We start from the raw sequence: 288,358 nt of genomic DNA on the forward strand, positions 1-288,358 counted from the left end.
TAAAAATCTACCATAAAATTAAAATGCAAACAGTATTGGGAAATATAGCCACAGCATATTCGATAACATGTTGATGTGATTAATATAGAAAGAGATCTTAGAAATCAATACAGAAAAAATGACCAAAGAGAATAATAAACAAAAAGCAAAAGTACAGGGTCAGTCTAAAAATGGGTTCAATCTTACGGTTATCAATCACATACATAGCTAAAATAGGATATGAATTTTTTTAAACCTTTCAAACTGATGTACTGTGTGTTAAGTTGCTTCAGTTGTGTCTGACTCTTTGCAACCCTATGGACTGTAGCCTTCCAGGCTCCTCTGTTCATGCGATTCTCCAGGTAAGAATATTGGGGCGGGTTCCCATGCCCTTCTCCAGGGGAATCTTTCCAATCCAAGGATCGAACCTGCATCTCTTATGTCTCCTGTGTTGGCAGGTGGGTTCTTGACCACTAACATCAACTGTCAAGTTCAAATTCGTACATGTTTAAAAATAAAAATAATCCAAAAGTTAGTTTGGGAGAATAAAATTGACACATGAGAAACTCTTCAAAAATGTACATTACCTTTCATCCGGCAACTTCATTTTTTGAAATGTCTAAAAGGTATAATCATGGTTGTGTGTAACTACATACAAACATTTTCTGCAGCATTGTTTATACTAACATAAATTTCTCACAATAGAGATATGATTAAGTAAATAATGGTATATCCATATGGTGTAATACAGGGCAGCTAATTAAAAATCACATTGCAGGAAAAAAAAGCTGACATGTGGTAGATTGTTTATAATATGTTCAATGTGATAAAAGCAGACTATAAAACAATAAGCCAAGTGTAATAGCATTTTGGTAAATATCCATAGAGAAAGTATATCAATAGTGACATTTACTAAGTTGTTCTTGGTAGCTATATTTCAGAGATGGAATTGTAAGTGATTTTTTTCTTCTACATGTCTGTGCTTTTCAAATTTTTCACATCGCACAAGTGAAATTATGGATTTTTCTATTATAAAATAAAAATTTTATATTTGTAAAAGATTAAATACTCCAAAACAAAAAGAATCACTGAAACTAGCAAAAGGAAACCAGTTGAAGCCAGTCATTGGAACAAAGTCTTCAAGGATGGTTGCAGATAAAAAAGACAAAATAAGGTTTCTCTGATACTGATAATAAACAAATGTAGACAACAGGAGTGCAGCATGGATTTGGAAAAAGATGTGCTGGAGCCTAGGATCTGTGGACACTGCAGTTCCTGTTAGTTGTCATTCAAAGGTCAGTCCATACCAGCAGTCAGTCACACAAGAGGGTTTGTAGAGCCACCATGGCCATCAAACTAAGATCCACAGGTAATACCAGGTCACACTGTCCTCATATATGAAGTTGTAGAAGCTTTTATTGTGATGCAATAAGCCCACATGCCTGATTCTGTTCTGCTTATTAAACTAGCACAAAGAATGGTCGGTCTGAACATCCCTGGTCTCCACACACCAAAAGACAGATAAACTGTCTGATCTTTTGAACATAGAGGATCCTTGAAGTATTGATACTATATCAAACTTACAACCTGCAAATCAGAGTAATGCTCAGTTAAATTGACATTTGCATATGTAGGAAACCAGAAATCAACTCTGCCTTCTGAACTCATTGTAAGAATTATATTCAATTCCTTTTGAGGTCTCTGAGGTTTATACTTGTAAAATAACCTTTTTTTTCCCATTATCAAAGTGCTTTACATGGTAAACAAATAAAGTACCAATGATACCAAAAAGTACATTTGTGCATGTGTAAATGAAAGCATTATTTCCAGAGCATTTACTATGAGTGTCTCTAAGTCTTTGGTACCTTTTGGGGGGTGGGGGGAGGAGTCTGATTTTATTAATTTAAATAAGTATTAAATGTTTTGGTATTTGGTAGTTTTCAACGCGGGAACTCTTTTTTTTTAATAATTTTATTTATTTAAAATATTATAATTTTGGCTGTGCTGGGTCTTCATTACTTCCCTAGTGGCTCAGATGGTAAGAAGTCTGCCTGCAATGTGGGAGACCCAGGTTCAATCCCTGGATTGGTAAGATCCCCTGGAGAAGGAAATGGCAACCCAGTCCAGTATTCTTGCCTGGAAAATCCCATGGACAGAGGAGCTTGGCAGGCTGCGTTCCATGGGGGTCTTCCTTGCTGCGAGGGCTTTTTCTATTTGCGGGGAGAGGAGGCTACTCTTTAGTTGCACTTTGCCGGCTTTTCATTACGGTGGCTTCTCTCATTGTGGAGCACGGGCCCTAGGGATCCTGGGCTTCAGTGCTTTGACACATAGGCTCAGTAGCTGTGGCTCCCAGGCTCTTGAGCACAGGCTCAATAGTTGTGGCTCAGAGGCTTAGTTGTTCCCCAGCATGTTGGATCTTCTGGAATCAGAGATCAAACTGAGGTCTCCTGCATTGACAGGGGAATTCTTTATCACTGAGCCACCCTGCTTTTTAACTGTCAGTTCCTTTATCCATTCCTTTCATTTTGAGATATAACTGACATATTCGCTTCAGGTGTATAAAATAATGACTCAATATTTGCATATATTGTGAAATTATCACCATAATAAATCTAGTTAATTAGACTTGTGTCCTTTTTAAAATCAGAGGTATTGAGGGAAAGCAGCTTCCAAACAGAATTCTCTTAGTGACTAAATTACTACTCATTTCCTCCTGTATACTTTTACTACAGTAGTTTTCAAATTCAGATGTTCACCAGATTCTTCCAAGAAGCTGATTTAAAAAATACCTGCCTCCTGCCCCAAATTTACTGGATCAAAGTTTCACAGATGCTGAGATCCGTGGAGTCTAGCGAGATGCAGAAGAGTCTCTGGTTCCCTAGGAAGTGTGAGAACCACTGCTCTGTGTGATTAGGTGCCTTTTCCGAAAGGAAGTGGCAATAAAAACAAGGGGGTATATTTCAGAAATTTCTAATTAAAAGACAAATTTTTAAAAAAGAAAGACATGAATGATGACATTCCATCCTCGTTCATGTCATTTCTTAAAGAAGACTGTTTCTCTACAGAGCAGAGAGGAGAGACTAGAATGTGTCCAGTTCAGAGGATAAAGCTTCAACAAATTCACTTGTCAGTTTACCTGTCCTCAAGATGTGTGACAGGACACAAAGGAGTGTCCCTGTCAGCTGCTGGGAAGAAAGAAAGTAAACACTCCCAACATGCACTGAGGCGCAGGGAGTGGCTCAGGTTCCGAACACTTCCCTGCTGTGGCGACCGGGAGTAATAATTAACAGCTTATTAGGCTGGATGATCGTCGGAAGGGCACTGCCAGGCGCAGAGCGAGCCCTGCCGCCCCTCCTCCCGCACCTGGCTCCGACCTCACCTCCACCTCCGGGACAGGTGAGCGAGCGCTGACTCTCCGGCGATGATCAGAGTTTGTGACTGAGCACGGGAACAAACTCTCCGGGGCAGGTTCGGCTCCACAACTAAGGTAAAAAGTCTCCTCGTATTCACACCCGTAGCAGGTGAAAAATGGGAGAAGGGGGTGAAAAAAACGCTCTAATCCACTCCCTGAGGTCAAGTTGAGGGCAGGTTGTTAGAAAGCAAAATCCATAGGCACCCAGGTTTGAAGGTGTGCGTGTATCAGAGCAGCCCGAAACCCGGACATACTTTTCCTTTTGATTTTTACAGAACACCCCTTCCTGATCCAGGTAAGCATGGGAGGGAGACCGGGCGAGAGACAGGGAAGGGCTTGAAGCTAAGTGTGGCCGCCAATCTCCCCTCACTTTTTAATAGGGAGTGATCTCATGTTCTTTACCTGAAATTGTGATTTTTGCCAGGAAAATATACTAGATCTTGCAGGACTTACTGCTTCCTCTGAATATCCTTAGGTTTGCAATGTTGCATTCAACCAGCGGACTCAGAAGGTCTTTTTAATTGAGGGTTCAGCTAAAGTTTTATTATTTTCCACAAATCAAAAGAGACCTCTCCTACAAAAAAAAAAAAGTTAAAAAGGATTTCTGATACAATTCAGGACTGCACCAAACAATGAAAGAATAATCATAATTAAATAGGAGTTCATGGGTTACGGATCCAATTCTGAAGCAGGAGAGCTTTAGGTTCAAATCTTGCCTTTGTCACTTACTGGTTTGTCCCTTACTTAGCAAATGACTTAACCTAGCCAAGCCTCAGTTCATCATCTATAAAATAGGCATCATAAGAGGATGTTCCAATAGGGCTTTGGTGGGAGCAAAGCCTTCTATAAATAGCTATAAATAATTAGCATTAAGAAATTAACAGCTCTGCCAAAGTGTCCATTCAAGCAGTATGAGCTGAGCTGGTGAGACCAGACAGTATAAGGGTACTGGAGTTGAACTGGTTTCCAGTGAGTCCAGGATGCGTGAGCAGATGGCAAGTAGGCAAAACATTACCTCTGAGAAACAATGAAATTATCTGGCTTCTTGCCACTTTTCAAATAGAGGTTGTGGTGGCCAGTTCAAACTTTTTGCTATGCTCAGTCATTTTTATTTTGAAGAAGTCATACTTATGTTAATCTGTTATTTCTGACTGGAGAAGGGAATGGCCACCACTCCAGTATTCTTGCCTGGAGAATTCCATGGACGGAGGAACCTATACAGTTCATGGGGTTGCAAAAAGTCAGACATGACTGAGCAACTAACAATATTAGAAACTAAATTTTTAATAAGAGAGAAACACTCAATCCTATGTTGTTGAACCCATCAATTTTGAGGTTTATTTATAAAAGAGACTGCCCCTGAATAACGTTGATAAAATTAGACCATATACTCCATGTTCTTATATTGTAACACATATTTGTATTGTTCACAGTAAAGTGGCACAGACTTTTATTTGTGTATGGACAGGCAACATGAAACATAAAAAATGACGCCTGTGTTTTGTTGGTCTTTACCACCTAAACTTAAACTATAAGGAAGCAAACTTACTTTATGAATTTTTATTTAAAGGGTACTTTTGTTATTAATCAGAGAAAGCAATGGCACCCCACTCCAGTACTCTTGCCTGGAAAATCCCATGGATGGAGGAACCTGGTGGGCTGCAGTCCATGGGGTCGCTAAGAGTCGGACACGACTGAGCGACTTCACTTTCAATTTTCACTTTCATGCATTGGAGAAGGAAATGGCAACCCACTCCAGTGTTCTTGCCTGGAGAATCCCAGGGATGGAGGAGTCTGGTGGGCTGCCGTCTATGGGGTCTCACAGAGTTGGACACGACTGAAGCGACTTAGCAGCAGCAGCAGCAGTTTAATATTAATAATATTGCTAATTATTATTAATTATTATAAATTATTAATAATATTGCTGATAGGTTTATTAATGTGGATACCTTTGAGGTAGGAATAAACTTAGTAGGCGTGACTAACAAAGTAATTCTATTGGTGATATTTTATCTCTTTACTTTATTAATATAAAACATTTAAATATTTTGCAATTGATCTTAGGTTAGTATTATCATGAATTCTGCCCTCAAATTGCAGAGTTGAAAATCTGCACTGTATTTTTTTTTCTTAAGAGGGGAAAGTAACTTTTTTATCCAGTTTTATTGAGGTATAATTGACATTTAGCACTGCATGAGTTTAAGTTGTACAACACAGTCATTTAATTTACATATTCATGAAATGCTCCATCATCTCGCATAGATATAAAATTAAAGAAATAGAAGGAAGCTTTTTACTTGTGATGAGAACTCTTAAGATTTACTCTTCTAACAACTTTCGTATAGCTCAGTTGGTAAAGAATTCGCCTACAATGCAGGAGACCTCAGTTCGATTTCTGGGTAGGGAAGATCCCCTGGAGGAGGGAAATGCTACCCACTCCAGTATTCTGGCCTAGAGAATTCCATGGCCTCTATAGTTTGCAAAGAGTTGGATATGACTGAGTGACTTTCACTTTTGTATACAACATACTTATTTATTTTATTTGTGGCTCTGATGGGTCTTTATTGCTATGTGGGCTTTTCTCTAGTAGCAGCAAGCAGAGGCTTCTCTCTAGTTGTGTGCACAAGCTTCTCATTATGGTAGCTTCTCTTGTTGCAACCCCGGGCTCTACAGCACAGGCTCAATAGTTGTGGGCTTACTTGTTCAGAGGAATGTGGGATCTTCCTGGATCAGGGATCAAACCCGAAACTCCTGTGTTGGAAGGTGGATTCTTTACCAGTAAGCCACCAGGGAAGCCCTATCAGCATTGATTATATTTATTATGTTGTATATTACATCCCTAGTACTAAATTTATCTTATAATTGCAAGTTTTACCTTTTCATACTTTTATATGATTCCCTCCCACCCCCCTTATAATTGGATATTGATTGGAAATAGAATTCTAAACCTAACCAAACTGAACTGTACCACATTATTGTCATCTGAGGTGTGATTGCATTTAGTGTAGTTTAACTAAAAACTTTCAAACTAATGCAATCTATTTAGAATAAGTTATAGTACCAGTGTTCACTAAACATTTTTCAAAAAAGAAATATGCCTTTATGCTAAATAAATATTTTTACAATTTAAACAAGTCATTTGACTTTTTATTTCATATATCTAAATAACAAACAGTAGCCCCAACTAAAACAAATCTATTAACCATATTTGAGATTAATTTATTTAGCCACATTAGTTCAGTTCAGTTCAGTCGCTCAGTTGTGTCCAACTCTTTGCGATCCCATGAATCCCAGCACACCAGGCCTCCCTGCCCATCACCAACTCCTGGAATTCACTCAGACACACGTCCATCGAGTCAGTGATGCCATCCAGCCATCTCATCCTCTGTCATCCCCTTCTCCTCCTGCCCCCAATCCCTCCCAGCATCAGAGTCTTTTCCAATGAGTCAACTCTTCGCATGAGGTGGCCAAAGTACTGGAGTTTCAGCTTCAGCATCATTCCTTCCAAAGAAATCCCAGAGCTGATCTATTTCAGAATGGACTGGTTGGATCTCCTTGCAGTCCAAGGGACTCTCAAGAGTCTTCTCCAACACTACAGTTCAAAAGCATCAATTCTTTGGCGCTCAGCCTTCTTCACAGTCCAACTTTCACATCCATACATGACCACTGGAAAAACCATAGCCTTGACTAGACGGACCTTTGTTGGCAAAATAATGTCTCTGCTTTTGAATATGCTATCTAGGTTGGTCATAACTTTCCTTCCAAGGAGTAAGCGTCTTTTAATTTCATGGCTGCAGTCACCATCTGCAGTGATTTTGGAGCCCCCAAAAATAAAGTCTGCCACTGTTTCCACTGTTTCCCCATCTATTTCCCATGAAGTGATGGGACTGGATGCCATGTTAGTTTCCTGAATGTTGAGCTTTAAGCCAACTTTTTCACTCTCCACTTTCACTTTCATTAAGAGGCTTTTGAGTTCCTCTTCACTTTCTGCCATAAGGGTGGTGTCATCTGCATATCTGAGGTTATTGATATTTCTCCTGGAAATCTTGATTCCAGCTTGTGTTTCTTCCAGTCCAGCATTTGTCATGATGTACTCTGCATATAAGTTAAATAAGCAGGGTGACAATATACAGCCTTGACGAACTCCTTTTCCTATTTGGAACCAGTCTGTTGGTCCATGTCCAGTTCTAATTGTTGCTTCCTGATCTGGATACAGATTTCTCAAGAGGCAGGTCAGGTGGTCTGGTATTCCCATCTCTTTCAGAATTTTCCACAGTTTATTGTGATCCACACAGTCCAAGGCTTTGGCATAGTCAATAAAGCAGAAATAGATGTTTTTCTGGAACTCTCTTGCTTTTTCCATGATCCAGTGGATGTTGGCAATTTGATCTCTGGTTCCTCTGCCTTTTCTAAAACCAGCTTGAACATCAGGAAGTTCACAGTTCATGTATTGCTGAAGCCTGGCTTGGAGAATTTTGAGCATTACTTTACTAGCGTGTGAGATGAGTGCGATTGTGTGGTAGTTTGAGCATTCTTTGACATTGCCTTTCTTTAGGATTGGAATGAAAACGGACCTTTTCCAGTCCTGTGGCCACGGACGAATTTTCCAAATTTGCTGGCATATTGAGTGCAGCTCTTTCACAGCATCATCTTTCAGGATTTGAAATAGCTCAACTGAAATTCCATCATCTTCAGTAGCTTTGTTCGTAGGCATGCTTTCTAAGGCCCACTTGACTTCACATTCCAGGCTGTCTGGCTCTAGGTGAGTGATCACATCATCGTGATTATCTGGGTTGTGAAGATCTTTTTTGTACAGTTCTCCTGTGTATTCTTGCCACCTTTTCTTAATATCTTCTCCTTCTGTTAGGTCCATACCATTTCTGTCCTTTATTGAGCCCGTCTTTGCATGAAATATTCCCTTGGTATCTCTAATTTTCTTGACGAGATCTCTAGTCTTTCCCATTCTGTTGTTTTCCTCTATTTCTTTGCATTGATCGCTGAGGAAGGCTTTCTTATCTCTTCTTGCTATTCTTTGAAACTCTGCATTCAGATGCTTATATCTTTCCTTTTCTCCTTTGCTTTTCACTTTTCTTTTCACAGCTATTTGTAAGGCCTCCCCAGGCAGCCATTTTGCTTTTTTGCATTTCTTTTCCATGGGGATGGTCTTGATCCCTGTCTCCTGTACAATGTCACGAACCTCATTCCATAGTTCATCAGGCACTCTATCTATCAGATCTAGTCCCTTAAATCTATTTCTCACTTCCACTGTATAATCATAAGGGATTTGATTTAGGTCATACCTGAATGGTCTAGTGGTTTTCCCTACTTTCTTCAATTTAAGTTTGAATAAACAGGTATAAATCTTCCTAAAGTTTATTTTAGTATATAAATGTATTTCTACTATTTCTAATGCCTATAAAATTTTGTGATAAACTATTAAATGTTTTGGTCAACCAGAAGAAAGAAATAACCAGCAGTGATTAAAACAAATTAACCTTTCTGATTACATTTAAAATAATGTAACATATGTGTAATATATATGTAGCATGTAATTTAAGGTTTTGTATCGATACTTATTTTAACTTCCTTAAATAAGAGGTATCTTATATTTTTCATTGAAATAGAAATCTAATGTTGTCAATTTACTTGTGCAGATTCTTTGATCACAAGGCAGACAAGGAATTTAAGATTGATAGAGAAACATGGGCTTTATAAAAACAAGTCAAGTAAAAGTCAATTGAAAGTACAACCTCTGCAAAAGAACTTCTTTTGAATGCTCTCCTTTTCGCTGAAGTCTGGACTTAGAGAAGATTGGGGTCTGTTGCAAAAATTAGTCTTTTAAAGACTATCAGGTATAGTGATTTCATCATTTCATAACATCATCTCAAGTACCAAATGAACCAGTACTGCTGCTTTCTGTCACTGAACATGAAAGTGTCTCCTTCTTAAGGGATGAGGCTGTTATCTTAGTAGCGGAGGTGGTTAAAAGACATCTCCATCATCATCCCAGATTCTAGTGAATGGAGCTCAAGAGGAGACAGGGATCATCCTTTTGCAGCCAAATAATGAACAGGAAAAATGAGCCATGGTCCCTGTAAAGTCAACCTTAGAATTTCCTGTTGGAAACCTAGATGAAGCAGAGAATCCGGAGCTGATTCATAGCAGCGATTCCAGAAGATGTTGTTGGCAGACTGAATAGCTCCCTCCCAGACTAAGCGGTGGCAAGGTACTTTGAATCCTGAGGTGGCTTCAAACTAGTTCACCTCTCCTACTGCTCCTGCTTTTCTCGCCTCCCTGAGGGCACTCTGGGGAGAGTGGAGCACCCAGGGTTAGCACCGTGTAAATGTGCAATAGCATACTAATGGCTTGGCATTTCAAATTAGATTCCACTGGGACTGATGGTGATGGGATAGTCGCATAAAAATCTGGTTGCTTGATCCACATTGTGTTTAGTCCTTTGATCCACATTCTGTTTATTAAAGACTATAATACATTTTTACTTGTATCTCAAAACAAACATTTCCTAACTGCAATTAATACCACCCGATAAAGTGATAATATTTATAGTCCAACACTCAACTTTTGCCATCTCTGCAAATGAAGCACATTCCTTAGAAAAAAGTATGGTGCCAAGTATTTCCCAGAACCCAAATTTTTCTTGACTTTTTTCCTGTTTTCTAATAATTAGATAACTGTTAGAATTACAGATGTTTTGTTTCCTTGAAGTGATATAATTGTATATGGCTCTGCTCTTCTGTACTATAAGATTCCAGGTCAGAGCTTAGAGAAAACAGCTTTATTTTAGAGCTAAATACATATTTGTAATTTTCCATTGTTTCTTCAGGCCAAAATAATATTTAAAACAAAATCCTCCATGTGTACAGCCTTTAATATAATTTTACTTCATAATTGAAATACATAATTGCTATTCTAATGTGATACTCTCTAGTCCCTTTTCTTTTTTTTTTTTTAGCAATTTTTATAATGTGTGTTCTGGAGTAAGAAATGGCAACCAGCTCCAGTATTCTTGCCTAGAAAATTCCATGAACAGGGCAGCCTGGCAGGCTACAGTCCATGGGGTCGCAAAGAGTGGACCCTACTGAGCATGCAGGCATGAATATGGCGTGTGTTATGTAAGATATGCTCCTCATGTATGATTTAGAAAGTACATATGAAATCAAAAAGGAAATATTATCACTCATAATTTCACAGCTTTCAGTTTTGCTGTTAATATTTTTGTACATCTCTCCATATACTGAATGACTTTTCAGGTGGCTCAGTGGTAAAGAATCCACCTGCAATGCTAGAGACACAAGTTCGGTCCCTGGGTCAGGAAGATCCCCTGGAAAAGGGAAGGGCAACCCACTCCAGTATTCTTGCCTGGGAAGTCCCATGGACAGAGGAACCTGGCAGGCTACAGTCCATGGGGTAGCAAAGAGTCTGACACTACTTAGTGACTGAGCACGCACATCACATACTGAACATAGAGATATATTCATTGGTTTATATTAATATATGTTTTCTCTACATACTTGCATATATACATTCACTCTAGGAGTCAAAAAATAAAATAAGCCATCATCCTGTTCTAAAGGAAACTAGGTAAAATAAAATAAGATTAGGGAGAGAAAGCGATAAGTAATTAGAAAGCCTCAGATATTTTGCTGTGAAAGTTCAAAGGAGAAATTCTCTTTGGCTGGAGGACCCGGGGAGTAAACACATGTATTTTTCTAGCTCATTGTAAAATTATGACTGCTCTGACATTTCCTGCACTCAGCGGCCTCAGGAATCGAGGGCTGCAGATATAGATACAAATATAGGCTATGCTTCCTGGCTTAGCACGATAGCAGGCACAGAGAAGGAACTCGTGAAATATTTGTTGATATACAGAGGAGCAAACCAAACTTTCCACTTTTAAACAAGTAACCATTTAATTAATCCATGCTTGAACCTGAGAGGGTACTTTAAATGACTGGTCCTTTTGGCCTTTTATTTGGGCTTCACCTCACATCCTTTGGCCTCATTCTGATAACTGGCCAGTTCAGGCAAGTCCACATCTATGCAGGATGCAGAGCGGAAAGAGGTAAACCACTTCAGATGCTTCCCATCCTCAGCATTGCTCATATACGGGTGCTGACTTATCCTGCTTTCTCGGGGTATTCATCCCTGCTGCCTGCTCAGACTGATCCTATCTTCCTGGTCTTCTCTCTTCCCTGTTGTGCCTCCAAGGTCTATTTTAGCCTTGACTGACCTAGTACTTCCAGGACTGTTTATTTCTCCAAGATTTAATTACTTGCCTATTTAATTCTATATTGAGCTGTACTCTATGTGGACAAAATTTTAAAATAGATAGCCAAACATTGAATAAGTGATCTTATTTCCTACACAATCAAAGTCAATAAGCTCTGGCCCCAGGATGGGAGAGGCTGTAAGATTACCCCTCCCAGTAAAACACTTATATTTTTAACAACTACCTTCCTCCTCAAGTCATAGTTTGTGCTTAGTCGTTCAGTCGTGTCCAGCTCTTTTCGACCCCATGGACTGCAGCCCACCAGACTACTCTGTCCATGGGGATTCTCCAGGCAAGAATACTAGAGTGGGTTGCTGTGCCCTCCTCCAGGGGATATTCCCAACCCAGTGTTCGAACCCAGGTCTCCTGAATAGCAGGCAGATTCTTTACTGTCTGAGTGACCAGGAAAGCCCAAAGTCATAGCTTATGTTCTACCAAAGTAATTGTGAGCATTCAAAGTAAGGCCCTTAGGCCTCAGACCTGTAATTTTTCTTTTTTTTCCATAAATCTTTCTGCTGATTTAATCATAACCCTGGTTATCCTCCTCTTAAGCCTTTTGAGAAAACTAGCTCAGACCCTCAGAGAAGGTGATGGCACCCCACTCCAGTACCCTTGCCTGGAAAATCCCATGGATGGAGGAGCCTGGTAGGCTGCAGTCCATGGGGTTGCTAAGAGTCAGACACAACTGAGTGACTTCACTTTCACTTTTCACTTTCATGCATTGGAGAAGGAAATGGCAACCCACTCCAGTGTTCTTGCCTGGAGAATCCCAGGGACGGGGGAGCCTGGTGGGCTGCCGTCTATGGGGTCATACAGAGTCGGACGCGACTGAAGTGACCTTGCAGCAGCAGCAGCTCAGACCCTTAAATCTACTAAGTCTTTGTAATTTAGAGGATATTCACAAGGGCACTGCTGCTGCTGCTGCTAAGTCGCTTCAGTCGTGTCCAACTCTATGCGACCCCATAGACAGCAGCCCACAAAGCTCCCCGGTCCCTGAGATTCTCCAAGCAAGAACCACTGGAGTGGGTTGCCATTTCCTTCTCCAATGCATGAAAGTGAAAAGTGAAAGTGAAGTCACTTAGTCGTGTCTGACTCTTAGCGACCCCATGGACTGCAGCCTACCAGGCTCCTCCATCAATGGGATTTTCCAGGCAAGAGTACTGGAGTGGGGTGCCATTGCCTTCTCCACACAAGGGCACTACCAGATTTTAATTTACGATGAATCATGGTTAATAGGAATGGAAAGGGGAAACCGTTTGAATTCATAGATCTATTTCTCACTTTAGCAATTAATAATAAGCTGGGACTTCTATCAAATCACCTTTTTACCTTTCAAGTATTTCAATTGAGTATTTTGCTTAGCCAACTTTTGGATTCAGTCAATATTATTTCCTATTCAATTAGCTTATAATGCTTATCAAGAAAAATGTTACTTGTTTTCCTTTTCTTTCACAGATTTCATTCAACTGTCCTTCTTTCTAAGGTCAAAATAATGAAAGGACTTTTGAATTCTTATTTGTTTGTTTTGAAATTTAATTACGTCTTCTGAAGCTAGCTACAATTTGCTTCAGCATAGGTCATGAGTGACAATATAATTACATCGCAATTGTTTGCTAACTTGAATGATACTTTAGCTAATGTTTTTATGAATACAGAGTGGGGACCAATCAGGAGGCCATTGCAATGATTCTTCAGCCCATCATCGTCAATTTGCCTTTGTACTTCAGTTCAAAATATCACTCACTTCCAGTCCTACCTAAAATACCATATTAACTATGAGGTCAAGAAAAGTTTTATTAGTAGCGGACAGTCCTTTGGATCACAGATACAGCTTGACATTTAGTTAGTCACTAAATAAATATTATATAAATTCCTTTTATGTTCTAGGCAAAATTCTAAGAAGTGGCGGACACGATTAGAAAATGAGATAAGGTATAAAATGATCATGGCAATACCAGTGGGAAGCAGAGAGTGACATCACAGCAGTATAGAAAACAGGCCATGGGGAGACTGATATGGTTCCTTCTGAGCAGAGACAAGAAGGAAGTAGAGATCTGAATCTGCAGAGATGAAGGAAAGGGGAATGGTGAGAAGAGACTGGATGACACGTGACTCCATTAGACTGCAAAGCCTGGTATTAAAGAAAGTTTCAATGTTGAGTTTGGGAAGTAGGTTTCGGTGGAAATACAGAAAGCCTGAAAGTGAGGTTAGGGGACTTGAGCTGTATTTGCAGAGAATGAGATCTCAGGAATATCTGATAGCAAGATGATGTGATGATCAAAATGGCAAAAGCATAAAGGGAAATTAGTCAAGCATTCAGCTTATAGACCATTATAAAATGCCTGGTGAGACGTGCTCATAGCTTTCTAATAGATTCTATAATTTCAAAGTAACAATGTACATCAGGGATGTACTCAGGGAAAATCAGGGATGGATTCTATGAAATCTCTTTTCTTCTTTTCATTTTTTTTGTTGTTGTTTTTGACTGCAGTGTGTGTGTTAGTCGCTCAGTCATGTCCAACTCTTTGCGACTCCATGGACTGTAGCCCACCAGGCTCCTCTGTCCATGGAATTCTCCAGGCAAGAATACTGGAGTGGGTTGCCATTCCCTTCTCCAGGGGATCTTCCTGACCCTGGGTTCAAACCCAGGTCTCCTGCATTGCAGGAGGATCCTTTACCATCTGAGCCACCAGGGAAGCTATTCTCTTGGAAAAAGAAAACATGAAATGTCTTCCACACACCTTACCCCAGCCGGAATGACCTACTTTAAAATTGCCTCCCCTTCTTTTTTAAAATTTAAGAAAAAAAAAATGAAATTTTACTCTCCAGCCTGTCTTTTTATTCTGGCTATAGCCCGTCTGATTCTGTAGGCATGAAGCAATGGTAATTAAATATTCAATTTCTGCAAAAGGGAATGACTAGAAAATATTATACAAAATCTCTGGTCACACCCTAATGCCATTTATATGAAGACATAAATAAGGTTATCATTCATATCTGACCACAGTTTCCAGAGCCTGAAGGAAATCTGAAGGATGTTATGTCATACTTAATTAACCCCACGAGTCAGAGCTTGATTTTGGCTGCCTGGAAACTTGAAATTGTGTTTGTGGAATGGGACAGAGTTCAGTCAGTTTGAATTCAATTGCTGGGATGAAAGGAATATATTCTTTTGCACAATCATACCAAAGAGAATTCTTTCTAGAAATATTCCAAAAACAGACTTACCAAACTAGCTGATCCTTCTCTGCCTTGGGCCAGTTTTTGTAGTTTTTCAGTTTATATAGTTTTCATAGCTGCATAGTTTTCAGTTTGCATACCTCCAGACATTGCTCTAGAATTTCTTCTCTACTTTAACTAGTTTGTGTTCTCATGTTGCCCCCCAAATTTCAATGATTGCAAAATGCCTCTTTTTGGATCATATAAGCCTTTGGGAATTTAATATCTTTTTAAAGAAAATAACACTTGGCTGCTATATAAACAGAACTTTAAAACTAGATTGATGTTTTTACAAGTGTCTAGAAATCTTACTTAAAAATATAACAAGATATTTAATTTTTTTCAAAAATACCTGGAAATTTTACTATAAAATCTAAAACCAAGAAGACTTCTGAAATATCATTTCAACTAGGCAGAATTCCTCAAGGAGCTTCTCTTTTTTTCCTTTTTATACTTCTCAATAAAGTGTAAGCTCTGCATCAGGAAACAGCTGCTTCAAACACCCTGAGCCCATCTGTGCATTTATGAAGAGATGGAGCAGGAGGATGACTTTTAAATCACCGAAACCTGCTAGCATCAGGACTGTGGATAAATTGAAAAAATGAAGAAAATTCTTCTCATGTATTCCAAATCAAATACTAAAAATTCAGAGGAGGGTTCCTTACAATGGGAGTTATGCCAAATTTAGACATACTGGTGGGTGCCTTCATTACTGGGAGCATAGCTAAGTACAGCCATCAACTGGAAAGTGACTGTCAGCACAACTTTGATCCAGGATCTCACTTACACATTTGCAAATCATTAGCATTTACCATGGGCCAACATTGTAGTTTGTATGGTCCTCTGATATCCAGCTCCCTGTTCTACCTTTCTCTCTTCCCATTTCTCTGTCACACAGTTAGTTTCTCAAATTGATCACCAAGGGGAAATCTGTATGTCAGGATAAGTATTTTTGACTCATCTACTGTTTCTTCCTATGCCCTCTTCATCATCTTTCTTTAGTGGGTCAAAATAAAATTAAATGTTCCTCTCCCTTTACTGGCTATACTGGTGGCTCAGCTGGTAAAGAATCCTCCTGCAATGTGGGAGAGCTGGGTTCAATCCCTGGGTTGGGAAGATTCCCTGGAGAAGGAATAATACCCACTCCAGTATTCTGACCTGGAGAATTCCGTGGACTGTATGGTCCGTGGGGTCACAAAGAGTCAGACACAACTGAGCAACTTTCACTTCACTTCACTTCCTTTACTAATATTTTCCATAAAGTAAATGAAGAATATAATTTTCAATTTAAAATAAGAAATGGTTATCAAAAGAGGATAAAAATGGCTATTTTCTCAAAAGCACATACTGAGAAATAAGAATGGAATGAAGCACCTAAATATCTTAATGCTTATATGGAGGTGGTGGAGAGGAATGGAAGGGACAAAAAAACATGTTATTACTTGTTCCCGAAACAAATTATTCTGTGAAAAGTGGGTTTACAGGATGCTATTTAATACCCATTCAAAGTGAGTTGTAGTTAAAACTCTGAACTCTAAGTTTATTTTCTTAAAATTGAAGATTTTGGAGAACATTTTACTTATCCTCAATATTAATTCCCTTAGATGTAGGAAAAAGAGATCTTTGAAAAAAAATCTTAAAATGACCAAATTTATAGAAAATCAACAATATTTAATCCATACAACCTTTTTGCAAACTTCAAAAACAATATTGGTGAAAGGAAAAGTAGGAAACAAACATATTCAGACCTTGCTTCAAATGATTTGTTCCACTACTTACTGTTTGAAATGGAGATAATAATGCCCCTACCTTGCTAGGAAGACCTGAGGAGTAAATGAGATACTACCTACCAAATGCTCACGTACAGAGGGTGAGATTCAAAGCAGACACGTGGTAAAAAGTCTCTTTACTTCCCTCTCCAGTCTAACCTTCATGCCCACAGACACAAAACACTACTTAAAAACTCCCCCAAGAATATTTTTACACAGTAGGGATACAACAAACAATTTCAATGTAAACTTGAGACTAATTTATGAATGTATCCAAGAACATACCATTAATATTATTCTAATGTTTTAGGGTAGCCTCAGATGGTCTCAGAAAGGGGCAGAAGAAGACTATGATGGCTCATCAGTTTTCCTCTTGGATCTTCATCAATGAAAGGACGTTCATTACCGGGTAACTATACACCTACAGCTACACACCTTATATATCATTCTGGTCATCAGTCATTTGTGGGTTATACCTTATATTTATTATGCATTATGTCATTCTAACCATCATTTGAAAACTTCAGCTGTATTGAAAAAAAACTGGAAAATGACATCGTTACATTTTCTAACTATTCTCATTTTTCTATAAAAAGAACCCAGTGATATATATTATAAAAATTATGTAAGGGCTTTGTAAAATATTTCAGAACACATGAGATAAACAGTGTCTAAATTTGGTTTTTCCACAGGGATTATAATAAAGTGTAAATGTATATCAGTAAAAAAGCATGACATACGATCCACAAGATCAATGACACAAATCATCAGTTGAGCCTTTGAATAACAAATTAAGTAAATAAGTTCCTGAAGACTGCAAAGCCATAGCCTATCATGGAACAATCACTCTATTTCATAAATAGTGGTCTAATGTCACCAGAAGCTAAATTTCTATGTTAATACTTGGCACAGTTCTCAGGAGCAGCATTCAGTAAAAGATCTAAGACTCGTCATAAATAATGTATCAAAGAATTATCCCACAGGCCTGAACCAGACTTTCCTGTCCTGTTCTGTCCTTCCCTTCCTTACTCTTCAGGACACACTTCATTTTTTACTGTTTCCCTCTTGATGTTAGGTTATGTAATAGATGACCAGTAGCTATAGTTATTTTCTTATACACAGCAAATAGCATATATCATGTTAGTTGAGGTATAATAGAGCAGGGATTTGAAAACTTTAAGAGTAGAGATAAAAATGAACCTGGCTGAGCTAAAGCAGAAGCTGAATAAGAGAAAGACACAAAGGTAAGGAAAAAAAAAGTGGCTCTGAAACATGACCCATGTCTTACAGGGAAGAGAAACAAAGCCAAATAAATGATAAAGTAGAATAAATGCTGCAGAACTGCACAATGGGAAAGCAGAGAGAACAAATATGGTTAAAATGGAATTGAAGCCCACAGGTAGAGGATGAGCAAGAAATGGGAAGAAGGCAGAACGCAGTAGATAGAGAATTCACTCATTCATTCCACAGATACTAGTTATCTGCTCCCTGTGGACAGGTACTCTTGTGGATCCTGAGAGTTTGGGAATGAATGAAACAAACCCTTACCCTCATGGGTATGTTAAGTCACTCAGTCGTGTCTGACTCTTTGCAAACCCATGGACTGTGGCCCACCAAGCTCCTCCATCCACGGGACTCACCAGGCAAGAATACTGGAGTGGGTCGCTATTCCTCCTCCAGGGGATCTTCCCGACCCAGCAATCAAACCTGTATCTCCTGCAGTGTCAGTCAGTCAGTCAGTTCAGTTGCTCAGTCATGTCTGACTCTTTTTGACCCCATGGACTGCAGCAACGCAGGCCTCCCTGTCCATCACCAAATCCTGGAGTTTACTCAAATTCATGTCCATTGAGGCAGTGATGCCATCCAACCATCTCATCCTCTGTCATCCCCTTCTCCTCCCACATTCAATCTTTCCCAGCATCAGGGTCTCTTCAAATGAATCAGTTCTTTGCATCAAGTGGCCAAAGTATTGGAGTTTCAGCTTCAGCATCAGTCCTTCCAATGAATATTTAGGACTGATCTCCTTTAGGATGGACTGGTTGGATCTCCTTGCAGTCCAAGGGACTCTCAAGAGTCTTCTCCAACACCACAGTTCAAAAGCATCAATTCTTCGGTGCTCAGCTTTCTTCACAGTCCAACTCTCACATCCATACATGACTACTGGAAAAATCATAGCTTTGACTAGATGTACCTTGGTTGGAAAAGTAAAATAACTGCTTTTATTAATGTCTCAGCATATTAATGCTGTCTAGGTTGGTCATAGCTTTTCTTCCAAGGAGTGAGGGTCTTTAATTTCACAGCTGCAGTCACCATCTACAGTGATTTTGGAGCCCAAGAAAATAAAGTCTGTCACTGTCTCCACTGTTTCCCCATCTATTCCATAAAGTGATGGGACCGGATGCCATGATCTTAGTTTTCTGAATGTTGAGCTTTAAGCCAACTTTTTCACTCTCCTCTTTCACTTTCATCAAGAGGCTCTTTATTTCTTCTTCACTTTCTGCCATAAGGTTAGTGTCATCTACATATCTGAGGTTATTGATATTTCTCCTGGAAATCTTGATTCCAGCTTGTGTTTCATGCAGCCCAGCATTTCTCATGATGTACTCTGCATATAAGTTAAATAAGCAGAGTGACAACATACAGCCTTGACATACTCCTTTCCCTATTTGGAACCAGTCTGTTGTTCCATGTCTGGTTATAACTGTTGCTTCCTGACCTGCATACAGATTTCTCAGAAGGCAGGTCAGGTGGTCTGGTATTCCCATCTCTTTCAGAATTTTCCACAGCTTGTTGTGATCCACACAGTCAAAGGCTGTGGCATAGTCAATAAAGAAGAAATAGATGTTTTTCTGGAACTCTCTTGCTTTATCTGTGATTCAATGTATGTTGGCAATTTGATCTCTGGTTCCTCTGCCTTTTTTAAATCCAGCTTAAACATCTACAAGTTCATGGTTCACATACTGTTGAAGCCTGGCTTGGAGAATTTTGAGCATTACTTTACTAGTGTGTGAGATGAGTGCAATTGTGTGGTAGTTTGAACATTCTTCGGCATTGCCTTTCTTTGGGATTGGAATGAATATTGACCTTTTCCAGTCCTGTGGCCACTGCTGAGTTTTCCAAATTTGCTGGCATATTGAGTGCAGCACTTTCACAGCATCATCTTTCAGGATTTGAAATAGCTCAACTGGAATTCCATCACCTTCAGTAGCTTTGTTCGTAGGCATGCTTCGTAAGGCCCACTTGACTTCACATTCCAGGATGTCTGGCTCTAGGTGAATGATCACACCATCATGATTATCTGGGTCATGAAGATCTTTTTTGTATAGTTCTTCTATGTATTCTTGCCACCTCTTCTTAACATCTTCTGCTTCTGTTAGGTCCATACCATTTCTGTCCACTATTGAGCCCATCTTCACTTCAATGTTCCCTTGGTATCTCTAATTTTCTTGAAGAGATCTCTAGTCTTTCCCATTCTGTTGTTTCCTCTAATTCTTTGCACTGATCACTGAGGATGGCTTTCTTATCTCTTCTTGCTATTCTTTGGAACTCTGCATTCAGATACTTATATCTTTCCTTTTGTCCTTTGCCTTTAGCTTCTCTTCTTTACATAGCTATTTGTAAGGCCTCTTCAGACAACCATTTTGCCTTTTTGCATTTCTTTTTCTTGAGGATGGTCTTGATCCCTGCCTCCTGTGCAATGTCACAAACCTCCATCCATAGTTCTTCAGGCACTCTATCTATCAGACCTAATTCCTTCAATCTATTTCTCACTTCCACTGTATAATCATAAGGGATTTGATTTAGGTCATACCTAAATGGTCTAGTGGTTTTTCCCACTTTCTTCAATTTAAGTCTGAATTTGGCAATAAGGAGTTCATGATCTGAGCCACAGTCAGCTTCTGGTCTTGTTTTTGCTGACTGTAGAGAGCTTCTCCATCTTTGGCTGCAAAGAATATAATCAATCTGAGTTCGGTATTGACCATCTGGTAATGTCCTTGTGTAGAGTCTTCTCTTGTGCTGTTGGAAGAGGGTGTTTGTTATGACCAGTGCGTTCTTTTGGTAAACTCTATTAACCTTTGCCCTGCTTCATTCTGTACTCCAAGGCCAAATTTGCCTTTTACTCCAGGTATCTCTTGACTTCCTACTTTTACATTCCAGTCCCCTTTAACGAAAAGGACATCTTTTTTGGGTGTTAGTTCTAAAAGGTCTTGTAGGTCTTCATAGAACCATTCAACTTCAGCTTCTTCAGCATTAGTGGTCAAGGCATAGACTTGGATTACTGTGATATTGAATTGTTTGCTTTGAAAACAAACAGAGATCATTCTGTCATTTTTGAGATTGCATCCAAGTACTGCATTTCGGACTCTTTTGTTGACCATGATAGCTACTCCATTTCTTCTAAGGGATTCCTGCCCACAGTAGTAGATATAATGGTCGTCTGAGTTAAATTCACCCATTCCAGGCCATTTTAGTTCACTAATTCCTAAAATGTCGATATTCACTTTTGCCATCTCCTGTTTGACCACTTCTAATTTGCCTTGATTCATGGACATGACATTCCAGGTTCCTATGCAATATTGCTCTTTATAGCATTGGACTTTTCTTCCATCACCAGTCACATCCACAACTGGGTGTTGTTTTTGCTTTGGCTCCATCTCTTCATTCTTTCTGGAGTTATCTTTCCACTGATCTACAATAGCATATTGGGCACCTACCGACCTGGGGAGTTCATCTTTCTATGCCCTTTTTCATACTGTTCATGGGGTTCTCAAGGCAAGAATACTGAAGTGGTTTTCCATTCCTTTCTCCAGTAGGCCACATTTTGTCAGAACTCTCTGCCATGACCTGTCCATCTTGGGTGGCCCTACACAGCAGGGCTCAAAGTTTCATTGAGTTAGACAAGGATATGATCCATGTGATCAGTTTGGTTAGTTTTCTGTGATTGCAGCGTCAGGCAGGTTCTTTACTGCTTGCACCACCTGGGAATCCCTACCCTCATGGGGCTGCCTCCTAACAAGGGGAAACAGTATGTAGGGTAAGTATTAAACAACATGCACTATGAGATGCTGAAAGATATGTAGGATAAAAATAAAGCTGGAAAGGGAGTAATGATCACTGGGGGTGGAGATCAGTGAGTTAAGATTTCATATAAGATGGCCAGGAAAGGCCTCAGGGAGGAGGTAGCCTTGGGAGAAAAGCCTGAAGGAGGTGAGTGAATAAGCTGTGTTGCCATCTAGCTGGGAGGCTTCCAGGAAAGGAGATGCTAAGTTCACAGCCCTGAGGCAGCTACAGGCCTATAAGAGTGGAGGAAGCCAGTGTGGAAGGTGAAATAGGAAGGACAGTAGGAGAAGGTGAGGTCAGAGATACAATGGGGCCAGAATATGTAGGGCCTCACAGGCCATTGAGACTTGTCTTTCCCACTTAAAAGATGATAAACCGTTTAAGAATATTGAGTACATGAGTTTCTGGATCAGTCTGGTTGCTCTGTTAAGGACAGACCAAAGAGGAGACAAGAGTAGGAGCAGAGAAACTATTGAGAAACTTGGAGTCCAGAGTAGAGATGATGGTGGCTTGGACCAAGGTGACAGTGGCAGAGATAGGGGGAAAAAACAGTCAGATTCTAGGTATATTTTGAAGGGAAGGACAATAGAAAATCCTGAAGGATTAGATGTGGGGTATGAGAATATCCTTAAGGATGATACCAAAGATTGTGTCTAGAAGGATGGAGTGAACACTTTCTGACATTATAAAGACTGCAAAAGGACCACGTTTGGGGTAGAAGATCAGGAGTTCAGTCCTAAACATGTTACTTTTGAGAATTACTAATATCACCAAGGGAATAAGTATGAACAGAGAAGATTCAAGGTCCAAGGGTAGAAAAGAGCAAAATGAAGTAGGAAAAGTAGAAAACAAGAAGGTAAGGCTTTGGATGGAAAGTGGGCAGAAGGAATGTGGACGCAGAATGGAGAGGACGAGCAGCGATATGGTGGGTATGTATATAAAGCACCACTTTGGGATGTCAACGTAGCTAACATTTTGTTGGAGATACAAGAAGGAAGTTGAGGAAATGGGAAATTGAAATGAAAGACAAATTAATCTTTAAAGTAAGTGCAGATGACTGATAATGAAAGGGAGAGAAGGTAACATCTGTATAAAACCAAAGGTGAGAGAGACAGAAAGATCCTAGAGAGAAGTAAGATGGACATTGCTAAAAGTACCTGAAAGATGATAGTTTGGGAAGAGAAAAGGGTGATAAAAGCATGTGAGTGATCTGCAGGAGAAGCAGGAAGCAAATGAGATTCAAGACAGAGAGATGATGGAGAAGATGGGAGATGCTGTGAATAAAAGGGAAGAAGCTCACAAGAGGGTGGGCAGAACAGGGTAAGAGCCCCTGGACAGCCCCAAGAAAGCCCCCCTACAACATGTGCCTCTTTCCCCCAAAATTACAGAAGCAACAAAGGTGTCTCCAAAGACACAGCCCTGGGTCTAAATCACTGTTTCTTTGTGCATAAATGCCTTCCATGCAGCCTAAGTTTAACAAACCAGAAAAACACATTTACCACACCAGGAGAGAAGTTTCAAGAAGAAACATTACACAGCATAAGAGAAGAATGTACAAACCCATGTACGTATTTCCCTGTTATTCAATTCTGCCTAATTCAGGTTAGTATGTGAAATCCTGATTCTTACCTGCCAACCACGCCAGGGCATTACTAAACCATACCTCAGGCCAACTCTCAGTCTGAAACTACAATAATTTTCTCTTCATTTTCTTCAGCTATACAGCTGCTCTTCAACTCCTGAATTCCCGAGGAAGCAAGATCCTTTCTCACTCACACCTTTAGATTTACCTTTGTTGTTTAGTTGCTAAGTCATGTGACTCTTTTGCGACCTCGTGAACTGTAGCCCACCAGGCTCCTCTGTCCATGGAATTTCCCAGGCAAGAATACTAGAATGGGTTGCCATTTCCTTCTCCAGGGAATCTTCCTGACCTAGGGATCGAACCCACATCTCCTGAATTGCAGGCAGATACTTTACCGCTGAGCCACCAGGGAAGCCCAGAACCCTTGTCTAAGGTTAAAATACTCTCTAAACAGGCACCACCTAACCCAAATAGCAATCCAAAGTCCCCTTCTGCATTCACTGGCGTCTCTTTGAACTAGGACCTCTCTTCCTCTACAAAACCTCAAGACAAATGTCATAGAGAAGCCCCAGTGCCCTCCCTAACTCCTGTCTGCTCTGAGCTGCAGTCCTGTTCTTCCCAGTCCTGCTATTTGTACATATGTGTTTCTCTTTATTCTCAGCCTTGAATCATCTGTTTCTCTAGAACAGCTTCCTTCCACCTTCATGAAACTCTTTGTTCTGTTCTAAATTGATATATGTTAATCTCATTTGTATCTTAATAATAACTTCTCCTGGACATCATGTTCCTTTTATTCATCTGTCTAATCACAGTATGAATATCAAGAATTTCACTGAAATTAACACCTATTCCATACCCTGGTGGTCACCAGGTCAACTTTTGGTTCCTTTATCATATTTTAGTTTCCCAGTCTCAGTTCCTTACTTTTTTCATGAAATCCTCCCTGAACTGCATTATTACTTTAATTAGCCCTTTAATTACTTGTGTATTTGTTCTTTTAAAATATTCCCTGATTATGGAAGTATGATTATTTTATAAATTATTGTTTTTATATATTTATTTCATAAACTGAGAAAATATAGAAACATATAGACTGAAAGAATAAAAATTATCCATAATTTTACTACTCAAAAAAATAGTTTAATTTTGTCATGTTCCTCATCTGCTAAGCATTCTATTTTATACAGTTGAGATTATACTGTATCTTGTTTTACATACCTAGCATTATCAATATTTCCCCATAAAATTAAAATAATCTTCCTGAAGGTGATTTTAATGACCTTATATCACTCAACAGCACATAATATGTCATAATATAATCATTCCTTTAATTTTGACCCTCAAGATGGCTCCAATATTTTGAATACACTAGGGCTAGTTCACACAGAGAAGGAAATGGCAACCCGCTCCAGTGTTCTTGCCTGGAGAATCCCAGGGACGGGGGAGCCTGGTGGGCTGCCGTCTATAGGGTCTCACAGGGTCGGACACGACTGAAGCGACTTAGCAGCAGCAGCAGCAGTTCACACAGAAATAGAACCCCTGAATCAAAGTATACAAGTAAATCTAATATTATTGTTACTGATTAGCTTTCTAAAAATGCTTGATGAACCTTCTCTCCCACCAACAGCTTAAGGCTCCCTGGCTTGTCTCATAACAGATGCTTGCTTTCCCAAAGTAGAATGTAAACCCTTTAAAGGTATGACCTAGTATCTTTTGCATCCTCTTCCCCAAGGTGAGATACCTAGATGACTTTGATACGTGAGATGATTTTAGGTTAAGCATAAATAATTGGTTTTTATTTAAACACTTATGGAAAATACTAGAAAATATAATTAGCACATGAAATCTTTGATTCCACAAACATTATTTCTCAGGACAAATAAAAGCTTACTTAAATGGAGAATCAACTAAGCCACTTAGTTGGGTGTCAGTCACTCACAACCACAGAGTTCTAACAATAAAAAATACCTATCCTGAAGTACATGCTATCAGAACACTCTCACTTTATAATGTATTATATTTTTAAATTTTATTTATCAAATAAGACTGAAAATTTAAGAGGAAAGGGTGGTGCTTCATATATAATTCTGAAAATATGAACTCAATAAATAATACATGATTGTTGAGTAAATATGTAAAAAAGTCAACTAGAAAACTATTAAGTGACAACAGATGATACTTGGGAGTTGGTCAAACTCATAAAAGCAGTACATGAGTAATTATTTTGAACAGCACAGCCATAGCCCTCAGCCAGAATGGAGCAATCATTTTCCCACAAAGTAGCCTTAAAGTCAGCATTTTGTAATTTTTTTAATCTCTGAAAATACTTTTATAAATACATTCTAATAATTAGAAATATAAGAGAAAAAGAAAACTAACCATATTTGAGAACTTATATGCACTCTCATTTTATAATTGGCCTGTAACCAAGTATGGGCTTCCTATGTTGGCTGAGTGGTAAAGAATCCACCTGGTAATACAGGAGACACAAGAGACTCAGGTTTGATTCTTGGGTCAGGAAGATCCCCTGGAGTAGGAAATGGCAACCTGCTCATTGTTGCCCTGGAAAATTCCATGGACAGAGGAGCCTGGTGAGCTACAGTCCAGGAGGTTGCAAAAAGTCGGAAACAACTGAGCAACCAAGCACAGGTCATGATGAAATATGTCACAATGAAACCACAAATTTGGGGGAGGATATTTCTGAAGAAGTGTCTGGATTTTGTCAGTTCAGTTCAGTCGCTCAGTCATGTCTGACTCTTTGCGACCCCATGAATTGCAGCACGCCAGGCCTCCCTGTCCATCACCAACTCCCGGAGTTCATTCAGACTCATGTCCATCGAGTCCGTGATGCCATCAAGCCATCTCATCCTCTGTCATCCCCTTCTCCTCCTGCCCCCAATCCCTCCCAGCATCAGAGTCTTTTCCAATGAGTCAACTCTTCGAATGAGGTGGCCAAAGTACTGGAGTTTCAGCTTTAGCATCATTCCTTCCAAAGAAATCCCAGGGCTGATCTCCTTCAGAATGGACTGGTTGGATCTCCTTGCAGTCCAAGGGACTCTCAAGAGTCTTCTCCAACACCACAGTTCAAAAGCATCAATTCTTCAGCGCTCAGCTTTCTTCACAGTCCAACTCTCACATCCATACATGACCACAGGAAAAACCATAGCCTTGACTAGACGGACCTTTGTTGGCAAAGTAATGTCTCTGCTTTTGAATATGCTATCTAGGTTGGTCATAACTTTCCTTCCAAGGAGTAAGTGTCTTTTAATTTCATGGCTGCAGTCCCCATCTGCAGTGATTTTGGAGCCCCAAAAAATAGGGTCTGACATTGTTTCCACTGTTTTCCCATCTATTTCCCATGAAGTGATGGGACCAGATGCCATGATCTTCGTTTTCTAAATGTTGAGCTTTAAGTCAACTTTTTCACTCTCCACTTTCACTTTCATCAAGAGGCTTTTTAGTGACCCTTATTTTGCATCGTATTTTAAATTGACTAAATTAGAGACTTGCAGTTTATCTTTTGTAGGCTAGAGCCCATTTCAGGCCCTAGTATCCATGTATTATTGGCATTCTAGATGGTAAAGTAACATAGCCTTTACACAAACGCCAGACGAGAAAATAGTGTTTCTCAAAATGTAGTCATGGGCCACTTGCCTCCTGATTAAGACATTTGTTAACAATGCAGATGCTGTGGTCCACCCCAGTGTTAATCAGGTGACTTTGATGAAGTACTGAAGCCTAGAAACTACTGATTAGTGGAGGAAAGGATTAAAGTTTGAGAATTTCTTTACACCTGAAATAAATTTCTGGAATTCAGAAAAATCTTTACAAAATAGTCACCAGAAATTACAGTGATACAACTGATTACCTACAACATCCAACTTGTCATAAACCTGACAAACACCTGCATTCATTTATTCACTTAAGTAGTTATTCAGCCCCCACTCTGCAACAGGCATTGTTCTGGCAAACAAGGCAGGAGTTGCCAATTTATTAAGGGATGTTTATTTTCATGCAGAGAAATACATGAAAATGATGAAGACTAATAGAAAAAAAAAGTCCTTAATGAAAAATTTGCTTTCAGCAGATTTCATGAGAACTATATATGATCTGTGAAATAAGAGGTCTTGATTTAATAGCACAGTAAGCAATATAACATTTATGTCTTAGTGCTGGATAAGAGTTTGGAAACTTCCCTGAGTGAAGGGCATTGGCAGAAGTTAACTTCATGCTCAAGTAACTAAGGTTCCAGTTGGTATTTCCTTGCCTGGGGTTATCGCTGCTCTGTTGTTTCACCTGGTAAAAATTCTAAGTGAGCTGAGTCGTTAAAAAAAAAAAAAAAGTGGTTCCATATGGTTGCTTTCAAAGTGCTTTTACTTCAGGTCCTAGGCTGAAATCTGGGCATTTTAGGGGTGAGTAAATGCCTATCCTAAGTTTGAAAAAAGATGTTCAAATCCAGTTTTAGGATATAGATCAGATTTCACCCTCAGAACTTGCTAGATTTTTTTCCCCTCCTACTTAGGAACCTAATACAAACCCTTGCAGGCTACAGCTCTTCAAAAACAGTCACAAGGCACGTATGCATTCCTGTCCTTACCAACTAACTTTAATTAGCATGATGTAATAAATTTTAGCAGAAAGTACATCATTCCAAACAGTTTCTTTTTCCAAGGGTGTTGGCCGGCACCATTTGCTGAAACAAAGGAACTAGCCACCTACACCTCTGAGCACAAGTTCAGCACAAAGGGCCGGTGTTCCTGAGGCTGCCTCCTACCTGGCCAGCAGAACCAGAGGGCCATGTTTGCCCAGATCTCATGGCCAGAGTCTTCTCTGGATCAAAGGAACTGGAACAAACACCGCAAGCCTCAGTGTGCCCTGTGCTAGATGTTAAAGAGTGGGCACCACTGGACTTTTGTCTTTAAGAAAGAGGAAGAGAGCCCTCCCTAACATATTTTTATAGGAGTGAGGATTTTAAAATGAGCCAAGAAAAAAGTTTGAGACATAGGTAGGACCATCTCCTTTAAAACTGAAGAATATTTTTTCTGTGTGGGAGTTTTCTTTTTTTTTTATTTATGTAAAAATTTTCCATTATTCATGTTTGGTGGCCTAGTAAAAATACGTTTTTATCAAGAGAAATTGTATATCACAGTTTCACAAAAAGGTCAATAATATCACTCCCAGACATGTAGAAATTGTCATTCAGCTTTATATCAGATATTTTTCAATGAGTATATATTGTTAACAGCCACTGAGCACACCAAGACGATTGTTATTCTCAGTAACATTTATCTACTCCACATTTTACTATTTGATCACTTTGGTCCATTAAAAAGCAAGATCATCTGTCTGCCCAATACATACTGACTATGCTTCAATAGACAGTCTGATGAAGTCAAAATTCAAAGACTCTAAAAACAGATGACACAGAGTTTACTTGAACTTTTGGTCATGTTAGCTATGCTGGAAAAAGATCATTCCTCTCTAGGGTTTCCCCAGGACATCAGTTTGATCCCTTGTCCAGGAACTTCCCACAAGCCACAACTTCTGAGGCTGCGTTCTGGAGCCCAAGAGCCACAACTACTGAGCCCACATACAATGAGAAGCCCACATCCTGCAACTAGAGAAAAGGCCCCAAGGGCTGCAACTACAGAGTCCACAGGCAGCCACTACTGAAGCCCAAGTGCCCTAGGGCCCACGCTGTACAAGAGAAGCCACCACAGTGAGAAGCCTGTGCGCTGCAACTAGGGAGTAGCCCCCACTCTCTGCAACTAGAGCAGCAACAAAGACCCAGTGCAGCCAATTAATTAATTAGTTAATTAATGTAAAAAACTGTTCCTCTTTAAAAGCTGGTCAGGATTGAGTTTTCCGTATTTTATTCCCTAAGCAAATAATTACTAAGAGCACACCGTGAGCTGATGCTGTACTAGAAGCTTAGAAGCTGGAGTACCAATTCTGAATGAAAAAGACCAGAGCCCTGCTTTCATGGAGGTTTTAGTCTGAAGCCACAAATCTCCAACTTTTGAGCCTTCATCAGAGTCACTGCAGAGCTTGGTAAAATAAAGATTCAGTTCAGTCAGTTCAGTCGCTCAGTCATGTCTGACTCTTTGCGACCCTATGAATTGCAGCACGCCAGGCCTCCCTGTCCATCACCAACTCCCGGAGTTCACCCAAACTCATGTCCATCGAGTCGGTGATGCCATCCAGCCATCTCATCCTCTGTCATCCCCTTCTCCTCTTGCCCCCAAATCCCTCCCAGCATCAGAGTCTTTTCCAATGAGTCAACTCTTCGCATGAGGTGGCCAAAGTATTGGAGTTTCAGCTTCAGCATCAGTCCTTCCAAAGAAATCCCAGGGCTGATCACCTTTAGAATGGACTGGTTGGATCTCCTTGCAGTCCAAGGGACTCTCAAGAGTCTTCTCCAACACCACAGTTCAAAAGCATCAATTCTTTGGCGCTCAGCCTTCTTCACAGTCCAACTCTCACATCCATACATGACCACTGGAAAAACCATAGCCTTGACTACACAGACCTTTGTTGGCAAAGTAATATCTCTGCTTGTCAATATGCTATCTAGGTTGGTCCTAACTTTCCTTCCAAGGAGTAAGCGTCTTTTAATTTCATGGCTGCAATCACCATCTGCAGTGATTTTGGAGCCCACAAAAATAAAGTCTGACACTGTTTCCATTGTTTCCCTTTCTATTTCCCATGAAGTGATGGGACCGGATGCCATGATCTTCGTTTTCTGAATGTTGAGCTTTAAACCAATTTTTTCACTCTCCTCTTTTACTTTCATCAGGAGGCTTTTGAGTTCCTCTTCACTTTCTGCCATAAGGGTGGTGTCATCTGCATACCTGAGGTTATTGATATTTCTCCCTGCAATCTTGATTCCAGCTTGTGCTTCTTCCAGCCCAGCATTTCTCATGATGTACTCTGCATGCAAGTTAAATAAACAGGGTGACAATACAGAGCCTTGACGTACTCCTTTTCCTATTTGGAACCAATCTGTTGTTCCATGTCCAGTTCTAACTGTTGCTTCCTGACCTGCATATAGGTTTCTCAAGAGTCAGGTCAGGTAGTCTGGTATTCCCATCTCTTTCAGAATTTTCCACAGTTTATTGTGATCCACACAGTCCAAGGCTTTGGCATAGTCAATAAAGCAGAAATAGATGTTTTTCTGGAACTCTCTTGCTTTTTCCATTATCCAGCAGATGTTGGCAATTTGATCTCTGGTTCCTCTGCCTTTTCTAAAACCAGCTTGAACATCTGGAAGTTCATGGTTCACATATTGCTGAAGCCTGGCTTGGAGAATTTTGAGCATTACTTTACTAGCGTGTGAGATGAATGAAATTGTATGGTAGTTTGAGCATTCTTTGGCATTGCCTTTTTTTGGGATTGGAATGAAACTGACTTTTTCCAGTCCTGTGGCCACTGCTGAGTTTTCCAAAATTGCTGGCATATTGAGTGCAGCACTTTCACAGCATCATCTTTCAGGATTTGAAATAGCTCAACTGGAATTCCATCACCTCCACTAGCTTTGTTCGTAGTGATGCTTTCTAAGGCCCACTTGACTTCACATTCCAGGATGTCTGGCTCTAGGTCAGTGATCACACCATCGTGATTATCTAGATCATGAAGATCTTTTTTGTACAGTTCTTCTGTGTATTCTTGCCACCTCTTCTTAATATCTTCTGCTTCTGTTAGGTCCATACCATTTTTGTCCTTTATCCAGCCCTTCTTTGCATGAAATGTTCCCTTGGTATCTCTAATTTTCTTGAAGAGATCTCTAGTCTTTCCCATTCTGTTGTTTTCCTCTAATTTCTTTGCATTGATCACTGAGGAAGGCTTTCTTATCTTCTTGCTATTCTTTGGAACTCTGCATTCAGATGCTTATATCTTTCCTTTTCTCCTTTGCTTTTCGCTTCTCTTCTTTTCACAGCTGTTTATAAGCCCTCCCCAGACAGCCATTTTGCTTTTTTGCATTTCTTTTCCATGGGGATGGTCTTGATCCCTGTCCCCTGTACAATGTCACGAACCTCATTCCATAGCTCATCAGGCACTCTGTCTATCAGATCTAGTCCATTAAATCTATTTCTCACTTCCACATTATAATCATAAGGGATTTGATTCAGGTCATAGCTGAATGGTCTAGTGGTTTTCCCCACTTTCATCAATTTAAGTCTGAATTTGGCAATAAGGAGTTCATGATCCGAGCCATAGTCAGCTCCTGGTCTTGTTTTTGCTGACTGTATAGAGCTTCTCCATCTTTGGCTGCAACGAATACAATCAATCTGATTTTGGTGTTGACCATCTGGTGATGTCCATGTGTAGAGTCTTCTCTTGTGCTGTTGGAAGAGGGTGTTTGCTATGACCAGTGTGATCTCTTGGCAAAACTCTATTAGCCCTTGCCCTGCTTCATTCCGTATTCCAAGGCCAAATTTGCCTGTTACTCTAGGTGTATCTTGACTTCCTACTTTTGCATTCCAGTCCCCTATAACGAAAAGGACATCTTCTGTGAGTGTTAGTTCTAAAAGATCTTGTAGGTCTTCATAGAACCGTTCAACTTCAGCTTCTTCAGCATTAGTGGTCAGGGCATAGACTTGGATTACTGTGATATTGAATGGTTTGCCTTGGAAATGAACAGAGATCATTCTGTCATTTCTGAGATTGCATCCAAGTACTGCATTTCAGACTCTTTTGTTGACCATGATGGCTACTCCATTTCTTCTGAGGGATTCCTGCCCACAGTAGTAGATATAATGGTCATCTGAGTTAAATTCACCCATTCCAGTCCATTTCAGTTCGCTGATTCCTAGAATGTCAACATTCACTCTTGCCATCTCCTGTTTGACCACTTCCAATTTGCCTTGATTCATGGACCTGACATTCCAGGTTCCTATGCAATATTGCTCTTTACAGCATCAGACCTTGCTTCTATCACCAGTCAGATCCACAGCTGGGTATTGTTTTTGCTTTGGCTCCATCTCTTCATTCTTTCTGGAGTTATTTCTCCACTGATCTCCAGTAGCATATTGGGCACCTACTGACCTGGGGAGCTCCTCTTTCAGTACCTTATCATTTTGCCTTTTCATACTGTTCATGGGGTTCTCAAGGCAAGAATACTGAAGTGGTTTGCCATTCCCTTCTCCAGTGGACCACATTCTGTCAGACCTCTCCACCATGACCAGTCTGTCTTGGGTGGCCCCACAGGTCATGGCTTAGTTTCATTGAGTTAGACAAGGCTGTGGTCCATGTGATTATATTGACTAGTTTTCTGTGATTAGGGTTTCAGTGTGTGCCCTCTGATGCCTCTCACAACACCTACCATCTTACTTGGGTTTCTCTTACCTTGGATGTGGGGTATCTCTTCAGGGCTGCTCCAGCAAAGCGCAGTCGCTGCTCCTTACCTTGGACAAGGGGTATCTCCTCACCGCCACCCCTCCTGACCTTGAACATGGCGTATCTCCTCTCGGCCCTCCTGGGCCTCGTTCCCAGAGTCCCTAATTCAGGAGATCTGGGATAGCTCAGGGGTTAACAATGTACCTGCCAATGCAGGAGATGCAGGAGACATAGGTTCGATCACTGGGTCACGAAGATCCCCTGGAGGAAGTAATGACGACCTGCTTCAGTATCCAGGCAAGAATACTGGACAGAGGAGCCTGATGGGTTATAGTCCATGGGGTGGCAAAGAGTCACACATGACTGAGCACACATGCATGAGCATTTGCACATATGACAAGTGCCCAGGTAGTACAGCTGTTACTGCTCTCAGAATCACAGTGAGAACCACAGCTCTAAAAGCCTGATTCAGAAGCCAAAGAACCCTTATACTCTGAGAATATACCCTAGAGAATAAGGATCTAGTGTAAGCAGGGAAGGCCAGAGATCTGAAGGAGGATCAAGCCAACAAGTTTAAGGAAGTCAGTGGGAGACCACTCCTGATACAGGGGGCCAGTCCAACATCCTCAAGCCCAGAGAGAGCACAGAGTTCCAGCAAGTCCGAGTTCCCAGAGTGGTTGAGGTGCAGGACCCAAGGAAAACCGTCTCTGTCAAAGAGGCTAAAGAGGAAGAGAGACCAAGCAGGACTTCACCTGCTGTGATGAGGATTTGAGGTTTTTATACCAAGAGCAGTGGAGAGATATTTAAGGATGTTCAGCAAAGTAGATGATTCACTTACAGGTGTTCTACATAATCTGGATAGAATGTGGGGGTAGATGGAAGATGCCCAGGACAGAAACAAGGAGGTTGCTTTATTTTTCCAATATAAAGAGAATCTGTGGTCATAGTCTTGGTGGCATTATTGAAGAGCCGTAAGAGCTGGTGGTTCAGGAGGGTCCTATCTCAGTCTTTAGTTCATGATCATGTAGGTGGCCCCAAGGATCACTGACCACTTGCTGTGTTTCAGACACTCTAGTGACAGTCCTGATGATCCAAGTGGCTGAAAGACATATCAGTAAAAATAATTGAAAGTCTTCATTAACTGAACAGATTATTTCTCCATCTCAAGGGAACAAGGACATCAGACTGTGAAGTCAAGGTAGTGATCGTTGTGTGTGTGGTCAGTCATGTCCAACTCTTTGAGACCCCATGGACTATGTTCTACCAGGCTCCCCTGTCCATGGGATATTTCAGAAAAGAATTCTGGAGTGGGTTGCCGTTTCCTCCTCCAGGGTATCTTCCCAACCCAGGGATCAAACCTGCATCTCCTGCATCTCCCTCATTGGCAGGCAGATTCTTTACCACTGAGCAACCTGGGAAGCCCAATAAGTACAAAATTCCCCCACTGTTCATACACAAAGGGTGTCCTTTTACAGTCAGCCTGCAACTGCTCCAATCATGACTGGTATTGTGTGGCACACTTGTGTTCACTTTTTAACTAGCTCTTAAAAGAAATCTATGGGGCATGTATTAGAAAGACTTGAAAGTTTAAATCATGGAAAAATGAGAAGCAAGATCCAAACAGAAACTAGATACCAACCTCACTGTTTCATTCCCTCGTCTCTACACCCGGCCCCACAGCAAGTCCCATCAGCTCCACATCCAATATGCAAACACCTCTCACCATCCAGTCCAAGCGATCACTATCTCCTGCCAGGACAACTACAACAGCCTCCTAATCAGGCTGCCAGCTACCATTTCCTGGGCCTACAATCCATTCTCCCGGCAGCCAGAAGGTCTCTTTACAGAGTAGTCACAACATCCTGTTTGAACCCTTCAAGGTTTCCTATCACAGACTCCTTGTCATAAGGAGTCTGTAAGGCCCAGTGCAGTTTGGCCTGAAGAACTTTTACAACCTCATCTTGAGCCACTCTTCCTTTGTTTGTCTCCTTCAAATATGCCAAGTTTAGTCCTGCACACAGGATATGGCACTGGCATCTCTTGCTCTGGACCCTCTCTTTGACTCTTCACATGGCTGACTTCTTCCCACTATTCAGGTGTCAGTTTAATAGTTCAGGCCTTCTGATCACCTTTTCTAAAATGCCCTCTTTCATGGGCTGCATCACAGGATGATATTTTATTGTTCCTATACCTCTTACCCATATGTAAAATCAGCATATTTCTTTATTTATTCTTTTTTAAATCTTCCTTCTCCAGAAAGTAACTCCCATCACTGCAGGGGCCCCATCAGTTTAAATATTGCAGTCTTCCTAGCACCTGTTATTTTGTCTGTTACACAGTAATCCTCCAATAAATTTGTGTTGATGATGAGTGAGTAAGGGAGTATCAGTCTCAAGGAACTAAATTAGGACTTTAGTATTTTGGTTTGACGTGTGTGTATGTGTGTGTGTGTGTTAGTCACTCAGTTGTGCCTGACTCTTTGCAACCCCATGGACTGTAGCTGGCCAGGCTCCTCTGTCTGTGGAATTCTCCAGGCAAGAATACTGGAATGGGTTGCCATTCCCTTCTCCAGGGGATCTTCCCAATCCAGGAATCAAGTCCAGGTCTCCTGAGTTGCAGGCTGATTCTTTACTTTCGGAGCCATCAGAGAAGCCCTTTGGTTTGATGGATGTTACCCTCAAACACTGTTTCATACCTAGCGGTAGGGTGATTATCTACATCAGGGTTCTTTCCATTTTAAAGTGCATGCAGACTTTCCTGGGGATCTTGGTTAAAATACAGATTGTGATTTCTAACAAGATGACTCTCAAGTGTTCAGACAATATTTGGATAGACAGAGTTACCCTTAAGTCTTGGATAGCTAGAATAATGGCCTCCCAAAGATGTCTACTCCTTAATCCTTTGAACCCATGAATGTTTTTCATTACATTGCAAAAGGGAATTAAGGTTGCCAATGACATGGCAACCTTAGCTGTCAATGGCAGCTAATCAATTGACCTTAAGTTTGGGGAATTATCCAGATGGGCTCAATGTAATCATGTTCTGTGTGCTAAATCACTTCAGTTGTGTCTGACTCTTTGAGACCCCACGGACTGTAGCCTTCTAGGCTCTTCTGTCCGTGGGGATTCTTCAGGCAAGAATACTGAAGTGGGTTGCCATGCCCTCCTCCAAGGGATCGTCCCAACCCAGGGATCAAACCCATGTCTCCTGCATTGGCAGGTGGATTCTTAACCACTAGCGCCATCAAGAAAGCCCCAATCCTTAAATGTGGGAGGGGAGAAGAGCTATATGAGAAGATTCTGTGTCAGAGTGATGGAGTAGGAAGGACTGTGTGGCATTGCTGGCTTTGAAGATGGATGGAAAGAGATCCAAAAGACAATGAATGTGGGCAGGCTGTGGAAACTGCAAAAAGCAAGGGAATGCATTCTCCACCCAGAGGGCCTTCAGAAGAAATAGCCCTGCAGACACCTTTGTTATAGCCAGTGAGACCAGCTTTTGACCTGTGGAGCTGTCAGATAATATGTCTGTGTTGTTTAAAGCCACTAAGTTTGCAGTAGTTTGTTTCAGCAGCCATAGGAAACTAAAACAAACCTCCTCCCAGAGAATGTCTGTGGGGATGGTGTCCCCTGTCCTCTTACCTCAGTAATAGAGGAGGAGAGGCAGAAGTGTTAGTGGTGGGACTTCCGGGGAGGTCCAGTGGGTTAAGACTGCACTTCTAATGCAGGGAATATGTGTTCAGTCCCTGGTCAGGGAGCTAAGTGTTTTTTAATCACCAAGTCATGTCTGACTCTTCTGTGATCCCATGGACTCTAGCCCGCCAGGTTCCTCTGTCCATGGAATTCTCCAGGCAAAAATACTGGAGTGGGTTGTCATTTCCTTCTCCACGGACTTTCCTTCCTAACCCAGGATTGAACCCACATCTCCTGCATTTTCAGGTAGATTCTTTACCACCGAGCCACCTAGGAAACCCGCTGTGTGGTGTGGCCAAAAAAAGTTAGTGGTCTGATTATATGTAACTATCTTAGTCTCAGTCAGAATGGCCACCTATTTCAACCTGCCATCTGCCAATAGATAAACTTCCCTTCCCCTTCCTCAGCACCCTGAGCTCTAAAAGAATGGCTCTCAAAGTATGGTCTCTGGATTAGTAGCATCAGAATCACTTGGGAGCATGTTAAAAGTGCAAATTCTCAGGATACACCCCAGACAAACTCAAGAAACTCTGGAGGTGCCACTCATGTTCTGTTCCAATGAGCACTCCAGGCAACTCTGATGCTCGCTTCAATTTAGAACCATTTCTCTAACAGAGTACATACTTCACTGCCTCTCCTGTTATCCACACATTCAAGGGCACATGATTTTTCTGTAGTTTTCAAACAGTATTTTCCTGGGCACTAAATGTTTTTTTGTTCTCTCCTAAATGATCAGTTACAACAAGAAACAGACTATTTCATCAAAGGAGAGGTTGTTTCAAGTCCCTACTTTGGATTAGAATAGAAATCTAAAAATCAGTAGTGATTTGTAAATTGCGTCAGGGCAAGGAGTTAGAGATTATACTTCTCTGTGTTTCAGGCCAGAAAAGGAGATGATAGAACAAAGACTTCCCTCTTTCTTCTCTGTCCACACACTGCTCAGGCTGCCCCTAGGAAGTCAGCTGCATGTGATAACAGAAACTGAGGTCTGACGCAGAAGCAGTTCATTACAGCCACCAACTGGAATAACAGACAACGAATTTTTTTAAAAATTTTTTCAGAAGCTTCTTCAGAAGCCAGACCGTAGAAGGAAAGGGAGCAGATATGTGTCTTCCTTTATCTGAGGTTGTTAGAAAACAAGCTAATGTGTTAAACTATCAAATACTTATAAAGGCGTTTGTTAGTTCACTCAGTCGTGTCCAACTCTTTGCTACCCCAGGGACCATAGCCCGCCAGGTTGCTCTTTTCATGGGATTCTCCAGGCAAGAATACTGGAGTAGGTAGCCATTCCCTTCTCCAGGGGATCTTCCTGACCCAGGGATTGAACCTAGGTCTCCTGTATTACAGACAGATTCTTTACTGCCTGAACCGTCAGGGATGCCTAACTTATAAAGGGATTCTCTTCAGAATCAGATGTCACCTCTAAAACACTTTTCCTGTCTTCCTCAGAAGCACAAGTGTTTTAATAAATGATACTGTCCTTTTTTGCCGCTCCCTTTTAATCCTCTCTTCCATGTCATATCAGCATCTGGTGACATTGTTCTTAGTAGTTCTAGCCCCTCTCTTTAGCAGTGGACTTTTCAAACATTTGGGGTGCTTTTGTTTTGTGCCAACTCACTAGCCATCAGTCACATCAAATTTCTTTTTAAAATGGTGAAATTATACCTTAATCTTTAGTCCTTCTGTTCTCAACTGATTTCTAGGAGGAGTTAAGGACCTGAGAGAAGCTGACTCCAGGGCCATTGTTTACAGGGGTAATTTTGAGATGATGAATACCCCCAAAAGTCATGAAATGGCTAAAAAAAAACAACCAGAGTGAGTGCTCAGTCGCTTCAGTCATGCCTGACTCTTTGTGACCGCATGGACTGGAGCCCACCAGGCTCCTCTGTCCATGGGATTCTCCAGGCAAGAATACTGGAGTGGGTTGCCATGTCCCCCTCCAGGGGGATCTTCCTGACCCAGGTATCGAACCTGAATCTCCTGCGGCTCCCGCATTGCAGGCAGCTGAGCCACCAGGGAAGCCCCAGAGGTAAGATCCATCTGGTTATATTACCTTATGGATTAGGTGACTAATGGATTGCAGGAAGCTCCCAGGTCCTTTTTATTATCAGTTGTCAGCACTGACAGAGAGTTAGAGTCTTAAGACAGAACTGCCAGGAAGAACAAGACAAGCCACAGTCACTATTCTCCCAAACACCGGCAGTAATTAATGATACTTGAGCAGAGTTGTGAGGGATGTCAGAAAGGGCAGCACTTCAAAGGAAGTCAGGAGAGTTCAATTCAGGGCTTCCTGATCATTTTGGTTTTGCATTTTTACTTCAATCGAGGAAATAGCATTCCTCTCCCCAGCCTCTCAGTATTCAAATGATGGAACCCAATCCTTTCATTTGCAATGGAAATGAATAGCCTACTTTGAGAACTGAGGAAAGTCTCTAAGCAAAGGTTGAAAAGCAGCCTTTTTTCCTCATCTTCTGAGCCAGGAGCTGAGGCCAAAGGCAAAAAGAACTGGAGCTGGGCTGCTTATTGAGAAAGGACTGAAGGAGTTTGCAATTTTAATTGCAGGATTCGAGCTGACAGTAATGCAGGATAAAGGAAGTTAAGAGAATCTTGCTACTTCTTGCAGATGTCAGGACTATGGAATGATGGTTTGTTTGTCTTGGCAAAGAGCTTAATGATGAGGCTTTAGTTATTCTTTTGTCCTCATATTTCCTGGTTCACCTTTCCAAAAACATACAGGACTCTATATTACATTTTTACGGAAGTGAAATTATGAAAACATCAACTGTATTATGCACTTACTATATGGAGTTTGGAAAGCATATAGAACTATAACACATAAAATTTAAAAAAATCCCAACCTTAATTCCCAGAAAATGATCAATTTGCCATTTTCCATGTTCATTATGTTGTTTATAAAAATCACTATGAATTAAGTTTTAAATTCAGTTTTTTGAAACTGACATTAAATTGTTAACCTCATTGCTGAAATGTAACATTATGAACAAAGTTTGGTGGAGGGGGATGACTAAATCTGTAAGAGAGCAAGCTAGCACTTTTATTCTGCTTTAATTTTTCACCTCTTTGAAGACACTGTTTCGAATGTTCTAGGTTCCTGCAATTAAGCATGGCAACACACAAGGCAGGATGCCGTCTCTACTGCTGTTGTCACTGTGTTCAGTGGCTGCCTGGCCAGGATCCTGAATATTTTTCAGCAAGTCTCCAAAAGGCAGAAATAACACAAACTAAGGAAGTACAGCCATGACCAAATATGCCTTTTGTGACTACATGGGACTGTATTTTCCACTGAAGTTTATTTTGTATCATGTGGCAGGCGCTGAAATTTGTGTTGGGCTACCACATACAAGAGTATTTCTGGTTTCCCTTTGCCCAAATTATAGGAATCACTTAGTAAAGAATGAGATGGGGTTTTTTGATTTCCAGGAAGAGAGTTGGAGATCCACTTAATTATGCTGCAAATCATCACTAAAAGGAGAGAGAACTCACAACTAAAATTTGACTTGCATTCTATCTATGGATGGAGGGCACAACTCACTTCCACCCATCATGCTGTCCAGTGTCAATATTTATTACAGTTTATAAAATTAAATACAAAGTGTTTCTTCTGGCCAACCAAATAGCGTGATAAGATTGAGGAACTCCTTTCTTGTTCGGTCCATTATTCATGACAAACGTCAGAACGTGGGTAATTCCCATCTGCTGAGCAGATGCCATTCAGACCACAAAGTGCAAAGTACACCTAAGCATTTTACAGTCAGCTCTGGATCCACTATTACTCATTAAAACTGAGCCAGGAGCCTTAAAGGAACAGGGACCTTTAAAGGGACAGGAGCCCTGGCATCATCTCCCCTGTACCTGTCATCCCCATGTTAAGTCTTTCCCTGGTGAGCACTTATCCGGGAGCTTTAATGACTAACTCTGGGTGTCCATCTGCATCTAACAGGGTCCTCTTGTCATGCACAGTACCAGCTTCTGTGCTGGGGAAGCTTATGATTCTATGTGTTCATTTAGTTAGAAGTCAAGTTTATATGGAGGCTTGTTATTCTTTAGTTTTGTAAAGACACTATTCACATTATATACTGTGTAGTAGTGTTTTTATTTTTTAATCCTTGTGATACATTATGATACAGTATTCCATGTTTGAAAAACCAAGCTTTTCTTAGAAAATCAATTTATATATCATACATAAAGTAATGGGCTTCCCTGGTGACTCAGCGGTAAAGAATCCACCTGCCAATGCAGGAGGCATGTGTCCGATCTCTAGTTTGGGAAGATTCCCCTGGAGGAGGAAATGGCAACCCACTCTAGTATTCCTGCCTCAGAAATCCCATGGACAGAGGAGGTACATTCCATGGGGTCACAAAAGAGTCAGGCACAACTTAGCGACTATACCACCACCACAAAAAGTATATAGCTTGTTGTACCATGTCAACTTCTTGGGTGTCCCTATGCCTTCTAGATGTGACAGATTTGTAAGCTGAGAAGACTGGATAGGGAATCCATTTCTTATCACCCATTTAATAGTTTTATTAAGGCAACTGAACAGTTGCTAAACAGTCTGGTCTAGGCTGGGTGGAGAATTCTTTGGGGCTGAGAGGAAAAGGTACATAAATTATTTTTTCCCTTTTTTTATGAGGTAGGGAAATCCATCAGTTCAGTTCAGTCGCTCAGTTGTGTCCAACTCTTTGGGACCCCATGCCAGGCCTCCCTGTCCATCACCAGCTCCCAGAGTTTACTCAAACTCATGTCCATTGAGTTGGTGATGCCATCCAACCTTCTCATCCTCTGTTGTCCCCTTCTCCTCCTGCTCTCAATCTTTCCCAGCATCAGGGTCTTTTCCAATGACCTGATGCTCTTCGCATCAGGTGGCCAAAGTATTGCAGTTTCAGCTTCAACATCAGTTCTTCCAATGAACACCCAGGACTGATCTTTAGGATGGACTGGTTGGATCTCCTTGCAGTCCAAGGGACTCTTAAGAGTCTTCTCCAACACTCCAGTTGAAAAGCATAAATTCTTTAGCGCTCAGCTTTCTTTATAGTCCAACTCTCACATCCATACATTACTACTGGAAAAGCCATAGCCTTGAGGTCTATAGGTAACATTTAAGTTAAATTCTAAAGAATATGTTGCAATTGCTCTTGACAAGTCACCATATATATTAAATCAGTGTCCCCTTTCCTGGCTGGGGACTGCTTAGATAACACTTTAGTGATCGTCTTTGGATTTCTTAAACCAAATAATTCCTATACCGTTTTTAGGTCTTTTCTAAACTTGAGTCTTTTGTATACAAGGAACATTTGATCACCTTTATATAGAACTTAGACTTGATCCTTCACCCCAGTGCCATTGCAGTGGTTCCACTCATCGTGCTGCCTTCATGTTTTTTACCCTGAAATCTGGATGGCTCAGTGGGTAAAGAATCTGCTTATAATGCAGAAGACACAGGAGATGTGGGTTCCATTCCTGGGTCAGAAAGATCCCTTGGAGAAGGATATGGCAACCCACTCCAGTATTCTTGCCTGGGAAATCCCATGCACAGAGGAGCCTGGTAGGCTATAGTCCATGGGGTTGCAAAAAGCTGGACATGACTGAGCAAAAGTCTAGTTAATCTACCCTGTCTGCCATAAGTTCCGTAGTGGCCCTTAGGAGGATCATCTCTCTCTCTCTACGTGAAAGCTCTAGTAACTGCCCATTCCCTGCAGAGTGAATTCTAAACTTCTTTTAGAAGTTTGCAAGCTTCTTACCTGCTTCTTCATCATACCCCATCCTAAATGTCCTGTTCTCAGAATCAACTTTTTGAGCTTTCTCCACAAAAGCTATGGAAATATCTAGAAGGTCCCTGCTAATACTTTCTTTGCCTGGTAAGCTCCTCACACTCTTGCTTATTCCTTTGCCTCCAAAGCGCAAAACAGGCAGCACCAATTCCTTGAAGCTCTCACTCATTCTCAGAGTATGACTGAGACCTCTTTATTGTGTTCACACAGCAAGTGTATGAATGAATGACCATTAGGACAGGTCTTCTCTTAGAGGACAAAATTTGAACCATTCATCAGATAAAAAATGATTAATTTGACAATAATTTCTTCAGTTCCTTGTGGCCTGGTTGCCCAAAAAATTTGAATTTGAATGTTGTAGGCTATATTGTATTCCCAGTATTGTATTAGGTCCATTGTTTCATCAGATGCATAAGCTAATCATCTTTAAAAAGTTCCTCGGGTAAGGTCCCAGGATAAAAACGTGATGAGGTTTTAATATTTGGAATGCATTCACCGTTACTATAGCTGTTCACCTAACTTCTGAATTTTCTAATTCCTCACTTTATTGCACCATTAACCTACCCAATTTTATCCCAACACTATTCTACCAAACTCCTCCCTTATTCTGCCTGCCAAAATCCTTCAAAGTGCCATTGTGGCATCAGAAAGATCCTGCCTGTTGTGAGGAAAATATGTACGGTATCTGTGGTCTTCAGTTACCTCGTGTTATACACAGTTTATAGGTTGACCAAATACCTCAGTAAAGGGTCAGATAATATGTATTTTAGGCTTCGTGGACTATATGGTTTACATCACAATCACTCAGCTCTGCAATTATAGAAGGAGAGCAGCTACAGACAATTAGCAAACCAATTAGTGTGGCTGTATTCCAATAAAATTTATTTATAAAACATGGTGTCCTGGGAACCAGTTTGCTGACTCCTTGGGTCATATGGAGACTTATTTCTGTGGAGAAAGATTTAGTCTGGTTCTTTTCAGACATAGAAACATTTTCCAAAGAGCTTGTTCCCAGACAATAATCTTTCTAGTTAAACAGGTAAATACTTTGAAGGATACATGTACCATTCCTTATCATGCAGTTTTATCAGAAACAGAAGCTGAGGGAACAAGATTCTGTAAAAATTCATTTGCTTGTATTACAATTCTCACCGCTTAGCATATCAGGATTTGCATCCCAAGTGAACTGGAAATTTCCATATGCGACCCTGGCACCATAATGAAAGCTATAAAAGTGTTCATGCTCTTTACCAGTATGTTAGGTTTTAGGAACTATCCCACAGCAATGGCTTCAATGAAATAAAATCCCTTGTGTGCTCAGTGATATTTAAAACAGAAATATTCATCAACACTAGAATTCTAAAGTAAGCCAGTTGGGAAATGGTACAGTAGCATAAAGTACTTCTGCAGAAAAATTTTGTGGTATGTGTGTGGAGTATCTTGATCCTTGGAAATAGGTACATTAAAAATTACAAGTGAGAAAAGTCAAATGGAAAGTATGTTTCAGTTCAGTTCAGTCACTCAGTCGTGTCCGACTCTTTGCAATCCCATGAATCACAGCACGTCAGGCCTCCCTGTCCATCACCAACTCCCGGAGTTCAGACTCAACTCCATCGAGTCGGTGATGCCATCCAGCCATCTCATCCTCTTGTCGTCCCCTTCTCCTCCTGCCCCCAATCTCTCCCAGCATCAGAGTCTTTTCCAATGAGTCAACTCTTCGCATGAGGTGGCCAGAGTACTGGAGTTTCAGCTTTAGCATCATTCCTTCCAAAGAAATCCCAGGGCTGATCTCCTTCAGAATGGACTGGTTGGATCTCCTTGCAGTCCAAGGGACTCTTAAGGGTCTTCTCCAACAACACAGTTCAAAAGCATCAATTCTTCAGCACTCAGCTTTCTTCACAGTCCAACTCTCACATCCATACATGACCACTGGAAAAACCATAGCCTTGACTAGACGGACCTTTGTTGGCAAAGTAAAGTATGTTTATATGATCTCAAACATAAAAATCAATATACATGAATTCTGTCAATCAGTATTCATAAGAGCCTACCATGAGCAAGGCTATGCTCTAATCACTGGGAAGACAGCAATGAGTAAAACAGACCAAAATCCCTGCCTTCATGGAGCCAGGATTCTTATGAGAGGGAGACAGATGTTAAATATCAAAGGGATTTTAGCAATTACTATACCTGAAAATTTACTATCATGAGCTATCTCCCCCCTAAAACTGATGATATAAAAGAACTTTTCATTCTTTGATATGTTTAGTTTTATTTTCTGAATAATATTTTTTCTGATCATTTCATTCAACCAGTATTTGTTGAGTTCTTACTATTTGCCATGCTCTCTTCCAGGCACATGAAATATAGCATGAACAAAATATAAAAACAGGCTTATTCTCTTGGAGCTACAGTCTAGTGGAGGAGATAGAATGTTAGATAAATAAGTAGAATATATACAAGATTAGATGGTGACCAAGGGGCAGAAGTAAGGGGAAAGCAAGATATGAATGTTGGGAGAAGGCAAATTTTCAGATTTGGTTATAAGGAAGGACTCTTTGAGAAGGTGACTTTGGAGGAAATAGTTAAAGAAAATGAATGCAGGACAGTGTGATAGCAGGCTGGAGGTCATTCTGGATAAAATTTCAGCAGGTACAAAGGCTCTGGGGTGAGAATGTGCCTGGAGTACTCAAGGAACATCAAGGAGGCCAGCGGCTAGAGTGCAGTAAGTGAAGGAGAAACAGAAATGAGGTGGAAGGTGTAACGTGAAACAGATCAAAGCTGGCCTTTGAAGTTGTTGGAAGGATATTGACTTATATTGTAATGATGAGAAATATTAAAGAGTTCTGAGCAAAGGAGAGAGGCTATTGGCTTTACATTAAAATTACTCCTGCTGTTGAGAACAGACAACAAACACAGGGAGGCTTTTAAGAAATTGCTGCCGTAAGCCAGATGAGAGAAGGTAGCTTAAACCAACAGGCTGACAGAGGCCAGAGGGGGAGGTGAATGAGACAAGCATCTTGAGCCATAGTGGCCCAAAGAAGGATGGAGGTGTGGCAGGAACCAATGTTCCCACTGCCAGAGCCTACCTGCCACAAAGGTGAGATGCTTGGGAGCAACGACGGCTCCTAAACTGGTGCTGTGCCCACCCGACCCCCCACCCCCCAAGCGGGTAACACAAGGTCAGGCACATACTAGTTGATGAACTTAAGTTGATTAAATTGTTGTAAAACAAAAAAGGAAATGTGAATTAAAATCTACTTTATGGCTGCCTCCTGCTACAGAATACTCTCCTCACTGCTTTGTCTGGAGTTATTTTCCATCTTTTGGTTATTTATTTTTCTTGTATGAAAATATTTTTATTTTAGTTGCTAGCTGTCAAAATAAAACTAACTCAAAATTTAAAAAAAGAAAAGAAATGGAAGACCTTGACAACAGAGATGACAGTAGAAAAAAAATAATAATAAAGTCATCTCAAATCCTACCTACTATACTATCCTACCTACCTACTATAAATATATTGGTGTATATACTCCAGAATTGGGGTTTTTTTTTTTTTTCTGGCTGAGTCACATGGCTTGTGGCATCTTAGTTCCCCAACCAGGTATTGAACCTGGGCCCTCAGCAGTGAAAGCCTGGAGTCCTAACCACTGGACTGCCAGGGAATTCTCTTTTACTCTAGAGTTATAGACAAAGAATATTTTTAAATGTCAGTTTGTTACTGTCAGATAAAAAGAATCTATATTTAAACCATGTGGAAAATGACTCCTTGTTTATCAAGAAAATCTTTCAAAACAGCACATAAATTAGCACACATTGTGTGTGCAAAACTATGTGTCTATATATAGGTTTCTTCCCCCACATAGGGAAGCCAAAGCTTTCATCAGGGTTTCAAAGGATACTGTGACTTAAACAGGTTGAGAACCACTGCTTTAGATTTTACATTCAATTCAAACTTTTGCAGCCAGTCATTTCTTCATTACAGAAAATTTTGAAGAACTTTTAAAAAATCAAATTCAACTTGGAAATTATTCATACATATCTTCACCAAGGGAAAATAACCATCTAAAGGTCAGATTTTGTTTGTTTTACTTTGGTTATTCATTTATGAATTAACACCTTCAACATTTGGTGATGTCCTAAGAAGGTTTCAGCTTTCAATGACTTTCATTAAAATGACAGAATAGTAAAGATTCCATTGAACCATTTCATTCCATCTCATACCTTTATGAGTTGAAAGCATCATTATTGCTTTTTATCATTAAAGAGTCTAAGACTGAGTGTAAGTGAATGTAATTTATTTTTCAGGGAACAACTTAATTCTTTACTGAAGACCTATAACTTCTTTTATAGGAACCAGAAAAATCTGCATATTTTATATGGACAGGTAAGCTCGTCAAAGAAATGCAATACAGTTTGAAAGTGAAAGTCGCTCAGTCCGACTCTTTGCGACTATAGTCCATGGAATCCTCCAGGCCAGAATACTGGAGTAGATAATCTATCCTTCTCCAGCGCATCTTCCTGACCCAGGAATCGAACTGGGGGTCTCCTGCATTGCAGGCGGATTCTTTACCAGCTGAGCTACTAGGGAAACCCCAAAACTACAAGTTTTCTGAGGGTAGGCCGCATCTGCTGTATTGCCAGCCAGCACCCAGGGAGGTTTCTGGCACATGTATGTGTGTTAGTCATTCAGTCATGCTGTTTTGTGACCCCATGGACTGTAGCCCACCAGGCTCCCCTGTCCATGGAATTCTCCAGGCAGGAATACTGGAGTGGGTAAACCATTTTCTTCTCCAGAGGATATTCCTGACCCAAGGATCGAACCTGGGTCTCGTGCATTGCAGGCAGATTCTTTACCAGTTGAGCCACCAAAGAAGATTGATTCACAGGGGGGAAAAAAAAAATTCTGTAAAAGTACAGAGAAGTCAGGATAAGTTGGAGTCCATAATACAAATGGTCTGGGGAAAACAGGGGAATAATTTTAGTTTTAGACTATACTGAAAATCCTAGTCTTGAAACATCTGTAAATTTCTAAGTATTTTTTGGAATGGGCAAACATGTAAAGTAACTTTAATGACATATTTGCTTTCTACTTTAAAAACAGAGTATGAATATCTTTTGAACAGCAATTCCATTAGAACTCTATCTTACAAATAATTTACCAAAGCCCTGAATCTAGCAAGCATTTTTAAGGGTGCAATGGTTAGGCTACTGTATCAAGTGACCTTAGATTTTCTTTAATACGTTACTCTCTACAGGTCTCCCCACTCAGTCTTGTATTCTAATGGGACTCACTTCACATCTTTACAATACCTTCCTGGTCCTAGGGGACATTAGAACTGTCTACCTATGTTTAGATTTTCAGATGTGATGGTACAGCATTGACTTTATGCCACCCTTGGCATTTGGGACAGAAGGAAATTTATAAGCCTCTTTGGCCTTTACTAGTGAGCCTAAATGATTTAGTTTGATCAGACATTTCAATTCCCCTCCCAAATGTAATTTTCTACAGAAGCAGGAAGTAGCTAATTCTTTTATAAAGAAATGGGCCCAAGTTTTCTAAATGGCCTAATTTAAAATAATTTCAATATTGTCCTATATCTTAGATCAGTAAAATGCATAACTGTAAAAATATAAACTTTAGGAAAAGATTAAAACTTCAAGGAAATTATTTTAGATTGTAATTCAATAGTTTCCATGTTTCCTTTAGGAAAATTTTGAATTTTGATGTGACAAGCATATGAATTGAGGCATGTCCTTTCTATTCTGTGAATTGGTGCTCAATTTACAAAAGTCATTTGATTTTTTAAAATAAAGTCTTGTGTCTTACATAATTTTTTAAACTGCATGAATTAAAGTATATAGTGAGAATATCAGACTGCTTAATCTTTTCATCTTTACTTGCTGACAATAAAATTAGAATCCAGAATTTTCCAAGTCTCTGACTTAGTTGTAGTGATGGACATGGTTCAAAGGGGCAGTGCGTGGAATAATATCAGCTTTCTTAGTCTCTGATTAATTAATGCAATGACTAGTTATTGTTTACAACACAGCAGACACTGTTCTAAAAGCTAGAGACAAAAATGAAAAAACTAGAGAATGTCCTGCATTCATGCTCATTACATTTTAGTAGATAGAAAAAAAGCAAAAAAGTAAATTGTGTATTAGACGGTGAATAGGCTGTGGAGGAGAGCAAATCAGGGAAGAGGGCTCAGGAATCTAAGTGGATGGGTAAAGAAGAACATTTGACCAAAGACTGAAAGGTATCAGGGTGCTAACCTTGCAGAAGTCTATGGGACATGCATTCTGGATACAGACAGCAGTCTGAATCAAGGTCCTGGCTGGTGTAACTGAGGAACAGCGGGGAAGCCAGTGTGCCAGGAACCTCGTGAGAATGGACGGGTAGAGAGTAAGGAAGCTAGAGAAAGAACTGAGAAGGAGAGGGTGCTAGAGCATGGGGGGGCTTGTAGATCACTGTGGAGACTTTAGCTTGTGCTTAAAGTGAAATGAGAAGCCCCCGAGGTGTTGAGATATGATCTAAAGATTCCTTTTAAAAGGGTCTCTCTAGCTAGTAGGAATACATAGAGGGACAAGAGAAGAATGAGGTAGACCACAGAGACACTACTGCAATAATCTGCCAAACAATGACAATGGCATAGACCAGATCTGTGGTAGTGCACATGGTGAGCATAGCCATATCGGGGATATATTTTTAAGGTCAAGCTAATCAGATTGGCTAATGTATTGGATTTGGAGATGTTCAGAATGAAAGAAAGATTACTGGTGACTGTAACGATGTTGATCTGAGCAACTGGAAGAATGGGAGTGATATTTAACAAGATGGGGAAGGCTGGGAAAGGAAAATGTTGAGAGAGAAATTTCAAGAGTTAACTAGGATCATATTAAATTTGACATCAAGTTTGAAAGCTGAAGTTTAGGGGAAAGGTTAAGGTTTGGGCTGGAGATCTAAAATTGAGAGCTACCAGTTTAGAGATGGCATGTAAAGATCATTGAGGTTACCAAGGATATCGGTGTAGATCTACATGAGAAAAGGCCTAACAATTGAGGCAATGAGACTACAGACGTGCAACCAAACCTTCAGGGATAATTTATGTAGTTAATTTAAAAAGAGATGTTTTCTGAAATTAAAAAATATTCTCATATTCCTTATATGAGAAAACCTCATTGTCTGATTATAGTTGGAGTATTTCTTCTTGAAAGCAAAAATTAGATAACCTGAGAAGATCAGTTATTCTATGAGTTTTTGATATAAGGGATTCATGGAAGTATAATTAGGCCAAGGAAAGATGTCATACATCAATAACTCACATGTAGGCCCTGCATCATGTACTGCCATTTCAGAGAGCAAATTGTGTTTGGTTATTAAGAACTGGGGCTTCCCTGGTGGCTCAGAGGTAAAGAATCCGCCTGCAATTCGGGAAGACCTGAGTTTGATCCCTGGTTCATTCCCATGGAGGAGGGCATTACAACCCACTCCAGTCTTCTTGCCTGGAGAATCCCCACGGACAGAGAAGCCTGGTGGGCTGCAGTCCATGGAGTTGCAAGGAGTCAGACATAACTGAGCGACTAAGCACAGCACATAGCATATTAAGAACTGATAAATGCCTGACCTCACAATAATCTGAAATGTGGACTCAAAAGTGGGAAAAAGAGCAAAACTTTGTTTCAGGAGTGACTCCAAAGTAGGTTTAGCAGCCAAAGAAATAATAAGCAACAACATTTACTGAGCACTTTAAATATCAGCTCCTATGATTCAGGGACTGTTATGATTTAATTCTTCAGAAGAAACAGCCCAGGTTTAAAGGTGTTTGACCTTTTGTCCAAAATCATATAGCTAGGAAGTAGCACAGCCACAGTTCAAATACAGGGCTATCTGATTCTACAGTCTGGAGTCTTCATTACACATTCAAATAGGAATTGAGTCATTTATGTTTTCTAATAATTGATTTTTCATAATAACAAGTAGCTATTGGATATTATAGTGGTTACTGAATAGATGAAATGTTTCTATTTTTCAAATTTATTATAATAATGTAACTCTACTTTAATAAGAGACTTTTGCATATACAAGAGAGAAATGAATTAGAAAATACATTCTTTGTGAATGTGCTTAGATATTAATATTTACACTCAGAGAATGAGTAATTGTTCAATCCCGTTTACTAGTTTTTCTTTGTTTGCATGGAATTTCCTTCTTTTATTATATTTCCAACTTAAAAGAGATTAAGTGCTACTGATTTTTTCAAAAATATCATGTCAAGCATTTTACACCTTTTTACATATATTATTTCACTTTTTCTGTATAATAAGTGTGTGAGTTAAATTTTTCATCTTCAGAAATGAGAAAACAACCACTAAACTGATCAATGCTATTTAGATTTCTACCACAGTACAGCTTTAATATTGCTTTAATTTTAAGTTAAACAGAATTAGAGAATTAAACTTCCACTTAATTGAAGAATCAAGAGTTCAGAATACATTTTAGCATACTGTGCCCTCTGGTGGGCATGTCGTCACCATTATGACTTACTTTGCTGGTTGTCACTGTTTTTAAAAATAAAAGAATGTTTCAGAAATATGATTGTTCTGTAGATAAATTTAAAAGCCAAATAATCCTACCTGGGAATTTTTTTTTAGCTGTCAGGATGTCTTACAGACTTAATTTCTACAACTGCAGTTAAAACATTTACCTTCTATAAATAATACAAAAGCAATGTTTGAGATGGTTGGCTTCTTCCCTAGACTGAAGATGGTAAGCTAATTGTTGAAGGAATGTTGGACATTTTCTGGGGAGTAAAACGGCCTATCCAACTGAAAATACAAGATGAGAAACAAATCCCTTCTTTCAGTGTGCTGGAGTCACCGGAAGCTTTTTCCAAAAGGTGAGCTAGCTTTTATGGTTTTACTTCCTTAGAAAATGATCATAATTATCTTTCTTGTGCACACTCTTGAAGATGAAAGCTCTGAAGCTTATATCCAATCTCATTTAATCCCCCAGCAACTCTAGAACATAGGTGTTCAGAAACCAGGACTCTGAGAGGTTAGGTAGTTTGTGCAAGATACCCAGTTACCATCCAGCAGAGCTGGACTAGACCTCAGGTCTGTGGGCACCAGAGTCTGTGCCCTTGACCTCTCTGCTGTAGTCCTTCTCTTCTGGGATCCTTCATTCTTTCACTAGAATAGATAAGAGATAGAGGCAAGATTTCATTCAGTTCAGTTCAGTTCAGTTCAGTCACTCAGTCATGTCTGACTCTTTGCGACCTCATGAATCGCAGCACACCAGGCCTCCCTGTCCATCACCAACTCCCAGAGTTCACTCAGACTCATGTCCATCAAGTCAGTGATGCCATCCAGCCATCTCATCCTCTGTCATCCCCTTCTCCTCCTGCCCCCAATCCCTCCCAGCATCAGAGTCTTTTCCAATGAGTCAACTCTTCGCATGAGGTGGCCAAAGTACTGGAGTTTCAGCTTTAGCATCAGTCCTTCCAATGAACACCCAGGACTGATCTCCTTTAGGATGGACTGGTTGGATCTCCTTGCAGTCCAAGGGACTCTCAAGAGTCTTCTCCAACACCACAGTTCAAAAGCATCAATTCTTCAGCACTCAGCTTTCTTCACAGTCCAACTTTCACATCCATACATGACCACTGGAAAAACCATGGCCTTGACTAGAGGGACCTTTGTTGGCAAAGTAATTCATTAGCCCTGTGCTTATCAGCAAAAAGAAGGATGAAATTTAAATTTCCCCTTTTCATGGAACAAAGGGCTTTTCCTGCTTTCTGGAAACGAGACTTATGTTCCATCTGATTGCTGCATCCCGTTAAACAGGATCAGGACAAAGTACAGGTGAAGTACAATACATGCACAAAACAGCTCCCTGTGCAGGTTTATGTGACTGTGAAAGGTTGCTGCTGAATCACGCGAAGACGCCGGGATCCTTGGCCTCCGGAGGAGAAGAATTCAATCCGGGGCCAGAGACAAGGCTTGATCACTCAGAGCTTTTGTGTAATAAAGTTTTATTAAAGTATAAAGGAGATAGAGAAAGCTTCTGACATAGACATCAGAAGGGGGTAGAAAGAGAACCCGCTTGCTAGTGTTAGCAATGGAGTTATATACTCTTCAATGAATCAAAAGAATGTCTGGAGGTTGTAAAGACCTCACCAGACCTACTCCCATAATTTACATTTTAAGATAACAGGATTAGCCAGAAGGTTTAATCCAGAGACTGTCCTCAGGCAGGATACATAATCCTAAAGAATGTAGAGGGATAAAAAAGTTTGTCCTTTTTTCCTCCTTGAGAATTCTAGACCCCTCTCTCCTTGGGGACCCCTAGACTTCTTATCAACCTGCCTAGGAAATGACTCTCTCAACTGTACCTTGAAGACATAAGTAGAGTTGATAGATATTTTCATTATCCTTTACAATGTTTAGACTTCCCTGGTAGCTCAGACAGTAAAGAATTTGCCTGCAATACAGGGGACTCAAGTTCTATCCCCGTGTTGGGAAGATCTTCTGGCGAAGGGAATGGCAACCCACTCCAGTATTCTTGCCTGGAGAAAATCATGTCAGAGGAGCCTGGCAGGCTACAGTCTTTGGGGTCACAAAGAGTTGGATACAACTGACCAACTAACACACATATAGATCTTGTTTTCTTCTTCCCTCCCTCCCTTTTTACCTTCATTTTCAATCATTGGCTTTCTAATGCATCTTTCTTTTATATATTCATGGAGATATCAATCCTTCTCTTCATCCACCTTTCCATGCATAACTAGATGAGCTGGAGTTCCAACAGGACAGAGGATGGAGAGAGAGCAGCCAGGACCTTTTCCTCAATCTGACCTTTGGCCATAACCAAGGTGATACCATATCACCTTCAGGGAAGCCCTACTTTTCCCTTGGAGAAACACAGAAGTCCCACAAGTTGCACCTTGCCAGCCTTTCTCAAATGTTATCATAATTCTGAACATTTGGTAATTGCCCACACATGTCATGTAGTCTCTTACTTCCCTGACTCTGCCTAGAAGCCTACCTGCTTCTCAATATCCACTTGCTAGACTCTTCCACCAGTCTTTTAAGATTCAGGTCGGTAACATTTTCTCCAGAAAGCCTTTTCTGACCCTTCGATCTGTAGTAGGTGCACTGACAACTTTTCTATGTCACTTTCAGAGCCCACTGTTAATTGAATTTTCATATACCTGCCTCCCCCTCTAGTCTATGAGCTCCTCATGGGTAAGGAGCATGCCTTACTCATCTTTAGCCCCATGCTCAGCAGTGAGCCAGCACAAAGACGGGACTCAAAATATAGTATTGAATAAAACCCTCAGAATCCTGGTGGTTAAATACTTCTGCTCTGCTGTGTGAGCTTTCTCTCCATCTACCACTTATGATTAGTGTTCCATCCAAGCTATCAAAGGACAAAGAGTCTAGCACTTATGAAACAGCAGAAGGGAAACCACAGACTTAGGCAATCTGATGAAATCCTATATCCTTCACCTTCAGGTACTAAGTGATTAATGGGCTGGTGGTTCTAAATGACTAGGAACATCATTTAAAAGTAGAAATTACCCTGGGTCCTACTTTTAGGAAACTATACAAGATATGAATTTGGCAAAATTAGCCATCATTCTTCATATTGCCTAAGAACTCATTGCAAAGTTCTCCGAGCAGTCAGCTCTGTTCGATGTGTTTTAATTAGTTGAATCATGAAAAGTTAATTAGTATGAGACATTATGGGGAGATGTCAAGGAAATGCAGTAAGCTACCTAAATTATCACATTAAGCTATCATGATTTTGAATGTGTATCCCAAGATATATTTTTTTAATTTTCCGAATTAAAATTCAAAACACTTATTCCTAGAAACCCTGAACTTGAGAATGAGTTTCAAGAGCCCAAGTAGACAAGGTATATTAATGCCTTTCAATATTCTATGGAAGATTATAAATTAATATTCTCATGAGTTGCCTTCCATAAAATCCATTTGCCTTTTTTGTTATTTATCAGAATAATGCTGTGAACCAAAGATAAATTATCTCCTTTAGGGACTTCCCTGGAAGTCTGGTGGTTAAGACTCTGAGCTTCCAATGCAGGGGGCATGGTTCAATCCCTGGCTGGGGAACTAAGATCCCATATGCTGTGTGGCATGACCAGAAAAAAAAAAATCTATCTCTTTTTGTTTCAAGTTGAGAAAGACCACCCTTGAAAACTTTGCTTGCTCTTTACCACAGTAATGAGACTTACTGGGAGAATATTTGAAGTGCATATTTGCAGGATATCATATTTTTCTGGTGAGTAAAAATTGTCAGAAAATGACCCCACTCCTGTCCCACAAAAGAGCAAGATTAGATTCACTTGATTCAATTGTGATTAATTATCCAAGAAGCCTTTGTGGGAACCAGCTGAACAGTTAGCCAGAATGTGCAGCACAATTTGGAATAACTGTTCCTTGACCTCTTGTTCCCTAGTGGGATGCAGTCCCACCTAAAGTATTATGTGTGCATGAGTGCTAAGTCACTCAGTTGTGTCCAACTCTTTGTGACCCTATGGACCATAGCCCACCAGGCTTCTCTGTCCATGGGATTCTCCAGGCAAGAATACTGGAGTGCATTGCCATGCCCTCCTCCAGGGGATCTTCCTGACCCAGGGATCAAACCCGTGTCTCTTAAGTTTCTTCCATTTGCAGGCAGGAATGGCAATCCACTGCAGTACTATTGCCTGGATAATCCCATGGACAGACAAGCCTGGTAGGCTACAGTCCATGGGGTTGCAAAGACTCAGACAGGACTGAGCGACTTCACTTTCACTTTCTTTACCACTAGCGCCACCTGGGAAGTCCCTAAAGTATTATACTTTGTTTCAATTCAGTTCTAGACACCCTCACTCTGATTGCCATCCTTTCAGGCCAGTTCAGTTCAGTTCAGTAGCTCAGTTGTGTCCTACTATTTGCAACCCCATGAGTCGCAGCACGCCAGGCCTCCCTGTCCATCACCAACTCCCGGAGTTCACTCAGACTCATGTCCATCGAGTCGGTGATGCCATCCAGCCATCTCATCCTCTGTCTTCCCCTTTTCCTCCTGCCCCCAATCCCTCCCAGCAACAGAGTCTTTTCCAATGAGTCAACTCTTCGCATGAGGTGGCCAGAGTACTGGAGTTTCAGCTTCAGCATCATTCCTTCCAAAGAACACCCAGGACTGATCTCCTTTAGGATGGACTGGTTGGATCTCCTTGCAGTCCAAGGGACTCTCAAGAGTCTTCTCCAACACCACAGTTCAAAAGCATCAATTCTTCGGCACTCAGCTTTCTTCACAGTCCAACTCTCACATCCATACATGACTACTGGAAAAACCATAGCCTTGACTAGACAGACCTTTGTTGGCAAAGTAATGTCTCTGCTTTTGAATATGCTATCTAGGTTGGTCCTAACTTTCCTTCCAAGGAGTAAGTGTCTTTTAATATCATGGCTGCAGTCACCATCTGCAGTGATTTTGGAGCCCAAAAAAATAAAGTCTGACACTGTTTTCACTGTTTCCCTATCTATTTCCCATGAAGTGATGGGACCAGATGCCATGATCTTTGTTTTCTGAATGTTGAGCTTTAAGCCAACTTTTTTACTCTCCTCTTTCACTTTCATCAAGAGGCTCTTTAGTTCCTCTTCACTTTCTGCCATCAGAGTGGTATCATCTGCATATCTGAGGTTATTGATATTTCTCCTGGCAGTCTTGATTCCAGCTTGTGCTTCATGCAGCCCAGCGTTTCTCATGATGTACTCTGCATGTAAGTTAAATAAGCAGGGTGATAATATACAGCCTTGACCTACTACTTTTCCTATTTGGAACCATTCTGTTGTTCCATGTCCAGTTCTAACTGTTGCTTCCTGACCTGCATATAGGTTTCTCAAGAGGCAGGTCAGGTGGTCTGGTATTGCCATCTCTTTCAGAATTTTCCACAGTTTACTTTGATCCACACAGTCAAAGCCTTTGGCATAGTCAATAAAACAGAAACAGATGTTTTTCTGGAACTCTCTTGCTTTTTTGATGATCCAGCAGATGTTGGCAATTTGATCTCTGGTTCCTCTGCCTTTTCTAAAACCAGCTTGAACATCTGGAAGTTCACGGTTCACGTATTGCTGAAGCCTTCTTTGCTGCTGCTGCTGCTAAGCTGCTAAGTCGCTTCAGTCGTGTCCGACTCTGTGGGACCCCATAGACGGCAGCCCACCAGGGTCCCCCGTCCCTGGGATTCTCCAGGCAAGAACACTGGAGTGGGCTGCCATTTCCTTCTCCAATGCATGAAAGTGAAAAGTGAAAGTGAAGTCGCTTCAGTCGTGTCCGACCCTTAGTGACCCCATGGACTGCAGCCTACCAGGCTCCTGTGTCCATGGGATTTTCCAGGCAAGAGTACTGGAGTGGGTTGCCATTAAATTTTGAGCCTTGAATGAAATTGTGTAAGGAAATGGACTATCACTACTCACTGCCTAAGAATTTTTATTGCTCCCTTTCCCATACTGGACTTGTGCGGGCAGAACTTACACCTCTGTTCGCTCAGGTTCACAGACTTAATATCTCCAGCGGTTGGATGTGGTACAAAAGACGTGGAAGTTGTGTACTCAGCTGCAGGAAGGGCTATAATCTTTTCTTTCAACTCACCTTTGGAGAGAATCAAGCTATTTTGTTTACATTATCTTTGAAATGAGTCACACTGAATCAGCTTAATGCGAGTGGTAACAGTTTAAAAATAAATCAGTTTGAGCTGTGACCACTTGTGATCCTTTATGGAAACACTTTGTGGGCAGTGCTTTGATATCTATAACTGGTCCAAGTATTTTGTTTTGGAAATTTTTTGTAAAAGCAACCTTACTGAGGTTATGTTGGCTGGCACCGGTTTCCCTTTCTGTTTTCAATGTCTTTCCAAAGTCTGCTGTGACATGCTTTGTTCAAGTCATGGCAGAATGGCATAAAGAGCAGAAACTGGACAGATGTCCATTTGAATAACATCAATAGTGTTTTTCCTTTCTTACCATGTGGGTAGAGGAGTGACCACCTTCAATTTGTCTATCAAATGTTGACCTCCTTTTTATTTTGCAGCTCATGAGAATACTTCCCCGCAGTTTAAATTTTCTAATGGTATATATCCTGAAACTTGGTTGGAATAAGGCTGACATGCCCATGCTTGGGCAACTTAAACTATTTGATGTTACATAAAGTTCCACCAGTTTTCTTTAGAACACTCTGGGTCACTGCATTCAAGCTTGGTCGTGTGCACACATGTATATGGAGACACTTCCAATTACATAGTCCAGAGCTGAAAAGGGGTAGGCTGGGGGGTGGTAATTTGGGGGTGGAGGTGCTTGTTTTTGCTAAGATGGTAAGGAAGAAAAGGGGCCGAACACTGGCTATATTAAGCCATGTTTGTTCCTCTACATTTGTGTGACATCACTGAGCTGAGAGAAGGTGAGGACAGGCGTCAAGTTGGGCAGGACTACCAAGAATTTATAGCACATCACTGGTCTGGCATGCTTGGGCTCTCTCGTCTTCCCCCATGGGAGACAGCATTGGGTTGCTTTGACTTTTTAGTTTCTCTTTTCACTGTTATTCTGTTTTTTTTCCATGATTAACCCACTCCACTATTCTCGCCCGGAGAATTCCATAGGCAGAGGAGCCTGGCAGGGGGTCTCAAAGAATCGGACACAACTGAGTGACTAACACTTTCCCTTTCAACACTCTTTCTATGATAATCACATCTGCCTTTTTAAATTAATCTTCTATACATTGATAATTTTGTCTATCAAAAGAATAACTAGAAAAGGGAACCTTCCTATACTGCTGGTGGGAATGTAAATTGGTACAGCCACTATGGAGGACAGTATGGAGGTTCCTTAAAAAACTAAAAATAGAGCCTCTGTATGATCCTGCAATCCCACTTCTGAGCATATATCTGGAAAAGATGAAAACAATAATTTGAAAAGATGCATGCACCCCAGTGTTCAGAGCAACACTATTTACAATAGCCAAGACCTGGAAGCAACCTAAATGTCCATTGACGAATGAATAAAGAAGATGTAGTATATATATACATACAATGGAATATTATTCAGCCATAACAAGAAAGAAATAATTTCACTTACAGCAACATGGATGGACTTGAAGAATATCACACTGCATGAAGTCAAAGGCAAACATCACAAATATCATTTACATGTGAAATCTTAAAAATGATGCAAGTGAAGTCATTTCCAGAACAGAAACAGACGCATAAAACAAACTTATGGCTACCAAATGGAATAGTGCAGGGAGGGATAAATTAGGAGTTGGGATTAACAGATACACACTATTGCATGTAAAATAGATAAACAAGGACCTACCAAATAGCACAGGGAATTATATTCATATCATCTAACAACCTATAATGGAAAAGAATCTGAGAAAGAAATATATATACATATACATACATATATCTTAACCACTTTGCTGTACACTTAAAACATTGTAAATCAACTATGCTGCTGCTGCTGCTACTAAGTCGCTTCAGTTGTGCCCGACCCTGTGCGACCCCATAGACGGTAGCCCACCAGGCTCTGCCGTCCCTGGGATTCTCCAGGCAAGAACACTGGAGTGGGTTGCCATTTCCTTCTCCAGTGCATGAAAGTGAAAAGTGAAAGTGAAGTCGCTATACTTCAACTTAAAAAAAGTAAAAGGAAGAATAACTAGGGTCTGAGTCAGGGCTGGAATTGTTCTCGTTTGAGTTAAAGTTACTAAGTAAAGTTTTTGAACTTCTAGGACATTTGTTTTGACTGGCTATATCCTGGATGGTAGAGCTTAATGGAAAATTAATAAATCAGTATATTAGGATTATCTTATCTATGTCACAAGGCTATTATTGTGAGACTTGATATAGAAGTTGTAAAAGACTCCAAAGGAATTCAAAGGTCACAGAAGAAAAGGATCATGTTTATTCATATTTAGCACCATTAGTATGAATAAGCACGTTGTGTTGTTGTTGCTACCAGTGACATGTGGGTAGAATTAATGTCACAAACTCCCTGCGGGTTAATATTTTTTGGCCATAAGGAAAACAGACATTGGAAGAGACTCTTAGTAAGAGCTAAGACTAGTCCCAGATATGATAGTTATCTACTAACCTAGAGAGATCTAGGAATACCTTGGATCCCTAATGGCTCCAGACCCAGCATGAAATACATATAGATGATGGGGACTGTGATGAGGATGACAATAAAGATTAAGCCAACCACGGTTGTTTTTTTAACACATATTTTGAGTTCTTACTGTGTGTTGGGCACTTTTTCAAGGGTTTTACATAAATTAACTCTTTCATCTTCTCAACAGTCCTATCCTACCTCACTCTATGTTCATCCCCATTTTACAGGTGAGAACACTAATGCACAGAGAAAATAAGTAACTTATTTAAAGCCAGGAAGAAAATAAAAAATGAGCCTTGGTCCAACTGGTAAAGATAAGCAGTTGCCCAGTTTCATTTTTTCTGGGCATTAGAATGCATTGAAAATTAATAGTACACTTTATAAATCATTACGTCCCAGAAAAGGAGTCTTTCCCAGAGATTTTCCTGCTTTATAAATTGAATTCTTTGTAGTGCTCAAGGGTCTTTAAGATAGGTTTTGTATCTTATTATACTGGAATCACTTTACCTTAAAATGCTTTGAATGCAATGGGAGCTCAATGCAAGTTAGAATAAACACTTTTGTATCTAAATTCACTGAAGAGCATAGTGAGGTATCTGTATAAGAATGGATTCTGTTGGTTTCTACATATTCCGTACATTTTACAGAATCTATATAATTGCGTGTTTCAGTATGTAACTAAAATATTGTGTCAAAACATGCTAAGAATCAGTACAAGAATTAATTAAAATGTATGTTGACTACTCTGGTATAGATATTGTTTTAATAATATAAAGATTGTTATAATTTAGGCTGGTGTGTCTACCCACAGAGGCCCATGGTCCTGTATTAATACTGTAAATCTGGAAACTATGATAGGCCCTTTGATGAATATAATTGATATCACTTACACAATTTATTACTTTTCAGGGGAATGACACGCTGGGGACAATTTGATGATCTTTATCGCATTAGTGACTTGGACAGGGATCAGATTCCAGTGACTGGAGGAACAGGTTCCCAGGAAGGTCAGTATCAAACTCTTATTATGAGGAGACTCTTTTAGCTAATACAATGCATGAATCCTAAATGTTTTTCTAAAATATAACATTTTATATACCATTACTTATTAAACTCTTATTTTATATTTAAAAAATATATCTTAGGAGCATACCAACTTAAGTCACTACAGTGCTCATATAATGTTTAAGAACCTTACTTTGCTATATAAAAGCATTATTTTAAAAAAATGTATTAAGTCACTTAGCTTTATTAGATAAGGGAGAATGAATGGTTTGAATAAAGTTTTTCATACATAAAATTGTTCAGTATTTCCCCCCAAGGATTAGGATCATTTATAACACTCAGTAGTTTTTTATGTTAAGACCAAGCCCTTCAGGTTGAATTCTACATCTTTTGAGAAGCTAAACATTTTAGTTAATACTTAATATGACATGGCTTCTCAGAGGCAGATATGCTGGGTTTGTTATATTTGATAGAGTTGTTTTAAGCCTTTATATGGCTGAGTTGCTCTGCTGTGTACCTGAAACGATCACAACATTGTTAATCGGCTATATTCCAATATAAAATAACAAGTTTAAAAAAAGAGAGAAATCTCCTAAAACATCCAATGAGTTCATATCAAATTTGACAAACCAAGGGAAAATGCCAGCTCCTATGACTTGTGACATCAGTAATCATAACAACAATGATATAATACTATTAGTTTTCTGTCATTTACTGAGACAGGCATGATATTTTGTATTTTACATGGATTTTCATTTTTATATGGTATATAGAGATCCAAGGAGGAGCTGATGACTGAGACTGGAGTGGGGTTCACATTTCTGGAATGGTGATATTACCAAGCTGATTTCAGACTGAACAAGGGTATCATGCTGGTATTATCTTCATGAAGCTACCAGCAACTTCCAATGTGTAACTAATTTTTTTCAAAGCATTCTCAATTCATCCCCTCTACTGTCCTTTAACAACTCATATTCTACAACAAACATGATGCTCCTACCAGGACTTCCTTAGTTTTGTCCTATGGCCTTTTGGCATCTTTTATATGAGGATCCTTATATTAATAATTAATCCATTGACAACACTCATTTCAACACAGGGGAATCCCAATATCTTGACACTAATAAAAATCTATTTGTATTTAGCACCAGTGCTAGAGAAAGATGAAACATCACTTGCTTATACTCTAACTACAATTAAATTAAAATTCCAAGGTAAAATGGAACACAAGTGTCACCAGATGTCCCTATTCTTAAACAAGATCATTGCTATTTTCTGTTTAAAAGAATTTTAGTTCATTGCTTAGCCACATAATTACTTATTAATACTAATCCATCCATGATGCAAAGAGATGAGCAGCTAAATTATATGGGTTTATAACCTTTATTCTTCCCAGACTATTTATCTTATCACAGTAGCACTCTGAAGCCTCATGCAAACGAAGAGCCTGAATCTCCATTACTCTATAGAACTATGAGTGAAGCCACCCTGGTGAGGAAAAGGATGACGCCTCTGACGATGGACAGAAAAGACAGACAGAAGCATAGGGCCTCTATTAATGGACACTTTTACAACCATGAAGTGAGTTACAATTCCATTAATGTCATTTGAAAGAATGCTGTCTATTGTGCTAACAATACCACTGAATTGAATTTACAATTCAAACTTACAATACTATCAGATATACTACTGCTATTATTACTGGGTACTGTCTGTTTATTTGGCATGAAATTGTTTTGCTGGCTTATCTCATTACTCACTAAAACATAACTATATGAAGTAGATACTATTATTTCCCCTATTTTACATATGAGTTAACTGAGGTTCACAGTTGTTGTTCAGTCACCAGTCACCAGTCCACCTCTTTGCAACCCCATGGACTGCAGTACTCCAGGTTTCCCTGTCCTTCACCATCTCCCAGAGTTTGCTCAAATTCATGTTTACTGAGTCAGTGATGCCATCCAACCATCTTATCCTCTGTCATCCCCTTCTCCTCCTGCCTTCAATCTTTCTCATCATCAGGGTCTTTTCCAATGAGTTGGCTCTTCACATCAGATGGCCAAAGTGTTGGAGCTTCAGCATCAGCCCTTCCAATGAATATTCATGGTGATTTCAGGATTGATTGACTGCTTTGATCACCTCGGATTCACAGAAATTCACAGAGGTTACACAATTTGTCACAGGTCACACTGCTTTTAAGTACCAACTCTGAACTCAAATCCAGCTTTGTCTGATGCCAGAACCCAAGTTCTTAACCAGCATGATTGGTCAGCCCTAAGTGGCAGACCCTGTGATACACACTGGAGATATACAGATGGCTCAGCTAGTGCCTATGTCAGCATGGAGCTCAGCGCTTGGGCAAAGAAACCAATACATCCATAAATGCCATTAGAATCATGTAAGTGCTACAAAAGATATTGGTTCAAAGTACATTCAAACATTAAATTTGAAATAAAAGGATCAAGTCAGCTATAGCCCTGTTTATTCTGATCAGTTAAATTTCTAATTCCAGGTCTTACACATATAATATACATATCACTTTTTACACAAGTGCAATTATAGTTTCAGAGAAGGCAATGGCACCCCACTTCAGTACTCTTGCCTGGAAAATCCCATGGACCGAGGAGCCTGGTGGGCTGCAGTCCATGAGGTCGCTAAGAGTCGGACATGACTGAGGGACTTCACTTTCACTCTTCACTTTCATGCATTGGAGAAGGAAATTGCAACCTACTCCAGTATTCTTGCCTGGAGAATCCCAGGGACAGGGGAGCCTGATGGGCTGCCGTCTATGGGGTGGCACAGAGTCGGACATGACTGAAGCGACTTAGCAGCAGTATCAATTATAGTTTATATAATTTGTATTCTGATTTTTTCACTTAATATGTGTTGAACTTATATGTGCCTTTATGTAATATTTATAAGATATTTAACTTGGCTGAAGGTAGGAAATAGATCATTTTTTTCTAGAACTCAAATTTTTTATGTCATGTATTTTAGCAATCATTCATCCATTCATTTAATAAATACTTTAAAACCACTCTATGTGAGGCACCATTTTAAGCTCTTTCATACAAAATATTAATTCATTCATCATAAGCTTTTTCCTTAGAAGGCTTTCTACCTTTTTCCTTCTTCCTCCCTTAGAAGGCTATCCATATGTCTCTTTGGAGACTGGTGGGGAGAAATCTGCCTTGTGAATTTTTGGTTCAAATTAGAGATTTTTCTGTCTCAAGAATTTCCTCCCTGGCCAAAACATAGTTTTGACAGTCCCCTACAGATACGCAACTCCCTATAGGCCTGGTTTCTTCTCTTCAGAATTATGCTGTATGTCATCAGCACATGTAGGGTGGTTTGTGTTAAGAAAGGCTGTGAAAGCCACGTGTTTCCAAATGAGCAGCTTCCAGATTAGTTCGCAGTACTAAGAATGAAATTGGCACTAGGTTGGCAGCACAGCATCATAATTAAAATTCTTGGTCTTTGCAATTTGATGACTTGATTGCAAATTCTTGCTGAGCAAATGAAAAATCTCAATCTCTTAGCTTTCATCCTTCCTTCTTTACAAGGCTGTTCATGGGATTAAGTGGAATGAGATAAATTTAGCACTTAGCATAGTGTCTGCACAAAAGAAGAACTCAGTTTACATTAGTGTCATTGCTGTTGATTGAAAGAGATCAAGTGAAACTAAAGATATTTCATACAAATGTCATTCACTACAGTATAATAACTAGCAGAAAATGAAACCCCAAAACCCAAAGCACCCTATCAATGGGTATGCAATGATGGGCATCTAGGAATTTAAGTTGAAATAGTTGTAAGATATGTTTTTATATCATGAAAGCTCTTGATAATGCCAATATTGAATAACACACTTATTAGAGGCTTAGATTGTGATACATAGTCCCAAGGGAATACGTTCCAAGACCCCCAGTGGATGCCTCAAACCAAGGATAGTACTGAATTCTATATATACTATGTTCTTTCCTATACATACATACCTATGATAAAGGTTAACTTATAAATTAGGTAAAATAAGAGATTGTTGTTACAACAATATTTAACAATAAAGTAGAATAATTATAATAATATAGTGTAAAAATGTTATGTGGATGTGGTCTTTTCCTCCCTCTCTTTCAAAATATCTTGCAGTACTGTATTCAATTTTATAAGGGCAGGAGATGATAAAATGCCTATGATGTGATAAGATAAAGTGAGGTAAATGACATAGGCATTGTGATGCAGCATTAGGCTACTAATGACCTTCTGATAATATATCAGAAGGAGGATCCTGGACCATCAGGCTGTGATGAAGTTGATAGATGTCTGTCAGAAGCAGACATTGTCAGTGGTTGGGGATATTGGCAGGGTGGAGTAGGATGGTGCAAGATTTCATCATGCTACTCAGAATGGCTTCCCTGGTGGCTCAGATGGTAAAGAATCTGCTTGAAATGCAGGAGATCCAGGTTCAATCACTGGGTCAGGAAGATCCCCTAGAGAAGGGAACAGCAACCTACTCCAGTATTCTTGCCTGGAGAATCCCATGGACAGAGGACCCTGGTGGGCTACAGTCCATGGAATTGCAGAGTTGGACACTACTGAGCAACTAACACTTTCAACACACTTTCTGATTGCCACACAGGGACTTCCCTGGCAGTCCAGTGCTTAAGACTTCGCCTTCCATTGCAGGGGGTGTGGGTTTGATCCCTAGTCAAGTATCTAAGATCCCACATGCCTGCGGCAAAAAAAAAAACAAAACAGAAAACAGAAACAATATTGTAACAAAGTCAATAAAGACTTTAAAAGTGGTCCATATTAAAAAAAAAAAAAAAAAACTTAAAAAAAAAAAAAGAACGGCACACAATTTAAAATGTGTGAATTATTTCTGGAATTTTCCATTTAATTTTTTCATCTCTCTCAGGATTTTATTTTAAAATAGGAATAAAATTATGAGTAAAAAATGTATGGTTATATGTTTCTTATAGTTTTTATGGTGCATTACTAATCCCCAAGAGAGATGTATCAGATTTATTGGATCATGGCAGCTGTTTACCAAATTTTATCTAAAGGGCTGACTATTGATTAGAGCAACTTGTGAGAAACATTGTTCTAAATGGTCAATTAGCAGCACTTTTACCCAAATCCTCAGTTGAGATTTATGCTAAATCACATGAAATTGCCAACACTGGACCACTTCTGACCAACTGAAAAGGAATGATTTCATATGGTTCAAATAAAAACAATTTAGAACAATTACTCCCAAACAGGAGGGAATTTTGAAATCTTAAATTACAGTAAAGAATAGGATGATTATCTAATGAAAATATTTCAAATATTCTCAAACGACGCTTTACCTAACTTACTCTAGAAACAATATAAAGCTGCTTAAAGGCATACATAGTACTCAACAACCAAAACAAAGAAAGTAAAAATAAGAAAGCAAAATTTTAAACTCATGATCTTGGATTTTTTGTGCAAAGGAAGGCCAGATTCAAGAGACAGACTCTTGTTAGTTTGTCACATATGTCCTTAAAATTACAAAAATCTTTTTTTTTTTCTTCTAGACGTCAATTTTCACTCCAGCCTTTGGATCAGAAACTAAGGTCAGAGTAAACAGTAATATGAGAACTGAAGAAGTAATAAAGCAAATTCTCCAAAAATTTAAGGTAATCTTTATCAGTGAACTGAACTATAAATATCTTGTGTATAATTTAATTGTAAACACATAAATGGATTTTTCTGAAAAAGACATAAAAGCATGTATATCTAAATTAAATATTCAGTTCCAAAAAATTCTTTCCTATGTATAGTTGACTCTTGAAAAACACCTGTTTGAACACCATGGGTCTATTTAAATATGGATTTTTTGTTAACTTTTTATTTTGTATTGGGATATAGCCAAGTAACAATGTTGTGATAGTTTCAGGTAAACAGCAAAGGGACTCAGCCATACATATTCATATACATGGATTTTTTTCTTCAATGCATATATTACTGTTTACAATACACGGTTGGTTGAATCCATGAATGCAGTCCTGACAGTACAAAAGGCCAACTCAGGGACTAGAGTATATGTGGATTTTGGTATCCACAGCAGATACCAAAAGACAACTATATAACATCTTTTAGTAACTGCATTGAGAAATTACCTTATCCCCAGGGAGCAGAGAAGATTTTATATAGGAAAGTGAAAAATTAAAGTGAAGAAACAGATACGTAATCTGGATCTGGTTGGCTTAGAAAACACTAACAAAGAATTCATGTCTGTTCATTTTTTTCCATTGACAGATTGAAAATAGTCCCCAGGATTTTGCACTTTACATTATTTTTGCAACAGGAGGTAAGAAAACTTGGTTATTCTTATGTGACTGCATGTGTTTCCTGCCCATTAATAAGGCAGAAAAGCAGTTTACCTCTTTCTGCAGAAGAAAAGGAGGGAGGGAAGAAAGAAAGAAGAGAGGTGGAGTGTTTTACATTATTCATCCTTCACAGTTTCAAAGGAAGACAACCTAAGAATAAGGGATCCTAGAAGAGCTTAACACAAAAGTCTTTGCTTGTTGGCCAAGCAGTAAACTATCTGAATGGTGATCAAATAGCCCTGGCGAATAGGGGAAGATTCCCAGGAATTGCAGACATTTCAGTTGTTGATCTTTGTACTCCTTTTTTTTTTCACTTCCCCTTATCATTCTAGCTTTTACTAGAGTCATCATTACATACCATTACTCCCTGATCTCATTGTTACCTCTTTCTTAACATTACCTCTTTCTGACACATTGTGGCAGTGTTCCTCTTCCTCGCTAGAGAAAAATGTGCAGAACTATGTGGTGGGGTAAAAGTTAGCATCAGGACCTTGGGAAGAGACTGTGTGTGGGGTGCTAGGAGCAAAGAGTAAAAGATGGATTAGAGAAACCCTAAGGCAATATTGAAATGAAATTTTTGAAAGCCTTAAAATAGAAAACCCAGAAATAAACCCTTGCACCTATTGTCAATTAATCTATGACAAAGGAGGCAAGACTACACAATGTTGGAGACAGTCTCTTCAACAAATGGTGCTGGGGAAAAGGGACAGTTAAATGTGAAAAAAAGAAAGAAAGAAAAAAGTTAGATCATTCTTTAACTCCATATACAAAAATAAGCTCAAAATGGATTTAAGACCTAAATGTGAGATTGCATACTATAAAACTCCTAGAGGAAAACATAGGCAGAACACTCTCTGACATAAATCACAGCAATATCTTTTTTAATCTATCTCCCAGAATATTGGAAATAAAAACAAAAATGAACAATGGGACCTACTTAAACTCAAAAGTTTTTTCACAGCAAAGGAAACAATAAACAAAACTATATCCCACTGATTGGGAGAAAATGTTTGCAAATGATGCGAATGATACAAGATTAGCCTCCCAAAATTGCAAACAACTCATGATGTTTAACAGCATCAAAACAAACAGCCCACTCAAAAAATGGGCAGAGGACCTAAACAGACATTCCTCCAAAGAAGACATACGAACAACCAATAGGCACATGAAAAGATGTTCAACATCGTTAATTATTAAACAAATACAAATCAAAACTACAATGAGATATCACCTCATACCAGCCAGAATGGCCATCATTAAAACTGAAAAATTTTGAAGTTAAATTATAGGAATGGCTCAGGTTGTAATTTAAGTGTCTGATTGCTTGAGCCAGAAATTGAATACATAAAATAATACATTTTGATCCAGAACAACTATAAGAAAATGGAAATTGGATATCCAAACATATATAAAATTGAAGTCCTTATAAATTGAAAGCTTAAATATAAGAAATATATATATAGAGAGAGATAGATATAGATATATATATATATATAAATTTTTGAAAGTTCTGAGTGTGTGTGTATATTCATTCTGGTTGTTTAGGAGAAAACTACAAGATAAAAATACTGGACTGTATAAAATGTAAAAGATACAAACAAAAGATTATGAAGACTATCAGATGAAAGATTAATACCTACAGTATCAAAAAGTTCTTGCAAAGTGATAGTGAAAAGGCAACCAGTCCAATAAAAATACAAAGAAGTATGATAAAGCAGTTCAGAGAATAACAACCTGTAAATATTTTTAGGAAAGTCTAAAACTTAAGGGAATGCAAGTATTAAAGGAAATGCAAAGGTCAAGGACGTGTATATTCAACCCACAATGCCGTGTTATCTTTTATCTGATTCTACCTACTGGCTGGCACAGATAAGAGTAAAAGAGTATGTTCATGCAATTCTGGTGAAGATCTGACTCCTACTCTCTTGGAACTCATTTGAACAATATTTATTAAAAATCTACAGTATACATATTCCTTAGCCCAGCAAATCCACTGGTGAGAATCTGTTTCACATAAATCAAAGCACTATTATCTACAGATTTATATGCAAGGTTATTTATAATGATAGAAAGCTAAAGGCAAAGTTACCCATCATAGAAGAATGATTTAATACATGATTAATATGCAGCTATAATGAAATGAGTTAGATCTGTACCAGTTGAATGAGGGAACTTTACAACACATATTTATTAAAAATGAAACATGCCTATAAATGTATAGAGAATGACTTCATTTTTTTAAAAGAATTATAAATCCCTGTTTAAATATGTGGTTTATATGAGTATATGATTAGGGAGAAAGGTATAGAAAGATAAATACCAAGCCATTAACATTGATTGTTTGGTTAGGGGACTGGGAAGATACAGAAAAGACAATGGGAAGAAGAAAAAGCATAAAAGAAAAAAAGCAAAAAATAAACTTTGATTTTTTTAAATGTGTACAATAAAAATAGCAAGTGTGATATGACCACTTTTATGTATTGTCTGTGTGTGTACCTAAAGAGACATATGGAGGGGTGTCCTCTCAAATGCTGCTTATCTCAGAGTTCTAGGATTCCAGGGAATTTTTACTTTCTGCCTTGTGCTTTTCCTCATAATTACAACAGTATATAAAGGTTTTTAACTTTATTGATGAATAATTAGGATAATTGACAAATATAATTGAATATATTTAAAGTGTACAACATGATTTAATATACATATACACTGTGGACTGATTGCCGTGATCAAGATAATCAACACATCTATGAGCTCACATAGTTAACTTTTTTTTTCTTGGGCTAAGAATGCTTAAGATCTACTCTCAGCAACTTTCAAGTGTACATTAGATCCTCAGAATTTGTTCTTCTAATAGCTGAAAATTTGTACCCTTTGACCTACATAACCTCCTTTCCCCTCTCACAACATGCATATTATTTTAAAATCAGAAAAAAAGAAGCCTATTTTTACTATAAAACCATAGTTCTTTACATTTTACCTGTGAAAATCACATTTCTTATACATGAAATCCAGAACTGAAGGTAATCATAACTAAGACCTTTTTAGGGACTAAGAATAGAGAAAAGAATGGAGCATAGAGCACCTGTTTGGGTAGTAATGTGGAAAATAGATTAGTGTACTTTTAAAACCTTTTATCTGCTAAGCCCATGATCTATAACAGTGTTTCTCAAATTGAGGCACACTTCAGAATGACCTGGAGAGTTCATTTAAAATACAAATTCTCAAGCCCCTCCAGATCTGAGGACAGTCTGGGAATATATATTTCTAATAATTATCCCAGGTGACCATGAAGTAAGAAACATTGTTTTATATTATCAAGCATAAAACAAATTGAGGATGCAAACCCAAGTTAACATAAGATGTAAAGTTCAAAAGAGGGTTCTGCCGTATGACCCAGCAATCCCACTGCTGGGCATCCACACTGAGGAAACCAGACTTGAAAGAGACTCTTGTACCCTAGTATTCATCACAGCACTATTTACAACAGCTAGGACATGGAAGCAACCTAGATGTTCATCAGCAGATGAATGGATAAGAAAGCTGTGGTACATATACATGATGGAGTATTACTCAGCTATTAAAAAGAATGCATTTGAATCAGTTGTAATGAGGTGGATGAAACTGGAGCCTATTATACAGAGTGAAGTAAGCCAGAAAGAAAAACACCAATACAGTATGTTAGCACATATATATGGAATTTTAAAAGATGGTAATGACGACCCTATATGCAAGACAGCAAAAGAGACAAAGATATAAAGAACAGATTTTTGGACTCTATGGGAGAGGGAGAGGGTGGGATGATTTGAGAGAATAGCATTGAAACATGTATATTGCCATATGTGAAATAGATGACCAGTCCAAGTTTGATGCATGAAACAAGGCACTCAAAGCCAGTGCACTGGGACAGCCCAGAGGGATGGGATGGGGTGGGAGGTGGGAGGGGGGTTCTGGATGGGGGACACATACATGTATACCCATGGCTGACTCATGTCCATGTATGGCAGAAACCACCACAATATTGCCTTCAATTAAAAGTAATTAATTTATTTTTTAAAAAGAGGGTTCTGGTGGGTTAATGAGAGGAGCTGAATTATCAAGGTTCCCCATTGATTCAGAAATCATAGAGGAATTGAAGCAGCAAACACTGACTCTGTGGACCCGGTAATGAATCATATGACTAATTGTGGGGAAGCTGGGCTTCTAAGTTCTGGACCCTGTCTTGCATTTTTTTCCTGGAAAAGTCCAGTCCAGGGGATGAGAACTGTTCTGACCCTTGGAACTTTTAAAAGCCCAAAGAAACACATGATACCAGAGAAGGGACTGACTGGGCTACCTTTTTCCCATCAGTCTACTTCAACAGAGCAGGCAATTCTTTAACCGTGTAAGTCAGACTGTGTCGTACCACTTCTCAGATCCTCCAATTGTCTCCCTTCTCACAGCAAAGTCAAAATCTTTGTGCTGGTCCCATTACCTCTTCTCTTCATCATTTAATAGCCCTCTCCTCATCTCCATATCAGCCACCTTGTTCCCTAGCTGCTCTTCAACATCTTTGAAGTGAAGTGAAGTGAAATCGCTCAGTCGTGCCTGACTCTTTGCGACCCCGTGGACTGTAGCCTACCAGGCTCCTCCATCCATGGGATTTTCCAGGCAAGAGTACTGGAGTGGATTGCCATTTCCTTCTCCAGACCTTCCCAACCTAGGGATCGAACCGGGTCTCCTGCATTGTAGGCAGACGCTTTACCGTCTGAGCCACAAGAGAAGCTCTTCGATATCTTTAGGCATGTACTGACTTCATGGGTGCTCAGTTTACTTACTTATTCTTTTGACACACACGTCCCCTAAATCGGAGAAGGCAATGGCACCCCACTCCAGTACTCTTGCCTGGAAAATCCCATGGACCGAGGAGCCTGGTGGGCTGCAGTCGACGGGGTAGCTAGGAGTCGGACATGGCTGAGCGACTTCACTTTCACTTTTCACTTTCATGCATTGGAGAAGGAAATGGCAACCCACTCCAGCGTTCTTTCCTGGAGAATCCCAGGGACGGGGGAGCCTCGGGGGCTGCCGTCTATGGGGTCGCACAGAGTCGGACACCACTGAAGCGACTTAGCTTCTAGCTTATGGTGAATTATGGTGAAGATCGCTCAGTCGTGTCTGACTCTTTGCGACCCCATGGACTGTAGGCTCCTCTGTCCATGGGATTTTCCAGGCAATAGTACTGGAGTGGATTGCCATTTCCTTCTCCAGGGAACTTCCTGACCCAGGGATCGAACCTGGGTCTCCCACATTGTAGACAGACGCTTAACTGTCTGAACCACCAGGGAAGCATAGCTTCACGATTCCTCTCTCATCTCCTTCAGGTCTTTGCTCAAATATTACATCTTCGGTGAGGCCTTCCTCAGCCATTCTATCAATAATTTAAAACCTTTCACCTGCATATACATATGTACACACACGCACACTTTCTATCCCCTTCCTTGAATAACTTTCCCCCTGAATACTTATCACTATATATGATAGGTTTTATTACTGTGTCTTCCTTATCACCATCCTCTCCATGAGTGTAAGGGCCATGAGAGAAGTGATTTTACTCTGCTCTCTTCTATAGTGTGCCCAGCACAGAGAACAAAGCCTGGTATATAGTAAGAACTCAAAAATTATTTGAGAAAGGAAGGAGGAAAGAAAATGATTGTAAGGGCACTGTGTCCTGTTCATGCTTCATTCTGATAAAGATGAAATCACAGGTGCGAAACTACTTAGGCAAAAAATTAGAAATATTTTGTGGTAGAAGTGTTTATAACTTTTGGAAATTTGAAGTTCTGGGAATATACCAAATTGGAAGTTGTTTTCTTTCTCATGTCATTATTATGGCTGAAGCCAATAGATGAATGAAATAATAAAAAATACCCCTAATGTAAATAACAATTCAGAATATATTTTTTAAAGAAAATCCAAAGACTGGATGTGGAGTGAGAGGGAAATGAAGAATTGAAGATAATTACAAAGTTTTGGATCTGAGCTACTAGAAGGATAGAATTATATTAATGGAACTAGGGAAGATCAATAAAATTTATTGAATGAATGTTTTTAAGTTTTGCAAAGGCATAAATGGGACGGCAGATTTGTCTGATCATCCAAACCAAAGGCAAGTTTAGAGTTCTGAGAAAGTCAAATCCCAAAGGATAGCAAGAGAAAGTCTATTTGTAGTTCATTTAAAGGTTTTAATTTCCACTTGCTTTTTTGAGTGAGTGAAACAACTCCTCTTCTTTATAGGTTTTACACAGTAAGCAGAAGAAGCAAAATGAATGGCCGGATTATGTTCCTTTTCTTCTCTAGGATGGCCTCCTGACTATAGCTGATTCTTATTTTCATTTGCAGAGCAGAAACGGCTAAAGAAGACAGACATTCCGCTGCTGCATAGACTCCTACAGGGACCGTCCAAAACAAATGCTCGCATTTTCCTCATGGATAAAGATGCCGAAGAAATTAGCAGTGATGTATGGATGCCATTGCCCTGAATCTGTCTTTGAGCTCTCCTGTCCCAGTACCTCTCACACAAATGCTCTACCTTTTTGTTTTTTCTTTCAGGTGGCTCAGTATATTAACTTTCATTTTTCTCTCCTGGAATCCATCCTTCAAAGATTAAATGAAGAAGAAAAAAGAGAGATCCAAAGGACAGTAGCAAAGTAAGTCAAGAGCTTGCACACTGGGTGCTTGGTTCCTTAGTAGGTTCAATGCACGAAATGTGTCCAATGGTTAATACTCTTTCTCCTTATTTTCAGATTCAGTACAGAAAAGGCAATCATACTGAAATATCTTCGAAGTAAACGGGTAATAAAAACAGAGACAACAGTTTAGCAGTACAAGTCACTATTGCTAAGACACTTCTACAAAATTAGAAGGTTTTAGTGCTATTTCAGTGCATAAATTCTATACTTGCATTAAAAAAAAATATGTGAACTTGAATCTATAGGAAATTGAATGTACGGCTTGTCTCTCTCTGAAGTGAAGAGGTTAGGTTGGATTCACAGTTGGACTGAAAGAAACTTGAATTTAGTTTCAGTAACTAAAATAAGCTCGGATACTATGTATTCCAAATAGTTTTTAGAGTAAAACACTCAGTGAACTTGAATTTAAATGGTATTTTAAGATACCATGTAGCTTAAGCTTATTTAACTTCAACTGTCAAGAGAACTATCATCAACTAGCTCTCAGAAATGATTCAGAAGTAATAGCTTCCAGCTCTTGAAATAAAATATCAGCCCATTATTATCCCACCAAGAAATCTGATGGTGATGGTATCTCACAGTTTCTTAAACTCTAGCCTTTTCATAAAACCTAGGAGTGTCTTTCGGTCCTTCGAGCTATCTATAACATCAGAGCTACCTGTCCTTTGGGACAGAAAACGTTATGGACTCTGTTAAGAAATCCAAATCATAATTCTCTCAACCCGAGCCCTTCTTTTTTCCCCTTCTGTTCTACTGATGAATTTCAAAAGTGTTCTTAAGATTTTTCTTAAGTCAATTGAACTAGTTTTCTTTATTTTTCCAAACAAACATATCACAGAGATTTAATGTATTTCATCAGCTAGGCTAAGACTTGATCCATGATAACCAAATTTGTTGCTGAATGAATACAGAAGATAATGCGAAGCTGTGGGATCTGAAGTTGGGCAGGAAATCTCGAGCTCTGTTTTTTTCTCCAAAATAACTCATTCTACAAGACAGGGCTCAGGGTCCTTCAAGTCCACTTCACCAGTCTGAAAAGCACTGCGAATGCCACAAGTATCACCTGTGATTTTACTTATGAACTCTGTATTAAAATGGAGATTTATGCAGCTTTTTTGCATTCTACTACTAGTTCTATTTGCATTCCTCATAAGCATGGGACTCAATGGACTCACCAACTGAATGGACATGAATTTGAGTGAACTCCAGGAGTTGGTGATGGACAGGGAGGCCTGGCGTGCTGCAGTCCATGGGGTCGCAAGAAGTCGGACACAACTGAGTGACTGAACTGAACTGAATAAGCATTGGATTAAACTGATTGTATTACACATACTATAGGATAAGGTGGAGTGTAGTAAACCCAGTTTTCTTTATCCTTTTATCTATGAGTTAATAAGAAGGTCTCAACTCACTAAAATAAAGCAAATGTAGTGGTTAAAACTCTATACTTATTTAAAGTAGTCTCAAGTATCCACCATAAACATGACAAAAGATTTATCTTTAATATCTTGAAAGTCTACAAAATGGAAAAAAAAAATAATAAGTAAGACGCATGGTTTGAAAAGTAAAATTGCAGAAGAGAAAATGCAAATAGCTACTAAGTGTGTGGGAAAAGTTGTATCTTAATAGTGATGGGTGGTATTAGTCTGTGTCTAATGAGGAGACAGAAATCACACAGTCATTTAAATGGGGGTTATAATTTAATATAAAGAACTATTTAGCTGTGGTAATAGGAAATGGAAAGGGAACTCTAAAGGGTACCTTCGTCTGAGGAAGAATACCCAACTACGGAAAAGCTTGGAGTAAAGAGTTGAAATGCACTGAAGAAGGTGTGGCTGCAGCCCATTGCATAGAGGAAACGTCCTCTGCTCCCAGGACACAGCAGGGCCATAGGCTTAGGATAAGCAGAAACAACCCTCTGGAGTGTGGATCCAGTGGGCAAGTGAGCACAGGGGCTTCTCTGTGGGCGCAAGGCCAGATCACACAGTGTCCGTGTCTGGAGGGCTGCAGGAAAAAAAGTCTGGAGAACAGGTAAGCTGAGGCTGAGGGGTAGGCACCCGGATGAAGCCAGGGGCGCTGCAGCCAGTGCTGCTGGGACTGTGAGCTGCGGGAACCATCTCTGTAGGAACCTAGTACAACTCTATGTATGCCGTGGGCTGTGGCATCTTTGAGGCTGCATGGGACAGAGATGGTTTTTTTTTTTTTAATGATCCTTTATTTCTCATGTGTTCCCCATCCTGAACCCTCCTCCCTCCCCATACCATCCCTCTGGGTCGTCCCAGTGCACCAGCCCCAAGCATCCAGCATCGTGCATTGAACCTGGACTGGCATCTCGTTTCATACATGACATTTCACATGTTTCAATACCATTCTCCCAAATCTTCCCACCCTCTCCCTCTCCCACAGAGTCCATAAGCCTGTTCTATACATCAGTGTCTCTTTTGCTGTCTCGTATACAGGGTTATCGTTACCATCTTTCTAAATTCCATATATATGCATTAGTATATTGTATTGGTGTTTTTCCTTCTGGCTTACTTCACTCTGTATAATAGGCTCCAGTTTCATCCACCTCATTAGAACTGATTCAAATGTATTCTTTTTAATGGCTGAGTAATACTCCATTGTGTATATGTACCACAGCTTTCTTATCCATTCATCTGCAGATGGACATCTAGGTTGCTTCCATGTCCTGGCTATTATAAACAGTGCTGCGATGAACATTGGGGTACACGTGTCTCTTTCCCTTCTGATTTCCTCAGTGTGTAAGAGATGGGTTTACTAGATGGTCAGCCCCACAGAGCACTCTCTGGGAGCGAGCACCAAGGTGGGGTGTGGAGAGTAATGATCTGAGTTAGAGCACAGGACTGTAAGGGACTCCAGGCTGTGCCACCACAAACCAAATCAAGAGCTACAAAAGGGGTTGCGGGAGCAAACGCTAAAGAAACCTGCACCCCACAGGCAACTAGCGCTGAAGAAACCATTCTGCGAGGAGCCCCGGGGGAAGAAAGTCAGCTTCCCGGGAACCTGGCATGCCAGCCCCTACGAATCAGAAGACCTGCTTCCTCCTGCAGTGCTTCTCCAGCGCCCTCTACTGGCTAAGTATGATATCACGTAGGCTGCAAAGGAAGCGTATTTCAATGCTCTCTCCTGCTGCAGCTTGGGCCCCAGTAAAGCCTAGCCTGAAAGTAAATAAGTAATGGTTTCCACGTCCAGTTTCACAGAGCCAACAACAAAAAGTGAATTTATAACAGAGAGGCAATAAAATAACTGGTATGTCAACAAAATGCAAAGTAAGAAAGTGAAATTGGTCTATTAAAAAGATGAAAAAATGATAATATTAAATACTCAACAAATTACAGTGAGATGTACTGTGCTCAGACTACTGGCCTTTCCTCATGGCTCAGTGGCAAAAAATCTGCCTGCTAATGCAGGAGACCTGGGTTTGATCTTTGGGTTGGGAAGATCCCCTGGAGACAGAAATGGCAACCCACTCCAGTATTCTTGCCTGGGAAATTCCATGAACAGAGGAACCTGGTGGGCTACAGTCCATGGAGTCATAAAAAGAGTGGGACATGACTTAGCGACTAAACAACAAAAGAGATACAAATGAATATAACTTTCTTTGAGAGCAAATTTAGTAGTAAGTTCACCCTATAATTTTACTTGTAGGATCTTATACGAAAATAATCAGATGTACATAGATACTATGTAAATATGACTATTATTTATTGTGATAAAAGGAAGTAAATAGCCTAATGTTTAAAAATAGAAAAAAAGATTATAGAAGGAAAAACAGAATGTAATGCAGCTCTTAGAATTGTTTTCTAATAAATTTTAATTATAAGAGTAAATTCTCCTTATGTTAAGATAAGAATATAGATACAAATATCCAAAAGTGTACTATCTATAAAATAATATAGATGTTTTTATATGAATATATACTATTACTGTATATATACATTTATGTATGTAGTAATATATACTACAAACCAAAAGCATGTTAAATGTGGTTATATCTGGTTTGTAGAATAAGGTATGGGTGATTCATATTTTTCATATTTGTTTATCTTATTACATAATCTATAATTAACATGTATTACTTATTAAACCAGGAAATAGAAAATGTATGATTAAAAAGTTACCAACAAAAAAGTAGCAAGTACATGCAATCACAGAGTTCTACTAGATGCAAAAAAAGGCAAATAAACTATCAAGTGAGACATTAACATCACTGCAGTGGTAGTTTTGAATATGTTTGTGAAGGCTTTGATACTCCACCTTTAAAGAGACAGTCTAATCCTCCTCACCTTGCCAATGGGCTGGACTTAGTGACTCACTTTTAAGGAACAGAGGAGAGCAGAGTGCCAGACTGTCGCCTGGGGAGACTGGGTCATAAAAGTCACCGCGGTGTCCTCCTTGCTTCTTCTCTTGGATTGCTTGCTCTGGGGGTGCCAACTGCCACATCCAGAGTAGCCCTGGGGAAAGGCCTATATGACAGGAACCAAGTCCTTCTGTCAAAAGCCAGCAAGGAATTGAGGCGTCCCCTCCACAGTCCACAGCTGTGTGAGTGGGCCATCAACTCACCCCAGTCAAGCTTTCAGATGACTGCAGCCCTGTCTAAGAGCTTGCCTGCAACCTCATGAGAGACCTGAGCCAAAACAAAAAGAAAAAACCAGCTAAACCACTCCTAGATTCCTGATCCTCAGAAAATGTGAGAGATACAAAATGTTTGTTGTAATATCCTGCTACATTTTAGGATAAGTTGTTACATAACAATAGATAACTGATATAATTTCGGAGACAAAAATCTGTTCATTTCAGAGACATCTTTCTGTCATACAAGAATATAAGCTTTTGTAACAGAACTATTCATCTTTGTTTTAAATGGTCCAAATATTTCACTACCAGTTACATATTAGTTCAAATTCAGTTCTAGATAATGTTAAACTTCCTAATGGTAGAGGTCCTGTCACATTCATCTCTGTATAGTTTGCTGTATTTAATGTTGTGTCCTTTGTATAGGATGTGCTCAATCAAAGAACTGAATAAATTAATGAATGAATAAAAGAATGAGTAAATAAACTGTCTAAAATATTTTTATAAAATCCCCTGTAAGTATGCTTCCTTTTTCACAAATCTGATCTAGTAGCCAAAAATATATAGAAACTTTTCAAATGGTTATTCTCTAATATGGTGGTGTATTTTATTATCTCTTGGCAGTATGAAATATACAGTTAGGCAGTGTTACTATGGAACTTTGTTTAGGGTTGTTCCACATGGCTTCAAGCACTGAAGGAGAAAGAACTACATTGGTAAGGCAGTTGATGAGGTGGAAAAGACGGCAGATGTATCTATTATACTGAGATATCTACATGTGAAAGGAAAGAAAGGAATAGGATGCAATTCAAGAGGGCAAAACCCTTCAACAGCATCCATTTGTCTTCTAAATAACAGCTAACCTATTAGACCGAGACATTTGAAACTGTCCATACTTGGCCTACAAAGGCAACAATTTCATATTATTCAAACTAACCTCACTTAGCATCTGTCACCACTATTTTAAGTGCCTTCCATAGTTCAACTCATTTAACGTTCATTACACTTCCAAGAGGAAATTAACCTTTAAATCCAACTGTAAAGATGAGGAAAGTAAGTCGTGCAGAGGTTAGGAGGTTTGCTAAACTCTTTAGTAGAAGACCAAGGCTCTAGAATCCTTGGTTCTATGGCTCCAGAACCCACACTATTAACCACAAGAGTATATCAGTTCAGTTCAGTCACTCAGTCGTGTCCGACTCTTTGTGACCCCATGAACCGCAGCACAGCAGGCCTCCCTGTCCATCACCAACTCCCGGAGTCCACCCAAACCCATATCCATTGAGTCTCTGATGCCATCCAACCATCTCATCCTCTGTCGTCCCCTTCTCCTCCTGCCCCCAATCCCTCCCAGCATCAGAGTCTTTTCCAATGAGTCAACTCTTCACATGAGGTGGCCAAAGTACTGGAATTTCCGTTTCAGCATCAGTCCTTCCAATGAACACCCAGGACTGATCTCCTTTAGGATGGACTGGTTGGATCTCCTTGCAGGCCAAGGGACTCTCAAGAGTCTTCTCTAACACCACAGTTCAAAAGCATCAATTCTTCGGTGCTCAGCTTTCTTTATAGTCCAACTCTCACATCCATACATGACCACTGGAAAAATCATAACCTTGACTAGACTGACCTTTGTTGGCAAAGTAATGTCTCTGCTTTTTAATATGATGTCTAGGTTAGTCATAACTTTCGTTCCAAGGAGTTCAGTTCAGTTCAGTTCAGTTGCTCAGTCGTGTCCGACTCTTTGTGACCCCATGAATCACAGCACGCCAGGCCTCCCTGTCCATCACCAACTCCCGGAGTTCACTCAGACTCATGTCCATCGAGTCGGTGATGCCATCCAGCCATCTCATCCTCTGTCGTCCCCTTCTCCTCCTGCCCCCAATCCCTCCCAGCATTAGAGTCATTTCCAATGAGTCAACTCTTTGCATGAGGTGGCCCAAGTACTGGAGCATGGCTGCAGTCACCATCTGCAGTGATTTTGAGGCCCAGAAAAATAAAGTCTGACACTGTTTCCACTGTTTCCCCATCTATTTGCCATGAAGTGATGAGACCAGATGCCATGATCTTAGTTTTCTGAATGTTGAGCTTTAAGCCAACTCTTTTCACTCTCCTCTTTCACTTTCATCAAGGGGCTCTTTAGTTCCTCTTCACTTCCTGCCATAAGGGTGGTGTCATCTGCATATCTGTGATTATTGATATTTCTCCTGGCAATCTTGATTCCAGCTTCTGCTTCTTCCAGCCCAGCATTTCTCATGATGTACTCTGCATATAAGTTAAATAAGCAGGGTGACAACATACAGCCTTGATGTACTCCTTATCCTATTTGGAACCAGTCTGTTTTTCCATGTCCAGTTCTAACTGTTGCTTCCTGACCTGCATACAGGTTTCTCAAGAGGCAGGTCAGGTAGTCTGGTATTCCCAACTCTTTCAGAATTTTCCACAGTTTATTGTGATCCACACAGTCAAAGGCTTTGGCATAGTCAATAAAGCTGAAATAGATGTTTTTCTGGAACTCTCTTGCTTTTTCGATGATCCAGGAGATGTTGGCAACCTCTGCCTTTTTTTAAACCAGCTTGAATACCTGGAAGTTCACAATTCACGTATTGCTGAAGCCTGGGGCTTCACCCTAAACTACACACCTTCAAATGGCAGTCTGTGTGTCTTCATTTGTAGTAAAGAAATAATAGTACCTACTTCATTATACAGTTGTAGAAGTTACAGGAATAATACATTTAAAGGCTGACACTTTGCATGTAAGAAGTGTATGATAAATACTAGCTATTGTTATAACTAGGCTTCCCTGGTTCCTCAGACAGTAAAGAATCTACCTGCAATGTGGGAATCCCTGCAATCCCTGGGTCAGGAAGAACCCCTGGAGAAGGGAATGGGTACCCCAGTATTCTGCCTGGAGAATTCCATGGATGGAGAAGCCTGGCAGGCTACAGTCACAGAGAGTTGGACATGACTGCTCTACAAATACTTTTCATTGATGTAGCTAAGCTACAATGTGTTCCCACACAGCATTGTTACCTAGGTTTTCACTGAGTCTTACTGCTTTACTCTTGTCTTAAAACCCACCACATACATTTTCTAGTCATTGGCCAGACTGGCCATTGGCCAGTCACTTCTCCCATGAACTTTCCTGGTCTCTGGGGTAATATGTGATCTCAAACCCCTGGGTTCTACCTTATCAGTTAGTTCTGCTCTTGTGACACTGGAAATGTGTAATCTGCCCATTATTACAGTTCCTCATGTGATTATATCTTGTTTAAATTCATTAGTGATCTGGTCATATCATATTCATATCATTCCCTATAATACCTAGTACAGTTTATTGAACCTAATAGATACTTCAATGATTTTTGGATTTAATTTGCTAATATATATATATGAACACATTGAAATTATTGGAGTGAGGAAAAACTGAAATCAAGTATAGAGCACTGAAAAGAGGATTAAATATTTTCTCTAATCAAAATCGTTCATTTAGTAAGCACTAAAATATCACTGCTTTTTTTTTTTTTTTTTACTTCATTACACACACAAAAAAATCTGGAAAACTAAGTTCAAAGAATAAGTTCTTTATGTCTTTCTCCCAGGAGTTCTGGGGAAAAAAACTGCTGATACACATCATCATTGAGAGTTCAAGTTAATACGAATATATTGGGATTCCTTGGTGACAATGTCAGCATCACATATCTAAGGTAAAGATGAATGAGAATACTGTTACGAAAGTAACTTTCTTACAAAACCATTTCATTCAGCTCATCAATAATTATTTTCAGTAGTGGTATGGATAGAAACCCTAAGTGGCACTTTGGATCTTTTTCATTCCAGAAACCCAGCAGCCAGGTCCCAGCTTGACGTGGCATGTGGCACCCATTATATCCATCTGAGACCTTTGAAAGCCACACACCCCCGCCCTGCCCTTGAGTTCATATTTCCAGTGCTGCTTCTGAGAAATAGAAAGTTTATGAGGAGAAAGGAGGTTGCAGAAGAGTTGCAATAAATAGATTCCTCTGCTGAGTAAGAAACTAGAGATTTAGTCTAGATTGGTTAATGTTCTTGAGTAGCATTGTTAGCAGATGAAAGCTGACACTACCGATTTTTATTCTGAATATTAAACATGCATTTCATTATTCATGAAAAACAAAATGCAGTTCTCAACAAAGATCCTACGATGACATTTTCTGGAATCATTTAGCCTCCCAAAAGAAGCTGGCACTTTTCAATCAGTTTGGACCCCTAAAAAAAAATAAATAAATAAAGCAAATAAGCACATCTGTGAGAAAGAGAACACAGCTAAACAGCTCTGATCCCAAATAGAAAATCTTTAAGACTTCCCTGTTGCATGCCTGAGATATATCCTAATATGTCCCCCACTCAAGGTCTTAGAATAGAATTGCTCATAGGCCTAGTCCCTTAGTTTAAGGACTTAATTCACTGCGATGACACCTACGTTCAAGACCCCAGATTTGGCATAAATAAAAATTTGCTTCCTTCTCACTAAAGTATGGCACTCTTTTGCTGCAGAGTAAAAATGAACAATCAACATCAGCTTCACATTGCATTTTAAAACAGCTCTAGGTAACCCCATATTTACATATGTACTCAGTCACTGAGTTGTGTCCAGCTCTTGGAAACCCCATAGACTGCACCCCACCAGGCTCCTCTGTCCATGGAATTCTCCAGGCAAGAATACTGGAGTGGGTTGCCATTTTCTTCTCCAGGGGATCTTCCCGACCCAGGGATGGAATTCGAGTCACCTGTGGCTCCTGCTTTGCCAGGAATATTCTTTACCACTGAGCCACCTGGGAAGCCCATATATGTGTGTGTGTACATACACATGTATCTTTTAAAAATATTTATGTATTTATTTGGCTTGCCAGGTCTTAGTTGGAGCACACAGATCTTTAATCTTCATTGCAGCATGCAGATTCTCAGTGGCAGCATGTGGGATCTAGTTCCCTGACCAGGGATCAAATCCAGGCCCCCTTCTTTGGGAGTGCAGAGTCTTAGTCACTGACCACCAGGGAAGTTCTCCTATTTATTCTTTTTCAGATTCTTTTCCATTATAAGTTATTACAATACACTGAATATATTTCTCTGTGCCATACAGTAGGTCCTTGTTTATCTATTTTATACACTGCTGCTGCTAAGTCGCTTCAGTCATGTCCGACTCTGTGTGACCCCATAGATGGCAGCCCACCAGGCTCCCCCATCCTTGGGATTCTCCAGGCAAGAACACTGGAGTGGGTTGCCATTTCCTTCTCCAATGCATGAAAGTGAAAAGTGAAAGTGAAGTCGCTCTGTCGTGCCCGACTCTTAGCGACCCCATGGACTGCAGCCTACCAGGCTCCTCCGTCCATGGGATTTTCCAGGCGAGAGTACTGGAGTGGGTTGCCACTGCCTTCTCCATTTTATACACGGTAGTATGTATATATTAGCCTGGAACTCCTAGTTTATCTCCTTCCACCCCCTGCTATCCCCTTCTGGCAATCATTGTTTGTTTTCTATGTCTGTGAGTCTATTTCTCTTTAGGAAATACATTCCATTATATCATATTTTAGATTCCCATAGAAGTGATATAGTATGCTATTTGTCTTTCTCCATCTGACTTACTTCGCCTTGTATGATAATTTCTAGGTCCGTCCATGTTGCTGCAAATGGCATCACTTCACTCTTTTCATGACTTAGTAATATTCCATTGTTTTATATATTTATATACATACATATATAGAGAGAGACAGAGAGATAGATATCACATCTCCTTTATCCATTCATCTGTTAGTGGGTATACTTATGTTGCGTCCATGTCCTGGGTATTGTAAGTAGTGCTGCTATGAACTGTGGTGCATGTATCTTTGAAAAATTAGAGTTTTCATCTTTTCTGGATATATGCCCAGGAGTGGGATCGTAGGGTCATGGTAGGTCTACTTTTAGTATTTTTAAAGGAAATTCCATACTATTTCTTAGTGGCTTCACAAATTTACATTTCTGTCAATAGTGAGCGAGGGTTCCTTTGTTTTCTCTCAGCATTTCTTATTTGTAGACTTTTTAATGAGGGCCTTTCTGAATGGTGTGAGGTGATACCTCACTGTAGCTTTGATTTACATTTCTCTGATAATTAGCAATATTGAGCATCTTTTCCAGCTAGCCATTTGTATGTCTTCTTTGGAGAAATATCTATTTAGGTCTTCTGTTCATTTTTTGACTGGATTATTTGGTCTTTTCATATGAGGCTGTATGAACTGTTTGTATATTTTGAAAATTAATCCCTTGTCAGTACCATTGTTTGCAAATATTTTCTCCCAAGTCCATATGTTGTCCATATAGGAGACTACTAACCTATCATCATCTGAACTTTGGAATAAATATTGCTTATCTATTTCTCTACATCCTGTGACATACTTTTCAAGACTACATTCTAGGATATAGCAATTTGCCAACATCCTTTTATCTCTTTTGAAGTCCCAATTCAATAATAGTAGCAATATACCAGAAAGAATAAAGCCTATTGAAAAACCCACCATCAATGTAAGAGCTATTGATGAACTTCTGAAAATTAAAGTCATTGATATGATATTAATCAACATCTCAAAATGCAGAGATAGGAGCTCAGAAGAGCAACATGTAGAGATATTCCAGCAGTACAAGACCAGAAAGTCATTGATTTCTGAGCTACTTCTGTTCTTACCTGCTGCTCAGTCCATTTTTTAAAGCTTCCTAAAGATTTCTGAAATCACTACTATCTTTTCAATATACTATTTTTAATTTAAGTTATCCAGAATTTGACCATAGTATTTACAACTGAAGAATTCAAGCTAACATACAAGCTAAAAAACAAAACTGTGTAAATATATGGATAAAATAATAATTTAAACACATAAGGACACCAAAAGTTTTTCTCCTGGGTGCCCATTCTGAAAAAATACATAAATACATTACATACTTAAGCATTTAAGTATGTAATTACATACTTAAGCCCAGAAAAACTTAACAGAATTCAAGAAAAAACATAAAATGGAATTTTAGAAATAGTCCATTTTACCCAAAGTTACACTAGGAAGAGGGGCTTCCCTGATAGCTCAGTTGGCAAAGAATCTGCCTGCAGTGAAGGAGACCCTGGTTCAATTCCTGGGTCAGGAAGATCCCCTTGAGAAGAGATAGGCTACTCACTCCAGTATTCTTGGGCTCCCCTTGTGCCTCAGCTAGTAGATAATCCGCCTGCAATGCAGGAGACCTTGGTTCAATCCCTGGGTTGGGAAGACCCCCTGGAGAAGGGAAGGCTACCCACTCCAGTATTCTGGCCTGGAGAATTCTATGGGTTAGTTCATGGGATTGCAAAGAGTCAAACACGACTGAGTGACTTTCACTTTTACTTCACTTCACACTAGGAAGAAACTTTCCATGGATAGTCAATTCTAGAAATAACTAGGTCCAAACTGAAAGAGTAAGTCAGAGGACTTTTCAAATATAGTTATAAGATGATAGAATATGCTATTACAAAAACTGTATGATTAAGAACTGAAGAAAGCTGAGCACCGAAGAATTGATGCTTTTGAACTGTGATGTTGGAGAAGACTCTTGAGAGTCCCTTGGCCTGCAAGGAGATCCAACCAGTCCATCCTAAAGGAGATTGGTCCTGGGTGTTCATTGGAAGGACTGATGCTAAAGCTGAAACTCCAATACTTTGGCCACCTCATGCAAAGTGTTGACTCATTGGAAAAGACTCTGATGCTGGGAGGGGTTGGGGACAGAAGGAGAAGGGGACGACAGAAGATGAGATGGCTGGATGGCATCACCAACTTGATGGGCATGAGTTTGAGTAAACTGCAGGAGTTGGTAATGGACAAGGAGGCCTGGCGTGCTGCAATTCATGGGGTCGCAAAGAGTCGGACACGACTGAGCGGCTGAACTGAACTGATGGAAAAAGAAAGATAATTAGAACCTCTCAAGAAAGAAGGATATATGAGGAAATCATAGTCCAAATATGTAAAACTAAACAAATGTGGCATATTTTCTGCATTTGACAATAAGAAAAAAGACTTCATTTAATATTGGTATTTTTAAAGCGATACCGGATAAGTTGTTGAACTAATCCATTCATCGTATGGCTGTAAATAACATTAAAGTTAAACGCACTATTGAACATACTATTTATTGGTTTCCACTTGTTAACATCAACCTATTGACAAACTGTATACACCTTGAACTTTGGAGAAGGGCATGGAAACCCACTCCAGTATTCTTGTTTGGAGAATTTCCATGGATAGAGGAGCCAGGTGGGCTACAGTCCATGGAGTCACAAAGAGTCAGACACAACTGAAGCAACTTAGCACACATACACCTTACATTAACAAAGCAGGATAAACAAACCTAGAGGGTGTGGAAATAATGGTATAGCTTTTAAAAGGAAAGCTGGCAAAGAAATTGAAGGAAATTTAGATGTTAATTATGTTATGGAAAATCACTAGATGCTGACTGAAATGTAAGAACCAAGGAAGAATATAATCAAAAAAAGAAAAACACTTTACCTAAAAATATATTAAAAGTCTACGAGTGGTATTGTTGAAGTCAGTGTAAACACACTATATTCTTTAAATGATAGCAACATTTTAAGAAGTATGGCACCCCACTCCAGTACTTTTGCCTGGAAAATCCCGTGGACGGAGGAGCCTGGTGGGCTGCAGTTCATTGGGTCGCTAGAGTCGGACACGACTGAGCGACTTCACTTTCACTTTTCACTTTCATGCATTGGAGAAGGAAATGGCAACCCACTCCAGTGTTCTCGCCTGGAGAATCCCAGGGACGGGAAGCCTGGTTGGCTGCCGTCTATGGTGTGGCACAGAGTCGGACACGACTGAAGCGACGCAGCAGCAAAGTAATAACACTAATCACTAGGAGTACTAATAGGAAAGATTTAAATTGCTTATCTTTTGGGAATGGGAAATGTACCCTGCTTTTCTGTCTGGACTCTTGCTTTAGTCATGTTCATGTATTACTTATAAAAGAAACTAAATACAGTATCTCAGAATGACTGGATCCATATGACCGAGATATCACATTGCTTACTCTGATCCTTGCTTTTTCTCCAGAAATGCATCCCAGGATTGCAGTAGCTTTAATAATAGACCCATCAAACTGTAAGCTGCTGCTGCTGCTGCTAAGTTGCTTCAGTCGTGTCCGACTCTGTGCGACCCCATAGATGGCAGCCCACCAGGCTCCTCCGTCCCTGGGATTCTCCAGGCAAGAACACTGGAGTGGGTTGCCATTTCCTTCTCCATTGCGTGAAAGTGAAAAGTGAAAGTGAAGTCCCTCAGTCATGTCCGACTCTTAGTGACCCCATGGACTGCAGCCTACCAGGCTCCTCCGTCCATGGGATTTTCCAGGCAAGAGTTCTGGAGTGGGGTGCCATCTCCTTTTCCGCAAACTGTAAGCAGAGGCTACTTAAAACAGCAAGTCTTTTCACATGAACTTGTGTTGAGTCACAACTAAAAGCAGAGCACTGCTTTTTTTTATTATTAAATTTCATATATTATTTTTCAAACCATCATTTCAACCTGCCCAAATTTCTGCTAATTCTTGTTAACCTTCTTCTATGTTATATTCTGTTGGCTGACAGATAATTATCTCAGGCTATAATTATCATTCCCCTCTGATCTGAGTATTTTTCTTCTTAAAACTGCTGATGTCTGCAATTCACATTATTACCTCATGAAATATGAGATTCCTGTTCTTTGGAAGATTCAAATTCACCTTGTATGGCTGAGTTTCTTATTTTATTCCTTCTTTTTGTTTCATTCTTATTCTTATTGACATTCCAACATTAACTTCGGCTCACTGTTTTCTCCCTGGATTTTTCCTGCATTCTGGTTTACTTCTCAGAATGTCTTCCATCTTGTCTAAAAATGTTTTATCCTCCCACCAGTCATAGCTAGAAAGGCAATCTTCAAGCCTGCCGACTTTATCCTTTAGCAGGCAGAACAGGTTCACATAATTGACTATTCAAACAAAGAAAATGCCTGTAGGTCCCCGCAGCAGTTAGTCTAACTGGAAAATCTACAGACTAATTGGGTAAGCCTCATCACTTCTAAGGCTTCACAAGTGGCACCGTGGTGAAGAATCCACCTGCCAATGGAAGAGACACAGGAGATTCAAATTCTACCCCTGGGTTGGGAAGATCCCCTGGAGGAGGGCACAGCAACCCACTCCAATATCCTTCCATGGAAAATTCCATGGACGGAGAAGCCTGGTGGGCTACAGTCCATGGGGTCACAAAGAGTCGGACACAACCGATCACACAGACTTTACCTGGGGGACTTTGGAGACCCCCAAAGCCACTAGGAATTATTCCTTTGCACTACAGTCAAACCTAGGCCTCTTCCACAAACAGAGACACACACAGAGTCACACAAATTCTTGCTGATAAGATTCCAAGATATTATATTCCTATATTTTATATTTTTGATTATATAGTCCTATATTTTTGGCTAAGCCTATTCATGTAACATAAAGTTGTTTTTTTAATATTCCAGTCTTACCTTTTTTATTTAACGTCCTCAAATTCTTTCACTTCTTTTCATAAATGGGTTACTTTTCAATTGCTTCATTATTTTTGTTACTGTCCTTGGTTCTAACTTCTCACTAGGAGTTAGATATATGAAAATATTGGGAGGGGATGGGGGACTAGTTTATGATTATCTGCTTTCACCCTAAAGTGGTTCCTCAAGTCTTCTCCAAACCAGTAGCATCAGCAGCTCCTGGGAACTTGCCAGACCCCACCCCAGATCTATTGATCTATTGATCAGAAATCCTTTGAGTAAAAAACACTGATTTTGTTTTAACGAGCCCTCCAAGCAACTCTGATGCACACAAATATTCCAGAATCACTGCCTTAGAATAATCATAAGGAGATAAACTTCATGAAACTTTATAGATGATGCATAATTACAGATAATCCATTTTTTATCTGAAGAAGTTAATCTAGCAAATGATAGTTATTATGATATATTCTTCAGATAGCTCCTATTTGCTTCCTTAATTTGTGGAGAAATCCTAAAGCGGAGAGGGAAGGGAGGAAATTTGGGCTTTTCAACCATTAAGTTGAAAATGGTTGTTCGACAAAAAGTGTAGGAAAAAGCACACAGAAATCTTCCTATCATGCTATTGGTGAAATAGTTCCAGCAAGAAGTATTCTTCTTTATGAGCAAGAACATGTCAAGAAAATTCTCTAGGGAATTCTTAAGTACAGGCCTTTCTGAAAAAGTGTTTATGAGCTGACTCATTGGAAAAGACTCTGATGCTAGAAAAGACTGAAGGCATAAAAAGAAGGGAGTGACAGAGGATGAAATGGTTAGGTAGCATCACTGACTCAATGGACATGAATTTGAGCAAATTCAGGTAGATAGTGAAGGACAACGGAAGCCTGGCGTGCTGCAGGCCGTGGAGTTGCAGGGTCAGACGCGACTCAGCGACTGAACAACAAGAACAAGTATTAATTATATTTATCATGTTGCAAATCATATCCCTGGCATTTGTTTATCTCATAACTGATCGCAAGTTTGTACTTTTTGACCACCTTCTTCCCCATACAAAGATATTACAATATTATTAACTATAATATATATATATTATATAAGATATATAATAAAACTACAATAGTTGTTATTACTGGTGTTACTCAGGTAGCAATGTATTTTCTAAATACAAAAAGTAAAAGGGCTTTAAAATGAAAAAATGGACATTTGTGACTGTTTTCATTTTGTGTATCAGCCAGTCTGGCAGTCAGCAAAGTTCTTATTGTGAACAGCCAGATATTTGGAACTCTGTAGTTCATTCAGTCTCTGTCACAACTACTCAATTTTACAACTATTCAATTCTGCTGTTTTAAGCAACGCAGACAACATGTAAATAAATGGGCAGGGCTGTGTGCCCACACAACCTTATTTACATAAACAGGGAGGGAAGCTAAGTTAGCCAGAGGGCGGTAGTTTGACTACCTTTTTGACAAGGTTATGAAAGTGAAAGTGAAAGGCTCTCAGTGGTGTCCAACTCTCTGCGACCCCATGGACTATACACTTGGTGGAATTCTCCAGGCCAGAATACTGGAGTGGGTAGCCTTTCCCTTCTCCAGGGGATCTTCCTAGTCCAGGAATCAAACCCAGATCTTCCACATTGCATGTGGATTTTTTTACCAGCTGAGCCACAGATTATGGTTATTGTTCAGTCACTAAGTGGTGTCTGACTCTTGGCGATGCCATGGCTTGCAGCACACCAGGCTTCCCTGCCCTTCACTATCTCCTGGAATTTGCTCAAATTCATGTCCCTTGAATCAGTGATGCTATCTAACCATCTCATCCTCTGCCTCCCTCTTCTCCTTTTGCCTTCAATCTTTCCCAGCATCAAGGTCTTTTCCAGTGAGTCAGCTCTTGGCATAACGTAGCCAAAGTAAAGGAGCTTCAGCTACAACATCAGTCCTTCCAATGAATATTCAGGATTGATTTCCTTTAGGATTGACTGGTTTGATCTCATGGCAGACCAAGGGACTCTCAAGAGTCTTCTCCCACCACAATTGAAAAGCACCAGTTCTTTGGCTTAGACTATAGATATGTGACTTTTAACATAAGCACATGTACAGTTTAGTTGAAAAAGTAGAAAAGAGCCAGCCAGATTCTTTACCAACTGAGCTATGAGGGAAGCCCAGAAAAGAGCCACTGAAGGTAATTAAGGCATTTGTGAAAATTGTTACCTGTGAAAATGTTTCCCTAGGCCATTGCTAAACCCCAGCCTTAACTAGCCCCAACCTGTTTTGACTGTAAAGGCTGCTTTATTATATATATATATTTAACCATATACTTGGATTCTTCTACTCAGACACTATAACCTACTATAACTGAATTTCTGTTTCTCACGTCATATCTGCAGGAGAATGGCCATCCCAGGTTCCCTCCATGAATTTACATGAATTTTCTGTACCTCAGAGTGATGGTAGGATCACCATGATATTCTTAGAAATTTAAGTCACACAACTTTACCATCTTATGAAAAGTCATTTGCTTGTTAACTGTATATAATTAGATTGATAACACAAAACAATCACCTGGTAGTCAGTTTAGTGGATATGCACAGAGACACTTTCTTCTGATCGTAGTTTCTCTTTCTATTCTTCAACCGCCTATTCTAATGATCTGCCACTGAGAAAACACAATGTTTTTCACCTGGTCTCCTAGTTAAGCCCCAAACTACCTTTAGTGACTCTTTCTGATTGTGCCCCCAGAAATTTCTAAAACAAAGCTACAGCTTGCCCAGACAGGCCTTTAAATTGTTACTTGTTTAAAATTTCTCTATATTTCCACGGACACCTTTTCTCTACAGTGACCAGAGTCTTGCTCATCCTTCTTCCCCCCCACCCCCAATCCGAAACATCTCAGTTCATCTAAGATCAATGACTTTCTGTTTATCTCTTTTCGTGTCTAACACACCTAGTTTCTGCAAATGAACATAAATATTAGTGTATCTTCAACCAAAATACTTAGTTACACCAATTCACTGAGACTGGGATTTTCTCCCAGTCCGTTCATGACTAGAACAGAGAATTTTTTTTAAACTTAATAACCCCTACGAATGCTAAGAGAATAAACAAGGAAACAGGGATACCTCTTCTTGGAAACATGTTTCACTTTTCTCTGCTTGACAGCACGTCTCCACCAGGTGAGCAAAATCCACAGTAATTGGTTGGAACTGCATCTCTGCTGCATACAGTTTCTGCTTCACAAGGTTGCTGAGGAGTCTGAATAAGAAATGAGTGGCAAAAAAAACAAGCACTCACTGAGTTCTAGAAGGCCAGCTTGCAAACCTGCCTTACTTATTGAAAGCCGCACACCACCCACACCTTTGCCTAGCTCTCACTCTCAAGTTTAAAGGATCTGAAAACGACCTGATGTTCTCACAATTTTCACAATGTCTATCTCCATCTTCATGTTTATTCCACATGTTTATTCAAGCATATCTCATCAATATACCTATTATAGTAAATTTAATTATCTTTATGTAATTATTACTAGGATAAATGCTTTTTTCTATTTTTATTACATTGGGTAGAAAATAGGTTATACATTAGCTTTTCCTATAGTATTTTCTTGTGAACAACATTTATCCTAAAAAACTAACTTCCCAATAAATATTTCAAATATAACACACCTGGAAGTTGAGGGCCCTTTATATGTTATTAATGATAAAGCCAATACACTATTTGAAACTTTAGTAATTTGACAGTCAACTCAGATGTCTCTTACAGAACAGTTTCCCAACAACCATATAAATGTCAGTGATTCAATCACTTGAATATTCAAAATTAAAACCTGGTCTCTGTCTATTTAATAAAATATGTTGTCTTTTTTTTCTGATCAAGAAAGATTTAACTACAAAGAAAACAAGGTGTGAAGAGTAGGGAAAATGTACCTCAATCCATATTTTATTGCTTATCCCCAAAAAAACCTTTGTTTGGTCTTCATTTCCAAATTCAAATTGGAAACATCTAGTGGCCTTATTTGTGCTTGAATAGGTATAATAAAAAGTATCTCAAAGCTTCAAGTAGCTATTTCTATGACACTCTAAACCAGGGATCCAACAAATATTAATATTTTAGGCTTTTTCTACCAAGAGGCAAAACTAAGGATATTATGTAAGTCTTCTATCACAGGACAGAGGACTCCAGCCCCGCCCCACCGCTAGGCTGGGCTGCCCTGGGTGGCTGGCAGACAAGGTTTGTGCCAGTTGCCATCAGCTAGAGATGACGGCAAAGAAGGACCAGCCAGCAGAAGAGCAGGTGTGCACCGCATCAGTCTCACTGTCCAGCCCAGCGAAAAGCCCTTTTCTTCTCCCTGAGGTCTCAGTGCAGGCAGCTGACCCAAAGCAAGGTGACTCTGAGTTGCCTGACTCCTGGACTGAAATGCCACCAAGCCTTTGCTGCCTGACAGTCGTCCACAGTGAAGTCTCCAACGTGTATGTGACACCAGCACAGGCACTGGGCAAAGGGAGGGAAGCAGGAGTGAAGTTGGGGACAATGCAGAAGCCAAGGTGGCCCTCTGCAGCTCCCAGACTTGGCTTATCCAAGTGGTGCCCACAGGACCCACAAAAACAGCCCTGGCCAGATGGCCATAGAACCCTGATCCCATCTAAACAATCAGACAGAAACTTAGCTTAACTGGATAGCCCTCTGAACATGCCTCTGATCTTCCCATTTCAGCTCCACCCTCTCCCACCTCCACCCTGCTGCTGCTGCTAAGTCGCTTCAGTCCTGTCTGACTCTATGCGACCCCATAGATGGCAGCCCACCAGGCTCCGCTGTCCCTGGGATTGTCCAGGCAAGAACACTGGAGTGGGTTGCCATTTCCTTCTCCAACCTCCACCCTAGCCCCGCCTTGATAATGGACAAAGAGATGGTCCACATCTCCACAAAAGGTGGACCATCGGAAAGGCTGAAAAGAATAAGGAAACACAAGCCAAGTTTCTTTTCAGAAACTATTATTAATACAGGTGGGTTTGAGAAGTATGCAATCACTGTATCCTCTGAGCACCAGCAAAACACAGTCAAAGGACTAGGAGATTCTAATTAACTCCATGTTAACCCCTAATTCTAAGTCCTGGGAATCCAGAAAAAAAAATCAGAGAGGGGACAAAGACATACGTACAAAAATATTCATTGCCACAATTTATGACACTTAGAAATTAAAAACAATTTTCATGCCCAGAAACAGGGAATAAATTCATTATTGTACCCACGTGTTCTTGTTGTCATTTAGTCACTAAGTCATATCCGATTCTTTTGCGGCCCCATGGACTGTAAGCCCACCAGGCTCCTCTGTCCATGGGATTTCCCAGCCAAGTACACTGGAGCGGGTTGCCATTTGCTTCCCCAGGGATCTTCTCAATTCTGGGATCAAAGCTCACCTCTCTTGAATTGCAGGCAGATTCTTTTTTGCTGAGCCACCATTGTACCCACATACTGGAATATTAAAAAACCTTTAAAATGGCTGTTTTGAAGACTAACGTGTACATTCTATTTTTTAACATTAAAAAAAAAAAACAATGGAACAGCCAACATCTTTTGAGTGTATTGATATTTGCTAGGTTTCAGACAATGTGCTGATAATTTATAAATGCTACCTAATGTACTGCCCTCTGTCACCTCCTTAAAATAAGGCTCTGTGTCATCTCCACTTTGAATTTGTAGGAGTAGTTTCAACTCCTTGGGCATAGTATAGTTCTGGGCAAATAAAACAAGCCTGTGCAGTGAGCTCCCCTCTCAGAAAGCACTTGAGGAGTGAGAACTACTTATGAGAACCTGTCCTGAGACAAGAAGTCAGGTTCACAGACTTCCGCCCATTAAGAAAGGCCTGGGCAGTAGAAGACAGGAGTAATTCAGCGGTTCCCCAGCTGCACCTCCATTAGACTCGATGCTGAGTTATGTGGAATCAGGATAACGCTTTGGAAGGGGGCTGTGTGAGTACTTTTACTAAAGTTCTGCACACCACTAAGACAGAAGCAGCACTGACACAATAGCGACTAAACAAGTACAATCCTGGGGTCTGGGGAAGGTATTATTTTTTCCCTGAACAACAAAACATAAAGCAGCTTTGTCATCCCTTGAAAGGGATGCAGTCTGCTGCTGAACAGGAGACAGCAGTACCTGGAGGGCACGGCTGATCCCAGTGGCACAGGAGTGGTGCCAAGGATCACGCCTGGAGAATTCAGGGAGTGAGGCGACAGGAGTTTCCTAAGCGCTCCCCTGTGGGCTCAGAGATAATTGCTTGAACTGATGGCTCTGTATAAGCAGGTAGTAGCACGAGTGTGCAAAGCTTGCATTATTAAGCATTCAAACCATAGATGGAGGGACAGAGGGCATCCATGGGAGTGTGGACTTGTATACGTGTATGACATTCTATACTCCTACACTGTATATATATTTATTATGGGTATTTCTGCAGTGTTGGAATAAAAGTATTATGATTTTCTTCTCTTTTCTGTATTTTATAAATTTTCTGCAGTGATTGTGTATTACTTTAAAAATAAAATATATCTAAATTTTACAAAGAAATACAATAGTATAAGCATTTCGTTTCCTACCCAACTGTTCTGCACATATTTGATCTTTTGCTAAATAATTTTTTATTAAAGTATGGCTGATGTATGCACATATTCAACTTTCCCATTAGACCTAAAATTGATCCCACTTGAGAGGAAACACTGCCTTGTATCTCTGTATTGTTCAAGTCTGTGCGGTTATGTATGATGCATAGTCAAAACAGTTGATACTATCTTTGAATAATAATTATCAGGTTTTAACACATTGATTATTCAAAGTGAGAAATATAGGCTATTTTCCACTGGAATTTTGGTGAATTTTGTCTCAGAAAATATTTTCCCACAGAACCAGTATTGCTCATGATGCTGAAATTCACTGACCAACCTATAAAAGCACAGGATAGCTTCAGTCCCAGGCTACAAAAACTAACCACCATGCGTACCTACATAGTGAGACTACCCTATTTCCCAGCACCTACTGGGGCTTCTATGAATTCAGAGCTCCAAGTAGCTAAAGCCAGTACAGGAGGGGCAGAGGTTTTAACCGCAGGTTCATGCAAAATCTGGACTTCTCTTTCCTTCCAATGTCATGAAAAAGGCACGAACTTTGTAGTCAAACTTATTTCGGCTCAAGTTAGGTCCTCCACTCACTAGTGTTTCTGATGATGAGTACGATACTTTGACCTCCCTGACCTTCATCTACAAAAAGAGACTTTGAATACCTATAGCATTCGCCTGCCAACGCAGGAGGTGCGGGTTCAATACCTGGTCCGGGAAGATCCCCCAGAAAAGGAAAAGGAATCCACTCTAGTATTCTTGCCTGGGAAATCCCATGGACAGAGGAGCCTGGCAGGCTACAGTCCTTGGAGTCGCAGAGAGTAAGACATGACTTAGTGACTGAACAACAACATACAATACTTTGCAAGGTTTTTGTGAAGACCAAAAATTATACAATGTTAAAAGACTGAGTACAGTAACTGACATACTGAAGGCACTCAGTACATAATGGCAAAAATAATGTGAGTAATTATATTAATTATTTCATCAAATGATGGCAAAGATAATGAATAATTATAGTAATAGCACAACTTGCAACTGTCTGTTTCAAAGTATTGGCTGTTTCCAACCGTTGTCTCCCTCTCCCTGATTCCCACAATAAATGGTACATTGTCACAACCTCTTACCTATCTACCCATTTACTCGTTCAGTAAATAATGGATGAGCATTTTTAGAACTTCCCTGAGGATTTGAGCTGTAGATTTAACAATAATAGAGAAGACAGAGGAGGTAGGCAGGCTCCCTCATAGGTACCCTTCTTTTCTTTCCTCACGAGCTTTGGGGATTCCAGGTGTCTTCATAGCTTGGCTCCTCCCAACCCCTCAAGTCTCAGTCCCCAGAATTTCTCTTCTCTCGCTCACCTATGCCTCAGACACACTGAACTGTTGGGCTCTCCTCGATCCTGCTGGGCGAACTGGCTTCTGCATGCACTTCCCCAGAGGCACCAGTAGAGGGACCACTGAGCTTCCAAAGCAGACAAGCAGCTTATCTAAACAAGGAGAAACACTCACTGATCTAGGATAGGTAAGTGGGGAGAAAGGCTCCCATTATGAGAATGCAAGTCTGGGAATGAGATTTAGAGCAGAGTTATCAGCATCGTGTTACCTTTCCTTGACACTCCGAATATAAAAGCTGCCTTTTCCATAGCAGGGGACTCTGTGACATTTGGAAGCTAGACGCAAAACCTCCCGTAACTTGTCACGCACTCGTGATCTGCTTGCAGTGGATTTATCTCCTCTCCACTTCCTCCCACCTCCACCTCCCCATCTCTCTACCTCTCAGCTTGACTGCTGTTTAAAAAGTCCGCTAATTCTATGTATTCCTTTAGTTTTCAATTTACCTTTTTAAATCTTAGATCCTATTTTTAATCCTCAACACCAAATTGTTTCTGGTTCGTCATTGCAGTGATATTGATCTTTTATTTTCATTATATCTATCCATCCTTTCATTTGAAGCACACTCTAATCTTAAGTTTTAACTATCTTATGTCTAACCCTTCTATCTTAGGTCTTAACCCTTCAACCCTGTATTTTTCTTCACTAAATTTTAAATTCTTTTCTCTTGAACCAGAATTCTCTTTCTATTTTCTCTGTCTTATTGCATGACTTTATTTCTGCCTTCTCTTTATAATCACGCTGAATTTTGTCTTTTCCTTCCAGGAATCCCTTCACTTTTTTTTTTTCTTTTCATGTGTATGTGGACTTATGCTTTGACAATCAGCCAGAACTATATAGGGGAGAGCCCCTACCACTTCCCAGGAAATGGAGGGCTTTGTCAAGCCTGGCTCTTATTTCCCAATATGTATTTTCCCAGAATATTCTAAAAATCTCTACATTATCAGTCTCTATGTTATTGCTTTCTCCATACAGAACACCATGAATTCACCAGAACAGGGATGCTTCCTAGTATTTCATACTTTTTATTATCTAGCCTTTACATGAAGAGTTTCAAGTTTTAAAAATTATAACCAGCATTATAACCCTTTGAGGAGGACGCACTAACAGCTACCTGTTGGTTGTTAAGCATATGTGCTCTGAGCCAAATAGCCTGGGTACAAATTCCATTTCAGCAACTTGTTTACCTACTGCATGATCTCATACCAGTTCTTCTTGCCTTCTTAGCCTCAATTCCCTCACAATTAAAATGGGGTAATAATATCATCTACCTCCTAAATCAGTGGTCAGGATTTGGTAAGATGACATACATAAAGGGTGCCTATTTGTACCAGAAAATTTCCTCAAGGGAAAGCAAACCTTGAACTCCAAAAGTAAAGTATCCTATGCTCACATTAGCTGGGGCTAAAGAAAGAATGGTTGACTAAGTGTTACAATGGTCATCAGATGCTTACTGAAAAGTTTTAAAGACTAGTTTGTGATCAGTTCACTTTGGGAACTAAGAAAGGACTTCAAGGGTCGGTTGGTTTATGAGTTTTAAATACTGTGATAAAACAGAACAAGTGACAACCTTGTGCTTGCTGACAACAAGAATGTGTTTATTCTCAAGGCAACAAAAACTTGGCCTCACTTGGAAAGATGATATTCTTGGACTAATAATATTTAGACCCTGCAAGAGCAAGTCTTAGAATAAATAACTTAGTTAGAAGTAAGCTAGCACTTCTGTTGATCTTGAGGGAGAAAGAACTATGAGGACCAGTCTCCTTTCTCCTGAGGACAAGATGCATGTGAGGAGAGTGAGAAGGGAAGGTGGGCACTAAAGGGGAACCTGTCCCACTGTCAGGAGGTGGAGTGATTTCAATTAATTGTGTATTTGTCATTGCTGTTGCTGTGTGTACAAAAAGATCCTTACTTTTGCTTTTCAGTTTGTAATTCCTCCTCTTGAGCTTTGCACAAGTCCTCTTTAAGGTTGATGACTTGGTCACAGGATAAAGGTGAAGAAATGTAAGTTCCATCGACTTGCAGGTCATCAAAGCAAGGCTTTCTGAAGGCATACGAGTCATCACAGCAGTGACCCACAGCAGCATTGATGGGCTCCGCCTCGTGCCTTCTGCATAAAGCTCCAAGAATTAACTTTGCCTTCCCCAGAAAAGAATTAAAATAAGAGCCATAAGTTTTGTGGTCATTATGATTATTTTTTTTTATCCATAGAAAACTATTCTCAAATTCTGGTTTTTGCTAAACTCACCCTGAATTTTATCATCTGGGAAAGAGCAAGAGTGTCAGGTGAAGCCTAGTTCTCAACCTTGACCTCCACCTTCCTATTATCCTCAAGGTGAGTTCCCTTGGACCCCATCTCTCAAATTCCTTCCCAGACCAGTTTACAGACAAGTGTTGGCTTGAGGCAGGAGTTCTTTATGCTGCATCAAGTTAAAATCAAGCCTCTGGTCAACACAACTGCCAATTTGATCCAGATATAAGACTGATGATTGGATTTCTTACTTAAAATGCTCAAATCCAATGTGTTTCTATGTTTTATAACTGGACATTGGTAACCACCATCAAACTTGGTATATGGAAAATCCTGTATAAACATTTGTTGAATTATTGGAAAAAATGAATAAATGAATGGTGAAAGGAATCCCTGAATCTTCTTTCAGTTACCTCTTTAATTTTCTTGTCTTCTTCTAGAACAGTCACCTTGCCTTGCTCCCCTTGTGGTGTCTGATACTTACTCTAATGCTGACTGCAAGCCTGCTCTATGCTTCTCTGAGTATGACCACACAAATGCCCTGTCACTTATGTATGTGGGGATGAAGTGGCTGAAACCATAGAGCATCAGCATTCAATTTACAAGTTTATACATTTTCACAGTAACCAAAGAGATCACTTAAAAGCAAGGTTTTAGTTCCCTAAGGAACACAAGTTCCCTAAGGAAGACATGATTGTTAATAAAAATTTAAAATAAAAGGAAGACAGAGCTGGATAATAAAAATTTTAAATCTGCAACCAAAACAATTATATTTTATCAGAAAAAAATACTCACACATCTGGTGCTGGAAGTGTGCATGATAATTGTGTGAGAGTAAAGGAGATACACAGAGGAAAACTGGCTGTTTTTTACTACATTTTTGATTAGGATGAGTTAGTCTGAAATCAGCAAAATCACTTTTGTTGACTTGAAAAGCCAAGGAATAGATCTTGAGATATGATCCAGGCAAAGGTCTGATGAATCTGACATTCCCAGTTTTTGCAAAGTGACGGTCTTACCCCCGCTGTCAATCAAAGACAATTGACATGAACCAACCAGAAAGAAATTCTCCCAAGGACAGAATTATTAGAGTCCAGTGACAACTCACAGATGTGTCCACTGACATGAGATTGATGCTGGGGCCTGGAGTTCAGAACTTCCCACGATAGGCAAACATGCAGCCAAGGGTGTGCTTACTGAGTCCTCCATGCAGACAAACTGGTGCTCTTGATTCAGTGGGCAGCACTTGGTGGCAGCAGCTGCCATGTTCTTTGTGAGTACAATCAACTCCTGAGCAGACAGTTGTGGGGCTTTCTTCATATAAAGGACTATGAGCCTGAAAAAATAATGTCTTCTTATTCCTGGCAATGACTCTGTGCCTCAAATGAAGAATTCTACAAAGTATTTGTCATCATCTGATATTTGTCTCTGATGTGGGATGAGCAAGTTATTAAACTGGGCATAAGTCTTTTCTTTTAGCTCCTATTTCAGTGGTTCGGTGGCTTCTTCAGTAGACCCAGAATTCTCTTTCCACATCACACATTGCTCTACTCTGAACCAGTTTTTTCTACATAGGATCAAGGATTGTATGATAGCTAATGTGGGTGACTGTAAAATCAGACTCAGAGTAAACAGCTTCTGAAATAAATATATGCACAGGTCTTTAAGGCATGTATTAGTTGTCTGTGATATGTAGGAACAGAAGCTACAGCAGCAATCAGGAAACATTTCCTGGTCTTATGGGCTCACACCCTAGTTGGGGAGATAAAAGAGTACACTCAGTGTGATGAGAGGAACACAGAATGCTATAGGTATACATGGAATGGCATTTAATTCCATCCCAGGGAGGTCAGGTAGGCCTCCCAGAGGAAATGACATGGGAGCTGAGAGCCTGACAATAACTAAAAATGACCCATGTGAAGGGGAGTAAATGACCCATGTAAGAGTGGAGCATTTAGAAAGAGACTGAGTGAAATTTTGTTTTTCTTAACTGGGGGGATTGGAAATTGAAAAGAGGGGAAAGAAGAAAGCTTAACTCTAGAAGCAGCTTTACGGTGCTTTTAAGATCATTACGGTTGCTATATAAAGAATCAGTTAGAAGTGGCAAATGGCAGAGTGAGGGAAGGAAAAGCCATGCCAGTAATTCAAGTGAGAGAGGGTGGTGACCTGAACTAGGATAGTGGTGGGGAATGAGGAATTCAGGGAAAGATTTGAATGAGAAAGACTACAAAACTGGACTTGAGGTCAACAGAATATCAGAATCATTTACTGCATTTATGTTATAATGGAGTTAGGGAAAGAATGTATCTGCTTCTTAAAGTATGACCCCTGGATTGGCAGTATCAGTATCCTTGGGTACTTGTTAGAAATATTAATACATATTCTTGTGCACCATCCCAGATTTACTGACTCAGAAACTCTAGAGGAGAGCTGTGTTTCAACAAATCTTCCAGGTAGTTTTGATGCACTCTAAAATTTGAGAGCCATGGGTCTAATCCTTAAACTAGACATTAACAAACACAATAGTTAAAAGAAAATGAAAACAAATATTCTGTCTGAAATGAGAATAATTTCTCTGGTTCCATTATTTCAGTCATTTAAGTTCAACATTATGGACACTGTATCAAACTGAATTTTTCCCCAGTACTCTGCTTCTGAGTAGACTATACTGCTGCTGCTGCTGCTAAGTCGCTTCAGTCGTGTCCAACTCTGTGCGACCCCATAGATGGCAGCCCACCAGGCTCCCCCGTCCCAGGGATTCTCCAGGCAAGAACACTGGAGTGGGTTGCCATTTCCTTCTCCAATGCATGAAAGTGGAAAGTGAAAGTGAAGTCACTCAGTCGTGTCTGACTATACTAGTAAGATCTTAAACATTACTGAAAATTAGCTTATTTTTTGATACTTAATCTTTAAGTATGGGCTTCTCAAGTGTCTCAGTGGGTAAAGAATCCACCTGCAATGCAGGAAACCCAGACAGACTTGGGTTCAATGCCTGGGTTGGGAAGATTCCCTGGAGAAGGGCATGGCAAACAATTCCAGTATTCTTGCCTGGAAAATCCCATGGAAAGAGGAGCCTGGTGGGCTACCGTTCGTAGGGTCTCAAAGAGTTGGACACAATTGAAGCGACCGAGCACACATGCATACAATCTTTGACAGAAATGGGATTTGCCAGGCTCTCTGCACACAGATTTTTTTTGTGCACTCCCTCTGACTAATAACTAAGGTATCCATTTATTTCCTCTCTTGATGGTGAAAATACTGTAGTGCTATGGTGACCTGACTTGAAACTGACAAAGCAACCCTAGATTAGATCTCTGTTGCAGCCTTGACTCCAAATTGCAGGCAAAGCCCCAAGCTAAATGTACAGGTGAAAGGTAGAGGCTCCTATGAGATTGCAGAAAGGGGGTCAGGGCCTGCTGGCTCCCTAACCTCTGGGCATTGATTGGAATCTGGAAACTGGACCAAAAAGCAAAGTAAAAGCACACAAGGTTATGTAGTCAAGTATCTTATCAAGATAAGGATAGCTGGGTTAATTTGGAACTGAGTTTTTCCTTGGCCTCTGAGGCTTTAAGGTTGAATATAGACTCTTAGCAACTCTTAGCAGCAAAAGTTAACAAACACTAACAAGCATAATCTGGACAATATCTTAGAAGCATACCTGTCGTGAAAGTTACTATCTCCTAATTTCTTACGTAAATCACACTGATTTTTCACACGCTCATGGCTTTCACGAACCACTCTTTGAAACATCCCTTCCTGAAAAATAAAGATAATCAGTGTTTGCCTATTATTGCGACAATATATCTTGAGGTTAGATTGCAAAATCATCTTCTGTAATAGTTTAATGTAACTGTTTTACTAAACCCAGGGTTTTATTTACTCAGTGAGTTTGGAAATGTTGAGAAAACACATTTTGCTATGACAGGAATGGCCATGTACTTTGTGGAGAAAAAAAGTGGGACAACCAGATTGATATTTAGTTTTCTCTGATGTGAACTCATTTGTGGGTTTAAATGGCATATTTTACAAGTATGAAGCTAGTCTTTCATCAAGCCAGAAAGAGGTCCTTAAAAGTAATTTATAGATCAAAGTTCAATTGATCAGAATATGTGTGTATATATTGGTTATTTTTAATAACACAGCATTTTTATGTAAACAGTACAGATATGGAGATATGGATGTAGATATAGAAATGTAGATACATATTAAGAAGAACGGTTTAATAAAAACACGTGCCGGATGTGAAGCACTCCACAAATACACATTGAAGGAAATCACATGGAATTCTCAGAGCTAAATACAAATTGAAAAAGTTCTTGAACAGTGCAAATAAAATCCCAGTGGGAAGATACAATTGGCCTTGCAGACTTAGCTCTTTGCTAGGAACACTGGTTATCATCTTAAGTAATCAGACCCAGTCCACCTGATCCTAATAAGCAGTGTTCAATAGTAAAAAATTTACCCAATTTGCAAACTGTTCGTCTGGATTTAACCCTTCTTGCCTGAGTGGCACTGGACTAGTCACTTGAACCTTCTGAAACCCAATACTTTCATCTATAAAGTGTAGCTAGTACTTCTGCCGTTATCTATCTTACCAAGCTGCCGTAAGAATAAAATAGGACACTGGTTGTAACGCTACTTTGTAAACTCTAAACACCCATCCTCCTAGAAGGGGCTATTATCATAGTAAGGGTGATTGTGAAATCTACAGGTGATGCATTGAAAGGTTGCTAACCAGATCGTTCAGGATCCAGTGCCTGATGATCTGAGGTGGAGCGGATGTAATAAAAACAGAAGTAGAGTGCACAATAAGTGTAATGGGCTTGCATCATCCTAACCATCTCCCCCCACCTCCCTACCACGCCGGTTCATGGAAAAATTGTCTTCCATGAAGTGGGTCCCTGGTGCCAAAAAGGTCGGGGACCACTGTTAACCTACAGAACTCTTAAATCACCTTCATTTAGATTTCTCTCCAAGAACAGGAAGATGCCAGATGTACCTGCTTGGACTCAGAACAAGAAATACCTTCGCCCTCTATCCCCACCTCTCTGTAAAGGCTCAAGCCACTCATTAGCATAACAAAAGCCAGACCCTCCTGGCTCCTGGAAAGCTGTGAATGACATCACCTGGTCAGAGATTTGTAAGGTCACCTGCTTTTTCATGTCAACTGTACAACAGGAGCCACTGCCTGCAAACAGTATGCTTTCTGGCTTGAAATAGGGACAGTGTCCAGGTCTGCTTGGTGGAAATGGTCAACCTTCCCTCACCCTAACAGGTTATGCTTTCATGCTACCTGCTACCAGGCCAAGCAAACTTAAAGGAGAAAATTGCACAGAGAATGTTTCATAAAACACAGAATTTATAAGGCAGTGACTCACACAGAGAGTCGCTGCTGTGTAATGATGTGACCTTCGGTTTAGGCGGAAATCAGAGTTTGTGTGTAGTGCTTGCAAGCAGAACATGCATAGTCATAAAAGCATGGCGCTACTAGCAGCACTGGACTTTTCTCTATTTGTAATCACACCACAAATATGAGAAATAGGTTTCTATAAAAGGAATTTACCCCATGGCTACAGCATTCCAGAGGATTTTCTAATTTACAGCATTTTCCCAGTAAATTTTGATATACTGTATCCACTCTTAAAATGACTGGAACTGCCAACTCTGGGTGTCTTCTTGAGTATTCATAAAGAAACCTGTTTCCACATGAAGCAAATTAGAGAGTAAACAGTAAGTTTCTGAAGTCATATTTTTCTTTCAAAAGCCGTCTATGTAATTTATTCAATATTTTAACTAACTTTAAGGTATTTGAAAATTTGGGGTGACTGGCAGGGAGGATTTCTGGCTATGTTTTGAGATAAGGAAACCAAATCAATAAAATTACGTGATTTTTCCAAAGTCACACAGCAGTGAGGGGCAGATTCAAACTTGAACCTAAAATATTCTGATAACCTTTAGTTCTTGGCTCAGGGTCTCTCCTTACTGTTACTAGAAATTCATTTCAAGTGTGTAGATGAGAACATTTTTCCTAATGACCTTTGAGGCTAGATTTTATAAATATTACAATTTTTGTAAGTATTAAATCACCATCTTCCCCTTGTCCATAATCTATTCCTTCTTCTGGGTTACAAGAAGGAGAAATTTGGACTATAGAATACTTCTAAAGGAATCATAAAATTGCAGGAGGGACCTTTAGAGTGCCTTAAGGAGGGACCTTATCTAACTGCCTCAGTTTATAGTTGGAACCTAGAAGCCTGGGGAAATTAAATGGCTTGAACTGCGTTTCAAAGCAGATGCATGACTGAATTAGACTGGAACTCAGGTCTCCCAACTCACAGACTAATGTGATTTCCACTAAGTTGTGCCTATCCACTTTTTCAGTACCAAATGCAAGTCTAGGGAAATTGAGTTCAGATAGTGACATTTACTTTTATAAGCCAATGTCAGATGTAATTGCAGAAATATAGCTAACGTCACTCAACAGAAAACTTTGAAGAAAACTCAAATTTTTATGCTTTGTTAGAATTTAGTTCCTCCAAATAATACTTTACACAGTAACTTTGGAAATATTTCAATCACACAATAATACTATCTTAATATTGTATCTTGAAATCAGTTTGCTTTATGACCCAAATAATTTGTACTTCTTCATGGGCACCAGAGATGTTAGTATTCCATCTCTTTAATCTTGAAATGTTATGCAATGGCTTTGATAGTAGGTATTAAAATAATCAGAAGAGCTGGCCATACTAATCTGAGGCCCTTACTTAAACATGACTCTAAGTCTCAAAGCAAAGCTTGCACACACTTGACACTCACTCTGTTTTTAAAAATTCCTATATTGGTTGTCTACATTTAGAACTCAAGAGACCCTCAACTCCCCTCCAAATGCAGTTGATCCAACCACCCAAAGCCTACATTCCCAGATGGCCACAAGTAGCTAGAGCCAAATAGTAGCTGCCACCTTGGATTCCACAGAGCGTATCTTCTTGGCCATTTAACCATTGACTGATATTGACTAGCCTCTGCCATCATTCAAGTTTGCAACTTCTCCCAAAGAATCCATAAATACAATATCCCTTTATTAAGGTTTTATAAAATGCTTTATTACCCTTGTAGGAAGAAATCTTGCTTGTCAGTGAATTGTTTGCATACAGACTGATCCTCTGTAAACCTGCGACGGGGCAGGGATGAGAGATCAGGTTTGTTGTCATTTTCCGAGTTGATAATGCATTCTCCTCGAAATGGTTCTGGCAGTTCACAGCATGGAGTGAATTTGCTAGATAGAATAGCCTGTTTAGAGCAGATGTAGTTCATAAGCTGACTCTATAAAACAGAAAGAGAAGCAGTTATTTTTGATGACTTCATTCTTATTTATTTTTATTGAGAAAAGCAGAGAAAAACTTGGCCTCGTATTGCTTTTTTCTTGGCAAACTGAAAAACCAGAAAGACCATTTATACTGACTCTTTCTAATAAGAAAGCTTCTCTACTTGACCTTATTCAAGTCTCACAGCTCTCAAAGAACTTAAAGGAAGACAGATTGTATTACTGTTTTCAAGTTTAGCCCAACAAAATACAAATAAAGAGTTTTATCACTTGCTATTGTTATTGTTTTAGGATACCAGTTGAGAAAACATTTTATCTCTGTCATTTTCTATATACATTACTATAATATTACTATTACACTTACATATTTACTTATATGTTAAAAGTAGAAGTGAAAATGTTAGTCGCTCAGTTGTGCCCAACTCTTTGCCACCCCATGGACTGTAGGTCACCAGGCTCCTCTGTTCATGGAATTCTCCAGGCAAGAAAACTGGAGAGGGGTAGACCTTCTTTTCTCCAGGGAATCTTCCTGATGGCAAGAATACACAGAAGAACTATACAAAAAGATCTTCATGAGCCAGATAACCACGATGGTGTGATCACTCACCTAGAGTCATACATCCCGGAATGAGAAGTCAAGTGAGCCTTAGGAAGCATCACTACAAACAAAGCTAGTGGAGGTGATGGAATTCCAGTTGAGTTATTTCAAATCCTAAAAGATGATGCTGTCAAAGTGCCACACTCAATATGCCAACAAATCTGAAAAACTCAGCAGTGGTCACAGAACTGGAAAAGGTCAATTTTCATTCCAATCCCAAAGAAAAGCAATGCCAAAGAATGCTCAAACTACTGCACAATTGCACTCATCTCACACGCTAGCAAAGTAATGCTCAAAATTCTCCAAGCCAGGCTTCAACAGTACGTGAACCATGAACTTCCAGATGTTCAAGCTGGATTTTGAAAAGACAGAGGAACCAGAGATCAAATTGCCAACATCCACTGGATCATCAAAAAAGCAAGAGAGTTCCAGAAAAACATCAACTTTTGCCCTATTGACTATGCCAAAGTCTTTGACTGTGTGGATCACAACAAACTGTGGAAAATTCGTCAAGAGATGGGAATACCAGACCACCTGATCTGCCTCCTGAGAAATCTGTATACAGGTCAAGAAGCAAAAGTTAGAACTGGACATGGAACAACAGACTGGTTCCAAATAGGGAAAGGAGTACATCAAGGCTGTATATTGTCACCCTGCTTATTTAACTTATATGCAGAGAACATCATTCAAAATGCTGGGCTTGCTGGGAGAAATGTCAAAAACCTCAGATATGCAGATGACACCACCCTTATGGCAGAAAGCGAAGAACTAAAGAGCCTCTTGATGAAAGTGAAAGAGAAGAGTGAAAAAGCTTGCTTAAAGCTCAACATTCAGAAAACTAAGATCATGGCATCCAGTCCCATCACTTCTTAGCAAATAGATGGGGAAACAGTGGAAACAGGGGCAGACTTTATTTTGGGGGCTCCAAAATCACTGCAGATGGTGACTGCAGCCATGAAATTAGAAAATGCTTGCTCCTTGGAAGAAAATCTATGACCAATCTAGACAGCATATTAAAAAGCAGAGACATTACTTTACCAGCAAAGGTCCATCTAGTCAAGGCTATGGTTTTTCCAGTAGTCATGTATGTATTTGAGAGCTGGACTCGCAAATGGATTTGAGAGTTGAGAGACTTGAGAGTTGAGCACCGAAGAATTGATACTTTTGAACTGTGGTGTTGGAGAAGACTCTTGAGAGTCCCTTGGACTGCAAGGAGATCCAACCAGTCCATCCTAAAGGAAATCAATCCTGAATATACACTGGAAGGACTGATGTTGGAACTGAAATACTTTGGCCACCTGATGCAAAGAACCACCTCACTGGAAAAGACCCTGATGCTGGGAATGATTGAAGGTGGGAGGAGAAGGGGATGACAGAGGATGAGATGGGTGGATGGCATCACCGACACAATCACCGACACAATGGACATGAGTTTGAGTAGGCTCCGGGGGTTGGTAATGGACAGGGAGGCCTGGCGTGCTGCAGTCCATGGAATCACAAAGAGTCGGACACAATTGAGTGACTGAACTGAACTGAACACACACACGCAAATTAGTACGTGTGTATATGAACAAACTAAAGTCTACACTTAAGGAACTCACAGGTTTAGTTGGAGAGTTTAAATAATTAAACAACAAAATAATGCATTATAAAATAAATTGTTAGAGAAATATGTGTATTATACTTTGGGTGAGAAAAGAAAGATTGCAATCCCAACTGGATAAGATCAGAGTAAAGACCTTGTATGATTTCAGTCTTGAATGACAAATATAAGTTAGTTGGAAACAAATGGAGAGAAAAAAGCATACTAGAAATATCCATATTGGTCTATAAAGAGTCTTAGAGGTGAAGACCATGACATACTTGGGACATGATATTTTAGGATATTTCGAACTTACTGGGAATATTTAGTTGAGATAAAGATCAAGGGATCAGGAGAGAAGGAGAATGTACCGAAAGCCTAGATCTGAGAATGGTAAGTGGAAGCTGCATTATGGGGTCAGGTTGAGATCAATAAGGAGAATGTCTACATTAGTTCGGAGACAAGTCTGCCCTCAGTGGCTTACTAGGATCAAATCTGTTTCAATAAAGTCCTGTTGAAAGGGGAGGCATTGGGCCTGCAGGCAGTAGTTCTGGCAACAAGGCTGGCAAAGGCTCTGTCTTCATCCACCTATAGATTCTTTTATTTTTTTTTATTTTAATTGGAGGTTAATTACTTTACAATATTGTGTTGGTTTTGCCATACATCAACATGAATCCGCCACGGGTATACATGTGTTCCCCATCCTGAACCCCCCTCCCACCTCCCTCCCCATACCATCCCTCTGGGTCATCCCAGTGCACCAGCCCCAAGCATCCTGTATCATGCATCAAACCTGGACTGGCGTTTCATTTCATATATGACATTACACATGTTTCAATGTCATTCTCCCAAATCAACCCACCCTCTCCGTCTCCGTCTCCCACCAAACTGGAGCCTATTATACAGAGTGAAGTAAGCCAGAAAGAAAAACACCAATACAGTATACTAATGCATATATATGGAATTTAGAAAGATGGTAATGATAATCCTGTATGTGAGACAGCAAAAGAGACACAGATGTATAGAACAGTCTTTTGGACACCTATAGATTCTAACATTGCCCTCAGATTGGGAGTGTTTTGGCCAGGAGATTTTATAGGCCAGGCCAAATGGCATTGGAAAAGATGCACTGGTAAAGCCCCTGATGCTGTGAAAGACTGAAGGCAAAAGGAGAAGGGGGCAGCAGAGGATGAGATAGTTAGATGGCATCACTGACTCAACGGACATCAATTTGAGCAAACTCCAGGAGCTGGTGAAGAACAGAGGAGCCTGCCATGCTGCAGTCCATGGGGTTGCAAACAGTTGGACATGACTTAGCAACTGACAAAAGAAATGACATAAATCACTTCTGACTCAGTTCAGTTCAGTTCAGTCGCTCAGTTGTGTCCGACTCTTTGCGACCCCATGAATCACAGCATGCCAGGCCTCCCTGTCCATCACCATCTCCCAGAGTTCACTCAGACTCATGTCCATCGAGTCAGTGATGCCATCCAGCCATCTCATCCTCTGTCGTCCCCTTTTCCTCCTGCCCCCAATCCTCAAAGCATCAGAGTCATTTCCAATGAGTCAACTCTTCGCATGCTCCACCTATTTGTAAGACTGGAATAGTCTTACTCCATTTTCCAAGAACGCTATCTTGGGAAAGAATAATAAATTAAACAATCCTTTTGCAAAACTGATTAATTAAAAGGATAAGGAGGCAGAGTTACATAATTGATGTTTTTAGTTATCCAATAATAATATTGTCAGGCAGAACTCTATTTCTAAATGAGAAAATACTAGTGAAGGAGAAGTTTTAAAAGAAAGTGTATATTTCAAGTCCTGACAAAAATAAGGACAATTGAGTTTCATCATTCACAGTAGTTATTAACACTGAATTCGTGAATATTGAATCATCTGCCCTGGAGGAAATAGAGGATAAAGTTTCTACATGGCCACATGTTCATGAACAAATCAAGACATAACCCTTGTTTTGTGTATGTTTCTGTTTTAAAACTCCTTATTTAATATACAGCAGTCCTCCTATCCCTGTTTACTGCAGGGGAGACACTCCAATATCCCCTAGTGGATGCCTAAAGCTGCAGATAGTACCAAACCTTCTATATTTTTTCCTGTACATGCATGCATATGATAAAGTTTAATTTATAAATTAGGCACAGTGAAAGATTAACAAAAGTAACATAATAAAATTATAGCAATATAATGTAATAAAAGTTATATGAATGTGGTCTCTCTCAAAATACCTAATTGTTCAATTTTAATGCCTTTTCTATCTTAACTAACTAAGCACTTATCATGAACTGTAGCCAAAACTTTGGCAGTTTGATTTGTGACAACAAAACTAACACGAATTTATTTTTCCTTCTTCACAATTTCACAGATAAAAGATTTGTTCTTACCATAGATCTGGGTGACCTCAGCATGTGATTTTTTTTCTTTCCCTATTAAGGAGAACTTTCACCTTTCCACCTAAAGGATGCACTTTACAGCTTCTCTTTGGCCAGCATCACTACGCTTATGCACTAAGGTCAATGTGTGACTTGAACCCAATCACCATGATCCCAGGGCAGCCAATCTGGTGACCTATATAACTATCATGACTAATCCACAGGAAACGCTAGACAAAGAGATGATTCACATCCCAGATGAGATGGAACAAGATGGCACAAGATTTCATCTTGCTGATCAGAATGGTGCATAATTTAAATCTTAGGAATTATTTTTGGATTTTTCTGTTTACTATTTTCAGATGGAAGTTGACTATGGTTAACTGAAACCTTAGGAAGCAAAGCAAGAAGTAAGGGGGACTACTGAGTATTGGCAATTTATTCACATTGAACTCACAGCCACTAACACTGTTACTCATGCATGAACAAAGCTTATCTAAAATACATAGTCTTTCTTCAAGGCACAACACAGCTTCTTGTGCTTAGGAACACTGGGCAATTCTTCAGTATTATATGCAGGGCCATTTTAAACAGCTACATCATCAACAAAAATGCAGAAAACATGGCATTAAGTGAACATTTCTTTACAGCACGAGAGCTACAATGGGAAGGCAGAGAGCATCGCCTTGTTCTATTGCAGCTGGAAACATGTGCATCAGACAACTTAAATTTCCACTGCTTTGAACATGCATAAGTTTCTGGGAATGACCACAGAGTGCTGTGAGTATTGATTTCGGGGTTACAAAAAAATTTTGGCATGTAGGTGAATTCACAAGGACAGAATTCATGAATAATGAAGATTAGCTGAGAAAACATTTAAATGAATCCATAACAGAAGAAATGGAGAAGCTGTCACACCAGGTTATATCTCTATCCCTGTTCCAGCTTCACAGACAAACCCTCACAAAATAGATAGGTTACAGTAATATTTATTTCAGAGAATTCAAAAGGAAAAAAATTCTAATCCATTTCTTAGAAGTGAGCATAACTGGATACCAAAACCTGATCAAGTATGTGCCAAAAAAGAAAGTTCCAGATCCAGTTCACATTTAAACATGAATGCAAAAATTTGACTTATATATGTATAATATACATAGAGAAAGGCAGAGAGAGAGAGAAAGGCTAGAGATGGAGTAAAATAAGATTGACTTGAGCAATGTAAAGATGGGCAAAAATTAATAAATCTTTTAAGATAATTTACCAATGGATAAGTCAAACAATATAAATCAAATGATCATCTTTAGGAGATAAAAGAATATTTACTAATGTTCAGAATCCACCCTAATTAAAACAAAGCAAAATGACCTCTAAAAAAGGATGAAAAATTACATGTAAACAATTTCTTTGTGAGGCCAATAACTCTAAACCTATTACCTTTATAGTCTGGAATATGGCAGGTGCCAGAAGTAACCATAGTTATTTTATATTGGTTAGAATACTAGCCAATACTATTAAATAACTGGAGATCATTCTAGCACATCTGTCACGTGGTTTCAGCAGTTTAGTCACTAAGTCATGTCTGACTCTTGTGATCCCATTAACTGTAGCCCACCAGGCTCCTCTGTCCATGGGATTTCCCAGGCAAGAATACTGGACTGGGAGAAGGAACCCATTTCCTTCTCCAGGGAGTCTTTCTGACCCAAGAACTGAACCCAGGTTTCCTGCATTGCAGGCAGATTCTTTACTGATGGAGCTATGAGGGAATCCCATGTCTGTCACAGTATAGACTATAACGGAAGCTGTTCTAGAGTTACCAATTTGGAATAGGTATTGTTTATGTGTTAAAGGATTTAAGCAATTTTGTCTTGTTTTAACAACCGTGGATAGGCCTCAAAGTTCCCTGTAATTTCCTCCCAAATTCACATAATCTTCATGCAGACAGAAGTCTGAGAGCCTATCCTGAAGAGCCAGCAGGACTTCTAAGTGGGCAGGACAGTATTCCTTCCAGTATCAGTTGAGATTCTTGACATTCAGAAACTACTCCAAGGAACAACTTCACATTGCCTATCTCCAGGATGGAATTCACAGTGGCAGCCACCGCCTTTACAACTGGTCAAGATGAACATGGCACTGACCTCAGCAAGTAATGGCCAACTGCAACAGCTGCCAAGGAAAAGCTATGGCCTTAGCCCAACTCTCTGTTCTGGCAAAGTATATATTTGAGGACTAAGAATTCTAGGATTCTATTGAGTGTTCTAGTCAATGATTTTTCTATTTTAACTACAGTTGTTACCCACATCCCTTAATCTGTTGTGTGCCTGTGTGCTTCAGTTGTGTCAGACTCTCTGTGACCCCATAGACTATAGCCCGCCAGGCTCCTCTGTCCGTGGGATTATCCAGCCTAGAATACTACAGTGGGTCGCCATGCCCTCCTCCAGAGGATCTTCCTGCCCCAGGGATTGGACCCACATCTTCATCTCCTGCATTGCAGGCAGATTCTTTCCCCACTGAACAACCCAGGAATCTGTTGTGTAATGGGACTAAAATGGTTGGAGGTGGGGCTTCCTGCTCTTAAGAGAAAAGGATTTCTCTCTGAAATCATGTTATTCTTACTTTGCTTCTGCTTTATTTTTTAATTGTGATGAAAACTATTGGTTTTCAAACTTGCAGAATGGATAGGAACATGACTTGTATATGATTGTAGTTTACTAAACCCTTATTGGGTTTTTAACAGTTACAATATTTTCCTTCTCTGGGGTTTCGAGACTTTATATTCAAACCTGGGGCAGATAATTCTATGTTGCCCATGCCCCAGCCCTTGCCTCTTGTTGCCATATCTTTGTTTTGGTGGTTTCTTCTTCCCTCCAGGCTGATATGGCCTCAGGGTAGAGTTTGCAATTATAGGACTTGCTAGAGATTCAAAGATGAATGAAATACAATCACAATTTGGGAGGAAATTAACAGTCAATTCTAAAAATTTAAGAATAAAATAATAAAGTAAAGTAAGACAGATTGAGGAAGGAGGGAAAGGGAGGGAAGAAGGGTGAGGGAGGGAGGGAAAGAAAGAAAGAAAAAAATGTTGCATGAGAAGAGAAAAGAGAGGAGACATCATTCTACTGGTAATACTAAGAAGTAATAATTGCTCTTTAATATTTATTATATACCATATTTACATGGTATATATTATATTATATTTATAAATATCTATAATATTTATTTAAGAAATAAGTTGAGATGAGTTTTAAGAAAAGAGAAAATCTTACCCTGCCAAGTACACACACTACTGCATTTCCTTCACAGCATATCTGAGCAAATTTTTAATATCCATGGACAGCTTGGCAATTTCAGAAAAAAATTAGCTTTAGGTAGCTTTTTAGTCAACAGAACCAATTCCCTGGGGGGAGAAAAGTGCATTTTTTTATTTTTTGGATTCAATTCTTTCTAAAATTAGTTCTAGTTCAATGAGTAATCAAAAGAATAGAACTACATTTGCAAATGTAGGATGAAGATAGTTGCATATTATGTTTTCTATTTCTTCAGTGATAGAATCCAGAGCCATACAAAAATCTAAGTCGCAAAATGAAAATTATTCAGTTCATAATCGTGTAAGTACGGTCATTGTCATTACTCAGATTATTGCTTAAAGAAGTTGAGTTGCTTGGACAAGTACTTTGGGAATTTATCTGACCTATTTCCAAATAAAATTCTTTTCCATAAAGACATTAATTATAAAAGGTTTGGTTCTCCCTTGCCCCTCTCTGTTGACAACTGAACAACATCCCTGAGAGTTTTTTTGTTCTGTTGTCCTTTAGTCACTAAGCTATGTCCAATTCTTTTGTGACTCCATGGACTGTAGCTTGCCAGGTCCTTCTGTCCATGGGATTTCCCAGGCAAGAATACTGGAGTGGGTTGCCATTCCTTCCTGACCCAGAGATCGAACCTCGTCTCCTACTTGGCAGGAGGATTCTTTACCAATGAACCATGAAAATTAGGCTTGCCTTATAAGAACTGAGCTTCCAGGCAATGCGATATTGTCCTAAAATGGGTAAGAAGGTAATATAAGGAAGACGCATGCATTCAGGGGTAAACAGAAACCAAATCTGGGCCAAGAAAGAGACACGTTGAGTGACATCAAATTCTCCTCCCACTCCACACTCCTCTATCCCCACCCCAAAAAACACCACTCAATTTTTCTGTTTTTTGTGACATTAGAGCCAAAATCTTTCTTATCTTCCAAGAGAAAAATACCTTTTGTCCTCCAGCCTTAACCATACAGAACAACAAAGGGTATGAATCTGAATAACAAGAATCTTTTGTACACTGGAGAAGAGCCTTAAAAATTTGAGCTGCTGGAAGATATTTAGACAGGAGACAGTGAGTGGAGACGAGGACTGCAATGTGCAGCATAGCCCAGGGTGCCCTGTTGAATAGCCAAGTAGCCCACCTGTAGAGAAAGGAACCAGGTTTGTGCTGAGAGACATTAGTGAACAAAAGATAGATGATATTTCAATGAGTTCAATTGATCCAAAGCAGCAAAGTCCACAAATCTAAGTAAGTAACTTACACAGCTGTTGCTACCTTGTGGTTGAATCTAATCCCAATTTCATATAAATGGTGATGCCTCAAAGATATTTCTCTAACATACTTTCTGATGGGTTCCAGCTGTAATTAGAAAAATGACTCATCAAAGAACTATGGTAATAACTGAAAAAGTTCACCTCATGGTTAGTAAAGAACAGAAAAAAAAAATCATGTATCTTCTCAAAATTAGAAAGTTTTAATTGTCTTATCTATGAGACCAAATGTAAAAGCATAATTTGGTGAAGGTTTTGTTTTCTTGTTGTTGTTTTTTGGGTTTGTTTGTTTTTTACAAAATAGCACTCACTTCTCCAGAGATCGCTTGTCCCTTAACTTTTAGACATTTGATGTATAAATGAGAACAAGACAGTGAACAAACAAGAATCCAGAGAGCCGATAGAATAAATTTCAATAATGTCTTACAGTTGTATTTAGGTTTTATTCAAGTTACTAACCCTGTCATCTTGAGCATGTCTTTAAATGCTTACTGCCGAGGTCCAGCCCCGGCTGATCCAGGGTATTCGACGGCCTAGGCGACTATTTATATGCTAATTAGAGATATAAGAGTAACAGAATGAGGATAGCTCAGTAAGAAAATTCAGTGGAGAAAAGAGGCTGAGTAGCTTGGTTTACGCGGGAGACCAATGAAACTTCAAGACAAGAAGTTTGCACCACTTACGTAGGCCGCAGGCGCCCTCTCGAATAGCGGAAGGTGCCCCACCCTAGACACCTTCTCGAGTGGGTCTTAGAAGCCCAGGCATAATTAGTAAGCGTGGTGGGTTCCGCGCTCCAGATGGAGACTCAGCTGGAAGTTAAAGGGAAGAATGACATGGGGAGACCAAGCGTTGGTGAGCAAGGCCCGTAGCTTTATTTTCAACAGGGGTTTTTATACCCTAAGTTACACATAGAGGATAATAGGGGATGCAAAGTCAGCAGTCTTTGATTCTTATCAAAAACCAGGGTTTCTTTCCTGCAAATTTATCGTATACAAATGGTTTAGGTGATTTACATCATCTTCTGGCCAGAAGGCCTACTAACATTTTATGACTGTTGACAAGAACTTATCAACAAAGACTTATTTTCTCTAAGAGTAATTATTTAAAGGTTTGGCGCCATCTTCCGAAGATAAAATTGCATTCCTATAGGGCGGATGTGTAATGGGTTTACAACAAAGGAAAGAATTTATTACCTTAAGGGTCTAAAGTTACTAACACCAAGGCCACTACTTATTTTTTCTACATACCAAATTTTTAATTAATACACATTCAAGGATACAATTCAAGGGATGTGAAAACTTGGCAACAAGCATTGACTCATCAATGAAATCCTTTACTAGTCTTATTCTGACAGTTTGTAACTCTCTGAGAGGCTCTAAGCTATTTGAATATCTTAAGCTTCCCATGCCTCTCCAGGCTGGGAGACTGTAAACAATCGTATGCATAGCTGTAGGAGTCCAGGTAAACTTGTCAGGCGAGTTAGAGATTCATCTGAGGGGTTTGGATTTAAACACTCCTAATTGCCCAGGAACTTTATTAATTGGAGCTGTAAGTTAACTCTTTGACAGAGAGAGCGAGATGGTGGTAGGGGACAGCCCCCAGTAAAGTCAGAGGTGAGAGCACAAAGCAACAAAGTAGGCAGACTCTGGTTTTTTGGGGGGTAGATGCTCGAGAATATCCGGGCGGACTCCTGAGGCTCGATCCCGCCTTTGCGTATGCTGAGCCTCCTTCCTCATGACCTTTGTCACGAGTGGAATGCCTCACTGGCTCCCGGCAGCTTACTATAATATATGCTCCAGTTTTGCAATATAAATTAACAGAGTCCCCCAAAATCTTCATATTCTTTAACTCAGAATTTGGACTTTTGAAACTCTATTCCTTTCTGAATAAACAAAAATATAATTATGCAAAAAGAAGAACATGTATGCCTTGCTATGGCAGCAAAATTTTGGAGACAAAATGTCTCAAAAGAATAGAGATGCCTAAGTGAATAATGGCATATTATTCTTGAAAAAGATGTACACTTTTAATGTAAAGTACATATGTTTAAGTTTCTATTCAAAACTGTGTATTCAATTTGGTCACAAGAATGTACAAAATAAAACCTGTGAATGAAAAAAAATGAAAATAAATATACTGAAATTAGTATCTCTGTGTGGTGAGAATATAAGTAACATTTAAACATTTCAGATAGCTCTATATATTGACTTAAAACATTATATTGACCATATATTAATTTTACTTTGGGTAACAATATCTTGCTATGCTATGCTAAGTCACTTCAGTCGTGTCCAACTCTGTGTGACCCCATAGACAGCAGCCCACCAGGCTCCCCTGTCCCAGGGATTCTCCAGGCAAGAACACTGGAGTGGGTTGCCATTTCCTTCTCCAATGCATGAAAGTGAAAAGTGAAAGTGAAGTCGCTCGGTCGTGTCCGACTCTTAGCGACTCCATGGACTGCAGCCAACCAGGTTCCACCGTCCATGGGATTTTCCAGGCAAGAGTACTGGACTGGGGTGCCATCATCTTCTCCGTTAACAATATCTTACAATGCTTTTTTAAAGAACAAATCCAGGTTCGATGCACGATGCTGGATGCTTGGGGCTGGTGCACTGGGACGGCCCAGAGGGAGGGTATGGGGAGGGAGGAGGGAGGAGGGTTCAGGATGGGGAGCACGGGTATACCTGTGGCGGATTCATTTTGATGTTGGGCAAAACTAATACAATATTGTAAACTTTAAAAATAAAATAAAAATTAAAAAAAAATAAAGAACAAATTAAAAAATGGATACAGAGGCATATTCAAATCACAAATCTGGCACTATGATAATATTTATACTTTATAATTAATTATAAGTATAATTATTATTTTATTTTTATTCGTTGTGTTGCACTTATTTGAAATCAAATACAAATAAGGTTATTCTCTTCTTCACAAGAGAGTCTGTGAAGGTTTAACTCATAAAGCACATTCTGTGATCACAGACATCACTTTAACACGATTGACTATGCAGTCTTCTCTGGGTAAGGACTAAGAACTCCTGGGAACAGACATTCTGGAGGCAAACAGGACTGTAACCATCACAGAGCAAGGGAGAGGAGAAAAAAACTTAACTAATTCAAAAGCACCTGCTTATGCTTAACATTATAGGGTCACATAGCTGGACCTAGAGATTATTGTACAAAGTGAAGTCAAGTCAGACAGAGAAAGATGAATATATGACATTGCTTATATGTGTAATCCGAATTAGTGGTACAAATGAATTTATTTATAAAACAGAAATAGAGTCACAGATATAGAAAACAAACTTATGGCTACCAACAGGGAAAGTAGAAGGGAGGGATACATTTATTGGGAGATTGAGACTGACATATACACACTACTAAATATAAACTGGGCTTCCTTGGTGGCTCAGAGGTTAAAGCGTCTGCCTGCAGTGCAGGGTCCTGGGTTTGATCCCTGAGTCAGGAAGATCCCCTGGAGAAGGAAATGGCAACCCACTCCAGTATTCTTGCCTGGAGAATCCCGTGGACAGAGGAGCCTGGTGGGCTACAGTCCACGGGGTCGCAAAGAATCAGGCACGACTGAGCGAGCAACTTAACTATATATAAACTAGATAACTAATAAGGCCCTAGTGTATAGCACAGGGAACTCTAGTCAGTACTGTGTAAAGACTTTTATGGGGGTAGAATCTAAAAGAGTCGGTCTATGTATATGTATAACTAATTAACTTTGCTATACAGCAGAGCTAAAAAGAGGAACTAAAAAGCCTCTTGATGAAAGTGAAAGTGGAGAGTAAAAAAGTTGGCTTAAAGCTCAACATTCAGAAAACGAAGATCATGGCATCCGGTCCCATCACTTCATGGGAAATAGATGGGGAAACAGTGGAAACAATGTCAGACTTTATTTTTTGGGGCTCCAAAATCACTGCAGATGGTGACTGCAGCCAAGAAATTAAAAGACACTTACTCCTTGGAAGGAAAGTTATGACCAACCTAGATAGCATATTCAAAAGCAGAGACATTACTTTGCCAACAAAGGTCCATCTAGTCAAGGATATGGTTTTTCCTGTGGTCAGGTATGGATGTGAGAGTTGGACTGTGAAGATGGCTGAGTGCCGAAGAATTGATGCTTTTGAACTGTGGTGTTGGAGAAGACTCTTGAGAGTCCCTTGGACTGCAAGGAGATCCAACCAGTCCATTCTGAAGGAGATCAGCCCTGGGATTTCTTTGGAAGGAATGATGCTAAAGCTGAAACTCCAGTACTTTGGCCACCTCATGCAAGGAGTTGACTCATTGGAAAAGACTCTGATGCTGGGATGGATTGGGGGCAGGAGGAGAAGGGGACGACAGAGGATGAGATGGCTGGATGGCATTACTGACTTGATGGACGTGAGTCTGAGTGAACTGCAGGAGTTGGTGATGGACAGGGAGGCCTCGTATGCTGTGATTCATGGGGTCGCAAAGAGTTGGACATGACTGAGCAATTGAATTGAACTGAACTGATACAGCAGAAAGTAACATAACATTATAAATCAACTATACGCCAATAAAATTTTTTAAAAATTATAAGGGCATATTATACATTAAGGAAAAATTTCCTCTGAAAAGGGTTAAAATTAAGAAAACTTTGTAACAAATTAGCTGAAAAAACTAAAGTCATGAAAAAGTTCATTCTTCCAAAATGCCTGGTAATAAAACATAAGTCTACACAATCACTTGTTTTTGTTGTTTTTAATAATATGAAACCAAAAGGAGGAAAAAAAAAAAAAACTGTCCTGCTTAGGAATTCAGAATTGGCTTCTGAAGGAACTGGAGTTAACTCCAGTTCCAGGGGAAGAACGGAAGAGAGGTAAGAAATATACGTGTGTGTGTGTGTGTGTGTGTGTATGTGTAGCTTTAAAGAAAACTATGATTACTGCATACTTAGTATATGCTAGAGACTCTTTAGATACATTATTTAGTTTCTAACACAAGGTAGAAAATAAGGAGCTCAATAGGAGAAACATAGTTAAAGGAATAGAGAAATAGGGGTTGAGAGGATTATGAGAGAAATTCTCACTGAAGAGATCAAAGAAAACAGCAAGAAAACGGTGGTACTACACTGATTATCAAACTACTATTTATTTCAGCGTGACCTTCAAAAAATCCATCTGGTGTGCCTTCTTAAGACAGTTGAAGGGGACGACAGAGGATGAGATGGCTGGATGGCATCATTGACTCGATGGATGTGAGTCTCAGTGAACTCCGGGAGTTGGTGATGGACAGGGAGGCCTGGCGTGCTGTGATTCATGGAGTCGCAAAGAGTCGGACACGACTGAGCGACTGATCTGATCTGATCTGATCTGATCCAGAACCTTTAATGAGCATACATTAAAAAGTACTTTTATCATGGAACTAATCACTGATTTACGTCTATTCAACGAAGGAGAAAAGGCTATCTGGTTAAAATTAAATGTGTGGCTAACAGTATTTTCCAGGGTTAGCTAAAATAGTCTTCTATCTCATGTTTTTCTTACAATGAGCTTTTGTTACAGTGTATTTACTTTCTCCTTCAAAGTTTTGTGGCATTTCAGCCAATAGAGTATAATAAGGGTAAATTTTGAGACTTGGTCATTAAAGGCCATACAACTTCTGCTTTATCCATAAGAATACACATTCTTGAGACTCTGGCCATATGTTAGCAGTCCAGCTGCCCTCAGGCTGCCACGCTGTGAGGAAGCCCAAGCCAGACAAATCAGTGACACCATTTAATTTATTATTAAATAAGGTAATATGAGAAGAAGGAGATGTTGGGGTGTTTTGCTATGCAGAAATAATAATTGAAGTATTAAATATGTATTATGAAGTGATATTTGTGCTGGATCATGCTTCTCAAATTTTGAGGACTATATGAATGGCCTGAGTATCTTGTTAAAATGATGTCTTATTCAGCAGGTCTGGAGAAGAGCTTCATTCTGAATCTTTACAAGCTGCAAGGTGGTTCACATGCTGCCAGTCCACAGTCCTCACTTAGCATAACAAGTTCCTAAATAACAGTTGACATATAAATAGTTTACCTTTGTCTGGAAGCATTGTCTTATTTTCTTCTTGGCAACATGACTGAACAGCTGTTTCATAGCAAACAGACATGGTTAAAATAGTGGGTCCATACAAGAATGGGTGCTTCCTAGAAGTTTCATAAATGTATCTATAATTTGACAAATGCAAAGTCATAATAATGGAATTATTATGGAATAATATAATTTGGAATTCAAGAACATGTTCTGACACTGTTTCTTAAGAACTTATGATTCATTTAGTTTTGTTGACCTGAAACTTCTAGAATTTCATGGTAACAGAAATGGGATACCACTACACTTAAATGTATCAAAGGTTCACAACAGACAGGTCATTGTGAGGTTAGATAGCGCCCAAGAAGTAATCCACTGTATTTTTTGGGCCAGTGAGAAAAGGAAATCACCAATTAAAAGTGTTCATTTTTATATAAGTAGTAAAAGTAGAAAGTTCAATAGTCTAAACTGATTGTAAATGGAGGATAGTACAGCTGGTAAAGGGGAACTAAATTTAGAAATTATTTGTGGGTGAAGAGGAATCTTTCAAGATCATCTGTAAGTTCTTTCTAGACTACAAAAGTTTATGCCATTGTCCTCCAAGATGTCTCACTCAATATTTGGGTTTATGACTAAATCTGAGTATTAATTTGCTTCTCAAATTCATTCTTTTCTCTTTTTTTATATTTTTTAGGTCCCATTTTGTAAAATGTAGGATCATAGTTCCCCAACAGGAATCGAACCAATGCCCACTGCATTGGGAGTTCAGAGTCTCAACCACCACATAGAGCTTGCGTGCTTGCTAAGCCACTTCAGTCATGTCTGACTCTGCATCCCTATGGACTGTAGCCCTCCAGGCTCCTCTGTCCATGGGATTCTGCAGGCAAGAACACTGGAGTGGGTTGCCATGCCCTTCTCCAGGGAATCTTCTTGACCCAGGGACAGAACCTATGTCTCTTATTTCTCCTGCATTGGAGGGTGGGTTCTTTACCTCTACCACAACCTGGAAACCCCAGACCACCAGGGAAGTCCCTCTCAAATTCATTCTTTACACTCACTATGGAGCCTGGGCACCAGGCCTGCCTTTCACTTATCATCATATCTCCTCACACTATTCCACAAAGCTTGCTCAAATTACTTACTCCCCACCCCTCCTCTCACACACAAATACCCAATGAAGGTTGACATTGCAGACAAAAACTGGCTTAAGGCTCAAACAAATCCATTTTCTCTTATAATCACAGGAAAGTTTCTTTTCAAGCCTCCCTTGCAGTTAAGTGGGAACATGTAACTGAGTTCTAATCAATGAAATATGAATAAACATGCCATATACCACTTCTAGGCTTGGCTGTTAATTACTTTGCACAGTTCTTTGTTCTCTTTCTTTTTCAAAGTAAACTTTGGAACACATGCTCCAGGTGGTATAGTTCCAAATAGAAGCAACTTTCATTTCTGAGTTACTTCATAGAGGAAAGTTGTCAGGAGCTGAGCTGAGTTGAGCTGGAGAAGGCTGAGAGGCCAAGTGCCAGAGCAGCCAATTAAGACAAAAGCCAAAATGAAAGTAAAGTCAGGCTTTATTTATTTTCAGGGATAGTATATTCAAAGGGGGCTTCCCAGGTGGCTCAGTGAGAAAGAATCTGCCTACAATGTAGGGGATGTGGGTTTGATCGCTGGGTCAGGAAGATCCCCTAGAGAGGGGAATGGCTACCCACTCCAGTATTCTTCTCTGAGAAATCCCATGGACAGAGGAGCCTGGTGAGGTTCAGCCCATGGAGTCACAAAAGAGTCATTCACAGCTTAGCGACTAAACAACAACTTAAGCGAAAGGAGAGAAAATGGTATTCTCCCCACAACCTTCACCCCAGACTCAACCTGCTTACTCTTGAAAGTTTAATCAACAGATTTGTTTCATTTCAGCAAGGTTTCTTAAGCCTAACTTGTAGGGGGGAAAAAAAAGCAGAATTTATATTATTAAGATATAATTGCCACTCAAGAAAAGGCAAAATTCTTGGCCAATAGGAAATCTCAATAAAGTCATTCGGTATCTTTGCTTTCTATTGGGTACTAAGCTAAACTAAGAAAGATCTTCACAACCCAGATAATCACAAAGGTGTGATCACTGACCTAGAGCCAGATATCCTGGAATGAGAAGTCAAGTGGGCCTTAGAAAGCATCACAATGAACAAAGCTAGTGGAGGTGATGGAATTCCAATTGAGCTATTTCAAATCCTGAAAGATGACACTGTGAAAGTGCTGTACTCAATATGCTAGCAAATTTGGAAAACTCAGCAGTGGCCACAGGACTGGAAAAGGTCAGTTTTCATTCCAATCCCAAAGAAAGACAATGCCAAAGAATGCTCAGACTACTGCACAATTACACTCATTTCACACTCTTGTTAAAGTAATGCTCAAAATTCTCCAAGCCAGGCTTCAGCAATACGTGAACTGTGAACTTCCAGATGTTCAAGCTGGTTTTAGAAAAGGCAGAGGAACCAGAGATCAAACTGCCAACATCCGCTGGATCATTGAAAAAGCAAGCGTCAAGGAAACTCTCTTGCTGTATTGACTACTTCTGCTGTATTGACTATGCCAAAGCCTTTGACTGTGTGGATCACAATAAACAGTGGAAAATTCTTCAAGAGATGGGAATACCAGACCACCTGACCTGACTCTTGAGAAACTTATATGCTGGTCAGGAAGCAACAGTTAAAACTGGACGTGGAACAACAGACTGGTTCCAAATAGGAAAAGGAGTACATCAAGGCTGTATATTGTCACCCTGCTCATTTAACTTATATGCAGAGTACATCATGAGAAACGCTGGGCTGGAAGAAGCACAAGCTGGAATCAAGATTGCCGGGAAAAACATCAATAACCTCAGACATGCAGATGACACCACCCTTATGGCAGAAAGTGAAGAGGAACTAAAAAGCCTCTTGATGAAAGTGAAAGAGGAGAGTGAAAAAGTTGGCTTAAAGCTCAACATTCAGAAAACTAAGATCATGGCACATGGTCCCATCACTTCATGGGAAATAGATGGGGAAACAGTGGAAACAATGTCAGACTTTATTTTGGGGGGCTCCAAAATCACTGCAGATGGTGACTGCAGCCATGAAATAAAAAAACACTTACTCCTTGGAAGGAAAGTTACGACCAACCTAGATAGCATACTCAAAAGCAGAGACATTACTTTGCCAACAAAGGTCCGTCTAGTCAAGGCTATGGTTTTTCCAGTGGTCATAGGGATGTGAGAGTTGGACTGTGAAGAAAGCTGAGCACCAAAGAATTGATACTTTTGAACTGTGGTATTGGAGAAGACTCTTGAGAGTCCCTTGGACTGCAAGGAGATCCAACCAATCCATTCTAAAGATCCGTCCTGGGTGTTCATTGGAAAGAGTGATGCTAAAGCTGAAACTCCAGTACTTTGGCCACCTCATGCGAAGCGTTGACTCATTGGTAAAGACTCTGATGCTGGGAGGGATTGGGGGCAGGAGGAGAAGGGGATGACAGAAGATGAGATGACTGGATGGCATCATAGATTCAATGGACATGGGTTTGGGTGAACTCTGGGAGTTGGTGATGGACAGGGAGGCCTGGCGTGCTGCGATTCATGGGGTCGCAAAGAGTCGGACACAACTGAGCAACTGATTTGAACTGAACTTAGTTCCTTTCAAGAATTTTCAGTACCAACCAATCTAATTTCAAATCTCCAAAGGCAAAGTTGAACTTTGTATGAGGAAAAATTTTTCTAATAATCAGAGCCGTTTAAAAATATAATATAAGGTCCTATTGTAAAGTAACACAGAGTTACACTTGATTGGTAGTTGGGTACTAAAGTAAGATATATAATAAAATTTTACCATGATCAAAACTGTTTTTGAAAACTCCTTAGATAATCCAAATGTACAAGAAAGTATACATGTATAATATACTATCTTTTGATAAGGCCAAAATAGCTGACTTTTCCTCCAGCTTTGATATAAGTTACTGTTTCTTTGATTGAGAATTAAACAAAATTGTTGGCTTATAATATGAACCAAGTAATCAGAAAATTATTTTCCCCTGAATATGTATAGCTGTATGCACTTAAGTTAAATTAGCATATAAAATAACTCCTCAATACTGACTTTGGAGAAGGAAATGGCAACCCACTCCAATACTCTTGCCTGGAAAATCCCATGGACAGAGGAGTCTAGAGGACTACAGTCCATGGTGTTGCAAAGAGTCAGACACGACTTATTGGCTAAACAACAACAGTAACTATTTAATTCTAAATATTCAAGAAGAGGTTAGATTCACTGCCTGAGTGTTAGTTAGGTTTTATAATCTATGAATGTTCAACCCAAACCTGATTTTATAGCTCTCACCTCGAATGGCTAGTGAATAGGTAGCCAAGCTCATATTTAGTTTCTCATTTGGTTGCCCCTCGTGTCAGGCAAGTTAGAACTTGTCCAACCCGCTGTCCCTTAGTCCTTTCACCCTAAGTTACTGGGCCATTTAAGTTCTTCTTGAAGGCTCAGTAACTCCTGGGGGATTTCTGCCTCTGGATGGTGGAATTAAAGGTGTTTACATTGTTCAGCATCAAGTCACCAGGTCTGTTCATTCATTTCTGGTGTAGAGTTTAATGTCTAAAATCTGAAATTGTGAATAATAGGATCAGCACCATGCTTCCTGCACTGTATCCAGCACTCAGATCCTTCCTTTATTCCTGGTGTCTGTCTGTCTTGACCAAATGACCAGAACTGCATTCCTTGAGAACGGAAGCTTTGTACTTCTCCTGTCATTTTTGTCTCTCTCGGTATTGGTTTCCTGCCTCTGAACCCCAGATACTTTCTTGTAAGTCTCTAAAGATAGACATCTATGCTAACTAAGACACCAAAATATGAGCACACCTACCCATGGGCTATAACGCTATCCTCTGTAGGCAAGAATTATAGAATCAGAGTTCTTGAAAACTGATCTCTGTCCAATCTACCCTTATTGTTTATTCCTAGGTTCCCAATGACAGAGTCTATGCCTGTCAGATATCCCTCCTGTTATACCTCGGTGAAACTCCCAAGTACTGGCCCCTTGCCTAAGCTGTTACCTGCGCTCTATTCCCAATACTCTGCCTATTATGCTTTGCCTACTAGATCGTCGTTTTCAACATCATTTGCTACTGGTCTGAGCAATCTAACCCTTAAGGAGGTGGGTCCTTTTCAGATCCTAGTCATTTTTAGTGTTTCATGACAGACATTTTCATGCCCTCCAGGGTTCGCTAAGGCCATTGTCATTCTGAAGGAAAAAAATAAATTGTAGCTCAAATTTTTACTTTATTTTTATATAATAAAGCATTGTGTACTCAGAGGCTTTATCTAAAAATCTCTCTTCAAAATTAGAAAATACTCTTTTTCAAAGACCTGGCAAGAAAAGGTGACTTACCTGTCTTTCACTGGCACTTGACTCTCTTTGCCCATCTCACAGATCTGCTCAGGATTTGAAATTTGGAATATTTCACTGTAACCTGCATCATCCTTTTTGTGTAATAGGAAACACTTATGTCTTGCTGTCTTATTTATATTGCAACAGTCAGAAAACACACGCTTGTCAGCCATTCTTTCATTATTGCAAATATGCTCTAGGAAGGTAGCCATCTGTAGAAGGAGATAATAACATGAGGGTAGGCACGTATGGTTCACATTCCTAACCATAGAAAAGTTCAGGAATTATAAAGAAAGGCAACTGAGTGTATAATCTTATACTCTGTATCCAGTAGTCCTTGGACACAGCTCTTTTGAGCAAAAGTCTTTTAAAAGGTTGTTAAGTCTCATGTGCTAGACATTGGCCAAATAGAATTTATCATTCTCTCCCTACTTATATAAGTGTTTCATTTTCATACAGCTGAGAGGTATTAAAATAAGCATAAGCCAAAATGGCCAGGGCCTAAAGAAATCAAGGAATTTTTAATAAGAATTATCCACCAAGAAATATGTGATGGCTTGCTTTCCTTGTTTCATGATGGCTTTTAGTTGGTTTCCATGGGGACTTATTTTAAAAATTGAGCTCTAAGGCAATGTGTATTCAGTGTCAAATATTCTAACAGAAATGTAATGATTCAGTTTTCAAATGCCTTTGGATGGCAGTAAATGTGTGGGATGCTATAAACCTCAAATGGCATTCCAGATTTAGGGGATAAAGTCAGAAAAAGGTCATCTCTTGAAGTAGAAATAAGAAGAAATCACTGTACAATAAGTGCAGAAGTATTTCTTGTAAAGTGTGTTTCTAATAAGGCTAATGATTTTTCTATGACTGCGTGCGTGCCCTGCTAAGTCACTTCAGTCGTGTCCGACTCTGCAAACCCTTGGACTGTAGCCCTCCAGGCTCCTCTGTTCATGGGCTTCTCCAGCAAGAATACTGGAGTGGGTTGCCATGCCCTCCTCCAAGGAATCTTCCCGACCCAGGGATTGAACTCATGTCTGGTGCACTGGCAGGCGGCTCTTTCACTACTAGCACTGCCTGAGAAGCCCTTTCCTATGACTACTTAGATTCTAATAAAAAATAGACAGGTTTTAGCCCAAGAAGACAGAGTGGAAAAAAACCTACAAATAAAGAAGAAAACTATTTGTATTTAAATTGTTGATATGAGAATAATTGATCAAAAATATGTAGATTATAAGACTTTTTTGATATGTTTATCAACAATTTTTCTGGGACTTCTCTGGTAGTCCGGTGGTTAAAACTTCACCTTCCAATGCATGGGGTGCAGGTTCAATTCCTGGCCAGGGAGTTAAGATCCCATATGCCTCACAGCCAAAAAACCAGAACATAAACAACAAAAGCAATATTGCAACAAATTCAATAAAGAGTTTAACAAAAAAGAATTTTTATAATCACAAAATACACACTTTATAAAAGACAATAGTAATTTTCAAGATTTTCTATTAAGCGGGAAAAAAACCTATAATAATATTCACTTTCTTCTTCTTTTTTATATTCTCTTAGACACTTTTCTAAATCAGTATTTTAATTTCCCAGGAATCTTCATATGAGATGTCAGACAATAGTACTCTAGTGACAGAGAAAGAGCAATAAACTTAGATGAATAAGCTGACATTCTAGGGTATAATTCATTCTCTCAAGCCTTTGGTTCTCAGAATGTGATCTCCTAGATATGAGCTTAATAAACTGTAGGTTCATAAACCTGCAAAGATTATATCTTGAGTGTGACTCACGTACATATTTTGCTTTAAAATCGCTTGCTTGATTATTCAATCAACCCATCCCATAGCAACATCTTTTGTTTGCAATTTAGTTTCATTTTTTCTTTTTTTAATAGAGAGAAAAAGGCAGAACATGATTCACCTACCAACTGGTGACAGGATTCTGAAGGTAATTCATGTGACTTGAGGTTCTTGCACTTTTCTGCAAGATCCAGCAACTCTTGAACTGTGATTTGTACTTCTTCATAAGTCAGTTTCTGAAGAAACTGTGCAACCATAATGTTAGTACTGAAACAGAACACTTGTGTGAATGTTGAAGCCAATCAAACCCCTTTCCTCCATCAGTCTTGTAATATCACTGCCCTACGCCCCTACAAAATAACATGAGTGTAAATTTCAATTAAAATTTTTGATAATAAAACTTACACAGCTCTTAAGTTCTTCTCTAGATAATTCTGGCTATTTGTTTGGTGCATGGCTGGGGGAAAAAATGAGATTTTTATTTGCAAAAGAGGAAATTTTCCAAGTTGAAATCCCCTTTTTACAATTCAAATCTACATTTATTCACTCATAAATTTCCAGATCTGTTTTTGTTTACATCATAAATCAGGATAAATTTTATAAAAATATATATTTTCTTATATTTGGGCTTCCCAGGTGTCTCTGGTGGTGAAGAATCTGCCTGCAATTCAGGAGATGTAAGAGACATAGTTCAATCCCTGAGTCAGGAAGATCCCCTGGAGGAGGGCATGGCAACCCACTCTGGTATTCTTGCCTGGAGAATCCCATGAGCAAAGGATTCTGGGGGCTTCAGTTCATGGGGCCACGAAGAGTTGGACATGACTGAGCAACTGAGAACATTTCTTGTATTTAAGCTGTATTCTGTGAATGATTTACTTCTAGTCCAAAACATCATGTAGTTGAAATCTGTCAAATATATATTCTCATCTGTCATTGGCCAACAAATGTTACACATATCTGTATTGACACTTCTGAGTTAACTAAACTCGACTTTTTAATTAAATAACGCTTACTAGAAGTTACTAGCACACTCACATAACACTAAGAAAATCAAATGCTGGCAGTAGGAACAACAATATAAACATTAGTACTTTGCTAGTCTTAATGTGGCAAAGACAATATCTCATACATCTAGGATTCATTCAACATCTTCATCATTCTCACTCACCATGTACATATACACATGCTCTCTATTGAAAACATGTCTTCCTTCTTATACCAATAGCTTCTAAAGAGTTTGCTATTGTTCAGTCACTAACTCTAAAGAGTTTAGTCACTATCTATGTAATAAAGAAACCATATCATTAGCAATATTAACAAGGAAAGGCTTTGGAGACAGTTATTCTGAGTTCAGCCTCTAGCTCTGATACTGAATATGGCCTTAAGAAACTAACTTAAGCACTCAGAGTTTTTGTATCTTTATCAATCAAGTGTTAATCACCTTTACTACACTAGATAATGGTTAGGATTAAATGAAAGCCTATGTGTGAAGCAATGAGCACAGTGCCTGCGACATAGTAGGTACTGAATAATGTAGCTCATGATATTAGTCTATAAACACTATTGCTCAATCTAAAATAATTTATCCAATTTTAAATGCAAGTTAAAAATATATCATTCTCTCATCTAGACTGGAAGTAAGATGTGTGTGTTTCCCCATGTGTGTTTCCTGCTTGTGTTTCCCCAATATATTAATTCTCTTTTTCTATCTTTGAAGTTTTGTCGTGACGTTTCACCTCCTGGCACAAGGATCTGTAGGTTATTAACAGAATTCCCTACCTGCGTCTAGTAAACTTCTCTGAAGAGTCTGACATTTAATGTAGCTGAAGAAAATAAGAAGAGATATGGATCTAACAGTCTTCATTATTTCAGATAAACTTAATAGAAGGTGTTCTATCATTTGAGAGAATTGAATAATCCTTTTATATTCTTTCCAAGTAATTACTATTAATAATTAAACTTCTTCTGGTGAATATTTTCCCCAGGCCACTATAACCCTGAAAAAAATTATAGAAATTCATGATAATGAAGAAATATTTCTGATAGATAGCATTCATTAATGAATACTGGATTTTAAAATGAGTCATGTCAATCTAGTTGTTTTTTCAAGATTACATCACATAGGACTTGAAATAAAGTAATCAATAGACGTTTTTGGTAAATACCTCATTTCCTAGAAATGCCTGTTGACATGTACAAAGGTCTAAAATGGCAGGAGATCAGGTAAACACATACAATGCCAGATTCAAATAAATTATGACTATCCTAATTCCAGTGCTGGACACATTTTTAGGTCCCTAGTGAGAGTGGGGAGCACAGATTTGGGAAACAAACCCATGGGAATGCAACCTAATGTACTGAGTGTTCGCTGCAAGTCTAGCACTTTATATGACTGTATTTAGGTAGCAGTATGCTTATTTCTTGAATAATAAGTGAAGACTCAGGGTCGTATAATTTGCTCATGGACTCACAGGTAGAAATTCAGGTCTTTCTGATGTCAGAGCTCACACCATCCAAGAGCCAGTAGTAAAAGTTGAGATACCAGCATCTCTTGGCTGTTTTCTGCTTTGCCTATAATCCAGTTCTTTAGGGTAGGACACTAGTGACTATGGATTAACTTAAAAGTTCAAGCTAAACTTAAAGCCCCAAAGTTGTGGAAATGGGAGACCACTGGTTACTACTTTAACCATTCCTGTCTTCAGTTTCCTCATTTATAAATGGAGGGTTTGGATCAGATAATCTTCAAGGCTGGAAGTCCATTGCTTGATTTTGCTACCCACATAATCTCATTTCTGGTTTCCTAGGCAAAAAAAAAAATATATAAGTGAGAGAGATACATTTGCCTGAAAAACATTATTATTTAGATTTGTCATTATTTAGATTTGGGACATGTTGGCTTATGGTAGAGAATATAGATGACCTGTGTGGTAGAAAACCACACAAGGGAAGACTGTCTTGCCAGGTTTCCATAGGCTTTCCAGGGTTCTCTAAACAGTCCTGATGCTCAGCATCTCTTTCTGTCTTGCACCCTTAGAGTGGCTCCCTTGAGACCATACTCTAAGCTTCCTGGGGCTACCAGAAATGGACCTATTACTCTAGCGATGACAAATGCTTTGGATGACTGCTTTCAGACTGTCACCCGTTGTAGATATTACTCTTTCTCTATGACTAAGCCTTAGAATCATTCACAGCACCACGCCACAGGACAGCCACCATTAACTGATTGGAGCTGGCACTTAAAAAAAAACGGTTCTGTGTATGCTAAACTAGTTTCTCTTTTTTAAAAAAAATTATTTTTGGACAAAATTAACTTCTCATGAGCATCCTTCTCTCACAGTAAGAGATTCTTTAAAACATAGAAGGAGTTAAATTCTTTATTAGTGACTGATAGTGGAATTTTAGATCAGAGGAAAGACAGGTTGTGGGGATTATTTAAGCAAAGGCTAAGGAATGGGTTTTGTGATAGAATTCAAAAGATGGCACAGAATTTGTTCTCTAAGAGAGGAAGATCTCCACCCTGACCTTTAAGATAAAAAAAAAAAAAATAGAAGGTGTGCAAGTGTAAGACACAATGATGATTTTTAATAAATAGTTTTACCACAAACCTAATTCTTATCCAAGTCCTAGAAATAGAGTTTGAAGGAACCTTAGAAAAACCAAGGCTGGATCCCTAGATCCTACCGAAAGCCTGGGAAGTGACTGCTCATGCATGTGCAGTCCTGGCCCTCATTATAGCACCATGAGGCTGATGACATTTACAAACATCTCTAGTACTAGAAGTTTTCCTGCATCAACTGAGTCCAGTTATGTTCCAGTCATTGGTATGAGCTCTGTCTGAGCCATACAGAGTCAGTATGACTGGCTTTTGTTCCAAATCCTCTCCTTCCAGGCAAAACAAGACTTTTGAAAAACCCAGTTCTCTCCCTCTTTTATTTCCATCACACTGATTACCTATCTTTTATCACTGTGTTCTTTGGCACATCAGTAGAGGGAGTTGTATGGCAGTTTCCTCTATGATTATGGAGTCTTGTAACGGCAGAGGTCCCTGGGTCTTTGCTTTCATGTCTGTGGCTCTTAGCACAGCACTGGACACATAGGAGAATCCACTATCAGATGCAAAATTGAATTAGGAAACTTCACTCTGTTTCACTTCTGTTTGCTAAACTTATTATTCATTATTTCAATAAAATTGTCTTCCTTGTCATCCCTGACAATAAACAAGAGTGTTTGGGAAAATGGTAGAAAGAAAAATCAGCTTCATGAATTAAACACCTACTTTCTGCTGGCCATTGTATTTGGATACTTTATATAGTAATTTATTACATCTTTCTAAAGCCTTTGTGATGGAGTGATTATTCTTCCACCCTACACCAAGAAACAGAGGTCTTAGATTGTAGGCAACCTGTGTCTGAGGCCATAGAGCAAGGTAATAGTAGTAGGAATATAACTCCCTTCTACTCCGCTCCCACCTGCAATTTCAGCTTGGATGGAATGCCGTTGCCACATGCTCCCACAGCAAGGCCCTTTTTCCATCCTGCACCTATGACATCATATGCGATTGCTTACTGTCTTCTCCCCTACCCAGTAGACATAAGAATGATGCTTAATTGTCTTATTATATTTGGTTATATTGGATTATGTTGTACAATGTCTAACACACAGTAGGATCTAATAATAAATATTTGTTGAACAAATGAGTAAGAATCCCAAATACTGTGCTCTGTGTTAAAACAAAAGAACTCAATATTTTCATGTATTATATCTTAGACGGTCATCATCCTTTATTTCAGACACTGAAACACTAAAGAGCCTTAAAAGTTTAGAGATCAGCCAGGATCATCAAGCCACGGGCCCACAACCAACCTTCACTTCCTGGCTTCCCAGTTCCTACCATTCTCTCTCTTTAGCTGTCACTGTCAATCACTTACAGTTTCAAAATAACAGCAATTTTGATGTGGAATGGAGGGAGAAAAGAGCCACTGTTGCTGATGCCTTGGCCCATTCCCCCTCTCTCTGAAGAACAGAGTTTATAGGGCACCCACGACACAGCCTTCCCTAGGAGGTAATGTACACATTGACTGAGAATATTGTTCTGGAATTAGAGGGTTCAAATTTAAGCTTTTGGTTCTGCCAATGACTAATTATGTGACATTTGAACAAATTCATTTTTTTCTCCAAGCCTCAATTTCCCTGTCTGTAAAACAGGAATAAAAAAACATTTACTTCATAGAGTTGTTAGGATTAAATGAGATAATACATTAGAAGTACCCACACAATGTTTTTACATTGAAAACATTCAATCCCAGCTAGTAATAGTAGGAGGAGGAGGAGGTGGAGGCATGCTACAAGCCCACAACACCCCATTTTCTTCCCAGTAGCAGCAAGAACAGAATCTGTGAGTATTCTGCCCACAGAATTGCTATTTCAGAGTCCTGTCTCCCATAAAGTCATAGATTTATTCATTTTGCTGTACAGTAGAAATTAACACAACATTGTAAAGCAACTATACTCCAATAAAAATTAATTTAAAAAGAAAAAATTTTAAAAATATTTTTATAAAAAAAGAAGTACATTTAGCCAGTGAACCAATGATGCTGATGGAATGAATGACTCGGTTGTTTCATTTTGTTAACAAGTTGACACATGACATTAGTCTTTGAGAAATAACTTTATAATGTTGTTGTTTATTGCTTGCTGCAATAACATTATCTCAGACAATAGGTACAGAAGAATCTGTTTACTGTGCTCTTTTCAGAAAACGAAATTCACCACAGGACAGCTAGGAAATAGGTAAGTTGATCTTCCTCTCTGTTCTCAGAAACCTGGAAAGAAAAAACAGTATCTTGTGCAGCAAAGGAATATGAAATGATAGAAAGCCATATATGTGCCTAGATATCCCATAAAAAAACTCTTAGTGGTAACTATGTTTTTCCTTTTGCAGATCCAAACCTGCCCTCTGGCCAGGTGGCGGGGAGGCAGGGGGCGGTGTTGAGGTCTCTGTTTCCTGACATTGAACATCATGCTATATCTATTCAACCTTTTGTTCCTGAAGTCTGTGAGTAAGTCTTTCAGAAACTGCAGGGGAAAAGGGGTCCTTTATATACCTTTTTGAAATTACAAACATATCACTTTTCTTTTATGTAAATCCTGCACTAAGGCTCTTAGAACAAGTTACTGAGGCCTGTCTGCCCATCCCAGCCCCCTCCTCCCCCTGTGAACTTTCATATTAATAGATTCTTTGCCTTTCTTTTCTGGTCCAGACATCTGAGTGCAGTGGCAGGAAGGCAGAAGAGTGGATGTCTTTATATTCAGAAAACTGTTGGGGCAGTAAGGCAGTGCTAACACAAACACAGTAGGGCCATCCCAGCCATCAAGAGTGACTGACACCCAGAGACACATTACAGCACCAGTACTGGGGTTTGTTAGTGCAAGCCCAGGGGGATAAACCAGAAATGTTAGTGCAAGGCCTAGGAGATGAACTAGAAATCAACAGTGAAGCATGAGAGGGGAAAAGCAAAAATAACCAAAGAAGTTAACGATACATTTAGCCTTTGATTGAGATAGAAGGCATTACCTTAGGTGGGTTTTACTTGATGTTTTTCAAGCAGCCTGACTTTTGGCTGCCAATTTTGGACTCTGAGAGAGAAAAAATAGAAATAAAAACATACAGAAAATTTTTGAGAAACCTCCATACTGTTTTCCCACAGTGGCTGCACCAATTTACATTCCCACCAACAGTGTACAAGGGTTTCCAAATACTAAAAATAGAACTGCCTTATGACCCAGACATATAAATCAAAAAACCCCCACTAATTTGAAAAGATACATGCAGCCCAGGGACTTCCCTGGTGGCCCAGTGACTAAAACTCTGCAATTCCAATTCAGGGGGGCTGGGTTCAATCCCTGGTCAGGGAAGTAGGCCCCACATGCCACAGCTAAGACCCAGTGCAACCAAATAAGTAAATAAATAAAATTTTTAATGAAAAGATTCATGTAGACCAATGTTCCTAGTAGCATTATTTATAATTGTCAAAATATGGAAGCAACCTTAAATGTCCATCAACAGATGAGTGGATAAAGAAGACGTGGTGTGTATGCACAATGGAATATTACTCAGACATAAAAAGGGATGAAACTTTGCCATTTGCAACAACATGGATGGACTTGGAGGGAGACGTTGCAAGGAGGAAGCAGGGTCCTGTGGGGAGTTCCATTTTCTTTGTTGGACCAGGAATACTAGTTGAATTCCAGAGAAAAGAGCTGGAAATACCTCCTCCTTGAAGCAGGCCTCAGGCTCCTGGGCTTTGCAACACTTCTCCACCACATTCGTGAAATCCGCCAGCAACGACCACACTTCCTCCCCTGCAAGTTCAGGCTTCAGTTTCACTAAGTTGACAAGAAACCTGTGACCCAATGATGTCAAACAGAATCAATTAACAGTTTCTTTCTGGAACCCCTCTTCTCCAAAAGGCTTGTTATAGAATTGTATCTTTGAAATCTCCATTTAGGTGAATGTAAAAAGTTAAAATATTCTACTTTTGAAAGAGGTCCTGAAACCTTTCTGCTAAACACATGGGATGGATTCCATGATGACATTCTTTGGAGGCTTATGTAATTATGGACAAAATTGTATAAAATGTGGGAACATATAGTAAGTCTCACTCCAGTACTCTTGCCTGGAAAATCCCATGGGTGGAGGAGCCTGCTGGGCTGCAGTCCATGGGGTCGCAAAGAGTCAGACATGACTGAGCAACTTCATTTTCACTTTTCACTTTCATGCATTGGAGAAGGAAATGGCAACCCACTCCAGTGTTCTTGCCTGGAGAATCCCAGGGACAGGGGAGTCTGGTGGGCTGCTGTCTATGGGTTCACACAGAGTCAGACACGACTGAAGCGACTTAGCAGCAGCAGCAGCAGCAGCATAGTAAGTCTTCACTGTGCACAATATTGTAGAATATGTAACTTTTGATATTTCTAGAAAATTCACTTCAAAGCAGTCTCTCTTCCTCAGTAACTGAATTCTGTTTCCACTTCACTTGATACAGACACTGCCTACCTCCTCCCCAAAATCTGCTCCTTTGCATTTATAGCATTGCCTGAGAAAACAAAAGCAAAATCTTATCCCTTTTGGGCCTCTCATATCTTCAAACATTAAGAGAGATTCTTGGAGCAAGCATCTATGACATTCTCTCAAGAAAATCTGATTCATTATGAACCTCCTATGAGCCTTTTTATGGCCTCCCTCACTCACGTTTCCAAATCACAGTCTGGACACTCCAAATCTCTAGCAAAGGAAAAGACTGAGTTTTATAACTAGACAAACTGGACAGTTTGACAGAAGGAACAGGATTATAACATCAAGATCACACATCCATTACAATAAAACTTCTCATTAAAACGTGATGTGTCTTCAGCCTGAAGAAAATGATGAACAGAAGAGAAGGTTGGTACCTGTCTTTTTTCCTCTGGAGTTCCTCGTTATGAGCCTGACACAAGTCTGCGTGAAAGGTAAATAACCCTTGAGAGGTAGATGGAGGTACGTATGTTTTATCAGCTTCCAAGCTCTCAAAGCAGGACCTTCTGAAGGCAAAATTTGTTTTACAACAGTGGTCCACAGCAGGGTTGATATTTCGATTTTCATTTATTCCACATAACTCTCCAAGAACTAAATCCACCTGTACCAATGAAAGTTGCAATGGAGTTTTGAAATATGGTAGATGAATTGTTAGTTTGTTCTAATATCACTGTCAACTCAGAAAAGCTTCTGCAATCATAATATGACGCTATGCACAAAAGAAAAAAAAATAGAGCCTGAGGTACTAAATGGCATTATAACAAAAATTCAAACCATAGTAATTTAAATTCATGTAGATTAAGCTTAATGTATATACAAATTTGTGACTTCGAGCTGAGAGCTGCAAACAGCTAACCGAAAGCATCAGCAGGACACAGTGACCCTTAGATTTAGTCCCCTCCTGGGATCCCCCACATATGGGCCACCCCAGACCTAAAGAGATATGCCCAACCCAAACTGGACTGGAAGCAGCAATTCTCTTACTGACATGGTGGGACAAGGAGAATTTATAGTGTTGTTTAAAATTATGAAGTTTTCTCCGTCATCCTGAAACAATACTATGATTCCAAGTCATTTGCTCTAACAAATTACTTCTAGTATAAATAAGAAATGGGACTTGACTGTTGGTCCAGTAGTTAAGAGTCTGCTTGTCAATGCACAGGACACGGGTTTGATCCCTGGTCCTGGAACTAAGATCCCACATGCTGCAGGGCAACTAAGCCCATGCATACCAACTGAAGCCCATGCTTTACAACCCCTGCTCTGTAAAAACATAAGCCACCACAATGAGAAGCCCATACACCACAATTGGAGAGTGGCCCCCACTCACTGCAAGTAGAGAAAGCTCACATGCAGCAACAAAGCCTCAGTGCAGTCAAAAAAAAAGAAGTAAGAAAGATGATCTGGAGACCCCCAACCAACTATTCAAGACATTCTCTTTAGTTCTTCAGGATTTTGACACAGATAGCTAAAAATAAAACTTGATATTCCTTGCTTAACAATGTTAAAAATAATGGAGAGAGGAAGACAGACAATCACTTATAAATCAATGAATGCAGGTATCCTTTTTTTTTTCTTTTTAGGAACAGTCAGGTATGTGGGCCAGGCTCACCAAATTATCAACGCAGGCAAACTCTTCGCTCAGGGTACAGCAGGTGGTCAAAGCCATCACCATTTCCTTGCCAAGAAAGGTCAGTTCTTCAGTGGAGAGCTGGGGGACTAGCTTCGTGAGATTGATGAGGTAGCTGAAAGAGCATATGTCTGATCTGAACAAAAGCAGAAGCTCATCTTCCCTTGATGAACCACCTGAAACCCCAACCCTGCAAGGCTAGGGACAACCAATGGAAGGGCAATGTGAATCTTAGCTCTCTCATAAAATGGTAGAGATCAGTCTCTTTACCCGCCATTTTCCTGCATCCTGCCTCCTATAGATCTCTGCATATGGGCTTCCTTCTAATTTCATGACAATTCAGAAACTATCAGATTTGCCCATTGTGTGTCATCTGTGATGATAGGAGCACCTTGGCAGCAAGTATCTTGGCTAGCTAGTATGTAAAATCCTACTTGAAATCCTTTGCATTGTGAATAAACATTTCAAAGGGAAAATTTAATAAATACATGTTGGAAAAAGATAATCTGAGATGAAAGAAGCAAGAAACAAAGATCTTTCATGGGCTGAGTTCCCAGCTAACAACCCAAGTGCAGAAATAGTGAAAACATATTTTTTAAACTGTGTTTTGTTTTGAAGATGTTTGGTTTCAATGTATAATACATTAGCATGGTAATTAATTTTAAAAATTCAGAAAAAATTTCATATTATTCATGAATATTCACAAAGTACTTAAAAAACAAATATTAAAGTGTTAAGCAAATTCAAAATTATTTCTTTAAACTCCATAAGATGGGCTTAAATCTTGGGAAGAGCATCTTTTCCTTGAGAAAATATAACAGAAAACCTGAAGTTTGCTGCATTTCATTCCCCATGCCTGAAATGGGGCAAAATCCAGCAATTCTGTGTTGAGAGTAAAAAAGATAAGTCTAAACAAAAACTAAAGCATTAGATAATCAATTTGTCCAAAATCCTATATTTCTTCCATTTCTAGCCTGATTTCTGATAAAGTTTTAAAATGACAGCTCGATGTGAATTCTTAACTCTTGTGATATTATTCTTTCCCAGAATTTATGAATTCATCACAAAAGGGCTGAGCTAAATTTTTGACACTTTGTGGCCATCTTTATTTTATCCTGGTCACCAGGGTTAACCTGCTTGTTTGAACAACTTACTGGTATTTCAAGTCATCCTTCCCCAAATTCTGAAAATGTTCACATTCTCGTTGTACTATCTTGAGGCTTTTCTCTGTTGTCTCATTGAATCTACTTTCCTGAAAATAAGAACAACCATGCTTTTGAAAATTTTATCTAATCATAAATTTAATCATAAGATTGATGTTGACTTGTCTAATTTATTTTTTTATACTTACATAGTATTTTCAAACTATCATTATCATAAATTAGTCAACAAGTTGAGGGTAGTTTTCTATAAATGTATGTTAGAATTTGAATCTTTTTAATTATAGATAGATATATAGATATGGCATTTGCCAAAATGCAGAAATTTAAATTTTCATCATTACCTTGTATATTTTATAGAGCTTTAAAGTCTACAAAGTGGAATTCAAATCTGATTCTGACAATGATCATATAAATTTTCCCTTTAAAGTGGCCAGAGAAGTCATTTGGTCCTGTGAAGTCAAGGGACTTGCCTAGACTTACCCAATAGGCAAGTGTTGCTACAGAACACTTTTAATCACATATCTTTTAATCACATATATCTTTTTTATACCATCTTTTTAATCATTTAGAATTGGAATTTAAAACCTCCAGTAATTGTCTTCAAATATTTGACAAACTCTCACATAGCATAAAGTTGGACACCAGCTAAGTGGCCACCAAGGAGAAAACTACACACCAGTGGAAGGATGCTGAAGGATGAATTGTATCTTCATGAAATAAAAAGAATTTTCTAGCACTATGCTCCATTTAAGGATCAGGAACAGACCTCCTCATTAGGGACAGTGGCAAAGCTGGACGAAACTCAAGTATTCTTACTTCTTGCTCAATTTTGAATGGGTATAAACTGGCATTTTTGGCAAGTGGGGGTAATTTTTTAAGCAAAGCAAAGCAACACATATCAATTGAATGAGAAGCAAATCAAAAATGCCAAATAATTAATTTCTGTAATACATAAATATGCATATGAATGGATATTAAAAACACACTAATTTCAACAAGAAAATCAGTAAAAGATGTGAACAAACTGTTCACAGGAAATTATGACTACAGTAGCTAAAATCATATAGGAAAAGCTTAGCTCCATCATAAAATATATTCTTAAGTGTTTAATTGAATCACTATGCTATGTACCTGAAACTATCACATTTTTAATTAACTATATCCCAATATAAAATAAAAAGTTACAAAAGTCAACTAAATTCTTAAAACACAGTCACTATTTAGCAAAGTTAATTTTCATGTGCAGTGTTAGTGAAGGTGGAGGTGAAATGAAGATTTTCAACATATATGTGGGTAATAACTTTCCAGGTAGCAATTTAGTCATTTGTATCAATTATTTTTTATTTTAAAATCTATATATTTTGATGTAGTACTTTTCCTTCTGATAATCTATCTTGAGAAAATAGTCATAACTATTAATAGAGATGAATGAAATGAGATACTTAGGGTCACTTATAAAATTTTTAAAAAGCTAAATAAATGTCCAAAATGTCAAAGATATAGGAGGAGAGCATTTAGATATATTATTACAATGGAATACCATCATGTAAAATAAGGTGAATTTTTTGAAGTCTGTTTAATAATGTAAAATGTTTTTTATGACAATAAATAAAAATAAATCCAAAAATTTCTTTGGAAAATAATATCCCAATCTTATTTGTAAACATCCATATAAATATATTCATATATGCATAGAAAAGATGAAAAAAATGTTAATTAAAGGTATTTATTGAGGACAAAATCAGAAAGTTTTTACTTTTTCCTTTATAACTTTTAGTAATTTCTTAATCATCTTTAATAATCATTTATTATTTTTATGATCATAAAAAATCCAAGATGGCTCAAGAAAACACAAGAGCACATAAATAAAAATATAAATATTTAATCAGAAGAGTTTTTTACCTCAACACACAGGATTCATAGTTCTAAACATTATGTGTAACCCAGATGATGTTGGTCTTCGCAGTGATCAGCTTACACTGAATTTTAGATAGACTCAGATTGATCAATCACATTTTCTACCCTCTGAACCATAATAAAATTTGATAGTTTTTAAGTGTTTGCTGTTTTGTTTAATTCTCTGAGCCTACTAGGATGGAACCTACCGCATGACGGTAACACTCAGGAGGGTTTTCCATGTTACAACACTCTTTCAGGAGATCCTTATACACTTTAGCAATTCTTAACAGTTCTGGTGTGGACAGTTCTGGATGTCTCCTTGAGTACTCATAAAGAAACCTGTGATGTGTAAAATATATTGTACATTAGAACTTCAAGAAAGAGAACTTCAAATCCTGCTATCTTTTACTCTGGGGAGACCTTTTATTACTGAGTCTGCCTTCAAATCCTCTTTCATCTTTCTCTGGCAGAGGAGTGGCTTAAGAGGACATTTTGACAAAAGAGACCATGTTACAAAGATTTTCTTCCATATTATGTTTTAAAATAGCAATGTTTTTTACTTGGAGGGATAGAATGGTTAGAGGTATTTATTATTCATTGTTAAAATAATTTTATCCATAAATCATCAGAAATAGTAGATCATGCTACCAATACTTTAGGAAATACATATCAAGTATAATTCTGTTGGAAAATGCATTCAACCTCCATCTTGAGATTTGGGGAATATGGCTTCTCCTCACTCCCGGTGCACCTGGGGAAAGATTGTGGAGCAGACTTTGCCCATTACTTCATCCTGTCACTTGTCAGTTATGGGAGTAATCACCCCTGCAGGTCCAAATCATTGGCAGTCGTTTCCATGGCCTCAGTGAGGCATTATAAGGGTACAGGTGGGTGTGATTAGAGGACAAAGGGGGAAAGGGAGAGGAAGAGGCTAACACTTATTAAGCCCTTAGTAGGTGCGAGGCATTGGATCAAGCTTTGGGCATAGGAGACAAAGATTGGCTTCCTAGCCTTTATAAAACACTGTCTCATTTAACTTCACTTAGCCCTCGAGATAAGTAGTGTTTCACAGCTGAGGAAACTGCCTCAGCCCAGTAAAGCACCTGGCTATTGGCTTCCCTGGTGGCTCAGACAGTAGAGTCCGCCTGCAATGCAGGTAGCCCTGGGTTCAATCCCTGGGTCAGGAAGATTCCCCTGGAGAAGGGAATGGCTACCCACTCCAGTATTCTTTCCTGAAGCCATAGACAGAGAAGCCTGGCAGGCCACAGTCCATAGGTCAGGAAGAGCCAGACACGACTGAGGAACTAACACTTTCACTTTGTAAAATTTGAACCTAGGTCCTAGAGGACACCTACTTCATTCTTTTTAAACCAAGCCAACTCTTTTCTCAAGAGAGCTGTTTTCTTTAACTACCCTGTGCTATTTACAATTTTCTTCATAGAAATATCATCTTTATTCTTTCAAATTAAGTAAAAATGATCTATGTTTTGTGAGAGTCATACGTCACAAAAGTTTTTCAAGTCCAAGGGAATTTTGTCATCTCTTTTTGTCTTGTAGCCTTTTTCTCTTGATTAATCTTGGCTTTTCTGACATCTCTCCTCTTCTCCATTTACCTTCTCAGTCCCAGTTGTGAGATACAGTCTCATATTCTAAAGCAGTGGTATTTAAAGAATCAAGGGCTCCCCTTAATATTTCATAAAAGGCATGAACTTTTCCTCAGAAATAAAATTGCACCTAAAATCTCACCACCAAAATATTGTAAACAAAAACCCCTGGAAGAAAACCCCTAGCGTGGCAGATCCACCGAGGTCTTGCATCAAATATTGGCATCCAGAAAAACTGCATCGTAAGCTGTTTCTGGTTCAGCATGTTCATCGCTGCTCTATCATTTCTCCCCATGTTTCCTACCCTATCGTAGTTGTCATGGTGATGATGATGGAGATGATGAGAAATGAGGATAAGGATGAAAACTGCTTCCATTTAGCAAGTCTATGTCAGGTACAAGTGACATGCACTGCATCAATGATTTAGTTTAATTTGACTGAGCATCCATGATTCATGAGATGCAATAGAGCTCAGTGGTTATAAGAACAGGAATCTGGAGCCACAGTGGTTGCATTTGAACCCTCACTCCACCAAATATTAGTTGTGTGACTTTGGAGCAAGTTATTTAACCTCTGTGCTTCAGTTTCCTTGCCTGCAAAATGATGATTGAGGAAAGTATTCTAACCACAGAGTTTGTTTTGAAAATTAAATTGATTGACAGATGCGAAGCACTGAAAATTTGGCTAAGTATTCAATAACCTGTATCTTCAATCCAGACATCCTTCCAGAATTCCAGGTTCATATATAAAATCCTCTTATGATATTTCCACTGCATTACCTCACAGGCACCTCAAAGTCAATGTGTGTGTGCTAAATTGCTTCAGTTGTGTTCAATTCTTTGCAACCCAATGGACTGTAGACCACCAGGCTCCTCTGTCCATAGGATTCCCCAAGCAAGAATACTGGAGTGGGTTGCCATGCCCTCCTCCAGGGGATCTACCCAACCCAGGGATTGAACTCTTATCTCGTACACCTCCTGCACTGGCAGGCAAGTTCTTTACCACTAGCGCCACCTGGGAAATCAATGTGGTCAAATATAAATAGTTTCTCTTTCCCACAAACCTTCCCCCATACTTCCCATCTCATTGAGTCTGAAAACTACTTACCAACCACCTAAGCCCCAAACTGGGATTCATTCCAGATGAAGTTTCTAAAAGACAAAAGTGATTTTGTCCTTCCTTATTCTTCAATGAAAACCCTTCGGTGGCATCTTGTTACTTAGCTTATCTGGATGATCTGACCCCATGTGCCTCTCCCTACCCTCTTCTCTCACTCCAGAAACCCTAGCACAACCACATACACACCATGCATTTCACACCTCTATCAGTGTTCTACCTCTTCTATCCAGATTATCAGCATTTCTTCAAGTACCTCCTCCCCGTCAAGACTTTTCAGAGTTCCCAAGGACTTCCTCTTCTATCCCCATATTGCCTATGGTCTAGTGCTTTCAGAAATTAAAGAGTGTTTCTTGCACTCATATATTTATGAGGCTGTCTCTTTCCACATCACACTTCTATTGATGAAAGCTTATTGGAGGCAAAACCCCTGTTTAACTTGGTAAAGCCCCTGGATTATATTGAGTTGCCCAAAAAGTTCATTTATTTTCCATAACATCTTACAGAAAAAAAATCCGAACAAACTTTTTGGTCAACCCAGAGTTATTATTGCCAAACTTTGAATGACTGAATATTCTTGTATGAATTTTATATACAATTCCTAAAATACAGACAGGTTAACTTGTCCCAGTGATTCTACCAGGATTCAAATCTAGTCCTTTTGCTTCCAAGTCAGCTAAACAGTGGTGGGAGTTGGGGGAGAAGGCAGGGGAGAGTGTGGCAGATAAGCCTGCAAATTCTTAGGTCAGACCTCCTGGATCATATCCTTAGTCTGCCATATTTTAACTGTGAATCTTAAACAAATTACTTAACTTCCCTGTACCTCAGTTTTCTCTTCTGAAAACTGGGAGAACTCATGCTTATTTTACATGACTGCTGTGAAAACTAAAATAGATAATCTGTACTTAGCCCACTGTCTGGCACATATCAAGTACTCAATAAATGTTAGCCATCACTGTCATATGCAGTTGCAATTTCTAAAATAATGTAAAAAGATTACAATCTAAAACCGTGATTTTCAAAAATTATGTGGTATACCCAATGATTTAAATGGTTCCTATATCTTCCACCCAAGTTAGCCAAAATAGATCAAGTCATAAGTTTCTGTTTGCCTTATAAATGTCAATATAGAGGTATGTTACTCAGCCATGAAGTTCGCTTGGTCAGCATCTCGTTTCTCACACACATTGTCACTTTCAATAAATTTTGCTTCTCTTAAAGATAAATCGTTTGGTCTATCATCTTTATTGGAGTAAATGATACACTCTCCACGCTCTGGTATTTTCTTTTCACAGCAGTCTTTGATTTTGCTGGAGATGGAATCTTGTTTTGAACAAATATGGCTCATAACCTTGCTCTGTATCAAATAAGAATGAGAAATGACTTTATTTCCATAAGTTCTTCAGGGCTAGATTCTCCTTCATAAATGGAATGCAAAACCAACCATATCTATAATATCAAGAACTGTTTCATCAACTAATTTGATGCTAATTAAATTTTGTATTGATTTAATACAGTGACCTTTCATTTTAATGCAAGCTTGATTTCGTAGGATTTTAGATGATATAATTATGAAAAATAGACTCATAAATTTATTACATATTAGCTGGAATTTTCTTAAAGGTGGTCTAACCCCTGCTTCTTCCTCCAGACTCTTCAGAATGAGTCTGCATATTTCTCCTACTCTCTGTTCCAGCTTCACATGAACTACAATGAGTTTCATCAAAGCACTGGACTATTCCAGACCCTCTGACTCTGCTCAAGCTGTTCCCCTACCTGGAATCTTCCTCTGGGGAACACTGAAGGTGAGGAATGAGATGGAGCTCTAGGCTGAGATGAGAACTGGAATGGAGGTCTGTACCATGTTTCCAGCAAACCACATAGAACCAGGGAGTCCATCTTTGCAGACAAATATACATCTCACCTAAGGCCATCATTATTCAGGGCAATACATCACTTATTGTCTGAAATTTCATTTCTGTTTTGAATGAAATATACCATTCAATTGCTCTTATTTCTACATAAAGCCATCAGAAAAAAGGATATTAAAAATATAATATGATCCCTTAGTCTCAGCTCCAAACTTCAAAGAAAACTCTTCAATTATATCCTAATTCAGTACATTATATTCACTATTATAAAACCAACATCCCTATAAGTGACCAAATAATACACAAATAAACAGTGAGTGAGACTGCTTTTCATTGCAATAAATTTAAGGACAAAATAATTCTTGGGGACATCTATTGTCCGTTGCTTGAAATAAAATGTATATATCTTCATACTCCAAAATTCAAGTTATCTAATGAACATGATGTTTTGTTTTGAATTTAAAACAGTAAGACTAATTTAAAAAATCACTAAAAAAAAACTAATTTCAACTAAGAAATCAGGATTATTTTTAATTGTGTTACCTTCGTATACATGAACAACTTCAGCTAGGTCACTATTATATTTACCAGTATATGTCCTTAGAGAATCACTTTAAAGACTACAATAAGAGTTATTTTAAATGAACATATTCACTTATTTGAAAAGATCGTTCCTAATATCCTGAAGAAACTCAGAGAAAGCAACTCTTAAAAACATAAAGATCACCAGTCATTTTCTGAGCTTTACTGTTAATTTCTAATATCTCTAAAAGAGTATTTGCAATATTAAAGAAAACTTTAGTCTGGCTGAATAAATGTTCACAAATTATAATTCCTGGGGATTATGTCATGTGCATTTAGTCACATAAAATAGAATCAACTAAGTAATCTAAAAGCAATCTCATTCATTAAGAACTCCAATGCTTTATTTGGTCTCATTTGTTAATACTTCTTTTTAAGTTTTATTTGGTTCATGTTATTTAACAATTTTTATTGAAGTATAGGTGTTTTACAATGTGTGTCAGTGTCAGTCATATATATATATATATATATATATATATAACTGAACATACATGTAAGAGATTACATACTATTTTTTCAGATTCTTTTCCATTTCCCTTAGAAGCTATTACAAGATATTAAATGTAGCCCCCTGTACCAAAGAGGAGGTCTTTGTTATTTATCTGTTTTATATATAGTAGTGCTATCTGTTATTCCCAATTTATAAACATTATGATTATATTGTGGTATGTAGCCACACATTAAGGCAACTTAAGAATAAAAAATATCCCCCCTGAAATCACCATTTTTGCTTGGTTTTATAGAATATTTACCCTGCCACGGATGCACTGCACAACGTCCCCTTCACAGCACCCATCATATTTGGAAGAAACATCTTCTAGAAGGGAGGTAAGTTGCTTAAATCCAATCTTGGGGAATTTTTGACTAAGTATAGCAATGTTTCTGGAAGCAGAATTGATAAACCACTAAAACAACTTGAACAGCAAATAGACAAAAGGAAGTTCTCTGCTAATACAGTGTAAGTAGCTGCAGTAAGCATTGGTATCCTTGTTTGTTCACCAATCGCTTTTCCAAATAACTGTTTATACATTACTTGGCCCACATGATCATTTTGAAAATCCTAGGTTGATATTTTGAGTTCTAGTTCTAGGACTAGGGGGAGAAAAAGGCCTGAAAGGTATGCCCTCTTCCACAATTGTTATAGCAAAACATATTTTTTAAGGACCACCATTTCTTCTTGTGAGTCCATGGCAGGCATAGATAATTCATCACAGCACCCTTTTTAACTGATTTATTTGAAATCTCAGAATTTCTCACAAAACATTGCACTAGTACCATTGCTCTTTGGCTAGGTAAGATGTGAAATAAAATGTATCCCTAGAAGATCGTTTCCTAGTTATTAAAGTCAAAGATGGATGGATAAGTCATGTCTAAAGCACTGGGAGGTTTTAAAACTCTGATTGGGAACTCCCAGACCCATTCAGATTCCCAACTAACCAAAACCTAACTCAGAAGTAGCCTTCTTTCTCTCTGGGGTCTCCCCACCTTTCAGGGCTTCTCTCATCCTGATCTAATGTCCTGGTTCTGAGCAATCCAAGCAGATTAACCCCCACCTCAAAACCCCTGAGGATCTAAGAAGAGAATAAATAAAAAGTCATCAATAATTTAACAAAAATGGAGCACAAACAAAAAAAAATACAAATAGAAACAAAAGACAGATTATAAAACTCACATAGATTGTAAGATTTGTCGTCCAAATTTCATAAGTGCCCTGCAGGCATTTTTTTGATAAGAAGACAATGCTTTTAAATAGTATATGAAAGGTTCTGCCTGAGGGATAAAGAGAAAATTCTGTTGAAGTAAGTGGAAAAATCCCACTGTTCTCTTATTTCCTAACCACATGTCAGCCAAACAATCCCAATGTTTCCTCAGAAATAGAAAACCTATGGGGTTTTTTATCTCAGGAAATGTGTATATCAAAATAAATATAAATGTGTGGCACATTATAAAGGCAGAGCCAGTCTTCCTGATGACTAAATTACACTTGCTAGGAAGTACAGAGTGCAGTAAGCTTGTCCCTGTCTCCCAGGATGATTCACTTATATGGTTTAGGACTTGTCCAAGATAGAAGATAAAATGTAATTTTTACCCTGGTTAGTTACTCATTAGTGTTTCCTTCCAATTTACAAGGAAGACAAAATCAGAAGAGAGACCCTAGAAATGGGCAATTTTTCAAAGGTCTCAAGTAATAAGACATTTAGATCAGTCAGCAGGTGGTGAATGGGTTGAAACAACAGTGAAAGTGACAAGAGAACGGCTGATAAGTGGTAAAAAAAAAACTCTTTTGCTATAATTTAAGTAAAGATCTACAATTTCGGGTAACTCCCTGTCCTTTTAATAAGTGTAATACCTACCTTTGTTAAATGGAATGAATATATATAATAGTAAATGGAATAAATGGAATGCCCACCTTTGTTTGAAAGCAGTTAGCTTTTTCTTGTTCTTCACAGCATGTTTTAGTCATCTCCTCAAAACGAGCAGCAACAGTTAGAAGTGTAGGAGCAAAAACGAAGGGGTTCCTTCTGGAAACTTCATAAACATAACTTCAAAAGGAAGGAAGGAGGGAAGGGGGAAAAACAGGAAAGAAGTGAAGGAACGGTAGGCAAGGGAAGGGAAAGAGAAGATTAAAAAAGATAAGATCAAGTTGTGAAAGTAAAGTTGAGAGGAAGAAGGATTTCCCATTACTGAAGGCTTCAGAGGAAGGCAACATTACTGAGTCTCCAAAAATGTCATACCACTGAAGTTGCCAACTCCCAAATAAAAATGATGATTGCAGTTCTAATCATGAATGCAAGACCCTGGCTATTCTCTTTTCTTCCCCATGATGCCAGATGGTCCGCAGCTCTCCTTGTCATGCTCAAAGAACAGCTACCTATACAGACTCCATCTGAGATTCAGAGATCATAATCACTTACATGTAAAAAGAAAACTTTGTGATTTAAGCTTTCCAGAAAAAGTCTCTGCTTCTGAAACTATTGCACTGCTAAACATCCATTGACTTAATATTTATCTTTGGTAAAAGCTGCACCTTCCCTTTTGAAAGACCATATATTTCCTGCAGTACTGCTTTTGTACCATGCACACACTTGGGTTCTGGGGCTTATCCCATTAGAAAATGCACATCATTATTGAAAGGACCTTGAAAGCAGGTTTCATATCTTGTTCATCTTCTCAACAATGACCACAGAATCTGACACACAAATGCATGTTGAATAAACTAATTGATCCATAAACCCAGCTATGTTCATTTGGAATAGATACTGGATTTAGCCTAAGAATAATTCTTCAATTAGATGATTTTTCTACTAAAATTCAACTTACTTATTCAAAAAAGATTCCCTGTTATTTTTGTAAGTCTGGCATTTCTCCTCAGGATCCAGAGTAGGGAGAGGAGGCAAAAGTCCTATATCAGCTTTCTTATTATGGAAGAAACAGAGTCTTCTTTCAAAGTCGACCTTACGGCAGCAGTGTGAAAAGTTATATTTTTGTGGCAGTCCCTCCATGGCACATATATTTTCCAGTAAAACCTCATTCTGGACAACAGAAAAGGAAAAGACACATTTTATTCATTGCAACATTTTGCAGGCTTCTGAGATGACACAGTGGAAACAATGAGTGCTGAGTGTCACTCTTTGAGAAAGAGATTCCAGGATGTTCCCAATATTACCAGCAGAGCATCTCTACCCACAGCCTTGACAACCATCCTACGCTTTGGGAAACTCTATCCTATCCTGAGTCCCCTTAACCTCTTCCTATCTCTCTTCTGCCTACACCTCCTTTACATAGTGGCTTTTTTTTTTTTTTTCCCTCTCTCTAGGTAACAGGGTCAGAGTGTAAAGGGTTGGTTAAGTATTTAGCGGTAATGTTTAGTAATAGCTTTCTAGAGATGCAGGTGGTTACTCTATTGGGAGGATGCCAAGAAAAGGGGGTGTGACAGTAGAGTACATATTGAGAGGCAGGTAAAGAAAGTAACTTTACTTCTGTGCACTTTGCCAAGCTATCGGTTTAGTCTTCCTGCCTGAATACTTATGGCATGGACTGCAAGCTCATAGTCAAGCCCTCCTGTGCATCAGTACACAGAATTGCATCTCTCCTAAGAAAGGGCCTTATCCTAAATACTGAAGTCAGGCAAAGTAACAACAAGAGCATAGAGCATCCCTCTATATTTTCAAGCCAAAAATTCTCTCAGTGTTGACAAATAAGCTTGTTTGTTTAAGAAATGCAAACAATGTACTTACAGCTAATTTTGAACATTCTGGGAGTGTCCTGTCAGCCAAGCATTTATCTCTGTATTCTGTCATGGCTTTAACCAACATTTCTACTTCTTCAAAGGATGCCTCCTGAATATATTGAGCAAATGCAATGATGGTGCTGCAATAGTCCACACAGAGTACACAATGATGACCTGCAGAATTTCCAGTTATGTCCAACCAAAATCTCATAGGAACACCCACTTGCTGACTAACCTTAGAAAATTATCAAAATGTGAAGTCTCTAAGTTTTATAACTTCTTGACAATTCAATTGCCTCATCTGAATTTTTCTTTAATACTGTATTCACTTTTTAATGGCATATATTTAATTAATATATTAGCATTAATAATTCTAGAATATATCAGATATGCTTATATAAGCACCATCATCATCAAAACAAGTTTAGAGGAACTCACATATATCCAATGTTATCATCTATAAATTTCTGGGTGATTCTGACATCATCTGAAAGCAAAGATATTTAAGTTATTATATATCCTGGTATTTTAATATTTTACCAATAAATTACTATATGTAATACATTTTAAAAGTATAAAATAAAAAATGATATAGAAAAAAATAGCATATTTAATATGAAGAAGAGACATCATATGAGCCAAATATTACATCTTAATCACAGTTGATTATGTGCTTAAAAATATTCATTAAATTGAATCGGCTTGAATTAATCTCAAACTCACTAGACTTTATATTTACTATTGATGGCTCCCCAGCCACAACCATCAAACACAAGCACCATTTCCATGCTAGATAACAGGTATGACTAGAAAAGTAGTATGAAGTTTCATTGTTAAGTGATATAATGCTACAGTTGCGCCCAGCAAGAGATGCCAGGCATGCTGATGGTAGTGTAAATTATGATGCTTCTGCTGCTGCTAAGTCACTTCATTCGTGTCCGACTCTGTGCAACCCCATAGACGGCAGCCCACCAGGCTCCCCCGTCCCTGGGATTCTCCAGGCAAGAACACTGGAGTGGGTTGCCATTTCCTTCTCCAATGCATGAAAGTGAAAAGTGAAAGTGAAGTTGCTCAGTCATGTCCGACTCTTCGCGACCCCATGGACTGCAGCCTACCAGGCTCCTCTGTCCATGGGATTTTCCAGGCAAGAGTACTGGAGTGGGGTGCCATCGCCTTCTCCAAAATTATGATACTAGCCAAAATTATGACACAGATATTTAGGTGATCTCTGAACTAGTCTAACACCACTGGTTCCTTTCCAATAAGCATATACTTATCAGAACACATTTGTATTTGTTCATACAGGCTATTTTTATGGAGTCTTTACTTTTTCAAAGTATTGCACTGGTTACTATGAGGCAATCAATGATAACTAAAACATCTCCCCTGGACCTTGGGTTCCTAAATACTCTCATAGTGCAGGTGACTCATGAACATGACTGTAATCCAATGTAGAATGTATATAATATTCTACAGTAAAGTGGGTACTAGACAACATATTAAAAAGCATAGACATTACTTTGTTGACAAAGGTCCATATAGTCAAAGCTGTGGGTTTTCCAGGAGTCATGGATGGATGTGAGAGTTGGACCATAAAGAAGGCTGAGCATCAGAGAATTGATGCTTCTTAACTGTGGTATTGAAGAAGACTTTTATGAGTCCCTTGGATTGCAAGGAGATTAAACCAGTCAATCCTAAAGGAAATCAATCCTGAATATTCGTTGGAAGGACTGATTGTGAAGCTGAAGCTCCAAGACTTTGACCACTCGATACGAAGAGCCAACTCATTAGAAAAGACCCTGATGCTGGGAAAGATTGAAGGCAGGAGGCAAAGGGGATGACAGGGGACCAGATGGTTGGATGGCATCATTGACTTAGTGGGCATGAGTTTGAGCAAGCTTCAGCAGATGGTGAAGGACAGGAAAGCCTGGCGTGCTGCAGTCCATGGGGTCGCAAAGAGTCAGACATGACTGAACAACTGAGCAACAACAACATGTAACAGGAATGCCTATGGTCTCTGGGTGAAGAACCAGAAAAGAATTATAGGAGGAGGGGTATATAAGTTGGCCTAAAAAATGTCCAAGGTTTCAGCTAGCTGAGAAGTAAGGAAGCTCATCTTTCTGTGTGGAGAGAATGATGTGAGTAAAGCGCAAAGGTAAGGAATCCTGGGATGTTTGGGGAACATTAATTAATCAATTAATCTTCCACTTTGATGAGAAAGTGAGTCATAAAGAAAATTAATGGAACCACAGATAGAAAGAACCTGGATCCAGGTTATGTGTGCCTTTCATATAAAGCTGAGGAGTTTGGGCCTCAACTAGGAACCATGAGGAGCCACTGAAAATGTTTATATAGAATCGTAATATCATCATTTCTCCAAACTAAGAAATACCAGCCAGGTAATGGTATGTCTGATGTTCTGGGATCTCCCACAGTACCTAACAAATAGAACTGGAGCCTATTATACAGAGTGAAGTAAGCCAGAAAGAAAAACACCAATACAGTATACTAACGCATATATATGGAATTTAGAAAGATGGTAACAATAACCCTGTGTATGAGACAGCAAAAGAGACACTGATGTATAGAACAGTCTTATGGACTCTGTGGGAGAGGGAGAGGGTGGGAAGATTTGGGAGAATGGCATTGAAACATGTATAATATCATGTATGAAACGAGTCGCCAGTCCAGGTTCGATGCACAATACTGGATGCTTGGGGCTGGTGCACTGGAACGACCCAGAAGGACGGTATGGGGAGGGAGGAGGGAGGAGGGTTCAGGATGGGGAACACATGTATACCTGTGGTGGATTCATTTCAATATTTGGCAAAACTAATACAATATTGTAAAGTTTAAAAATAAAATTAAATTAAAAAATAAATAAAACAACAACAACAACAAAAAGAAAGTAACAAGAACTATTTGTCAAATAGACGTAAGAATGAATGGATGGAAAGGGGGAAATCAAGACGCTCATTAGGAGACTTTTGCAACTGTCCTGTTGAGAAATCAGCAGGACGTGAATTTTGGTAGGAGTAACAAAAGTGCAAAGGAAAATGTGAATGCAAAAATATAGGAGTCAAAAATCAACAGAACTTTTTTTAAAGCATGTTTATAAGGGGCAAAGGAGAAGGAAAACTCAAAAATGACTATCCTTCTTTAAGCCCTGTGACTGGGCTCACTAGCAGGCACTGTGGTGGTGGTGGTGGTTTTGTTGCTAAGTCGTGTCCAACTCTTGTGACACCAAGGACTGTAGCCTGTCAGGCTCCTCTGTCCATGGGGATTCTCCAGGCAAGAATACAGAAGTGGATTGCCATTTCCTTCTCCAGGGGATCTTCCTGACCTAGGAATCGAACCCAGGTCTCCTGCTTTGCAGGCAGATTATTTACCAACTAAGCTACAAGGGAAGCCCCAGCAGGCACTGTAGGGGATACCAAATTAAGACATCATCCACAACTTCAGGGCATGGTAACACTTACAGCACCTTGGTGAACTGCAAAAAGATGGTCCTTTCAGGCCAGAAGGATTACAAAAAAACACCTCCGAACAGGTGAAGTTCAAAATGTTCCCTCTTTGAGTAGAAGAAATATAAAAGTCACACTTTCCTCCAGGCTGACGCTGCTTCGGCTAGGCTTGAGGAAATGTACAGGCTTGCAGGGATTTAAAAATTTGCCAAGTGTGTACAGTTGGAAGAAGCAGGGTCTGCATACTCTTAAGGTGTTTACCACATAATTAGGAAATACAACGAACGACCAAAGTTCCAGTAAAATCTCAACTCATGTCTAATGTTCCACTGTTTCCATACACTACACATATTTGCAAGAAACATTAATAGTTTCAAATCCAAATTATATCTCCCAGCAACACTTCTTATATTACCATTATGCTGGTGACTGATTGCTGGGTGTGATAATTGTCTCTGTCAGTAGATAGAGTAATATGATCCAAAATACAATATCTGGAAAGGTTAGATCAGGGTATCTGATCAGTATATGTAAACTAGGGAGAGGGAGAAAAAAAGCAAGTGAAAATTTAAACTGAAAGAAACCGAAGTTAAAAATTAGAAATTAGCCCAATTTAGTCATTCCTTAGAGGATAGACAAGGAAATTTCTTACCTACATCTTGAGGCTGTGTGGGCAAGGTTAGGGATTCAGTCAAAAAGAAAAAGAAAATAACAAAACCTGTAAGTTTTAACTGTTTCATTTTTTTAAGAAATCACATTCACAAAAGAAAAGTAACATGAATGAGGAAAATCAAGTTTTTATATTATTCTTTGACACTATTAGTAAAAAAGTAACTTGCTTAACCTATTTCTCATATACCTCATATTTGATTTTTATTTGATCACTCTGCAGAATTTTTTGCTAATTATTAACCAGGAAAAAAATTCTCTCAGTGTTTCACTGGAAAAATCTATTGAGTTAGAAAAAGAAGTCCACAGGTTAAGTATGCACAATACCTAGTCAAACAGACAACCAAAAAAAAAAAAAATCTTGAACTATTGCAAACGCTAAAAGAGAAAGGACAAGAATAAATAATTCACCAAAGAGGAAGCATAACTAAAAAGATGCTGAATTTCTCTGGTAATCAAAAGGAGTTGAATTTGCAATAAATAATTTTATATACTTGATAAAATTAGGGGAAAAATAAGATGTTATTCCAGTAAACATATAGCAAAGCAAGTACCCACAAAATAAAAGTTTCTGATCAAGTTTATTATAAGAATTAATAGCCTTAAAGATGTTTGTGTTTTTCATGTTGATGTTTGACAGAAACCAAAAAAATTCTATAAAGCAATTATCCTCCATTTAAAAATACATACATTTTAAATTTTATAAAAAAGATGTTTGTGTTATTTCAACCAGTCACTCAAATTCTGGGAACCTATACTAAGATCATGATCCTAAATAAGGAAATATTTTCAGTACATGATATAAAAGAAGAAATCTATTTCTTCTCTTAGTTATGGCCACTAAAAGGACACAAAAACAATAGCTACCAGGGAGCTATTTGGTGCCCTTGGAGCCCATTTTGTGCCTCCATCACATTTTAAACACTCTTCTCTACTGTAAGAATCTTGAACTTCTAAAACTAAGGAAAGTTTCAAAAACGAATGGCGACATGTCAAAAGAAAATAGAAATCAATGGGACAATTTGACAATAAAGTAAATAGTGAAAGGAATGCATTATAACACATTGAATTTTGTTTTAAAATTCCATGAATCTATACCAATACAAAATTAAAATAATAGGAGAGGAAACAAAAGCTCTTCTCTCTTTAAGAAGATCAACTAATAAATGTAAATAATCATTTGCAACTCTCACAGTAGCAACTGATCTAAATCAGTTTCATGAATGGATGCCAAAGTTACTGGTGAGAAATTATTAGACAAAGGCACATTTACAGTTTTAAACTATAACTGCATAGATTACATTAATTACGAAGAAAAAAGACACCTTTACAGATGGATAAGTAAACAGTGGAATAGAGAAAAAGAAGTGGGGAGAGAAAGACTGAGGTTTCTGAAACTGGCTTGGTCAGCCTCTGGTTGCAACCAGTAAATGTCACTGATCATGCTGACCTCTAAACAGCCTTTTGTCATTTCAACTATTCAACTATTACATCAACTTGCTTTTCATTTTCTTCTCAGCTATGTTACTTATGACTTCTGATTACTGGTTCACGCCTGGTACTTCTGTGAAGATGGCTCCAGTTCATCTAGTTCACAAGTTTAACCCCCCATCACCGATAGGAATGTGATTTTTTGTGTGTGTGACTGTATGAAATAAAAGAGCAGTCAAAGCTGAGTTAAAAGCTTATTGTATTTAAACCAATTTTCTTCCTGGTCATTTTGAATTTGCCTGGAATTATCTAACTGCTAGCTCCCTTGTTAGCGATAAACAAACTTTGAAACTTACTCAGATAAACATGCCTAAGAAGTCTGGCTTTAGCTATATAGACACATACATATACATAAGGATACTGGGGAAAAAAGAGGGAGATATCCAGCAGAATATTCAGAATCTTGAGAAAATATCTGAAACTAGCACAGATGGGATCTAGTTGATAGAGAAAATAAATAAGAAGGAACTGAGCTCCAAATATGGAAGATAAGACCAACCTTCCCTAGAAGCTCTGAGTCTAAAGAGCAATATTGGCTATATAGGGCGATAATCAGGACAACAAGCTAGAAAGCTGCATTCGGAACAGGTCAGTCAGCGGGCACCACTTCCTTCTCTCTTTCTCTACCACCACACACATGTAGAGAGCAAACTCAGGTCTCAGTGGTTACCTCTAGGTCAAAATTTAAAAATGACTTTTTCTTAGTTTGCATTTTCCAAAAGCAGACCTCCAAAGACCTGTTATTTATTTTGAAGATGATTGAAGGAGGCATAGATGAGGAAGTGAGACCAAGAAGTGAAAAAGCTAATAAAGGAGGTGTTAATGAGAAGAGTAACCATGTAGGTAGCTGGGTGTAACCCTGTCTGAGAAGTGGAAGATGGTTTCCTAGAATTGTCTTGGCCAGAGACTGGGAAGCTGGGGCATTTATACATGGACTGAAGGATGGCCAAGTAGTATAATTATAAAAACCCTAAGGAGAAAAAACACTGGGTGTTTTTTTTTTTTTTCACAATTTTAGAATTTATTTTTTTATTGAAGTATAATTGACATATAGTATTGTGTTAGTTTCAGGTATACAACACGATTCAATATTTGTCTACATTACAAAATGCTGACCACAATAAGTCAACACTCATAAGCATACATAGTTACAATTTTTTCTTTTTTATATTGAGGACTTGTAAGACCTAGAAACTTTCAAATATGCAGTAAAATATTATTAACTATAGTCACTATGCTTTTGACCCTCATGTTCATTTGCTTTGTGCATCTCCCCTTGCCACCCAGTAATCACCAATCTGTTCTCTGTGTCTATGAGCTTAAGCTTTGTTGTTGGTTGGTCGGTTTTGTTTTTAGATTCCATATATATGTGAGATCATATGGTAGTTGTCTTTCTCTTTCTGACTTACTTCACTTAGTATGATAATCTCTAGTTGCATCCATGTTGCTGCAAATGGCATTATTTCATTCTTTTTAATGGCTGAGCAAAGCAGCGCTAATAGATAATAAAACATTCTAAACTAGCATAATAATTAAAACAGTGTATTATAGGCAATCAAGAGAAAGACACATACAATTAAAATTTTAAAATTAGGTTCAAATGCCTGTCCATGCACTAAATTCCAAATAGATCACAGATCTAAATGTTAAAAGGGGGTGGGGAGAGTAAATGCACTAGAAGAAACACAAGTGAAATGGGGACAATTGTCCTATGATACAAAATTCAGAGGCAGTAAAAAATTCAACTACCCCAAAAAAGTTTTTAAGACTGTATATGGAAAAACATTATAGGCAAAGTCACAAATGCAGAGGAGAAACTGAGAAAAGATAGCTGCAATCTATCAATATACAAAGAGACCCTGAAATATGAAAGAAAAAAATACCAACAATCTGATAGAAAAATAGCAAGATGATATAAACAGATGGTATGCAAAAAGAAAAAACATTTAAAAGGATATTTAATCTAAAAAAGATGCTCATAATAGGAAAAATGAACATCTAGCAACACCATAGCACCATTCCTCACCTATATGATTGGTAAAAATCTAAAAGTTTGACAACATACTTTGAGGATAAAACAGTGGAGAAATAGGTCCTCTTATCCAGAGCTTCTACGAATGCAAAATGGTTGTGCAATACCTGTAGAGAATTTGGCAATATCTAAAAAATTATGTGCTTCCCATGTGGCTGAGTGGTAAAGAATCTGCTTGCTAATACAGGACACACAGGTTCAATCCCCAGGTTGGGAAGATCCCCTGGGGGAGAAAATGGCAACCCATTCCAGTATTCTTGCCTGGGAAATCCCACGGACAGAGGAGCATGGCAGGTTACAGTTCATGGTGTCACAAAAGACCCAGACACGACTTATCAACTAAACAACAACAAAAATAAATGTATTTATCCTTTGAAATTTAGATGACCCAGAGGGATGGTATGGGGAGGGAGGTGGGAGGGGGGTTCAGGATGGGGAACACGTGTACACCTGTGGCGGATGCATGTTGATGTATGGCAAAACCAATACAATGTTGTAAAGTAAAAAAAAAAATTTTTTTTTTAAGAAATTTAGAAATTTGTTAGAAAAAATTTCTGACAGGTACCTATACTAAAAAAATAAAAATAAAATGGGCTTCCCTGGTGGCTCAGACAATAAAGAATCCACCTGCAATGCAGTAGACCTGGATTTGATCCCTGGGTTGGGAAGATCCCCTAGAGGAGTACATGGCAACCCACTCCTGGATTCTTGCCTGGAGAATCCCCAGGGACAGAGGAGCCTGGTGGGCCCCAGTCCATGGGGCCGCAAAGTTGAACACAACTGAGCAGCTAAGTACACACACGCTAAAAATATGCTACCAATATGATTAAACAACCAAAGCACTAGCTTCTTCACTGTGGCAGTATTTGCCTTAGCAAAGGATTAGAAATTATCCAAGTGTCAATACAAGGTCAATTAAAAACCTATAGCCCTAATCACACAAAGAAATTCTGTGCAGCTGCTTAAAAATTGAAGGAAAAACGTATGCATAATATGAAGTGGTCACCAAGATTATATTTTTAAGTGTAAAAAGGTACAGAACAATATATGCAAGTATGTAACCCCTTATGTAATAGAGGTAGAATGGTGTAATAGGAAAATTATTTATATACATATTTGCTTAACTGTTAAAAATAAAGAAGAGAACGGATAACCAAGCACTGAGAAAAGCTGTTATCTAGGAGAAAGGGAGAACAGGGCAGAAGCAATACAGTGTCTAAGTTACTTCAAGCTGCTATAACAAAACACCATAAAGTGGGGGGCTTATAACAAAACACCATAAAGTGGGGGACTTATCAACAACAGAAGTTCATTCCTCTCAGCTCTGGAGGCTGGGAATCTGAGATCAGGATACCAGCCTGATCTGGCTCCGGTGAGAGCTCTCCTCAGGGCTGCAGGCTGCCAAAATCTGGTGCTGACCTCACATGGCAGGAAAAGGGTATCAGGGTAGTACTGGCCTCATAGAATCAAGGTCCCTTCTCTTCAGCTTTTTGGAAGAGTTTGTATAGAATTAGTATACTATCTTCCTTCAGTGTTTAGTAGAATTCACCAGTTTTCCGGAGTTTTATGGGAATGATCTTAACCAAATTTTACATTTCTTTAATGGATATAGAAATAATCAAATTATCTTTTTTTTTTAATTTTTAAGGGAGCTTTGGTAGTTTGTATCTTTCAAGGCATTTGTTCATTTCACCTAAGTTGTCGAATTTATTGACAAAATATTTTTCAAAATATTCCCTTATTATTTTGATATCTGAAGTGATGTCACCTCTCTCATTCTTGGTCCTAGTAGTTCAGGATTTTTTTATTATTATTATTATTCCTTGAAAAATCCAGCTAGAGATTTATCAACAGTAATGATCTTCTCAAAGAACCAGTATTTGGCTTTACTGATTTTTATCTATGTTTTTGTGTGTTTTCTATTTTATTGATTTCTGCTTTGATCTCCATTACTTCCTTTATTTGGCTTGTTTTAATTTGCTCTTTTTGCCTTAAGGTGGAAGCTGCATTCATTGGTTTGAGATCTTCTTTCTCCTCCAACAAATGTTAACTGAAGACAACAGAGTGCTATAAATTATAAAACAGAGTGACTTTGGTGCTATACATTTTCTTTAAGTGATATTTTAATAATATCCCACAAATTTTGATATGTTGCATTTTCATTTTAATTCAATTTAAAATATTTATAATGCCCTATTTATTTCTCCTTTGATTCATGAGTTCCTTAGAAGTATGTTACTTAGTTCATGAACACTGAATTTCCAGATATCTTACAATTATATATTATCAATTTAATTTTATACCATCAAGCAATTTTCTGAAATCTCCCTTAATTCTTTGAAAGTAGTATCATTGGGAAGAGACAAATTCTTTGTACAGTAATCCTCCAGTCCTGAGGCAGTAGGGAGAGGTTGGAAGAGTCATTTTTTTAAAAGTGACTGATCTATACTCCGAGTTTCCCTGGTAACTCAGATGGTAAAGAATCTGCCTGCAATGCGGGAGACCTGGGTTCGATCCCTGGGTTGGGAAGATCCCCTAGAGGAGGGCATGTCCATGGAGAATTCCATGGACAGAGGGGCCTGGAAGGCTATAGTCCACGGGGTTGCAAAGAATCAGACACATGGATTCAATCCCTGGGTCAGAGAGATCCTCATGAGGAGGTCATAACAACCCATTCCAATACTCTTGCTTAGAGAATTCCTATGGACAGAGGAGCCTGGCAGGCTATAGACCAAAGTGTCACAAAGAGTCAGACAGGAGTGAAGTGATTCAGCATGCACACACACTCTATACTCAGCTGCTTTCAACAGTTTGTAGCCCAGCAGGAAATTAGTCCTATCCTAATGTTATCCTGTAGACATCAAATGTTTGGATTTTGCAGATATGATTAAATTAAGGATCTTGAGGATTATCCCATCTGGGTCTAATCCAGTGAGAGATGGTTTTAAGAGAAGGGCAAGGGGAGATTTGAGACAGAGAAGAGGAAGGAGAAGACACAGACACACAGAGAGAAGATGATGGGAGAATGGAAGCAGAGACTAGAATGCAAGCCCAGGAATGCTGCAGCACCCACCAGAAGCTCAGGGAAGCACTGGCCTGGCAGTGAGCGCAGGCCTCCAAAACTGTGAGACAGAGAAAACTGTTGTTCCAAGCCATCAGTTTGCAGTAGTTTGTTACAGTAACCACAAGACACCAACACATCCTCATTCTATACCCTAACCAAACCTTAAGAATCTTTAACCTCCTCAGTGGTTTCTTATGTTTTTAATGTCAATTTTTCAGACCCATGCTTCTCCTTCTCCTCAGTGTGACTTTTAGAAAATGGAGCTAGTGACTCCTCTAGGTTACCACCATGTAAGAGAATACAGCCCATGCACGTGTATTCATCTATATACCCATCAAATGTGACCTAATGCCTATTATGTTCCAGGCACTATTCTTACATTGAGAATAATAGAAGTGAGCAAAACAGAGAAAAAGCCCTGTCCTCATGGAGTTTACACTAGTGGGGGTAGTCAGAAAATAAATAAAATCTACTGTATATGAGAGGGTGATAATTGGAGTGGAGAATAAGGATAGGTATCTGATTTAAAATAGGACAGTCAAGAAAGACTTTTCCAGCAGATGACAATGTAGAAGCCTGAGGAGGTGATGGAGCTTGTCTCCCACATATCTGAGGGCACAATTTCCAAGCAAAAAGAATCACAGAGGCAAGTTAATTGGAAATTAATTGGTAACTTGAAGAATATCCAGGAGGCCACTGTACCTGAGCAAAGAGACTCAATGGAAAAGAAGAAAGAGAAAAGAACAGAAAGCTATTATCATGCAGAATCATTATAGAGACTTTAATCTGAGTGAGATGGGAAGCTACTTAGAGATTTTTTTTTTAAAGATTTTATGATATGAGCCATTTTTTAAAGTCTTTATGGAATTTGTTGCAACATTGTTTCTGTTTTATGTCTTTGCTTTTTGGCCCTGAAGCATGTGGAATTTTAGCTCCTGACCAGGGACTGAAACTTCACCTCCTGCATTCAAAGGAAAAGTCTTAACCACTGGACCCCAGGGAAGTCCTGCTACTAGGAATTTTAAGTGAAAAAGTGTTATGCTGTACTTCAACTAAAGATCACTACAATTACCACGTTGAGTTGGCAATGAGGCAAGAGTACCTTGTAAGGAGAGCAATTAAGCTGTGGCAGTAATCCCTCTGTGGCAGGACTGTGGCTTGCACTGGTGGTATTGGGAAAAAGTCAAATTTGGGGTGTACATTGATAGTAGAGTCATCAGGTTTTGTTCATAGATTGATTCTAGGGATGATGCAGAAGAGTGGAACCATATATGGCTCAAAGGTTTCTGGCCTGAGTAACCAGAAAGATGGACCAGACAGAGGGAGATATAGATTTGGGAGTTTAGTATAAACTGTGCTAAGTTTGAACTGTCTTCGCATTATCAACATGGAGATGTTAGGGAGGAAGCTGACACAAGAGCCTGGAAATTAAGGGAAAAGAAATCCAGGTTGGAGATATACATATGTGTTGTCAATATTTAGATGGTATGAATGAACCAAGTCTATATGAGATTATCACTCCAGTATTCCTGCCTGGAGAATCCCATGGACAGAGGAACCTGGCGGGCTACAGTCCATAGGGTTGCAAAGAGTCAGGCAATGAAATGACTTAGCACTCAGAGAGTAATTTCATGTTTGGGAAGAACAACTCTGGGACACTGCAGCATTCAGAGGTCAGGGAATTGCAGAAAATGTAGTGAAAAATGTTGAGGAGATTCAATCAATAAAATTGAAGGAAAATCCAGAAGCCAACAAGAAAAATGTTTCAAGGAAAAGGCAGTGATCTATTGTGTCAAATTCTCACAAGAGAAATCAGGTAACTGATTTTACACCATGGAAGCCATTGGTAGCTTTGACTAGAAAAGTTCCTACCTTGTGTCTTTATTTATTGTTTGCTTAACTTGGTTTTTTCTAAGAGGTAGAACTGTTCTAAAATCTCCAATTTTTTGTTGTATTTGTGTTAGTTAGTCCTAATGTTTCAAAAAAGTTTTTTCCTTTATATATGTCTATGAAATATAATTTGGCTCATATGTTTTCCAAACAGTTTAATCTTACTCGAACTTTCCTCTTAACAATAAAAAATTATTTTCCTGTTAAATGCCTTTATGTTGAATTATACTTTATCTTACTGTGATCTTTATGTTAATATGTTTTAAAATTACACCAAAATCAGGCAAAGTCCACAGATCCTGCAACAGAATTGAAAGGAAAATGTGAAGGACAAAGCAACTGAGTTAGAACCAAAAGCTCATTTTATTGTTCTGAGCAAATGTTTTCTCCAGCAGCAGAGGCCAAAACATAAATACACATTTTAGATTTCTATTCAAATCTAATACGTACCCCTACTCCCCATACACTGGGCTGGATGAAGCATAAGCTGGAATCAAGATTGCTGGGAGAAATATCAATAACCTCAGATATGCAGATGACACCACCCTTATGGCAGAAAGTGAAGAGGGACTAAAAAGCCTCTTGATGAAAGTGAAAGAGGGGAGTGAAAAAATTGGCTTAAAGCTCAACATACAGAAAACAAAGATCATGGCTTCTGGTCCCATCACTCCATGGCAAATAGATGGAGAAACAGTGGAAACAGTGGCAGACTTTATTTTGGGGGGGCTCCAAAATCATTGCAGGTGGTGACTGCAGCCATGAAATAAAAAGATGTTTACTCCTTGGAAGGAAAGTTATGACCAACCTAGACAGCATATTCAAAAGCAGAGACATTACTTTGCCAAAAAATGTCCATCTAGTCAAGGCTATGGTTTTTCCTGTGGTCATGTATGGATGTGAGAGTTGGACTATAAAGAAAGCTGAGTGCCGAAGAATTGATGCTTTTGAACTGTGGTGTTGGAGAAGACTCTTGAGAGTCCCTTGGACTGCAAGAAGATCCAACCAGTCCATCCTAAAGGAGATTAGTCCTGAATGTTCATTGGAAGGACTGGTGCTGAAGCTGAAACTCCAATATTTTGGCCACCTGATGCAAAGAACTGACTCATTTGAAAAGACCCTGATGCTGGGAAAGATTGAAGACGAGAGGAGAAGGGGATGACAGAGGATGAGATGGTTGGATGGCATCACCAACTCAACAGACATGAGTTGGAGTAAACTCCAGGAGTTGGTGATGGACAGGGAGGTTTGGCGTGCTGCAGTCCATGGGGTAGCAAAGAGTCGGACATGACTGAGCGACTGAACTGAACTGAACTGAACTCCCCATCTTCCATATCTCATGAGATATCTCCTTAAAAACTAATTACTCTGCTTACATGTTATGTTCATCTCCTGGTGCCCATAAGACTTTGTTCAAACCCTTTGTGGTAAAACCCATGAGAATCCACTCAATTCTATATAGTATGCATGTCTTGTTTGATCTTCCATGTCTATACATTCATTCATCATGGTTTTTCATAGTTCATGTTTTCCTTTTTCATGTATTTGCCTTCTTCTTTACCCATTCATCTTCTGAGACACTTAAATGTTTGTCTCTGCCAGTGTGACTTTCCATAGTCACAACTGGTCTCACCCACTCTTTCATTCTCTCAACAATATGTTGCTGCCTCTATAATAGCCATAATCTTGTTGCATTGCTCTTAATTGCTTCCTTCTTTTCTTGAGCAACTGCAGGACAGTGACTGCACCCAGAACAGGACCTGAGATACAGTGAGTGTTCAACAAATACTTGAAGAATCGAAAGAAATAATAATAATTGGTGACAGTGTCTGTTACTGTCAATCAAAATAACTACAGTAAACACTCTGTTTTAAAAGGTCTATGAATAGAGAACTGAACAAGATTAAGAAAAAAGTAGATGTTAAACTAGAATACTTAAGTGATATTTAATGAACAGAATGCCCTGGAAGCACCAAATAGTGCTTTACTTGGGAACATTTGTTTTAGTTCATCGTATAGTTTAGTCTTCAGTGTCATAAATCCATCCTTGAGTAGCTTTAATCGCCTTCAGGGACCAATACTCAGTGCTTTGTGACCAGAATCTGCTTCTGACAATGGTATACAAAATGATTTAAAGAAATTATCTACATGTTTTCATAAATAAGCAGGCTAGGAAAAAGGAAACATTTGAAGGTATTTTATTTCTGTGATAGGGAAATCTCACATAAAAGTCTTCATCATTTCTTTAATTCACAAAAAGCACAAATCAGTTAGAATTAAAGGGAAAAATTCACACCAAACAAAAATAAAGACTTGTTTTCTTCTCTTCCTCCTGTAACAAGAATAAAAATATTATATAAATATTAATTAATTTAACAGATGCAGTAACTGGTTTTATTATTTTGCATCAGGTGTGTGTGTGTATGTGTGTGTGTATGTGTACATATATCAGAGCTGTATCAGATATACTGATAGGAAGGCCTCCTGATGGCATTCTCTGAAGCCTGTGAAAAAACCTAAAAGAATTTTGAGTTATTCAAATCAACAGTTTAACACTGTGAACATTATCATGTTCCAGGCTTTAAAAAAATTTTTTTTTTTTTTAATGAATTTCCCTGATGCTGGGAAAGATTGAAGGCTAGAGGAGAAGGGGACGACAGAGGATGAGATCGTTGGATGGCATCACCAACTCAGTAGAGACAATTTTGAGTAAACTCCAGGAGTTGGTGATGGACAGGGAGGCCTGGCGTGCTGCAGTCCATGGGGTTGCAAAGAGTCAGACACGACTGAGGGACTGAACTGACTGACTGACTTAAGAAAGTATTTAATGCTAGCTCTTAGGATGCATTTCGCTATGGATCAATATTTGGGGAGAATCAACATTATAGTTAGCCTTTTCTGAACTTTTTGTTACCTGAAGTAATTTAGACTCCCAAAGCAGCACGAGTTTTTGAAATCAGTGCTGGACCCTGAAAATTAAAAATAGAAAAGAATAATCAACAAACTAGTGACTATAACAAAAAAGAAGCAGGTTCACAGATATAGAGAACAAATTAGTGGTTACCAGTGAGTGGGGAGAGGAAAGGGGGAGGGGAGATAAGGAGGGAGGGGAGATAAGGAGGGAGGAGAGTAAGAGGTATTAGGTATAAAATAAGCTACAATGATATATTGTACAACCCGGGGGATATAGTCAATACTATAAATGGAGTAGAACGTTTAAAAAATTGTGAATCACCATACTGTATACCTGTAACTTATATAATACTGTACATCAACTACTAATAAAAAATGAAAAAAATAAAAGTAAACTCAATCAAAAAGACTCATCAGATTAAAAAGTAGATGACTATGCTAGTCACGACACAGTTAACTCTCTACTAGCTAGGGGTAAATTCACATGTTTATAGATTAAATGGATTAAAATAAAGATATCCAACTCTGATGTAAACAAACTGGGACAACAGAAGCCAGAGGTGGAAAAAATCCTCCACTCCAATCAACAGTGGATCTTATATTTCCTATACCAAACTCCCAGAGAAGGCAATGGCACCCCACTCCAGTACTCTTGCCTGGAAAATCCCAGGGACAGGGGAGCCTGGTGGGCTGCCGTCTATGGGGTCGCACAGAGTCGGACACGACTGAAGTGACTTAGCAGCAGCAGATGCTATATTCAAATGTATTTAGTAATACAAACTTGAGGCTTACAAAGTGTAACCAATTTGTAAATCCAGCTAAAATTGCTAAATAATTATATTAAGATAATCCTTAATTACTACTCTGTTAATATTCAAAGGCTTGCTCCTAAATGAATTCAATATACTTTCTATAAATATTCCCCCAATATCCTGTTTGCACAATTAATTTTCAACTAAATCCTTTTCATCCATTTGCTGAATTGATAAATTTTAGGCCAGAAGCCATCTAAATTATCATCAGTTAATTATATATTCACTTTACGGTTTTCTCCACTAGGAAATAAATCAAAATTACTAACTCTCATTATACATTCCAAATTGCACTTCTTCCTAATATTTAGGAAAACTATAGATCCAACCAGTCCATTCTGAAGATCAGCCCTTGGATTTCTTTGGAAGGAATGATGCTAAAGCTGAAACTCCAGTACTTTGGCCACCTCATGGGAAGAGTTGACTCATTGGAAAAGACTCTGATGCTGGGAGGGATTGGGGGCAGGAGGAGAAGGGGACGACAGAGGATGAGATGGCTGGATGGTATCACTGACTCGATGGACATGAGTCTGTGTGAACTCCGGGAGTTGGTGTTAGACAGGGAGGCCTGGCGTGCTGCGATTCATGGGGTCGCAAAGAGTCGGACACAACTGAGCGACTGATCTGATCTGATCTGATGACTATTTTTAAACATTATAGTCTTTCGATTTGTTTCTAAATTAAATATAAATATTTCTGGCATTATTTTAAAATTATACATTAGTGAGATATTCTTTTCATTTTTCATTACAGAAAATTCCATGCCGAGTGTTTGAGTATAAACACGAGCTGCGCCTACCTCTTCTGTAAAGCAGACTTCCTGCTCTTGGCTTTGGCAACACTTTTCCAGGAGGCCAGAGAAATCTGCAACGACCGTCTCCAGTTGTTCCTCTGTTATTTGTGGCTTCTGCTTCACAAGGTTAATGAGAAACCTGTTTCAAAACAAAACAATATATAAGAGAAGTCTGCTTTGCGATGGTATTTTTCTAAAAACTTCTTAGTAGAGAACTTTCAGAGCTCCAGCAATCCTTGTTCTACATCCTCATTCCATCAATTATCACCAGACTTACCACATATATTTTGTCTAATATTTATTAGAATGACTGAGGCTAGAACCATGCTAAATGTTCCACGGGTCTGGATTTATGCGGATTATAGATGAAACACTACTTCATAGTTCCACCGTACTTGTATGTAGTGAAATACAGTCTTCTTACTTGCCTAAATTATCCTTTCTGATTGGTTCTGTCTTCTATAATATGTCTTATCTATGCTCAAAGGCTCCAGCTTCCAAACCCCTGCCGTTCACAGTTACCACACCCCTACGTGAACACTGCCCATCCTAATTGCCTGTACTACACATTTAGTGCTGAAATCTGGGGGGTCACACAGAGTCAGACACAGCTGAGCAGCTGAACAACAACACATTTAGTAATATAGTCATGTTGGAATTCACATTAACTGAAGAAATGGGAGAAGCTTGCCAGAGGAGGCAGCATTCTTACATGCCTCAGATTGTGACAGAAAAAAGGGAAGAACAGGTTTTCCAAAATGAAGGGAGACCTTTTACAAAGCATGGGAGTATTAAAATGCATGGAAATTGGGAGAAATGAATTCCACTTTGCATTACTATCATCATTACAGAATGCATCCCACGATGAACTGAAGTGTGCATTCCATTTCCTAACACCCATACTTCATGGTTGAATCAAATATTATGGTTATTTTCTTCAAGGAGCAAATAGTGTGGGAAAAATGCAAAGGCGCTTATTCAGTGCTTGTGTTGCAAGTACCCAAGACTTCCTATAAAGATATATCCTAATTAACCCTAAACAGATTGCCCCCTTTTTCTTAATCTCAAAATGCATCACAACAATAGTTAAAATGGAGACTCTTTTTACAAACAGGAACATCTGCCCCCAGTGAATTTTTCTAGACTAAAGGCTAAGAAGACACCGAGACAAGACTATTTTGAAAGTCACTTTAAGTGCTTTGGAGTGATAACGTTTTCCTGGTGAGCCCAAGAGTGTTGGGTGCGTGAGGTAGAAATCTCCACCACTATTTAGTGTTGTCAGTCTTCTCCATAATAGCAAATAACTATTTCTTACTGTTGCTTCATTGTCTGCAGTGGTACACCCTGAACTTGGCATAGATCCTTATGGAAGATGAACTTGTCATCGGAGAATGGCGGAGGCACGTATGTCTCATCCACCACCAAGCTGCTGAAGCATGGCCTCCTGTTGGAGTATGAAGAGGTGCAGCACTGGTCAACACCAGGGTTTATGGGGTTCTCTTCATGTCTGATGCATAAGTGTCCTATAATAAGGTCAGCCTGGTTAGGAGAGTGAGAGAGGAGAAAGCAAAGAGATGGAGCATTAACCACAGCATTGATTCAGGAAAATTGTTGCAGTAATGCTTAATGTCCAGTAACATTAGCATTACAGGAAAACGTGTTGTCTGTATCAGCGTATGTGCTGCCATATTTACCTTTACCCACTTGTTTGGGATAAACTTCAGCTTTTAGTTACCTATGTTCCACACGTGATATGGAAGACAGACCCTTCAGCTATTTGTGTCAGCTACTGAAAACACGTTTGCAGTTACATACACACTTCCACAGGGGCAAGTCTCTGCTCTGACCCAGGAAATCATTACATGGATTATCCTTTCCATGTATATTTAGTTGAACTTTCCATTTTCCTTTTGGGATTCAGAGAATCTCTTTCTGTAGGTAAGAATAGCAAAACCTAACCTCTTCACATAGTTAATACATAAGAGTCAGTCGCTCAGTCGTATCCGACTCTTTGGGACTCCATCGACTATACAGTCCGTGGAATTCTCCAGGCCAGAATACTGGAGTGGGTAGCCTTTCCCTTCTCCAGGGGATCTTCCCAACCCAGGGATTGAACTCAGGTCTCCCGCATTGCAGGCGGATTCTTTACCAGCTGAGCCACAAGGGAAGCTCATAGTCCTAATTGAAAAGAAATAAGGCCTATGTGTGTGTGTGTGCGTGTCCTTAAGGCTTTCTTCATGTAGAATTCACCTACCTTCCACACTTTAGAGATACCTTTTTTTATTATTTCAAAAAAGTTTTTATATGGACCAATTTTAAAATCTTTATTGAATTTTTGATAATATTATTTTTGTTTTATGTTTTGATTTTTCGACTGTGAAGCACGTGGAATCTTAGCTCCTCAACCAGGGATCGAACCCATACCCCCTGCATTGGAAGGTGAGGACTTAACCACTGGACCACCAGGGAAGTCCCCAGAGATATTTCTTAAGCACTTAATAATAACTTGTAATAAGGGCCAACATATTTTGTATGCATACTATGTATCACGCTAGTGCTGAGCGAGTCATACTGATTATCTCATTCAAGACAGCCCTTGACAACTTCTGTTCTCAGACGTCAGATGAAAATTCTCAAGCTTAGTGAGATGACCAGCTGTCCCAGTGTGACAAGACTAACAAGTCCTGAAATGGGGCAGGAATGGAGGCAGAAGGCCCCCAGAAACTATACCCCTGAAGCATTCTACCACCCTTGTCCCTGCATCCTCCTAACATGTGGGATTCCATAAATGACAAAGATGACAATGCTTAATTACAGGAAGTTTTCTTTTTACTTCTAACCTTTGCCAAAAAATTCCAGGACATGAAGACTTACTAGCAATTAACTCCTCATCATACAAAAGAGGAAAAATGGGAAAAAATACACAATTTTATTCATAATTATGACTTTAAGGGAAAAAATCATGGAAAAAATTAAACCTGTAATCATATGTATGACACTAGTGATGTTAAAAAGTAAAGGTTATTGGCCTTACAGACTGGAAAGTCATTTTATTATTCAGAACGTGGGACTACCCTGTTCTATACCTGGTACCCTGTTAAGGGGGATAAACTGTCCCTACTATCATCACCATAAAAATTAAACTACAAAAGACAAAAACATTGATATGGCTAAAAATAAAACAGAGATTCTGAATCTGTCAAACCTGAAGCTTTTTCAACATTAGGTATTTGGTGAAATCATGAATCTAGTGATGTGTCAGTCTTTCGGTCATCCCTGTACATAAAGCTTGCTCAGAAATTGTTGAATAGACTCACTGCCATTCTAGAAGGACAGGAAGCCTGACCACATGCCAGCCATTCGGAGCTGAGTCCTTACACCCCTTCAACCGCAACTAATCAAGCAAGTCCAGGAAAGCTATCTCCACATTGGTTCTTAACCATTTCCCCCAAATGGGAACCATAAGGCTATTTCAAGTCCAACAGAGCAGAAACAGGATGGGGCCAAACAGAACACTCACCACTCCCTCGCCACAGGCCAGCTGTTTGTCCTCACTGAGATGGCAACAAATGGCTCCTGCGTTCGCCATTTTCCTGGTCAAGGCCATCAGCTCAGGCGAGGTCAGCTGAGGAGCCTTCTTTGTGTAAGCAACAAGAAACCTGAAAGAAGCATTTCCCACCAGATCTTGCTGAGTCCTTCACTTGTTTCTGGAGCCCCACTCCTCAAAGACCCCCTTCTGGCATCAGAAGGCATGAATTCAGCTCATTTATTTCATCCACATGGTGCCTGGGCCAGTACTGGGGACACATTCACTCTGACACTCACTCCCTACACTCCTGTTACACCAACAGAAAATTGGGAAATTAATTGGGAAATTAAATGGGAAAATTAACACTGGACAGCAGGCTGACTTTATTCCCACCCTCAAAAGTTTCCTTGAAATGAACTTTGATCTTTTGGTGTTTTAACTTTATGATAGAAGGGGTCTCCTTACTGCAAAAATCCACATGGTTTGGGCAACCCAAAGCCAGACTTTGGAGGCCATCTCTACAGGCCATCTGTTGTTTCTTAAGAGAGGGGCCTGGGGAAGGCCGCCTGCTGGAACAGGAAACGGGGTTTTGGACAGTGGAGCCTGGTGGGCTACAGTCCATGGGGTCGCAAAAACTCGGACATGACTGAGCGACTGAGCACACCAGTCCAACTAGGTGATGAAATTAGCATAGCCATGGGTAGTTAATTTAGATAAATCTTTCCCTCACTTAACTTTAAATCACTTAAGTGTTCGGCACTCAGTCATGTCCAACTCTGTGACCCATGGACTGCAGCCCACCCGACTCCTCTGTCCATGAGATTCTCCAGGCAAGAATACTGTAGTGAGCTGCAATTCCCTTCTCCAGGGGAATCTTCCCATACATCACTTAAAATATTCTTTAAACAAAGCATACGCATTTTGTAAGTAATATTCTCCTAATTTCTGAAAGAGACCACAGCTTCGCTTTGCCAGGGCTTGGCTCTCCTGGATATATTTCTCCAATTCTTCTTCCTGAAAATACAAGCATTATTATACACGTTTTTTTCTGTCTGTACAAGCAACTTTATATGTAAAATTTGGCCAAATAATATCTTATTTTATTATGATACCAATCTTAGAGAAATCACTTTTAGAGGGGTTTTTTTAATATTAAAGATGAATTATGAGAATTAAAGCAAATGGACTTTAGGCATTTAATTTTAAAACTGTGTGAACCACAAGTTACTGTATGATGGAACTCAATCCTTGGGTAAAAAAATTACAATTCTTTCTATACAAAATTCTTGCCTTTCTGGAGCTATTCAAAAGGAATATTATTTTTATTCTGTGTATAAAAGAACTTTTGGTTAAAACATTTGTATTTCTAAAATAAGCCAAAAGTTGTTGACTACCAGTTAATCACTAGCTAGATAGCTATTTAATAGCTATAACCACCTAACAACTCATTAGTTACTAAGTATTTTCAAACAAACAGCACTTTCAATACATGATATCAATCTAGGTTTTCAGATTTTCTTTAAAAAACTAGAGCAATTTACCCCTTTATCCTGGCATTCAGAAGGGTTTTCAGACTGGGAACACTTCTCCAGTAATTCCTGATATCCTTTAGCAACCCTTAGAATTATTGGAACAGCAAGCTTAGTGTGTCTTCTTGAATATTCATATGTAAATCTGAAATATGTGTGAAAAAACAAGTTATTGGAATTAAGAGACAAATTATTCCTCTGCTATATGACATGCAGGAGTTAACAGTGAAATAAATAAAGCTAGAAGTCAAATATGATTTCAACTATATGCATGGCAAAATTATTCATGAAAATTATGACCCCTCCAATTGTTCTAAAATGGTATTTTGCTTTCTTTTGCATCATTCGCTTTGGCTTTTCACTTATGGACTTTAAATGTATCCATCCAACAAATATTTTTCCACTGCCATCTCTGTGCAAGCATTTTCTTTAAGCAAGAAGGTTTCAATAATGTATTAGATAAAATGCCCAGCCTCTAAAAAGCATGCATTATAGGGAGACAGAAACAAATAACCAATAGGTCATCTAATTTAAGTAGTGCTAAATCAATGAAGAGAAATAAAAGAAGACGGAAAAGGGTGACAATTTAGAGTGTGTGGTCAAGAAAAGTCTCTTTGAGCAGCTCTTTCCAAAGAAAAACCTAGTTGAAGGAAGCCACACAGAATGTTTGAGGAAAGATCATTCTTGGCTGAGAAAATTTCTACTGCGAAGAACCTTTCCAATTGAAGAATTGCTTCTATTAAATGAACAGCTTCAGAATGTATGAACTGGTAAATTTAAAGAGAATTCTTGAATTTACTGATTGTATTCCCAGATTGTAGAAATAGGTCATATTAGTTCTGCCTCCAATAATATTGTCCCTGAGTTTCTGAAATCTAGACTTTGTTCTTGTTTGCATAATTTAATTTAGTGGTGCAAACAATGTGTGCCTGTCTAATTTGAAGGCAACAATAGAGTAACATCCTCTGGGATTATTAAAAAGAAAATTGCACCATTATTTTCATTACCACATTAAAAGCAGACTCTTAAATTTAGAAAGACCTTTGGAGATCATTAAGTATAATGTCCTAAGAGCTGCACAGTCCCTCCTGTAACACTGTCCATTGATACACACTGTACAATAAAGGAAAATGTACTAACTTAGCTGCTCGTTCCCCTTAAAGGCAAATAGAATGAGAACATATCCTGTAAATTACAGTTATTAGTGCCATACTGCAAATATCTTTAAATGCATTTTTATTTTCTTAAAAAAATAAAACATATATTCAATAAATAGCAAATAAACTGCTACTGTAAAGGCCCTTCTATCTAGCACTATCTATTAAGTTATACTTGAGGGAAAGGTTTTTAAAACATGCACAGTGAAAAAGCACATTTTTAATTATGAGCCCTTCTTATTATAAAAATATCTATAACCTACTCGGAAAACCAACGGTGATCTTTATATGAGCAATCCATACAAGGATGATAATGCTTCTGATTCCAGAGAAATTGATACAAAACAAAATGCATCCTCATAAGCAAGCCAGTGAGCAACAGCAAGGGTGAAAGTCTCATCAGTTTAAGAAATCCCATTCTTTATTCCCTTGTTATCTGCCTAATTATATTTTGGCTTAGAACATTCTAGAATCATCCTCACATACTGAGTTCAGAAACCATTTCAACAACACAAAGCTGTCAGTCACATCATAATTCTTACTTGTGTGAACACAACATTTACAGAGTGTGTTACCTTGCCATGGAGAGATCTTTATCCCTTGAAGAAAGTTGGTTGAAATCTCTGTCTCCTAAAAACCTATTTACATTTGGAGATAAGCCTTCAGGTTTGTCATCATTTTCTGCATGAATTATGCAATGACCAAGTTCAAGTGTGGTGGGCAACTTGCAGCACTCTGCTATTTGTCTTGACAGAATATCTTGTTGGGAACATATGTAGGACATAACTCTTTCCTGTAATAGAAAAACAAGTCTAAGTTTTAAAAATTTACTCTTTAATTCAGGATCTTAAGGCCAATCCCAGGAAGGAAAGATGGAAGGAAAAAGACATTTGCCTTGTCTCCCCTTTTATGGTAGGGCTTTCTCCCTTCTATCTCTCTTCACGTCTTTTCACCTAACCTTGTTTGTTCATTTCTTCTTTTCATATGTGCAGCTAAATCTATTTTACCCTCATAGCAAGTTTTTAAAAACAAAAGACAAATGTATGCCTCAAAATTAATGACGTGCATGTTGATGCTTATCTTTCTATTAGTATTGAAATGTGCTACTAAACATTTGTTATTGATGGCATATCATGGAGAGCAAAAGATTCATTTTTAGCAAAACAATCTGCAGTAATCCATTATGACCTCCAGAGGGCAGTCTATAGACAATGAAATGTTCAAGGCATGTAAGTGACCAAGAAAGAAGCTGAGCTTACATGTCCCTCTGAAAATTCTGTGCATTCTTACCAGGAACAATTAGAACCCATTATTCAGCTGTTAAAATCCAACTAATATACCATACTTAAATTATTTTTTCCACCTTAAAGGAAAAGGATGGTTATACAATCCAAAAACTGAAAAAACTAAACTTTAGGAAATGACCATACCACTTAGTAAAATTGTCAACTAAAACTGATACAAAGAGAAAATTGTTCTTATTACCATTCTTAATATGAAGGTAAGTGCTTCTAAAAGGAAAAATAAATGAGATAGGAAAACTGCCTTGGCGGCAGCATCCCCAGTTCACTTTCCCCAACTCCCGACACCAAGATTCTTTGCCTGGGCTCAGAGTCACCCTCAGGTCTCCCCAGCAGCCTTGGCTTTTTGCTGACTTCAAAGTCTATCTCAGACAAACTGCCATTGGACTGGTTGAAATGAGCATTTTACCCTCACTTTCAACCTTCTAGAAACCACATTCCAGCTCTGGTTTCAAGCCATCTAAATATCTAGGAACAATGATTTTAAGCCTCCTTAAAGAAGAAGGTGTATCACAGGGAACCAGAGAGGGAGAAATTTGGAGACAGACAGGCCTAGTGCACAACACCTAAGAAGCCCAGGGTGGCCCAAAATAGATCAATGCCACACTGCTTAAAGCTCAACTGACTATGGCCTGCTTGAGGTTCTGTTTTGGGTGTATTTGTTTCTGGGTTTTAATTATCTTAGAGCCCGCTATTCACACCTCTCCTTGATGGCTAGCTTTTTACTTTGTAAAACAGTATTTTGTGTTGTTGTATGTTTCTTATATTATTTTGTTGTATTCATGTAATAGCTCTATGAATATAATATAGAGTGCCTTCCATGTGCCAGGCATTGTGCTGGTGGCCTACAGAAATAACAGCCAATCAAAGACAGTCCCTAATCCCAAGGAGGTCACATGTCTTATCTATCCTATTAGACAGTAAATTCCTTGAAGTCAGCTTGTGTCTTCCTAATAGGTGATCCCAACAGTGGCTAGCACATGGAAAGTATTCAATATATACTGTCAATTGAAAGTACAAATGGATGGAAAAACAAATATATTAACAGTAAAGAGTCTGCCCGCCCTCAGTTCTATGTGGGGGGTTCCCAAGAGGTTACCATCTCCTTTCAAAGTAAAAATGAATGGTCTAGCAAGAGGAGCCTATGCTTGAAGTAAAAAACAAAGTCAGCAAAGACGGTTGTTCACTGTGAGCTAGTTACCGCACCTATGACCAACTCACAACAGCCTTCTCCCATTTAGAATGAGAGCAAGAGAAAGAAAGGAGAGTGGAGATATCTTTTATAGGAGGCAAAACTCTTCACCCCATCCTGCAGACACTCCAGCACGTTTCCTTTGCAGCATTCCTCATGTATGTGGGCCACATCCATGACCAGTTTCTGAATTTCAGTAAAATTAGCTTTGGGAAACTTTTGACTCACTTTAGTAACAGTTCTAAGGGAAAAAAAGAATTAGAAATCAATCATGGCTATCTACCAAGATGAAATAACATGCATAGAAGAGTGTTCATCTAGTTGCACTCCAAGGAGAAAAGGCCGAAATGTTCCTGTTTATAAAGAAAAGGGGAAGTGTTACACATCTTATCAATTCTACCCCAGTCTTTCAAGGCAGTGACTCTATAAACTGTGATCTGGCCCTATAAATGGTATGGAACTAATGCATCTTTTCCTAAAACCTTTTTTGTGATTTGCAACAATATTTATCTCTTTGTTGTTGGATCCTGATGCTGAGTATTTGGGATCCTTGTTGTGAAAAGGTGGGAAAAAACTGAAAAGGAAAAATAATTAAGAAGTGGCAAATTCTTTGAGAACAGTAATAATTTTTTTACTTGGGAGGAAAAAAAAAACACTCCTGAGAATATGGGGAGGGTGCATATGTGTGAATAAACAGGAACAAGAAAGCAAAGCCAACTAAACACTCAGATGTGTCATTATGCCAAGACATATAGTATGACCCACAAAGGAAGCCAGAAATAAAAATTCTTATTCCTTCTGCATATTTTATGTAAATTTTAAGAGCTATTTAGTTGAGACCTCTGCACCCTAGAGTAACTGGTATTGTTGCTGCTACTAGTCGACAGACTTTCTTTTTTAACTGAGAATATTTAACTTTAATCACTTATGGATGTCAAATGATAAATAATATCATTATAATAATATTTTTTTCCTTTGGTTTTTATTCCATTTTTGGTTTTGGAATTTAAAGATTAATATGTTAACTTACATTGTTTTACCAAGGTAAATTTAAATAAAGTAGGTCATGAATTAATCTTTAAGTTTCTAATAGAGTTGGAGGGTAGTTAAAGCATAATCTGACCTCCTCCAAGAAGAATCAATCAGTCTTGGAACTAAATCCATGACTTAAAACTTTGTTTTTACCAAGTACAATATTTTTAAATGTGTCATTTAACAAACAAGCAAATAAATATACTTTACATGCATATACTTGGTACTCTTCAATTAGCAGGCCAGCTGTTTTTCTATACTAGAAATGCTTCAGTTTAAAACTGAAGAGCACTTTGAACCAGTTATATAATTTAAAATTTCCTAGCAACCATACTAAAAAGTAAAAAGGAACAGGTTAAATTTGCTGTAATAATATGTTTTTTAGTACAATATATAAAAAATAATACTTCAATCAAGGTTAAAATTTATTTTTAACTACTTTTTATTGAAATATAGTTAATTTACAGTGTGTTAGTTTCAGGTGTGCTAACTGCAGAGTGACTCATTTTTATATGTTTTATATATATATATTCTTTTGCAGATTCTTTTCCATTATAGGTTATTACAAGATATTGAATATAGTTTCCTATGTTATACAGTGGGTCCTTGTTGTTTATAACAGTAAGCCTATTAATGAGATATCGCACATTTTCTTTTTCATACTGAGTCTTTGAAATCTGGCTTTACACTTAGAGCACAATTCCTCCTTTACACTAGCCACATTCCAAGTGCTTGGGAGCTTCCTGTGGCTCGTGGTTGCCATGCTGGCTAGTGCCGCGCTAAATCACTGATAATTCTGATTCCCATGCTGCTAAGTCTGCTAAGTCGCTTCAGTCGTGTCCGACTCTGTGCGACCCCATAGACGGCAGCCCACCAGGCTCCCCCATCCTTGGGATTCTCTAGGCAAGAACACTGGCGTGGGTTGCCGTTTCCTTCTCTGATTCCCATATTTGACCTCAAAGTCTCAGTTGTGAGGATTCAGACAATTAGAGATTACTGACATAGCAGACAAGCAAATGTGATGGAAATAAATCATGACAAGGACCTAGAAAAACTTGGTTCTGATGACCAGTAATGTGGTCTTGGGTAAACTGCTTTAATCTGACCGGACTTTGGTTACTCAAGTCTGAAAAGGAAGAGGTTGAACTACATGATTCAGTTGTTTGGGTTTTGTTTTTTTAATATTCCTCTCATTCTAACAACAAAAAATAGATAAATGAGATAAATTAGATACATAAGTGATAGACTAGATAGATAGATACACAGATACATACATAAATACAGTCAAGAGAAGAAAGAGAGGGCAAATACGCTAAGTATAACAGTCAATTGAAAAACTCCCAATTTGCCTCTGAGCTTTTTTAGCAGCTGGGACAAGAAAACAGACTTCAGTGAGTTATTAACATATGCTTTCATCAGTTAGGAAAATACATGCCAGTTCTTCAGAAATGGCAATTTTGTTTTCCTCTGGACAGTAGATTTTTATATTATTGCTTCAAGTGAATATTTATGAAGAGCAACAATTGGCATAATGGACTTTTATAGCAGAGTAGAAGCAGAATTAATATAAAAAATGTTTTGTTAAGCCAGAAATTTTAAATGATACTTAGAGAAGGCTAATCTACTTTGTAGAGAATGCAGGAAAATAATTATAACTAGGAGGTATAAATAAGTTGAAGTCCAGAACTTGAGTATCTAGAAGAACAGGTAAGTAGCATAAATCTCTGAAGCCTTCTCTAAGCATTATCTCGTCTAGACTTTAGAAAGTTTTAAATAGCAGACTGATCTGTTCTCCCCATTCCTAAGATTTCATGATTCTAATCACAGTGAAAAGTGAAAGTGAAAGTCGCTCAGTCGTGTCCGACTCTGCAACCACATGGACCATACAGACCATGGAATTCTCCAGGCCAGAATACTGGAGTGGGTAGCCTTTCCCTTTTCCAGGAGATCTACTCAACCCAGGGATTGAACCCACGTCTCCCACATTGCAGACGGATTCTTTACCAGCTGAGCTACAAGGGAAGCCCACAGTAGCTCTCATCAATGGAAACTTCATTGTCTACAACAGTATTAACAAGAAAAGTGGACTCAAAATACAAAATGGAAGTTTTACAGATATCTTCTAGATAGAGCTCAAACTTACATGGCTCGGAAGGTCCGGGGTCCAAATTTTCCCATTACTGCACATATATGCTGATTTAACAAACTGCTTTCTCTTAATTCTTTTGTAATTGATGTTACCTAGACAGAAAAACAAACAAAAAAAAAAGTGTCAAGAAAGAATGCATTTTCCCTGTTAGACTCTAATAATTAGAAAAACAACAGGTACAGCTAACGTATTTATTGTTGTTGTTTAGTCACTAAGTCATGTATGACTCTTTGTGACCACACGGACTGTAGCCTGTCAGGCTCCTCTGTCCATGGGATTTCCCAGGCAAGAATACTTGAGTGGGTTACCATTTCCTTCTCCAGGGGATCTTCCCAACCCAAGGGTCAAACCCAGGTCTCCTGCATTAGCAGACGGATTCTTTATCACTGAGCCAGCCACCAGGAAAGCTCACAGATAAAACATAAAACTCTACAAAAACTCTTTGCTAAAAATTATAAACATTTTTAAATTATTTATTTATTTAAAATATTTAAAATATTTTTTAATATTTATAAATTATAACTATTTTTACAAAACTTTATTCATGCTTTTTTCTTTTAGATGGGTTTATATATATCTATGCCATACAGATTTATTAAAAGTAACTTGAAACAAAAACACTGCAATTTTCATACTTGAGAATGAATAAACAACTGTAATTTTGAGCAAATTGAAGCCTGATAATTTCTTAAGTGGCTGCTCAGTCACAAAAAGTGAGATTGCATCACAGCCTGACATTCTAGGAATAGTCACTGTCCTTAGGAAATTTTTATTATAGGACTTTTAATTCAGTTCAGTTCAGTCACTCAGTCATGTCTGACTCTTTGTGACTCCATGGACTGCAGCATGACAGGCTTCTCTGTCCATCACCAACTCCCAGAGCTTGCTCAAACTCATGTCCATCGAGTTGGTGACTTTAAGCAACAAGTAATGAATTGTGGATGTTATTCTAGCTCTCCAAACCTAAGAAATCTATTCACATCTCTAAATTTAAATTTCCTTGTTTGTTAAATAACAGTAACACTTCTACTTCAAATTTATTCTAAGGTTTAAAAGAAATAACAAATATAAAGCATTTATCCTACTTCTCTCACTTTTTTCCCTCTTTTCCTGCTCGTTTTCTCCTCTTCCTCCTGCCCTATCTTCTTTCACCTTCTACTCCTCTCCTTCATTTATGTTATCACTTCTACCTCTGTCTTTATCCCACCAAAATTACTTCCTTAATAATAAAATAATCATTGTCTGAATGGATGGATAAAAGAATGAATTAAAAAAAACCCAGCAAACCCAGGTTTTTAGCCCAAAGAATAGCAGACTACTGAAATATATCCTATTCTGGAAATGATACTCTATACACAGAGCATATTTCTAACTTTTTTTTTGCTTTAGTCAGTTATAATCAGATTGAAGTTATTGGTTCAGATATCCCTACAAATATAATACCTTTGTTTCGAAGCATTCAGTGGCATTTTCAGCTTTGCAGCAATGTGGAATAATTTTATTGTATTGAGTAGCCACAGAAAGAATTGTTGGTGCATACAGGACAGGGTGCCTTCTTGCTATTTCATAGATGTATCTGAAATGAAAAGGAGCAGTAAGATTTACAAACACATTAAAATAGGACTGCTATTGCTTGGAACTGGACTCTGGAATTGTTTAAAGATTAGGAAAATCGTCATTTTTTCCACTTGCTGTCAAAATTTTCCTCACTAAAGATCTTCCAGGGGGAGGATATATATATATAAAATTATGATTGCTATACATTGATGTACAGCAGAGACTACCGTAATATTGTAAAGCAATTATCCTCTAATAAAAATAAATAAAGATGCTCCAAGAAAAAGAAAAATCTGACAGCCAATCCTACATTCTATTATGAGAACAAACCAGGCAGAACCACTGACTGTGACTCTTATTAAAGTATCCTTTTCAAAAAGTCTACTCAGACATGTTTCCAGAATCAGAAAGGCCAGACTTTCACTAAATAAAGAAGAAAGGTAAAGTATTTTTTTCTTATCAGTGCAAAATGGGATTATCCACCCTGGCAATCATTGTAGCAGAGATGTTCTAAGGGCAGGTTCTATATTTCTCTGGATTAGGCACTACCAGGGAAGATAGAAGTGATTAAGAATTAGACACAGGCTTCCCCAACAGAGAACCTGGACTCAAATACTTTCTTGGGAATGTACTAGCTGTATGCCCTCATACAATTGCCTTAATTGTCTAAGCTTCAATCTCCTCATCTGCAAATAAGAGGAAGGAAAGAAATCAAGAGAAAGAGGACAAGGAGAATTGATAGGCTGTTTGTGAGCATCAATATGATCATATGTGCCAAGCACACACGTCCCTCAGTTCAGTTCAGTTCAGTTCAGTCACTCAGTCATGTCGGACTCTTTTCGACCCCATGAATTGCAGCACGCCAGGCCTCCCTGTCCATCAGCAACTCCCAGAGTTCACCCAAACTCATGTCCATCGAGTCGGTGATGCCACCCAGCCATCTCATGCTCTGTCGTCCCCTTCTCCTCCTGCCCCCAATTCCTCCCAGTATCAGAATCTTTTCCAATGAGTCAACTCTTCACATGAGGTGGCCAAAAATGTATTGAGGTTTCAGCTTTAGCATCAGTCCTTCCAAAGAACACCCAGGACTGATCTCCTCTAGAATGGATTGGTTGGATCTCCTTGCAGTCCAAGGGACTCTCAAGAGTCTTCTCCAACACCACAGTTCAAAAGTATCACTTCTTTGGCAGTCAGCTTTCTTTACAGTCCAACTTTCACATCTATACATGACCACTGGAAAAACCATAGCCTTGACTAGACGGACCTTTGTTGGCAAAGTAATGTCTCTGCTTTTCAATATGCTATCTAGGTTGGTCATAACTTTCCTTCCAAGGAGTAAGCGTCTTTTAATTACACACGTCCCTAAAACATACTAAATGCTCAATAAATGCTAGACACGCTTATGTATCTTAAACATTCCTGAATGGCTAATTTTTTTTTTCCAAGCAATTTGATGAACACAAAATACCAAATGTTTGGCTCTAGAAGGAGTCATTTGTGCCATAGAAACATTGGACAAGCTAAATATTATTCTTGGGCAAGCTAAAATTAGGAAAAACAAGGTGTGTCTGAGACTAACAGCTGGTGGGTCTCCTGTGTGGTCTACCCCTTTCTATTTACCTGTTGTGGAGACAAAGTTACATTTAACATTGCTCACTTAATTTCACAGGGAAAGAGTTCAGAAGATGCCACACAAAACATTTTTTTCTCCATGCATTAGACTACATTCACAAATTGCAGAATTTCTAGATTCTGCTTGGCACTGCACTCTTTCTGGGGTCTTACCTGTTTATGAACAGCTCTCTGTTTTCCTTGTACGATTTACAACTTGTGACAGGTTCCAGAACTGGAAAGGGTGGAATGGAAGCTGGAGCCGCCTTTTTGTGTGCCAAGAAACAGTCATGTCTTTCCTCTCCAGTTCGGCTGCAGCAGTCTGAAAGCCCATACTTTTCAGGAATTTCCTTTTCACGGCAAATTTCTTCCAGAAAGGCAGATACCTAGAAGATTTATTTGTAATGAAAGACAACTAACTTTACCTAAAAATGCTGCAAAATACATGAAAAGTCTTCTAATATCTAGAATCAGAACTGTGGATTAGGAAAATAATTTCCCCCTACAAATTCCAATATATTTAGTTTCATCCTGATGGGATAATTTTCTTTGCTGTGTTTGGAAAATGGAATTTAGTTGCCAACCTTGAGTAATACACATGACAAAATTATTTTGTCTTAAAAGCAGGACATAGATACTCCATCTGATATTCTTGTGATAAGACACTGATCTAAAAGTTGGAGATTATTTTCAGACAAAAATCAAAATAATTTGAAATGGAATAAGAATAGCCTCAAATACTTTTAATGGGTCTAATTATACATTTAGCTAAAATGTTTTAGTGAATTCCCTGGTAGCCCAGTGCTTTAGGACTCAGCGCTTTCACTGCTGTGGCCAGGGTTTGACCTCTGGTTGGGTAATTAAGGTCCCACAAGACCCACAGTGTAAAAAAAAAAAAAAAAAAATTAAAATGTACATTTTAAATGTTTAAAATCCTTCTTTGTTGCCTTAATTTTACCAAAATCAGTTGATGACACCAATAGCCCGATGAATGCCTCTGAGAATTATGTGTGTTTCACTCAATTAGGGACATTTTTTATTTAGCTTTTAAAACTACTAATATTTAGAGAATCCTAGAAATCGTAACTAAGACTTCCATTTCCCAATTTACATAAAAATTATGTCTTCAGGTTTACAATGATAAGTCACTATTCTTAGTGACTTATCACTAAGTCACATCCAAGATGTAATCACATCACATCACCTTGGATATCTCATCGGATGTAAAGCTGTGATATAACATGCATTTTGCTTATTTTACATACATTTTTAGACTATCAGGTCAAGTCAAAAATAGAGATGCCCATCAGGGACTTTTATTAAGTCATCAATTTCAGAGTTATAAATACTTTATATCTTTAAAAGGGCATCTCCTTTATAATAATGTAGATGCATCATGTTTTGGCTACTTCATTAGCCCCATCATGACAGAGGATTCTCTGGGCATTTTGTTTCATAATTGGTAGCTCTAATTATTTTAAAGTTCTTAGTTATTTTCTATATTGAGATAATAATAACCAATAATAACTGTCATTTATTGATCTTCTACATTAGGTTATTCTATTCTAAAAAAGTGGTCATTGTTAATCTGAAATTCAATTTTAAGAGGGCTTCCTATTTTTTTGTTGTTGTTTATTTGTTGAATCTGGCAACCTTAATCTGTGCTATGCTCCTCACATTTGCTACAGTGTAGAGTCTAATATAACAAAGCCACTGAGGATGTTAAATTCTGGTTGTGAGTTGCCTTTAAGAAAATTACCTAACCTCTCTGTGCTTCGGCTTCCCCAAATGGAAGACTTCCATCTGCCCCCTAGGATTATGGCAAATATTTAATAAATTAGCATTTGCAAGCAAAGCTGATACTCTGCCAACAAGGCCTACCCAAAATCTCTTGGCTCACTGAACATTCATCCTGATTCATCAAAGCTATGCTCCATGTCACAAAATATTTTGACTATCAATAGGTACATAACATTCCCAAGAAGAATGGCTGTCACATTGTTTGCTTAATAAAAATTAACTCCTACTACTCATCATATCAGTCTCCATGACAATCCAGAAATGGAAGCTATTATTATCACTCATTTTATAGATAAAGAAACTAAACTCAAAGAAGTTTAGTAATATGCGCACAGTCGCCCAGATACTCTGATTTCAGAACCTTAGCTCTTAGTCCCATGCTTATAGCATCTCTTTACAATAGACATCCATTGTTTTCTCCTCTGCTCTCTCCAGTGAGTCAGAATTAAACCTCCTCTCATAAAACAGGTTTTCAAATAATTCAATGTATTTATTTCTTAAACAGTCCCTGCATCTTCTCTTTTGCATGCTGAGTTTTAGTCAAATATCACAATAATTTTTTAAAAAATTATTGCTATCCACTCACCTGGTTCTCTAAACACCCAGCAGGTTGCTTACTGCCAGTGGGTTTCTCTATTATAGTCAACACATCTTTCACCATTTGACTTACTTCCTCGTAAGTGGCTCCTTGAACAGACTGGGCAAAAAATATGGTAGCTCTAAAACAAAAATATATATGAATGCTTAAGAAACAGACTTCTATCATTCTCTTTCTCAAGGTTAGTTTTTGGGTTTTTTGTTTTCTGCTATATTGTAATCTGCTGAGGGGATGACTTTTGCTAAAAATGTATGTAAATTTTAGCCATCCAGAAGAAATGTCCATCTTCTTCTTGTCCCTTTCCCCCACGAATACACATATATCTGTTAACAAAGAAAATAAGTGGATTTCCCCTAAGAATGGTTCCTCCTTTCGTGGTCATCCACCCACTGCAATGTATCCATACTTGAACGTATCTATATTCTTTTTAGTTTGTTGTTGTGTGTGTGTGTGTGTGTGTGTTTAAGCAGAGAATTAGTCAGTAGACCTTTGCCTGAGTCTACTCCCAGGGTGATCAAGATCTGATCATGGATTAACCCAAAGCATTATACTATCACAGGTTTCTGTGTGCAATCGATATCCATACCACATGCTTTTAAAATCATTATTAGAAACTTCAGAAGTATGGAACAGAAAGACAGCATTCAAGAGAACAACATACCTTCTACAAATAACCAAAAATAGAACATTTCACCTTCTACTATCTGTTACTAGGATTAAGCAGTATTCAGATTAGAAAATATGACACTATCATCCTATTGGTATTGATGAGAAAAATTCTTGAATTCGTATAGAGTTACCATCAATCAGACATTACTCTTCAAGTTCTAAAATCTGATTTTGTTTGTCCCATAGATCTACAAGGAATCTAGAGGTTGAGATTAACATCTAAGGCATGGGTCAACCATTCAACTTTTTCAATATCAATTTGATATTCAACATAAATAATTTTTCTTAACATTGTCTTGTTTGCTTTTACATTTTTAAAAACTCATAGAGCTGTCCAATTTTATTCAATTATCTAAATTAAATTTTCATTGCTGTACATATTTAAAGTGCATTTATACAAGCAAAACTTACAGGCCAACTAAATTCGTCCCTGAAGAACATGGGGAAGAATCCAATATGGAATCTGGAAAGCAAGATAAATTTCATGAAAAATGGTGTTTTCAACTGCAGTCAGGAAAGGCATCATTGCTAGATATAATGTTTGTGTCTCAGTTAGAACTATACAATTTTAGAACTGAGAAGACATTAGGAATCATCTATCCAAATATCTTAATTTTGTACTTGGGAAAACAAAGAAGCTTAGAAATAGAGTTAAGCAGAATAATTTATTGTAGACTTAACACTAAAATTCGAATTTTATATCTTCCAGTGTTTTAACACTATTGAACTAGTCACAGATAATGTTAAACACTGCCATGATTTTGTAAAACTCTTGTACTCTTATAAAGATATAAATTTATCATTCATTTTAAGCTATTCACCAATGAAATATGTATCCTCTATGTGGAGCAATATGATAAATAATTCAAAGCAAATGAATAAATACAGATTTAAGAATTCTCATGTAGAAAAAAGACAAAAGAAAAACACAAAATATCTTACCTATTCCATATGCATTTTTATGCATTGTTCTGGAATCGCTAAAATTTAGTAGAAAAAGTAAAAAGAATGATACCACCCACTTCATGCTTGCTAGTTATTTTGTCCTCCGTGGTGATGATTGGGGCAGAATATTGAAAACTGAACTGAAATTCTTTTATAGTCTTCTCTAGCAAGGCCTGTTAACTAGTAATCTGTTGCCAGTACATCGGTTACTTTATTTCCTTACATTCCAAATAGGATGACTTGCTAATAATTAACAGCACAGGGATTATTTGCGTTTTATGTTCAAGGACACAGACCTTCTTTGGGTGGAAAAAGGGGAGGGGGATGAAACTTGCAAACTCATCCCATTTTGCAAATATAACAAATATTCTTCTCAAACTACAGGCATTCAAGAATGTGACTTTTCCCTAAATTGCACAACACAAGTTAACAGGGCCATAGATAAAATGGCATCAGATTTTGTATGAAATTCAACTAAATGCACAAATTCATTACTGCCTTATAATCAGGACAGTACAATGTCGTGATTCAACAAGAGGGCTTGGGGACCAGGTTTGAATTTTTGCCCTGCCACTTAGCTACAAAACTTTGGACAAGTTGTTCAACTTTTCTATTTTCATCATCTACAATATAAGGAGACTATAGAATTCTTTCATGATTAAATAAACTACTGGGCATAAATAGCTAAGAATAGGGCCTTGCACAGAGTGGCATTTAATAGATGGGAGTTTTATTTATTCATTCAACAAAAAGATGAAGTCAGCATACCAGGCACTATTCTTTGGTGGGAATAATTAGCAACAAGAAACATGCACCACCCCTGTTCTCACTGATTTATCATCTAAGGGGAGAGACAGAGAGTTATTATCAGCAATCACAACATGGTAATATGTGTTGTGCTTCATCACTCAGTCGTGTCCAACTCTTTGCTACTCCATGGACTGCAGCCCACCAGGCTCCTCTGTCCATGGGGATTCTCCAGGCAAGAATACTGGAGAGGCTTGCCACGCCCTTCTCCAGGGAATCTTCCCAACCCAGGGATCGAACCCAGGTCTCTGGCATTGCAAGTGAATTCTTTACCGACTGAGCCACCAGGGAAGTCCACGTGGTGCAATGGATGCAGTGATAAGCAGAATGAGAAGAGAAAATTCTGACATGTTTGGAGAGGGTCAGGGAAGGCTTCCTGGAGAAAGCAATCTCTTAGCAGGGACCAGTAAAAAAACTGGAGGTGAGCCAAAGAAAGGGAGGTAACACTGGGAGACCCATTAGGAAGTCAGGCAAATGTAGAAAGCAGTGAAAAGGCCCACAAGTGAGGGCCAGCACAGCATATTTATGGAATTGGAAGAAATGCAATTGCAATGAAATACTAAGTTAAAAGCTGAGGGAACATACTCTATAAAGGGACTTCCTGGCAAAGTGAGCAGGATCACATCTCAAAGACATTTTAAATCAAGTTTGCACCTCATCCCATGATAACAGAGTCTACAAAGGGGATCTAATAAAATCACATTTGTGTTTTAAAACAATCTCTTTGTTACAAAAGGAGACAAGATTGTGATAGGGAAAACCATTAGAAAGCTTTTCCAATACAGCCCAAGAAGTGTCCTGGATGAGAGTAGGGCTAATTAGAAATACTGCTGTGGATGAAAGCAGGTGATATGAATGAGTTAACATGGAAAGGACTGACTTACGAATGTACCTTCAGTTTTGCATATACTGAAGTTAAGACAGAGTGACCAGTTCACTCTGGTTTATGCCTGTTGCCATGCTAAGTCGTTTCAGTCGTGTCCGATTCTTTGTGAGCCCATGGACTGTAGCCCTCCAGGTTCCTCTGTCTATGGGATTCTCCAGGAAAGAATACTGGAGTGGGCTGCCATGCCCTCCTCCAGGGGATCTTCCCAATCCAGGGATCAAACCCATATCTCATGTCTCCTGCATTAGCAGACAGGTTTTTTACTACTAGTTCCACCTTAACTTAGAGTAATTATTAAGCAGAACACCCTGGTTTGCAAGTTTAAAGTAAGATCTATGCTAGAGGAGCTGATGGGCAGTTGAATAGTAATCATCAGCTTATAGATGGTTATCATAGCCATGTGATGGGATGAGAAAGACAGATTGTAGTGAAAAGAGGTACCCTGAGGAACACCAAATTTTAAAAGACAAGCCATAAACAGGAGCTCTGGACCACAGTTTGTCTACTAACTGCAAACAACCTTTGATGTATATGCGTCATTGCTCAACATGTCATCCAAAGTACACAGTTCATGTCAAATATTTCCATTGCTCTAATTTTGACTCTATTTGCTTTGTAATAAATCTATAATACTGCCCAGAAACAGCATAGCATGGTAAACTGGACTTTTGTATCAGGCAGATGCTGATCTTGGCTGTAACATTTATTAACCATATGACTTTGGGCAAATAATTTAATCTCTCTGATTCTCAATTTTCACACATATATAATGAAAATGATAATTTCCCCCTCAAACAATTTTGTGTATAGAAGGAATAATGCATTTAAAGTGTCTTATACCTAACAGATATTTTTAAAAATAATTATCATCATCGTATTTGCACTATGATTAGTGTTAAATATTAGAAACACTTTTCTTCAAAGTAGTCAAGCTGTACACGAGGTTGCTAGAAAATGCCTTCTATTCGGATGACACTGGCTACTTACTCCTTCTGGGCTCTGTTTTGCTCTTTGTTGATTTGACTGGTTAGTTATTTGAAAGTTGAGGGGGGAGCTTAACCTCTCTTCCTCTTCCTCACTGATGCTTATAAAAAAATTTATTCAAGGTCTGTATTGGGCTTCCCAGGTGGCGCTAGTTGTAAAGAACCCCTTTGCCAATGCAGAAGATGTGAGGGACCTGGGTTCGATTCCAGGGTTGGGAAGATTCCCTGGAGGAGGGCATGGCAACACACTCCAGTATTCTTGCCTGGAGAATCCTCATGGCGAGAGGAGCCTGGTGGGCTACAGTCCATGAGGTCGCAAAGAGTTGGACATGACTGATGCAATTTAGCACACATACACTTACAAAGTCTATATCAAATAATCTTCCATGAATGTGTATCTGATTACCCCCTAAGGAGAGAAGAATGCACTCTCTTTTGGCAACCTGTAATACCTTTTATATTGTTTTCCCTTGGTACTTCTCATTTGACCTTACATCACAGGCATTTGCAAGCTTACAAAGTTCTTCCTGAAGAGTGGGCTTCTTGGATTCAAAGACTCATCTTCACAACTCCTGCAATGCCTGGCACAATGTCTGGCACAAAGCAGATCTTCACATGGAGAAACTGAGTGCCACAGAACCAGATTTCTGTAGTCAGGGTTTATGCATTAACTGTAGTCACTCACTCATTTGACATAAATGAGTGACACATCTCTCAGACCCTTTCAACCAGACAGCATTGCTGAAATGTTTACATTCATATTTTCTCTGATGGTCAGGGTTCAGAGACTCTGGGTCAGATTTGGGAAGAGGACGGTACCGAAGATCCTGGTGAGGAAGCTGATAAGTCTAGAGCTCTTCTGTGATGACATATACTTTCTCTGATGATGAAATGCTTATGATCCATCTCTTCCCAGATGCTGTAGCCAAGGCAGAGTATGCGAAATAACAAAGGGATTCTCTGACCTTATGCCATCATCAGCATAACTGCTGGACACTCCCTGTCCTTAGCAAAGTGGAGTGATGGCTCAATGTCTTAGGAGCTTCAGAAAAATCCCCTCCATGGTCCACAGGTTTCACACACTTTTATAGACTGAATTTTTTTATCCTCGCAAAACTCATATGTTGAAGCCCTAACCCACCACTGTGATAATATTTGTAGACCGGGCCTTCGGCAAGTAATTAGGTTTAGATGAGGTCACGAGTGAGCGGGCTTAGTGTCCTTATAAAAATAGACACCAGAGGGCGCGCTTGCGTTTATCGTCTCTCCCTCCCTCCCTATCTCGTTTTTCTGTTTCTCTAGTTCTCTCTCTCCAGCTTGTGAGCGTGCAGTGAGAAGGTGACCATCTGCAAGGCAGCTAGTGAGCGCTCACCTGAAACTGAAGCCTACTAGATATCTATCTTGGAATTTCCAGCAGTCCGAATTATGAGAGAATAAATTTCTGTGGTTTAAGCCACCTACTTTATGGTATTTTGTTATGGCGGTCCAAACTAAGATACATACACACACGCAGACACACACACCTGTAACTATGCGTTCTTCTCATAAGACATGTATAGGATAAAAGTAGAATTATTGTCTATTGTTCTTAAGCCAATCACACTGCACCCCAGAACACAGACCACCTCTCCCTAACCAGATTCTCTTTAGAGAACTGTGCCTTGCTTTTGATGTTCCTGAAAAAGAATAGAAACATATGTGCCCTCCAGTATTCTGTGGGAGGTAAGACATTTGTGAGTGGATTGTGCTGTGGACTCATAATTTCTCTCCTGAGATAGGTAATAAAATGGGTCAGAGCACCTCTGCATTCCCATCCTCAATACCTCATGATGGCTCTTGCACTGAATCCGTTTTGCCTCAAGCCATGTGTCTGTTGTCCACCCCATCACAAAGTGAGGGAACCCAGCTCTCTTTTCCAGGACTGTTCTGACGGTAGAAGAGCCGATCCCTCAGCACTGGGAAGAAGCAGTGGAGTGAATCTCTGAGTATGGTTGTGGTGTTCTACGTGTTTTTCCTTGTTGCAATTTAAAAAAGAAACCAAGGGAGCATCTTTCCCATAGGACAGAGGCATTCTTAGTTTGAGCACATGTTCTTCTTGCCAGCCTCTCGAGCTAACTCGGCACTCTGCTCCCTTTTAACTTCTGCTCTAGTGCCCAGTGCTGAGCCCAGCGACATGGGCTAACCCTATTTGAAACTTCAGGGTGTTCATCTGCCTTGTTGGTGTCCCCTTCATCCCTGGAAGATGTTTGTGACTCCTAATACTCGAATGTGTGGCTTCTCAGATTATTATTCCATCCAAGGTCCTGCTTTGCCTTCCCTCTGGCAAAGGGTGAGATTTTTCCAGGGTCCTGTGACTGTGGAGAGGGGACATGAGAGATGCACAGGGCCATCTGTGGTTGAGTAGGACCTGCAGGTGACAAGGACAGTCCCCCTGAGGACTCTGCTTCCACCCCAGTGGCTGGGCACTGAAGCTGAGGGCAGAGTCTCTGTTTCCCACTCCCTCCAGCTTTGGACCAGGGAAGCCAGTAGGGCCTGAGACCATTTCCAGAATGTCCCCTCCCAGGCTCCAACTCATCCCTTACAGCTTTTCAGCTGCTGGCCCTCTATGAAGTCCCCCATCAGGACAGACGACACTACAGGGTTTTCTCTGCCATACCCCAGCCTGGTCCCGCCTCGCCACCAACCTCTTGTCCCTGACCTCTGGCTCAGGAGAGTCTCACGCTGGTGCTCCTGGAGGCCGGGCCCGAGGTGGGAAAGCAGTGTCGGTCACCAGGGGTCCCCGCGCCAGGCTCCCACTCAGTGCTTTGTGCACCATCTCACTCAGCTGTGACACTCATCTCTGATACCAACCCGACTCATGAAGGCCACAGAGCTGCCCCTGGTGTCCAGACCCAAGGCTTCTTCTCCGCCTGAGGAAGAGAGGATCCTGGCCCTTCATGAGTCCTGACACCCAGAGCAGGGCCTGCAGGCACCTAGTCTCCCTCTCAGCAACATGGGGCTTACCTTACTGATTAAAGAAAATAAAACATGCTGTGCCATTATTTTTATAACAGCATCAGTGTTTGTAATTTAACAAAGTATGTGTTGTACGGAAAGCATGTATTTCCACAAGTGGTTTTCTGCACATCTGGGGAAAAAAGTGCCACATTGTTCCACCTGAAGTGGGTGAAGGTTCAACCCTTCCAAATAGGATGGACTTCTCTCTATCACTTACAACATCCCCTGGGGTCCCACTTATTCTTAAATAATGCTGCTCCTAAATTCACTTCTCTTGAGATTCTTAAGGCCAGATTTTTTAAGGAACTAGTTCCTAGGGTCCAGATATCAATTGACTAAGTCAATGAATGAAGGTTCAATATTGTGTATAACATCTTTATTTTTTACCAGAAAATTTCACCTTCTAACTCTTGTACTTCCTCAATCTAATATATCTCAATCATTTATTACTTGACTTTTGTCAAGACTGCCTATCTTCTCTTCCAAAAATGCTTCTCCACACTTGTTAAACTTCTTACAGACTTCTCGTATTGTCTTCCTACACTGTCATTAAATTTCTTCAGGATCAGGTTTTTGCTTTTCTAATTCAGTTAATTACCCTAGTCCCTCATCCATGGCTTCACTTTCTGAGGTTTCAGTTACTCAGATCAACTATGGTCCAAAAAATATTAAATGGAAAATTCCAGAAATAAATAATGAATATGTTTTAAATTGTACACTGTTCCCAGTACCATGATGAGATCGCATACCATCCTGCCCCAGACATGAATCATCTCCTTGTGCAGCGTATCCCACCCGTCATATCCCACTTGGTAACCCTCTCAGTTACCAGGTCAACTACCCTGGGATCACAGTGCGTGTTTTCAAGTCACTCTTATTTTACTTAACTATCACCCCACAGTGAAAGAGTAGTTATGCTGACAACTGGGATCTGTCAAAGAAAAGCCGTAAAATGATTCTTGAAAGTGAAAAGGTAAAAGTTCTCAATACGGTAAGAAAAACAATCGTATGCTGAGGGTGTTAAGATATACGTTAAGGATATATCTTTCATCTGTGAAATTGTGAAGGAAAAAGAAATTCATGCTGGTTTTGCTGTCACGTCTCAAACTGCAAAAGTTGTGGCCACAGATGGAAAAGGCATAAAAGTGGTACAATAAAGTGTTTTGAGAGGGTAAGGCAACATTACAGTATATTGTAATAATTTTTCTTATTATTGTTAATCCCCTACTGTGCCTAATTTATAAATTAAGCTTTATTATAGGTATTATAGGTATGTAAGTACAAGAAAAAACCTAGTATATATAAGATATATTAGTATATATAAGCGGAGAAGGCAATGGCACCCCCACTCCAGTACTCTTGCCTAGAAAATCCCATGGATGGAGGAAACTGGTAGGCTGCAGTCCATGGGGTCGCGAAGAGTCGGACACGACTGAGCGACTTCACTTTCACTTTTCACTTTCATGCATTGGAGAAGGAAATGGCAACCCACTCCAATGTTCTTGCCTGGAGAATCCCAGGGACCACGGAGCCTGGTGGGCTGCCGTCTCTGGGGTTGCACAGAGTCGGACACGACTGAAGCGACTTAGCAGCAGCAGCAGCAGCAGTATATATAAGATATATCTGCAGTTCAGTCATCCACTGGGAATCATGGGATCTATACCCTGCAGATACAAGAAGACTTATTGTATCCTTGCAATCATCTCTATTGTCTCGGTCTCCACATTTATTATTCAGCCCTAGTATATAGGCAAAAGCTATACTTTATATGCCTTCAGAGAAGGCAATGGCACCCCACTCCAGTACTCTTGCCTGGAAAATCCCATGGACGGAGGAGCCTGGTAGGCCGAAGTCCACGGGGTCGCTAAGAGTTGGGCACGACTGAGTGACTTCCCTTTCACTTTTCACTTTCCTGCATTGGAGAAGGAAATGGCAACCCACTCCAGTGTTCTTGCCTGGAGAATCCCAGGGACCACGGAGCCTGGTGGGCTGCCGTCTCTGGGGTTGCACAGAGTCGGACACGACTGAAGTGACTTAGCAGCAGCAGTAGCAGTATATGCTTTACCTATACCACAGTTCTTATTCTTTTATCCAGAATTATCATAATGTTAAAACATTACTTTGAATGCTTAGAATTCACAACTCAGAACAGTATTAATGTTTCTTTTATATAATTAACCCATAAGGAACTAGAAGTCCTCCATTGAAATGGGGAAAGAGAGAACAGTGGGACTTTTACAGCACCTAACACAATTTTCAGGATGGCAACACATCTTTGAAAAATAACACTCATGGACAGTTATGTTAGAGTCTTTTCATTTTTTATTAATTGTAGCACAAACAAAAGAAGCAAAATATTTAAAGAAATTTACGTTCTTTAGTGAGAGTGTTGGTTTAACACCAACAGAAAAGAAAAACAGATGAATAAGCTCTGAGTTTTCATTTCTCTTTTTTCCTCTTACTCTCAGGGTAGGCTGAAAAACAAAAGATAAATATAATTACTGTTTATAAAATGGCATGTGCTTTTTCAAATATATTCAAATGAATGCCAGATTGCTTAGACTGTCTTTCTATTTCCATCAATGAAAACAATTCAAGCCTGTCCTAGACTCATGGCAGTTGAATTCTTCTGCCGGGCGAGGGGAAAGGACAGAGCAATAAGGTTCATAAAGTCCTCTCTTCGTCATGATGTCAATCAGGGTTGAACATTATAACACCAGTTTTTCATCATGAATTCTCAGAGTCATTTACTTAACAACTACTCTTTTTTGGCCATACCATGCAGCACAGCTTGAGTGATCTTAGTTCTTTAACCAAGGATTGAACCTGTGTCCCCTGCCGTAGAAATGTAGAATCATAACTATTGGATCACCAGGGAATACCTGACACCTACTTCTTACCTAAGTTAATTACAAACAAAAAAGTTGTCTTCTCAAAGTTAGACCTCTAGGAAGAAAATCTTGCCATTTCAGACTGAAACAAGTCACATTTTGAAATGCCCCATTTGCAAAGATATGAAGCTGTTTCCTGTCCTGAATGCACAAAATATAAGTATTACCATACAGGCAAAGAGCAAGTTAAAATCTAATAGTGGAATAAACATCACAGTCAGTTTGAAAAATATAAAAATAATTCACGCTAAAGAACAGTTGGATGGGGATGGGGAACACATGTATACCTGTGGCGGATTCATTTTGATATTTGGCAAAACTAATACAATTATATAAAGTTTAAAAATAAAATAAAAAAATAAAAAAAATAAAACAAAAAACAAAAAAAAGAACAGTTGGGCAACCTGTTTCAAAAATGAAGTTCATTCTATTTTTTAACTTCCCCCACAATACTATACTAAAATGGGTTAAACACATTTATTTATGTTCAAACATCTAAGTTTTAAAGTGAGCCTTTTTGTCATAAGAGAAATCCTCTTAAGACTTAGCATCTTGACACATTGGAAACTTAGTAGCAAATTATTTACTTGTAGTAGAAGTTCACACAAGGTAGACCTCTCATATTCGCCAATGAAATGAATTTGTTTTTGAGCTATTTGGTTGAACCATGTGAAATCATTGCTATCCAACTGTTTTTGTACGTATGAAAATGCACTTTCATACAATTCAGCTTATTACCTATAGGATCCCATTGCTGAGCCAATACTTAGTAGAATGACTCTGTCTTCCGTGTCACATTAGGGCAGAACAAGATAGTGGTTAATTCTCAAGCTCTGGTGTGAATTTTTAATTTTGGCTCCACTTCTCACTGATTGGATGGTCTTTGGGTAAATTACTTAACCTATGCCTTGATCTATACTATCCTTTTCTCATCTACAAAATGGGAATAATAATGGTTTTCAACTCAGGCAACTGTTTTGAGAATTAAAGAAGTATATATATATTAACATATATATAATATATATATATATAAAATGAGTTTAGAATAGTGACTGGCATTAATCAGTTGATCTTTGCTATTTTAATAACTAGGAGCTTCCCAGGTGGTGCTAGTGGTAAAGAACCCGCCTGCCAATACAGAAGACATAAAGAGACACAGATCCAATCCCTGGGTTGGGAAGATTCTCTGGAGGAGGAAACGGCAACCCACTCCAATATTCTTGCCTGGAGAATTCCATGGATAGGAGTCTGGTGGGCTACAATCCATAGGGTCGCAAAGAGTCGGACACAACTAAAGTGACTTAGCATGCATGCATGCGTTATAATTACTTATTAAAAATAATTCTATTTACTTATTTATTTTTGGCTGTGCCAGGTCTTTGCCGCTCAGGCTTTGCTCTAGCAGGGAGTAGGGGCTGCTCTCCAGTTGCAATGTGCAGGTTTCTCATTGCAATGGCTTCTCTTGCTGCCGAGCATAGGCTCTAGGGTGCACAGGCTTCAGTAGCCGTGGCTCCCAGGCTTTAGAGCACAGGCTCAGTAGCTGTGGTGCACGGGCTTAGTTTCCGCAGCATATGGGATCTTCCTGGATCCCATATGAGATTGGGATCCACGTTTTCTGCATTGGCAGGCAGATTCTTTGCCCCTGAGCCACCAGGGAAGCCCTATATAATTAGTTTTTTAAAAAAATCTGAAGTATGGTTCCTGGAGGAGGGCATGGCAACCCACTGCAGTATTCTGGCCTGGAGAATCCCCATGGACAGAGAAGCCTTGTGGGCTGCAGTCCATGGGGTCGCGAAGAGTCGGACACGACTGAGTGATTAAGCACAGAAAAGTATAGTTACCTGAGATGCCTGTGGTTGTGTCGTGTTTAGGCTAAGGCTGTTTGAGTTGAAACAACAAGTTTTGGACCCTAAATACAAAGAAATGACAGATACGGGGGAAATATTAGCACAACTGTTAGGATTTTTAAGAAGTAACATTTATACAGCCATTGGTGATTACAAAGTAATTTTTCATATATCACATCCTTCAATAACAGTTCAGTACTAGACTCTCTTGCAGAGAGTCGGACATGACTGAGCGACTGAACTGAACTGAACTGAACTGAACTAGACTCTCTAGAAGGAGGCTCCCTGAGGAATGAAATACTGTCAAGTCCTAGGGGGAAATATTAAATGATTCACACATTTAAATAGAAATTTCCCCTGTAACCTATAAAATCAACTATTCATATTCAACCAAATCACAAATTACCATTTTCAAGAAAATGTTAAACTAAATTAAGTTTTGCTTTGATGCTGTCTCTACCAAAAGATTTCAGGCTTTATAAATATTTCTGTCTAAATTCATAAACATACAACTTTGGAAACAGAACAAATATTAAAACACAACTACAGTGCAACAAGAGATTTTTTTTAAAAAAAGAATATTTCAGTCATTTGGTAAGACAATTGTACGAAGAATAAGATTCCTGTTCCACACACACATAATTTCTTTCAGGTACTTAAACCACTAACCCCTAGCTTGATCAAATGCAACAGCAAAGGAAATTAGACATATTAAAATGAAGATAAACAACTCCAGTACCTCCACAACAAAGCAGGCCTCTTTGTCATCAGCTGCACAGCACTTGTCTACAAAAGCCACAAAATTCTCCATGACGGTTTTCAGTTGTTCCTCTGTTGCCTTGGGCTTGTGTTTCAACAGCTCAACAAGTGCACTGCATTTGAATAAAAACAACAAAAAACAGAAAGAAATGCGCTCACTGAATAAAAATGGAGATGGTAAGAATGGTAGCAGTTCTGTTAAATATTCTAAGTTTTAGAGCCAGACAGCTCTGGATTTGAGGCCCAGGCTTGCCATTCAATATTCTTACTTGCATAATGAGAATAAAATCCACCTTCACAGGGTTGGTGGAAGGATCAAATTAAGTAATCAATGTAAATTGCTCAACATTTGTAGTGTCAGTGTATCTCAACCAATGGTTCTTTAGTAAATCACCGGAAAAGATGATGTCATTGCATTCGTATGTTATCTGATCTGGGGAGTTATGGCATATTGAATTGTATAAATTTAAGAGCTAAAAATAATTTTTAAAAATCTACTTATCCTGGACTCCATTTAAAAAGTTTCTAATCTGAGAATATTTTTCTTGGTATTTTGTAATCCACCCCATTCAAAGTTAATAACAATCTTGACCCAGGGATTGAACCCAGGTCTCCTGTATTGCAGGCAGAGTTTTTAAGTCCTGAACCACCAGGGAAGCCCTAATAATATAGAGGCCATAGGAAATAAAACTATCCAACTCAAGGGAGCTGGTGGTTCTCTTTTTTTGACATCTGCAGACAATAGGGCTAGAGAAAGAGTCATATGGGCACAATATTACTTTAAAATCTAGCTCCATGATCAAAAGCCACCAGAGGTAATAACAACTTCATGTTGCTAAATTTCTTGCAATTATAACCCCTTGTGACAGCAATAAGGAATCAAGGGAATCAAGCCTCTGAACTCGAAATGACAGATGTTTTTTAATCCAAGTTCCATTCTCAAAAGTTAGATCTTAAGGGGCTGCCTTATCTGTAGGTCGATACAGAACAAACTGAAAGTAACTATTCATGCCCAGAATTAAATTCTCGTATGATTTCTACTGAGTAATTTGCTATCTACAAAAATGCATCAGTTAATTGTTCAGCTTATTCTACTGAACTAGCCTAAGATATAATTCTGCTGCAGCTTTTAACCCACAAGATTCTTCTGAATGGTTTGTAGGCAAGATGATGAGGTTTTTTTTTTTTTTCTTTTGCTAAGAAAACAAAAGACTATCCATTTTATTCTTGACATTTTTATCTGCTTAACATGGCCAATACTTCTGTACTTTGGGTCTATAATCACTCTTTCAGAGAAAGCTGCTTGTTTACAGTTCTCACTATCAAGATTACCAACACAAAGAGTAGTGAAATACTCCTCACGTTTGTTTCTTGATTTGTTTCTCAGTATCGGGAAGTGTGCATATATCTGCATGGAAGGTGAACAATTTCTCATCAAAGGCTTTGGGTACATATGTTTCATCAGGTGTCAGAGCAGAGAAACATGGCCGTCTGTTCACCAATGACTCTGTGCAGCACTTGGTGACTTTTTCACTCACTGGTGTCTTCTCATGCAGCACGCACAACCGGTTCAGGATCAAGCTCAGCTAAAAACAGGCAAGAACACAGAAGCTCAAAGAAAGCATAATGAAAAGTTTTCCAGGAACTCCTACCTTCCACTGGACCAAAACAAACTCTATCTTTTAACTCACAACATTGAATCCAAGGTTGATTTGAGGCAACAGTTTACTTTAGAACTACAGGTAAAAAGGGACTTTGAAAAATCTTCTCAATTAAATATGTCTACATTTTAGGAATAATATATTTGAGAAAATAATTGATTGCATAATTTAAGAGAAGTCCTGAGATATGTGTTGGAGTAGGGAAGAAATAGTCTTATACTGATACATTAAAGGAAAAAAACCCAAAAAAGTAAAAATTTAGAAAATTCAAGGATGGAACATTAAAAATTCATGAAATTTTTTAAAAACAATTTATCACTTTTGGAATCTTATCTAAATCCTCTGATGGTCAAGATAATATAGGCAACCAAATCCTGGTTGCCACTGCCATATAGACAATACACACACACACACACACACACAAGTGAAAGCAAGCACTTTCACTTGCTTCTGAAAGCTTTGTCAACATCCAAAGACAGAAATTCATCCTTACTGACAGCTCTATTTTAAAAGACTCACATAGTCTTCAGTACAGGGCATTCTTTCTGATTCCGGCTTTGTACAACACCTAGTACCCACTTTTCCTAGGCTTCTTGAAACCTCCACGAGAGTTGGAGTTGACACTTGGGGTACTTTCCTGGTGTAACGAACTATGAGCCTGTAACAACATAATCCATGCATTTTCAGTCAGACAAGAAACTCTTTTTCTAACACATCAGGTCAAGCAGAGAACACTTAGCCAAAATCCACCAAGATGGTTTCCAGGGAAGACCTATTCCACTCATAAATTGTCTTCATCTTCACATGGGCGGAATAATGTGGGTGAAGACCTTGTCCTGAGCAACTAAGTAACCTAGCTGTGGATCCCACCTGTGCTATATAATCTTAGGAAAGTGGCTTACTTTATCATAATTCAGTGACATTAAAATACTTTTTAATTGCTTCTTTCTTTCAATAAAACCTACTGAGAGCTTAATACACATCAGCACTATCCTAAATCTGAAAGATATGGATGAATTTTCTCACCTATAAAACAGAAGGAAATACACCTGACTCAAAAGGGATGGTGCAAGGACTAAACGAAAAGAAACAAAGTATACAATCAGCCTGACATGGTATCTAGCATGTAATAATCATTTACTAAGAATGCTAATCACTAGTGAAAGTCAATGTATAACAATAATCTACTCAAGGGAAGAGACTGTATCTTGTTCAATGTTATTCCAAGCACCTATAGTTAAAAAAGTGGTAACAGGTGTCAGCTGAAAAGTAAATATCAGTTAAATGATGTGCCCCTTCCTGTCTTAACTTCCACAGATAAGGCTCTATTTAATCAGAACATTAGTCTATCATCTTATTGAGCTACAGCCACTGAAGACTTATTTTCTGCTCTGTAAAGCATTGTTTTTATTTTGTTCACTCATAAACTATTTAACTGTCAAACAGCATCCTCAGTTCCTATAACCCAATATTTGATATTTTTCCTCCCAGATATGAGCCCAACTTTTTAAACTGTCCTCAAATATAAGCTCTTCACCCCATCAACTATTTTATCTCATTTTCTCTTGTCTTTCTTGATGGAGAGTGATTAGAAATAAGACTTTACTTTCAAAATTAAAAGTTCTATGATAGGTGGTCTATGAATATCATCTTAAATATTTACTAAATGAACAAGAAAAATTAGCCAATAAGCAAATATACTTACGCATTTTGGAATCCATACTCTCCAAGTTTTTCGAATTGGTCACAGTTTTGTTTGATTAAATTCTGAGGCTCATCCACAAGATGCTTAAGTTTGTCAAACTGAAAAAGAAAAGAATTGTGCTTATAACATTCTATATGAGGACCAGATGCAGGTTGTTTTTCACCCTTTTGGTAGAATGAGATCCTTCCTCTTCTCTGCCCAAAGTCATGTAAATAGCTTTTTGATGCCAAACCTATTATATGTCCAAACTGTTTATTTGGTAAGACTGTATAAGTGATTAAGAACATTCAGACTCTGGAATGCAACTCCTAGTGTTTAAGCCAGGTCATCTGATTCATTTTCTAGTTGTTCAACTTTACTTCCCATCTCAAAGCTCTAGAACCCTCACTTCTAAATGGAGATGAAAATGATACTCACCTCAGAGAATTACTCTGTAAACCTCCTGAGCTCATGAAATTAAAACAGAGCCTGGGATACAGTAAAAACCTAATAAACGGTGGCTATGGGCTTCCCTGGTGGCTCGGTCAATAAAGAATTTGCCTGCAGTGCAGGAGACCTGGGTTTGATCCCTGGGTCAGGAAGATCCCCTGGAGAAGGAAATGGCAACTCGCTCCAGTATTGTGGCCTGGGAAATCACATGGACAGGGGAACCTGGTGGGCTACAGTCCATGGGGTTCCAAGAATCAGACATGACTTAGCGACTAAAGCATCAAACCACCTTGTAATTATAAATATATTATAATTATAATATTATATTATAATTATAAATACTTGTTATTATTAAGCCATCTCTGCAGTTGGATCCCGAGCTCTCTAAGATAACAGATTTCGTCTTGGTCATCTTGTGTGGTACTTGGCATATAACTAGTTTCTTGATAGAGGAGAAAATGACTTTCCTCTGATTCTTAAGTTTGAAAACCACTCTATGTACTGAGTGCTAAATATCTCAAACATGAGCTAGTTGCTAAATATTTGCTGTTGCTGTTGTTCAGTCGCTCAGTCATGACTGACTCTTTGTGATCCCATGGACTGCGGCACACCAGGTTTCCCTGTCCTTCACTATCTCCCAGAGTTTGCTCAAACTCATGTCTACTGAGTCAATGATGCCATCCAACCATCTCATCCTCTGTCACCCCCTTCCCCCTCTGCCTTCAATCTTTCCCAGCATCAGGGTCTTTTCCAATATGCTAAAATTTTAGCATAGCTAAATATGCTAAAAATTCTTGAAGCAGATTTCTTCTCCTTATTTAACTTCTTTCAAAACCATTCCTAAACTGTTTCAAAAGAGATTTGAAAATATTCTATGTCAATAGATTTCACCATCTTCTCTAAGATACTAATTCTTGATTACTTAATAAAACTTGAAAACAGGTTAACCTTCTTTATATCTATGTTAAATTTCTTTTAATTAACATTTAAATTTGCCTTATTTTGTTCTCAGGAGTCTAAAAAGGAAAAAAATGCATGGTCAAGATTATGTAAAATTAAGAGAGTGCTCTCTTCGACCTTTCTTTTTTATTGAAGGTTATTATTCCTATAATGTTTACAGGCACAGAACTGAAATCATCTTAAGAAGAGATCTACATTGCATGATATAATAATCTGGCATCATTTTTATTTCCTGTTATTGGAATCATCAACCAAAGAGCTATATGTCTTCCTTCCAGAAACTTACCACTGTGGAATAGCATGCATGTGGATCATCTTTGGCACAGCATTCCTCCAGTGTGGCTTCATATTCCTTGGCAAGTCTCAATAGCACTGAGACAGCATATTCAGGATGCCTTCTTGAATATTCATACAAAAACCTAATTAAGATGACAATAAAATAGATTTTGTTAGACAAATGAGCAAGAAAAACCACATAATTAACCATAAATGTAAATCATATCCTAAAGGTGTGAATTAGACTAAGCCGGGTGCAGTCAAGGACTAAGGGCTTGAAGGTTCAGAGTTAAAGCTATCAAACCCTGACTCTACCACTTGCTTTATTATATCCCCTTAGGTGACTTATTACAATTTTTAAGCCTTGGTTTCCTCCTCTGTGGAATGGGGATGATAATAGTGTGTCTCAGAAGGTGAACTGTGAGAAATACATGATGTAATCTATGCAAAACACACGCTGTTGGGCACATACTATTTAATGAATGACACTTGTTACTATTAGGTACATCTTGTCTAATTTGGACTACACTTCAAAAATGTTCTGATAGATAACTAGAGACATATTCTTAATTTTTTTCTTCTCTGTATGAATAAATTCTTTATGGGTATGTAATTTTATAAAAGATTTAGTGCACAGGATACTATAATTGAGCAATAAAAATTTAAAGTTTATCACCACACTTACTGATTTTATATAATCATTGATTTTGTCATTTAATTATATGCTGCCTTGCATGCTACTGGACTCTGGTCTTTTCAACAAAATCTGACTCATTTTCATTTTAAAGCACCTGGTAACAGATTCCATACTTTATAGTTCTTCGCTGGCATCAGATAGATAGACAGATAGATATAGAGGCTTAAAGATGTATTACATATATTCACACATATATAAGTTCTAGAAATACACTTTGAATGAAGGCATGAATGAATAATATATATAATTTACATGTAAACAAAATATTTCTACATGTATTTCCAGAAATATTCCTAAGGAGTCAGGGGTGGGAGTAAAAATAAATTTTTATTATTACATTGTACTCTATTGATAGAGCATCTGCCATAAGCATGTATTATTTTATGACAATTTTTTAAAATCAATTTTTCCAAAAATGTTTAAAGACCAGAAGAGGAAAGAATAAAGAAACATTGCAGGCAGTGTGAAAATTGTAGCAATTCCAAGGGAAAGCCTAGAATAATTTCCTAAATTCTGAGATCATATAAAAGTATGAAAGGATCATTTCTTATCCACTTACGAGCCCAGGAAGGCATCTTTTGCTTCCTGATAGTTTTTGCAAACATCCTTATCTTCAGCAAAGTCAGCAGTTAATGGGGGCAGGTTTTCAGGTATGGCATCTTTTTCTACCTCAGCAATGCAGTGGGATTTTTCCAACAAAGGCTTATCACAGCATTCCTTCAGTTTACTGGAGATTGTATCTTGATTATCACATATGTACTTGGCAAGATCTGCCTATAAGCAAGTAGGTAAAAAGTGTTCAGTGTAAATTGACATTCCTGTGCTTCCTCCCCAGACGTCTACTATGTTGACAGAACACATTCATTGTGTTCTAAGACCATACTTATACTGATATGCCTTCTGTGAACATTTTCAGTCTGTGCTGCGAAGCCTAGAGGCACAGATAGAACTACTAAAACATGATTGGAAAAAAACTAGTCTTAATTGGGGCTCATGTCAGTTATTTATTAACTTTATACCTACTTTTAAAACACTTAAGTTTTTAAATTAAAAACTTAATGTAGTGTTTTTCTAAATATCCCCCCAAATTAAGTGCAGGCATCTTGAAACCAAATAACCAAATAAAGTGCTGGAGATTTTTGAAAAGTTAGTCAAGATCATGGTCACAGACTCTACTTACAGATGTAAAATATCTGCCTTAAAGTTTTCAGAAAGTGTCCTGAGAGGTTAGGATTCTTGTATTTTGTCAGTTTGAGGGAAAAAAAAAGATATCATTCCAAATATTTGTATTTTTAATGTAGGGTGTTAATTAAGAGAGAACATAGAGGGGAAAATTACATAATTTCCAAAGCTCTCTTCAGGTTCCAGCCTTTCTCCAACTCCCTCCACCTCTTCAAGAAATCTTAGAAATCTACCTTTGTGACTGTCCTACTTCAGCTTTAAGAATTTGATCTCAGAATTTGAATGAAAGGGATTACAAACTATAAATGAGTTTATTAGATCATTTAGTGAATAGGATATCAGAGAGAAAAAAAGAAAGAGGGAGGGAGGGAGGGCAGAAGGAAGGGAAACAGGGAAAGGATTGAGTAGACCCAGCAGAGAAAATAATCTCAAACCGCTCTCAGTTGTTCTTATGCTAAACAAACTAATTCTACCAACTTAAGCAATATGTTACCATAAAGCATACTGAGGATTCCTTACCCTGTCATCTGCGCATTCAAGTAGGTCACCATGGCAGCATTCCTTGTGGACTTTTGTGAGATCTGTCACTAGCTTGGTAACTTCTACAAACTCAGCCTTAGGAAATTTCTGGCTCAGGCGAGCTACTGACCTAAAAAGAAAATTCTCCCATCAAAATATTATTAACAGACAACGTTTTATGTGAAAGCATTAGGAAAATACTACACATAACTAGAAAATTTAGGCTCAAATAACACACAGAAATAATTTGTAAGACATATTAGCTCTTATTTTAATGATAATTCTGAACCAAATGTTAGAGCAAAATGTTTCCTTAGGGCAGTACATATGGAGGTTAAAAGTCCAGCAATTCATAAAAACAGAAATCAAAGAGGGATTCTAAAAAAGGTAACGTGCTGAGAGGCCCCAGGTTTAGAGCCCAGGAATGACTTCCACATCTGGCTTTATAGCTTAATAATCATGAGACCCTAGGCCAGTTACTTAGCCTCTGTGAGCTTCAGTCCCCACAGAGTCACAACAACATGCTAAGTCAAAGCATTGTTGTGACGATTAAATGAGATAATCTATATGAAAGCATTTTATGAACTGGGAAATGCCATACAAATTCCAGTTACTCCTTTTTTTTTAAATTATTAACCAAAGTACATTCTTCCTGACTTCTAAAAGCCTCTGAGAAAACAAATTTTGTTAACTTCTACAAAAATTAGAGAGTTTTGATTCAGCATACTTTTACCAAGAAATTGATTCAGCATAATCTCTGTACTCATTGATAAGATGTAAAACCTAACATCCACAAGCTTTCTCAAATCATTTCAGTCACTGAAATCAGATAAAAGACACTTCCCCAAAACTAATCATACCCTGTTTAACTATGTATCATTTCATGTTAGGGTTGTTTTGTTTAGTGATTTTATTGATGGTAGGGATGACAGGCAAGATAGTTCAAGTGACAGTTTCTTGACAGCTTCCAAAATGTCTGTTTTCAATTGATTTTCTGCCCAATGTTGATTTATTGTTGACTAGAAAGTAAGGGATTGGTGGTGGGGATGGCAGGGGGTCGCAAAAGGGATTCCTTGGTCCAAATATTGAAGGATGCTTACAGAGCTAGCTGATAATATCCAAACAGAGGCCCAGGCAAAAACAAGAGATTAAGAGCAGAACTGGTGCTACCAGAAAATAAGAAGAAACTTTGATGACTGAAATTAGTTATCAGAACATAAAAAGACAAGCAGACACCTTCCGATAATTGGTTGGAGGGATGGATGAGAGATAAAATTAGATCAAAGACCCTAACTATAGATCTATATAAACAGTGGATTATTATACTAAGATCACAATCGTTAAAAATACATGGAAGTTTAAACGCCTGTCCTGGAAGAACAAAAAAGTTGTCATCGAAATTCTCTGACTACTTAGGGAAAAAAAGGTTAAAAATAATGACAAATTGTCTTTGATGCTCTGGTTTTCATCTCTATCAAATGTCTACCTTTTAGACAACCAAAAAGATGTACGTGAAAGCACTGTGTAAAATGATATATGATGCACAATTTTGTCAACTGAACCATCCATTTACATCATGAAAAAGATGCAAACTAAATTTAACATACCATGCTTTTAAAGCTCTTTCTCCAAATTTTTGAATACTGGCACACCTGAGTCTCTGTCTGGCAGATGAAGTCAGTACTTTTTCTCTCATAGTTTCAATCTGCAAAAAGAAATAATTTGAGGAACATTAGAAAAGAAAATTTATGTACAGACCACCCCTTCTGGAGCTCAGATGAGACTGCTGCTGCTGCTGCTGCTGCTGCTGCTGCTGCTGCTAAGTCACTTCAGTCATGTCCAACTCTGTGCAACCCCATAGACAGCAGCCCACCAGGCTCCCCCGTCCCTGGGATTCTCCAGACAAGAACACTGGAGGGGGTTGCCATTTCCTTCTCCAATGCACGAAAGTGAAAAGTGACAGTGAAGTTACTCAGTGGTGTCCGACTCTTCACAACCCCAAGGACTGCAGCCCACCAGGCTCCTCCATTCATGGGATTTTCCAGGCAAGAGTACTGGAGTTGGGTGCCATTGCCTTCTCCGGAAATAGGGTTTACGTAAGTCAAAATTATCTCTGACAGTAGCAAGATTTAACCTTTTGAGCAAACCCCAATAGACCAGCATTACAACTGAAATGATTAACCTAATGTGTAGTTGCTAAGTCATGTCCAACTCTTTGCGACCCCATGGACTGTAGCCTGCCAGGTTCTCCTGTCCATGGGATTCTCCAGGCAAGAATACTGGAATAGGTTGTTATTTCCTCCTCCAAGATTAATCTAATACATAATGATAAATATGAGACTTTGCCAAATTAAATCTTAAAGAGAAAATTTAAACCTCAATTCCCAAGTATTCATTATTGGCAAATAATTATTTTGTTCTATAGAAAGAGGAAAAGTCAGTCTGGTCATAATGGAACCTCCAGGTGGTTAAGAACCAGCGTGGAGGTATTGCCAGGGAAAAGGGAATGAAAAGGAAAAGTAGAACAGTGTACACTAATGTCCAAGGGAATAGAACTTTGCTGACTTCTTAATTTTGCACGTAATGCATTTTAATCCTTCCTCCACAACTCCCATAACATCAATAAACTCCCTAGAAAAGAGAATGAAGTGTAAATATTTACAGGATAAATCAATAAACCTAGGCTTCTAGATGCAGTTAAATTCTCCCCCACTTTGAATTCTCCCCTCCCCCCCTCCCAAAAAAAAGCCTCATGAAAAGAGAAACAAAAATGGTGTCCTTTTACTGTGCAATTTGAAAAATGAGTTTCTGCATTTCACTATAGCAACTAGCACTATAGAAAGAGGCAGGATATTTAGACACATACAAACCAGTTCCCTCTACCAGATCCACTTTGCAAATCTTATTAGAAAAAGGAAAGTGGAAGACATAGCTCTTCAAAAAAGGTGAAAAGACATAGCCCTTAGTTAAAAAGACATAGCCCTTCAAAAAAGGTGAAAAATTCTTTGATTGGGGGAAAGAGGTAGGAGTTTAAACCATGTAAAGAAGTTTCTGCTGGAAGCTTCAGTTTCCTAAATTTAGCCATAAGATGTCCCGAAACTGAGATTTGATTATGAATTGGTTCTTCTATTCTTTCTGAAGAATACCTTTGGTAGCAGGCAGGCACCTTTATCTTCAGCTTGGCAGCATTCTTGAAAAACTCCATTATATTTATTAGCATAGTAAAGGAGTTCTGGTGCATAAAAGTAGGGATGTCTTCTAGCAATTTCGTATAGGTATCTAAATTTTTAAACAAAAAAACAGTCACTTTTCTATAGCAGGAACAAATGCATGGCAGGAACATTTGTAATCTACCTTCTCCCCAGAGCCAATTCAAAGACTTCTAATCAACCAATTAAGCTCAATTTGCAAATGATGAACTTGCCTTTGTCATTCTTTAAGTCAGTGAAAAGGTCAAACTCACACACACATATATATACATATAAGTATACACGCATGCATAAAATAGTTTAATTTCAGTGATATGTTATTGACTAATTTGAAATAAATTCTGAGAATGCTAAATATATAAGTATATCTTTATAATATCTTAATACATGTCAACTTCAGTTATTTTTGTATAGATCATATCCTGTTCTGCAAAAGATCTTTGATCAACTTTTTCATCATGTAGAATGTTGTAGTATGTTATTTACTAGACATAATAAATACTCTATTTCTTTGAAAATTGTCATTAGAACAAAAACTTCAAGTCTTAATGTTGATAATAATTTTCATAATAGTAATTATTGTAGTGAATCTTGACATATTTCATAATTTTTAATTTTGAAGCTTAAAAATCTGATTACTTACTTTCCCCAAAACTTCTTTTCATCTGCCTTAAACTCATCACACAAAGTATTGGGGTCTGGTTTCAATTTAGGGAGGTCTGGGCTATCATCTTTGTGGCTCAGGAAGCATTCATTTCTTTCAGGCTCTTGTTTCTCACAGCAGTCAGCCATGTCACCATAGGTTTCACGAAGGGATGCAACTTTACACAATTCATCTCCAAAGAGAGTGTGCTGTATGGAAGAGAGCAGGCTTCAAATTGCTGAGCAGCATTTTATTTTCCTTATACCCAAAGAATAGTACAAGAAATTAGTATCTTGGTGAACCTTGGTTAGTATGTCATATAAAAATCCACTTTTTTTCTCAGATTTAGAGAGTTTCCCTTGATTTGACCATCTATGGGTGATTACCATAGGAATTAAGTGTCACACTATTACTTATAGTGGATAAAACAGAAGGGCAAAAAGAATGCCTTTAAGGAATGAACAGAACTCCTGTTTCCACCTGAGGTTAAAGGCCAGGAGAGAAATCATTAAAGTAAAAACTCAAGGGAAATTATCCTGTTAGTAGCAATGAATTCACATTAGGGAAGACAGTGTTCAGATAGATTCTCATTTGATCTGCTCCTTTTCGAGAGATCCAAATTTTTAGTAGAAACCATTCAAAACTGAGGAGTAACACAATCTACTATATACAATTGTTATAGTAACACAATCTACTATATATTAATTGTTACTGCATTAGAGTATAATTTTTTTGTTCTAGAAATATTTGCCTCAATGCACAGCCCATTAAATGAATCCTTTCTGTATCAATTAATTTTCATTATGAAAGTAATTATAACTTCAGGGGAAATAGGCTCAAGACAAAATTTATTAATTTCTTTTAAAATATATTTTTAAAAATTCATATTTAGAGTAATATTATTTTTTTAATTTTATTTTATTTTTAAACTTTACAATATTGTATTGGTTTTGCCAAACATCGAAATGAATCCGCCACAGGTATACATGTGTTCCCCATCCTGAACCCTCCTCCCTCCTCCCTCCCCATACCATCCCTCTGGGTCGTCCCAGTGCACCAGCCCCAAGCATCCAGTATCTCGAACCTGGACTGGCGACTCGTTCTATATATGATATTATATGTATTTCAATGCTATTCTCCCAAATCATCCCACCCTCTCCCTCTCCCACAGAGTCCAAAAGACTATTCTATACATCAGTGTCTCTTTTGCTGTCTCGTATACAGGGTTATTGTTACCATCTTTCTAAATTCCATATACATGCGTTAGTATACTGTATTGGTGTTTTTCTTTCTGGCTTACTTCACTCTGTATAATAGACTCCAGTTTCATCCACCTCATTAGAACTGATTTAATATTATTGTGGGTAGTTAAAGAACTGATTCTGCCTTGAGGCAGAAGTACATATAGAGAAAAACAAGAAGGAAGCCTTCTGTGATAAACAAAAAATTGCCTTGTCCCAAGAAAGGTATATATAAAGTGGTAAGAGAAATATAGACCTATCTTTGTATTAAAGATCTATCTGAAAATATCACAAGTCCAAAGTCCTGATTTTTTATTGTATGTAAAAATATGAATATCCCTAAAACAAGGAATACATAGCCATACTGTTGTTTTTACCTAGATAACAAGGTAAAAACTATCCTATCATTATTAGTGTCTATTAAAAGAAATTTAACTTTAAATTTAAAAAAGAAACTTCTAAAAATAAAAAATTTCCAAAAACACTATGACTTTTGTGTGTGGTTTCAGTAAAGCAATGTTTTTTAAAACTGTGAGTACACTAGAACATCTCTATCATCAAAGAAATGCTATACGCACTTTTGAGTGTTGCTTACAAATATAGTCTTTGATAATAATTGAGAAAACTAGAATGAGATATTTTTACTTTTTAAACATTCAAGATTATGTTACAGAAGAAATGCTATTCAAAACCAGAATATACTTACAAGTGACTTTTCACAGCCGGCATGGGACTCATCAGCAACACATGTTTTTGCAAACTCAGTTAGTTCGTTCACTAATTTTACATGCTCATCAAATGGACACTGCTGGAGATACTGAGAAAAGGCAATGAGTACCCTGAAATAAAGAACACAGAAAAATGTAGTATAATAAAATTTTAATATACACTAGATTGCCATGTTAGAAAACAAATAGTGTCTGTATATGTTCTATATTTTACACACCTTTCTCATGATTATTCAGAGATCCTATTGACGTCAGCTGTGTTCTGAGGCCTAACCATGTATATGTGGCTTTCTAAGAAAAAAGGATGTATATTTCCACCACGTTTAAATATATGTGTGTGCAGGTCAATATATGCATACTATCACATCATCTATGTGAGCAAGCAAGCAAAATGCATTCTAAATAGACAAATAGACAGGTCCTTCAACTATTTAAAACAAAAATCATACATACATACACAAATATCTTATTTAATCAGGAAATAGGATGAGACAGACTTTGAAAAACAAGCTATTTCCTCACCTTTTACTAGATTAAAAAATATTCAAATTGTCTCAAAAAACCACAGAAATATTTGCTGGGTAAAGAATTTAGTAAATGAGTTGTGAAAGGAGTCATATAGTAAATGTTTTCTACCATGTAGATTATATAAGAGTTCCAGATCTACACTGTCCAAACAGTTTTCATTAGCCACAAATGACAATATATATTTGAAAAAGTTAAAATTAAATACTGTTTAAATTTTTGATCCTCAGTTTCAATTGCCATATTTCAAGTCCTCAATAGCCACAGTGGCCAATGGCAACTATATTAGTCAACACTGATACAGAATATTGCCACTGATGCAGAAAATCCTATTGGAGAGTACTGTTCTACAGTCTTTGATGACGGGACTACAAGGACTTCAAAATTGCAACTAACACTATTAGAAACATTAAATTTGATTCTTCAGTATTTCAACTTACAGGCCTTTAAAATGTTCTTCTCCCAAATCTTTAAACCGATGAGCAATCTCACTCTTGTCTGCAGGGGAAAATGGGGGGAAAAAAGATTTGCTTTAAATTCTGAAGAAACAACTAGTTACGATATTATTTTTTATGTTTCTCTCCATTTGACTTGGGTATTCATTTGCTCCAGGATATTGAGCTCTGATTCCCTACAGAAAATCTTAAGATGATGATTAAATGTTTCTTCTGCATTTAAGCAGAAAAGTTATTTAATCACCATTGATACTACTTGAAAGATCATTGAAGTCATTACATATTTATAGTTTTATATTCAAACTTGGATAAGATCTAATGCTCTTGCAGTGTCTATTAACTGAGAGGATAGTCCAAAATGGAAAGTATAAATACAAGTTCTATTTATAAGATTAAAATCACAAATTTTGAATTTTTTATATAAATTAAAGTACAGCAAACAGGTCTTTGGAAACTTGGATTTTTAAATTCTATCTTCAACTATATTTTGTGAAGTTTAAGTCACTCTGCAGAAACTCTTTCATGTGCAATAGGAAATTACAGTTACTAAACAATTCTCACTTTTTTTTTCACCTGGGATGTTAGAAATACATTAATAAGGTATCTTCCTCAGGGTTCACAAATACAAAATATAGTAACAGTCTAAAAATAAATGCTAAAGGAAAACTTTCTTCATTAATGATTCAAGGTTTACTGAAACATTCTTGTCTAGGAAAGAAAAGTTGAACAATTGAAAACTAGAATTCTTACGTGTATCTCGACGAAACACACCCCTGGAATAAGCAGAGCTGAAGAGAAGGAGAAGAGAAATAAAAGTCACCCACTTCATTGTGCCAAAGTTTTGTGGGGTTGATAGAAAAGATAGTATGATAGAGGGAAATCAGCACTAATATACTTCTTTAGCCAATAATTGTAGATTATTAACTAGACTCATCTTTGTATTTCATTGGTTCATAAGTGATTACAAAATTCATAGCATTCTTGCCAAAAAATTGTTTGACTGAATCCCTTGTGTATGTTTGCCATCTGGAACTGATTTTTCCACAAGACCTGGTCAATTCAATAGTTGTGTAAAACACCTTATCAAATTTTACATAAGAGTTTAAACGATTTGTACCATTACTGTGTTCTCTATCTGTGATTTACTATTTGAACATTTTAGTTTTCAATATTTTCAAAAATTTGACCAGATCAATAACTTAGCTTGGAAATAAGATATATTAAAAGAGTTAATCTTTGAGCCACCTATGGCTGATTCATGTTGATGTTTAACAGAAAACAACAAAATTCTGTAAAGCAATTATTCTTCAATTAAAAATAAATTTTAAAAAGTTAAGCTCTTAATTGTATTGTTACTAACTCAAAGTATACTTTAACTGATAAATAATGAAAGATGTACACATACACACACTTGAGTGATTCAATGTCTTTTCATTTTTCTGAAACTGTTCTGTCTGAAAAAGCTGATGTTTTGGTTGCAAATTAAGGAAAAGCCATAGCAACAATGACAACTAAAATGGATACACATTTTCATCTCAGCTCTGGCCCACGTGTGATTCAGTCCCTAGAGCAAAGTACTTAGAGGAAATGTGGATATTGCCCATGAAGCTTTCTGTCAAACAGGCATGGGGAAGAAAATGGGCACAACGGCTGGAGCCATCACAATATACACAAGACAAGCTGAGCCTGATTACACCCTTAGTGGTTATAAGAATTCTAGATCTTCTTTACCAGGCATCATATTCTTTCCATCCCTATTTCACACTTTTTTTTCCTCTCTCTCTTTTAATAAAAAGTCACAATGCTTTTCTTTAATGTTATTTTAAATTTCAGAATAAATTAAATTTGGGGTCTAAAAACAAAGCAAAACAAAGATAATTTTTCAAAAATGTTTTTTCAAAGTTCCTTGCTTATTCTTCCCACCCAAGATTTGATCTCTACCTCTGAAAAATTATTTTCTCTGCCCTTTTGCTCTAAAGATGAAGAACTATGGATTTCAATCAGTAGGAAAATTTACTTTCTCTGATACTGCTTTCTCTAGCTCCAATTATTGTCAGTCCAGATATTTCACTTAATTAAATAACTGAGTCAATCAAAACTGTCAGTCATGTTGCCCTATGGCACATACAAGCACACAGACTAGTAAGTACTTAAGAGAAGCATTATTTTTCCTATTCAGTCATATGATACAAGAAATACACTTTCTATGATCTTATTTTATTTTCAGGATACTGATTAAGTAATCAAGCACAGAAGAAGAGATAATAGAAAAACAAGTGATAGATATTTAGATACATGACAGAGATGTATAATACACATATAGATGATAGCTGGCTAGCTAGAGCTGATAAAAGTTTTTTTTAATGGCTTAAGGGAGTTCTGAAGAATGGAGCCAAACATGCCTTTCTGGCCATAGCTGAACAGAAATAAATTAATATCTGCCTGTGGAATTATTTCCACTGGAGAAAAACATTTCTTTAAAGTCTGAAAATGTATATTGTAAAAGGAAAAAGGAAACTATGATAATTTTCTAAATAAAAATATAATGCCTTTTGGGGTAAATTATGGCATCTTTTATTTGAAGTCAGTATTAAACCCTGGCCTTTTCCTTAAAATGCGTCTTCTGGGAAGACTTGATCAAATACACAGTCCTTACCATTGGACATAATTGTGTTACTAATTCCCCAAATCAGGCCCTTGTCATTCACACATATACTTTGTGCATATTTTTTATTTAAAAAATGAAAAGAATATTAGTTTCTCCACCTACTTTGTACTGTAATACTATATTGAAATATAATGGTAATATAGAAAACAAAAAATTAAATTCATTATGATTCTGGAAACTTAAAATTGATATTCCTATATTTAATGAAAATCTCATAGCTTTCAAATAAAAACTGAAAACACCCGAATCTTTCCGTATAGTACGATAATGCATTTTCCATGTGTGTATCCTTTTGAACAATTAGCAGATGTATGAGAAATTTAAATATTTAATTTTCAACATTATCTGCTTAAAATTTATCTTAATCAATCTTAATTAATAAGCAAAGTTCCCAAAATAAGGATACCTATAGTTTTCTTTGATTAATTCTGAGATATGTTCTAAACTGAGAATAAAACTACATATTTGTTAGTTATTTCTAAAAATTCTCTTCTTTGAAGCTTTTATTTTTTTATTATTTTTTTAATATATAGTGTGGTTTTATTCAAATCAAATTGAAAAAGACAATATTTAACTATATATTTTCAAGTCAAGACAGTGGAGAGGAAAGAGGAAGTAGAAACTGGAAAAGTATAGTAGGGAAAGGGCTTCTGGGGTTGCCGATTTTCTGTCTCTGGATCTGGCTTAATAATGTTTCACTGTTCTTGTTTTGTAATTTTCTGTATGTGTTTGCTTCTTGGAAAACATTGTATATAAATTAGTATGTTAAAACAAAATGAACGTTTCCAGAGATTGACACCAAATCCTCTTTATCATTCAAATTTACTTTTTTTAAACACTTGATTTGGGTCTGCTATTTCAATAACACATTAAAACTCCTAGAAAATAATTCATTTCATTCTTTATTTTTTTTGTTAAATTCAAATTTATTTATTTTAATTAGAGGCTAATTACTTTACAATATTGTATTGGTTTTGCCATATATCAAAATAAATCCTCCACAGGTGTACACGTGTTCCCAATCCTGAACCCTCCTCCCACGTCCCTCCCCATACCATCCCTCTGGATCATCCCATTGCACCAGTCCCAAGCATCCTGTATCCTGCATCAAACCTGGACTGGCGATTCGTTTCTTATATGATATTATACATGTTTCAATGCCATTCTCCCAAATCATCCCCTCCCTCCCTCTCCCACAGAGTCCAAAAGACTGTTCTATATATCTGTGTCTCTTTTGCTGTCTCGCTTACAAGGTTATCATTACCATCTTTCTAAATTCCATATATATGCGTTAGTATACTGTATTGGTATTTTTCTTTCTGGCTTACTTCACTCTGTGTTCCAGTTTCATCCACCTCATTAGAACTGATTCAAATGTATTCTTTTTAATGGCTGAGTAATACTCCATTGTATATATGTACCACAGCTTTCTTACCCATTCATCTGCTGATGGACATCTAGGTTGCTTCCATGTCCTGGCTATTATCAACAGTGCTGTGATGAACATTGGGGTACACGTGTCTCTTTCCCTTCTGGTTTCCTCGGTGTGTATGCCCAGCAGTGGGATTGCTGGGTCATATGGCAGTTCTACTTCCAGTTTTTTAAGGAATCTCCACACTGTTCTCCATAGTGGCAGTACTAGTTTGCATTTAAAATCATATTTAGTTAATCATCAAAGGAATCTGGCATGGGAGTAAATGCAAATATTTAAACCAAGAGTTATAAATATGGCTTAAAGAATCTAGTTTCTAAGTAAATAGGAAACTAGCTTCAATAATTTTTCAATGCTTTCCCATTTTTATGGAAGAAGTTTAAAGAGAGAATGGTCAAGATTACTTCTGGACTTCCCTGCTAGTACAGAGGATAAGAATCCACCTGCCAATACAGGTTTGACGCCTGGTCCAGGAAGATCCCATATACAGCCAAGCAACTAAGCCCATGCATGACAACTACTGAGCCCACCAGCCACAACTACTGAGCCCACAGGCTCTGCAACAAGAGAACCCACCGCAATAAGAAACCCACACACAGCAATGAAGAGTAGCCCCTGCTCACTGCAACTGGACAAAGCCCGCACAAAAGCAACAAGGCCCTGGAGCCACATGCCACAACTACTGAAGCCCGTGCACCCTAGACTCTGCTCCAAACGAGAGAAGCCACTGCAACGAGAAGCCCCCGCAACTAGAGAGTGGCCCCGACTCCACACCTAGAGAAAAGCCTGTGCAGCAAGGACTACCCAGCACAGCCAAAAATGAATGAATTAAATCATTTTAAAAAGAAAGAAGAGTACTTCATATGGAAATACTAATAATGTACTGATCATTTAGAAGAGAAAAAATACCTCATTTGAAATATAACTGGGAATTAAACCTGAGCCTTTTTCCCTTTTGTCGTTGTTTTTGCATTCACTTCAACACGATAGAAAAAGCACAGTTTTGAAACAAATGAAATCTCTCTTGAGACCAGTCCCCCACTTATTTGTCATGCTAGCCATACCCTTAAACTTACACCCTCCAAACTTAACGAGTTTCCTGAAGCTTTTCACCAAAGTCATCCGAATCAGGTTTCCTTCCATCTGTTCATTTTCTGGGTCCAACTCTTATGCCGTCTCCTTTTGTGATAGATTACTACCTCTTGGTTGCCTTCTCGTAGAAAAAAAAGTGAAACACATGCATCAAAATGCAACAACAATATCTGATAATCACCTCGGTATTTAAATAGAGACTTTCTGCTGCTGCTGCTACTGCTAAGTCGCTTCAGTCGTGTCCGACTCTGCGCAACCCCATAGACAGCAGCCCACCAGGCCTCTGCCGTCCCTGGGATTCTCCATGCAAGAACACTGGAGTGGGTTGCCATTTCCTTCTCCATTGCGTGAAAGTGAAAAGTGAAAGTGAAGTTGCTCAGTCGCGACGGACTCATGGCGACCCCATGGACTGTAGCCCACCAGGCTCCTCCATCCATGGGAATTTCTAGGCAAGAGTACTGGAGTGGCTTGCCATTGCCTTCTCCAGAGACTTTCTAGAAACACTTAACTCAAAGTCATCCCAAAACAAGGGAAATTTGGATCTATTTGAAGAGAAATTTAAGAATAGGAAAATCTTTTCTTAGTATGCTTCCTACTATACTGTGGACTTGGATGTCTGTATGTATGGATAGGTGGGGTAGATCCTACATCGTGAAGGCCCTGGACTGCTTTCCAAAAAATACAGAAGGGTAGAAAAGTGAAAGACCATTAAGCATGAAACTAACTAACTGAAACATGGTAAGCAATTTAACTTATTCACTTGTGAAGATACATTTCCCATTAAAAAGTAAGAAAATAAATTGTCCAGATTGCATGAACTTATATAGGCATTTCGAATAGAAACAAAAAATTGTAATATAATCCAAATATCAATTGTCCCCTCATCTCCCTCCATAAACACTTGATTAGTAAAAAAATTCTTTGCTGAAAATTTTGTAGGGAACAAAGAAAAAAAAGTTTACATTATAAAACCCACACTAGATCACCATTGCCAGCTTGTCCCAGTTCCCAAGACTCTCTCTCCAAATCTCCCATGGCAGGAGGGTCCCTTGTCTCCCTATCCTCATGTTACTTTGGGCCTCTAGAATTCACTATACCTTCTTTCAGATTTCCTAATCATTTTCTTCAAATTCCTCAACTCTTTACCATCGATGCAGCTTAATTCATGTTAGTGTCAATTTCTAGCTCCAAGCTTGAACACACAAATCTGTTTATATCTTTATGCCATATGGGTCAAGTTGGATTAACTCATTGTTAAGGACCCTTCTACCTTGAACATTCTGTTATTCCATATAGTCAGTGAAAGAGTCATAGTGGGGCTTCCCTGGTGGCTCAGTGGTAAAGAATCTGCCTGCCAATGCAGGAGACATGGGTAGGATCCCTGACCTGGGGAGATCCCACATGCCACAGAGCAACTAAGCCTGTGTACCACAACTACTGAGACTGAGCTTTATGACCCATGAGCCGACAACTACTGAAGCCCATGCACTCTACAGCCCATGCTGCACAGCAAGAGAAGCCACCACAGTGAGAAGCCTTCACACCACAACCGGAGAGTAGCCTGGACTCACCACCAAGTAGAGAAAAGCCTGCGCAGCAATGAAGACCAAGCACAGCCAAAAAATAAAATGAGTAAATAAACATTAAAAAAAGAAAGAAAGAAAGAGTCATAGCATGAGAAAAGGGCCTGACAGAATGAATATAGCAAGTTAGGGAACTGGGATACAAAGCTGAGAACTGGTCCATTGCTAAGCTGCCCAATGGCTCCTCAGACATTACTTTCTATCTAGATCTCTAGATGGCTCCAGGCTGAGCATCTGAAGTTTGCTCCCTGTGAACAGATACTCTGAGATGAAGATAATAGCAGGAGCAAGAGAGGAGCTGAACCCTGTCCAGATAAGAGACCACATATTTCTCATTCTCAAGGTCAAGGAAATCTTCCCAACTACAGATGCACAGAAAGGCTCCTCAGAGGTCCAAATGGAGGGGCCATCACTTCATAGTAAGTGATGTCAACCTACCCATAGGCCGCTTTGCTAGAATCCATCTTGGCAAAGAGATGCAGTGCACACGTGAAAGGATCCTAAGATATACCAAATACAGACTCAGAACCAAGCAAAGCAAGATGATTGGCCAAAGGAAACCAGAAGAAACGCCCCAGATGATTCAAACTCCCAAGGGCACGACACTCTCCAAGTCCACTCATATGAGTCTATTCACATGTACACTTTCCCTCCGAATAAACACTTCACTTGTTTCACTACATTCCATCTCTTTGTAGGAATTCAATTCTACAAAGCCGACAGGTCAGGTCTTGTCACTGGCCACTGGCCCTGGTGGTCTAGTGCCTAGGATTCAGCACTCTCGCTGCCACAGCCTGACTTCAATCTCTGGCTGAGGAACCAAAATCCTGCTTCAAGCCACTGCAAGCTGAGGCCACATGAGATCAGTTCAGATTAAAATTTTTTTAATGAAAAGATCATTTAGCTTGTCTAAATTATAAAATGACATGTTCCCATATCTTTTCCTTATTTTTCCAAACCAAGAAAAATATAGCTAATGCCTAAAATCCATGTTTATCCATTCTTCATATAGCAACAAATAGTCTACAGACATAGAAATTGATGTTAATGCTAGTAACTCCTCTGTCACAATAGTAGCTACAGATTGAAATCAAACAGAAATTAATACACTGCTGAGGGTTTAATAGTGCTTACTCTCTTCATATTCTATACTTTTTTCAAAAGTAATTCAAGAGACAATACTTAAAAAGGAGATTAAAGTTACAAAATGGAACTATTTTTAACTTCCTATAAAACCACAAAGGTTGTTTAGCTAAAATATTCCTAAATTAAAAGGTCAGTGGATTAATTTAGAAAGTTTTCATTAGAGGATAAAATTTTTTTTTGCCTTGATGTCTTCTAAAGCTTAAACTTTAGCAGATGTTTTGCAATATTGCAGGGCTGGACTTTAGCTGAAACTTCTCTGGCATGCCACCCAAATGAGCCATGATATTTCAGTCTTGAAATTCTTGTCAGCTTTTTAACCATCTGTGTATGGGTTAACATCAAGAAATAAATAATTTGACTTAAAAAATTGTAACTATTAAGAAATACATCACATAAATAATTGGCCTAATTTTCTCTTTTTAAATAGAAATTCTTCTCTAGCCTAATTTTAATAAACTAATGTAAATATTTTAAATGATTTTAAATACAATTATTGTACATACAAGCATTGAATTGTTCAAAATTGGTTTTTCATTTTGTAGATACCGAATAGAACAAAACTCTTTTGTTAGAATAATATTTATAGGTTCGGAGTTTCTATTTGTAAAAAGTTATTTGATAATAATATATTTCAATAAAAATATGCATTCAAATGGCATAAAGAAGTAATTTCAGTAACATATGATGTTGACAATGGCACTCCCTTTGCAAAATGCTCTTCATTTACAGTTGTGAGATATTTGGTATATTTAACACCAATAGTTTATTATATGAAATATATACAATTACTATTTTGATTGTAATTTTATACTAGATATTCCTTCATTGATTAAAATTACATAAATTGGTGTCTCAGCATTTACTGTCTTAAAGGCAAATACTGTTATTGATGAGTTCAAATTTCTCTTTGTTATTACATAGAAGATTGGCAAAAAAAAAAAAAAATACACATTGAAAATCATGGTATCTAACAGCAAACATTGTCCTAGCATCAACAGACCCATTATTTACTTAGGAACACCAATGTTCTTGCTGACAGGGCACAATTCTGATAACAATGTTTCAGACTTATTTTATTACTTATTATTTTAAGCAGCACCACCTGGTCTTTCATTTATGCTCAGAATGTACTGAATGCTTACTAAACGTCAAGCATTTCTTAGGTTACTAGGATACAAAAGATTAATAAGATATAGTCCCTGACTTTTTAAGTTCTTGAAGACCTCCCTAGATCTTAAAAGCCACTGTTTAATAGGGAAGATAGATACATTAAAGATAATTACAACTCAACATTGTAAAGTACTGTGCATGTAGAACAGAAAGTACTCTTGAGCTGATAAAGAAGTATCAGAGAAGCTCTAAATCCAAGGGCAATCTTGTCCGTAAATAAGATGTGTGGACTCTAGCCTTTTCAGTTAACTATGCAACTGAACAGACTGTAAAGTTTCAAGTTTGCATTCTCTCTGTTCATGTTTGCTTATGGAGGAAATTTGCCTGAATAAACGGGATGAGTAGGTATAGAATTGAGGGAAGGAAAGAAGGTATAAATATGTGTAATTTCTAAATGCTTCATAAAATACAAAAACACAGAAAGCAAAGAGGATTCAATTTAGAAGATAATGAAATTCCCTGTAGAAGTGGAAAAGCAGGCTGGCAGTCAGAAAAGAAAAGCAGAACTTGCAATTATTTGGATTACAGGCAAAGCTAAGGATGAGATTAGTCACTTTAATAGTGATCCAAGAGAAATGTACTTTAAGCCCCAGAGAAATGTACTGTCCTTGTAGAAAGCTACAAAACTTCTATTGGGAAATAGTTCATCTAAGATGATTGACAAAATTAGAAGACCTCCCAAATATTTAGTGGTAAAACAGTGTTCTTGATCCAAATCATAGATATTTAATAATATTGTGAGTCTGGAAGTCTGAGAGGGAGCTCCAGGGATGTGACTTTTAAACTGAGAATTTTTTATATGAGCATATGAAAGAAAATAACCATCTAGGCACAGGGTACAGAATGTGAAAATGCTTGAGAAAAGAAAGGGCATGAAAGAAACTGAGAAAGGATAGATGAAGAGTTAAGGAAGAGCACAATGTGAGATAAGATACATGAGTAGATGGTTTGTATGTCATCTTATTTACTGTAGTATTTTTGGTTTTCAATCTAAAAGCAATGAGATGTTGAATGATTTTATTAGCCCAATGATAAAATCTGATTTATGCTTCAGGAAATTACTCTAGTTGAAATCTAGGGAAGAGATTAGAGAAGGCAAGAGTATTTTTAGGACGACTAGTCTTGGAACTAACGCAATAGTCCCAGGACCAGATGGTGAGATCTTGACCTGTATCAATGGTATAGAAATGGAGAGAGATGGGCAGATTGAAGAGATATTTAGCAACAGTACTGGTCTTGGCCCAAATCCATGCTTTAGAAGGCCTCCTGTTTCTTCTTCCAGCTATAGTCTGCCTCAGCTATGTTCTGCTTCCAGCTATGCTCTGCTCACGAAATCAAGGGTATGTCTTCCTCTTTTTCTAGACCACGATTCAGGTACCTGACCCTAAACCTTGTCCAAACAGTTCTGAACCTCTTTGAGAACCAGAGAGCCTCTTACATGAGTACATCTTCCCATGGGCAGACCATATCACTGATGTATTTACTCCAAGGCCTGAGAAGTGGCCAAGAGGCAGTTTTTTGAAGTGGTATGGACAAAGCTGGGATATGATGAATGCCATGTTCACATGTCGATAAGTAAGGCCGCTTCACAGAACAGGATAGGGGCTAGTTCTCTCCAGCACAAAACTCCAAAGAGAAAAATTAGCAGGACTGGATGGATTGAAAATGGGTAGTGAGAAAAGTAGAGGTGTCATGATAACTTATAGATTTCTGTCTTATATAACTCAGTGATTGTGGCATGACTCACAGGTCTAAGGAGCACTGGCAAAGACCAGAGCTATGTAGGAATATCATTAATATGATTTGGATATGTTTGATTTCAGATATCTTTGAGACATCTAACAAGAGATGTCAAAGACAAAAAAATAAATATAAGAAATCCAAATTGGAAAAGAAGATATAAAACTGTTAAAGTTTGCAGACAATACGATGCTAAACATGGAAAATCCCTAGAATGCTACCAAAAAACTACCAGAGCTCAACAATTTGATAAAGTTGCAGAATACAAGACTAATATACATAAATTTGTTGCATTTCTATATAATAACAATGAACTATCAGAAAGAGAAATTAAAGAAACAATCACATTTACAATTGTATCAAAAAGAATAAAATACCTAGCAATAAACCTAAGAAGGTAAAAGACCTGTGTCCAGAAAACTATAAGACATTGATGATGACATAAACAGATAGAAAGATATACTGTGTTCATGGATTAGAAGAATCAATATTATTGAAATGATCACACTACTCCAGGAAATCTACAGATTAAATGCAATATTATCAAAATACCCATGGTATTTTTCAAAAAACTAGAACAAATAATTTTAAAATTTGTATGGAACCACAAAAGACCCTGAATAGCCAAAACAATTTTGAGAAAGATGCAAAAAGCTGGAGGAATCACACTCCATGACTTCAGACTATACTACAAAGCTACAGTAATCAAAACAGCATGGTACTGGCACAAAAAAACAGACACACATGTCAATGAAATTGAGTAGAGAGCCCAGTAATAAACCCACATACTCATGGTCAATTAATCTATGACAAAGGAGTCAAGAATATACAGTGGAGAAAAGACTGTCATCAAGAATACCACAAAGAAAACAAATGTTGACAATGAGAAAAGGGAGTACTTGTACATTGTTGGCTGCACTGTTAATGCCACCACTGTGAGTAACAGTATGTAAGTCTTCAAAAACCTGTAGAAGTATTACATAATCCAGCAATTCCACCCTTGGGTGTATATCCAAAAAACAATAATGTGAAAAGATACATGCATCCCAATGTTTATAGTAACATTATTTACAATTGCCAAGATATGGTAGTAACCTAAGTGTCCATCAACAGATGAATGGATAAAGCTATGGTATATATTATACAATGAAATACTACTCATTCATAAAAAAGAATGAGATTTTGCCATTTTCAAGAACATGGATGGACCTGGAGGGGATTATGCTTAGTGAAATAAGGCAGACAGAGAAAAACAAGCACTGTATGCTACCACTTATATGTGGAATCTAAAAAAATTAAAACTTAGTGAATATAACAAAAAAAGAAACAGACTGACAGATATAGAGAACAAACTAGTGGTTACCAGTGGGAGGAAGAAAGAGAGGAGGGACAACATAGGTATAGGGGATTAAGAGGTGGAAACTACCATGTATCAAGTAAATAAGCTATAAGAGTGTATTGTACAGTATGATGATAATAATCCATTTTCTCTAATAACTATAAATCAAGTACAATTTTTTAATTGTGAATCCATATGATGTATATCTGAAATTTGTATAATATTTTAAATCAACTATACCTAAATAGATTTTAAAAATTAAAGGAACGCTATAAAAAGGAGATGTCAAGTGAGACAGAGTTTAGAGGTCAGAGGCGGAGCCTGAGCTTGGAATACTATTTCTGAGTCACCAAGCAGTGCAAGATTGAGACAGTCTGTTAAGAGAGTGACATAAAATAAGAAGGGGCACATTATGGAGTGGAAAGAGCAGAGCTCAAATAACAGGTGGCCAGAGAAAAGGAAACAAGTCAAGGCACTGTTATACCAGGGACTGTAAGGGAAGAGAATGTTTATGTTGGAATAGATAGAGTCCCAAATGTTACTGATAGGGATGGTAGATAAAAATTGAAATGATACCTATTGCAAGGGCTTTACTAATGTTCTTAATACAGCTGTTTGTTGGAATGATGAGACCAAAAATCAGACTGTAGTGGCTGGAAAAGTACATGGGAGGAGAGGAATAAATAACACAGTATACCTAACTCTTCCAAGAAACTTGGATGTGAAGGGGAGCAATGGAAGAGGGTTGAGGGTCAAAGAAAATTTTCACTGATGAGCATTTAGAACCAGTGGCCAGGGTTCCACTGATTGTGGCTTTTCTCTATAAGGAAAGGAGTAGTGAAAATTAAAGGATTGGAATTGAATATTTGAGGGAAATTGAGAACGTTGAAGTACTCGTAAAAAACGAGGGCATGCACTGAACAGAGAGACTTATTACCTGGGGCTAAATTGAAAAGGAAGAAAAGTCTATTTCTGGCATTCACTCCCTCTTCATTCTCTCACGAAAGCTCATGATAAATCTTCTCTCCCATTACACTGTCCTCAGTTCAGTTCAGTTCCGTCGTTCAGTCATGTCCATCTCTTCGAGACTCCATGGACTGCAGCACGCCAGGCCTCCTTGCCTATCACCAACTTCCGGAGTTTACTCAAACTCATCTCCATTAAACTGGTGATGCCATCCAACCATCTCATCCTCTGTTCTCCCCTTCTCCTCCCACTTCAGTCTTTACCAGCATCAGAGTCTTTTCAAATGAGTCAGTTCTTCGCATCAGGTGGCCAAAGTATTGGAGTTTCAGCCTCAGCATCAGTCCTTCCAATGAATATTCAGGACTGATCTCCTTTAGGATGGACTGGTTGGATCTCCCTGCAGTCCAAGGGACTCTCAAGAGTCTTCTCCAACACCACAGTTCAAAAGCATCAATTCTTCCGCGCTCAGCTTTCGTTATAGTCCAACTCTCACATCCATACATGACTACTGGAAAACCCATAGCCTTGACTAGATGGACATTTGTTGACAAAGCAATGTCTCTACTTTTTAGTATGCTATCTAGGTTAGTCATAACTTTTCTTCCAAGGAGCAAGCATCTTTTAATTTCATGGCTGCAGTCACCATCTGCAGTGACTTTGGAGCCCCCCAAAATAGTCTTTCACTGTTTCCCCTGTTTCCCCATCTATTTGCCATGAAGTGATGGGACAAGATGCCATGATCTTAGTTTTCTGAATGTTGAGCTTTAAGCAACTTTTTCACTCTTCTCTTTCACTTTCATCAAGAGGCTCTTTAGTTCTTCACTTTCTGCCATAAGGGTAGTGTCATCTGCATATCTGAGGTTACTGATCTTGATTCCAGCTTGTGCTTCATCCAGTCCAGCGTTTCTCATGATGTACTCTGCATATAAGTTAAATAAGCACAGTGACAAGATACAGCCTTGACGTACTCCTTTCTCTATTTGGAACCAGTCTGTTGTTCCATGTCCAGTTCTAACTGTTGCTTCCTGACCTGCATACAGATTTCTCAAGAGACAGGTCTGGTGGTCTGGTATTCCCATCTCTTTCAGAATTTTCCACAGTTTGTTGTGATCCACACAGTCAAAGGCTTTGGAATAGTCAATAAGCAAAAGTATATGTTTTTCTGGAACTCTTTTGCTTTTTCAATGATATAGCGGATATTGGCAATTTGATCTCTGGTTCCTCTCCATTTTCTAAATCCAGCTTGAATATCTGAAAGGTCATGGTTCACGTACTTTTGAAGCCTGCCTTGGAGAATTTTGAGCATTACTTTACTGGTGTGTGAAATGAGTTCAATTGTGCAGTTTGAGCATTCTTTGGCATTGCCTTTCTTTGGCAATGGCAACCCACTCCAGTATTCTTGCCTGGAGAATCCCATGGATGGAGGAGTTTGGTGGGCTACAGTCCGTGGGTCTCAAAGAGTCAGACACGACTGAGCGACTTCACTTCACTTCACTTCACTTCTTTGGGACTGGAATGAAAACTGACCTTTTCCAGTCCTGTGGCCACTGCTAAGTTTTCCAGATTTGCTGGCAGCACTTTCACAGCATCATCTTTTAGGATTTGAAATAGCTCAACCGGAATCCCATCACCTCCACTAGCTTTGTTCGTAGTGATGCTTCCTAAGGCCCACTTGACTTCACATTCCAGGATGTCTGGCTCTAGGTGAGTGATCACTCCATCATGGTTATTTGGGTCACGAAGATCTTTTTCACATAGTTTTTCTGTGTATTCTTGCCACCTCTTCTTAATATCTTCTGCTTCTGTTAGGTCTATACCATTTCTGTCCTTTATTGTGCCCATATTTGCGTGAAATATTCCCTTGGTATCTCTGATTTTCTTGAAGAGATCTCTAGTCTTTCCCATTCTACTGTTTTTCTCTATTTCTTTGCACTGTCTTCTGCATACCCCAAATGAGTGTCTCAGAGGCACCTCAGTGTTACAGCTCTGTTAGGCTCATCAGCCCCAGTGGCATCCCACCTTCTCTTTGTGTGCCTCCTCTCTAATGGGCACCCCATTCAGAAACTGTCATCTGTGAAGGCAAGTTCAGGTGAGTGTTAAAATTAACTCTGTAAAATCTGAGTCTCTTTTTACCTCAACCCCATGACTTCCCTGGTGGCTCAGATGGTAAAGAATCTGCCTGCAATGCAGGAGACCCAGGTTCAATCCCTGGGTTAGGAAGATCCCTTGGAGAAGGAAATGGCAATGCATTCCAGTATTCTTGCCTGGAAAATTCCATGGACAGAGGAGCCTGGGAGGATGTGATCCATGGGGTTGCAAGGTGTCAGACAGAACTGAGTGACTAATACACACATGGTCCTAAAACCCTCAGCCCTTTATTTTCTCCACAAAGCTCTACATAACCTTCTTAGAAACAGAGGCATTTTAGATGACTGTTGTTCTGTCTGTGAATTTCTGAGTGGAATCTCAGACAGGTAACCAAGTGAAGAACCTCAGGCAGTGGGTCCATAGTTCTCAACTCTCACCCTGCAGGTGCTATCCCACTAGGAGAGAGGTTAACTGACTCTTGTAAATAGCCTGTAAGACCTGAACTTTGGTGCATGAACTTTGAAATCTCTATTTTGTTGTTCAGAAATTTATTTTGCTCTCTTTCTCTCTCTCTTTTTTTTTTTTATCATTAAGATTATTAGATCAATGTTTCCTTACAATTAAAATGCTGCAATTTGTATCCTACATGTCCAGTATATTAAAGTCCTTCAAGGCATACCCCATGTATTATGTTCACTATACCTAACACCAGATTCAGTGCATGCCTAGGGTATGGAAGCAATTCAAAACTTTCACTCACTGTCAATTTAATTTGACTGACAGAGAATCAAGTGCCCTCATGTGGTTAAGAGGTCATGATCAACCTGATATTGATACTGTATGTCCTCCCACATTTTTTAATTTCTCATTGGAATGTAACCTGGGAATCAATTTAGTTGGAGGGATAAAATGGAGGTGAACATATTAGCAGTAGACTTCAATTCTGGCCAACTGAAAAAGCTGAGACACTCTTGCCATTAGGCATGTGGAGATATATTTATCAATAAATAGCTCAATAATATATCCCATTGACCCCGTAGCCACATTCATTGCCTGGAGTGTGGCTCAATGCTTAGCCTGTTGCTGTATGACTTGACACTTCTTTGCATTCCCTATCCGAATCCAAGCCCCAATCACCACTGATTCCCATTCATAATCTTTTGCACGCAGTGGAGGGGAGTAAACAAAAAGGGTGCTAGAAAAGTTCAAACATGAAAATCTTCCCAATGACTCAACCACCCTGTGACACAAGGCCCTCTGTAGAGAGATTTGTTCAAGGCCGCTTACTACCCTGGTACTATTGCTTCTTCATTAACCAAATTCAACTGATGGTTACAATAACCTAAATCAGTCCATTCAGAGGTTGCTTCTTTGGTTCATTTTGACTTTACCTTAAAATTGTGAGCATATTTCTGGGAAATATCAAATATGTGATGTGTCTGCAAGCATGAGGAGAGAAGGTATGTGTAACATTCCTTTACTCTCTAGGAAAAATCTGGTGTAGTCAGACATTAATACAGATGTCCTTCTTTTTAAACTAAAACACAATTTTATGTCAAAAAAAATATGATTAGATTGCATGCTATTTTTGACATTCTTTGCTATCCAGATCCTGGGGTATGTCTAACTAACTTGTTAGAGTCTGCCTGTAACCATGGTCATCTAGGAAGAATTTCTTACCCTGTGAACTTGAATTTATTTCCTAACACCTGATGGCACAATCCAAAATCAGTATTAGCTTGCTCCTTATTGCCAAAAATCTCTACAATGCACCAACTACAACAAGATCCTGATTTCAACTATCTTTAGAACAGTTTTTCATAAAGGGTCACAAAATAAATTTCATGTACTGACCAGTATTTTTTAGAAAAATGAAATGAGCAGAACTGATCAGAGTGCATTACATATTGTAGGGAAAATATCATTTTGTGGAATGTTTGCTATATATGTGTATATTAGTTCATTGTGTAAAATGTATTTCTTACTATGGTCACTGTTAAAACACTTGAAGATCTATTCCTCCCCTCACATAAGCTCAGTATGTGAGTATGTTCAAAATAGATTTGTCATCTTCCCACCACAACCCTCATTTAATTTTTTTCCACATTTATCCATTTAACCTATTATTCCTTAATTCTCCATGTCACTCATTTTTATAAGCTCGTAGTAATTTTAATATCTTTTTCTCCTTAACCTCAAGTATCCAATCTGTTCCTAAATAATTTTGATTCATTCTTTAAATCTCACATTTACCCTTAACTCCAAAATACTTACATAACTCTGGTTCAGGCTCTCATCAAATAATGCCTGAGTTATTATAATAAACTCTTAATTAATGTTCATATCTAATATTTATATCTTCTAATTAATCCTAAGACTTTTTTCCTTGAAATTTTTTAATGTTTCCCTGTTACATTTTAATAAATTCCAGGCTCCTTACCTTGGTATGCAAAATGTTCAGAAACTTGATTCACTAGTTTATAAAATCCATGAAAGCAGAAGCTCTATCTTTCTCAATTCCTTCAATATCCTCAGGGAATAACACATGATTGGCATGTAACAGATATGCAGTAATATTTGTTGAATGGGTGAGTAAAAGAACAAACAAATAAATGAAGGAATGGTCTCTGTAGCATAATCTTTTACTTCTCTTTCACATATGAGTTCCCCTACTGAGTCAGGAATATTCGGTGTAACATTTTTCACAATCCTATAAAGTATATAACACTGTAATGAGAAGACTGTGCAAGGGGCTGCAAGGTCATCTTCATCTTATCCAGCCTACCAAGTTCATATCCAGACCAAGGTCTCTGTTTATTAGGCAGTCTCCCGCCATGATGACTTTCCTCTGCTTTCTATTTCCTCCTCTTCAGAGCATACCTCAGAACTTTCTCTCCCGCAGTCTTATAGTCTTATCACTGTCTTCTAATCATTTCTGCTACTTTTATTAGTTCTTAATCTACCTCTTGAATTTTATGGTTTGATTAAATTTTCATTTTTTTAAGAGTAAAGATTTGTTCTCTGATGGCTTAGTTGGTAAAGAATCTGCCTGCAATGCAGGAGACCTGGATTCGATCCCTGGGTTGGGAAGATCCCCTGGAGGAGGGCATGGCAACTCACTCCAGTATCCTTGGCTGGAGAATCCCCATGGACAGAGCAGCCTGGTAGGCTACAGTCCATTGGGTCACAATGAGTTGGACATGACTGAGTGACTAAGAACATTGTATTCTCCACAAAATCTCGGTCTAGTACTAGACACCCAATTCAGTTCAGTTTAGTTTCTCAGTTGTGGCCGACTCGTTGCAACCCCATGGACTGCAGCACACCAGGCCTCCCTGTCCATCACCCAGTTCCTGGAGCTTGCTCACATTCATGTCCATCAAGTCAGTGATGCCATCCAACCGCCTCATCCTCTGTCGTCCTCTTCTTCTCCCAACTTCAGGGTCTTTTCTAATAAGTCAATTCTTTGCATCAGGTGGCCAAAGTATTGCAGTTTCAGCTTCAACATTGGTCCTTCCAATGAATATTCAGGACTGACTTCCTTTAGGATGGACTGGTTGGATCTCCTTGCAGTCCAATGGACTCTCAAAAATCTTCTCCAACACCACAGTTCAAAAGCATCAATTCTTCGGCACTCAGCTTTCTTTATAGTCCAACTCTCACATCCATACATGACTACTGAAAGAACCGTAACTTTGATTAGGCAGACCTTGGAGGCAAAGTAATTGTCAGTAAAGTAATGATGCCTCCTCCCTATAACTGCCATTTAAATTCACCAGAACAACCTAGTAGAGAAATGTTAAACCCATTAATTAAATTTAATTTTAAAATTTATGAAATGTTTGTATAGTGGGAAATAGGAAATGTTATTAAATATCCATCTCTAGCAAATTTAAGAGACATACAAGTAATTGCATACATTCTTCCATGTAGTATTTATGAGTATTCATTCACAATGTTCGTTGGGTGAACAAATAAATAGACAAACAGTTTCTAGTCTAGGGTCTATAAACCCTTTGATATCCATAAAAGCATCATGAAAGTCCATGGGTTTATTGGGCTTCCCTGGTGGCTCAGACGGTAAAAGCATCTGCCCACAATGCGGGAAACCCAGGTTCGATCCCTGGGTCAGGAAGAACCCCTGGAGAAGGAAATGGCAATCCACTCCAGGACTCTTGCCTGGAAAATTTCATGGATGGACTATAGTGGTGGGCTATAGTCCACGAGGTCGCAAAGAGTCAGACACGACTGAGCAACTTCACTTCACTTATTGTCAATAGTGTAAAAAATAATAATAGAAATTTTGCATTCACTCATGATGAAACTTCAAATATTAAGATCTCAAGTGCCTTTACACTAGGTTAGAGCTAGTTCAACTATACCGAAGCACTGCTGGGTGTGTCAGGAGAAAAATGTAGCAGTTTATTTAATAAACATTTATAAAATGCCTACAGTGTGCCAACCCCTGTTCCTAGCAGTGCTCAGATTAGCTCATTTGCTCCTCAGGAGAACCTTACAAGGGCAACACTGTTATTATCTTTATTTTACAACTGAAGAAACCGAGGTAAAGTAACTGAGGTTAGGTAACTAGCCCAAGGTCAACAGTTACTGAGCAACAGAGCAAAGATTATAAACAAAGATACGTAGAGTCAACTAGTAATGTCATTCAAAAAATTAGGGCAGTTGTCCTCCAATGATAGTCCTTAAAAACTTTCATTATACTTGCAAAGCCACATTCACTGGCATTGGCAGCAGAAATATTTTTCCTTCGGTTTGAGCTGCAGAAGCTCCCATAAGGATCTACCCTTCGCATTTTGTTTTATTCTTTGTTCTCCTAAAATCAAGTCTCTGTCACAGAGGCATGGCTTTTTACCTTTCCTGGGAGAATCCCGGAGGCTGAAGCAGCAAGATAGACAACTGGTAGAGGTGACAGTGCAAGATAAGGAGGAAAACAGACGCTGGCAACCACACTGGGAATCAAACACTAAAGTATCCATAAATATTTCAAATTTCAGATGATCCAGCAATGAATTAAAGCTGGAATCTACTGTTTTATTTTATTTTACTATTTCAAAAACAAGCACACAAATCCTTATCTTAAAATATTTAAACTCATATTCTTTTCAATCACTGCTCTCCCACTTCTAGGAGGCCTATAGAAAGGATACCCTCCCATAACTCGAAAAGCCAAAGTCCTTCTAAGCCACGCAAAGTCCCGCTCAGCCTAGGAAGATTAGGTTTGAGGCTATTTTCAATTTAGTTTTACTAACAATTGCCTTTCAAGCTCAGTGGGTTAGATAAGACATCTGTGGAATTTGAAGACAAATGGATGCTCAGCTATAAAGCTGCTGGGTTAAGCAGAAGCAGAGTGGACTGGAATGATAAATACAAACACAAGCCATGTGAAGGTGATATAATTGATATTTTCACTTCAACTCTTGAAAGGGAAGTTGCTCAGTCATGTCCAACTCCTTGCAACCCCATGGGCCTACCAGGCTCATCCATTCATGGGATTTTCCAGGCAAGAGTATGGGACTGGGTTACCATTTCCAGAGAATCTTCCCAGGTTCTATTCCTGGGTCTCCTGCATTGTAGGCAGATGCTTTACCCTCTGAGCCACCAGGGAAATCCAAGGTGGCAACCAGAAAAAAACAAGGTATTCATGGTAATGTGCATCTTCTCAGTAATAATTATTTGGGAAATTTCTGGATGAGCTCATATAGCTATGACATAGAACTGCTACTGTACATTTTTCTCTTTGTTATTTATTCATTCAGCTCACTCAAATGAATATCTAATGTCTCTTATATTCCCCACATATTTTTAGAGTCTCTGTCAGGTACTATATGGGTCAGTATCATGTGTTGAGCACAGACTTGGAAACACATTTCCCAAGTTTAAATGTCAGTCCCACAATTGGTTATATGGAATTAAGCAAGTTACTTCTGCTTTCTCTACTTCGATTTTCTCTTTTCCGAACTAGGGATAATGTTAATTCATGGGATCATTATGAGGATTAAATGAGTTAATGCATGTCAAGAGTAAACAGTGCCTGGCACTTACTGACACTTAATGAATTTTAGGAAAAGCAGGCTGGCACTAGCACAGGCTCTTACTTTTGAGTGTGTTCAAATGAAATTGAACCTATAGACACACATGCAAGAACACTTTAACTAAGAAGGCAAAACTGCATAGGGATAACTGCGAACAGGCCTTTAGAGACGCTGAAGTTATCCAGACAGAAAAGGCCACAGGGAGCTCCTCAGAGCAGGGTGATCAGAGGTATGACTTAATCTAGGTCTTAGAATATGGGTTCCATGTGGACATTTTCCTATCCTCATTATTCTGACCATACAGTTATAAGGGACAAAAGCAAGATCTTAGGACTAGAAAAGTCCTTATAGATAATTGGTTCCATGTCTTTTGTTTTACAAAAAAGAGTATAAAGGCCAGGTAACCAGCTCATCATGCTTCCCAAGTGGTACTAGCAGTAAAGAACCTGCCTGCCAATGCAGGAGACATAAGAGACGTGGGTTTGATCCCTGGGTCAGGAAAATCCCCCAAAGGAAGGCATGGCAACCCACTCCAGCATTCTTGCCTGGAGAATCCTATGGACAGAGGAGCCTGGCGAGCTACAAGTCCTTTGGGTTGCAAAGAGTAGGACATGACTGAGCACGCACATACATATATATGTGACAATCAAAACCAGATTTACCTTCATAAAAAAGATAATAAATTTCTACTTTTACTTATTTGCAGTCCCACTAAGTTTCAAATGGTATTTTTGTGTAATATTGCCTGGTTATCCTTATGAATAATTCATTGGTTAGTCACATACACTCTCTGATTTAATGATACAATACCTATCTTGGCAACCATACCTGTATATCTTGACCCTACACCTTAAATATTCTTGTGCAAATAATGAGATAGATTTATAGTTGCATTTAATTTGGACAAAGAGTTAATTTAAAATCTTTCTTGAGAATATACATTGTATTATAATCAATTTGGGTCCTTTATGATATGCACAAAAATATGACTATGCACAGAAATTCCTCCCAAGGATTTTACAAGTTAAAAAGCAGAGAAAAGCCAAAAAATCTATGATACAAGACATTTAGCAATGAGGGCTAAATAAAGATATAGGCAAAAAGCACTTCTGTTCATTCAAAGTTTGGTTTCACATTTTAATATATAGAAATATCTCATCCTTTAAACTTTAGAATCACCTCTGATCATAGTTAATTTCTTTTGCATACAACAAAGCATCCTGTAGAAATCTTTCAATATACTAAAAAATGAAATCATCTAAAGATTTTTTTTTAAACTATAACATCAGGCCACATAACGTTGAAGGCCAATAACCTGATGTTTACACTTTAATCCTTTACCACAGATAATTTGCAAAACCCAGGCAGACAGCAAATACTTTACAACTCTGATCAACAAAGAGTGAACTACGTCCATTGAAAAGTATACTCTGGGCAAATGAATTACAGAAAGTCCACACAAAGAAGTGACCTCCAGGGAGTAGCCTCGCTTTGGGGAGAAGAAGAAATGCTGAGTCCAGCATTTGTGTTATCAATCAGGGAGACCTTACCTGGTAGATATTTAATAAATGTCCCATCATTCTATAACGTGGTGATAATGAACAATTGTGAAGAGCTCCAATGGTAAATACAATCAAACAAGCACTAACTTAAAATATGACAGTGATCTAATCTGGGGAGATATTTTAAACTATTTGTTATGTCTCACATGTTCTGCTGAGTCCTCTTAACACATCAGTGAAGAGGCATTTGTAAGGGACAACCTGGTGAAGTAAAACTAGAGATTCTAGTATCAGTTTTCTATACCTGACATCACTTTAGCTCTTCCAGTATGAAAAGTCTTAAAAGTATGGCTGTGGGTGCCATACATATGAGCGTGCTCAGTCGTGTCTGACTCTTTTGCAAGTCCATGGACTGTGGCCCTCCAGGTTCCTCCGTTCCAGACAAGAATATTGGAGAGGGGTGGCATTTCCTACGCCAGGGGAATGGGTGCCATCCTACACACAAATGAGCGAAACGATTCCAGGGACATTAGACTTTGTTTGTAGACGTTCTTTTTCCCTCTGACCTGCTGTCCAAACCTCATAATGTACAATATAAGAAGAACCCACAGCTCTTATAACAACACTCTCATGTTCATAGAGAAGTAGCTCAGTACACAGACTGTCTCAGTGTGATCTTCCCTCCACCATTTACTAGTTTTTGCCATCCAACAGGTTACTTCTTTATGCCCCAATTTCCTCAAGTATAAACTGGGGACATGAGTTTGTTTTAAAGGATTCAATGACTTAATATATGTAATGTATCTAGAAAGTACCAGGCACACAGCAAGAACTCATGTTAAGTTGCTTCAGTCATGTCTGACTCTTTGTGACCCTATGGACCTTAGCCCTCTAGACTCTTCTGTCCATCATATTCTCCAGGTAAGAACAATGGAGTGGGTTGCTGTGCCCTCCTCTGGGGGATCTTCCCCACCCGAGGATCAAACCCCCATCGCTTATGTCTAACCGCATTGACAGGTGGGTTCTTTACCACTGGTACCACCTGGGAAGCCATAAGAATTCAATAAATGTTGACTATTATTACTATATATTTTATTATTGCACTGTATGTTATAAACACACAAGTACATGTATGTGTGGAAATTGTGATGTCCAAAAAAAAAGAAAAGAGCAAACAAATGGGAATGAAGAATCCAAGATGTTTAGCAAACAGGATATACTTTAGGTGTAGAGAGATAAAAAATGCACACAGCAACTCACATATAGCTTATTTTTTATTACTGATATGTGCCCAGATGACTCCAGGAAACGTTGGCTAGGTTAACCTACCAATCTTTGTAAATAACTTTTACATTCTCCCTATTTCAAAGTCTTAATATAGGTAAAAGCAGCCAAGATTAATCTGGGATCCCTAAGGGGAAAAAGTTTTAAAAACTACTAGAAATTTTTTATTTTATTTCATTTTAAATATACATGCTACATGTCTAGAATAGTGCCAGGCACTGAGCAGGACCCTGATACGAGTGTTAAAACAGGAGTTAAGAGTCAGTTTCAAACTCTGCCACTAACAGCCTGTGACCTTGAAGTTTATTACATTTCTGTCTCAGTTTTACAGCTACAAATGCAAGAGATAATAGTGACTACCTCTTATTCTTAAGTGTCTTCTGGTGTTCAGCACTTAAATTTTTTTAAATGAATTGTCTCATTATTGAATAGTCTTAATCATTCTCTAAAACATCACAGGAGAGATCATTTCTCTAAGGATTTTTACCTTTTGTCTTAATCTGACCAAAAATAAATTCCTCAGGATGCCCTTATTTTATAGGAAAATTCCCAAAATTTGGTGGGGGGTGGTTGTTGACACTACTGCCACTGGTTATTTACCAAATACTCACTAACTGAAGATGATCTGACTCCATAAAATAAAATATCTGTACCTACGTGATGGGATCACATTTGATCTAGTAACTTCTCCTTTCTACATAAAATGTTGATTTTTGTCAAAAGCAGTTAAGGTATTCTGTGCTAAGTGCTTCGAAGGAGGGCTATAAAACGATAGACAAAGAGTTCTCTTTAATGTTTGGGTGGCTTCTAAAACGTAAGCTCTTAGAGGAGTTGAAACTATTCCTGAAGTAAACAAAATGTTTGGGAGAAGTGCTTGAGGAAGAGCAAAGGACAAGAGATAAGACAAGAAATAATTTCTTAGGCTGGGGAGAGGAGACAGACATGGAGACAAATACTAAAAATATGGTCCCTGGCAAATAACAGATGAAAGGACTTATATGTGGAATCTAAAATATGATACAGGGATTCCCTAGTCACCAGAGGTTAAGAACCCACCTTCCAATGCAAGGGACGTGGGTTTGATCCCCGGTGAGAGAGCTAAGATCCCACAAGCCAAGGAGCAACTAAGCCCTCCTGCCACAGCTAGAAAGAAGCTAGCACACCATAGCCAAGAGCTGATGCAGTCAAATAAATAAATCTTATAAATAATAAATAAAACGTGATACAGGCAAATATACATACAAAACAGAAACAGACTCACAGACATAGAAAACAAATGGTTTTCTATGGTTTATGGTTACCAAAGGGGAAGGGGAAAGGGAATAAATTAGGAGTTTGGTATTAGCAGATACAAACTACTGTATACAAAATTTAAAAAGTCCTACTGTAGAGCATAGGAAACGTCATTCAATATCCTCTAATAAGCCATAATGGAAATGATATAAAAAGAAATATATACACACATATGTGTGTACATACATACACTGAATGTACATATATGTACATATATGGATATACATATATATGTATGACTGAACTACTTTGCTGTATGCCAGAAACTAACATAACATTTTAAATCAACTATATTTCAATTTAAAACAAAAAGAATATGGTCCCTCAGAGTCAGAAAGAAAGGCTTGTCTGAAAGATTCTTTTTCTCCAGAAGTGAAGGAAAGATAAAAAAAAAATTAGTATCTTGAGAGAAGGACAGACCCTGTGTTCTACTCAGGAAGGGTTTGGGAGGTAGCAAGACCCTAAAGAGGAATAACTGTGGGGGGTGTCTTAAGTTATTCCAAAGTGAGGAAGATGAAAACAACTCTACTTAAGCAAGTTCAAAATTGAAATAAATTTCACTTAAAAAATTTAAAGACATTTGCATTCTTACTGCTTTATTCAAATACACGCATGTATTTAAATAAAACTAATTTTTCTTTGAAAATTGACTATATCCCCCAAATTTTTAGGAAATGTCAAGGGTATCACAATGCATGATACATTTAAGAACCTAGGATAGCACATATAATTTTAAAAATAATTTAAATAGATTAATTATTCAGACTTGTTTTTGCTATTATTTATAAATTGTATAATTTTATGAAAATAAGTTATAGTACAAAGATTTTTCAGAAGAAACTGGATATAAGAGCCATGTTTAAAATGTCCTTCATCTTGATTAAATTATCAATATTTCTAAATACATGTTTTTTCAATATATAGTCACAATATTGCATATATTTGCACATATTCAGAAACTTTCCTCGTAGCTTAGTCAGTAAAGCATCTGCCTGCAATGCGGGAGACTTGAGTTCAAATACAATTTTTTGGTAGCTTCTATTAGTTATTTTCTTTAAACAATGGAAGTCAGATTTATGATTCAATCTGACAACCTGGATTTGCTACATTCCTTTCAGTTTTTATATCACTGCTAAGTATATTCAAGAATTTAATCATATACCATAGTAAGAATTTTTAGATAACTCTTTGGCTAACTTTGAAATATACTAAGCATTTAGTCAGTCATTCCACAAACTTTTACTGAGTGCCTATAGAGTACTAGGAATTATGCTAAGGTATAAGCAAAATACCTTGTTACCAATACACCACTGTTAAATAATCAATAATAAATATTTTCAACAGGTAGCTTTTAACACATTTTCATAAAATCCAATGTATTAGTGGAGATTATAGTGAGGTGATTACACTACTAGAATTCTGTAGTTTACGAAAAGCTTGGGAAATTAGAAAATTTCATTAATATGAAAAATGCATAGGAATAGCTAATTTATTTTTCAATTACATATCTTACATGAAATTGAAATGAAATGAAACAAAAACTTATCCTCTCATATTCCATTTGATTTACATTATTCATCCATATTAATATACCAGTTATAGATGTAATTTGACAATTTAGTAGTAAATTTTCAGAGGAGAAGAAAGAAGGAAAAAAGAAAAACCCACCTTGAAAAACACATATCAGTTGCAAGATGCTTCCTAATTTTAGAAATGCTACAATGATAAATATTCATTTTAGATTAGGAAACTAAGGTATTTAAAGACCATTTTGAAGTTATTATTTTATTTCCATTGAGCAGATTTATACTACTCAGAATGCAGAATACAAATTTAAATGGACTACTCCTTGAAAATTAATATACAACTTTTGTCAAAGAAATATCTAATGAAGTATCACTACTTCAGATAACAAATCTATCTGAACCTATCAATTGCAATCAGAATTTATCAGCTAATTTTAATATCGAAGATGTCACACATACCTTATCATACATTCTATCAATTCTGCGTATACATCAAATTCATAGATCATTGTAGTAGCTGATGTTCCGGCCTCAAAATTCAAAAAATAAAGAAATTTTATAATAAATTGTAACAAATTTTATGTTTATAGCAAACTTGCATATACCATTGCAAGTTTGCTATACCAACAGAAAAATTATAGAGTCTATGAATTCAGGATGTATTTAAAGTGAATTTAATTTTATTTTATTCAAATTAACACAAAAGATGGTACTCTGAGTGCTGGGAAAAATAAACTAAGACGTATGTGATACCAGTCCAATTAGAGAATCAATCAGAATAGAAAAATATATCAGACCTAATTCAGCCACCTAGTCTCAATGACCCTTCCATGTTATATATCATTTTAAAGGTTGAAATATGTGAGATAATATACAGTCAGTCAGTCAGTTCAGTCACTTAGTCATGTCCAACTCTTTGGGACCCCATGGACTGCAGCATGCCAGGCCTCCCTGTCCATCACCAACTCCCAGAATTTACCCAAACTCATGTCGATTGAGTCGGTGATGCCATCCAACCGTCTCATCCTCTGTTGTCCCCTTCTTTTCCTGCCCCCAATCTTTCCCAATATCAGGATCTTTTCCAATGAGTCAGTTCTTTGCATCAGGTGGTCAAAGTATTGCCGTTTCAGCTTCAACTTCAGTCCTTCCAATGAATATTCAGGACTGATCTCCTTTAGGATGCACTGGTTGGATCCCCTTGCAGTCCAAGAGACTCTCAAGAGTCTTCTCCAACACCACAGTTGAAAAACATCAATTCTTCAGCGCTCAGCTTTCCTTATAGTCCAACTCTCACATCCATGCATGATCACTGGAAAAACCACAGCCTTGACTAGGTGGACCTTTGTTGACAAAGTAATGTCTCTGCTTTTTAATATGCTGTCTAGTTTGGTCATAACTTTCCTTTCAAGAAGTAAGCGTCTTTTAATTTCATGGCTGCAATCACCATCTGCAGTGATTTTGAAGCCAAAATAAAATAAAGTCAGCCACTGTTTCCCCATCTATTTGAGAAATATACAATAGGTCCTTAAAATTGTTGTCTTAACTCTGAATTTGTTAATACCACAGTAATGAGTTACTAGACAAAGTAACTAGAAACCTAAAGAGCAATACCGAAATATACATGGGGCTGGCTAGACATTTTAGGTGACAGCCTGGCTTACAGTAAATGCACAACATATTTTATTTATTTGGTGAAAGACAGAATAAGTGAGTTACTCACTCAACATTCCAACATCCTCAGTTAAAACATATGACTCAGCACAAGTATCAACTTTTACATACAAAGGACCTTCAGAGTTGCTTGAAAGTAATACAAACTGTGAATGTTAATCTGCAATTTCTAAAGATCTAACTATTCCAAAACCTTTGACTATGTGGATCACAATAAACTGTGGAAAATTCTGAAAGAGATGGAAATACCAGACAACCTAACCTGCCTTTTGAGAAACCTATATGCAGGTCAGGAAGCAACAGTTAGAACTGGACATGGAACAACAGACTGGTTCCAAATAGGAAAAGGAGTATGTCAAGGCTGTATATTGTCACCCTGCTTATTTAACTTCTACGCAGAGTAGATCATGAGAAACGCTGGGCTGGAAGAAGCACAAGCTGAAATCAAGATTGCCAGGATAAATATCAATAACCTCAGACATGCAGATGACACCACCCTTATGGCAGAAAGTGAAGAGGAACTAAAAAGCCTCCTGATGAAGGTGAAAGAGGAGAGTGGAAAAGTTGGCTTAAAGCTCAACATTCAGAAAACTAGGATCATGGCATCTGGTCCCATCACTTCATGGCAAATAGATGGGGAAACAGTGGAAACAGTGTCAGACTTTATTTTTCTGGGCTCCAAAATCACTGTAGATGTTGACTGCAGCCATGAAATTAAAAGATGCTTACTCCTTGGATGGAAAGTTATGACCAACCTAGATAGCATGTTAAAAAGTAGAGACATTGCTTTGCCAACAAAGATCTGTCTAGTTAAGGCTGTGGTTTTTCCAGTGGTCATGTATGGGTGTAAGAGTTGGACTGTGAAGAAAGCTGAGCACCAAAGAATTGATGCTTTTGAACTGTGGTGTTGGAGAAGACTCCTGAGAGTCCCTTGGACTGCAAGAAGATCCAACCAGTCCATTCTGAAGGAGATCAGCCCTGGGAATTCTTTGAAAGGAATGATGCTAAAGCTGAAACTCCAGTACTTTGACCACCTCATGAGAAGAGTTGACTCATTGGAAAAGACTCTGATGCTGGGAGGGATTGGGGGCAAGAGGAGAAGGGGACGACAGAGGATGAGATGGCTGGATGGCATCACTGACTCGATGGACATGAGTTTGAGTGAACTCCGGGAGTTGGTGATAGACAGGGAGGCCTGGCGTGCTGCAGTTCATGGGGTCGCAAAGAGTCGGACATGACTGAGCGACTGAACTGAACTGATTGCATTTAGGAGCATGACAAAACTGAGGACTAAAATATCGCCTGCTGTATCAGTAAGCAAAAGATGTTGCAGCCATCAGGTCTTTAATATTACAGCCTCCAGATGGTGAGCCCTGAGAGAACTCAGGGAAGAGACAAAAGGGCTGTTCACTACCAAGCCCATCTAGCAGTTAAGTGCTGCAGCCACCAGCAACAGTGTGCCTGAGGAGACTCAGGATACTGGCCCAGACAGTTGAGGTACATTATCAAAGGAATGATCATGGTAAGCCCAGACTCATGTATCTTCCTATACATAGAAAGGCACTAAATTTTTCAACTTGGTATATCAGGGTTTCTTTTATGAAATGTAATTTTTTGACGTTCCATCTACCTGGTCTTTGTTGCAAAAACTCCTATATATCCTTGCTCCTCCCTTGCCGCATTGGAGCAGTCTCTCAGAATTACCTGAAACACTATGTCTCAGGCTTGAGTTATCAGTTTGTCCACTGAATAAAACATAACTCTCAACTTTAAAGTTGTGCACTATTTTGTAAGTCAACATAACAGTAAACTCATTATCTGAAGGTCAACAAGTGACTCAGTTGGCTTCAACAAAGAACTAACATAAATCAAAATCTCAGGGAGAAAAGGACTTCCCTGGTGGCACGGAAGATAAGAATCCCCTTGCCAACGCAGGGGACATGGGTTCGATTCCTGGTCTGGGAGGATTCCACATGCTGTGGAGCAACAAATTCCATGTACCACATCTACTGAGCCTGCACCTCTAGGGCCCACGAGCCACAACTAGTGAGGCCCTGTGCTGCAACTACTGAAGCAAGCGTGCCCTGGAGACAGCAAGTCACGACTACCAAGCCTGCATGTTGCAGCTACCAAAGCAAACGCGCCTAGAGCCTGTGCTCCAAAAGAGAAGCCACAGCAACAAGAAGCCTGTGCATCGCAACCAGAGAGTAGCCCCGCTCTCTGCAACTAGAGATAGCCCACATGGAGCAACGAACACCCAGCACATCCAAAAATAAATCAATACAGAAATGTATCAGTGCAAACACGTCAGAAAATAAACTTTTTAAAAATCTCAGGGAAAAAAAAAATACTTGTATAGAAATACTCCTTACAAGTAATAGCTTTCTCTTAATACATCTGTTACTGCCTGTCTCTCTATCTGTGCTTCCTCCAGGGTGGCAAACAAGATTTTGCATGGTAAATCGAATTAAATAGAATTTAGTTAATTTACACACTTAGAATAACATTGCAATAAAATTACTTTTTCTAGTGTTTTATCCAATACAGTGAGAATACTCTTTTTTATATATCCTGCTATAAATTGAGGCAATGATAGCATGTATTCTTGTTATAGAATGCCATGGACTGCTACTGTTCTATCCTCAGTATTCCCTGTTTTCCATAATCCACCAATCTTCTTTTTTTGTCAAAGAGAGTAGAAATATTTCATTTACTTGAACCTATCTTAAGCATTTGTAGCTTCATACTGTTCTCTCTCTTAACAAGAATTCTCATATGGGGGCTCAGACAATCCACATAAAATACGAGAAAGCAAAATCAGAGTAGGCCTGGGAAAGCCTCAAAAAGCTAGAGGCTTTGAAATCTTGAATTTTGATGCTGCACATTAGTAAGGTTTTCCACATACATTAAAAATCTAAATGCACAAAATTAGAGCATCTTGAATCAGAGAAAGACAATAAATGCAAGTCACAGCACTTAAGCTCTACTTAGGTTTTCTTATTGCATTTGTAGCCTTGGATAAATTCAAGCTCTTAAATCTCACTCCTACTTGGTGGGATTTTGTAATTCAGTTCAAATCAGTTCAGTTCAGTAACTCAGTCGTGTCTGACTCTTTGTGACGCCATGAATCACAGCACACCAGGCCGCCCTGTCCATCACCAACTCCCGGAGTTCACTCAAACTCATGTCCATCGAGTCAGTGATGCCATCCAGCCAGCTCATTCTCTGTCGCCCCCTTCTCCTCCTGCCCCCAATACCTCCCAGCGTCAGAGTCTTTTCCAATGAGTCAACTCTTCACATGAGGTGGCCAAAGTACTGGAGTTTCAGCTTGAGCATCAGTCCTTCCAAACAACACCCAGGACTGATCTCCTTTAGAATGGACTGGTTGGATCTCCTTGCTGTCCAAGGGACTCTCAAGAGTCTTCTCCAACACCATAGTTCAAAAGCATCAATTCTTTGGCACTCAGCTCTCTTCACAGTCCAATTCTCACATCCATACATGACCACTGGAAAAACCATAGCCTTGACTAGACAGACCTTTGTTGGCAAAGCAATGTCTCTACTTTTGAATATGCTATCTAGGTTGGTCATAACTTTCCATCCAAGGAGAAAGCGTCTTTTAATTTCATGGCTGCAGTCACCATCTGTAGTGATTTTGGAGCCCACAAAAATAAAGTCTAACACTGTTTCCACTGTTTCCCCATCTATTTGCCATGAAGTGATGGGACCAGATGCCATGATCCTAGTTTTCTGAATGTTGAGCTTTAAGCCAACTTTTTCACTCTCCTCTTTCACTATCATCAGGAGGCTTTTTAGTTCCTCTTCACTTTCTGCCATAAGGGTGGTGTCATCTGCATATCTGAGGTTACTGATATTTCTCCCAGAAATCTTGATTCCATCTTGTGTTTCTTCCAGTTCAGCATTTCTCATAATCTACTCTGCATAGAAGTTAAATAAGCAGGGTGACAACATACAGCCTTGACGTACTCCTTTTCCTATTTGGAACCAGTCTGTTGTTCCATGTCCTGTTCTAACTGTTGCTTCCTGACCTGCATATAGGTTTCTCAAGGCAGGTTAGGTGGTCTGGTATTCCCATCTCTTTCAGAATTTTCCACAGTTTATTGTGATCCACACAGTCAAAGGCTTTGGCATAGTCAATAAGGCAGAAATAGATGTTTTTCTGGAACTCTCTTGCTTTTTCGATGATCCAGCAGATGTTGGCACTTTGATCTCTGGTTCCTCTGCCTTTTCTAAAACCAGCTTGAACAACTGGAAGTTCATGGTTCACGTACTGCTGAAGCCTGGCTTGGAGAATTTTGAGCATTACTTTACTAGCGTGTGAGATGAGTGCAATTGTGCGGTAGTTTGAGCATTCTTTGGCACTGCCTTTCTTTGGGATTGGAATGAAAACTGACCTTTTCCAGTCCTGTAGCCACTGCTGAGTTTTCCAAATTTGCTGGCATATTGAGTGCATCACTTTCACAGCATCATCTTTCAGGATTTGAAATAGCTCAACTGGAATTCCATCACCTCCACTAGCTTTGTTCTTAGTGATGCTTTCTAAGGCCCACTTGACTTCACATTCCAGGATGTCTGGCTCTAGGTGAGTGATCACACCATCGTGGTTGTCTGGGTCATGAAGATCTTTTTTGTATAGTTCTTCTGTGTATTCTTGCCACCTCTTCATAATATCTTTTGTTTCTGTTAGGTCCATACCATTTCTGTTCTTTATCGAGCCTATCTTTGCATGAATTGTTCCCTCAGATCAGATCAGTCACTCAGTTGTGTCCTACTCTTTGCGACCCCATGAACTGCAGCACGCCAGGCCTACCTGTCCATCACCAACTCCCGGAGTTCACTCAGACTCATGTCCATCGAGTCAGTGATGCCATCCAGCCATCTCATCCTCTGTTATCCTCCTTTCCTCTTGCCCCCAATCCCTCCCAGCATCAGAGTCTTTTCCAATGAGTCAACTCTTCACATGAGGTGGCCAAAGTACTGGAGTTTCAGCTTTAGCATCATTCCTTCCAAAGAAATCCCAGGGCTGATCTCCTTTAGAATGGACTGGTTGGATCTCCTTCCAAGTCTATGCCCCAACCAGTAACACTGAAGAAGCTGAAGTTGAACGATTCTATGAAGACCTACAAGACCTTTTAGAACTAACACCCCAAAAAAGATGTCCTTTTCATTATAGGGGACTGGAATGCAAAAGTAGGAAGTCAAGAAACACCTGGAGTAACAGGCAAATTTGGTCTTGGAATATGGAATGAAGCAGGGCAAAGACTAATAGAGTTTTGCCAAGAAAATGCACTGGTCATAGCAAACACCCTCTTCCAACAACACATGAGAAGACTCTATACATGGACATCACCAGATGGTCAACACCGAAATCAGATTGATTATATTCTTTGCAGCCAAAGATGGAGAAGCTCTATACAGTGAGCAAAAACAAGACCGGGAGCTGACTGCAGCTCATATCATGAACTCCTTATTGCCAAATTCAGACTTAAATTGAAGAAATCAGGGAAAACCACTAGACCATTCAGGTATGACCTAAATCAAATCCCTTATGATTATACAGTGGAAGTGAGAAATAGATTTCAGGGCCTAGATCTGATAGATAGAGTGCCTGATGAGCTATGGAATGAGGTTCGTGACATTGTACAGGAGACAGGGATCAAGACCATCCCCATGGAAAAGAAATGATCTTTTTCTTTTGGTATACCCTTGGTAGTCTTTCCCATTCTGTTGTTTTCCTCTAGTTCTTTACAATGATTGCTGAGGAAGGCTTTCTTATCTCTTCTTGCTATTCTTTAGAACTCTGTATTCAGATGTTTATGTCTTTCCTTTTCTCCTTTGCTTTTTGCTTCTCTTCTTTTCACAGCTATTTGTAAGGCTTCCCCTGATAGCCATTTTCCTTTTTACATTTCTTTTCTATGAGGATGGTCTTGATCCCTGTCTGTACAATGTTATGAACCTCATTCCATAGTTCATCAGGCACTCTATCTATCAGATCTAGTCTCTTAACTCTATTTCTCACTCTCCTGTATAATCATGAGGGATTTGATTTAGGTCATACCTGAGTGGTCTAGTGGTTTTCCCTACTTTCTTCAATTTAAGTCTGAATTTGGTAATAAGGAGTTCATGATATGAGCTGCAGTCAGCTCCTGGTCCAATCCCCTATAATGAAAAGGACATCTTTTTTTGGGTGTTAGTTCTAAAAGGTCTTGTAGGTCTTCATAGAACCATTTAACTTCAGCTTCTTCAGAGTTACTGGATTAGGGCATATCCATCAGTAAAAACCTGTAATGAGCTTACCTGCCTAATAGGAGTTTTTTTAAGTGATGTTGGACAAGCTGTGGAAAATTCTTAAAGAGACAGGAATATCAGACCCCCTGACCTGCATCTTGAGAAATCTGTATGCAGGTCAGGAAGCAACAGTTAGAACGGGACATGGAACAGACTGGTTCCAAATAGGGAAAGGAGTACATCAAGGCTGTATGTTTTCACTCTGCCTATTTAACTTATATGCAAAGTACATCATGAGAAATGCTGGCCTGGATGAAGCACAAGCTGTAATCAAGATTGCCAGGGGAAATATCAATAACCTCAGATATGCAGATGACACCACCCCTATGGCAGAAAGTGAAGAAGAACTAAAGAGCCTCTTGATGAAAGTGAAAGAGGAGAGTGACAAAGCTGGCTTAAAGCTCAACATTCAGAAAACTAGGATCATGGCATCCTGTCCCATCACTTCATGGCAAATAGATGGGGAAACAGTGGAAACAGTGTCAGACTTTATTTTTCTGGGCTCCAAAATCACTGTAGATGGTGACTGCAGCCATGAAATTAAAAGATGCCTCCTCTTTGGAAGAGAAGTTATGACCAACATAGACAACATATTAAAAAGCAGAGACATTACTTTGTCAACAAAGGTCCGCCTAGTCAAGGCTATGGTTTTTCCAGTAGTCATGAATGGATGTGAGAGCTGAACTCTAAAGAAAGCTGAGCACTGAAGAATTTATGTTTTTGAACTATGGTGTTGGAGAAGATTCTTGAGAGTCCTTTGGACTGCAAGAAGTTCCAAGCAGTCCATTTTAAAGGAAATCAGTCCTGAATATTCATGGAAAGGACTGAAGTTGAAGCTGAAATGGCAATACTTTGGCCACCTGATGTGAAGAACTTACTCACTAGAAAAGACCTTGATGCTGGGAAAGATTGAAGGCGGGAGGAGAAGGGGGCAACAGAGGATCAGATGGTTGGATGGCATCACCGACTCAATGGAGATGAGTTTGAGTAAACTCCAGGAGTTGGTGACAGACAGGGAAGCCTGGCAAGCTGCAGTCCATGGGGTTGCAAAGAGTTGGACATGACTGAGTGACTGAACTGAACTGAACTGGACGAGCAATTCAACTTCGTTGAGTCTCTCAAGTTTCTCATCTATAAAATGAAAGGACAGGGCCAGATGATTCATAAAGTTTTTTCTCCAATTTGGATTCCTCTGAAGCCACTATAAAGTGCAGATTTTTTGCTCGATGTCTAAAAACTAAATCCCTAAGAGTAAGGCTGTATAGCATCAGCCAGAGGAAATAAATGTTTACTCCCTCAAACATGAAATAGCATTTATGATGAACCTTGCTCTAATCACTTTACCCATAAGCACACTTTTAATCCTCACAAGCAAAACAGGTATCATTATTACATCGTTAACAGACAAGGAGCATGAAGCATCAGGGTAAGCAGTTCAGCTTGTTCCAGAGCACATAGTTAGTAAATAGTGGAATCAGGATGCAAACCCATGCTGTTTGGCTTCAGAATCAGTGCTCTTTACACTGGTTATTTCAGACTTGCAGAACTTTTCCAGGTTCCCTACACATTAACTAAGGTCAAGGGACAGGACTGACTAGATGTGTGTTGTAGGAGCTTTGGAAGGATATGTGACTTGAAACTGCTGATGTTGCAAATTTAACAGTGATCAAAAATAGCCTATCCTTGGGAAAAAAAAAATTATAATAACCCTGAAGTTCCACCCAACATTATAATGATATTTGTTACTAATTCCATTCAATATTACCTTTAGTTGGAAGCATAACTGCATATGATTTAATTTTATATACTACACTTAAAGTTTTGCCATTTACTCACAAATTTAAAAAAATAACTTCTTAGACTAAGCACGTATTTTTGTTTGAAATATGATCCACATAATTTAATTGGATGGGCCCTGGTCTTTTATTCTAGGACTTTGTGATAGTTGTAATAATGCTGTATATCAATGCAACACAATTTCTCATGTAATGTTAAACATAATTATTTCAATGACTCTGGGAGACAATGAAAATAGTCCAGAGAAAAGGACAAACAGATCCAAGGTTAAAATTTGGGTAAGTAGTAGCAGGACATAAAACCTAGTTCTTCTAAGTTGGGGTCAGCAGCTTTTCATTATCCTAGTCCTCATTTAAAATACCTTAAGTAGATAATCAGTTAAAGAATAGAAAGATTTATCAATTACTATCAAACTATACAAAAGATACATATGTCAAATAAAATATTTTTAAAGCAACATTTACCAAAAGAAAACAAAACTACAACAACAACAACAAAAAAAAAACATGATTTATTCTGTATTTTGGGGGAGGTGAAAGAATGAAACTGGGAAATAACAATAACAATTGTGCTTTGGTTATGCATTGTAAGGTAGAAAGGTGAGCTTGTCTTTTTAAGAACTTTAAAAGAAAACTGAGAACCAATCACAATAAAACTAGGGAAGAAGAATCTAAATGAGCTTTAGGAGGTACTTACTGAGTTAATGTGCTTGCACATTAAGCATCTATTAAATGAGTTTCCATGAAATTCAATCTCAACCAATGATGGTTTATATGGTCTCACTGAAAGAGCAGTCATTTTTGCAATGCACAAAAGATGTCTTCAATTAAAAACAAGATATCTGATTTATACTGTTGACTTAAAAAAATGCACAATGTGAGAGTTGTGAGTTAAGTTTTCTGGGGCATAAAATCAGGATTGCAGCCCAGGAGAAAGCATTTCAGATAGCTCTGAGAAACTGTTCCAAAGAGGAAGGAGGGGAGGTCATATACATGTGATTAAGGTGAAAGGGGAATCTATGAAATCAACACATATTTTTCCAGAAATTTTCTGCTACTCTGATGAAGTTTTAAGCTAGTCACAAGAAACAGTCATTACCATGAAGGATTTTAGTACTTTTCTAGCGAAAGGCAAGGAGAAGGCAATGGCACCCCACTCCAGTACTCTTGCCTGGAATATCCCATGGATGGAGGAGCCTGGTGGGCTGCAGTCCATGGGGTCGCTAAGAGTCGGATACAACTGAGCAACTTAACTTTCACTTTTCATTTTCATGCATTGGAGAAGGAAATGGCAACCCACTCCAGTGCTCTTGCCTGGAGAATCCCAGGGACGGGGGAGCCTAGTGGGCTGCCATCTCTGGGGTCTCACAGAGTTGGACACGACTGAAGTGACTTAGCAGTAGCAGTAGCAGCAAAAGGCAAAGGAGAAAATGAAAGATAAACCCATTTGAATGCAGGGTTCCAAAGAATAGCAAGGAGAGATAAGAAAGCCTTTCTCAGTGATCATTGTAAAGAAATAGAGGAAAACAACAGAATGGGAAAGACTAGAGATCTCTTCAAGAAAATTACAGATACCAAGGGAACTTTTCATGCAAAGATGGGCACAATAAAGGACAGAAATGGTATGGACCTAAAGAAGCAGAAGATATTAAGAAGAGGTGGCAAGAATATACAGAAGAACTATATAAAAAAGATATTCATGACCCAGATGATCACGATGGTGTGATCACTCACCTAGAGCCAAACATCTTGGAACGCGAAGTCAAGTGGGCCTTAGGAAGCATCACTACGAACAAAGCTAGTGGAGGTGATGGAATTCCAGTTGAGCTATTTCAAATCCTAAAAGATGATGCTGTGAAAGTGCTGCACTCAATATGCCAGCAAATTTGGAAAACTCAGCAGTGGCTACAGGACTGGAAAAGGTCAGTTTTCATTCCAATCCCAAAGAAAGGCAATGCCAAAGAATGCTCACACTACCACACAGTGGTACTCATCTCACACACTAGCAAAGTGTAATGCTCAAAATTCTCCAAGAAAGGCTTCAACAGTACATGAACCATGAACTGCCAGATGTTCAAGCTGGATTTAGAAAATGCAGAGAAAACAGAGACCAAATTGTCAACATATATCTGTTGGATCATCAAAAAAGCAAGAGAGTTCCAGAAAACATCTATTTCTGGTTTATTGACTATACCAAAGCCTTTGACTGTATAGATCACAACAAACTGTGGGAAATTCTGAAAGAGATGGGAATACCAGACTACCTAACCTGCCTTGAGAAACCTATATGCAGGTCAGGAAGTAACAGTTAGAACGGGACATGAAACAACAGACTGGTTCCAGATAGGAAAAGGAGTACATCAAGGCTGTATATTTTCACTCTGCTTATTTAACTTATATGCAAAGTACATCATGAAAAACGCTGGCCTGGATGAAGTACAAGCTGTAATCAAGATTGCCAGGAGAAATATCAATAACCTCAGATATGCAGATGACACCACCCTTATGGCAGAAAGTGAAGAAGAACTAAAGAGCCTCTTGATGAAAGTGAAAGAGGAGAGTGAAAAAGCTGGCTTAAAGCTCAACATTCAGAAAACTAAGATCATGGCATCCTGTCCCATCTCTTCATGGCAAATAGATGGGGAAACAATGGAGACAGTGGGGGAATTTATTTTGGGGGGCTCCAAAGTCACTGCAGGTGGTGACTGCTGCTCCTGCTGCTGCTAAGTCACTTCAGTTGTGTCCGACTCTGTGCGACTGCAACCATGAAATTAAAAGATACCTCCTCCTTGGAAGAAAAGTTATGACCAATCTAGATGGCATATTAAAAAGCAGAGGCATTACTTTGTCAACAAAGGTCCATCTAGTCAAGGCTATGGTTTTCCTAGTAGTCATGTATAGATGTGAGAATTGGACTATAAAGAAAGCTGAATGCTGAAGAATTGATGTTTTTGAACCGTGGTGTTGGAGAAGACTCTTGAGAGTCCCTTGGACTGCAAGGAGATCCAACCAGTCCATCCTAAAGGAGATCAGTCCTGAATATTCATTGGAAGGACTGATGCTGACACTGAAATTGCAATACTTTGGCCACCTGATGCAAAGAACTGACTCATTTGAAAAGACCCCGATGCTGGGAAAGATTGAAGGAGGGAGGAGAAGGGGAGGACAGAGGATGAGATGGCTGGATGACATCACCAACTCAACGGACATGAGTTTGAGTAAACTCTGGGAGTCGGTGATGGACAGGGAGGCCTGGCGTGCTGCAGTCCATGGTGTTGCACAGAGTTGGACACGACTGAGTTACTGAATTGAACTGAACTGAGGTCTGAGGAGAAATAAGAATTGGGCTCATAATATCGGCTCCTGAAAATATCTAACTATCTGAAGACCTGTCCTACCAGTCCCCCGCCACTCTCTACCAAGCTGAGAATGCCTCATTTCTGCTCTCCACCTTGAACTCCTTTCAGGGGATGTTGAAGGTCAGCAGCTCAGCAGCTCATGATTTAATCCTTGTAGAGATAGATGGCAAGTGCCAATTTATAGTCGACAATAGATATTTTTGTTTCAGCAGCTAAGAAACCAAACAAGAAAAAGCCTAAACTTGAGTTTAGCAATCAAGTTGTGAGCTTAATCCTGTTGTTTGCACAGAGAATGTTGAAGACCCCTAACAACTGTATTAGGCCACCTGACATTCATTAATAAACAATTAAAATTAAACTCCAAAAAGAACAATCTAAAATTGTGGGGTATGGGAAAAAACAAAAATAAAATATAGTCACCCATCTGTAGAATCAAGGAACCTACAGTGGAAAATGATTACCTGAACCTTGAGATAAACATTAATGATTAAAATGTGGATGATGGGTCCCCAAAGTAATAAACTTTTGCTTGCACTGAAAGAGTGTCAAGGTTATCACTGCTTTTCTCTAAACAAATTCTAAAACCCACGCACGGTAACCTTTGGAATTTTAACAGAGCATCACCAGACTTGCACTGATTGCTTCAGTTTACATGCCACTGGTCATAGAACTTTGAACTGATCATTTGGTTTGGAAAACTTGAAGATACTGTATCTCTTTAAGTTAAACAAACCCTTGGACATACACACATGCTGTTTAATGAGTGTGGTCCCCCACAAATGGAAAATTTTCCTGCTAAAGAATTGAATAGAATAGTACAAACCAAATCGAAGAGTCCCCAAGTTGTAAAACTGATCTAATTTTGCATCTTTTCTCTCATCTATATATTATATACTTATATTTTTTAAAAACTTTGCCTTTCTGCTTCATTATTCAAGAGAATGAACCTTTGTAATCTAAAGCTATACCTATTTGGACTTAACATTAAAATGTCTTATGTAGATATCGTAGATATGATAAAACTTCGTTTTTGCTTTACAATATCTTTATTCAAATACAGAGATGTTTATAAGCAAATTTCTGATAGTGCAATTCTATTTTTCTGCTTAATTTCATGAAAATATCATTAGCATATTTTATAGGAAAAAGTAGAGCCCCTTGGTAAACCAAATCTACATTTAATTCAATAGCAAAGAAAGTTTAAGCCATTTAATTAAATATATGAAAATAATTTCCCACAAACATTGACAAAAATGTTCTGAATACTAATAATTTTATTGTATCTAATTACTACATCTCAGAATAAAAATATCAAACAGAAAATAAACAGCTGTGTTAACTCTGACAGTATTCATTTATTTTTCTTTTATTGAGGTTTTAAACACATTGGTGTTTGCTTTTTGTCTAGATTCTTCTACTGCTTCAGACTAGGCTAAAAGTGGGTGGAGGTTAGAATACATTCAAGAACTTGCTAACAATGCAAAAATTGCCCAGTCTAAGCTCTACAATTGAAGGCCGGTCATAGTGACAATTCAGTGACGTTCTCCTATTGCTTTTTCATTTCCCAAACTTTTAAGTCAGTCATGAGCAAAGATAATATAAGAAATCTGAAGTTCAACCCATGTATCCATTTGATACAGGGCAAAGTTGTATGACTAGACCATGTGACAGGAACAGAAACTCAATGAGAGACCCTTTTTATACCTCAGTTTAATAGAAGCATTCTCAAAACAGGTTGTTCAAATGCATTTAAACTCACATTGCTTATCCTGCAGCAATGAGGTTTTTAAAAGTTTCTCAATTTGCATACCATTGGGTGAAGGACACCCCATCCAGTTTACTACAGGAACATCACTCCAATAGTCTTATACCTCGCCTCATTCGTACGTTTGTGTTCTACCTGTCTGGTCTTGGTTGACAGTTGATTTTCTAACCCTGTGTTAAACTGGCGGGTATCCATGAGAGCAAAGAGAACTTTAGGAATGTCCTTTTTTATCATGACAAATAAAGAGAAAATGATTGTTTTAAAGTCTAGGAACATTTACAATTTTGTAATTCCCCCAAACGAAAAAAAAAATAAGTATAGTCAAGCTGATCAGGGGAGTGTCAGGAAGCCTGGAGCTCTGAAAGCCTCGTTTCTACTCTGACAAAGGAGTCCTGGTAGTACTGGATACCTGGACAGTAGCAGAGGCAGACTTCCCTATGATTAACTGAAAGATTAAAGAAAGAGAAGTGGTGAGGCCTCCCACCACTGCACTCTGTATGCTCAGTCGTGTCCTACTCTTTGCAACCCCGTGGACTATAGTCTGTCAGGCTTCTCTGTCCATAGAATTTTCCAGGAAAGAATACTGGAGTGGGTTGCATTTCCTACTTCAGGAAATCTTCCCAACTCAGGGATTGAGCCTGTGTCTTCTATGTCTCCTGTGTGTGCAGGTGAATTCTTTAGCAATGAGCCACTTGGGAAGCCCACCCCTGTAAGGCCTGTGAATGTAGAGTTCAGTTCTTAACAGGAATTTTCAGTACATCTTGTAGTGAGATCCAGCCTAAAGAAAAGTGTGTCATAGCCATGGTTCTCCCATGTGCAATTAGCTGATAATGACACCTAAATGAAACTACTCATTCCTCTCAGTTTCCTCCAAATGCTTTCCATCTCTACCACTGCTATGAATTGAATTGCCTCTCAAGTATTCAACTGTAGTAGGAAAATATTTGCTACATGTTTCATGCATAAAAGAGGACCAAGTCAATGGCATTTGACTGGCCTCTTTTACATTGATTCCATAAAATTACATTATTCTAGTTCCTCATTTCCTTGAGCCAATTGTTTTCTTTTTTATTTGCTTATAACACTTTTTTATCATCGAACCAAGGGCTTCTTCATCTTCTATTGAGTCAGTCAAAAATCAGGTAGTTCTTTCTTCTTTGGGTCTTTCTATTTACTCTCTCTCTCAGTTTCATTTCAGTTAATGTATTATAGGCATACTTCAAACCACAAGCAGGACCTGTATATTACTTCCACAAATATCTTCCTAGAATATTATGTGCAATCATTACTCTCCTTTTGCTCAAAAGTTTGTAATGATTCTGTATTGCTTAAAAAATTAAATCCAAACTAATAATGTGCTGGACCCTGTGCTTGGTATGCAAAAGAATTGGGGACAAGGAACGTCACCTGCAGTATCAGTAAACAAGGGTTGCTGTGGCCATTATGCCATCAGCCAATGCAGCCACAACTCCACCCCGTCTCAAATATGCAGAAATTAACAGAATTGCATGATGATAGAGTTCTTTAATATGATCTACAACATTGTGTCTTACTAATTTATAATCATATGTTACACAAATGAAGGAGAGGTAGGACACTAAGCTGATGGGTGTGAAGTCAGGGCAGGACAACCCTATTTGGTGAATTCTGCTTTGCTTCTGAGTGTAGCCATATATGGTGCCACAGAGCTTTATCATAGTTATGCACATACAGTTGAATTTTAGCATTTTCTCCCCTGTGTAGAGAGTATGCTGTAGAATCTTGTGGAATAGGAAAGTTAAATGCAGGAATACTGAGAAGACTACACAGTACTCCAGATCAGTGAAAGTTAAACACATATATTCAGCAGACTGGGAACGCTAAATCTTAATCATTTCTTCAGGTTAACTCTAAATCAGAAAAGAAATGAGGTGCCGAACAGTGATCATCACACTGACCTTCTTGGTCTGTCTTGTGATAAGAAATGGTATTCTAGACAGGTCACAAGCAGAGTGGCCCAAAATGTCAGGGGGTAACAGTCCCTTTGGCAATAGTTTAATCACTAAGTTCAATGTCACATGGAAAAGTAATCTAGAACATTCACAGCGTGTCTTATCCCAGAGAGCCCACCCACACATGTTTGTCTATGTGCTCTACACAAAATTTTACCACTCCTGCTGAGAGCTTGTTTGTTGACCCAGCCATGAAGCACTAAGCTCAGGATTAGAAGTCACACATTACCAAGATAGAACTCATTCCCTCAACAAAAAGTAACAGAAGACAAACATCCCTCCCTTCTACAATTTTCCATTCTTATTCCAATGTTTTCTCACTACTCTCAACAAAACACCATATCTCCAAAACACCAAATAAACCTTTGGCATTTACTTTGAGACAAGATACAAGAGTCACTAACTTCCTTTTTTTTTTTTTTTTCTGACATGGGCCTCCTTCTCACTTGCATGGGGAGAATTTCCTCTCTCTAACCCTTTATTTACTTCTAAATTTGATGTTCAGTGGGACTTGAAAATATCTGGCCTTGCAGAAGAGAGTATAAATGGGAAAAAGCAGTATTATTTGCCATTCTGAAGCGACCAGGTAAATGTGAACCCAAGAAATACATGTGAGATCCCACTACCATTCTAGGGGAGTAGGTCTCAATTATTCATGTGTTTAAAATCAGCAATGGGATAGTAGGATATCTCTTACTAAACCATATTCTTTCAACAACATTCCACACTAAGAATGATTTAATCCAAATTTTCAAATGATAAAATTTGCACAGGTATAATTGTGCAAATTATATAGTAATTATACTATATATATATATATATATAAATATATACACATAGCAGATGACATGATGCTATATATAGGAAAACCTAAAGATGCCCAACTATTAAAACTGATAAATGAATGCCACAAGGTAGTAGAGCGCAAGATTAATCTACAGAAGTCAGCTGCATTTCTTTACACTAAAAATGAAATATCAGAAACAGAATATAAACAACAATCCCCTTTAAAATCACATCAAGAAAAATATTTAGGAATAAATCTCACCAAGGAGGTGAAAAGCTTATATGCTGAGAACTACAAGACAATAATAAAGCAAACTGAAGATGATATAAAAAATAGAATGATATCCCATGCTCTTGGATTGGAAGAATTAATATTGTTAAAATGTCCATACTATCCAAAGCAACCTACATATTTAATGTAATCTCTATCTAAGCATCCATGACCTTTTTCACAGAACTAGAGCAAATAATCCTAAAATTTATAAGGAATCATAAAAGACCCAGAATTGCCAACGAAATCCTGAGAAAAAAGAAGAGAGCAGGAGGGCTAATCCTTCCAGACTTCAGACAATACTACAAAGCCACAGTAATCAAAACAGCATGGTACTGGCACAAAAACAGACACCTGGGTCAATGGAACAGAATAGAGAGCCCAGAAATAAACCCACACGCCTATGGTCAATTAATCTTCAACAAAGGAGCCAAGAATATACAATGGGGAAAGGACGGTCTTTTCAGAAAATGGAATTGGGGAAGTTGTACAGCTGCATGCAAATCAATGAAGTTAGAAAACTCCCTCACAGCACACACTAAAATAGATTCAAAATGGTTTAAAGACTTAAATATAAGACATGACACCATAGAAGTACCACTATTGATGGAAATGTAAATTGGTGCAGTCATTACAGAGAACACTAGAAGTTCCTTAAAAAACTAAAAATAAAGCTATCATATGATCCATTAATCCCACTCCTGGACATATATCCAGACAAAACTATAAGTTGAAAAGATTCATGCACCTCTATGTTCACAGTAGCACTATTTACAATAGCCAAGATGATGTATGATATTATGTGTGTGTGTGTGTGTATGTACAACAGAATAGTATTCAGCCATAAAAAAGAATGAAATAATGCCTTTTGCAGCAACATGGATGGACCCAGAGCTTATCATACTAAGCAAAATCAGAACAAGAAAGACAAATACTATGTGATATCACTTATATGTGGAATCTAAAATGCAATACAAATGAACATATTTACGAAACAGACTCACAGACATAGAGAACAGAGTTGTAGTTGCCAAGGGAGAGAAGGTGTGGGAGAGAGACATATCAAAAGTTTGGGGATGAGCAGATGCAAACTATTATACACAGGATGAATAAACAAGGTACCACTGTGTAGCACAAGAAACTATATTCAATACCCTGTGGTAAACCATAATGGAAAAGAATATGAAAGAATATGTATGTATATAACTGAATCACTTTGTTGAGCTGGCCAGACTCCTCTGTCCATGGGGATTCTCCAGGCAAGAATACTGGAGTGGGTTGCCACGCCCTCCTCCAGGGGATCTTCCCAACCCAGGAATTGAACCCAGGTTTCCCGCATTGAAGACAGATTCTTTACCAGCTGAGCTACCAGGGAAGCCCCTTTGTTGTACAGCAGAAATCTAAACAGCACTGTAAATTAACTATACTTCAGTAACATTTTTTAAATATGATCATTCACATCTAAATGTAACACTGCATCAATTCAATGGAATATGATGCCCCATACAAAAAAGGAAAAAACTCTTATAAATGCATATGAAATTATCTCTCAGGTATATTTCTCAGGAAAATAACAAAGTATAATAAAATAAGAACAGGAGTTTTTAAAAGTAGTGTATTAGGAGGGACATATAGGTATTGACTCATCATGGTAAAAAAGATCTGGCTTGACTCAAACAATCTGGAAGGATATGTAATAAAATGGTAACACTTGTTGAGTCCTGGGGTGCTGGAGCTGGATGACCATGGAACAGTTATGGAATGGATACTTTCCACAGAAATATTTGTTTATGCCTTTGTAAACATGTGAATCATCTTAGTGTATTATTTATTCAAAAATAATTGAAACTAAAACTGAACAAACATTTAAGGCATGAAGTAGTCTTATAATCTTAGTACTGGTAAATTTTGTTGTTCTTATTTTTCAATCACTAAGTTATGTCTGACTCTTTACAATCCATTGAACTATAGCACACCAGGCTCCTTTGTCCTCCACTATCTCCCAGAGTTTTCTCAAATCATTGAGTCAGAGATGCTATCTAGCCATCTCATCTTCTACCACCCCCATCTCCTTTTGCCTTCAATCTTTCCCAGTATCTGAAAGTGAAAGTGAAAGTCGCTCAGTCGTGTCCGGACTCTTTGCAACCCCATGGACTGTCCATGGATTTCTCCAGGCTAGAATACTGGAGTGGGTAGCCTTTCCCTTATCCAGAGGATCTTCCCAACCCAGGGATCGAACCCAGGTCTCCTGCATTGCAGGTGGATTCTTTACCAGCTGAGCCACAAGGGAAGCCCAAGAATACTAGAGTGGGTAGCCTATCCCATCTCCAGCAGATCTTCCTGACCAGGAATCGAACCAGGGTCTCCTGCATTGCAGGTGGATTCTTTACTAACTGGGCTATAAAGGAAGCCCTCATTTCCATTGAGTATGCTCTTTGCATCAAGTGACCAAAGTAGTGGAGCTTCAGCTTCAGCATCAGTCTTTTCAATGAATATTCAGGGTTGATTCCTTTAAAATTGACTGGTTTGATCCCCTTGCTGTCCAAGGGCCTCTCGAGGGTCTTCTCCAGCACCACAGTTCAAAAGCATCAACTTTTCCACACTCAGTTTTGTTTATTATCCCACTCTCGCATCCGCATTCGTATATGACTACTGAAAAAACCATAGCTTTGACTATACGGACCTTTGGCGGTAACATGATGTCTCTGCTTCTTTTTTTTTTTTTTTTCTGAAAAAAGCTTTATTGTTTCCATTTGGCCCAAGGCTTGAGAAAGGGCTCCAGAGTGTTGAAAAACTGCCTAGTAGATTCAGAGAGGGGCTTCAGGCAGCCCTGATGTTAAGGGAGCTCCTCAAAGGCCACTGGGTTCCAGAGACTCCTAGTCATGCTTGAGGATGAGCTTTTCAAAAAGATATTTGCCCAACCCAGCTGGGGACCAGCCAGCCTGCAGAGGTGAGTCGGGTGGTCACCCATCTTCTTGAGAGTTTCACCTCATTTGGAAGTGGTTCTCCCGGAAGTCACAGATGTGGGGGTCTACACAGGCAGAACCCAGTCTATGCAGACCCAAAAGGGCCTGGTTCAGATTCTTCTCCTTGAGAAGGGCAGCTTCCATAGCATCCTAGGTTTTACCCCACTCATCTTGAGATGCTTCTGTATGTCCAGGGAGAGGGCGCAGCCGCACTGGTTTTGCATTTTCAAGAGACGCTGTGTGCCCTCATGCTTCTCCTTGACCAATTTGCATAAAAAAAAAAACGTGGCCCACATCCTCCAGAACCACATCGTCCTGGTCAAAATAGAAGCAAAGAGAGAGGTAGGTGTTGGAGACCCACAGATGCATGTTGACCAGGAGGTGGAGGGCAGGCTCCACCTATCGAATAATTCTGATGAATCTGGGAGCTCATGGTTGATCGGTAATAAGGAGTTAAGATTAAAAAAATGGTCGCTGGTCCCAGTGATCACGGACAGCTGAGTGGCTGATTCTGAATGTTGTGACTGGAAAAAAGGTTGGAGAGTGGTCGGAGCCTGAAGCAAGTGGCATCCCTAGGTCTGTTCCGTCCAAGCACTGTGGAAGCAAGAGACAGATCCACGGGACTGCTGAGCGCACTTCCGATGTCTCTGCTTTTTAATACACTGTCTAGATTTGTTTTCTTGCACCATCATAATAATCCTAGGAAAGTATAGATGACATCAGAAATCACATATTTCGTATACCTTCTTATATAGTTTCACAATTGGCTATAGACGCTAAGGAGAATGAGAAACTGCAGAAGCATACTTCAGAAGTTATAACTAGCTTTAAAGCTTTAAAATCCAATTAACTCTTGATCATTGCACATAGTATTTTGCACTGAAGAATAACAGAATTGATCTTACAGAGATTAAGGAAAAGCAAAACAGAAAATTTACCCTTTGCAAATGCAATCATTTTCATACTAGTTGGAAACTAGACAAGCTATATTAATGTACACTTTATTGAATAGCCCCTCTAAAATTATGAGGTTCTGTCAAGTACACACCATCTCTTACTGATCCTTGTAACAACCAGTATCAAGAGCAGTGATTTTTCAAGTTATGTTTCTGTGACACTGGAGTGCTTCAGATATTCTGCAAATATTTTATTTTATTTACTTCTTTTAATTATATATAGTGTTTAAACTATGTATGTGTGTATACACATATATACACATATATATCTACATGTGTTATATATATCATACATATTAATAAAATATATATTATATATAAACACATTTTATTTAAGATTTTATACCCAAATTGGAGACTTTGGAGACAATGAAAATATTAATTTCTGGGTATCTCCCTGGCGGTCCAGTGGTTTAAGACTCAATTCTTCCTCTGCAGTGGACACAGGTTCAATTCCTTGTTGGGGAACTAAGATCCCTCATGCTGCATGGTGCAGCCAAAACAAAAAGAGAGAGAGAGAGAACAAAATATTAACTTCCATGACTAGGAAATCTTACTTTTAAATAAATGTAAGAAAAATATTCTCTATGCATATATTAGAGCTTCTGAACATGTCAGTGCTTAGGAAGGTTGAAACTTTGCAACTGGTATTTTTCTAACATTCAGAACTAGACATCCATGTATATAAAATTTTATAGAAGATTCATTCTATTCTGCTGGATAGGCAATTTCAAACTGATTCTTTCTAGTCCCTCTTGGATGAAGAAAAATATCTGACTTCAAGTTACCTTACTCCTTAAGATGGCTAAAGCCTCCAACCTTTTGGGACTGTGTGCATTACAAGTGTCCTGGGCACTGTCAAGCAGAAAATTATCTGAAAGTGGGCTGAGCAGAGCTTCAAAGTACAGAGGATGTCACTCCAAACTGGATAAATGATAGCGAACTGACCCTTTTTGTGGCTGGTTTTGACCAGTGACAACAACAGAACAACATGGAACTCTTCTAGTTTCCATGAAGTTTCCCAGTTCTAGAACATTTGAGGGAGGCCTGCTCTGGCTGCTTGGAGTGAAGGGGAGGGGATTGTGAAATTCTGTCTCTTACCTCTTCTTTAGTCATGTATAATTTATAACTGTGTGCATATTCTGTATATCCATGGGAAAGTCGATGTTGCCATCTTGCTAATGTCACTCTAGATACTTGGAACTATTTTTCTTGAAACCTTGCAACTTAGGGCTTCCCTGGTGGCTCAGATGGTAAAGCGTCTGCCTGCAATGAGGGAGACCCAGGTTCGAGTCCTGGGTCAGGAAGATACCCTGGAGAAGGAAATGGCAATTCACTTAGCACTCTTGCCTGGAAAATCCCATGGATGGAGGAGCATGATAGGCTACAGTCCATGGGGTCGCAGAGTCGGACACGACTGAGCGACTTCACTTTCACTTTCACTTGCAACCTTGGTGTTAGAGACATTTGAAAAAACTGGCCCAGGTCAATAACCATGACAAAAAGCAGGTTGAAGACAAATTTAAAATTCCCTTCTTATCCAAGTAAGACCATTTTACCCTTAGCAAAATTCAGAGTCATATAGCATAGTTAAAAAGGAAAATTTGAGAAACATATAGGTTGGAAAGTAGTCTTGCGAATATTGTTACTTCAACCTTGAAGTAAGGAGATAACATAAGAATTATGAGTCATTGTGAAGTAATTTGATTTCAAGAACTTGATTTTAATAACCATAGATGGACAAAACAAACTTACTTTATTCATGTAGGGGTTAGCTGTGATAAATAATAGTCTTATTTTCAATAGCCCTTAATGCTTTTTCAAATTTGGTAGACTATATTTTACCTTTTAAAAATATATGAAATTTATTTATAAGTGAGAAAATGTTCACATATAGTCTTAATAAACTGGGCTTCGTAAATATAAATTCTCAGTATTTCATACAAGACATAACTTTCTTAGGTTATTTCACAACTGTCATTTATTCATTCATTCATTCAACAAATATTATTGCTGCATATTAATTTTAAAAATCCTATTGTCATAAAATTTACCTTCCAGCACAGGGAGACAAACAATTTTAGCATAATAAATAAGTAAATTATATTTTAAAGGGTGCATGGTATTATGGAAAAATTAAAATTAGAGCAAATAAAGGGAGACTCAGAGTGCAGGCAACATAAGATTGCTTGCAATTTTAAATAAGGCAGGCAGAGTAGACCTCACTGAGAGTGTGATAGCTGGGCAAACACTTGAATGAGATAAGGTAGGTGTCACATATGTATAAGGATAAAGAATGTTCAAGACAAAGGGAAGAACTAGTGCAAAGGCTCTGAGACAGGAGCATCCCTGATGTATGGGAAGAATAGTGACAGTCGGTGTGTCTGAAATAGAGTGATCAAATGGAGAGAGACCAGAAGTCAGAGAGGTAAAGACAGCAGATCACAGAGCATCCTATTGGCCATTGAAGGGATTTCAACTTTCACCCAGAGTGAAATGGAAAGGCAATGTACGATTTGCCTATATAATATAGCAAACAGTATTACTCTTGCACAATAAGAATTGTATAACAGCATGAAAGTGAAAGTCGCTCATTCGTGTCCAGCTCTTTGCGACCCAGTGGACTGTACCTCTCTCCATGGAATTCAACAGGCAAGAATACTAGAGTGGGTTGCCATTCCCTTCTCCAGGAGATCTTCCCAACCCAGGGATTGAACCTAGGTCTCCTGCATTGTGGACAGATTCATTACCATCTGAGCCACTCTCTCTATGCATGCGTGCTCAGTAGCTTCAGTCGTGTCCAACTCTTTGTGACCCCATGGACTATAGCCCACCAGGCTCCTCTGTCCATGAGATTTTCCTGGCAGGAATACTGGAGTAAGTTCCCATTTCCTTCTCCAGAGGATATTCCCAACCCACGGATCGAATCCTCATCTCCTGTGTCTCTGGCTTTGCAGGAAGACTCTACGGGGTAATGGCAAACTATGAGTTCTGTGTGAATGTGTGTGCTTCATCTCTCAGACATGTCCAGCTCTTTGTGACTCCATAACTGTAGCCTGCCAGGCTGCTTTGTCCATGGAATTCACCAGGCAAGAATACTGGAATAAATTGCCATTTCTTCCTCCAGGGGATCTTCCAAACCCAGGGACTGAACCCATGTCTTCTGCATTGTCAGGAGGATTCTTTACCACTGAGTCACGGTATATATATAATTCCTCTTCTAAAATCCTACATTCTGGGGAGATTTTATTCTAAGACCCTATTATGAAAATTATTGAGTAGTCACTATGTTCCAAGTGATGTTCATTAATTAATTCAACAAACATTTATTGAGTGCCTTAACCATCTTCAGAGACAGTTTTCTCATCTGTAAAAGAGAGTAATAAATATATTTCTTACACTATAAGGTTCTGTGAATGATATTCTGGTTGTTATATGGAGAGTAGATATTAGTGAGAAAACATAGGGAGTGTTATTAGGGGATATAGCAATTATTTAAAGGAGAGTCCAAGGTAGTGGCAAAAGTGGTGAAAAAATCACCAAATTCAGGACATGTTTTGGGATTTAAGCCAACATAATGTAATGATTGATGAATTCGATGTGGCATGTAGGGCAAGAGATGAAACAAAGGTAATTGCTATGTTTTGGCCAAAGTTACTGAATAAATCATGGGTCCATTTTATTCAGTTGTTGAGGTTGGACATTTTGGAGAAGGAATTGAGTTCTATTTTGGATATATTACATCTTGGTTACCTGATAGGCATCCAAGATTTCAAGTAGGCATTTGGATATATAAATTTAAACCTCAAAGGAGAAGCCAAGGCTGAAGATTTAAATATGGCATATACCAGATGGCAACTCTACCATGAGATAAAATTAATTGCTTAGATAGAGTAAAAGAAGATGACCAGGGACTGAGCTCTGGGGAGGAATCAACAGAGGAAAGAGAAATGGTCAGTGAATTAGGAGAAAAACTAGACAAGTGAGATGTCCTCATTTAAAGATAAAAATCATTAAGGATAAGGAAATAATCAGGAAATAATAAGGAAATATCTCAAAATCCCTTGAAATTTTGTGGAAATGAGGCCTGAGATTTGACCATCAGTTATAAAAAGATGAGGAGGTCATTGCTGACTTTGACAATAGTAGTTCCAGTGGAGTCATGTGGCTATCGCCTGACTGAAGAGAGAATTGAGGTGGGAGTTAAGAAGTAACAGTGAAAGAGTAATTAAAGACAACTCTTTTTCCCCCTGAATTTTGCTATAAATGGGAACAGAGAAATGAGGCTGTACTGGAGGAAGTCTTGGGCCAAGTAAGACTTCTTCAAGATGGTGGTGATATTTATATTCTGATGGGAATGATCCCAAAGAAAGGAAAAACTAATGATGCAGGAGAAAGGAGCCAAATGAAGGAGAAAATCCTTGAATATGCCAAATGCTATACATGAGTTGAAGAATAAGCCTTTAGACAGGAGCTAGGATAGTTCAGCTACTGAACAAGAGAACCCAAAGCTTAAGAACAGGTGAAGACAAGATGGTAATTTGAGGGTTGGAAAGATGAGATAGCTGTCTTATGATTGTGTCTGTATCCTGAGTTAAGAAGGAATCACAGTCATAGCTTAGAACGATGGGGAAGAGAGACTTTTTTTCTGATTTTCTGATACTTTTTTCTTCCTGGAATCCTTGGCCACTTCATATATGCATGTCCTGCACCCAAAAGGGATCCACTTGATTTAGTGCTCTGCTGCTGCAGTCTTGAAATTCTTAATAGTTTTTTTTTTTTTTAACAAGGAGCCCCATATGTTTTTTGATTTCTTGTTGAGCTGCAGAAATTAAATATCTATCCATGCTGGAAGCTTTTGACTCTTCTTCACCAGTGTTCTAGAATTTCATGAAGTACCTGGTATGAGTTTTTTCAGCCATTGCACTGGATCATAATTCCCTCTTTTCAAAACAGTCATTACAGTTGACCCTTGAACAATAGGGAGATAGGGGTGTCAACCCTCTGTAAAAATGTGTGTATAACTTTACAGTCAGCTCTTTATAACCATGGTTCCTCATCTGCACATTCAATCCACTATGGATCACGTACCATCACTATGGAAAAAATCCGAATGCTAGTGGACCTGCACAGTTCAAACCTGTATTGTTTGAGGGTCAGTTATAATGTCCTTCAGGTCTAAGAAATTTCCTTGCATTGCTTCACTGACAATTTCCTCTCTTCAGTCTTTCTCTTTATGCAGATTTATAGTTTGGTTCCTGAAGGCAGAGTGAGGAAATCAGAAAGTAAGACAAGAAAAAGAGAAAAGGCAGTGACGGCTGTGTTGATGGGTAAGTTACTACTGTGGGCACTTGGGGCTTGGTCCCACTGGAGACTCCTTGAGGGCCCGAGTGGAGTACAATTTAGAACTGTCAGCAGCTCTATCCCTCATCAAATGAAGACTTTTTCTGGGAACTTAACCTCCAGCATGCCCCCATATCTTCTCATAGCAGACACTTAAGAGGGTAGCACATTATAGGCTCCCAGTAAATACTGATTGAATGAATAAATGAGATATGTAGAGATTTCTGGAGACACTGGAGAGAATAAGAATATAGATCTAAAAATATCTTTAAAGCACATTAACAATTTTAAAAAATAAAACAATAAACAAACTAGTGTTAGAGTTTGCTTCTGTTTGTTTTCCTGTATAATATTATTTAATGCACTAATCTTCTATAACAGAAAGACCTCAAAATACCGTGGCTTATAAAGAGGAATAAATTCAAGTCATTTGTAGTGCAGTGGATGAACCTAGAACCTGTTATACAGAGTGAGGTGAGTCAGAAAGAGAAAAATAAACATATTAACACATGATTTTTCCAGTAGTCATGTATGGATGTCAAAGTTGGACTATAAAGAAAGCTGAGCACCGAAAAACTGATGGTTTTGAACTATGGTGTTGGAGAAGACTCTTGAGAGTCCCTTGGACTGCAAGGAGATCCAACCAGTCAATCCCAAAAGAAATCAGTCCTAAATATTCACTGGAAGGACTGATGCTGAAGCTGAAACTCGGTACTTTGGCTACCTGATTTGAAGAACCAACTCATTGGAAAAGACCGTTATGCTGGGAAAGATTGAGGGTGGGAGGGGAAGGGGACGACAGAGGATTAGATGGTTGGATGGCATCACTGATGTGACGGACATGAGTTTGAGCAGGCTCTGGGAATTGGTGATGGAGAGGGAAGCCTTGGGGAAGTCCATGGCGTTGCAAAGAGTCAGACGCGACTGAGCGACTGAACTGATGCGGAGTCTAGAAGGATGGTACCAATGAACCTATTTGCAGTGCAAGAATAGAGATGTAGATGTAGAGAACAAGCTTGTGGACATGGGCGGAAGGAGAGGGTGGGGTAAATTGAGAGAATAGCATTGACATCTATTACGTGTGAAATAGACAGCTAAAGGGAAGAGCTATACAGCACAGGGAGCTCAGCTTGGTACTCTGTGATGACCTAGAAGTATGGGATTACAGGAGGAGGGGAGACTCAACAGGGAAGAGATATATGTATACTCATAGCTGATTCACATTGTTGTACAGCAGAAATCAACACAACATTATAAAGCAATTATCCTTCAATTAAAAATAAAGTACAGTGGCCTAACTAAAATACAAACATCATTTCCCTAAAGTAACAGCCAGATATAAGCAGTCTGGGGCTGACATATTAGCCATCTTTAATCTGATGCCACCCATCTCTGGACTCAAATCAATTGTACCATGCTCTGCATCCTCGAGCTAGTGGAAACCGGCAAAAGAGCTGGGGGAAATAGGCTCATCCCTTTGAAAGATATACCCAGAAAAGGCACACCTCACCTTTTACTCACATCCTGTTGGCATATAGTCACATGGACAAACCCAATTCCAAGGAAGGATGGAAATGCAGTCATTTTCTAGGCATGCCCAGATAAACTTGCTGCTGCTACTGCTGCTGCTAAGTCGCTTCAGTCGTATCCGACTCTGTGCAACCCCATAGACGGCAGCCCACCAGGCTCCCTCGTTCCTGGGATTCTCCAGGCAAGAACACTGGAGTGGGTTGCCATTTCCTTCTCCAATGCATGAAAGTGAAAAGTGAAAGTGAAGTTGTTCAGTTGTGTCCGACTCTTAGCGACCCCATGGACTGCAGCCCACCAGGCTTCTCCGTCCATGGGATTTTCCAGGCAAGAGTGCTGGAGTGGGGTGCCATTGCCTTCTCCACCAGATAAACTTGGGAGTCTATTATTAAGTGGGTTCTGGTAAAGGAGGCAGTTTCTCACAAATTTATATTTATATACAAATATAAATATACATTTACACATAAACAATATTTCTGGCTCATATGGTAAAGAATCTGCTGCAATGCAGGAGACCTAGTTTGATCCCTGGGTCAGGAAGATCCCCTGGAAAAGGGAATGGCAACCCGCTCCAGTATACTTCCCTGGGAAATCTCATGAACAGAAGAGCCTGGCAGACTATGGTCCCTGGGGTTATGAAAGTTGGACACGACTGCGTGACTAACATACACACACAATGATTTCTAGTGTGGCGAAATGGAACTTTAGAATCTAGATAAGAGACTAGCTTGCATGTGTGTTAAGCCACTTCAGTCATGTCAGACTCTTTGAGATCCTATGGACTGGAACCCGCCCAGGGATAGAAATAAGAACTAATGTCTCCTGCACTGGCAGGTGGGTTCTTTACCACTAGCACCACCTGGAAAGCCCAGAGACTAGCTTCAGTTCAGTTCAGTTCAGTTGCTTAGTGGTGTCCGACTCTATGCCACCCCATGAATCGCAGCACGCCAGGCCTCCCTGTCCATCACCAACTCCCAGAGTTCACTCAGACTCACGTCCATCGAGTCAGTGATGCCATCCAGCCATCTCATCCTCTGTCGTCCCCTTCTCCTCCTGCCCCCAATCCCTCCCAGCATCAGAGTCTTTTCCAATGAGTCAACTCTTCCCATGAGGTGGCCAAAGTACTGGAGTTTCACCTTTAGCATCATTCCTTCCAAAGAAACCCCAGGGCTGATCTCCTTCAGAATGGACTGGTTGGATCTCCTTGCAGTCCAAGGGACTCTCAAGAGTCTTCTCCAACACCACAGTTCAAAAGCATCAATCCTTCGGCACTCAGCTTTCTTCACAGTCCAACTCTCACATCCATACATGACCATTGGAAAAACCATAGCCTTGACTAGACGGACCTTTGTTGGCAAAGTGATGTCTCTGCTTTTGAATATGCTATCTAGGCTGGTCATAACTTTTCTTCAAACGAGTAAGCGTCTTTTAATTTAATGATGGCTGCAGTCACCATCTGCAGTGATTTTGGAGCCCACAAAAATAAAGTCTGACACTGTTTCCACTGTTTCCCCATCTATTTCCCATGAAGTGATGGGACCAGATGCCATGATCTTCGTTTTCTGAATGTTGAGCTTTAAGCCAACTTTTTTACTCTCCTCTTTCACTTTCATCAAGAGGCTTTTTAGTTCCTCTTCACTTTCTGCCATAAGGGTGGTGTCATCTGCATATCTGAGGTTATTGATATTTCTCCCGGAAATCTTGATTCCAGCTTGTGCTTCTTCCAGCCCAGCGTTTCTCATAATGTACTCTGCATAGAAGTTAAATAAGCAGGGTGACAATATACAGCCTTGACATACTCCTTTTCCTATTTGGAACCAGTCTGTTGTTCCATGTCCAGTTCTAACTGTTGCTTACTGACCTGCATACAAATTTCTCAAGAGGCAGGTCAGGTGGTCTGGTATTCCCATCACTTTCAGAATTTTCCACAGTTTATTGCGATCCACACAGTCAAAGGCTTTGGCATAGTCAATAAAGCAGAAATAGATGTTTTTCTGGAACTCTCTTGCTTTTTCCATGATCCAGCGGATGTTGGCAATTTGATCTCTAGTTCCTCTGCCTTTTCTAAAACCAGCTTGAACATCAAGAAGTTCACAGTTCACGTATTGCTGAAGCCTGGCTTGGAGAATTTTGAGCATTACTTTACTAGCGTGGGAGAAGGCAATGGCACCCCACTCCAGTACTCTTGCCTGGAAAATCCCATGGATGGAGGAGCCTGGTAAGCTGCAGTCCATGGGGTCGCTAGGAGTCAGACACGACTGAGTGACTTCACTTTCACTTTTCACTTTCATGCACTGGAGAAGGAAATGGCAACCCACTCCAGTGTTCTTGCCTGGAGAATCCCAGGGACGGGGGAGCCTGGTGGGCTGCCGTCTCTGGGATCGCACAGAGTTGGACACGACTGAAGCGACCTAGAAGCAGCAGCAGTAGCAGTTACTAGCCTGTGCTGCTGCTGCTGCTAAGTCACTTCAGTCGTGTCCGACTCTGTGAGACCACATGTGAGATGAGTGCAATTGTGCGGTAGTTTGAGCATTCTTTGGCATTGCCTTTCTTTGGGATTGGAATGAAAACTGACCTTTTCCAGTCCTGTGGCCACTGCTGAGCTTTCCAAATTTGCTGGCATATTGAGTGCATCACTTTCACAGCATCATCTTTCAGGATTTGAAATAGCTCAACTGGAATTCCATCACCTCCACTAGTTTTGTTTGTAGTGATGCTTTCTAAGGCCCACTTGACTTCACATTCCAGGATGTTTGGCTCTACGTGAGCGATCACAACATCGTGATTATCTGGGTCATGAAGATCTTTTTTGTATAGTTCTTCTGTGTATTCCTGCCACCTCTTCTTAATATCTTCTGCTTCTGTTAGGTCCATACCATTTTCACCCTTTATTGAGCCCATCTTCGCATGAAATGTTCCCTTGGTATCTGTAATTTTCTTGAAGAGATCTCTAGTCTTTCCCATTCTGTTGTTTTCCTCTACTTCTTTGCATTGATCCCTGAAGAGGGTTTCTTATCTCTTCTTGCTATTCTTTGGAACTCTGCATTCACATGCTCATATCTTTCCTTTTCTCCTTTGCTTTTCACTTCTCTTCTTTTCACACCTATTTGTAAGGCCTCCTCAGACAGCCATTTTGCTTTTTTGCAATTCTTTTCTATGGGGATGGTCTTGATCCCTGTCTCCTGTACAATGTCATGAACCTCCGACCATAGTTCATCAGGCACTCTATCTATCAGATCTAGGCCCTTAAATCTATTTCTCACTTCCACTGCATAATCATAAGGGATTTGATTTAGGTCATACCTGAATGGTCTAGTGGTTTTCCCTGCTTTCTTCAATTTCAGTCTTAATTTGGCAATAAGGAGTTCATGATCTGAGCCACAGTTAGCTCCCGGTCTTGTTTTTACTGACTGTATAGAGCTTCTCCATCTTTGGCTGCAAAGAATATAATCAATCTGATTTCGGTGTTGACCATCTGGTGATGTCCATGTGTAGAGTCTTCTCTTGTGTTGTTGGAAGAGGGTGTTTGCTGTGATCAATGCATTTTCTTGGCAAGACTCTATTACTTTGCCCTGCTTCATTCTGTATTCCAAGGCCAAATTTTCCTGTTACTCCAGGTTTTTCTTGACTTCCTACTCTTGCATTCCAATCCCCTATAATGAAAAGGACATCTTTTTTTGGGTGTTAGTTCTAAAAGGTCTTGTAGGTCTTCATAGAACTGTTCAACTTCAGCTTCTTCAGCGTTACTGGTTGGGGCATAGACTTGGATTACTGTGATATTGAATGGTTTGCCTTGGAAACGAACAGAGATCATTCTGTCATCTTTGAGACTGCATCCAAGTACTGCATTTTGGACTCTTTTGTTGACCATGATGGCTACTCCATTTCTTCTAAGGGATTCTTGCCCGCAGTAGTAGATATAATCGTCATCTGAGTTAAATTCACCCATTCCAGTCCATTTTAGTTCACTGATTCCTAGAATGTTGACGTTCACTCTTGCCATCTCTTGTTTGACCACTTTCAATTTGCCTTGATTCATGGACCTGACATTCCAGATTCCTATGCAATATTGCTCTTTACAGCATCAGACCTTGCTTCTGTCACCAGTCATGTCCACAACTGGGTATTGTTTTTGCTTTGGCTCCATCCCTTCATTCTTTCTGGAGTTATTTCTCCACTGTTCTCCAGTAGCATATTGGGCACCTACTGACCTGGGGAGTTTCTCTTTCAGTATCCTATCATTTTGCCTTTTCATACTGTTCATGGGGTTCTCAAGGCAAGAATACTAAAGTGGTTTGCCATTCCCTTCTCCAGTGGACCACGTTCTGTCAGACATTGTACACAATTTGAAATAATTACCAGATATGTCTATAACTGTAGTGGTATTAAAATTTTATTCTCACTATACTCAGATGTATGATAATAAAATATATAGCTTTTTTTGTTTTCCATAAATAATTATGAGTTCTTTTCCCATTGGGGGAAAGGGGTACATTTTTAATTTTTGAATTACAGTATCTGGAGTTCCCTGGTGGTTCAGTGGTTGGGACTCTGTGCCTCCATTGCCAGGGGCTCATGTTCAATCCCTGGTCAGGAACTAAGATCCCACAGACCAAAAAAAATTAAAATGACCAGATGAATTACAGTATCTGTATCAGTCAGACCAGGCTGCCATAACAAAATACCATAGATTGGGAGGCTTAAAGAAAGTAAATCTGTTTTCTCCCAGTTCTGGAGGCTGGAAGTCCTAGATCAGTATTCCAACATGATCAGGATCTGGTGAGAGCTCTCTTTGTGGCTTGCAGGTGGTCATCTCCTCTCTGTATTCTCAATGGCACAGAGAGAAAGGTACTAACTGTACTGATTCAGTTACGAGGATCCCTCCTTCATGACCTCATCTAAACCACATTACCTCCTAAAGTTCCCATTTGCAAATACAAGCACACTGACAGTTCGGGCTTCATCAGATGAATTTTGGGGGGAGGCACAATTCAGTCCATAGCGATATTTTCATCTCTCCTACTTTAAAAAAATCTGCTTCATAACTCAGTCTGTTTTGTTTTGATTAAGTGGCTGTTCTTTCAAGTTGTGCTCACCCCAGCATTACCCATAAATGGCATCAAGCTATATGAACAAAGAGGTCCATGTGACTTCGTGGCCTTGGGTAAAGTTAGAGGCCTGCACATATACGGTAGCCAGGCACTGCCCCTGAGGTGCGGTCAGCAGGAACCCATCGCTGGACACTTCACTGTCTGCTTCAGTGTCTACAGCTAAGGAGAGGGAGGTTTATGAGTGTGAAACATACCGTGGCTTGGCCTCCCCACACTGTTCTACCCATTTACTCTGTTAGGGCTGCCCCATGTGGAGCAGGGTCTCCCTGCAGACTGGTGGACACCCAGCTGACCAGAGGAATGGAGCAAAAACCCCTCTGCTCTCAACACCTGCCCACCAAAATAAGGGCACCCGCACCCTCAACAGACATGACTTACCAGACTTGCTAAGTCAGACATGACTTAGCAACTGAGCAGCAACAACAATGCCATCAAATGACCTAACACATCTCCCCTCTAGGATTTCAGCCCAGAGAGGGGAGGTCAGGATATGTGTATCTCATGGCTCTCTTGGTATCTAATTCTCACAGTCTCCTGGGGACTAAACAGGCAGATTCAGGCTTTCCTCCTTCTTCAAATCCCTTTTCCACTGTAGAATAGTAAGCCTCATGGTACAGCCACCATCCTTAGAACCAGTATCATTTCAAAGCTGGCAAGAAACTCCATGATCAGAACCCCTCAGAGCTGGTTCTTGATATTCATGTGGACTAAAAACTTGGACAACTTTCTTCTTTGTCAAGCAAATCTAGATTTCAAATGTATTTTTAAAAATTTTATTGGCAGAAAAGAGTTGAACCACTCTATTTTGTCTTTATGTATTATCTAAAATTTGCAAAATTACACAATAGTACAGGACATAGTAAAATGTATGCATCACCCACATTCAAAAATTATCAACATTTTTGATATTGTTTAACCTACAACTCACTTTTTTCTTCTGAATTATTTTAAAAGGAATTCTACATCCATGTCATTTTTTCTTTCCCTTTGCATTCTTTCTGTAAGTCCAAATTCTACCAACACTTAAAAAATAGAAGCTAGGTACCTTAGGCTAACCAGGAAAAAAATGTTTGAGCATGAAAATGCATAAGAATAAACTTTCCTAGCACATTAGAGAATCGCCAAATTAAAAGACATTTGTTTTACAGTAAGTGCTTTACATTAAAATATGTTTCATTTCATTTTTAATAGTAAGCTCTAATTCTATAATTATTTTCTCACTTTAGTTTAACAATTTTCCCTTAAAAGTCTTTCATGTTTAAAATTTAAACATCCTTTCAGTGACCAATTTATAATTGACTCACATTTAAACAAAAGTATCTGAAAATTTAAACTTTTCTTTTTATACGTTCTCATTTGAAAGTGTAATGCACATTACCTTATGACATTGAGGAAAGTCAGAATGGAAATTTTATGTGTACTGTGAGTATAATTATGTATTTTAAGTAGATACATGGAAGGAAGGTGTATAAACTAGAAAGCAGAATAGTGATGTAATTACCTTTCTAGAACTGAACCAGAAATTTTCTCCCATTGAAGTTTCCAGATATTCCATAATGTAGTTATAGCACTTCTATAGAAGAGTATTATTTTTAAAATAGAAATATATATATTCTAAGGATCTTCTCACTAAAATTTCTCATTTTTTTCATTTTATATGGTGTCTTGCCAAATTACAAATTATTTCCAATGTTTACCCAGTTACACAGTGTATACCAAGAGCTCCAGATGGCTTCTTACAACAAAGTGAAAGCAGTCTTGTTTCTATTAAACAGACTCATGAAAATTTTCAAGAGATAAATGACGCAAATACATTTTGATGGGGAAACCAAACACTAGAATACATAAATCTCTTATTTGCTCTTTGGGGTACGTGCGAAGACTCTGTAACATTACTCAGATGGTGGCAAAATGATGTTGAGTATACAAAGGGGATTGAACAGGGAGTCAGGGAACCTGAGTTCTAATCTCCAGGATGCTATAAATTGCTCTGCAATTTGATGGTTTTCTAACCTATTTGATCCTAGTTATCATCTGCAAAACCTGAAGATTATTAGCTTCTCTCACATCACAGTGCTGGTTGGCAGATAAAGTACATTAATGTTACTTTAACTTAATGGGTTATAAATCACAATCCAAAGGCAACTAAAATGGTAATTGTGGCAAGCGTCTGATTAGCAGCTATATTAAACAGGCCTAATTCAATTCCTCAAACTTAATGCAAATCAGAGTTTGGGAGGAAAAAACGGGTTTAGCAAGAAAGTGAGGACATGAGTTTCAGCAAACTCCCAGAGATAATGAAAGACAGGGAAGCTTGGCATGCTATAGTCCATGGGGTCACAAAGAGTCGGACACGACTTAGCAACTAAGCAACAATAATAAAGTGATAAGAAGAAAATTAGTTGGAAAATATCAGAGTACTCAAAAGAAAGACATGGAATTTTCAGAAACATTATCTTTAATTAACCAAAAAGCTCTACATTAATTACTATTAGTAAATTATGTTTGCCCACATATCTGCCCCTTTACTAAATTGAAACCCCTAATGATGGTGTAAATTCATGTGCTCTGCTTTTTCCATCAATACATGCACATGTAGCCTTTTGGTTCATGGATAACAGTCCTGTTTATAAACCTCTTTGGCCTATTTCAGGTGCTCAGATCATGTTTGTGGAACAGAATTGAATTAATTTATATAGGCCACTTAGATATTGTGCAAAGAAAGCTACCCAGTTTCAACAGGGACCAAAGGTCCAAGAGAATTGCTATTTGCACATAACTGTTTATTAAATGTCTAATGCACTTTAAATGTCCGTAAATTATATAAGTCAAGAAATGCATAAATTTATTTTAAGGCAAGACATTTGCAAGTAATGCAATCATATAAAAGAAAAACACTGTAAAAGTATTTTTCTTTACTTCTAGGAACCAAAAATCTCTCAAAGTGAGTATAATTCATACACCTATGATATATAAATATCTTACTTCCCTAATTCATAGATACCTTAGAAAGAACTTAACAGTAAAGATACTACACATCTAGAAAGAGTATTTTGCATTGCCTTTGTACACCATTAAGCAACTTGAATTATTTTGTCAGCCAGCTAATATTTTAACCACCTGTGGCTTCCTTGGTGTTCATCCAAATATTTGTTTTTTCACGTAATGTTCACTCCATGGCCATGGTAGCTTTTAAACATTAAGCTCTTCTACCTTTGGACTTCAGGGCATTAATAGATATTAGGCATTTCTGCTGTGTTTTCTGTGAAGGGAAAAAAATATTCCATAGTGCTTTATATCATGAGGAAAATAGTCCATAGTCTATAATGGTTGGCTCTGTGTAATTACAATAAAAAGCTAGCCCTTTCTGAGCACTTATAATGTGCCAAGCACTGACTTTTACAGGTATTATTTCACTTAACCCTCACAGCAAGAAGAGGAAATGGATGCTCAGAGGAGTTAGGTAATTTACCCAAGGCCATAGACCCAATTAGTAAGTTAGCCAGAATTCAAACCCAGATCTGACTTAAGCACCTGGCTCCTAGCACACACCATGCTGTTAGTTCAAGAGCACTTCACTAAATCTTGCTGCAAATGTGGTGTTTCAAGAATATAATGTATCATAACATTGTAAAGTAATTATCCTCCAATTAAAATTAATTAATTAATTTTTAAAAAGAAAGTAAATTCAATTCTAAAAATAGTATTATAGTCATAGCTTTAAAAATATTACACAATAGAAATCAAGAATAGTGACAAGACTGAAATATTATGTTTTGAAAGAAAACTCCAATATCACATTAATAAAATGTATTCATAGTTACATATTTAATATTAATTAACCTCAAATAAGGATCCATTGAGTAATTTTTCTATAATAAAATCTGAGCAAAAAAAAAAAGGAATATAATGTATACTAAGACTTAAGTAGTATAACCTTTCCAATTCCTCTACATATAATCATTATTTCACCTGTGCCTAGAGCTATAAGAAAGGAAGGAAGAGCAGGAGAGAAAAGTGAGGGGTGAATAATATTTTTTATTTTTCTCCACTGGAAAATATAAGTTAAATTCCAAAAATATATCATTTGGATCATATTAGTTGATTCGTAAACAATTACCTCTCAACTCCAAACCCATTCTTCCTTTCGGTATTTTGTAAAGCTGGGATTGAGATTCTGAAAATTGCACTTCTGTCAGCTAATCCCTGTTAAAATCTGCCAAAGGCAGCATCAGAAGTAAATGAGAAGGCTGAAGGAAGTCTAATATATAATGCAGAGAAAAGCAGAAGTTGCTGGAATAGGAAAGATGCAACAGAGAAATTCAGTAAACACAAAACGTGGTTCTTTAACGATTTTAACAAAATTTCCAAACCTCTGACATAACTGATTGAGAAAAAGAGAATGCAAAATCTTATGTAACATACTTTATATTAACATAATATTGTACATCAATTGTATTTCAATTAAAGAATGAAAGAAACAGTGAGAGGCTTCCCTGTGGCTCAGCTGGTAAAGAATCCGCCTGCAATGTGAGAGACCTGGATTCGATCCCCAGGTTGGGAAGATCCCCTGGAGAAAGGAAAGGCTACCCAGTCCAGTATTCTAGCCTGGAGAATTCCATAGACTATATAGTCCATGGGGTCACAAAGAGTCGGACATGACTGAGCAACTTTCACTTCACTTGCATGAAATGTTCCCTTGGTACCTCTAATTTTCTTGAAGAGATCTCTAGTCTTTCCCATTCTATTGTTTTCCTGTATTTCTTTGCATTGATCACTTAGAAAGGCTTTCTTATCTCTCCTTGCTATTCTTTGGAACTCTGCATTCATATCCATATAGCCAAAGCTATGGCTTTTCCAGTAGCCATGTATGGATGTGAAAGTTGGACCAATTGAAGAAGGCTTTATGCCAAAGAATTGAAGCTTTTCAACTGTGGTGTTGGAGATAATAAATGCTTAGTCACTCAGTCGTGTCTGACTCTTTGTGATCCTATAGACTGTAGCCTGCCAGAGGGGTGGGGTCCTCTAGGCAAGAATACTAGAGTAGGTAGACATTTCCTTCTCCAGTGGATCTTCTCGATCCAGGGATCGAACCCAGGTCTCCTGCATTGCAGCAGATTAATTCTTCACCATCTCAGCCATCAGCTGTTTTGTTTTTGTTCAGTCATTCAGTCGTTTCTGACTCTTTGTGACCCCATGGACTCCGGCATGCCACGCTTCCCTGTCCATCACCATCTCCCGGAGCTTGCTCAAACTCATGTCCGTTGAATCAGTGATTCCATCCGACCATCTCGTCCTCTGACATCGCCTTCTCCTCTGCCCTCAATCTTTCCCAGCGTCAGTCTTTTCTAATGAGCCAGCTCTTCGCATCAGATGGCCAAAGTATTGGAGTCAGCTTCAGCATCAGTCTTTCCAATGAATATTCAGGATGAATTTCCTTTGAGATTGACTGGTTTGATCTCTCTGCAGTCCAAGGAACTCTCAAGAGTCTTCAACACCACATAGCCACCAGGGAAGCCCCAAATAAATAATAAAGGTAACTAATCAGCATACTCTAAAGCAGTGTGCAGACACTAGTTATCTTTCTCGGGTTGTTGCTATACTACTTTCTGCCCTCGGTCCTATTGTACCAGGGTACTTTCTCAACCCCACCCATGGCTCTGCACCCGGTTAGCTGTTCAGTCTGTCAGGCAGTCTTCCAATGGCAGTCAGATCTACCACGGTCTCCTGAAGCTGCGTATCGTTTATCTGAGGGACTGCTGTACAGCACTCACTGGGATGAGAGCGCCACCTCGTGTTGCATCGCTGACTGTTCACAATCCCCAACGTGATTTCTTTTCACTAGAACTCCTTGCAGATGAGGCCCCTGAAGCTTCCTCCCGGGAGTAATTTGGCCACGAAAGTTGCTAACAAATATTTTCCAAAAAAAAAAAAAAAACAGAAAAAGAGCCCAAGACCTTTTCAATATAGTAATGGTGCTAATGCCTGAACTTACTAGATTGGGCCCTACATGCTGCTCCCCATATCCTTAACCTATGTCCTTTGAATATTTGCTGTATTTGTTTTTCATAGATTCTTTTAAAATTATGTTTTAAACTACAACTGAAATTATGATCTGAGAGCTGAAATAGGTTTGGTAGAAACCTACCCTGCTCTCTCTCATAGAGGCCCATACTCAATAATAAGTTCTGAGAAGAGATTCCAAGAGGTTGTTTGAAAGCACATTCCTTGGTGTCTGCAGAAGACGCTACAAGCCTTTGCAGGCAGACCAACTATTTAAACTATTTTAAAAGAATTATTAGAGAAAAAAATTTTCTTAAATTCCTGGAGAATGACCATGAATAGACTCTTATTGCCACTTCCTCCCCACAGTTTTCCACAGGCAGTTTTGCTTTACTTTTCTGCTCTTCTGGAGAAAAATGAGTTTCCATTTTTTCCTTATATTTGTTGAAAAATGAGCTCCCAATCCTGGGAGCTTGTTGATGCTTTCTTAGTTAAAGTATAAACCAATATGTGCCCATAACCACTATACTTTATTGCCTTTAAATATAAAATGCAAAGACTTTCCTGGTGGCTCAGCAATAAAGAATCTGCCTGCAATGCAGGAGACAGAGATTTGGGTTTGATCCCTGGTCCAGGAAGAGCCCCAGGAGGAGAAAATGGCAACCCACTCCAGTATTCTTGCCAGGAAATTCCCATGGAGAGAGGAGCCTGGCTGGCTACAGTCCATGGGGACACAAAAGTGAGACACAACTGAGTGACTGCACATATAAAATGCAATAATTATAAGGATATACTAGTGCTCATACCTCTTAAGTAAAACCCAAGATAAACAAAGTATGTATAAATGTCAAAATAAATATAAATTTGGAAGTAAGATGATCATTCAAAACTTACCATAAAATTTAGTATCAAGACATTGTAGTATTGGCATAAGGGTAAAATATACATTAATGTAAAAGAATAGAGAGTCCAGAAATGAACCCATACATCCATAATCAACAGATTTTAAATAAGGTGCCAAGACCACTTATAGGGAAAGAATAATCTTATTTTTTTTCCCCCTTCAGCTTCTTTATTTTTTTTAATTTATTTGTTTTAATTGGAGGCTAATTACTTTACAATATTGTATTGGTTTTGCCATACATCAACATGAATCCACCACGGGTGTACACGTGTTCCCAATCTTGAACCCCCCCTCCCGCCTCCCGCTCCATACTATCCCTCTGGGTCATCCCAGTGCACAAGCCCCAAGAATCCTGTATCCTGCATCGAATCTGGACTGGTGATTCGTTTCTTATATGATATTAAACATGTTTCAATGCCAGTCTCCCAAATCATCCCACCCTCTCCCTCTCCCACAGAGTCCAAAAGACTGTTCTATACATCTGTGTCTTTTTTGCTGTCTTGCATACAGGGTTATCGTTACCATCTTTCTAAATTCCATATATATGCATTAGTATACTGTATTGGTGTTTTCTTTCTGGCTTACTTCACTCTGTATAATAGGCTCCAGTTTCATCCACTTCATTAGAACTGATTCAAATGTATTCTTTTTAATGGCTGAGTAATACTCCATTGTGTATAATAAGAATAATCTTTTAAAAATAGTACTGTGACTAATGATAACCACATACAAACAATGAGGTTGGACCCTTACCACATACCAAATACAAAAATTAACCCAAGATATAACCAAGACCTAAGTATGAGAGTATTTATATTTATATAAACCTAAATCAAGTGGGGCTTAGAAAGCATCGCTACAAACAAAGCTAGTGGAGGTGATGGAATTCCAGTGGAGCTATTTCAAATCTGGAAAGATGATGCTGTGAAAGTGCTGCACTCAATATGCCAGCAAATTTGGAAAACTCAGCAATGGCCACAGGACTGGAAAAGGTCAGTTTTCATTCCAATCCCAAAGAAAGGCAATGCCAAAGAATGCTCAAACTACTGCACAATTGCACTCATCTCACACGCTAGTAAAGTAATGCTCAAAATTCTCCAAGCCAGGCTTCAGCAATACTTGAACCGTGAACTTCCTGATGTTCAAGCTGGTTTTAGAAAAGGCAAGAGGAACCAGAGATCAAATTGCCAACATCCGCTGGATCATGGAAAAAGCAAGAGAGTTCCAGAAAAACATCTATTTCTGCTTTATTGACTATGCCAAAGCCTTTGACTGTGTGGATCACAATAAACTATGGAAAATTCTGAAAGAGATGAGAATACCAGACCACCTGACCTGCCTCTTGAGAAATCTGTATGCAGGTCAGGAAGCAACAGTTAGAACTGGACATGGAACAACAGACTGGTTCCAAATAGGAAAAGGAGTACGTCAAAGCTGTATATTGTCACTGTGCTTATTTAACTTATACGCAGAGTACATCATGAGGAATGCTGGCCTGGAAGAAGCACAAGCTGGAATCAAGATTGCTGGGAGAAATATCAATAACTTCAGATATGCAGATGACACCACTCTTGTGGCAGAAAGTGAAGAGGAACTAAAAAGCCTCTTGATGAAGGTGAAAGAGGAGAGTGAAAAAATTGGCTTAAAATTCAACATTCAGAAAACGAAGATCATGGCATCTGGTCCCATCACTTTATGAGAAATAGATGGGGAAACAGTGGAAACAGTGTCAGACTTTGTTTTTGTGGGCTCCAAAATCACTACAGATGGTGACTGCAGCCATGAAATTAAAAGACGCTTATTCCTTGGAAGGCAAGTTATGACCAACCTAGATAGCATATTGAAAAGCAGAGACATCACTTTGTCAACAAAGGTCCATCTAGTCAAGGATATGGTTTTTCCAGTGGTCATGTATGGATGTTAAGAGTTGGACTGTGAAGAAGGCTGAGAGCCGAAGAATTGATGCTTTTGAACTGTGGTGTTGGAGAAGACTCTTGAGAGTCCCTTGGATTGCAAGGAAATCCAACCAGTCCATTCTGAAGGAGATCAGCCCTGGGATTTCTTTGGAAGGAATGATGCTAAAGCTGAAACTCCAGTACTTTGGCCACCTCATGGGAAAAGTTGACTCATTGGAAAAGACTCTGATGTTGGGAGGGACTGGGGACAGGAGTAGAAGGGGACGACAGAGGATGAGATGGCTGGATGGCGTCACTGACTCGATGGACGTGAGTCTGAGTGAACTCTGGGAGTTGGTGATGGACAGGGAGGCCCTGCATGCTGGGATTCATGGGGTTGCAAAGAGTCGGACACGACTGAGTGACTGAACTGAACTGAACTGAAATATGAGAGTATCTAAAACTATTAAACTTTTAGAAGAAAATACACATAATCTTCATGACCTTGGATTAGGCAGTGATTTCTTCAATATGACACTAAAAGCACTAGCAATAAAAGAAAAAATAAATTAGACTTTGTCAAATTAAATACTTTTGTCCTCCAATAAAAACCCTCAAGAAAGTAAAAAGTCAACCTATAGAATGAGATAAAATGTTTGTAAATCCTATATCTGACTGGTACTAGGATATAAAAGGAACTACAACTTAATAGTAAAAAGGATATATAATCCAATTCTAAAATAAGCAAAGGATCTGAATCAGACCAGATCAGATCAGATCAGTCGCTCAGTCGTGTCCGTCTCTTTGCGACCCTATGAATCGCAGCACGCCAGGCCTCCCTGTCCATCACCAACTCCCAGAGTTCACTCAGACTCACATCCATCGAGTCAGTGATGCCATCTAGCCATCTCATCCTCTGTTGTCCCCTTCTCCTCCTGCCCCCAACCCTCCCAGCATCAGAGTCTTTTCCAATGAGTCAACTCTTCGAATGAGGTGGCCAAAGTACTGGAGTTTCAGCTTTAGCATCATTCCTTCCAAAGAAATCCCAGGGCTGATCTCCTTCAGAATGGACTGGTTGGATCTCCTTGCAGTCCAAGGGACTCTCAAGAGTCTTCTCCAACACCACAGTTCAAAAGTATCAATCCTTAGGCGCCCAGCCTTCTTCACAGTCCAACTCTCACATCCATACATGACCACAGGAAAAATCATAGCCTTGACTAGATGAACCTTTGTTGGCAAAGTAATGTCTCTGCTTTTGAATATGCTATCTAGGTGGTCATAACTTTCCTTCCAAGGAGTAAGCGTCTTTTAATTTCATGGCTGCAGTCACCATCTGTAGTGATTTTGGAGCCCACAAAAATAAAGTCTGACACTGTTTCCACTGTTTCCCCATCTATTTCTCATAAAGTGATGGGACCAGATGCCATGATCTTCGTTTTCTGAATGTTGAATTTTAAGCCAACTTTTTCACTCTCCACTTTCACTTTCATCAAGAGGCTTTTTAGTTCCTCTTCACTTTCTGTCATAAGGGTGGTGTCATCTGCATATCTGAGGTTATTGATATTTCTCTCGGCACTCTTGATTCCAGCTTGTGTTTCTTCCAGTCCAGCGTTTCTCATGATGTACTCTGCATATAAGTTAAATAAACAGGGTGACAGTATACAGCCTTGATGTACTCCTTTTCCTATTTGGAACCAGTCTGTTGTTCCATGTCCAGTTTTAACTGTTGCTTCCTGACCTACATACAGATTTCTCAAGAAGCAGATCAGGTGGTCTGGTATTCTCATCTCTTTCAGAATTTTCCACAGTTTATTGTGATCTACACAGTCAAAGGCTTTGGCATGGTCAATAAAGCAGAAATAGATGTTTTTCTGGAACTCTTGCTTTTTCCATGATCCAGCAGATGTTGGCAATTTGATCTCTGGTTCCTCTTCCTTTTCTAAAACCAGCTTGAAGATCAGGAAGTCCACAGTTCAAGTATTGCTGAAGCCTGGCTTGGAGAATTTTGAGCATTACTTTACTAGTGTGGGAGATGAGGATCTGAATAGATCTTCAAAATAATATACAAATGGAGTATAAGCATAAGAAGAGCTGCTCAGAATAATTAGCCATCAAGAAAATGCATATAAAAAACAATAATGAGATATCATTTCACACCAACTAGGATGATTACAATAAAAGAGAAAGACAATAATAGGTGTTAGCAAGTATGTAGAGAAATTAGAACCCTTATACATTGCTGCTGCTGCTGCTAAGTCGCTTCAGTCGTGTCCGACTCTGTGCGACCCCATAGAAGCCCACTAGCCTCCTCTGTCCCTGGATTTCTCCAGGCAAGAATACTGGAGTGGGTTGCCATTTCCTTCTCCAATACATTGCTGGTAGGGCTTAAAATGGCGTTGTCACTAACAATCTGGAAGTTCCTTAAATGGTTAAACATAGAGTTCCTATATGATCCAGTCATTCCATTCCTAAAAATATACCTACAGGAAATTTATACACAAAAATGTACACATAAATATTCACAACCACAATATACATAATAGCCAAAAAGTGGAAACCCAAATGTCCATCAATTGCTGAATGTATATATAAAATGTGGTATAGCCATGAATAAATAGGCCTTCACATTGCAGTTTTGGACTATTATTCAGTAATAAAAAGAAATGAAGTAATGATACATGCTATGACATGGGTGAACCTTGAAAACATGCTAAGTGGAAAAACAGTCACAAATACCATATATTGTATGATTCCATTTATACGAATTACAAGAATGGGCAAACTGATAGAGACAGTATATCGCTAGGGCTGGGAAAGATGAGATTAAGGGGTGACATCTGCAGGATGTGTGTGTGGGGGGGTTATCAGGTAAGGAAATATTCTAAATAATTGATTGCAGTGATGAATGCATAATTATGAATACAATGAGTGACTTCATTTTCACTTAAATTATACACTATTTTTTTTACATGCTGCACAGGCCTGGGCAGTGAAAGTGTTAAGTTGTAACCACTGGACAGTCAGGGAATTCCTGAATTGTACACTTTAGGTAGGTGAATTGTATAGCAAGTGAATTATATCTCAATAAGACAATAAAAAATGCTAGTTGTACATGATGGTTATTCAGGAATATTTTGCCTTGAACACAGAAGCAGAGAATCATGTGCTGATTCTGAGAGAAGTCATAAGTCAGATGTGAATGCGAAAAACTGCAAGCCTCTAAGCCGCATGTGGGCTTCCCAGCTGACTCAGTGATAATCTGCCTGCCAATGCAGGAGATGTGTGTTCAATCCCTGGGTTGGGAAGATCCCCCGGGGGGAGGATAGCAACCCATTCTAGTATGCTTGCCTGGAAAATTTCATGGACGGAGGAGCCTGGTGGACCACAGTCCAAAGGATTGCAAAGAATCAAACATGACTGAGCATGCACAAAGCCTCACGTAGTTGCCCTTCAGAAATGTATTAAAGATATTACTGGTTTAAAAAACAAGAAGGCTAATGAACAAGCAAAGAAAAAGTACTTAAAGTAGTGAAACTGCTGTAAAGCTTACCTTGATGATATTGAAGATACAAAGTCATATTGCTAAGTTATTAGCATAGACATTCAGAGCTTATTTTCAGATTTTCTTTGCTGTTGAAGTAAAGAGAAAAATTAGTCACCATTCTTGTGCAACAAATAACATATTGGTTAGCTTGGAGATTACTCAAGTTCTTTAATAAATCTTAAAATGACAACAAATGGTATTATCAGTACTTCAGGAGACGTCCTGTTCTTGAACTAATATTTGTAAAATCATGAACTGCTAAGGAATACTGCCTTTTAGAGTAGGCATGTTTCCCCAGTGACTCAGCTGGTAAAGAACCTGCCTGCCAATGCAGAAGACACAAGAGACTTGCATTTGAACCCCGGGTCGGGAAGATCCCCTGGAGAAAGAAATGGCAACCCACTTCAGTTGGGAAAATTCCATGGAGAGAGGAGCCTGGCAGGCTACAGTCCATGGGGTCACAAAGAGTCAAACATACTAAGCACACATGCACACACACACACACGTAATATCTTAATAATGAAGAACTGCTTTTAAAAACTTCATTTTTACCTGGAAGAGCCATTCAAGGATTAAAGGAAGAAATTTCAAGGAATATTCTAAGTAGAAATACAGGGCAATTTCTTTAATGTCAGTTCTACACTTATGTTATTTTTAAATTGCTTTATATATAGTATATAATAAAACATGTATATCCATATATAACATGAAAGGAATAAATTACGAAACAAAGAAGGGCTTATGAAGGGAAGGGAAGAGTGGAATTGGGGAAGATGAGGAGATTGAAGAGTGATGATCAGGGATGACTATATATGTATATTAAGCTATGTATATACATATATGGGCTTCCCAGATGGTGGTGGTAAATAATCCACCTGCCAATGCAGGAGATGCAAGAGATGCAAGTTCAATCCCTGGATCAAGAAGATCCTCTGGAGGAAGAAATGGCAACCCACTCCTGTATCCTTGCCTGGAGAAGGAGCCTGGTGGGCTATGGTCCAGGAGGTCACAAAGTCAGACATGACTGAAGCAACTCAGCACAGCACAGCACAGCATATGTATATATACATATTACTTTTATGATTTTTAAATTAAATTTTAATTGGAGGGCATTGCTTTCAAGTTTTAATTTTGAACTAATATCCAACCATTGATGAATGTACTAATCATCTTTTGCTAGATGATACTGCATTAACAGAAATCTTAGTCTCTCAAGGGCTTATAGCAACAAAGATGTTACTGCATTTGTCAGCTGGGGGTTATTGTTTACTCCACATTCTCTTCCCTTCTCCATTCGGATAAAGAAGCAACTTCTATGTGGAACTTCGTCATAGCTGTGGTAGGTGGAAAAGAGAGAGCAGAACCTAGGATGACTCAGAGCTTCTGATCAGAAATGGTACACACAGATTCTGCTTATTTCCCATTGGCCAATTTATGTTGCCTGGTGATGCCTGATACCACTGAGCAGGGAAGTGTAATCTTCTCACCGGGAAGGGCAATTCTGGGTACATGACTAAGCCTGACATTACAGTATTGGAAATTATCAAAGTTTAACTGGAAAAAGCAACAAATACATTAAGAACAATAACCTACCATCACCACGAACCATATAATCTGAAGAAAATCTTAGCGATCATCTATTTCATCTCATTCAAACTCATCTGTGGATAAAAAGTCAGAGGCTAGAAAGGAAAAATTATTTCCTTAGAGTTATAAAACTAATTTAGAGTCAAATCTCTGATAAACAGTCCACTTTCTCTCCCCATAGCAGAATTCACCTTTGTGTTTACCTGAATAACCTGTAAATGAAAAATAAATGGTTGGGTAGGTCAACTTAGCTATAAATTTACACAGAAGAAAAATATGCCCAGAGTAACTATTTTCAACCAGCTCTGGGAGTTGGTGATGGACGGGGAACCCTGGTGTGCTGCAGTCCATGGGGTCACAAAGAGGAGGACACTACTAAATGAATGAACTAAATTGAATTAAAGGTTGTATAATTTATATCCAACAGGGAACTTACATAGAGAAGAGAAATTATTTCTATTTCTTGGAAACAGTACAAATAAGCTCTTGATTTTTTGATTTAAGGACAGATTTAATAAAGTTATGGAGAAAATATTGATGATGCCGATTAAACTTAAAAGTGTATCATGTCATACTACATTGTAAGTAGCATAAAAATATTAGAGAAATTCTTTCAGTATTTTAAAATTTTATCTGATTCAGTAAAAAAAAAGAAAAAGAAAAAAAGTTACACAAACATAACTATAATACAAAGCAACAAGTAGCCAAAAAGAGTAGGAAAGGTAGTAATGAAGCAATGATGTTCCAGTGCACTTTTATCAGAAACTACAAATCTAAAAATAGGAATGATGTTTACACATGTTCCCAGAAATTAGAAAAGTTTTATTACAAACATAATTAGAATTAGTGCTTATCAGAGTGTTTTGTCATAGTAAGTCTTCAACACACATATTGAATTGTACTAAAGGTGAATGTGCCAGAAAGAAAAATCTGTAGAGGGAGAAAAATTGGCAAGGACTGAGTTTAAGAAGAGGCTCACTGATGATAAGGCAGAAAGGTAGCAAGGGACATAGTAGTCACTGTCGTATCCGACTCTTTGCAACCCCATGGACTGCAGCACACCAGGCTTCTCTGTCTTTCACTATCTCCCAAAGTTTGCTCAGATGCATGTCCATTAAGTCAATGATGCTTATCTAACCACCTCATCCTCTGTCAACCCCTTCTCCTCCTGCCCTCAATCTTTCCCAGCATCAGGGTCTTTTCCCATGAGTCAGCTCTTCACATCAGGTGGCCAAAGTATTGGAGCTTCAGCATCAGTCCTTCCAACGAATATTCAGGGTTGATTTCCTTTAGGAAGGCAAGAGACATAGAGGGAAGTTGATATTCTAACAGTCACACCTGTGGTGAGACAGATGGTGGAACCAACTCATTCCGGGGTGGGGGGCGGTGCACAAGTAACTGGCATCTTCAGAAGTTCTAAG

General features: G+C 38.7%; 4 protein-coding genes and 1 pseudogene across 31 annotated transcripts; 1 reads left to right on the forward strand and 4 right to left on the reverse strand.

Annotated features, from left to right (window-relative positions):
• Positions 1–3,185: 3,185 nt before the first annotated feature.
• On the forward strand, positions 3,186–74,824 carry RASSF6 (Ras association domain family member 6). Of its 27 annotated transcripts, none has more exons than XM_086407613.1 (13): positions 3,186–3,375; positions 7,947–8,153; positions 9,046–9,243; positions 16,980–17,078; positions 46,438–46,516; positions 50,893–51,032; positions 60,211–60,308; positions 61,722–61,887; positions 65,865–65,966; positions 66,589–66,640; positions 73,035–73,153; positions 73,245–73,342; positions 73,439–74,824. In XM_086407613.1, exons 8-13 carry the CDS (start codon positions 61,780–61,782, stop codon positions 73,512–73,514), a joined length of 555 nt encoding a protein of 184 aa, XP_086263739.1. In that variant the 5' UTR covers positions 3,186–3,375; positions 7,947–8,153; positions 9,046–9,243; positions 16,980–17,078; positions 46,438–46,516; positions 50,893–51,032; positions 60,211–60,308; positions 61,722–61,779; the 3' UTR covers positions 73,515–74,824. The 27 variants fall into 27 exon arrangements, with proteins under 27 accessions (XP_086263739.1, XP_086263717.1, XP_086263718.1 ...); XM_086407592.1 differs by having other exon boundaries at positions 3,198–3,375; positions 61,703–61,887; XM_086407589.1 differs by having other exon boundaries at positions 3,214–3,466; positions 61,703–61,887.
• A 7,242-nt stretch (positions 74,825–82,066) lies between these two features.
• On the reverse strand, positions 82,067–132,910 carry LOC147370485 (alpha-fetoprotein-like; annotated as a pseudogene). Its single transcript, XR_015166140.1, has 14 exons — positions 130,287–132,910; positions 128,913–128,964; positions 128,633–128,774; positions 126,709–126,920; positions 121,294–121,424; positions 115,226–115,323; positions 113,925–114,055; positions 105,879–106,093; positions 104,331–104,463; positions 102,426–102,523; positions 99,965–100,103; positions 98,429–98,655; positions 91,637–91,769; positions 82,067–82,222 (listed from the first exon to the last, which is right to left on the reverse strand). The product of XR_015166140.1 is annotated as an alpha-fetoprotein-like (transcript).
• Positions 132,911–134,052: 1,142 nt separating this feature from the next.
• On the reverse strand, positions 134,053–154,926 carry AFM (afamin). Its single transcript, XM_086407585.1, has 15 exons — positions 154,794–154,926; positions 151,116–151,164; positions 150,685–150,817; positions 149,768–149,979; positions 148,857–148,989; positions 148,119–148,216; positions 147,199–147,328; positions 145,136–145,350; positions 141,480–141,612; positions 139,366–139,463; positions 138,194–138,326; positions 136,959–137,182; positions 135,778–135,910; positions 135,082–135,143; positions 134,053–134,329 (listed from the first exon to the last, which is right to left on the reverse strand). The coding sequence occupies exons 1-14, from the start codon at positions 154,879–154,881 to the stop codon at positions 135,108–135,110; spliced, it is 1,815 nt and encodes a 604-aa protein (XP_086263711.1). The 5' UTR covers positions 154,882–154,926; the 3' UTR covers positions 134,053–134,329; positions 135,082–135,107.
• Positions 154,927–165,466: 10,540 nt separating this feature from the next.
• Positions 165,467–187,046, reverse strand: AFP (alpha fetoprotein). Its single transcript, XM_086407356.1, has 15 exons — positions 186,869–187,046; positions 186,338–186,389; positions 185,246–185,378; positions 183,034–183,245; positions 181,135–181,267; positions 179,686–179,783; positions 176,622–176,751; positions 174,593–174,810; positions 172,873–173,005; positions 172,248–172,345; positions 171,323–171,461; positions 169,118–169,341; positions 167,809–167,941; positions 166,199–166,253; positions 165,467–165,616 (listed from the first exon to the last, which is right to left on the reverse strand). The coding sequence occupies exons 1-14, from the start codon at positions 186,951–186,953 to the stop codon at positions 166,209–166,211; spliced, it is 1,833 nt and encodes a 610-aa protein (XP_086263482.1). The 5' UTR covers positions 186,954–187,046; the 3' UTR covers positions 165,467–165,616; positions 166,199–166,208.
• A 7,797-nt stretch (positions 187,047–194,843) lies between these two features.
• ALB (albumin) lies at positions 194,844–213,153 on the reverse strand. Its single transcript, XM_086405413.1, has 15 exons — positions 213,022–213,153; positions 212,257–212,314; positions 211,270–211,402; positions 209,323–209,531; positions 208,617–208,749; positions 207,078–207,175; positions 205,471–205,600; positions 204,329–204,543; positions 203,083–203,215; positions 201,408–201,505; positions 200,222–200,360; positions 199,404–199,627; positions 198,022–198,154; positions 197,277–197,344; positions 194,844–195,018 (listed from the first exon to the last, which is right to left on the reverse strand). Exons 1-14 carry the CDS (start codon positions 213,098–213,100, stop codon positions 197,303–197,305), a joined length of 1,824 nt encoding a protein of 607 aa, XP_086261539.1. The 5' UTR covers positions 213,101–213,153; the 3' UTR covers positions 194,844–195,018; positions 197,277–197,302.
• Positions 213,154–288,358: the final 75,205 nt, after the last annotated feature.

This window comes from Bos grunniens, chromosome 6, assembly GCF_055505025.1.
Source record: "Bos grunniens cultivar Pamir isolate PY7600 chromosome 6, Bosgru_T2T1.0, whole genome shotgun sequence".
Taxonomy (NCBI): domain Eukaryota; kingdom Metazoa; phylum Chordata; class Mammalia; order Artiodactyla; family Bovidae; genus Bos; species Bos grunniens.

What these genes read in the sequence shown, in the direction of transcription:
- RASSF6 (XM_086407587.1), top strand. Translation starts at nt 8,104, where the DNA reads ATGCTTTCTAAGGCCCACTTGACTTCACATTCCAGGCTGTCTGGCTCT. An exon ending in TGCATATTTTATATGGACAG is followed by an intron (nt 46,517 to 50,892) that starts GTAAGCTCGTCA and finishes CTTCTTCCCTAG; the next exon opens with ACTGAAGATGGTAAGCTAAT. An exon ending in CATTATTTTTGCAACAGGAG is followed by an intron (nt 66,641 to 73,034) that starts GTAAGAAAACTT and finishes TTTCATTTGCAG; the next exon opens with AGCAGAAACGGCTAAAGAAG.
- AFM (XM_086407585.1), bottom strand. Translation starts at nt 154,881, where the DNA reads ATGAAACAGTTAAAACTTACAGGTTTTGTTATTTTCTTTTTCTTTTTG. An exon ending in AGGGAATCTTTTTTGAATAA is followed by an intron (nt 148,990 to 149,767) that starts GTAAGTTGAATT and finishes TTCCTTTTGAAG; the next exon opens with TTATGTTTATGAAGTTTCCA. An exon ending in CGACAAATCTTACAATCTAT is followed by an intron (nt 147,329 to 148,118) that starts GTGAGTTTTATA and finishes TTCTGCTTCCAG; the next exon opens with AAACATTGCTATACTTAGTC.
- ALB (XM_086405413.1), bottom strand. Translation starts at nt 213,100, where the DNA reads ATGAAGTGGGTGACTTTTATTTCTCTTCTCCTTCTCTTCAGCTCTGCT. An exon ending in TTGAATGCGCAGATGACAGG is followed by an intron (nt 204,544 to 205,470) that starts GTAAGGAATCCT and finishes ACTTGCTTATAG; the next exon opens with GCAGATCTTGCCAAGTACAT. An exon ending in AAAGATGCCTTCCTGGGCTC is followed by an intron (nt 203,216 to 204,328) that starts GTAAGTGGATAA and finishes CATCTTAATTAG; the next exon opens with GTTTTTGTATGAATATTCAA.
- AFP (XM_086407356.1), bottom strand. Translation starts at nt 186,953, where the DNA reads ATGAAGTGGGTGGTATCATTCTTTTTACTTTTTCTACTAAATTTTAGC. An exon ending in AAAGATCTCTCCATGGCAAG is followed by an intron (nt 173,006 to 174,592) that starts GTAACACACTCT and finishes CACATATTTCAG; the next exon opens with ATTTACATATGAATATTCAA. An exon ending in GAATATTACTTACAAAATGC is followed by an intron (nt 171,462 to 172,247) that starts GTATGCTTTGTT and finishes TGCTTCTTTCAG; the next exon opens with GTTTCTTGTTGCTTACACAA.